General features: G+C 48.2%; 3 protein-coding genes and 1 long non-coding RNA gene across 9 annotated transcripts; 1 reads left to right on the forward strand and 3 right to left on the reverse strand.

The window, feature by feature from the left end:
* Window positions 1-1,927: 1,927 nt before the first annotated feature.
* On the reverse strand, window positions 1,928-138,027 carry STARD8 (StAR related lipid transfer domain containing 8). Of its 4 annotated transcripts, none has more exons than XM_054996013.1 (15): window positions 137,813-138,027; window positions 121,011-121,044; window positions 33,725-33,796; window positions 29,654-29,735; window positions 23,810-23,873; window positions 21,878-23,205; window positions 17,636-17,809; window positions 12,931-13,090; window positions 11,643-11,841; window positions 9,102-9,312; window positions 7,913-8,027; window positions 6,964-7,191; window positions 6,074-6,291; window positions 4,824-5,000; window positions 1,928-4,140 (listed from the first exon to the last, which is right to left on the reverse strand). In XM_054996013.1, the coding sequence occupies exons 5-15, from the start codon at window positions 23,864-23,866 to the stop codon at window positions 4,023-4,025; spliced, it is 2,985 nt and encodes a 994-aa protein (XP_054851988.1). In that variant the 5' UTR covers window positions 23,867-23,873; window positions 29,654-29,735; window positions 33,725-33,796; window positions 121,011-121,044; window positions 137,813-138,027; the 3' UTR covers window positions 1,928-4,022. The 4 variants fall into 4 exon arrangements, with proteins under 4 accessions (XP_054851988.1, XP_054851986.1, XP_054851989.1 ...); XM_054996011.1 differs by lacking the exon at window positions 137,813-138,027 and adding an exon at window positions 136,036-136,114; XM_054996014.1 differs by lacking the exons at window positions 121,011-121,044; window positions 137,813-138,027 and adding an exon at window positions 74,353-74,423.
* On the forward strand, window positions 72,456-77,320 carry LOC129341084 (uncharacterized). Its single transcript, XR_008598093.1, has 3 exons — window positions 72,456-72,530; window positions 72,704-72,881; window positions 76,967-77,320. It is a non-coding gene; the product is annotated as an uncharacterized LOC129341084 (long non-coding RNA).
* A 14,167-nt stretch (window positions 138,028-152,194) lies between the features above and the next one.
* YIPF6 (Yip1 domain family member 6) lies at window positions 152,195-160,214 on the reverse strand. Its single transcript, XM_054996010.1, has 7 exons — window positions 160,109-160,214; window positions 159,799-159,927; window positions 159,541-159,619; window positions 159,290-159,332; window positions 158,289-158,414; window positions 156,541-156,698; window positions 152,195-155,479 (listed from the first exon to the last, which is right to left on the reverse strand). Exons 1-7 carry the CDS (start codon window positions 160,148-160,150, stop codon window positions 155,364-155,366), a joined length of 693 nt encoding a protein of 230 aa, XP_054851985.1. The 5' UTR covers window positions 160,151-160,214; the 3' UTR covers window positions 152,195-155,363.
* Window positions 160,215-164,615: 4,401 nt separating this feature from the next.
* Window positions 164,616-181,836, reverse strand: EDA2R (ectodysplasin A2 receptor). 3 transcript variants are annotated; one of them, XM_054996825.1, is made up of 8 exons: window positions 180,349-181,836; window positions 179,634-179,744; window positions 177,020-177,198; window positions 175,965-176,050; window positions 173,715-173,876; window positions 172,229-172,375; window positions 170,794-171,305; window positions 164,616-170,278 (listed from the first exon to the last, which is right to left on the reverse strand). In XM_054996825.1, the coding sequence occupies exons 1-8, from the start codon at window positions 180,391-180,393 to the stop codon at window positions 170,216-170,218; spliced, it is 1,305 nt and encodes a 434-aa protein (XP_054852800.1). In that variant the 5' UTR covers window positions 180,394-181,836; the 3' UTR covers window positions 164,616-170,215. The 3 variants fall into 3 exon arrangements, with proteins under 3 accessions (XP_054852800.1, XP_054852799.1, XP_054852801.1); XM_054996824.1 differs by having other exon boundaries at window positions 164,616-171,305; XM_054996826.1 differs by lacking the exon at window positions 180,349-181,836 and adding an exon at window positions 180,214-180,247 and having other exon boundaries at window positions 164,616-171,305.
* Between the last annotated feature and the right edge of the window lie 106,522 nt (window positions 181,837-288,358).

Below are 288,358 nucleotides of genomic sequence, written 5' to 3' on the forward strand. Positions count from 1 at the left end.
GAGCAGAAGAGTTGGAATGCATTTGTAGATCTGGTATCAACGTGGAAGCTTATGAGAGAAAGCAGGCCTCGCTGTTTTGCCCACCCTTGTCTTGCTTGGCCGTTTCAAGCCCAGGGCAATACATTTGGAATTTTTCCTGAGGGCCAAACTAGACTGATTTAGCAGGATGGCTGGGGTCAAATGCAGAATGGGGCCACAGCATGGAGAAAGGAGGCGGTTTCCCACATCGCTTGTGCCTCAGAGTTGCTGTTTGCCTCAAGGGAAACATACAGCCACCTCACCTCCGTTAGGCCTAAATCTCATCGGACATTGATGCCCTCCTTGTCTGCAGTCCACAGATGCTGCTCTTGAACATCCCCATCCAGGGGCAACCAGTTATTCATGCTTGGTTTGCAGCAAGAAGTGGTCGTTTGTGTGCTAAAGCAGTAAGTGCATATAAAGTATGAACCTGCTCTTTGAGTGCACGACGTAAGAAATATGTTTTGCCACTGCAGAACTCTTCAGAGATCTTTAAGCACGAAGGGAAAGAGGCCCCCTGAGAACGACTTGGCTGCCTCTTCTATGTTATTGGCCAGCCCTTTGCCCAACTTCTCTCAAGGCACCACACAAGGGTCCTTCACCATTTTATCCTCAAGGCAATCCTGTGTGGCAGCTCATGCGCAGTGTGAGTGACTTAGCCAAAGGCAAGGAGAATGAGCTTCATAGCTGAGGGAGGCTTGGATCCCCCGTTTCCCTGAGCTAAGTGAGACGCTTTGCTAGTAGGGCAGCCTCAGGGCCAGAGGAAAAGCCTAAACAATGGGAGGGAGGGGGGAGTGGGCAACAGGAGAAACAAAGGGGAGGAATGGGAAAAAGAGGGTGTTGCGTAGAGACTGAAAGGCATTCAAAGGAGAAGTGGATGGAAGCAGCATAGGGCACAAGGGGCTGGCCAACTGCTGGGACGCTGCTGTGCAGCGGGAGTTTTGGATTCCGTGAGGGTAGGGAAGGCAACCCAGTCCTGCCTAACACTGATGGACTAACGCTGTGAGGAGGAGTCTCTTCACTGGGCAGTGGACGAGCTGGCCAAGATCCTTGTTCTCTGCTCCTGGTTTACAAGGTGACACGTGTTCTCTTCCTCCTACCAGAAGGGTCAGGAATGCCCAGAATCTGTCCGGGTAAATGTGAGATCATTTATTTACAAAATTTATATCCTGCCTTCCAACTCAATCTGGGCCACCAAGGTGGCTAATAACTTAAAACAGAGAAGTATAAAACACGTAACAAAACAAGTTAAACACCAAACTAAAATCCCTATATGTAAAAAACAGAAATATCCAACACAGGACAGAAAAAAAGGATTGCCGAGGGAAAATCAGACAAAACGGAGTCTTCCAGCTTTTTCACAATCTTGGTGCCATGACCCAGATAGCGCTCTCTTTGAAGGGCAAAGGCACCTTAAATTGGGGGTCAGTGAAAACAGACTGGGGCTGGTGTGGTACGGTTCCTACGACCCTCGCCAGTCAACATCCTGGCTGTAGCATTCTGTAGCAGGTGAAGTTTTTGAACACAGGGAGAAACCTCGATCCCCAGATTACTCCGGCTCACCAGTAGCACTTCCCTCTCGTCAGGATGTCGCTTCAGATTACGCTGCAACGGCTAATTTAGGCATGTTGTAAGTGTTGGCTTGCAAATCAGAGTGGCCTAGACTGACTTCCCTGTCCTTATGGAACCAGTCGCTCCAACCAAACAGCAGTGCCCAACAGCTGGGCAGATGCCCCTTCCGAGCCTTGCTCCGGCTGCCAGCAAACTGGGCCTGGCCCTCTAAAGGCAACCCCCAAGTCTGAGATGCTGATTTAGGAACCACACGTTTTGCAGATGGAGGGTTGCAACTTTTCAAGATTCCCATCACAGTTTGGTAAGCACATCAGATACCAATGACCAGACCAGTAGGTATATTAGTACTTATTGATTTATTATACAAAGAGGAACTTCTCTCGGACTCTGACACTTTTTTGGTGACTGCTTTTGGTACAAAAAAAAAATCCTTAAATACAAAATACACATCTCTTCCTCCCCTGGCTGAACATCTTCCATCCAAATGCTCACACACTTGGGTTATATATTAAATTAATATTCCAACTGTACAGTATTTATAGAGCAATATAAATCAAGTATATTGATTAGAAAAGAATGAGTTTCCCAAAGACAACAGAAATACAACTCCCCCACTGCCACAAACACAAGAAAAACTGTACTAAAAGAACCAAAACATGAAAAAGCACAATTGATCTGTGAAATCCGCCTTTAGAAACCGGACAGGTGAGGGTGTCTAGCCTTCCAGGAGAAATGACATCACATCAGTTGGGTCTCTTGATGGGGGTTCTTTGGAGTTACTGACAAGCCAGCATTAGCTATGGTCAGACTGTTAGTCTAGCATCCTGGAGATCTAGTGTTTCTTTCTCTCCTCCATCACCTGCAGACATGGCCAGGTCTCTTAAGGGTGTATGTTATGCACATGCTGTGGGGACACTAGACTGCAGTTCATGTACATTGACCCCTTGCGTACAACAGCATTAAATATGTCACGTCAAATCTCCTTGCCTGGGGCAGACAATCCCCTACCTACCATGTGTGACAAGCAACGGCACACCTCGCCACTTTGCTAGGGGGCTACAGGGCCATTTCCCCAGGACTAGGCGAAGGCTGCTGGTGCTCCTGGACTCCGTCTCCTTCCAAGCACCACCCTCACCTCCTGCCACCCTTCCGTTTGCTGGCACATCAGATGCTTTGTAGGCAGGAGCTGTATGTGCATTTTCTGGCATTCACTTCAAAAGGGTTGCCTCTATCTCTGCCCTAACAATTTTCCTATGGTATTAAGGTGATGGCAGCCGTGCAAAAAGTGTTGTCACCCTCTGCAACTAGGTTATGTGGCAGAAGCTCATGAAACGGCCGCCTGGAACCCAAATCTTGTCAATGGAAGCAGCACAGACTCTCAGCATTCCCCTGGCATCAGGAGCCTTAGGCCAGATTGGGGAGGGAACTGGGAGGGGTCCGGATTTAGCAGCTCCATCCAGTCCCACAGCATTAATGGGGAAATTCTCATTGATCTTGACAGACATCCAGGGAGACACCTATGAGCAAGGGAATCCCTTTAAGCAGAATCCCTTGTATCTATCAGCCAGCAGTCAAGCTTTCTGGCTTTTACACACAGCCAGTCTCTAACACACACACACACACCTTTTTCTATGTGCTACGATACAGAAAGGCAGATACCGCACAAACACAAAACCCCACAACCTTCACGTACAACCAACTTCCTTCCCCATCCTTAAAGCAACAACTCCAAGCTCACAGGTTCTGTGATAGCTCCATACACCAATATCTGACAGCCATTCATACACCAACATCTTCATCACACCTATGGTGTGCCACTCGAGTTTTACTATCTAGGTGCCACCAAGAGTAATGGCCATTCCAAGATTAGTGAGTCAGACCAACGGTCCAGCTAACCCAACGTGGTCTACCCTGTGCGGTGGCAGCTAACCAAGGCCTAGGCACGAAAAGGGTTTCAAAGCTCCAATGACGCCCGCCCCGAACCTAGGATCCCACTTAACGCGTGCTTCGCTGCCAAGATACAGCCTCTGCTCACCCTCATCCTGTGGTCCCAGCTACCGTGTACAGGGCGCCTCTTTCCCTCATAATGGGTGTGCGGCTCCTGCATCAAGGACGATGTCATGGCTCTTTACAGTTTTTCCAGCTCCTTTCTAAGCAGCAACAGGCATTACTGAATCAGTCGAGGGCAACACGAGCTGGGATCTTCATCCTCAGCCCGAAGGCCTGCTAGGCTCAGCCCAGGATGCCCCCTGAGTGCCAGAGGGGCTAAGGCAGACCCTCCTTCACAGCAGGAGTAAGGCACTGATACGGGGGGTGGGGTGGGGGGCCCTGCACTCCGGTGATCCAACGGCTAAGCGGCTTTGTTGCAACATCCTGCCTCAATAGTGCTGAAGGGCAGAGCTTAGTCAGTAAAATAGTGTGGTCTGACACCCTCAGATTTTCGTCTCTGGGCCACACGAGTTGAATACTGGGAAGGAATTGCGTATCCTGACCAGCTCCATTGCACAGAGATGGCCAAAGACCCGGCTGTACCAGTCTGGAGAACGCCCTCTGGAAAGACAGAAGAACAGGGAATGAGTTGGCCGCCCTTCTATGGCTGCCCTTCTTCAATTCTGCATGCACTTCTAAGCTCCCTTGTTTCTAAAGAGCGGATGAAAGCTCTTTGGGGGAGGGGGTCTTGCACTGGCGAGGGGAACGGGTGTGAGTCTTTAACTCTCCTTACGCCTTACACTCAGGAAGAAAGATGGAAAACAACCAAGCACAAGGGAGAGGACACGAGAGCTGAGGAGGGGACTCAATTCCCCACTCCCTTTAGCTTTTTCCCTGGATATAAAGATATGCATTTTAATTAACTGGCCTACTCAATTCAAGCACCAGATCCTGCCTTTACTTTAAAAATGGACCGTGGAATGGTTTATCACGGGTACATTCATCATTCTGTGCATTTGATGAAAAGCACTGAAGTCTGAAATTGACACAGAACCTCGAACTAGAGTGTTTTCACACACTAATATCATCACTGGATGTACCTGTGATATTGCATGTGTGAACCAGTCCAATATCAGATGTCAGAAAGCTGGAGGGGTAGAGCAGGTCCAAGCCAGTACATGATGTTGTTGGGCCATGGGGAGAAAGGGCGGTAAAGCATGCAGAGAGACTGGCTGAACTCAGCACGGGGGGGGGGGGGTGGGGAGGCTAATGACCGGGCGTCTTCAGTTGCACACAAGCCATACCTGAGATCAGCCCGGCAGATATGAGTCACCTTTGAGCACCCCACCCCAGAGGGCTCCATTAGGTACTGGGAGGTCAGGATCACTGCCCTGACCCCCCCTTCCAGGGGCAACTTCTTATGGTCCAGTGATACGGAGACCAGGAGGCAGGCCCCTCGGGACAGGTCTGTGTGCCACTTCCTGCAAAAGGACACAAGAGAACCGTTATTTTGACCCTGGGCAGCAAAGGCCACCTGGCAGGGCCTTCAAAGAGCCACAAGCCTTTTGATGGAGAGCCCAGAATGGAAAGGAGGGGTCAGAGTTGTTCTTATCATTACTGAGATAATTGGTGTTATTGCTCCCATTTTCTGGATTTATTTTAGCAATTCTAAGCAATCACTTCATGTTCATAGTCTCTGAACAGACAGAACATTTGTCATCATTTCAACAAGCCATGCTGAAGCAAGCAAGAGCCCGGAGAGACCATGGCAAGATTTCACGAGAATGTCCAGGGTGTAGCGTGAAGAGGTGGCCAGAGACACACCCACCTTGTCTCCTCTACTCATTCCTTTCTTTTCAGAGACAGCAAAATGAAAGTACGGGAAAGGCTCACTGGGAGGGGAGTCAACACAAAGCTCCATGGCTGGCCTGCTCTTTAGGAGCTGCAGCTTCTCTCGTAGTAGCACTGCCCAACCAGCACCTGCCCTGACAAGAGTTCAAACTGACGCATGTTCTTCAAAGGGTAAGAATTACTGACAAATTACATTATATTGCATTGTGTTAGAGAGAAAGAGAGCACACTAGCTAGGTACAGAATGCAGGCAGTACAACAGAGCTTTCTTTATCACTGAAAGTATCCCAAAAACTTTTAAAGGAGACAACATTTCATTCACACATGACTCCTGTCATAGTTGAACTCACTGGCACTGTCCAATAGGTGCCCAGTACTGTCACACAAAACACTTAACAGCAATGCTGACGCTAGCAAAGGCAGGCAATCACACCTCATTAACTAACCGCAGTTAACAGAATTTTATGGGACCTGGTAAGAAGACAGCTGCATCCTCTTCAGCTGAAGAGTTACGAGTGTTAACTTTCAAACACTTAAACATCAAAATAAGCCGTTAAGAAAGGAGGGGGCACAGAGCTCGCCTGAGTTCAAGGCAGGAGAAAAGAAGCAAGGCAGCCAGCTCTGGCAGGAGAGACGGGCAGCACAGGAAAGGCTTCGGAAGGGCAGGCAAAGCGGAGGTACGTGAAAGGCTCCTGGCTCTCACCGAAGAACCACGAAATCTCGGCGGGGGTGGGGGCCCATGCTGTCTGTCACGGAGTGGTACACCTCCGTGTTCTCGCCCAGGGCCTCGATCACTTCCCCCTGCAACCAGTCTTCATCCCAAAGCTGCCGCTCTCGCAGCACCCGCTCAAGGACTGCCTGGGGCGGTGCCTCCACTTCAGTGGTCACTTTCCACAACCGCAAAGGATGTCCATCGTGCACCTGGGGAAACATGGAAGGAAGGCAGGGGACGTGGCCCATCTGCGGCACAAGCGACGGCCCATGAGTCGGAGCTGCTGCTCAGTTCCTGCAGAGGGTCCTCAGAAGCACCTCTCCTGAAAACCTCTGTGGTAAGGATCGCTCTTGAAAGGGGCAGGAGCCCAACCAGCTGCCGGGAAGGCTTCTGCATTCCCTCTGGACTTGTTTTCTTCCACTGGCCTGAGGCGAACCATCTCTTTCTCTGCAAGGATCCCCCAACGGCTACGCCTCCCTGGCTATGACCTGTCAGTTGGTCAGATTTTATCTCACTGACGAAAGGCCATGCCAAAAATAAACACTGGCCTACCCCAGACGCCTGATGCCAACTGGACGGGGCCCAGAGCCGGCCTCGGCTTGACCGGGGGAGAGGCAGCTCCAAACGCTCCATCTCAGGACGGTGCAGGGGAACAGGCTTTGCCTACCTAGAAAACATTCCCAGCTGTTTCTTGGGGGCAACATTTTGCTCTAATTCTACAAGCAAAGCTGGAGCAAGGCCAGGTCCTCAGCAACTGTGCACTGGAGGGGCCAGCTGCAAAATCTGGATGAGCACAATCCCCACACCGACGGCCCAAGCGTCACGGCACAAAAGAAGCCGTCCGTGTGCTTGAGGACGGACGGCTTCCTGCCTCCTCTTACCTTCTTGCTTGACAGCTCTGTGCCCTGAGGACCAGGCGTACTGAGCCAGCCCTTGAAGCGCTCCGATGCCTCCTTGAGCAGGCTTTGAATGCTGCCCTCCAGGTCTGCCGGGGACGCCGTGCCTTCCCCTCGCAGGTTCTGGCTTGTCAGCTCAGAGAAGGAGAGTGTTGGGTGAGCATCGGCTGAGATGTAGGAGCTGCACAGTTGGAGCATCATGTCATGGGGGATCTGCGGAGGCAGCACCAGACAGTGAAGCAGCTGTCAGCAAATCCATCCCGCCTGCCACAGCCCCCTCCCCCACCCAGCCTTGCTCTGAGCGTGTTGCGCACAAGGCGGCCACGTTTGGCCGTGGCCTCTAATGAAGGGAAATGAAGCAGAATCCAGGAGGGTAGCCGAGGCAGCTTTCTAAGAAGCCATAAAGAATATGGCCCAGCTGGTGTGCGTGGCACAGTTCCACAGCAACACAGAAAATAACACATACTTTCATTTCCTTAGAATTTTAAAAACATTCCTAACCCTCAGGAAATGTGCTTGACATAGTGTGGGCAACACTTCCTGAAATTTCCCAAGCCAGAGTCAAATTTCCAGCAGTTCTGCAGATGGGACTTCAACGCTCTCATCACCTGTTTTTTCCATATCCATCAGATCAACAAAAACAGACCACACAAACAGCAAAGACTGCAGAATTACGAAAGATAAAAGGCATCATGATAACTTGCCTAGTATATATAGACTGCAGAATACAACATTCCTGGACTGGGCCAAGAAAGCCCCTCCCACTCTGCGCAACCGGCAGTTCAGAGCACAGCCTTCCTCCCCCCCCCCCCGCAAGTGCCCTTCTGTCGCCTCAATCTGCCCCAAAAGTTGGGATAGCCAGGCACACTTCCTGCAGAGGGAGGGAGCTATGCCTGGGGAAACTGGCCTCAGTGAGGGGGAACTGTGGCCGTACCTGAAACAGCTCCTTGCAGCCTGTAATCATGTGTGAAAGGGCCTGAGTGGCAGCCTTGTTCTCATTCAGGTCCTTCTGGTCCGGTTTTCCCATGGTGCTCCTCTTCTGAATCATCCTGTCCCGGGGAGGAAGGACAGCAGGTGAGAACACTGGACACACGCGCGTTGGGGTCTGCCATTCAGCGCACACCCAGGAATGCAAAGAGCGGATCCTTTTCTTTGGGGTCTACTCAACACAAGCAAAACTCCATTAGCCATGCTAAGAGATGAATTCTGAGATGTCTCTCCAACAATAAAGTGCTCAGAGAAACGAACCATTTGCACAGCTTGGCTGCAGTCAACACAGCAGACACAACGCTCCACGTTTGCATGCACTGGCTGGCCGTTTCCCAGAATGCTCTCTGCCACCACAGAAGCCACGCAGACAGGCCAGGCAGAAGACAGCGGAGACCGCTCTGCTTTCCGCAGGGGCAGGCGGGGCGGGCTGACGGGTGGAGAGAAGCAGCTCTAAACCATACAAAGACCCAGCTTAACTGGCCGAAGGAGAGAGGGAGGCGCATTCAGTGCTGAGCTACCTGCTATGGTTGCCACAGTCTTCCACGCACACCCTCCACAAACCCCCACTGAAAAGCACTCAACGCATAAACTGGGGGCATCACGTGAAACGGAGCAGAGAGGAATCCATTTCACGGTGGCCATGAATCGTGCAGTAAGCACTGCACAATATTTCTGCAAGACAGCTCTTCAGGAAAACTAATTCCAGAGACATGGGCTCCCACATTCCCTTTTGTATTTACAACCAGGGGAGAAAGAAGAGATTTCCCCCCCTCCTCCAGTTCAAATGAGTGCGATACCAAGTATGGAACCAGGAAGGGGCTATTATTCTGGATTCAGAGTTCTGATCTTGGTAAATTAATTTAATTTATTGTATTTATATTCTGCCCTCCCCGCTTTTGCAGGCTCAGGTAAAGGGCATACGAGAGTGGGCGTGTCTCTCCGAGAGGGGGGCATCTGACCTTCACAGAGAGAGAAGTGGAGCAAGGCCGGAAGAGTCTCCCGCTGCATGCCGTCCTGCATATGCTCCCGCACTGCCCACCAGAACCCGGCCCAAAGGGCAGAGCAGAGAGCCAAGAGAGAGGGGGGGACACGGCTGGGCAATCTCCACTGGGCCCCCCCACCCTTGCACTCACCGTGGGGAGGTGCTCTCTTTCTTGGAAACATTGAGATGGAAGAGGGAGGGTGCCAGGCACACGGCCAGGTTCCCAGCCGTCATCTGGTTCTCCTGGGCAGCTGCGATGTCACTGAGGAAGTAGAGCAAAGTCTGCAGCACTTCGCGGTTCTCATCGGGCATCAGGACGATGGCAGCCTGCGCAGCTTGAAGCCTCTGCTCTTTGGGGACAACTGAAAGGTGCAGAAAATAAGCCACTGTATGCAACAGTAAAAACAATTGTGTCATGTCGTGATATGCACCAAAATTTTTTGGTAAATCCTTTTTTTTTCCTGACTCTATAGAAAAAATTCAGAATTCCCTGAATTTCAAACTGATTCTCTAATTTGGTTAGGCTATTTCTGAAAAATTCAGTAAAATTCAGCCATTATTCCCTATTGGGAAATCACACCGGGGGCTATCCGGTGGACTGGGGAGGGGGTCATTTTTTGACCAAACTTTCAAATGTGAAGGGAACCTACTCCTGACGGTCCTCTAAAGACACCCCCCCCCCAAGTTTCAGAAAGATTGAACCCCTGGGGGGGGGGAAGGGATTTTATGGCAAGGAAGGGGCATCCACCCACTCTCCATTATTCCCTGAAGCAAGGGACAACGTTGCGACTTAGCCCAGCAGAAGCAAACTGAAGCAAGGGGACGCCTTGTGCTTGTGGCTGGGGGCTGTATGATTTTGTCCGGTGGTGTTGCCCCACTGGCTGAGCCCAGTGCCTGGCTGCTGTGAATGACACTGGTTGCGTTGGGCTAAGTTGCAAGACTGTTCCTTGCTTCAGTTGGGTTTGAGAGGGATGGATGTGATTCCTTGGTGTGATGTTTGTCTACTTGCTTCACTTTGGTTTGGGAGGAGGGGGAGGTTCCAATCCCTGGCTTCAGTTTGCTTCTGTTGGGCTTTCTCTGGGATGAGCTCAGCTTGCATTCGGGAGTATTCCTTGGCCACGGCGGCCTTGCTCCAGTGGGATTCTGCAGCGGGAGCCAGCTTGGACTTTCCCGTAGGAAACGATGGAATGGCTGGGGGCTCCTTGTTCAGGGGCCCATAGAATTGGACTCTGGGGTCCAATCTTCCTGAAACTTGGAGGACTTTAACGGTCAGTCAGGAAAAGGTCCCCTGAAAATTTGGTGGTCTCTTGAAAAATGCCACCCTCAGCCCCTCAGATATTGCCCAGATATTTCTCCCCATAGGGAACAATGCAGAGTAGGTGGGGGCACCTTCTTTGGGGGCCCATAAAATTGGCCCCCAGGGTCCAATCATCACGAAACTTCGGGACTCTTTAGAGGATAGTTATAAGCAGGCTATCTCCAAATTTGGTGAAGTTTGGTTGAAAAATGACCACCCCCAGTCCACTGGATAGCCCACCGATTGATTTTCCCATAGAAAACAATGCCAAATTTTACTGAATTTTTATGCAATGTTTGGTAAAAATTCTGAATACCTGGTTTTTGATTTGGAATACCAGGATTTCGCCAAATCAGCCAAAATTCGGTATTTTAATCCAAATTCTGAACCAAACTGAACACCTCCAGCGCCCAAACAATGCTGGACCCTGTGATCTGCATTAATTACACAAATGTTCCAAGATTTGCCTATGGCACACGGCTTCTTTTCATTAACGAGCCAAGAACCCACCCGGGTCCTAGTTTCTGCAATTTCACCAGCCACTGGGGGTGCACACTTGACCTATTTTTTTGCTTGCTAATGATGTAGGAAGCAGCTTCCAACGTCCGTCACCCATGAAATCACTGGGGGCAGAGACCTCCTTCTCTCCCTTCCTATTCCTCGGCCTTTTCTCTCTTCAAGGCTGTGACAAAGCCGCCAGCATCAGGGCCGCTATCCGGACTATCTAGGCAAAGCAAGACACCTTGTTCTGAGCATCCTCTTAAGCAGCAGGAGCGGGGAGGGGGGGGACACGAGGAAAAGAAGGATGGGCGTTCCTTCTCTTGTTTGATTCCAGAGCCAGCCACGCGCATCACGGGAGCCTCTGAGTGGGACTGGCGGAATCCCAAAAAATGAACGAAGCGGGAGGAAAGGCGGCATGAGGCATGATTTCCAGAGATCTGGGAAGGGCCCCCGTGCAAAGTAAAGCCAGTCAAAAATGAAAATATTAAACCTAGTTTCGACAGGTCACAGAATGTCTGTGATCCAGAAGCTTGTAAGTGCTGACTGAAGGCCCCAATCCAAGAGGCTTGCAGCAGACTTGGGGCCAAACAACACTTTCCTTTGAGAAGCCACCAACTGGATCTCTGGCATGTTTTTTTCACCATACAGAGCAGCGTCAGGAGGGAAAGAGATTTCTATCTGGGAAACAGCCGAGGAGAATGGACTGCCCCCCACCCCGTCCCTATCCCAGTGCTGGGGCCCTAACTCAAACCATCTCCCCCAGGTGACATCTAATCAGAGATTCTCAACAGAGTGTGCTTAAGGTAAGCCCCTCCTACATTTGGTCCCTTGCGAGGATCACATTATGACGCCCCGTCTCTTTCCGACCCTCGCCCTGCTGCTTCCTCAACTCACACTGGTAAATCTGTAAAAAAGTATCCGTGAGCTTGCTGGTGAAAATGGGCTCTGGGAGGTCACGGAAGTACTGCTTTAGCAGGTCTGCCACATCGTAGGCCGACTGCCCAACATAGTCCACGTTCTCTGGAGAGACTTCGTTCAGCAGCCTCAGGGCCTGGATCCGTGACTTCACCCCTGATTTGCGGAAAATGCCAACCTGATTGAAGGCAAGAGAGGAAGAAAAGAAAACAGGTGACCATTTGGGGGGAAAAAACAGATTCTAGACTCCTATACAGCCACTCACTGCAAAGGCCGCACAGATCAAGGACAGTATCTGAGCCTGCACACACACAGCCTGAGCATCGTAGCTCCAAGTACTGGGAGACTAATGAACTAATGGACTGAGCCCACTTCAGCAGATGTGACAAGACCTTAAGGCATCACAAGTCTCTTTTGCTGCAAACGTGGCTATCCACTCCTCAAGACGGGTCACGCAAGTCCGTTGTAGAGCACAGGCCACTAGTCCGGTCTGTCCTATCTCATGCTTAACTAGGGCAAGGAAAACACAAGCTCCGGCTGAGTCGCAAACCTCTACTTCTCTTTGTGTGCACCGTGTAGTCCATGAAATGCACGGGGGAATTGGGGATGAACTCCAGTATCTTGCCACAGGGACCTGAAGTGCGGCCACTTACAGCATGATGGTGTGCACCGTGGGTACAACCAAGGGACTGGAGCCATTAACACTGACTGCCCTTTGCCCGCTGTTGCAATGAAGAGAGAGTTTCCTGGGCGCTGCTGTCTGCCATTTCAAGACCCTGTACCTGCTCAGGGGCCATTCTCTAGCGTGCAAAGACAGCAGGTGCTCAGCCGCCACCCCCATTTACCTAAAAAGGCACAAGCAGCACCATTCTTTTCTCAACTGTTCCCAACATATGGAGGCTAGCAGGAGTCCGGGGCTAAAGAAACACTGAGCATGTTCCTAAGTTGGAAACCCGTGTTCCTTCCTCTGCAGCTAAGCTCATGTATGGGTGTAAGCTCCGAAGGGAGAAAAGTACTGATGGAGAAGAACTGCAGGAGTGAAGAGCAGGAGGGTTCCCACACCAGTCAGAGTCCTTTGGGCTAGAGAAGTCCAACCTCCTCAGTAGTGTCTGAGGGACCACCTGCTGCTGCCTGCCACAACAGCTTCCAGCAACTCCAGAGCTCTTCTCTGCACCACCTTTCCAGTCTATCTGCCTCAACGGAAAAGGAGCACCTAGCAAGAGCCGTGGCTGATGCCAAGCACGGGGCGGGGGGCGGGGGCTCTCACCTGGCCAAGGCACTGGCTGCGGATATAGCGCAGGGCCTGCTGGATGCTCTGGGGGAGGGGCTGTCCCGTCCTCTGGACAGTGATGGCGGGAGGGACCCCGAAGACCATCTTGCCCTTGTAGGCAGGGGTCTTGCTCCTCTTCATGAACTTTGGAACAGTCCTGGGAGAGAAAAGGACGGGGGTTAAAAAGGGAATTTTAAACTCCCTGAACAAAATCCTTCCTGCTGTCCCTAGAAGATGGGGGGCAGCTTGGAGGTGCACCGCCCCTTTCAGCAGAGAATGCAAAAGTTAAACATTCAAAAAAATTCCCAACATTTTTGTAAAGGACCTGTTACATTAGGAACTAACTGTAGAACAGGAAACAGGAAGACAATAAGAGAAGGAAACAGACTGGCCTTCGCTCCCTTCCTCAGAGCGGAAGGACCCCTCACGGCAAATGCCAAGCCTCCTTTCTCGTTCTGAGGGGAGGCCATCTTTATTTTATTTATTTTATTTACATCATTTTTAGTCTGCCTTTTTCACTGAGATGCAAGGCAGATTACATAGTGAGAGATTAGCATAGTCACTATCAAGAACATTTCAATAAACAATGCCATAAGGTAAATAAATAAATAAAGTTTACAAGGACATAACATTAGCAAAAATCCGATACAGAGTCGCAGAAATGATGAAACAGAGCCTACGCAATTCTAGGACTGACATTAGACAACATAGAACTACCCAGAAGGGTCATACCCAGGGCTTTTTTTCAGGGGGAAGGGAGTTCCGGCACCTCTTGAAAATACTCAGTAAAAGTGCTTGAAAATAATATGATTGCAAAGAATCCCGAGTGTTTCTTCCTCATTTCCCTCTGGAGAGTTCCGCCACCTCTGCCTACACGACCCCTCCCACCAAAGGCCGAGTCAGCTGAGGCAAGGATATTCTTTGTGGACAGACGTCGGGTGTGGATGGCCACATGGCGGCCTTGCAGGTGCCTTCGACCAATCCTCCCGAGTTCAGTGCTGCTCTAGTTGCAGCACTACGAATGGAGTGTGCTGTGATTAGAGGGAACACCCAAATTTTACTAGCTTGGCAAGCGTGTGAGATGCACAGTCTCTCTTGTCCTGACACTTTGCAGTCAGGAACCTGCTCTATGGCCTCGATGTCTGCTGGGTGAAGAATGGTTTCCATGGTCCTCAGGTGTTTTCCCTTCCATTTGGATTTTGGGGGTAGGAGGATCTTGTCTGGTGGAGAACGCCATTATCCCATTTTTATTATGTCCATGGCCCGCTGGCCCCTGTTGGACCGGCTCCATTTGGGAAGAGTGAGTTAGTCTTCCTCCTTTATGAGCCTGGGCCTAGTGAGGCCTAGAGGCTCTGGGGAAGCCTGCACTCAAGTTACTGCAAGGCCTATATTTCCCAGGTTCCCTTTGGCCCCTGTGATTGGGTAAGAGGGGATTCTGAGGGGAAAATTGCACCAATAGGAAAGGAGGGAGATGGTGCCTGAGAGAAGAGATAAAAGGCCTCATCACAGGGGGAGGGGGTTCACTTCTAGGGAGCAGCGATGCAGGGAGGCTGCTGCAGACGGAGGGGTCCCTCCTCCAGAAGGGGTGGGACAGTTGGAAGCCAGTCGCCAGGGCACAGTTAAGAGCAGTCTAGTTAGACGCGTTAGGGTATTCTAGTTTTGTTTGTTCACCAACCTTTGCTATTTTCTTTAATCTACCAAGTTTAAGAACCGTTATTAATAAACCTTTATAATAAAGTTCTTTATTATTCTGCCTGGGTCCTCATGCCTCATTTGGTCATGTACTAAATCAAACCTACTGGGAAAGAATCAACAAAAGGTGTATGTGGGGTGCTCTGGGCCCTTCTTTCGGAAACCTGTACCAGAGTGGTGGCAGCCTACAGACAGCTACCCTGGGCACCAGCAGCTGTGACACTCCCACTTGTGGGCATCTGGCATCCTGCTCCTTTTGGCTGGGGTTTCTTCCCTTTATAGGTGTTAAAGAGCTAAGATTAGTTGTTTTGGGACTGGTAAAATCTTTGCATACCCTCTTGTCTGTCTATTCCTGTTCCAACTGGAGCGTCTATGGACACACGTGAAGCATGGCAGAGATTGCTGGCTCTGCTTTATATCCTCTCTCATATATGCTCTGGGCATGGCTTTCTTCTTATCCTTCGTTTCTACTAGGATGTCATTTAATTTTATTTATTATTTTATTCATTTATGTTATTTAATCTACCTTCTCACTGAGACTCACACTGTGAGTCAATATGATCAATGGCGTCGATTACAGAAGTTTGAGCACCAACAGAAATCCAAATAGAGAGCTAAAATAATGCTGGAACAAACCATAACCAATCTGACCTGACATATTAAGTGACATGGACCTACACAGTGGGTATGCTATAGTACAGTCCATAGCCCCTGGGCCCTAATCAAAGCACCTCTCTGAGCCATTTCCTTACAGTACAGCCCTCCTATTTGTGTAAAAAAGCTCCCCTGAACAATTCAGTTCTACGTAGCTTGCAGAATGCTGGCAACCCTAACCCATCACAGGCTCAGTGCAAAAGATTAAATTTAAGGTGTGGCTCTTTCAATGTTTTGGGCCTGTCACAATTTGTGGCTGCAGACAACTCATACAACAGTCCAGGGCTACAGTTGTGATGCACTAATGTCAGTCAGCATTGTCAAGCAAGTGCTGCTTCCATCCCAGGTGTTCCTGGTTGCCAAGCATCTAACTATGGGAGCCCTACCTCTCCTATAGCGGGGGCCCTCCTTCACGTGTTGCGTGCCATGGCTGGGCCCCAGCCACACACCACAGACTAAGAGCCAGCAGGGGCCAAGAGCCCTTTGCGCTCTCGCCCTCTGGCTCACACCCTTCAGCTCGTGCCTCTCGTGAAGACGGCCCCTTATATGCACATCTCAGGCCTACCTGGGAATGAAAAAGTTCCCCTCAAAGAGTGGGTCTGCCAGGAGCGGAAAGGATGCCAAGGTTAGTGTGCAATGAGAAGTGGCTGCCACGTGTGGAACTACTGGCTTCTACATGCTGCAACGGCCAACCCCACAGGGTAGGAGGAAACACGCTGCGTCCAGAACAGCATCAGCCATGAAGCTGACAGCTTTAGGGAGCCTCCTGGCGCCTTCCCTGGATTTTTTATTCTCTTCCAGAATCAGGAGGACTGGCTTCCTTGCCCAAACGACCGAAGCTCCTGTGAACAGACGAAGCAGTTGCTGCCCTCGTTGCCGGGGCTGAGGCCTCCGGGGATTTCCTGGGAGCAGAACCAGGCCGGCAGCCGTGTCAGTCACTTAGGGATCCCTCTGCATCTTTGGTAACCAAGCGAGGTCCAGGATTGTAGAGGACTGGCCCATTCCTCTCTCACTTGGGGCTCAAGAATTCTGGAAACTGGACTACCATTTCCATACCTGGTAATCTTGGGGGGAAACATCTTTATTCCCTTTAGGTTTGGATTTAGGGTTTGTCCCAGTGTCTGGGGTTTCTAAGAAATCCAGTGCCAGCACAGCTTTTGATAAAAGGCCCGATAGTCCTCTTGGTTAAAGAGGCTTTTGGGTTGCTGTGGGACTCCTGCCGTTTCCCCTTCTTCCTTATCAGAAGGATCGTCTCATCCCCGTAAGAGGGGCCTGGGTCCCTGTGGGATGAGTGGGGCATAATCACCTCCACAGACTTTTGTACCGCCTTAGTTATCCAGGGCCAGCGCTCTACAATCTGCCCCGTCTGAGGAATCCTCCCTGCTGCCCTATCTAAACAATACAAAAGGCGGAGGGGAATGTGATCCGGAGGAAGACTGGGAACAGTATTTTCTCCAGCTTCTGCATGGGGAAAGGGCATCTTGCTGTTGCAGGGACCCACGTCCCTCCCACGTTGCCTGGAATGGCCAGCTTTTCAACTCCAGGAGGGAGCCGGTGAGAACTGAAGGAGGAGGGAGACGTCTCCGCCTTGTTCCACAGTGATTCTCTGCCCCTCCCTGACTGCTGTACTGCAGCCGGAAGTGCCACGCCTGAGCGTCGGCCATCTTGGTTGGCAAGGAGGATCTTCCTGCCAAAATTGGCCACTTCTGAGGAGGCGCAACTGAATTGTATGGCATGTTCATCTTGCCACCTTTGCTCATGTGCCGTTGGCCACTCTTCAGCAGTCTGCGCCTGGTCCACCGTGCTGGGGAGTGGTCTCTTCCTACTGTTTTTGGGAGGAGAAAGGGATCCACATCCTACTTAGAAACGAGTCAAAATGAGGCTTTGTCAAAATACCGGGCCTCCTCCATTGCCTCAGCCACGCTACCCTCAGAAAGTGGCGATGGGGAGAAGAGTAGTTAAAAAATGGAGGCAGTAGATATAGGAGGAGAAAGAGAGTTGAAGTAAGTTGACATGAGAAAAAGTAAGTAGAAATAGAGGTATTAGGAGACTTCTGCTCTAGGAGCCTTGCTGAGCAGGACTGTGGCCTGGTTTCCCCCACAAAGCAGGAAATGAAGCGAGGAAAGCCGGTGACTCCACCCAGGAGACAGGAAGCCTGAAAGAGTTTGAGTCCTGTCTCCATGACTGACGCATGAAAATCACACTCATCAAGATGCTCTCCCCCCTTCAGAGCAGAAGGGGCCTGCCACCCATAATACTCCCCCCCACACACACACGCACACAATTTGCTCCAACCAATTTGTAGGGGAGGGGGCTTCTCCCCACCTCTGGATGTTCTCCTTCCCCATTTGCTCACCATGCCCACGTCTGCTTGTGGGGAGCCGAGAATTCTTCCATGATGGCTGTGAGGCGAAGGAGGGAGCACTTCTGGAGAAGATGGAGCTGTGCAGCTGACTGGCGGTTGATCTCCAAGGAGGCCGAGGTCAGGCTGGGCCGGTGGGAGTTCTGGAAGCTGTGCCAGCGAAGCTTCCTAGAGGGGGCGGGAACCAACTGGAGATTATTTCATTTGTTGCCTCAAATCAATTTACCTGAGCAAAGCTTTCTTTTTAAATTACAAAGAAATTCCAAAAGCAGCAAGCGTAAAAATTAATTTTTGAAAACACAAAGGAAAAATAATAACGTTTTCAAAATTAATTCAGCAGTCTGTCCCGAAGCCTTGAGAAACCAACAGGATGCTGCAAGAGAGCCGACTGGGATGAAGTGGGCTGCACACTGAAGCCTCGCCACTGAGAAAGCCTCGCCCCTCCGGCAGGGTTGACAGCAAGGCAAATCTCTCCGAAAAGCAAAGCCTCCTTGGGGAGGGCTGCTGGGGCCCCCTCCCTTTCTTCCCCTACGCTCATTCGTGTCATCTGACTCCTTTTTCAAGGCTGACATGGGCAAGTCCCACATAACGGTGTTCCTAGGACCCTGCCCCCGCACGGGTGGTTGTCCTCAGGAATATTGCCCTCAGCCCCCAAAAGGCCCAGAAGAGCAGGAATCAAATTATGAGGCTGCCATGTAATGCTTATTTTTAAAGGGAAGTTTACTTTGAAGAGAGCTTGCTGCGGTATTAATCACTTGTAAGTAGAAACTGCAAATGATATTCTACTGCCTTGGTAATGGTGAAACAACAGGGAATTATAGATCCAGAGGAGTTAGCCGTGTTAGTCTGTAGCAGCAAAATCAAAAAGAGTCCAGTAGCACCTTTAAGACTAACCAATTTTATTATAGCATAAGCTTTCGAGAATCAAGTTCTCTTCATCAGATGCCTGATCAAAACAGGGAATTATGGCATGCTGTTCCCATGTTAGCTCACTAGAGGGCAGAGAACACCCAGTCTAAATACTGACATTTTCTATTAGTTGTTCAAAGATAGACCCTTTTGTTAGCGATGTCCACAGCTGGACTAGGGGCGTAAAGTAATTATACTTCCATATCTGAGGTTCGGGGTGGGGGGGAAATCCAGCACTTTGGGACTTTTACTTTCAGTGAGCAATTTATTGGAAGGTCTGGGGCAACTGTTTATAAAGATAATGACACCAAATATGGACTGGCCATTGTCCTCCCTATAATCTAAAGATCCCCTAAATTTCAAGCAGATTGAACAAAGGAGTTAGATTTTACAGAACCCCAAAGTAGGTCCCTCTCTGAGCAGCTGCACTTCTCTCTACGGATTCCTAGACTGGCAGTCAAGCAGCAGCCCAGTTGCTTGGAGACTCCAGTTGGTGCAGAACTCTTCAGCTTGATTATTATCAGGCGCTAGGCGGAGCAGGCGATCCCTCCCCACTGGCTGCCCATCCCTTACAGGGTTCAATTCAAGGTTTCGGTGATCACATGCAAAGCCCTTCACGGCCTCGATCCCTCGTACCTACGGAAGTGCCTCTCCTCCTATGCTCCACCACAGCAGCTTCATTCATCTAAACGTGGCCTTCTGCAGGTGCAACTCTGCAGATGGGCAAAATCAGCCACTTCCTGTACATGCACACTCTCTTTTGGGGCACCCACCTTACGGAAAGGTCGGCCTGAAGAGGCCTGGAAAGCTCCTACTTGCTTGGCTTTCTGCAAACTATGCAAAACTGAATTATTCAGGAGGGCTTTTTCTGCAAGTAACAGAGCTGTACTGAAAGTAAATAGTTCACAGAGATGCTCTGGTTAAGGGATAGAGACTGTAGACTATACTACTGTGTAATCTGTAAGCATGCTCCTGCTGGGTAGTTTCCATGTCATTTAATATGTCATGTCAAATTGCTTATACTTTGTTCCAATATTGTTTTAGCTCAGTATTTGGATTTTGGTTTGTTTTCAAATTTTTGCAATCCATACCCTATTGTATTGTTTAGTGAATGTCCCAGCCCTTAGATCATAGTGCCTTCCACCGTGTAATCCGCCTTGAGTCTCAGTAACAAAGGCAGACAATAAATAACATAAATAAATAAAAGGGAGACCTTTTACCTCTGCTGAAAACCCTACATTTGCCATTCTTCCTTCTTGTGTTTTGTTATTTGTTTCCTTTCTCAAAGTGAGGAAGGTTTCCTCTGCAGGTGCCTCCATACTGTAGGTCTACCATTATTCTCTAAGGGGGGATATTTTGGGGGTGTTCTTCAACAAAAATTGCAGCAAACTTAGCTGTGCCAGCTTATCAAGCAAATCTGGCCAAGGGTTCGAATTCTAACAGGTCACTGATCAAGGTGCCTCCAGCTGCTAGGAAAGAAAGGCTCCACCCCCACAAAGGAGGGAGCAAAGGAGAAGGGCAGTGGTCTACAGCTTGTCTCCAAAGATGACTGGCTGGGAGAACGCTGTGCTCCTCTCTTGCAAGGATATGACTGGAAGGGCGAAATGTCATTTCCCAGGAAATCAGTAGAATCAAAGAAAAACATGAGCTCTTGCAGCATTGCTGTTAAATACCTGAAAAGACAACTGATTCAGAAAAAAAGGTAACCGATTATTCGAGGGAGAGTGTTTCGTAATCTCAAACCCCTTGGGTTTGTGTTACTATTCCAGAAAATCATGGTAGTGACCCAAAACAACAATTTCCGTGTATATCTTTGGCTTGGAAATTTCATAATGCACACCCCTAATCTGGACTTTTGATGGGTGATCAACCCACTTTGTACCAATGTGCAGCCCACCCATGGCTTTCAGCCTGGGGAGCCCATTGGGGATCTATGGCAACAGCTGGTGCAATCCTTTCCTCTTGGTATGCATGGGTGCAGAAGGGTGGTGGTGATTTTATACCATATTCCTTGAGTTTTCCAGCAATTAAGTACTTTTCGAATCTGCCATTTGTTTCCTGCCACACTGGAAGGCAAAGATGCCTTTGATCTTCTGCACAAAAGTATCTCTGCCCCCCACGTGACTTTTACTACATACTGTGAGATAAGTTTAGTCCGTATGCTCACTAACACAGTGGCAACAGTAGCGACCAGCAGCAAAGACAGGGAAATTATTAGGATGGAGTCTAAATTCAACATTTCAAGGTAGTATAAAAAGACAGAGCATGGCACAGCAACTAGCAGATAGACTGAAATGTGACACTAGCAAAGCAAAATGTGACATTTCCTCTATGGGATTTTGCACTCACAAAATGCTGCACGCAAAGCAGTGACAGGTGCCTAGACTGTGTGCCAGCGCCACAGTCAAAAGAGCCACTGATCTTCGGCATGCAAACTAAGCATTTGCAGCTAATTTGCACAGGTATCAGCCCTGTTTAAAAAAGATGGCGTACAAATGCCAAGTCCACTGGGAGAGTGATTTCGGCAGGTCAGGGATGGCCAGGCTCCGGTCTTGCTCAGCCACCCGCCCGCCTGTGGTCTCAGCTTCCCACCATGCACAGTGAGAGGGGATGACAGGCCTCAGTGGTTGTAAATATTACAAGACTGAAAAGTAATTCGTGCAGTTCTACCCACATTCCAGCCCAACCACTGAAAACACACCTTAGAAATTAAAAAAATTACAATTTGGGTAGAATTTTCCCACATGGAAAGCACACAGGTGTGTTTGCACATATATGGTGGGTTCAAAGTTGTCACATGCTCAGAGATATGGGAAAATGTCTCAAGGTCACTAGCCACTCAGATAGGGTGGGAGAAAATTGAACAGATTGGAACCAGGATATGTAAAAGAACTTCTTTTCCTGTCTGAAAGCATCCATTAATGGACATATTCTTTGGAGGCCCCGATATGCCTCTCTCTGCTCCGATGCCCTTCACTCACCTGTATCTATGGCCACGCATGTAACCACTCCACGTTTAATGAAGACAGGCCTCCCTTCCAAGGCCTCCTGTGGGGTTTCCACTGTTCTGGGGAGATGGTGCTTGAGAACCATTTTTGGTTGAAAATTGGAGGACAGAAATGTGTACATTAAATACCGTAAATAAACAAACACTGAGGGAGAAAATCTGGCGCCTGGCAGTCCCTGATGCTTCTGAGTAAAGGGCGAAACTCAGATTCATAGGTGGTACCATTTCTCTTCTCCGGGGGTGGAAAAGACTCCCCCCCCCCAGGGGGGGGGGATGTCCTGAAAACCAAATAGGTTGCTCCAAATCCTGCATGCTCCTACCTGCAAGGTCTGGTAAGTGAGGCTCCCACTCCAGAATCTCTTCTTTCTCTCATGTCCGTATCTTCGGCCTCATTCAGAGAGTTGCCAGTGCTGTCAAAGTCACTGGCGGAAGTGCCTATGTCGGAGGTGGACTGTTCCTCAAAGTTCAGGGCAGCGGGTTCTCCCCCCGAGTCTGTCTCCTCCCCCCCTTCCTCCCCAGCTCTGCACTCCAAGTCCAGCCTGACCAACTTGGACCACTGCTCCACCTTCTGCTGCAAGCCCCAGACGTGCTGCAAGACGTCATCCAGGCTTTCGTAAATCGCCTCCCCGTCCAAGTCAAAGAGGCTGTCGTCCCTGCTGCCAAACTCAGGCACGTTGTCGTAGAGGCTGGTGCAGCTGCCTGTGGAAATGCCAGAGAGCAGCCTTTGTCCGTATCGAGACGTCAGCAGGGAAGGGGCCTCCAGGCAGCTGCTCTTGCTGCCACCAGTCCCACCTGCCGGGAGGCTCAGGCCTTTGCCGACAGGTTCCCAGTTAGCTAAATGGCTGCTGTCAGGGGGGCACAAGCTCTCGAGGGAGAGGGACCGGGGGAAAGTGCCTGGCTTGTGGTCCTTGGGAATGTGGATCAAATAGTCCCGTTTCAACCGAGCCGGGTGTCCGAAGCCCCCACCGGCCCAGCTGGCGCCCCCCGAGAGGGCTGTTTCACTGTCCTCCAGATAAACACTGCCGTGCTTGGGCTTGAACGGTGGCTTGCTTCCAGCCAAGGCCTGGTTAGTCTGGCAGCCTGTTGAGAGGTTCTGACTGCTGTGGAGAGGCGATGATATTCCCCTTCCCAGCAGGGCCTTCTTCCCAGGGGGAGGGTCTGCAACACTGCGCGAGGCCTCGGCTCCCTCCTCCTCTCTGACTCTCGAAGAATCCAGTTTCTCCTTGTCCTTCTTCCGCAGAGACTCAATCCTCTTCAGGAAGCTCTGGGTCCGACATTTCTTGGGCTTTTCCTTGCTGTTCCAGCTCCAATGTGGAGAGGGGTCTGTCGGTGAATGATCACTCAAGCTTTGGGTGGAGTTGGTTAAGGCTGGGGAGGTCTGGATGGGGGAACGGTCAGGTGGCGTGACTCTGACAGCTACAGTTTGGCCTGTGCTGGCGTTGCTGGGGAGAGGCGGGGCCTCCAGGTCAGCACTGACGTCGGTGAGGATGCTCTCTTGGCTGGAATCTTTTCTCATGCTGGACAATCTCTCCAGGCTGCCAGAGAGGAGGAAGTCCTCGGAGTCAATTCGAGACCACCTTCTGCTGTCCTTCTGGAAGGCCCACTGGTTGCTGATGACACAGACATCTTCTTCCTCGGAGTCATCACTCTAGGGATACACAGGAACAGGGAGTCACAGGGCAGCCAGCAAAGCAGGCCCAACAGGTCAGATAAACAGGTCAGGAGGGCACGGGGAGAATACTTCAGGGATGCCTCGATCTTGGGCTTGCCCAGGGCCAAACTACACATTACACAGCTTCCTCCCCACGTCCCCCGTTTTGATCAGATGTGCACCTGAAGTGTCGAGCTTGGAACTCAGTTTCTAGCCATGCCAGAGCCCAATTTGGATCAGGTCTGTGTGGAAGACAGGCTGAAACCTCACTTCTTGTGGCAGGTTCCTAACCTAAAACAGCCCTGGGGAGCCCCCATCTGCCCTGCTGGGAAAATTTGCTGCAGTATATATGCACTTCAAGTGCATATCTAATGCACTTCAGGTGCGTATTTAAATGCCACTCATGCAGGTCTTTGGGATCAGGAGAGAGGTGGCCAGGCAAGGGATGAAGGAGGCAGCCAGGTTAATGCGGCAGGGCAGGGGGGGGACTCCTTCCAAGTAGCGGAGGCCTGCCTGGGCTAGAGCTGCGTGCCACCCCCTCTCGCCAGGAGCTGAGCCAGATTTCTCAGAGTCTGCCCAGCCCCACAACCCTGAAACGTACCTGCTTCCGCTGAAAGTGGACTTCCAGCTTCATCGAGGCACAGGCATTCAGGGTCATGAGCCTCCTGAAACACACAAGAGAGTCTCTGACCTGGCTGGGCCTTTCTGCCTCACCGCATTCGCTCAGGCTATTTCGAAAGAATCAGCTCTTGTTTTAGATCATTGTTGCTTGTCACTGAACAGCTGGGGATCAAGTGAACACACATCGCTCAGCATACCCTCCTCCGCCCCCCTCCCAGGAAAGCAGGCCTGGGCTAAGAGACACCCTCTGTGTGCACAGCCCTTCCACGGAGAGCAGAAACCAGCTCATGTGCAGCTCTGTGTCTGCAGGGAGAAGTTTCAATCCCTTCCAACATCCCAGAAAACCCAGGGCTTTCATCTCACGCCAGCAACTGATGTCTAAGTACCACATTCAGAACAGCAGCCCCACCCCCCACCCCCACAAGGCATCCTTGGAAAATTTGGCCAGCTGGCAGGTAGCAGGAAGAATTACAGCAAAGCATGTACAGCAAAGCATGACGGCAGACAATGCACACACACTTCCTTCTGCATCCTCCAGTTAAACCCAACAGACTTTGGGCCCATAGGGTTGGAAGGCACGGAAGGCCTTTCCCTGCCAACTCCCTGTGCCTTCCAGTGACAGGTGAGCTGACCAACTGGGAGCCCCAGGCTGCACCTGGCCTCTAATGCTGGTTCTTTCCAGGTATGTCCAGGTCAACCTCTAGGTTTTGCATGCGGGTTGCTGGGTCACATGGGCTCCTTCCAACTGACTGCAGGGATAAATCCATTTTCTTTGAGCATCACTCCTTGCACAACAGGCTGGCTCAAATATCGTGGTTCTTCCCCTTGTGTGTATGCTGCTTGTAATCCTGTATTTTGCCAGGCTTGCAATTACCTGGAGGGTCCCCTTTGTTCTGTCCTCTGCACACACAAAGCTTAGCCCTGCCCAAGGAATTGTCCCTCTCTCCCTGGCCCCCCCACCAAATATTCCCTGCACTGCTGAATTTCCAAGAGTGGAGCAACTCTCTTGTAATCAAAACGGGGGTCCCAGAGCCTTCCCTACTCAGGCTAGAGCTGCCCAACTCAGCACACTGCCTCAGAGGGAAAATCCCACAGGGGACTGAAGAATCTTCACTGAATCAAATGGTTAGAGAACAGGATGAGCCAAAGCTGCTCCGCTCTGATTCACTGCAATGGGGCCTGCCCAGGATGAGTCCTCAAAGCCCAAGGATCACACCTCTCTGCCACCCTTAATGGCGCACAAAATCTGCCCCCCCGTACACCACACTCCTCGCGGGGCAGAGATGCAGGATTTCTGGAAACTGTGAAGTCAGGGGAAATGTTCTCCCCCCCCCCCCCCAGAAAAAAATAGAAATGTTGGGGAAAAGTGAAATACATGTAATACTAACATTCCTATCAAACTTAAACTTACATTGCTGCTTTTATAGCTTAGCACCTAACTTTGAACTAGCTGGCATCCGTATGGAATTTAAAAGCCTTACAATCACTCCATGGTCTTTGGCTGGTGCATCTTTGCACAGGATTGCACCGGTCCTTTTCTACAAGCAAAGCTACAGATACACCCAGTCCTTTAGACAGCTCAAAACACTGAGTAAGATTTCCAGTATTTCCCCCAGGCATTCGTGTCATCGGGCAGGGAGGGGATGAACAGTGACCCCTTCCGCTATGCATAAGAACACCATGTCTGCTCTTACCAGCAGCCAGCCACAAAGTGCCACTCATTCAGAGACAGAGCACATGGTCCAGAAGGGGCACCACTGGCTAAGCCTAAAGAGGGGGCATCTAGCCCAGCACCCCGTTGCCAGCAGCTGGGCCGTCCAGGCATGGAGACACCAACAACATCCCTTGCTGCTCTCAGTACGCCTTTCTTCACAATACCACACAAAACTTCCACAACCGCCCTGCCCACCTTTAAACTGTCTCACCTTAAGCACAAGTTAGAACTCCCGAGATATCCCACCGCAGTGACGTCTCTTACTTGTGGTCACTCTTTTCAAAGGGGGGGGGGGTCTTCAACAGCAGAGGGAAAAATAAGAGCGATTCACATTGTCCTTAGAACAGTGACCGAAAGGACTGTGCCCAAATGGTGGGAAGAAAAGAACCGGCAGTTCGGTCTCCATTTCCGCTGCAGCTAGGAGGCAGAAGACCACCCGCCTCTTATCTACTGGCTCAGAGCTATTTAGCTGACAGCAGCTTAACCCTCATTCACTTTCCCCTTTTGTTTCCATTCCAGGCAATTTAATGACAGTTTCCCAGAGAAAAGCTGATATACGAAAGGAAAACAAGAGTTGAGCAGGGAGATAGGAAGGAGAAAAGTCACATGTGAGACAGTAGAGGTTCAGAATTAATTTCATTAATTCACAGCTGGATTCCTAACATCTGTTCCCTCTGCAGACACCTGCAGAAGCAGCAACAGAAAAGCCCCCGGAGCAGAGATCGAGGAAAACATCTCACTCAGGAGCTCCTCAAGCTGCCGGGCTTCGCAGGCTCTGCTAAGACCTTGTGTATGCAAAAGATGCATTTTACCCTAACGCAGGGATCCTAGCATGAATTTAAATCCTTCATAAACAAGGGATGGATACAAGAATTCTGAAAGAACATCAGCGAAGGGATGCTTCCAGCACGTTCAGAGCTGTTGCAGGCCAGCCAACGCGGCAGTCGCAACGAGCTCCTTCAGAGTAGGACAGCAGTCTGTGGCCTGGGGCCGAATGATTCCAAGCCTTTGAAAAACGCTGATCTTGCCCCCACTAAGCAGGCTGGTTCTGAAAACTGTTGATCCTGGCTCGCGTGGGTTTGATTCTGTACTCGGGGAAGTAATGTATCACCCCCACTCAGTAACCCACATTGCTCGTTTGCACCCAGGCTGCTCCATCCAAGGCTCCCAATTTTAGCTCCAAGGCAGAATCCTTCTTGTTTCACTCAAGTTCTGCGATCGGAATCCTAAAGAGTCAAACTCCCTTCTTCAGATACGAGAGCTGAGCCTTTATATCCCAGTCAGAAGGTGGGAGGGGTGTTGCAAAGGACATGGAGCTACAATGTAATTAGCTTGATTAAAGCAGGGGAGGAAATGCAGAAAATTAGCATCTGTAGTGAGAGAAAAATCCTATGTCCTTATTCAGCCTGTGTGGGGGGGGGGGGGGAATCCATTCTTCTGAATTTGTCTGAGGAAGGGAGTTTGACTCTTGAAAGCTTATACCCTGGACATGTTTATTAATCTTTAAGATGCTGTTGGACTCGAACCTTGAATGCCAGTTTGGTGTAGTGGTTAAGAGCACGGGAGAGCCGGGTTTGATTCCCCACTCCTCCCCTTGAAGCCAGTTGGGTGACCTTGGGCGAGTCACAGTTCTCTGGAGCTCTCTCAGCCCCACCCACCTCACAGGGTGATTTTTGTGGGGTAATAATAGCACTTTGTAAACCGTTCTGAGTGGGCATTAAGTTGTCCTGAAGGGCGGTATATAAATTGAATGTTGTTATTATTATCTACTGCAGAACTTTACGCCTACCTATCTGACACAAACTCCAATTTAAAAAGGGCACCACTAAAACTTTCAGATCATTAAAAAACAAACATATCATCCTATAATGAAGCAAATTCAAAATAACAGAAATGACTCTGGAAAGCAGTTCTCTCGTGCTCTCACCTGAACGAGGCGTGCCCTGGTGTGCTTGTCACGGGGGCCCTGGAGCAGGACTCCTTTGCCTGAAACACCCACCTGAGCAGCCACTAAAGACCTGTGCCTGGTTAAGGGCACCCAAAAGGTCAGCCGACAATTGGGAACAAATGACAGGGCTGGATTGTTACCAAGAAATTTCAAAGATCAGCATGCCGCCCCCACACGGAGGAGGACTGCCTGGCGACACTGGACTCAAGGCCAACTTGCCGGTCTTTCAGTCATGGCTGGCTGGGTGGTCTAGGAAAGCCACAAGGGCAGCTACTGACAATGGGAGACATTCTCTTCCTACTGCCCCTGTGGTCTGCGCAGAGCATCTGGCAAACAGAGACAAAAGGCATTCTTCTCTCTCCGCCTGCTTTAAAAACAGTCTGTGGAATCCAAAGGAACAGCGGTGGATCGCCACTTGCGTAACGGATCTTTCCTGTTCCCCCTCTGTCTTCTACAGCCTTTGTACCATCCAGGGGACAACAGGAATGTGTGCGATGCAATACAGGGAACTGCCAATCAAGTAGGAAATGCAGAGAAATTGTGGGCTGCTCCAGAGAGTGGAAGTGAAAGCGCCCTCTGTTAAGACAAGGGCACCTTGGGATTTCAGCCGTCCTGTTTTCCTTGGCCATGCTTAAGCATTACTTATCTATCCTTTGCCTGGTAGTGGATCAATGGCTGAAAACTGGCTGCAAAACAGTTAAGAGATCCCCAGACCGGCAGAAGGTGCCGCTCCGCTAGACCAGCAAAGAAAAGAGGACTCAAAGGCAGCCTTGCACACTCTCCTCACCCCTCCCCTTTCTCCTGCGACCCCCACGGTTGCTACGTCAGGGCCAAGAGAGGGAGAATTCCTTCCAGAAGGGCACTCATGGTGACTTAAAATATTTTTAAGGAACGGGACCGGGGTGTTAGTGAAGGAACCCGAGGTCTCCAGCTCTCCCACGGTCTCATTCCTACACTTAGTGGCACCGTGCTAATCTGTGTAGAATAGGATACAACTGCAATGGCGCTGACTCCCCACCCCACCAAATAAAAGCTGTCACAAGCCAGCATGGAAGCACTGGATTGGGACGGGTTGACCAGTGTCGCCTGGACTGTTTATGCAAGGGAACTCATTATGGCCATTCCAGAGAAAATGGCAGATCATCAAATGCAGTAAATGGTTACACTAAGCCCTTACGTTACAGAGCAAAACAGAATTATGGTTCCGAAAGAGATTAAGGCAGAGATTAAAATAAAGAAGGTTTATCACCTCAGAATACATTTTTAGTACCAATCCCAGATTAAGGAGCCCAAAGACAGGACTGACTTGGAAAGTGAATCTCTGGAAACGCATGACGGCTCCAAAGACCATTCACGCGTCCGAGAAATGCTGCCCAGGCCTGGAAGGCCGTGAAAGGGAAGGGCCTGGGGCTCTGGGCTCGGCCCACCCTTGGAGCGCAGGCAGCACGGCGGCCAAAGTCCGAGCAGGAAGCAGCGCAGCAGCTGCCACCAGGCCCTGACTCTCTCTGCAAGGCCACTTCTCGGCTACTCCAAGAGGAGTGGGCACCGGAGACCAGCCTACCAGAGGCCATTAGCCGTAAGAGCTCAGACTGGAACCATCCTGCACACAAGACACAGCCCCATGAACAAGATGCCTTTCTTCAGCGCGGGGCAGACGGGGCAACTCGGCTGGCCCGACCGGAGTCAGAATGCTGGACAAGGCAGGCTCTGAAAACTGGGTGAGCAGCACCCTTTGCCAACACCTGGCCCTTCCCTTTCAAACAGCAGCATCACCCCTCACACAGCCCCACCAGTGTGCACAATGCTTTCAGAGTGACAGGCACAAAAGTGAGGCTTCTGCCCCATGGCTTACTGGACACACATGAAAACAAGGCTAGTTAATAAAAGGAGCTGCCTGAGCCAGTGCCCTAGAGGCATTCCCGTGGTGGTCTTGCAGGTGGTGCGGGGCGGGGGGGGGGGAGGATGGGCAACCCAACGGCAGTTCTGCCTGCACCTTAGAGATCACTCCCTGGGCAGGGAGCATCACACCGTCACCGGCAACCGTGTACGGTCAGCTGCGCACCCCCCCCCCCCGGTCCCTCCTGAGCTGCCATCTGGCCGTCTGACATTTTCCCAACCCCCTCCATCCTTTGGGTGTTTAATGACAGTGTTTTTGTTTTAACCTGCAGAGGGATTTGAGGCAATCTTCATCCAGAAAGCGAAGGTCTTTCTTCACAGAGGAGATGTCAAGAGGAAACAGAGACTCTGGGAATGAAAAGGAAAAGAGGAGAATGCAGAGCCTGAAATATCTCATATCCAGCAGAAAAGAAGCTGAAGTCCCCACCTCAAGCAGCCTCTGGGGGCAGCAAGGAGCTCGATGTCAGCTGCTTGGGCTTACCTGTCATACCCAGACGCACCCTGCTGTTATGATTTATTTTATGTCATTTATAGTCCACCTTTCTCACTGAGACTCAAGGCGGATTACATAGTGTGAGATCAGTACAATCAGCAGCAAGGACAAGGGTAGGTATTTCCATACAGCGTCAAGGACATTTCCATAAATAATGTCATAGTGTAGATGAATACAAGTTTACAGAAACATAGCATTAGCAAGGATTCAATACAGGGCTGAAGGATTGCTGAAACAGAACATAATCCATTCTAGGATTGACATTAGACAACATGAAGCACAAGCAGTATATACGAGTACATATTCAAAGAAACAGATAATATGTAAAGCAACATAACGGTGGAGCCCATGGTTCCCAACTCATTGGCGAAACATCCGAGACCCCCTCCCTACAATACCGCTCTCCTGTCTGACTGTACTCATATTGCAGGTTATGGTTAAATGCTGAGGCTATTTTGTGCTTGAACTGCAGAACGCCCCCTGCTGTTTTCCCGCTTAGCTGACCATTAGACTCTGTGTGTGTGTGTGTGTGTGTGTGTGTGTGTGTGAGAGAGAGAGAGAGAGAGAGAGAGAGAGAGAGAGAGAGAGAGAGAGAGAGAGAGAGAGAGAGAGAGTTAGTAATTGCCTGTGCTTTGAAAACCTATGTATGTTTGATGTTTGATGTTTGCATGTTCCTGATACTAGCGGCTTATCAATAAAGATGCTTTCACTGCTCACAGTGAAGCCCTTTTGAGAATTACTCGGCAGATACTTACACTCGTGGGCCTACCACAACCTGAAGCACACTTCCTGGCTCTCCTACAAACTGGTGCTGAAGAACACGGATTTCAGGACGCTGTCAATCTCAGTGTTCAACATGTTATGAACAGATTTCTAGGCCTTGAGACTATGAAGGTGTTTTTAAGACAGTTTTGAAGGTGTTTCACGGTCAGCATAGTTCAAAAGTGGAATCAGCTGCCTAGGGAGGTGCTGAGCTCCCCTTCACTGGCAGTTTTCAAGAAGAGGCTGGATGAATACTTGTCAGGGATGCTTTAGGCTGATCCTGCACTGGGCAGGGGGTTGGACTAGGAGGCCTGTACGGCCCCTTCCAACTCTGTGATTCTATGAAATCTGTGGGGGTCGGTGCTTGGTGAGAGCCGAGGGCCAGTCTGAGGAGAGCCCCCAGGGACACGCAATGCACCTGGAGCTGCCTTGGGCTACGTGGAAAGGCGAGATATAAATGCTTACATACATTAAAAAATTAGAATCGACTATTAAAATTAATATTTTTTTAAATAAAAAGTCATGAACATCTTTCAGATCGATTGAGCCAAACCATAAAAAAACCTACAGAGGAAAGCATCAAGACCTGACGTTCACCTTCAGGAGGAACAAACACAGTGCCATGCACTGGATGCCAACAGGACCCGGGGTCTCCAAGTCATCACAAGGGCCCAGGAGGTGCCACCAGAATCATCCACAGGGCCAGGGCCAGAATTTGGGAGCCCCTCAGCAAAAAGCAGGTGAGTGAGTGAGCACTGCACCCGACGAAGAGAGCTGTGGCTCTCGAAAGCTTATGCTACAGTAAAGCTGGTTAGCCTTAAAGGTGCTACTGGACTTTTTTCTATTTTGCTACTACAGACTAACACGGCTGACTCCTCTGGCTCCATTGCCACAACTGCTCTGCTGCTCCCACCTGGAGGAAGGAGCACATAGCTGTGGGGAAAGCGCCTACCCACCCACCCACATTGCAGCTTAGCTTCTTCACGCACATCAGACTGAACCAGGTCTGTAAAAGAAGGGCTATAGGGAAAGAAAAGCAGCAATGCAGGACAAGATCGTAAGTAGGCCGTGTGCTCACAAGCGCAGGAAGCAGCACCCATTGGGGAGTTACGTCGGGCATGGCAGCTCCTGGCCCACCCTGAGCATGTGAGAAGTCCAGCTTTTTGCCCCTTTCCTCTGCACCTCCTGAGATCCCCAGCTGGCACTGCTCGCAGGTTTTTAAGCTTCTCTCTATTACCCTTAGAGAATCTTGGATTCTCTGTTTGAAGCGAAACTCGACATTTTCAAGAGACTGAAGTCTGTAATGAGTAAGACATTCCCTGCACGTGCCTTTCAATTTGAATATCAAGGACAAAATGAAAACAAGCTGGTGAACCCTTTGACCCTCTTTGCGCACACCTGGAGGGAAGGAGCGAAGCAGAAGTCTCAGACTGGGAGAATGAGCGGCTCTTGCACACGAGCCAAAAGCCAGGCTTCCACCTATCGCACCCCTGGGCTGATGTTCTTTGCCATGGTTTGGTGAGAAATGTACACTAGAGATGTAATCTTGCCCAGTTTGGCCCACTGAATCACAGAATATTTGCCACCCTGCTTTGCTTTGGGGGAAAAAACAACAGACATGGTGGCCAACACCCTGCGATTCAGAGGGCCAAACTGGATAAGACACTGGGGCAGCCATGAAGATTTCTTCCATGGGATTGTTAAAGCAACACTGGAAGGGGATCGCAGGGGGATGAATAGCAACACTGGAAGGGGATCGCAGTGGGGCCATAGGGAAGTGGGGGCTACTTGCCCCCAATGGCAACATCCCAGGATGGGGAGGAAATACAAGCCCCACACAGGTAGGAAAACAGCACAGGGGAGAAAGGGTTAACCCCACCACCACAACCTCAGTGTGAACTGGGTTCCCCCTACCTGCTTATTTACAATGTCGAATTTAACCCTATGAACACAACAAGCCCACAGATCTTGAACTACTGCAAAATTCAGTTGCCTAAAAGTTTTGTTTTTTTTTTTAAAAAAGCAACTTGTCAGTCCCCCCAGTTGCTAAAATATGCTTGAAAACATAGTGGAAAATGTAGCGGCCAGAATGAATAGAATTCCCAGCACCCGGCTGTAAAAGGAAAGTCGGCATTCTGCTCAATCTGTGCTAAACCTATTTCTTCCAAGAGGGAGACAGGGAACTAGTTAGGGAAAGCAGAAGATTCCACACCAGAGATTCCACACTAATCTCAGTCTACAAGCCCTCACTAACCATTCTGCTGCCCATCCCAGCAAGGCCCAGGCAGGAATTCTGTGAAGTATCTGGAAGGAGGATTGCCTGGAAGTGGGCAGCAGGAATGAAGGCTGTGGGGTAGCAAGACTGGCGGGTTCTCCAGAGCACACTCAGGGTGGAAGGCTTTGTGTGGTTTCCTTACTGGTTGCCTTTTCGCACCATGGGTCTTCAGGAGAGCCAGCAAGTAAAAATATAAAACAAAGTTAAGATAGAAGCAAGTTGGAAACAACCAACTAACACTGGTGCACAAGCTCAGGGGCAAACCAAGCAGCGCCAGCCCCGTTTTGGTCCAGTACAAAGGCTTCCCTGCAACGACAAGCCACAGTGCAGTCCCGAAGACTTGCACTGACAGTTTGGGGGCAGCAGCTAAAAAGCCTTTCCACGGGACTCAGGTACGTCTGGCTCCCGTGTGGGATTCAAAGCTCAGACAGGGGAGAGACAGGTGGAGGTGGACCCCTATGCAGGTGAGCCTGAAGTATGCCTGGAAACTAACTGGGCGCCAACACTGGCCGTACGCGATCATTCAGCCCAGCCCTGTAAGGCCCCTTAGAGCCAGATCTGGCACCAAACGAAGTTTCAAATCACCTTCAAGGGCAGTCCAAAGGAAAGAAATGCAGAAGCGTAAGACCCTTCCGGCAAGCCTTCCCCCTTCAAAGTAAAACAGACAGATGGTGACACTTGAGGGTGTCTTGCATGCCCTGTCCATCTTTCATGGGCCCAACCTGACAAATCTAGAAGGGCGGGGTTACATGTGCTCACATGCTTCACCAATCAGCTCAGAAAAAACCCACGGGTGATCCAGCTTACCTTCATAAAGTTGTGCATACTGAGGAAATCCAGCAGCGCGCAACCAGTCACATGTTTTCTTAGCTTCAGCTTCTGAAACAAAGCAAACAAGCACATCTGAGGAGCTGCGTTTGACTCAAGGTAAGAGCATCTTCAAACCCCATCAGCAGAGCAACAGGAGGAGAGCCCTAAAATAAACATTTGAATTGTGGACTAGTCAGGGTCAAAACTTTGCCTTCAGATGTTGCTGTGCTGCAAAGCGGGGAGGCCTGGTAGCACCCCAGGCCCAGCGTGCCCCGGCACCGCTGAGCTCAAGCCTCAGGTTCAGACTATAGGGAGCCTCCTCCTGCCCACATCCGCTTTCGGCACAGGGAGGGCTTCTAAGGGGGCTCGTCCAGGAGGCTTACAAAAGGCGGGGGGGGGGGTGTGTGAAGGCGTTGTTGTTGTTTTCTCAAAATGGGGGGAAAGCACTCCTCGCAGTCTGCGATTGGTCACTGTGCTTGGCTGCGCATGGCGGAACCACCCATCCCCGGGAAGAGGCCAGGCAACCTGTGTCACTGCTTGAGCTTCAACAACCTTGCCCAATACCAACTGGCAACTCCACAGCCACATCTGCATGAACTGTAGAGGGGGGTATGCAGGAGAAGGGGGTCCCAGCCAACCGCCCCCCCCATCATAAAGACAACGACAAGAGGTCTGCAGGGGACACAGCCTGGTCCAAATGTGTCAAGAGAACTGACTCTCTCAAACAACTGCGATCTTCGACGACTGTTCCAGAGGACCCGTCTGCATTCTGTTGCAGAGTCACTGCTACGTGAAACGGGTGCTCTGGGATGTCTTACTGTCCCCAAAAACGTTACTGAGGCTCCTCTCAGGAGCAAACCGTGCTGCAGCAATCACCCGCTAAAAAGTTAAGTTGCACAAAAACCTGCACAGCATTTGATTCCCCACCCCCACCCCCCAGGAGTGAATAGTGACTGTTCATATATCTGAAAGAAAATTAATGGATTATAATAGTGGAGAGCTTGGGGGGGGGCTAAGTCTCCTCCCTGCTTGTGGCGCCCTCAGTGACCCCACCTGCTTCAGGCCTGAGGACAAGAACAGTCAAGGTGGAAGATACCGTAAGAGAGGCACGCCGTGGTGTTTGGGGCTGCGTTGGCTCAGAGTTTATGAAGTACCTTTTGTTGGCAGGTGGGGCGGGGGGAGAGGGGGTGGGTGGGTAGAATTCACCTCCCCAACCTGAAGCCAACCAACACCTAAAAAATGCAAACGGCCTTGTTGGGGAGAAGGACCATCGGAGCCAGGACCCACCCAAGCTGCAGGGCAGCAAGGGGCCAAAGGAAAGAATAGACCTTCCTTTTGGACAGGAAGAGAAAGAGGGTCTTCAGGAAGGCAGACGGGGAGAGGACAAAACCTCTGAATGTGAAAGGGCCATTTTGCCACTCACCATGCGAGATATAAGTACTTTCTATTTTATTGCAAGCCTCGGTGTGCCAGGAGGAGAGGAGAATGACATGAGCTGCTTTGGGTCCCCAGAAGACAATCCAAGCACAGATGGATGATGAATGGGAATGTTATTGAGCCAGAAAAGTGTTTCAAATACTTAGGTGTGGTTTTTCCGTTCTTCAGGGTCCTCCTGGTACACTCAAATCAAGAACGGGGTTGGACATCCAGAGAAGTGTTTCCGCTCTGAAAAATTCTTTTACGCTAGAGGTGCCCAACATGTTCCCTCAGTTGTGTGTGTCTTTGTGGCCAAGGTTATTTCACAGCTGCTATGTGGCGACCAGTTATACATATTTGCCAATTGCAGATCTTTTGAAATTGTGCAGACTAAATTTCTGAGAGCCAAACTTGCAGTTCCCCGCTGGGTTCCTAATGCAATTTTGCATCCAGAAGAAGGCGTTATTGCTCTGGAAGCTCATGCCTGGACACGCAGAATTAATTACTGGCTGAAACTTGCGTTCTTTCCTGCAGGTCTTGCTCCTCTGACGCTAACAGACACCTTTCAGTCAAAATGGAAAAGCTCTCAGAGAAATTACAATCCATTAGATCTGCTCCTAGAAAGTTTAATTGCCTGCGTTACTCAAATGCTAAAACAGAAATGAAGCAAATGATCTGGGACACTGAACTTCCACATCATTTAAGCTTTACTGAAAAATACCACCATCTCAAGAACAGGAAATTGGTGCTATCTGACTACGTAGCTAATTTACAGATACCCAAGCATAGAATAGCTTTTACTCTGGTCTGTCTCAATGTTCTCCCATCTGCTCTATTAGGAGGGAGACATTGCGGTGTTTCACGGACATCTGTGTCCTTGTGCTAACAAGGAAACTGAAACAGTTGGGCATGTACAGTTATATTGCCCTTTTAATGATGATTTTGGACATCCTTTTATCCAGTCCATCCTCCGAAAAATTCCAGGAAGATTGGAGAAATGGTACACCTTCTTTCTTCTAGCTGACCTTGTTCCTGGAACCTCAGACACAGTTGTCAGAGTCTACCAAGGCAGAGTGCTAAGTTAATAAATTATATTCCCTATCCTTATATATTTATATTATATATTTTTATTATACTCTCTATTGCACATACTCTTTTGAATTGCTTTAACAAAAGTTTAATGTTGCTGGTCTTTGACTGTAATGAATTAATGAATGAATGGGAGAAAGGGGGAATATAAATAAAGTAAAACTAAAAATAAAAGTATATGTTGCTAAGGCCATATGGGGAGACCCCAGCTACTGAAACCAAGGTAATAGCTATTTTCTAAATGCTTGCAACACCAAGAATTAAGAGCCTACTCCTACTTATTTACATTAGGAATACGTGAGTCTCAGGATTCAACAGAGGGCACGCTATCACCTTTTCCCCTTTTCTATTGTTCTTGCTCAAGTCTGTTGTGTTTGCTCTTTATTTTCTTCACAAATTTCCTTTCCTTTTTAATGAGGTCAGCTTGATCTCCACGCTGACGAGTTGTAAGCAACTCATGGCAACTCCAGCCACGAGGCGTTCCAGGCAAGAGACAAGCAGAGGCAGTGAGCCAGCCACGCCTATCAACCCCCTGCCTGCCTTCCACGTACTCACCACGGCTAACCCTGCTTGGCTTCCAAGCTCTGCTGCTCGGGCTCCATGGGGCTATTCAGGCTGCTCACTCCATTAAAATCTCCATTCAATCCATCCATATCAAGAGTAGGAAGGGAAGGGAGCAGTGGTTGAGTACACAATTAAAAGCGCTCGGAACCTTCACTAGCGGGTGCAAGAAGCAAGGGAGACAAAAAAGGCTGAGCTGATCTTGAAGGTAGCCAGGGGTAATGCGCCCAGGCTCCATAATGGCAGTCATGGTGAAGGGTATGCATGTGTGTAAATTGGAGAGGAAAGAGTGAAGCCACGCTGAGCAGGATACTTGAAATGGCAACAGGAGCTATCGCCTTCCCGTATCTTCATTGGTTTGGACAGCTCTCCCACCCACTGTTTGAACAATTAAGAGCTCAAGTCCTCATTGCTGGGCGAAAGGGTGCATCATGCGGGTCTCTCTGCCAGCTACAGATCTGCAGAGGGGCTTCTGTGACCAAGAGACAGAGCAGCCCATAGAATGAGGAGCACCACCGTGAATTACTGGGATGAATACTAAGGAGCAGGGCATTTCTCCACAGCTCCCGTAACAAGAACTTGCATCTGTTGCCCACAAGTTTAACAGACTCACCAGACTATTTTTAAAAAAAACTAATTCAGATTTTTAAAAGAGACTTTGAGCAATCATTTGTGAGAAGTGATCCTAAAATATTCCAACTGTCACAAAATATCCCTAATATCATTGGAGCAGCTATCCCCTGCTATCGCTCCACCCACTCTGCAGGATTATTTCTGGAGGTAAAAGGAGAATTTCTTCCTTAGCTATTCACACATTTATTTATTTAGTTATTTCCAACTTTCTAAGCAAGGTGCATGTCAATAATACAGACAGTGCATATCAGTAAGAACCACCACGGGGACATTCAATGAACAAATATAATATGGCATGGACTGCAGAAATTTCAAACAGGCATACATCAGAAACACGGATGAAATACTGCTGAAAGAAAGCATAAGTAATTAAATACGAGGTCTTGAATGACACAGAAACTACCCAGTAGGAACACACCTACTTCAGTACCCAGTACAGACCCTGTCCCGATCCAAGGAATTCCTCTGAGCCAATTCTTATAGCACAGTCCTGTTACTGGAGTACAAAAGCTCTCCTTAGTAATCAGATTGTATCCTGCTGGTTCCATTTGGCCCCTTGAAAAATCTGTTCCGTTATCATAAAAGTTGTTGCTAAAGTCTACTAATGGCTTCATTAGGAAGAAAATTATATTTTTGGAAACTGTAAAGAAGCAGAGGTATTCCACATATTAATGTCCTTTGGTTTTCGTATGGAATGATTCTGCATGTCCTGTTACCAAAAAAGAGCTTATTGCTAAGTAATGTGGACTTTATAATAGTTTGTCCTTCCTCTTCCTACACAAGGTAGTTGGTTGTTCAGAAAAACATGCTTCTGGTTCCCAGACTTCCATCTTTTGGTTATCAAAAGTTGGCTATCAAAGAGCTACGGACAGTAAAATGGAGAAACAACTGGCTACAGAGACTTCTTATTGCACCTTCTGATTCTCACCTCCTCTATTTTTTCCTCACAACAATAATCTTGTGATGAAGCTTAGGACGAGAGAGAACCGTTAGCCCAAGGTCACCTATGCTGAATGGGGACCCACGTCTCATCAGTTCAGCCCTCTAACCACTACACCATCCTGCTACAGAGAAACAGGCCAATCAAGATCAAACTGGAATGAAGTCAGCAGATAACACAGGCCTCATTCAAGTCCATTTTTATTCAGCATTTTCCTTAATGACCTTGGTATGATAAGAAGTATGTTGATCAATTTCACTAACTAAACCAAGCTACCAGACGCTGCCCATAACGCAGAGGATCAAGCAGCAGTACACAATGGCACCCTAAGCAAGGTTACACATAAGTAGGCCCACTAGCTTCAGTGGATTTCTAAGGGCATAACTCTGCTTAGGAGAGCGCTGCCTCTCCTTTATATGATCCAGCAGTAGTTTATCAGCTACTTTCATCGGACTCGTCCCCCTTGACCAGCCATAAAGTTTTGCATTACCCCCACCACCACCACCACTACCACGGTGGCAAGCTTTTAAATGCTGAAGAGGAGTAGTGGGAACTCCAGAAAAGTGGCTCCCAGGCCACAGCTGGAATTTCTAAAGGGTACCTGATCAGCCTCTTGAACTGGAGGAACAGACATGAAATAAATTTCAGTAGTAGAAAATACGAAGTCATAGACATTTTTGTTATGAATCTTATAAAAAGTGGGATATCCCAGGCTGGGCTGTTCACTGGAGCCTGCAAAACAAGGAATTATCCTACCAGAAGGGGAAATTCTACAGTGATGCCACCCATTTATTAAGAACTAGGCTGAGAGCCTGAACGCTTTTACTCGGTAAAAGACTCATGTTGGGAAAGAGAAAAGTGAGGATATAAAGCAAAGCGGCCCCCAAAGGACTCTGCAGTTTCTTTCCCAGGAGACTGCAGTTCAAGCTCACCCCTTATAGCAGACACATGGAGATGATAAAGGAGCACAGCAGCGCTGAAGCCAGGCAGGTTTGATCAGCCATCCGGACCACCTCTTGGGATTCAAAGGAGCACAAACCCTGACCACACTGTCCTCTTGGGGAGGTATCTGTATTGCCAGTGCCAGAACCCAAGGGATCTCCACAGACGACAGGGCAGGCCGTCAGCATCCCATCCTGCCCACCGCAGCAGCAGGGGGAATCGGGGCAGGCCCGGATCTCACTGAACTCAGCTCTGCATCAACGGTGGGAATGTGATGAACTCAGAGCTCTGCACTTCCTTCCTTCCCGTTGTTTCAAAGAACGCTGGATCCAGGAGGGGGAAGGGCAGGAAGAGAGGAGGAAATCCGCCTTTCCTTTAGCTAGTGGAAACAAGGGCTGTTTTATGGAGAATTCTTCAGTCTTCCACAGCGTCGCTCCCCTGCTAGACATTTAAATCCAGGTTCTGAAATACAATGGAATAAACGTCCTGGAATTCCAGTCTAAATAGGCAATATGTTCCAAGCCTCTCTCCTTTTTGGTATGCGCCAGGTTTACATATCAGACGGTCTTCATCACTTGTATTATAATCCAAATTCACCTCATCCAAGTATAAACAGACTGTAGTTGCTCTGATTTCCATCTTTCAGTTCTTCTTATTACTTTAACTAACAAATTAAATCTTAATTTAGCATTCTGCCACATCTGTTCACTAGCGTACTGAAAACAAAACAGTATTTCAATTTATATCAGCTTCAGCCAATTGTCTGTTGTTCGTAGTTCCAACTTCAAATATTTCCGTTTTGTTCAAATAACTGCCTGCTTCGAGGGATCTCTTTCTTTACTCACTTGACTGCCAAAGAGTCTCAGCACATTTGTGGTCCTGATAAATGCTCTGGAGTGTGTATTCAGTTTACATAGGACAGCGAAAGCTGAGAAGAACTATCACCCCGCATGAACTGCGTGCATGGCAGTACACACCAACACTCTGTGTGTGATAGACTGTCTTTTGGGAAAACCCGGTTGCTGGTACGTAGCCACAGTGTGTGGATTTGATTGATATACTGACTGAAATCACTAGTCAGGAAGATTCAACATTTTTACATTGTGATTTATTTTGAAAGTTTTCAGCTTAGTTTTACAAATATATCAGAAAATGAAAATACAAATCCACTGCATCTGTGATGGTATCTTCTAGACTGAACATGAAGTTCTGTTGGGTAGATACAAAAGATTATGCTAAATAATCTTTACAGAATCCTTTGGGATAGAACAAAGTCATCTCCTAATCCATTAATTACTGGAACTCACTTACAAAACTTTTGTTAAAAAACATGAATTTATTGTCTCATACTATAGAATTATGAATTAATTATCCATAACCTATCATGAAATATTGAGATATAATGTATCTTAATTAATTAAAGCTATCTTCAATTTTTCCAAATTAAAAAAATCAATTAATTTATCATTTTAAAAATTGATTGATTTTCATCCACCCTGTCCCAAACAGAATGAAAAGACATTGCAAACAGAGACACATCCAAAAATGGGCAAAATATTTGGAGAAATCGGCAAAGGGCATATCTCAACACTGTATCTCCTTATCAATGGAGGACTAGGTTGTAGCAGTTGCCTGGTCTGTTTTTTTTTCCATTTTCAGTGGGTCAGGCAGCTTGCCCCCTATCCTTCGACCCATGACCTAACAACAGTGACCCATGCAACCGTCACCTCCAGGTTGACTACTGTAACTCACTGGTCGCTGGGGCTTCCCTTGGGTCTGACCTGGAAACTGCAATGGGTCCAGAATGCTGCTGCATGTATCCTAACTGGAACCCCACATAAGGCACATATTATTCCCATGTTGCAGCAGCTGCACTGGCTTTGACCTATAAAGACCTGAGCAGACTTGGACCAGCGTACCTGCAGGACTGCTTCTCCCCACATACCCCAGAGAGCACTTAGATCTGCCGACAATCGCTGGTGGTCCCCGGCTCCAAGGAGGGTCGATTGGCTTCAACCAGAGCCAGGGCTTTTTCAGTCCTGGCTCCAACCTGGTGGAACACTCTGTCTGTGGACACTCGGGCCTGCCAAGACCATCTATCCTTTTGGCGGGCCTGTAAGACAGAGATGTTCCGCCAGTCATATGGTTGAGGCCATTCTGTGCTATCTGGTGAGCCTCCCTACCAATCTCCTGTTGGGAGGGGGCTGTGTTATCATCTTGGCCCCCCATATCAATCAGTCTGAATTGAATGTTGCCCCTCCTTCCCTTCCCTTCCTTCCCCCATTTAATATAAAAAGGGGTGGATGTCAAGGTTGAGGACCTGCCATCTTGGGGACGGTAGACGGTATATTTTATGGGCATTACAATTGTTTGATTTTGTGATTTTTAAATTGTACTTATTTTTTATGTAACCCGCCCTAAGCCCATTTGTGGGGAGGGTAGGCTAAAAACTGAATAAAATAAATAAAATTCACAAATAACACCTGCATTTAACTTAAGTAAGACTCACAAGTTAAGTAAATAAACAAAAATAAATTCAGTCATACCTCATCTTTCTTTCCACAGGGGACCCAAAGAGAGTTACATCATTTCCCCCTCCTCCATTTCATCCTCAAAACAACCATTTGAGGTAGGTTACGCTGACAAGAGAGTGACTGGCCCAAGGCCACCCAGAAAGCTTCCAGGGCAGAGCTGAGATCTGAACCAAGGTCTCCTAGAACCTAGGCTGACCCTCTAACCACTGCACCAGGAAGGTTGATCTAATATTTTAGTTCAACTTCAGTTCTAGTTAAGTGTTCCAATGCACATCTGAACTAGTTCTTCTTCAGTTCGCATAGGAGATCCCAATATCCAGATCATAGAATCATTCACAGTAACAATGCTGATTTGCAATGCGGACAGGTTTCTCTAGTGCTAATCCAGATCTGCTGTAACTTCTGACCTACTGGAGGGATGGAACCCACCACTAACTGTGGCCTCCAGGCATGTGGCCCTTGAAAAAGAAAGAGCAGATTTCTTCAGCCTGCTCAAGGGCTTTACTTGGCTTAGTGGATCACCAGCTGTGCATACCGGCGGGGGTGGGGGAACCTCACCCCTCGGTCTGAAATGGAACTGCAGCAAACTGCCATGAGGGAAATGCCATGAGGGAAATAGCAGACAATAAAGAGTAGCACAGAAGCTCAAGCCGGACAGTCCAACTGAACACTATAACCTTGGCAAACTAGTACCAACAACTTGTTTTCTTTATTTAGAAAAAGGTTATACTGCCTCTTTAAGGAACCTGCAGGAGGAAGCTTGTATAAAATAAAAATAATAAAAACAAAAACGTTAAAACAAAAACATTAAAACATAAAGCACAAAAATCCTGCCTAGCTTAAAAGCATGGACCATAAAAACAGACCATTAACAGCTTAAAACAAGAGTTTTCAGACTGAAAAACGCAACCCCTCAATCAAAGGGGGAACTTGCAAACAGCCCACAACTCCTCTTGAGACTGGAGCTGGGGACTTCACCTGGCCTAGCTGAGAGGGCGAGTCCCACCACGTTCTTCTTCTTGAAATAAGCCAGTGGGATAACTGGGCTCTAGAATTCCTCTTACACGGCCTCCAGTAGCCGGCTCTTTGTTCTCTCCCAGCCTATGCTGGAGAAGAGAGGAAGACGGCTGGACCCTGCTGCTTAAGCCACTGGCCACAGGCAATTTTAGGTTATGTTGGGAAATACGTTTCGCTCACTGGATGTGTTTCTTTGCTTTTCTGTTTTGCCTCAGTCAACTGAACTGGTTCCAGAACCCACCCTATGGAGTTCTGCTCCCTTTATGAGACTTGTATTATGCTGCCTCTCTGCCCGTCTTCTTGTTCCCTTAGATGTTTGCGGCCACCAAAGGCTCTCGCCTTAGTTCTAATTTTGACCCACAGTATAGGAAGGCTTAGAAAAAAGTATGCCTCTAAAGTAAGGAGGGGGCTGGATGGGTGCGTGAAGTGGCTGTGAGTGGCAGCTGTACCTGAGGGGGCAGAAACAACTGCAGTTTAGTCAGAATGCCTCTGAGGGAGGGCTGCCAATTCTCTGGTGGGACTCCCAGCCTATGCCCCCTGCCACTGCTTACCTGGCCAGCAGGTGGGAAGGCAGGCATGGAGAATAGGCCTGCAAGGCAACGAACCTTCTGCTCCCAGCAGGCAATGCTCCTGCCCTTCTCGGGGGCCAATTTTTGCCACCAACAGGCTGAGCTGGCCCTGTGCAAAACACAGAAGGAAGTCTACTGCCAGCGCAATGACGTTACTTCCCAAAAGTGATGTAATCACGTTGGCGCTGGGATTACATATGGGCTTCGTGCATAAGTGCCAGGTCCCCCTGCCCCTCCCAGAGCGTATAGGGACCTGGCAGCACTAATCTAAGGGAAAGGGTCAGTGCGTGCGAGAGAGGACAGTTACTTTTTGGGTGTAGTGGACTGTGTTCGGCTTTGGGGATGAAATCAGCCTAAGTGGCACCTGGGGGGGGGGGGGGAAATAAGTTTTTGTGCCTCAGTCCTTTCATAAATGTTTGCAGTTCTGAACTATCTTGAAACCGTCACGCTTATGAACTTTTCCGAAACCAATATGCTTACGAACTATCTTGAAATTGTTAGGTGTATGTACCCTGTTTCTGGTTAAGTAAACTGCCTCTTTCATCTATAATAAAGGGTCCCTTTTTACCTCACAGCCACCCTCATGTGCTGAGCATTCTGTTCCCAGGGACCAGCGGGCAGTTAGACCAACTGGTGGGCACCCGGGATCCCCATCTGTAGTGTGTAGATGGCACTTCCCAGTGACTTAAATGTGTAACGGAATTACGTCTGCTGAGGTCACTGCTGAGATATAAGTTTGGAACAACTTGGCATAGCTCACAATCCAGATGTATAAAAATCAATGCAGTCGTCATGACAGTGAATTGACAAATGATGGGTTGAAAATCCTGAGGCACTGATGGGTTTAGACCCCCTCCCCAAAGTCTGTTTGCACTAACCGTAGTTTGGCAAGCCAACTGAGCCTGTTCTGTTATTGCCAATGGAAACAGGGACCAAAGAGAGGCCAAAGAGAGGAAGGAATCTGCATAAGAGCTGGGAAAGGAGGGGACATCTGAGCTACAGATCACAGATTTGAAGGCTGGAGGTAGCTATGCAAAGGACTGGCCCCACTCCCACTTCCTTTCCCCCCTTTTCTTGAGCCTCCCAGAAATTAGGGGTCATATTCTTGTAAACAGTCCAAGTGGCTATCGCTTCCTCAGACATACCCATGAGGTAGCGCTCTGGAGTCTCAGCACTGCTGATCTGGAATGTGTTCACGTTTGTGTGTGTGTGTGTGTGTGTGTGTGTGTGTGTGTGTGATGCATACAACAGATGTGTCTGGAGCAGACCAGAGGCCAAAGGCCTCCTGCCTGCCATGCTAATCCGGTCATCTAGCGAGGCCTGGCAGACAAGCCCCTTTTCACAGGCTCTGCTCCAGAAGGCACAGAAACATTAGTGATTTTTAGAAAGCTGGGGGACACCCCCTCCCATCTCCACAGCCCTAAATATTTAAGTCCAGATTTTAAAAATAAACTTACTTATAGTGTAAAGGAAATTCCCCACTGTTTCTTTTCTTAGAAATGTGCCAGAGTTTATTGCCAGGAGAAAATCCTGTCCAAACCAATGAAGTTATTGTGCAAATTTAGCATACAGACATGAACGTTAAAAACAACTTCTTTTTTAGCCAAGCTGTGATGCCCACTGGCTTCAAATGAAAGGCAGACATGCAGGGAAAAGGATAAACTTGATTCCTGGTCTGCTACAACGGCTTGCTGAACTCAAGCTACTGGAATCCCAGCAGAGCAAACCATCTTGCGCAGCTGCTGGCACCACCACCAGCCCTGAGCCGACACGGAAAAATGATTCACACTCAGGGCTGAAAAACTCCCACTACCTGGTCACCTGCTGGTATGATGCAGCCGCCCTGGGGATATGGGAATATTATATAACCCTGTGGCATCAACGAAGACATCTCAAGCACATTCTACTCTACAATGCCACCAACAGACGATCCCATCACAACCCATGCATTGGACAGGAACCCAACGCAGTGGGAAGAAGGCCATCCTCCTTGAAACTCTCTTTCACCTCCTGGATTGAGCGTGACTTGGGTTAGGGAAGGCAAAAATAACGGGACCATGAAGGAAGTGAGCTAGGGCTGGTGGCTTCTCATCCACTGCACTGGGAGGAGCTAAAGGACATGTCCAGTGTCCAAGTAACCACTTTCCACTGAAATAAATAGGATTTGCACAACCGCATAGAAATGCATCTGAAAGCAACTGGCTCTATTGGTACAGAAGGGTTTTATCCTGTGGCTATGGGGACATGAGAACCAGTTCTAATTATCTTCCTGTGGCCACTGATGGGCCCATCAGAGGGAAGGCAGAAGGCAGCCAAGACTCCTTCGGCTAAGAATCCCCCCTCTAAGGAACATGTGCAGTGTACATCATTTGGGTTTTTTTCTATTTTTGTCAGCTGCTTTAGAAGACAATTTTGGCTGAAAGGCAGGATAAAACTGTAATATATTCATCAAAAATAGAGCCCCTTTTCTGACACTGGCCGTCTTCAGAAAGTCCTTTGGGGTTTGGGACCATCAGAGGAGTGTGCAGAGACCCCTGCTACTCTGGTGGGGCTACTCTGTGCGCCATTCCTCCCCAAGAAATGAGGTTCGCCCCACCTCTTCTTAGTCTCCCCTAGCAAGTTAAAACAATTTTGTCCCCAATGGCTTTGTTAAACTTTGAAGATCATGACAGGTTGTTCAATATGTGCCTTTTTTTGTTTTGATATAATGGTTGTTAAAAGGCTTCTCTAATTCTAACTCACAAACTTCATAAAACTAACAGGGCTGAGCAAAGACCTAACAGAGGGTGACTTTGGGAGGTAGTTTTTTAGTTAACTGGTGGTAATCTCAACTACAGAGAGCCAGTGTAGTACAGCAGTCAAGGCCAGGTACAGAGTCCCATTCAGCTATGAAGTTCATCCGGTGACCTTGGTCCAGCCAACCTGTCAACCAAGATTCCTTCACAGGGTAAAGGTAAAGGTAGTCCCCTGTGCAAGCACCGAGTCATTACTGACCCATGGGGGGACGTTGCATCATGACGTTTTCTTGGCAGAATTTTTGTTATGGGGTGGTTTGCCATTGCCTTCCCCAGTGTTATGAGCCTGGGCCTAGTGAGGCCTAGTGGCTCTAGGGAAGCCTGCACTAAAGTGACTGCTGAGCCTACATTTCCCAGGTTCCCTTTGCCCCCTGTGATTGGGTAAGAGGAGAGTCCCAGCGAAAACTGCACCAATAGAGAAGTAGGAAGAGGGTGCCTGAGAGAAGGGATCAAAGGCCTCACCACAGTGGGAGGGTGTTCGCGCCTAGGGAGCAGAGCTGAGGAGAGGCTGCTGCAGAAAGAGTGTTCCCTCATCCAGAAGGGGTGAGAGTGGAAGCCAGTAGCCAGGAGGCACTTAAGGAAAGTATAGTTAGATGCGTTAGGGTGTGTTCGCTTTATTTACCAACCTTTCCTAATCTCTTTATTTTACAAGTTGGAACACCAGTTATTAGAGATGGGCACGGAAGGGGGAAAAAAACGAACCACTTGGTTCGTGGTTCGTTCATTTTCCCAGAACATGAACCACAAACTTCTGAACCACAACTGGTTCCCAAACCGGTTTGAGGTTTGGGGTTCGTCTGAGCCTAGGACAACCCCCTTCACGCTCAGAGAGCCCAAACTCGCAGGGAGTTTTCAGCAGGCTTTCCTCCACCCCCTGTGCCTGCCTGCAGACAGTAAAGCTACCCGTGCAGTTGTGAGCCAGCAGACAGCCCCCCAAACCACCTCCACTCAAGACACTGGAAAGGGTCTCAAAATAAAATAACACAGTGTGTGCGCTGACAGTGTGCGCGTGCACAGCAAAAGCAAGCTGCACTAGAGGCGTGTGCAAGTGGGAAGGCTGATGGTGCGCGCAGCAGAGACGAGCAACCCCATGCAGATGTGAGTCAGCGCACTAAAGGCACGAGCCCAGTAGCACTGGCTGGAGAGGCACTCCAAATAAAAGTGAAGGGCACTGAAGGAGTATGCAGAAAAGAGGTCAGACTTCACTGCACCACACAAGTTCACACAGAGAGCAGACAGCCCCATGTGGGTGTGAGTCAGCGCACCAGAGGCGCAAGCCCCCCAAAACACCACTCAGTCAGTGGCGCAGGCTGTAGAGGCACTCCAAATAAAAGTAAAGGGCACTGGAGGAGTGTGGAGAAAAAAAGGAAAACTGCACTACACCACATAAGTGCACACACAGGGAGCCAGCCTACAGAAAAGTGAGACTCCTGGGGGGGGGGCACCCAAAACAGACCCTCCAAAAAGCACAGAAAGAAAAGCAAATAAAAGAAGGGCACCCTGGGGAAGGGGGGGCACAAACCCCCAGAAACCAAACCAGAAGACTGGAGCTCCAAAAAGCAGAGGGGAAGAAGCAGAGAAAAGCAAGAACCCATTTAGAAAAGCAAGAACCCAGCTCTACTCAAAGGCCTAGGACTAGGCAGGGGAGGTGAAAAGCTAAGACTGGGATGAGGTGGGGGAAGAAAGAAAAAAACACCCTTTCCCCAAAACTTCCCCAGTAAGAAAAGACAAAATGAGAAAAGATTTTCAGTGTCTTTCCAAGAAGTAAGAAGTGGACTGCAGGCCAAAGATCCCTCCCAAACAATACAGCCAGCAAGCCAAGCTCTTTACTCCTTAACTCACTCTGGAGAAAATGAAACCAGGTCACATGGCTTCCCCTATTTGTGGAAAAAGCCACGCTTGAACATCACAGGAGCACTCTGGTAGGCAGAAAGAACTGCCTAACATGGTTTGGGAGGAAGAGATTGGTGTTACCATGGCTGCTGAAGGCCCATCTCCTCAGTTGCCTTAGAGATCCTAACCCTCCCCCTCCCTTTTCCTGGCTGGATTGGCCAGAAATGGGAGCTCTCTACTTGGCAAGGACAGCTGCCAATCAAGCATGGAGGCCTCAAATTGGGGGCAACCTAAAGACTGCAACTGTTGCCTGGGCGATGTAGTGAATGGTGCCAAAGTGTCTGGCTTCCCAGAAAAGCAGAAAAAGAACTGCTTTGTTCTGTAAAAATGTGAAGCCATGGAACACGTTTCTTTGCAAATGAACCAGCTGTTCCGTTCGGAATTTTGTTCCGTGTTTTGTTTTGTGCCCATCTCTACCAGTTATTAACAAACCTTTATAATAAAGTTCTTTCTCAATCTGCCTGGGTCCTCACACTTCATAAATCAAACCTACTGGGAAACAGTAATCTGAAGGGGTTGGTTGGGTGCTCTGGGCCCTTCCAAGGGAACCTGTACCAGAGTGGTGGCAGCCTACATAGAGTGTCCCTGGGCCTCAGCCAGCTGTGACACCCAGTCATTTACACTTTACCCCCAGGAAACTGGGCACTCACTTTACTGACCTAGGAAGGATGGCTGAGTCAACCTTGAGCCGGCTACTTTTAACCGGCTTCCGCCAGGATCAAACTCAAGTCATCAGCAGAGCTTGGGCTGCAGTACTGCTGATTATCACTCTGTGCCACGGGGCTCTTAACACCTTCACAGGCTAGATGCGAGAATAAAACTCGTGGAATAGAACATGAGCTCCTAGGTAAATAAAAATGCAATAAGTAGACTAAATAGACAGGTTAAAACTTAAGGAATCCTTAGAGCACAGCTGCCGTCTCTACTCATTTGCACATGGAGATACACACACAGAGCCCTTTAATATTGCCAACATTTCAAATTTGATTTCATGTTGAACAGCTGAGTACCCGATTGTATCTTCCTCCCTCACATTCCAAGAAATAAGACAGATAATCTGCCTTTCAAGGGGGCAACATCTGCAACCCATATCAAAAAAACAATTTAAATCACTTTCACAACAGGGAATGGCAACCTAAGCTACAGGGAACTCAGGCTCCTTGCCATTTGCCTTTAATCCCCACATGCAACAGAGAAAGTGTGCTAGCAAACAGGTAGGGGGTGGGAACTGGAACACTGTTTTTTATGGTGTATAGAAGTAATGTCTGCCAACTCCCTCACCCTTAAAATGAGAAAAGCATATATCCAGAGGTGGAGACTCACCAAGATGAAGCTTTGACCTGGTTTGTCAGAAATGGGGGCTCACCCATGAAGAAAAGCAGCAACACAATGGCACCTCTTCCCCCCCCCTTCCCTGTCCCTACAGGTTGTGCTTCTAGAAGTCCCCAAGTTCTCAAATTCTTTCATTCAAAGCAGCTGGCTGGAGGGCTTCCGTTCTCACTGTAGTCAGCCTGCAGTTCTGGGCAGCCCACCCTGTGCTGACCCTTAAGTATTCTACACAGACGGCTATTTCCTCCTGCATTATCAGGGGACTGAACTCATCAAACGAGAGAGGGAGACGGGGGGGGGGGGAGGGGGGCTTTCTTATGTGTAACTTAAACCTTCCTTGGGCCGACACTGTAGGAAAGCAGCCCCCAGACAACAACAACTCGGAGTGCACCCAGATTACTTAAATTAGCCCTGAAGGTGGAAATCTGAGCTGATCCATTTTGAATACACTAGCAAAGGATGTGGTCAGACCTCCAAAGTCAGCAATGATGTAGGAATACAACTTTCTTCCACCCCAGGAAGTGGAATTCATGACATTTACCAACAGGATGTCATGTGAAGCACCACATCTAGAATTGTACCGTCCTAACTCAGATTTGCCACATACTTGAGGGGGGGCTTCTGCCAGATTCTGCTGTGAAGGAACATTTGTATTTCAACACAGGAAGGAGGTGGGGGAGGGGGACAAACCACAATTGTAACGGCGTGACTGAGAGGACATCTTGGAAACAGTTTCCATCACCCTGCTTTGTACGCATGACAGCAGCACGCATCTGAGCCCTGCCCAGGTCTCCCAGCATCTGATCACCAGTTCTAGCTACCAAGAACCATGCATGAAATCTCCACCCACACAGGAAGAGTCAAAACCATGTTCCAAATATGACCTCATGCACAGGAATGCAGCGGAAAGCAGCTTCATGCACAAGACAGAGCAGCACTCGCGGAGTTTAGGGAAACCAGGATTCCCGTGTCCCCCCCCCCTTCCTTCCCTCATGCCCCCCTCTTCTTTGTCCTGCCTTGCTTTGTGGTGAGGCCCAGAGAGCCCTGGCCCAAGCCATGCTCCCCCCGTCCCTAGTTTTCTTGCACTGCCTTCCAGATAAATGGACTTCAATGATGTTTTACTGATTGCACTCTGACGCTGGCCTTGAGCATTTTTAAAACACAAAATCAAAATTATGCCTGCTTGCTATGTACTATAGCCCACTCTTTTTTTAAACACACACACACACAAAGTTGTTGTTCCCTCAAGAGCCTTCTGCACAAAACCATGGTCCTGTCTTACTCCCTAGATGGGCCAGCCCTGCTTCAGTGCCACAGAGGCGCTGTTTGGTGCTTGCCAGGACAGGAGCAGCTGCGTGATGAATGACTGGAACGCGGGTGGCCACGGCCTTTCAACCTCATTCTCGTGGAATGTGTTCATTCATAATTATAAAGAAGTTTCAAAAGAAAACAGAAAAATCTAATTCTGGGATTCCAAAACTTGCAAAGGAACACCAACTGCAACATTTTCACAGGCCACCACCCATCTCAAGGCATGTTCCGCTACCCCGAGCAGCTGCATCACATTAGCCCACAGCTGCCCCCTGGAAGCCTCCACGATGATGCACGGATCCTGAATCCACACTTCTTGGAGCACCTGCCGCTTCCGTGGCTCCCCACGGGAGCCTGCCTGGCAATCAGGCTAGGCCCATCACTAGTCACACCAGAGAGCGCGAGCCCTGCTTCCCAGGCCTCCTGGAGCTGTCCGGGGAGTGCCTGCCCCCCAGACAAAAGCCCACCCGTTAGGCAGCCCCACCTGCCACTCTAAGATCGGAGGCCAAGTCTGACAGGCCCGCATCTACCTCTGCCCCCCCCCCCGAACTTCATCCAGCCAAACATGAAGGCGGTCTCCAGTAAGAACTGATGTATACAAAACCTAGACTTTTTGAGCCCCTGCTGTCTGGGGACAACAAAGGCTCTTTTAACACAAGTTTTAACTTTATTTTGAAAAACTGAGGAATAAGAGAAGTTGAAAGGGGAGTGGGGAAGGATTTCAAACAGGAAAATACTTATCAGCAAAAATAATACAGAAAGCTAACATAACCTGAGTAAACTGGTTACTGGCTTAACGGATTACAATTCTGCATGGTCCTGATCCTAAGCCACATTAGCCTACCCTGCAAGGGACTCCCCTGCCCTTCCCTTGTTTTCTCCTGGGAAAAGTGAGAGTTACTCCCTTGTCAAGGTTTTATCAATCGTGTTAAGATCCCACCCTTCTGCAGGGAACGTGCTCTTGTTCTTGCTTGGGCTGGTGCTAAGCCAACCTCGCTATTCCTTTGGGAGAACCTCCCCCCCCCCCCCCCCGTCTCTCTGTGGGGCTTTGTTTTGTGCTGTCCTGTTTCCACTCTTGCTAGAGAGGCTTCCAAAAGGGACTGCCTGATTTTTGAGCTTAATTAACACAGGGACCCATGGGGACTAGGACAGGCCTAACGGCACCTACGTAACCAGAATCTGGGCTTTGCTTCTGCAAGGCACAAAACGGGAACTGCAGGGAGGGCAGACACAACAGGCATCAGAGGGTTTCCAGCCTAGATGGGATGGCCTCCCCACTGCCCTGTCCAGAGCTCGGCCCAGCTCTCCACAGGAAAAGCCACCTCCAAGGCTGCTCCCGGCCGGGCCTTCCTGTCCCAGAGCCTGCGGCGCCAGAGAAGGAAACCAGGCGACCGTCACTTCCCATGACAGCCAGGGCATGCTGCTGCCCCGTCCAGAGCTGTGCCGGGAACAACTGAGACGTCTGCTTTGCAGATACGTGAGAACCAGCTCATGTGGGGAAGGGGGCCGAGCACAGGTGCGAGACCCAGTGGCTACAAATTGGGCCATAACAATACTACTACATCGGGTGGATCTTTACTCAAGTACTAGTCCTACCTAATCCACTGAGACATTCTCAAGGCAGAGAGCAAAGCTGCCATGTGGTGGCACAACCGCTGAGAGCCAAGCTACAAGTGACACATTACACTTGCCTGGCAAGTGAACAGACTGAGGGCCAAGCTACACATGACGAATGACACTTGAACGGCAAGTGGATTGAGTGGAGGGCAAGTGAACAGGGAGAAATACACTTGCCGTTCAAGTGTCATTCGTCATGTGTAGCTTGGCCCTCAGGTGTTTTCCTCCCTGTTCACTTGCCATTCACTTGCACTCCACTTGACCACACAGTGATCAAGTGGAGCGCAAGTGCATGGCACGTGAACAGGGAGGAATACACCTGAGTCTGTTCACTTGCCAGGCAAGTGTAATTTGTCACTTGTAGCTTGGCTCAAAGAAGTCTTGGGAGGGGGGTAATCACTCCTCTGCACTAGGGAGGAAATAATCCGTCCACCTTATAGAGGAGGAGGAAGGGAGAGCAGCAAAAGCAACATGACTGGGCGAGAAGCCAACACCCAGACCTGACTGGGAAGGTAAGGGGACCTTACAATTTATTTATTATTTATTTTTATGTCATTTATAATCCACCTTTCTCACTGAGACTCAAGGTAAGGACATTTCAATACAATATCAAGGACATTTCCATAAACAATGCCATAGGGTAAATTGATACAAGTTTAAAAGACATAGTAATAGCAAGAATCCAATGCAGAGTAGAAAAAGCACTGAAGCAGCACATAATCAGTTCTAGGAGCACAGGTGGTACATAGGAGTACATATTTAAAGCAACAAATAATATGTAAGGCAATATAGTGATGGAGTCTATGGTCCCTAACTCATTAGTGAAACATCCGAGACCCCATCCCTACAATGCAGCCCTCCCATTTTGGTAAAAAGCCTTTTTGAATAGTTCGGTTTTGCATTGTTTATGAAAAGCCAGGAGAGTGGGGGCTCTCCTGACCTCCTTGGGCAGGCCATTCCACAGGGTAGGGGCCACCACAGAGAAAGCCCATGTATGAGCTGCTGTTGATTTTGCCCATGTACAGGCCGGCACCTGCAAGAGACCCTGTTCAGATGAGCGAAGCTGCCATGGAGGAACAAAGGGAGGGAGGCGGTCCTGTAGGTATGCCGGACCAAGGCCGTGAAGAGCTTTGTCTGTAATAACCAATATCTTGAATTGAGAATGGTAACTGACAGGTAGCCAATGGAGTGACTGCAGAATGGGAGTGATGTATAAAGGTAAAGGTGCAAGCACCGAGTCATTACTGACCCATAGAGGGACGTCGCATCACGATGTTTGCTTGGCAGACTTGTTATGGGGTGGTTTGCCATTGCCTTCCCCAGTCATGTAATTGGCCCTAATTAATCAGTTCTATGCCCTGTGGCAACAAATACACTGGAACATTTTCTTTGCTTCCACGTATAGAAACAAACAACACTGGCTTTAGGGTTCCCAGCTCCCCATACCCTCTGGTGGGAGGTGGAGGACCTGGGATTCACCTTATGTTGTTCCCTCACATGTGTGTGTGACCCCAGGCAGGCATAATGATGTCACTTCCAGGAAGTGACATCATCATGCCAGCCACAGGCATGCTCCCACGCTTTGCGCAGGGCTAATCCTGGCCCATTTGGGACCAAAATTGGCCCCAGTGAAGCACATGAACACGCCTGTGGCCGGCATGATGATGCCACTTCAGAAAGTGATGTTGTTGTGCCCCACCAGAAGTACACCCAGTGTGTGCTTTTTCAGGTTGCCTGCCAAGGTCAGGCAATTGCGCGGGGGGGGGGGGGGCGTTTACCACCCAACCAGGTCCCAGAAGACGGCCTGCCACCGGCTTGCCTCATAGGACTGTTCTTGTAATACATGTGAAGCACTTCAAATATCTGGAGTATTATCCTGCCCTTCTTAGGCAGTGTTCATAAGCCTTTCCCCTCAACAATCTTGCATTTATTTTATTCTCACAACTGACTTGTGAGGTAAGAGAAGCTGAGAGAGACTGACAGCCCAAAGACAACTCGTGGAGTTTCAAGGCTAGACAAGAATCATTCTCTCTACTGGCAACTTTTTAAACTATGCAAGGATCTGAAGTGTATCAGAGGAAGATGTCGAAGCAGCAGGGCACACTAAACGGGGACGTAACCAAGCCCAGCTTTACAAGGGACAGTACCACAATACGGAGCGTTGAGGCCATTTGTTCTGCCTTCGCACCCATCATCTCAGCAGCCATCCCAGCAGGCCAGCATTACTATGCCGGTATTACAGGTGGGGAGGGGAGAAGAAGACGACTTGTTCAAAGAAAGAGGCCGAGTTCACGGCTGATATGAGATCTGGAATAGGGGAAAGGACTTCTGGCTCACCATTCCCCGATCTTCATCTTACCGGAGAGGGAGAAAGAGAGCCTTGTGCACCTTTATGGGGGAAGCGCATGGAGGGCTGCCAGGTTTCTGTACTCTCCTGGCGGGAGGGAGGCCCGGACACTTACCTTGTGCCTTCCACGTGTGTATTTTCATGCACACATGTGCGCTCCCAGTGCATGCGTGATGACATCACTTGTGGAAGTGATGTTGTCACACCAGATGTAGGAGCACTCCCACACTCTCCGCAGGGCCTTTAACAAAACCATGCTCCTTCGATGCCTCCTTAAATTCTCTCCGCCTTTCAGAACCAAGCCAGGATAATATTTGGGCTTTAACTTCCTGACTTGTGGGTTCTGCTCCAGTATTATTCTCCCTTTCCTTCTCCGGGGAATGATGAGAAGAAAGTGAAGTTGGAGAGCTGGGAAGTTCCAGGTCGCAGAGTGTGCCCCCTGCCCGGGCGGTGGGTGTTCGTCCTGCCTGTCCGGGGTCTGAGGCTCAGCCCCTGGACTTGCCAAGAGGAACAGGCGGGGCACAGCCGGGAGGCAGCTACTCTGCCGCCTCAACAGACCAGGTGCCAAACTTGCCAGCATCAGAGGGAGGTAAAGAAGCACCCAAGCCTCAGAGGGCTAGAAGGGGCAGGTGGAAGCCAGCTAGCCCCACCCTCCGTGGGGAGGCTGGGAGAGTGAGGACAACCGGGAAGGGATCAGACCAGAGGGAGAAAAGCCCAGGAAACAGAGACATCCAGCCAGCAGCAAGACAGTCAGCAGCCTTACCTGCAGTAGAGGAAGGGCAGCACAGGGCCACGCCCCAGCCTGCAGGCAGGCTAGAAGGAACCAGCCAGAACCAGGTGGGGCTGGAAGCAAAGCAGCCACAGGTGGAGCTGCCTGAGGCCCTTAGCAGAGGCAGCCAAGGCAGTCAGCAAAGCATCCACAGGTGTGTCTGCCTACAACGGCCAAGGCTGTGGCTAGGGTGCTGGGGCCATGGCTGGGAGGTGGAGCCAGGAAGGAGGGAAGGGATACAAGGGAAGGCCACCCACAGGGCGAGGTGGGTTGTTGTGTAGGAGTGTGGTGGAGAGAATGAGTGAGCAGTGAAGAGGAGGAGGAAGAGGAAGAGGAGTAAGGCCGACAGCTGGATGGGGGCAGCTGTCATGGAAGGCTGCCAGGACAAGGTCAGGTTGAGGGGACCTGCGAGTGGACTGAGAGGGTGTGAGGGTGAGGTATACCCCCCCCTCCTTCCACAGAGCGGGATCCCACATATTCCCTGAAGGTCCTTCAAGGGGGAGGTCAGGCAGGCCGGCATCTCACAGGTCAGTGCCCTTGGCAGAACCTGATATCCCTGAAGGTCCTTTAAGGCGGAAATCAGGCAGGCCAGCGTCTCACCTGGCGGCGCCCCTGGCAGAACCTGACACTGCCTTAGCAGCCATATCACTCTTTTCCCACCAAAAAGAAGATACGAGTAATAAATGTATGGCCATTAGCAAAAAGGGCGGGAAGGAGGCAGAAAGGGTCACCGCTCAAGTAAGGAAGACCAAGAGCCAAAACACACGTTAAGAAATACCTAGGTTCAGCACGTGTTCTCTTACCTCAAGGTTTGCCGGGATCTGTAGGCGTCCTGGAAGCTTAAAGTTTAGCATTTACAGAGCAGCAAAAAGGGGAAGGGAAATACAGGCGCCTGTATTTTAAGCTTTAAGCTTCCAGGACGCCTTTAAGCTTCCAGGACGCCTACAGATCCTTTAAGCTTCCAGATCTTTAAGCTTCCAGGACGCCTACAGATCCTGGCAAACCTTGAGGTAAGAGAACACGTGCTGAACCTAGGTATTTCTTAACGTGTGTTTTGGCTCCAAGATCACTGAAGAACAAAATTCTAGCCGTGTGAGGCCTCTTCCCACTCCACTTGCCCCAGCGCGTCTTCCTGTGGAGAGGCTTCCAAACGGCCGAGCAGGAGCTGAAGCAGAGGGGTTTCGGCCCGTCATTGCTCCTGCCAGTGTCTTCCGACTCTACCGCATTCCCCCTGGAGCAGAGCCAAACAGGGAGGGGGGGTCCTAGCCCGGAGGCTGGAATGCGACGCGGGAGTCTCTGCGAGAACGGTGGAAACGAGGCTTGCCTAACGCCGTCAGCCTCACCACTCTTTCATTCGCTTCCAATGTGGGAGCCGTGGGCGCTAGGCTTGCCGAGTGTCGTCGGTCTCCCTGTTTGACGCCGCTTGATTCCAATGCGGGAGACAGCCAGAGGGAGGGGGCTGAGAGCCCTTCCTTCTCCTGCGAGCTCCTTTCTCTCTGTGTCCCCTTGTTGCTTCTGTTGGGGGGGGGCAGGATCCTGTGCTCGAGGGAGCACTACAGTCCGACGTCCTGCGCCTCAGCAGGGCCAGGGAAAACTGAAGAGCCGAGGAAGCCCCTCCCCTTCCAGGATCAATCAGATCTCCTGACCCTGCACTGGAGAGGAGGAGTCGCTTCCCAATAGTAAGGACTGACCCACTCCCAATGGACCACTGGAGAAGGGAGAATCTCCCTTTGGCTATTCCTCACTTAAAGATTGCTCCTCCCCAGTCTGAAAACAGCTAAGAGACTTTGAGAAATTAGCTCGGGGATCATAAACTCAGATGCCAACTCTGTCCGCATTTCTACACAGTACTATTACAAAACCTAACAACGTCATTTACACTCTCTTGGGCGCAAACATTTGCTCATCCTTCAATTTTATATGTACCATCATGCGTCAACAATGTCCATGTGCTATCTACACAGGACAAACAGGCCAGTTCCTGTGCACAGTAGTAAGTAAACCCCAGCCTGACATGAAACCAGCAATGGGAAGAAACTGGTCGGGGGTGTGTGTATGCCATTCTCCCAGGACATGGTTGCTCACCTCAAAATCCCCATTCCTCAAAGGGGAAAAAGGTTCACAGGAAATTGCTGCATTATAATGTATCAGGAAGCTTGACATTATTCCACTAAGGCAATTATTGGTTCCTCCCACTGTAAGAGTTAATTTAGCTTGAAAGATGACACCATTTTGACAAATGGGTACAATTGTTATTAATGTCCCTTGTGCTTATCTTACATGCATTAGAGAAGTCACAGCCTGTCTCTCATGGATTTATTTACATTTTTTCCTATGCCATGTATATATCTACCTGCAAACTAAGGACACATTTCAGTCATCTAACAAAGTGGGCTCTAGTCCATTAAATGCTGCAATAAATCTGTTAGCCAGACAGTGTGAGAAGACTCCTATTTTTTTTTTTCTTGGTACAAGACAGCTTGTTTCTACTAGCATTATTTATGCGGAAAATGTCCTCCTTTACATAAAAGAAACCGTGACCCTTTCTGCCCCAGTTAATTTTGCCAGTTCATTCCCTAAATTGCATCCATTTATTTGCAGCCCTCCACACCCTATTTTGCACCATCATTAGTTGGTCAAGGGTTTTTCTGCAGCTTTTCCCTGGGTTTTCTGGGAGCACTTTCCCCCCCCCAACTTTTTTAAAAAGCCATTTTCCAGTCGGTGCTTCCCCCCCTGCATAACCTTCAGCCCCTCTCCCACTCCCTGCCAGCCCATTTCTTTGTGATTGGCCACTCTCATCTATCCAGCTGCTCCCTCTTCCCTCCTTCCCATCCCTCCCCCCACCCTCTTCCTTCTCCCCCTCCTCTTTTTTCCGTCTTATTTTTTTTTTCTAAATCCAGAATTGAATCGATGCACCAGTGGTTTGCAAGCAAGCAAGACGTGCAGGATCCCCACAGCTTCCATTGTTTTCATTTTTCTGCGCTTGTAGGGGTTGAAATATTGTATAGGGGGGAGAAGAACAAGGCCTGAACTCACATTCCAGCGATGCATCGATTTAGCATGAGCAAAAGGGGGGGGGAATTAAAGGGCCAGCGCTGACACTCCACCAATGACGCCACTCTGATTTATTTGAGTTTAGAACTAATAAGGCAGCACCACATCACCATTACGTGGAAGAGGTGCGGAGGAAACACGGCCAAACTGACTGCATTGGTTTTGGCTCGACGTCTCGCAAACGAGGAGCGAGCCTGGACTGCAGGAGAGGCTTTGCGTCCAGCTCCAGACGGATCCATCCGACAGACAGCAGGGCCAGAGTTTGATCGGCTGGTGTGCTCGGCAACAGCTGACCAGACTGACCACACAGTACTTCTACATTTCAAACAGGTTTGCACTCAGCTAAAATATTATAATTTGCAATATAAAAATTGAATGATGTGAAATGAATATAGCTCAACTGGAAATGGCTTCTGGTGGAATAAAAGCCAATATGCAGATTAACTGATCTTTTTTGTCTATAACAAATCCTGGGAGGCTCATTCGTGGTTAGTGCTTTCCTAGTACCAAGCACATTTATAATCCTTACTGAATTTGGACTTCTGACAGAAAATCACTCCTCTGCATTGTTAAAGACATCTGCCCTTCAGCAAAAGCTCTTCCATTTGTGCAGCCAGCTCCTGGCAAAAGCTTCTTTGCCTATAACGTGCCATGTTCAACGAGTTCTGCAAATCCAGACATAGAAGTTCGTGGTCCTCTGCAGACAACCATGGTAGATGGAGTCCAAGGACTGTGTGATTGTTCAAACAATCACCTTTCTAAGCCCCCTTGGGCACTTGGCTTCAGGTGGGTAGCTGCTTGCCAACAAAATCCTGTGGCCGCACACCTATGAGGCATTAGGTCTGTCCTCATAATCCTTCCCTGTTCTCCTCCGATTTTTTGCTCTCAGCACTAAAAAGGCATTGGCAAAAATAAGACTGGATAAGATGCTGTGCAAGAATACTGTGCCAGCCGAGTTATTCTCATCCCAAATCCTTAGCAGTGCTCTGCATTTTCTCACCTAGACGTCCTGTGCCTCTCAGGATACAGATCATAGTTCTCTCATCACCAGCCCTAAAAGACACAAGGCCAGAAGCCAAAAACGAAAACAATGGAGACCATTTATGACAGGGTCAGGAAACAGCATCCGTGAGACAAAATGCCACCTTCAAACAAGATGTGTTTGGATAACTCTAGTTTCATAACTCTCTTCTTCCGATGTTAAGAAATCATAACCATACAATGCAAAAGGCAGTGCGGGAAGCTCATGTCTTTCTGGCATCTTATCCACGCAAATGGTGCACCTTTTATTGGCCAGGCATGCTGAGTCCAATTGTGAATGAGCCTGTGCATGATAAGCTCAGGTCCTACAAAATGTCACAAATGTCACATCTTTTCCTACAATGCAAAAACACAGAACTTCATATTTACTCCCTACAAATTTTGTGTGTATATGTTGGTAGCTGGCTGGTTTTCGACTAGAGCTGTCTTTTATGTTACAAAACCATTACCAATTGCTCATTATTAGTGCATTTACTCATTATTAGTGCATTTTGGAACCTAAAATTTCTAAACATTTCCAGAGAGGGTGGACCCTCTCTTTGATGGAGGGCTGCCACCCTCCAGAAACCCTGCAGCTAGGTATGGGGTGACTGAAGACCTTGCTGGCCCCTTAGGATTGATTAAGGTATAAAATGTTAAGAAGCCTTGTTCTAAGCAAGGGGTGACACTCCTCAAGGAAAGTTCATATCCCGTCAGCTGTGATTCACTCGTTCTGACCCTGGTAGCAGAATTTGAGATAAGGTGCCACCTGCAGCTATCATCTTGAAGAGTCGAACCCATCTGGTGGCTTAAAGATGGGTATCCATTTTTTTCCTGCTGTTAAGTGCATGGAGATTTTGTATTTGGGTGGAGATTTAGTTGCCTCCTGCAGGCTCGATGTCTTATGATGGGATGTTTTGGTGCAGAAAAGCTCTCTGCATACACCCAAGGAAAACATGAAACAAGCAAGTTATCCCGTCTTGCCATGTTTGAATACTGATGGCTGTTTTAAATGTTTAGTGCCACATTGTGGATGATGCCATTTGCCATTTACAATCCATATTTATAGCCTTCTTGATCCTTGCTATTGGTTTTGTACTGATGTACCAAACCCTCCGGATCTAGCCAGCAACACCTGCACAGAACCTTGTTTCCTGCGTGCATGCACTGCGACAAATGAGTGACACTGCGGCCAATTTTCACCAAAGTAATAATAATTATTATTATGCATGTGACAAGATTCATCTGTACATCTTTACTTTACATTCGACATATCAGTGCAAATGACTATCCCAACGTACTTTTTAAGTATGCAGAGAAATATGCCTGGGGGTGGGGGTGCGTGCACAGCTGCCACCCTTTTCTAAGGAGATTATTAGAATTATTAGTATTCTCAGGTCATTATTAGCAGTGCTGTAAGAAAATGTGATTCTCTGCCCCAACCCCCATTGTTTGTCCACTACATCATAAGCCAAATATAAACAGGCACACAGGAAATGCCTCTGAAGAAACCAGCACCTCCCTAAATACCAAAGATTGCTAGAAAACCAACGGGACGCTGGACATAAGGAGGGAGCTCTTTTCAATCACGCTGGAATTGAGTCTTCTTGACTCCCTGCATCCTCATTAGAGCAAATTAAAGAAAACTCATTCAAAAACTGAAACAGTCAAAATAACCCCAAAATTGGCTTCTTTGGAAGTAATTAAGCAGAGGCTAGATGGCCATCTGACAGCAATGCTGCTTCTGTGAACCTGGGCAGATCATGAGGGGGAGGGCAGAATGGGTTACATCAGTGCTTAGTTCTCGTGGCCTTCTTACATGTCCAGGGTAAGACCAATTGCCACCTTGGGGTCAGGAAGAAATTTCCCCCAGGCCAGTTCGGCTAGGAATCCTGGCGGTGTTTTGTCATCTTCTGAGCATGGGGCAGGGGTCACTGGGGGTGGGAGATAGTTGTAAATTTCCTGCACTGTGCAGGGGGTTGGACTAGATGACCCTGGAGATCCCTTCCAACCCTGTGATTCTATGACTGGCCTCAGTATATGCTTCAGCTCCGACAAGCAACCGGTCGCTGCAATACTTAGAAAAAGGCCTGATTTACTTGTTATGGTCATCACCACACACACAAGGCCTGTTAGGCAAATCTAGATTAGCTGCTGAGTCTGAAGAGATTACAGAAATGTTTTAAACAATTAAAAATGAATATATTATGCAGATATCACTTATGTGTAAGAAGCAGCCTGAACATTTTAAAACTTATATTCTGCATTCATGGCCATAAAATGACACTCTAACACCATATTAACAGAACAATATTAAATCAATGTAAATAAAATAAAATTATCAAGCAGCAAAGTGTCTTCTGGACAGTAGAAATTCTAACAGCCCAGGTAAGTAATATTTTTGTAATAACCCAAAAAATTCCTGAATCATAAAAAGTCGCAGGTTAGGGACGGGGTTTTCTGTACATGTGGACACTTGTCCCATCAGAAAGCATGAACCCCCCCCCCCATCACCACCCCCTGCGACGATACCACAGAGGAAAAGCTGCGTTACTTGATGGTGCGGAACATACAAACTGGCCTGTAATGGAACACTGTCCACATGTGCAGAAACAAATAAACGGCTGTTCTTCACAATGAAAATGAGATGTTTGCAGGAAACTTGGAGAAGACTGAAGGCAGGCAAATGTCCCCATCTTCAAGAAGGAGAAAAAAAAGAGGATCTAGATAACTACCAACCTATCAGCTTGCCATCCATATTTGGAAAGGTTTTAGAACAAAGAATCAAGTCCCTGAGCATTTAGAAAAGAAGGCAGTGATTCCTCAAGAACAAGTCAGGACAGGCTCCCTTTTCTGATATAGTTTCAGGTGGGTAGTCGTACTGGTCGGCAGCAGAAGAGCACCTTAAAGCACCTTTAAGAACCCTGATTTCCAGGGTATGAGCTTTCGAGAATAAACGCCCCCTTCATCAGACATTGGTTCTCAGAAACTCATACCCTGGAAATCTAGTGGCTAAAAAGGCAAATGCAGTTTTGGGCTCTATCCACAGAAGCACAGTGTCCAGATCACACGAAGTGTGGGTATCGTTTTACTCTGCTCTGGTTAGACCTCACTTGGAGTATGAGAAGGATGTTGACAAGCCGGAACATATCTAAAAGAGGGCAAGATGATGAGGGGTCCTATGAGGAAAGGCTGAAGGAGCTGGGTAGGTTCAGCCTGGAGAAGAGATGACTGAGCGGCGACATGACGGCCCTCTTCAAGTGTGTGAAGATCTGTCAGATGAACGATAGAGCAAGGTTGTTTTCTGTTGCTCCAAAGGAGTTTTTGGCTAAACATTAGGAAGAACTTCCTGACAGACCGGTCCGTTAGTGGAACAGGCTTCCTCGTGAGGTGGTGGGCTCCCCTCCTTTGGAGGCTTTTAAGAGGAGGCTAGGTGGCCACCTGTCAGCAATGATGATTATATGACTCACCATGAATTTAGGCGGATCACAAGGAGGAGGGCAGGAAGGGATGAGCAAGCGCAGGGCTCCCGTGGCCCCCTCTTAGATGTGTGGGGTAATGCAGATCTCTACTTTGGGATCAGGAAGGAATTTTCCTCCCGGCCAGACTGGCAAGGGATCATTGAGATTTTCTGCTTTCCTCTGGGCACTAAGCAGGGGGGTCTGGGGATGACCACCCGCTGCCCCCTGGACTCACAGGGGTGTGACAGAGGTCACAGGAGCACTGGCAAGGCTGGGTGAGGCGATTCAGCCCTCCAGAGGCACTGCAGAGCCTGCACAGATGGCAATGAGGCCTGGCAAGATGGTGCAGCCCTCCAGAGCCACCACAGAGGCTGCAGGTGGCAGCAAGGCGAACCCGGCGGGGTCGGCTGGTGAGGAGCAGTTGGGAGAAAGCAAGGTGGAGGAGGAGGAAGCAAGAGCAAGACAAGGGTGAGAGAGAGAAGGCGAGCCAAGCCGACCCAACAGAGGGAGAGAGGGAGCAAGGGTGCTGCAACCCCCCTCTTCCCCCCATTTCTGAGGCCTTCCCAGAACCGGGTGTGTCGTTTAGGTCAACCTGGAGGGTGCGCTCCCTCCCAGGCTCCAACAACTCCAGCGCGGATCCTGACAAGGGATCACTGCAGGAGTGGGGGAGCTGTGAATTTCTGCCATTGTGCAGGGGGCTGGACGAAGCGATCCTTTGGATCCTTTTCCAGCTCTATGTTTCTAAGCACAATATGCAAGAACAGGCCTCTGCAGCATGGCGGTGGTCCGGAAAGATCTATTTGGGCACTTGTGCCACAATAATGGTGCTTAAATAATTGGCCTTGCAAGACAAACATCCCCGTTTTCAAAACAAAAGCGCCTCCGAGGGACTTCCGCACAGAAAATAAGACCTGTGGTTGGAAAAACTCCAGCTGCCTGGTAGTTTGCGCTCTGCTAGACCTGGACTGGCGTTCCAAGGTGGAGTTTCACACTCTGCCACAGCCAATTACTGTGGGATCTGCTTTAATCTCAGGTGTTTGGAGGACAAATGCTGGGCATTTCCACAGGCCAATCCAAAGCTTTTTGTTTCAATAAATGGCTCTGTTGCCCTGTGGTGCAACAGAGCCCCGTGGCACAGAGTGGCAAGCTGCAGAGTTTGATCCTGGCGGAAGCTGGCCCAGGTACCCGGCCCAAGGTTGACTCAGCCTTCCACCCTTCCAAGGTCGGTAAAATGAGCACCCAGCTTCCTGGGGGGTAAAGTGTAGATGACTGGGGAAGGCAATGGCAAACCATCCCGTAACAAAAAGTCCGCCAAGAAGACGTTGTGATGCGACATCCCCCCATGGGTCAGTAATGACTCAGCGCTTGCACAGGGGACTACTTTTACCTTTAAATGGCTTGAAACTGAGAACCAAGCTAGGCACAGCCCGGGAAATTTCCCCTGGTTGTTAGAAAGCCTAAAAGAAGCCACGGTGCCCGTGTCGGTGACTTGGACTGAGGGTGCAGTGCTGCTTTCTACCACACCACGTGCCCAATCTCCAGGGCTCTGGCAAGCCTCTGGCCCTCCTCCACTGATCTCTGCCCACGGCAAGGGAAACGCTGCCACCCGCCCATCTTGCTCGCCCAAAGGATGGGTGGACCCCTCCCCTGGGGATCCTTTTCAAGAAGTCATAAAGGCATCAAAGTCCCTGCTCTGTGCCTCTACTTGTACAGAAAGTAAAACGCTTCCTTGCCCCCCTTCTCCACAACATAGGAGTAAATTATGGGTAGAAAAGCAGAAAATTAAGAATCTTGTTTTCCACAACAGAATTCACAAATGGCAGAAGAAGAAGGCAAATGGGAGATTGACAATTAAACTGGTTTAAGCATTGTTACCTCTCCCCGCAGAGCCCTGGGAACTGGGAGTTGCATGAAGAAGGGTATTCTGTCCAGGGCTCCGGAATTCTTTGGCAAAAACCATGTCCGACACCTGACTTGTAGCAAAAGCTTAGGAGAACCCTGAGGCAGGGAAGCAATTTCCCCCTTCTTTAAACAGAAGCAGCCACAAGTTTTGCAAGATCGTCTAAGGAAAGCAGTTCCGAATGCCAAAAGGGACTGATGGCTTCTCTTTCTACAAGGACATAGGGGAGATGTCTCGTGCCTTAGTCTGGAAGGCAGCATGTTAAATGAAACTGTTTTGGTGTTTAGATTTTAGGGATGCTACAAGAGGGGTCGCTGGCAAAAGAGCCCCTCTTGACTGCTGATGCTTTCAGCTGAAGAGTCTGAGGTCTGTAATCCCAAGGCCAGAAATCCAAATATAAGAATATTCTAAGTAACGGACCACCACAGCTACTTTCCTCTGACTGGAAACCTGTTGCATTTTTTTTAAATGCAATATATGCACCTCCTGAAGCTCCTAGGCTGTTTGTTATAAAGTTCACTCTTACAAAATACAGAGGGGGAAAAGAACACTGATGATATGATGGGATAACCCCTCCCAACAACCAACATCCCTTATTTTTAATGCACCAACTCTGTACCTACATGAAAAAAAAAGTCAACATTCTCAGGTGCCAATATCAACATTTGAGACTCCAGGTAACTCTCTCTACCCAGGATGTCAATCATTCCTGTCATTTATAGTCTGTATTTCTCACTGAGACTCAAAGCAGATTACACAATGCAACACAATGCAATCAATGTCTGGGGCATACAATAAACAAAACAATAGGGCAGGGCCCCCGAACATGGTACTCGTGGGTCTATTTATGGCACCTACCAGCACCTTTCCTGGTTGCCTGCCAAGTGGTTCTAGAAAGTGGGCAAAACCAGGTAGGGATTTTGGCCAGCAAGTCTTCTGGCTGGTTGTGCACATTTTTAAAAATGTTGCTTTGGCAGCAGCCGCCATCACAGCTCAAGGATCTTCCCTGTGTGGCAGAAGGTAAGACGAGGCAGCCATTTAGTGGCTGCGCCCACCACACTATGTCAAAGCCCTTTGTGGCCTTAGCTCCTTATATCTGGGGGGGGGGGGGAGAGATACGTGAATATCTCTGTGAATCCTCAGCGGGGGGCAATAGCTTAATAGGCTTAACAACTCTCCTGCGCAGGGCTGGCTTTGCTGAGCTGATCCAAGCTCCTGCAACCTCCAGACTGTGCTGTGGAGCTGCCCTTGAGAACAGTCCGTAAGCTTCATCTAGAGCAAACAGCGGCTGCCTGTTTGTTAAGTGGGGGGGGGGCATTACCTCCACCACGGGGCATCATACCTTCTAATGCAGCTTCCCTGGCTCGCTATTTGCTTCCCAGTTCAATTCAAGGGGCTGCCTTTTAAGCCTCCAACCACTAGGGAGGCACACATCTAAAGGACCCTCTCTCCCCTTATGAGCCCACAGACCAATTACATTCTGCAGCCCCAAATTTGTGAACGGGGCCCTCTGTCGGGGTCCTTGGCCTCTTTGCTGGCGTTTAGGAAGTCTGTAAAGACCTTTTTATTTCAGAAGACACCTGTACGAAGTTTCTAAGAGGCATTTAGTATATGGTGATTTGAAGCTTTGTTTTGCTTTTTAAAGCAAGATGCTTTTGATTGATTTGTAGTTGGCGGCTTGGAGCTTTGATGATAAAGGCTGTTATAAATGTTGAGTCCAGAAGGTGCCGCGGGACTGCTGTTTAATTCTGCTGCAACAAACTAACATAGTTACCACACTGGATTTTTTATCATCATGTGAACTTTGTAAAGGTTCTTACCCGATGTAGAATCCAAAATCGTGTTACTATATCAAGAATAGGAAAACACACAGGGGTATTACATTTATACCCTAAGGCAGTCCAGGATCTTGGGTTTGATGGAAATACTCCTAAACCAGCCTCCTCCTTCCCGTACCAAGATGAAATTGCCTCAAACTGGGAAGTACTGGGCACGAGATCTGTATGCCCCCCCCAAACTGAAAAGCATACACTAAAAAAATCAGTTTAGCACACCTTCCCTCAGTCTCTCAAAGAGGCAGTCATCCACCCACTACTTAAAAAAACAATTTGTTTTCTTAGGACAACAAATGGTTGTCTCTAATCTGCCCTTTCCAGGCAAATTGACTGAGAGAGCAGCAGCTGACCAACTCCAGGCCTTCTTGGACAACTCCGGTGCTTTGGACCCTTTTCCGTCTGGTTTTAGGCCAGGCTACAGGACAGAGATGGCTCTAGTAGCTCTAGTTGATGACCTCTGCCAGAATGTAGATCGGTGATGCTTCACTGCTGCTCCTCCTGGATCTAACTGCAGCCTTTGACACAGTAGATCACGGCATCCTGTTGAGGCGTTTGGAGGCAGAAGCTGGTGTCAGGGGATATGCCTGGGACTGGTTTAAATCGTTTTTCATGGAATGGACTAAACGGGTTCCTATTAGAGAACAGCTATCCTCAGCGTGGCAATTACCTTGTGGGATTCCACAAGTTGCAGTCTTATCCCCCGTGTTATTTAATTTAACCGCTATACAAAAGCCTTTAGGAGAGTTTTGTTTCAAATAGATTTCATCTCTGCGTTTGACTTTATGCTTGTTTCTCAAATTTTCTGCTACCATACCTTACTATATATCTCTTTCGCTGAATGTCCTAACTGTTGTTCATTATTGTACTTTGCTCAATGAATGGCCTAGCTGTTGATTATATTGTATTTTCACGTACACTGTGTAATCTGCCTTGGTTCTCAGTGAAAAAGGCAAACTATAAACAAACAAACAAACAAACCAATAGCATGCTCTTCCCCTGCTCCTGAAGAAAAACTGAAATGAGAGCATGTTAGAGCAGCAGCAGATTCTTCCACTGTCGCTGCAGCTGGAGTTTCACCAACACGGCGGCTTTCTCCAGATCAGCTCCCTGGGAGCAGGATGCCCAGGGAGAAAGTAGCAGCTGCCCGCCCCCAAACAATCGTTGGGAGTCGTCTTGTCCAGTAGGATTGTGACTGGAGGAACAATTTGCAAAAGCTGCTTCTGCCGTCGGCTTTCTCTGGCTCTTCAGGCAGCGATTCTAACAGAGAGGGGAAGGACACTCAGAGCCAAACTACAAGTGACGTCTTACACAGGTTGGACACTAGTCGGCTTCCCTCAAGTTTTGATGGGAAATGTAGGCGCCCTGGTTTTACAGCTTGGCTCTCCATTACAGCTGCAAGACCAGGATGCCTACATTTCCCATCAAAACTTGAGGGAAGCCGACTAGTGTCCAACCTGTGTAAGACGTCACTTGTAGTTTGGCTCTCAGACTTCGGTTCCCAGGAAAACTTGCGAAAACAATCAAGTGTTCTCCACATGAAAAAAGTCACGAGTCAAGGCTTAGCCAGCTCTCTGCTACCAGCAGGGCCCAACAAAACGACCTTGGAAAACTTACAGCCGTGTCTGTGATGGGGACAGCCACCTCACGTTCTTTATTCTATATACCAACTCTGAGCACAGAGGCCCCATTATTAGCCAAGCCACCATCTCCTGTTCCACACGGGCACCTTAGTGCAGAAGAGCGCTTTGCACTTCTTGACTGGTACTGAGCCCGGCAGCAGGATAGCGTAAAATCCAGGCACCCTCTGGAGCCTTATCTCACAGATTAGAAAACGCCACTGAGCAAGGCCTGTCCAGAGCAGGCTCAATCCACTTCTGTCACCAGGTGACAAGCACCCTTTCTGATAAGCAGCCATTAAAATGGATAGTTAAACAGCGCTGTTTCTGGGCACTCCATAAATGTTCCCGGCACACGCAGAGAGACTAATCTGTCACTTATTAACCAACAGCAAAAGTGATCTAGGCAATATTTGTTTGCAAGGGGGGGGGGGGAGATTAGCAAGAATTTTAGCCAAGTTCAATTCACAGCTGCCTCATTCACATCCCAAGATGAATTCCTGATTAAAATCTGAGCTCCAGTGAACAGCACATGAGCCAGAAAGAACCATTTGTTGTCCAAAGAAAACAAAGAGGTGGACCATCTCCGATTATCTACCAGCCAACCAGAAGGTGACACAACATCCACTGAAGTAACTTGAAAGAATGGATAAAAGACCACAGGACACGACAGAGAACTAGAAGACTGGTTTTGACGAAACAGTATTTCTATCCGCTGCCCCCCCCTCCAATATCTGAGACAAAAATGTCAAGATGAAACTGCACAATCAGTGAATCATCGGAAAACACTGGAAAAATCGGAGTGCTGGAAAACTAAAATTTCATCAAATACATAAAATAGACCATCTTTGGGATCTACATGCAGAACAATTTTCCTCTTCCTCATTGTGTGCCGCTAAACCTTAGTTGTGGCCCAATTCCTGTGAGGGTGGCTACAGAAAAGGAGGAAGTGAGGTTGTGATTGCTAGGCAACTCCAAGGCATCTTTCTGGACTACAGTTCTGTTGACATGACTGACTGCGTCCAGGGAACGAGCGGCAGGTGGGATTAGGACAGGGCTCTGGGCAAAAGAGCCAACATCTTATTCATGAAATCAAGCTCAGGAGTTGCCAACAGATCCTGCAGAGTGCTTAGGGTGACGCTTGGGGAAGAAAGAAGCCAATGAAGAGCAAAACCTCGCCTTCTCTCTCTCCCCAGCTTCGGCGTCTCTCCCGTGTCTCCACGATCATGCACATACCATCGGGAGAGACTTCTGCTCCAAAGCAGGCCGCCTTAGCAAGCTTCTTTCACTCACTTCTGCTTTCGTTTCAACCCGCTGCTTCTTGTTCTTCATTCCAGCTGATTCCAGCTGTTATTTCATTTGAGCAACAGAAAAGCGACAGGCACAATTCACGAGCACCACAGAATGTGTAAAATTCAAATTGAGTCTTTATACTTTTTGACATTCCTTCCACGGCACAAAGAGAGTTTCAGTCTGAAAATACACAGTGAGAAAATAAAGAGAAGTCTGTCTCTTTAAACTTCTGAAATCCGGCCCCTAGCGACCGCAAAAGTTAATACAATTATCTGGAGGTGACTTTCAGGGAGACTCCACACAAGGAGGGTCATTGTAGCTCAATTATTAACTGGGCTGGGGGGACCCCTGACTTTTTCGGAATGCAGCCTTAATCTACGGCAATGTTTTCGTTGCCAGAGAATGCTCCGGAACTGAGCGCAAAGGTTAATTCATTCATTCCCAGTCCTAGCCTTTGTCCTTCAGCCACTGGATCTCTGGGAAAGCTCCTTCCACTCACTGCAAAAGGGAATTCTTACACTGCTGTTAAGTGCTGCTCACAATTCATGCCCTCAAGTTTCCCCCAAAGGAAGAAAAAGTCGTTGTAAGGCGCAAGACAAGCCCAGCGACAAAAAAATCTGATCAGAGCCCAGCAGGCGCCTCCAGAGGCCTCCGGCCCTGCCTGCCGATCCCAAACATGCTCTGCATGTACAGCGGCTGCTCAGGGGCGCAGGGGGGGGGGAGGGTCCAGTCTTCTTGTCTCCCAAGATTTAGGGGTTAGCCCTTTAAATGTGCCGAGTCTTGTCTTGGAAAACCGTGTCTGAATTTACCCTTAACCAGAACAGATTGACCTTCGGCTGTCTCCATTTATTTCTGTCCCTTTTCTTTTGCACCTTAATTTGTCTCCCAGAAAAACCCAGCCTTGCAGGGCAACTGTGAGCCTTAAGCCCCTCTGTGTTTGCCAGGGGCTTTGAACACCAAGAGCAAGGGGGCCATTCTCACTTTGCCCCTAACTCACTGGATGGTCCGTGCACACTTCTACGGTTAGGATTTGGAATGAAAGGCAAGTATCATCAAGGGAGGGACGCATTCTTCAAGCAACATGGGGGAAAACAGGCAGCAAACAGAAGCGGGATTGCCTGAGGATTCCTGATTGCTTCCTGGGACCACAGCTTACTCCCCCAACAAACACCACTGCGGTTAGATGGACTATTACAGCATAAGGCTTGTGCCAACGCAGCTCACAGCGCTGTTTGGGGCACTGTTTACCAACTAGAGGGCCTTTGGGAGCTCAGTGGGTGCCTCTAAATGAAAGGAAGGTCAGCAATGGTGGGCAAACTTCTCGGAAAGACGGCTTGCTCACATTCCCCCCACAACACACTGATTCAGAAAGGGGCCTGGCACACCCAAGGACAGTGAAGCTCAAGAGACCGGGCCAGAGCTCCACAGGATTTGACTGTGTGCATCCACCAGAACATCTCTGGGAAGATTCTGCAATGCACAGGGCTCTTTGGCACACACATCAACACAGAAAGTGCTGTTGGAAGGGGAAAGTATGCAAGCTGAGCGTGGGGGCAGGAGGCAACGTCCCAACAGGCAGTCACCCCTGTACTCTTTGGGGGTGCTGGCACCTAATGCCACAGAGACAAGCAGAGGAAGTCCCCTTAGAGCATTTTGGTTTGGATCAGTTTCCCAGACCCAGTTTAGCTTGTAGGAATCCTGGCAATACAGGCACATACTGCCCCCCCCCACCCACCCACATACAGCTTCACAGAAGCCATTAAAGAGAGAGGACGAGAATCACAGCCTTTACTGGAGCCTAAAAACTGAGGAAAACAACAAACTAAAGACGAGTATCTCTTCAAAAGCAAGATTCCATGCAAACAAATATTTACATTTGAGTCAGCACAACAACATAAATGGAGAACTCTGATTAGGAGACACATGATATGCAGGGCTGTTACTAGCCCTGGAAATTCCAGTCCAAACAAGCAAGCATTTGAATTGTCCAGCTGCAATCCAGATCTGTCAATGCAATGCCACAGATCACGGGCCAAGTATGCAATGCCGTCACTCTAGTCCATACACGTTCAGTACGCAGAGCACAAGATTAGAGCCCTGGGGTGGCTGGACCTCTAGCTGAACAAGCCAGGGAAGGGGGCGAGAAAGCACCACTGCCCTGAAGAGGCAGGCAGGCACCAGTCCCTCCCATGAGTGCCACCATCTCCTGAAACCATGGCACAGGTTGGTCACCTCTGTGCCAACGCAGTTCACTTTTGTTACTCAGCCCTGGCTTCTCAGCTAGTCCACAGGTTCCAGTTTACTTCACATCTTCCATGGGGAATATCTCCTACACAAACTCAACTGAAAAAGAGCTATTCAAGAGCTATATGCAGCCCATATTGGTTTCAGTGAGGCTGGAAAAGGTAATGGGCACTCCCCCCAAACTCAGGATATTAAAATAGCAAAAATAAGTGAAACAGCCAAACGAAACAGAATTAAAACCTACTATTCTATCAGGGAGCAAATATTCATGGCTGAGAGTCAATAGGCTTCCCTGCAAACTGTACAACATTCATGCATCAAAAGAAGCAGAAAAGAGCTCAACAGCAGCTCTGACCAGCAGCTCGTCTTATCGTCCGCATGACAGAACAAGTCCGCGTTGGTTGGGGCAGGCAAAGGCTGCAGCTCAGCCAGTACCCGAGCAAGCAGGACCACCTGGAGGAGGGCTGGGAAATGGGGGGCAGGGCTGAGGCGCGCACACAGATGCCCCACGCGGCCTTGATCCAGAGTCCACTGAAGCCCCGGCCGCCGTGCCTGCCCAGTCCCTGGCTTGACCAGACCAATGCCAGTGCTCCTTTGTGAGCGGCGCAGCGTGTAAAGGTGAGGAGGCAGGACCCTCGCACGGCACCCTTTGGCCAAGCGGACACCTCTGCCAGGCAACAGGCAGAAGGCAGCCGCGAGGCCGGCATGTCACAGGGCTGGCAAAACTGACCTTTTCTACAGGGGTTGTGCATTATTAACACATTTTTAGTCATTCATTTTGTGGTTTAAAGGTATTGGACCGGGACCTGGGAGCAGGGCGTTCAAATCTCCACTTGCCACGAGAGAAGCACGTGGTGGTCCTGGGCCAGTCGCTCTTTCTCAGCATTTTGAACCTCACAAGGTTGTTCTGAGGGAAAATGGAAGATGCGAAAGAACCGTGGGCGTCCCCCAGAGCTCCTTGGAGGAAAGGTAAGAAAAACCACGCAAATAAACGCATGTTTCATTGGGAATTTAGCGTTTCTAAGCTAATTAGTAGTTATGCCTTTTCCCGTGATTGGATCACGGAGCTCAAGCCCCAACCCGAGGGCCAGCACCCCCCAAGGCTGGTTGGGTTGGGTGTGCCAGCAGCCCCTCGGGGAGAGGAGAGCTGCCTGCCTTGCCTCCTCACACCGCACGGCCCTCCTCGGGATGCCCCGCTGAGGAAGCAGGCCCTGCCTGCAGGGACCCACTCTGAGCTGTGGGGCCAATCAAGCCATGAGGCAGACAGCTGCTGCCTCCGACTTGGCCCGGCAGGCCGAGCAACTTGTCTGTCATGTGAAGACTCAGCAAAGACTCCCGAGCTGGGCTCCCTGCTGGCCTTGTGGGTGTCTGGTGTGACCCAGATCACACTTCTGCCTTGCTCTGGCTTTGGACGGCTGGACTTGCCACCTCTCTGCTAAAGCAGGGCAGCCGTTTTCAAACAGCTTAACAGAGAAGTGCATTAAAGAGAGGCTATTAGATAACACAGCAGGGGACTCAGCCGGTTTCACGGTTGGAGAGTCAGGCTGGGATCTGGGGAAGCCAGGCTCAGATCCGCACTCTGCTCTAGAAGAAGCCTGTGGGGTGACCTTGGGCCAGTCACACACTCTCAGCCTCACCTACCTAGAAGGGTTGTTGTGAGGATAACATGGAGGAGAAAAGACTGATTTCAGCAGTTAGGAGGCAGGTGGGGTATAAATGAGCGATGTTGCAGGCTGGGCTCAGGCATGAGAAAGCAGAAGGCAACCACTTTCGAGCGCAGGCGCGCTTCACATGCACCGTCTTTGCAGTCTTGCAACAGCCCTGTAAGGCTGGCTGGCTGGCCTGCCTCCGGGGTGAGGTTGAGGCCCTGGCAGAAGCACACCCCGAACCCAGGGCTCCCAGGCCACCGCTCCTGCCCACACAAACCCAGCCGCACCAGTGGCCCGGACCGAGGCGGGCGCGGCGTCTCTCCTCCTCCCTCAACCTGCGCACGGAGAGCGGCGGAGAGCAAGGGCAACGGCACGCCCCGGAGCCTTCTGCCCGCTCGTCCCCGCGCCGGACCCATCACTCGGCTGCCGCGCACCTGCCAGCACACCCCGGCCTCGGAGGCCAGCACGGACCTTCGTCGCTGGGCGCGGGCCGGGAGGGCTCACGCCCGCGAGGCAGCCTCCGGGCCCAGCCGCCTTCGCCCCGGAGGAGGCCAGCCGCGCACCTCAGCCCTTCCCGAAGCAGCGCCGGCCCCTCGGACGCACCGGGAAGCGAGAGCGGGGCAGGCGCCCGCCGCCGGACGGCACCAGGAGCCGGGAGCGGGGCGACACGCGGCGCCGCCGGCCCCAAGCAGCGCATCTCCCGCGCGGCTCGCACGTGGCCGCCGAGCCAGCGCAGCGCCCCCCAGCCGCCCGCCCCCTTCCTCCCCGCCCGCCTCCCCGCTCCGCTCTACCTGCCGGCTGCGCCGCGTCTCCTCGGCCAGGCGCTCCGACGGGCCAGCCAGCCACCCGCGCCCGGCTGTCGTCCGCGCCGCTCGAAGCTCGCCGCCAGCCGCGCAGGTGCCCGGCCGCCCTCCGCTCCGCCCCGCCCCGCCCCGCCCCGCGGCGGCCCGGCCAATGGCCTTCTGCCCTGGGCCGCAAGGGCGCCGCTTCCCTTCCGCGCCAGCCGCGGCGGCGCCCGGGCACGGAAGGCTGCGCGTGGCCGACGCCTGCGAGGGCCGGAGCGCCGCTTGCAGGCGGCCTTGGAGCTCCTCGGCCAGGCGCGGGGCGCGGCCGGAAAGCCCCGGAGCCGCGAGAGGCCGCTGCCGCCCGCCCCGCGGGGAAGCTGCTTGGAGTGGCCGGGCCTTTCGGACCGAGTGGGGTCTGCCTGCAAGGGGCTTTCGGGGCGAGGGCGGAGCAGGGGCGCTTTGCCCCGCCGCCTCTGCAGGGTCTTCTCGGGGGTGCCCCGTTGGAGTACTGACGCTCGTCGCTCCTGACACCTCTCGGCATTGGACTCCTGCTGCTTTCCCTGCCCACAAAATGCTACCCAGTTCTAAATTAATTCAGTCTCTACCTTGCCTGAATTAAAGTTCAGTTTATTCACCCCTTCTTCCTTTATTTATTTAAAACATTTATAAGATGCTGTAAAAAGACTTGCTCAGGACAACTCACACACACACACACGAAAGGAATTTAGGTAGAAACCAGACAATAAAATCCAGATGCATAAAAATATTTCAGCAACCTGAAGGATCTTCAAAACATCCCTCAGGCTGGAAGCAGACTGTGAACAATGGAAACGATCAGCCCCCTCCGCTGCCCCCTGCCTTGACTGGGGGCTGAACCATAACAGGCGTGGTGGCAACAGGATGTCGGTATCAGCGAACAGCTAACACAGAATCCTCACCTACCGGGTGGGCTTTGCTAAACGTCTGATCCTTCACCCCGCCCGTCCAGGGCTGGCCTGCAGGATCAAACTCCCCCCGGTAAGTCCTTGCAGCCCTTGCCCTGCCCACCTCCCAAATGCCAGCAATTTCTTCTGCTGGCCTTCCTCTGAGTGCTCCGGACAAATCTGAAGTTTACACTAAGACAGCTCTGAGACGGCTTCTTTCTCGTTTCAGGAGGCAGCGCGACGGAGCTGATTCTGAACAGCCACAGGGAGCGGCGGGCTTCTGGGTCCGCTCCCTGCCCCCCCCCCGCCTGCCTCCAAACGGCAGCTGCACTTGTGCTGCTCGAAATCCATGATTCATGCAAGAAAGCTGCTTCCGCCACCAGCGTCCGTTTCCCTGCCCTTCCACTGCAGTGGAACAGCCCTGACCTGCAGAGGGGCAGGAAAAGTCCGGGCATGACTCAACACAGGCCGCGTCACAGAAGCTGCCTTCGCTGCAGCCAGGAGTCCCGCGTTGCCTTTGCCTGCCCTCCTACATTCACTCGCCTGGGAGTAAATCCCGGGGAAAGCAGTGGAACATTCCTTGGTACACACGGGATTGGGTGAAATCCTGCACAGTTAGGAGGCTTAAATTCTATTAATCTTAACTCAGTCAAATATAATCCTTGCTAAGGATGCAACCCTCTGCAGCTGTCCGGGAATAGGAGCCCTTGAACTCAGTGGGGATGACTTCTGCCTGAACGTGCATAGACCTGGGCACGCTACCCCACGGACTAGTCAGTCATGACCACTTTATGCCTCATGGCTTTCAGCTGACTCTGGCTGGATCAGGGCTCCCTTGGGATTTAAGCCACCGATCTGAATTGCAGCCCAAGGCCCAGCCAGTGTTCTGCCAGACTCCCAGTGGCCAAAGCTCGACAACAGATGTGGAGTTGCTGTCTCTTTGCCCTAGAATTGACTAATGCATCTGATAAATGATAAATTGATCTACTCAGTATGCCTCAATCCATCAGAAAGCAACATTTAATTGATTCTCAAACAAGCGCTTATAAAACATGACGATGAACAGTGTCTGGAAGAGGCATTCTTGCCTGTCCTGTGCACTCTTCTGGGTTGATGCAGACCGTGACGCAGACGCACCTCATTAAAAAAGAAGGGTGGGGGGTCTGCTTTTTGTCCCCTGAGCACTTTTAGCCAATCCATTAAGGCTGCAAGCCAAAGGACGCCTACCCAAGAGCAAGCCCCATCACATTCAGCGTGGCTTATTTCTGGGGTAATGTGCCCACATCTGTCTCCACCAGTTTTTTAAGTGGGTGACAAAGCTATTTTTGCCCCCTCCCAGGCCTATTTTGAACCCGTTTAGGAGTGCACACACAGCTGCTCCCTCCTTCTCCACTGCCATTTTGTGGGGTTCAAAACACACCTTGGGTCCCACTCAAGGCTGTGAGCCTTCCCAGCCTCCACTGCCTGTCATTCTACCCCCCCCCCCCCCCAGAGCAGCATTGACATAATGGAGGGAGGAAACCTGGAGTGCGGAGAGCCCTTCCTAGCTGAGCAGAGCTGATGTTTCTGCATTTGTTCAGACTTCCAGACCTCCCCACATTTCTCCAAGCAAAGCAGACCAAATTCCTTCTATGTTACTCTTGTACATCCGATTGTGATCTTTCTTCCTCCCAAATTTTCTCCACTGCATTATTTAGGAAATTTGGACAGGTGGAAGTAAACACACACTCTCGCTACTTGCCAGAGGAGCTAAAAGATCTTGCAAAGCAACTTAAAGAACACTGGAAGATTCCGCACGTGGTCTGAGATAGTAACTCTCCTCCGCCAGCAAATCCTGCGGCAGAATTCCCAAGCTCCGGCACACACACGTACACATGCACCATAAAGAAATGAATGGATGGAACGAAAGTGCAAAATAAGAACTTAAATATGAATTAGCAGGACACAAACTGATAGAATGAGAAAGGAAAATGAGTATTAGAACTAATCAAAGTAGACCTACAGCAATAATAGGAGGATAGCAGCAGAAGGAATATATAACTATGATTGTATAGAAGAGATGGACTGAAATGTATGGTATTTACATGTATTACGTACGTAAAGCTTGAGTAATCTGTTATTTAAGTTGTGATGAAAAAAACTAATAAAAATATATTGGGGAAAAAATTAATGCATCATGATACATCATGGCCAGTGCACCAACCATCATGGAGTGAAGCACAGATGTGTGTGTTTATGGCGACCCTATGACCTATGGCGACCCTATGAATGAAAGACCTCCAAGTCGTCCTCTCATTAACAGACTTGCTCAGATCCTGCAAACTGGAGGGCGTGGCTTCTTTTATTGAGACCAGCCATCTCGTTTTAGGTCTTCCTCTTTTCTGACTGCCCGCAGTCACAGATGAGCTCACTGAAATCAGTGCACGTAAATTCACCTAATTCTATACCAAATTGTGGCTAAAATACAGATTCAGGCAGGATTTCTGAATCAAGGATGACAATAGGTTTTCAAAGCAGGCGAGATGAACTCTGAGCAGTAACTGGCTTTAGCTCGGCCTCCTCGTGTGTCGGCCGCTCCCACCACGAGCTCGTCCCCCCCCCCCCCGCTTCTCATTGCTTGTCATGCGCCTCTGCCCTTCCCCACCCCCAACTCTGCAGGCGCTTGCTGGGGCTTAATCTGCTTCCCCGTCTTCTTCTCTGCATCCAAATGATCAACAAAGAGGGCTCCTTAAAAGGATCCTCTGAAGGAAGTTTCCGCTCCACTGAATTCTTACAAAATTATAATTTGATGCTCTGATCATTTCTTAACATTAGGAGACCATAGGGAATGTTTAGGGAGAAAAGGAGACTTGTGGTTTGTTAATGGATAAAACGGACTTCATGCCAAACTTCCTTTTTCTGCAAAGGAGGCTCCTTTTAAAGGAAGTGGCATTTTTGTGCCAGAGGGTGCTGAGAGGGCGAATCAGTGGCGTAGACTTTCCAATTTCCGGGGGGGGGGGGGGCTGGGGCTGGGCAAGAGGTCGTTAAAAGAACCGGGGCCTGGTGACATCATAGGGAGGGGCCTCTACTATCTATGGGGGCAGGGCCATGGGGGGTTTAGGGAGGGGCTCCCTACAAATTTAGGGGCTCCTGGGTACCCCTGGACACCCCCCCTAACAATGCCCCTGGACTGGGCCAAACCTAGGGAAAGGTAGGAGTTGGCCAGTGGTTATAGTGGTATATCAGCGATCTCCTGCTATGTACTGTTTTTGAAATTCACTTTTAAGATAGCCACTTTAAGATCTACAAAGATACATACCGTGTGCATAAGACAAACTACTGGTCACAAATTTGACGCTAAGAAAGGCAATACAGAAACATCTGTAAGGGAACATTTTTAAAGTTTTTCTGGATGTTCATTTACAGGAGTCTTGTTTGTGTCTTATTCATAAGAGTGACTTAGTAATGAAATTTACTAAATTATGGCATCACAGATGCCTTCATTTGGTAAATGCATAGAAGTCTCTGAGCAAGGGCAGAATACAAAACAGTTGCTGTGCACTCAATTTCTGAGCAATGTACAGAGTTCAAACTAGTAACAATCTTCTTCTCACTTTGAATTCATAACCTATGAATAGAAGCACATTTTGAGGCAACTCAGAACAGTCCTCACAGCTACGGCCCTCAAGAAAACTCATAGTTATGCCACTTAATATTTTAAGTTACACTGTATGTGTTTGTCCTAATTGATGTTCTTTGAATGAACTCATTAGCTCTAACATTAAGATCAATTTCCTGGGAGATCCGTGTTTGTGTCCATGAAGAAGAGCCCAAGTGTTTGAGCCTTGCTTGTCTCGTGCTTGACCACGGAGAGGTCTTTATTCCACAAAGGCATGAGGATGGCCTTTCTGTGGGGCAGGAGGAACCGGGTACAGTAAGGCCTGTCCTGATAAGGTTAGCTAATTCTGGAAGTAGCTGGTACAGACATTTTCCTTGTCTGAATATTCTGGCCTGTACACATTAGATGTCCTATTTTGGTCCTTGGCAAATATGTGTGAATATCTGCTGGGACGAGCTTACCTGGGTTGTGCAGGAAGGGTTGTGTAATCCTTGGAGCTTCTAACTTTTTGTAATAGCATTTCAACTCCCCCCCCCCCTCCCAATTTCTTCTCTAAGCATTAGGCAGTTGGTCGCTCGCTTGAAACTGTACCACACCTTTTTTAGGTACAAATGTTGCCTCCCAGCACTCGGTTTCAGAGGTTTACTGGCAGGAGCAGACTGGAACATGAGAATGAGAGTGGAACAGTAACACGAGGTGCACACTTGTGTCTCTGCCAGTGCTCCAAGACAATGAGGGAGCAGAAGTGGTGGTGCTCACTTAAAGTTCAGATGGAGTGGGAATTTAAAAAAACATGTGGGATGGGAATAATTACTAATGGACAGCTGTGTTAGTCTGTTGTAGCAAAATTACACAGAAATGGTTGAATGGGACACAGTTATACTTGACTTTAAGGACAGAGCAGTGCATTTGGAGAGGGTGTTGCTGTGAATGCTGAATGCCAGAGAGGGTGTAGAAAAACCAGAAGATGTGTGAAGACTGCCTTCCCCCTAGGAACCGCTATGGGTGGAGATTCCAGGCCCGGAAGGTAAAGTGGGGGTGAGCCATCACTTGCCCCACCAAAACCACGAGAGTGTTCTGTCTCAACAGAGGTTAACTCATGCTCTGAGGCTGCTGTTTCACCATCACTCGCATTACTTGTTAGTTCCCTATCAGCCTAGTGATTGTGTCTCCAGAAATGGAAAATTAGCTGTAGAAAAATAAAGCCCTGGAAATTTTCTAGAAAAAAATGGTTTTCAGAAAAGTTTCCATCCCACATTTCTACAACTTGGTAAGAAAGGTACCAAGTCTGAAAGGATGCCTGCATGGTGAATGACTCCAATCAAGGAAGCCATGAAATGCAAGAAGGCTTCCTTTTAAAAGCGGAAGGTTTACCCATCTGTGCAGTGGACATAGTGATAGCCAGTACACAGATGGCTTCAAACGGGGATTAGATCCATTAGTGGAGGAAAAGCCCATCAGTGGTGACTAAAGGGAACTTCCACATTCAGAGACAGTCAGCCCCTGGATGCCAGTAGAGGATTCAGTAGTACGGGAAGGCCTTTGACTCTATCGCCTGTTTGTTTGGTCTTCCAGTACGAAAAAGAATGCTGGGCTAGATGGACCACCAGTCTGATCCAGCAGGGCTCTCCTTACGTTCTTCAATGAACTAAACAAGCCCCCGCCCCACACACACAATCCATATGTTGGACTCCAAGTCATTCAAGAGCAGTTCTTTCACAGAATCCCAGAGTTGGAAGGGGCCATACAGACCTTCTAGTCCAACCCTCTACCCAATGAAGGATGAGCCTAAAGCATCCCTGACAAAGATTCATCCAGCCTCTTCTTGAAAATTACCAGTGAGGGGGAGCTCACCACCTCCCTAGGCTGCTGATTCTACCTTTGAACTACTCTGACCCTGAAAAAGTTTTCCCTAATATCCAGCCGGTACCTTTGTGCATGTAATTTAAGCCCATTGCTTCGGGTCCTACCCTCTGCTGCCAACTGGAACAGCTCCTTGCCCTCCTCCAAATGACAGCCTTTCAAATATTTAAAAAGAGCAATCATGTCCCCTCTCAATCTCCTCTTCTCCAAACTAAACATTCCCAAGGCCCTCAGCCTTTCCTCGTAGGGCTCAGTCTCCAGACCCCTGATCATTCTCATCACTCTCCTCTGCACCCTCTCAATTTTGTCCACATCCTTTTTGTATTGAGGCCTCCAGAACTGCACACAGTACTCCAGGTGTGGCCTGACCAAGGCAGTATAGAGAGGGGCTATGACCTCCTGCGATTTCGATGCAACGGCCCTTTTGATACAACCCAAGACTGAGTTTGCCTTTTTTTCCCACTGCATCACACTGACTGTTCATATTTAGCTTACAGTCCACTCTTACTCCAAGATCTCTTTTGCATACACTACTACCCAGAAGTGTATCCCCCATCCCGTATTTGTGCTTCACATTTTTGTGGCTCAAATGTAATACTGTGCACTTATCTATGTTGAACTGCATCCTGTTCACAACCGCCCACTTCTCCAGAGCATTCAGGTCTTGTTGAATTTTAAATCTATCTTCTTGAGAGTTTGCCACTCCTCCCAATTTGGTATCATCAGCAAATGTAATGAGTAGCCTGTTTACCTCTTCATTCAGATTATTAATAAAAATATTGAAAACTACCGGGCCCAAAACTGAGCCCTGTGGCACCCCACTGGACACCTCCCTCCAATCTGATGAAACGCCACTGACCACCACTCTTTGGGTGCGGTCCTCTAACCAGTTCCCTATCCACCGAACTGCCCTACAGTCCAGTCTGCAGACTTCCAGTTTACCCATTAGAATGTCATGGGGAACCTTATCAAAAGCTTTGTTGAAATCCAAGTAAATCACATCAACAGAGTTCCCACGATCCATCCAAAACTCATAACCCACCTCAGGATGGTTCCTGGAATAAACCTGAGGCCAAAGAAGTATCCTTTCTAGCTCTCAGAGGCAAAAAGTGACCTGAGCTACCGTTTTAATATAAGTCAGAAATTCAGCACTCCTAGGTCAACGCAGCTATTCAGTAGACCCGTTGCCTGTGAACTCTGGATGCACATGTCCCGTGTGCAGCAGTGGAGAAGCTGGGCCTCTCAGATCCAAACTCTAGACAGGAAAGCATTCAGCACCAGTAAGGATTTCAAGAGCTTTCCGGTAGTTTCCTCATCTGAAGAGGAATCCAAGGGAGGAGGAATGTCAGAAGCAGGAAATATTTCCTAGACACCGAAGTTTAACAAGGCATGAGATACTGGAGAGGCACCAAACGGGCACGACCGAGACGGAAACACAGAGGCTTCTGTTCATGCTGGAGAGGGCTGGCTGCTGAGATGTGACCACAGCAAGTGGCTGGAAGGAGAAAGACTGTGTGCACGCCACACACCCGCCTCAACCAACCTGATGAATGGGCAGCATTGAGGCGACCCACGCAGAAGGGATATTAATAGTTCCCAGAACATCGCTGAGGCATGGCAGCCTGCCCAAGGGCCCCACCTCAGCCAACACTGCCATCCAGGCAAAGGAAATGGTGGGTATATGCGGGGAGGGGGGGTACATGCTTCCGCGGGACCTGGGCCTGGGGTGAAGGTTTTTAGCTGCGGCTAAAGATAGCTGGAATTCTTTTGCCTCACCAGAAGAGTGGGGAAGATGGGGAGCGTGGATGATGTGCAAGCTTTTAAAAGAACCGGGGAGAGGAACAGGTAAAACGTGATGGATATAAACAGCCTTGTCAACTGTTCTGTATGTTTGCGATGGCATCACCATCACATTGGCTGAGATGCTCACATCTCAAATTGCCTCCCACAGCACAAGAGCCAGGATATGTTTGGTCAGAGAGCCCAAAAGAGAGCTGGCTGTGTGGTTGTTTTGAAGGCTACAGTGACTCAGAGCTTGAAGTAAACCAAAAGCTCCAGCTGACCGTGCCTTTCTGTGGAGATGGGGAGGGGCACCGCTAGAGAGGTAAAATTTCCAGAAATTTTGAAGCCACTGGAAAATAATTTAACTGTTGGGAAAAACTTAAATAGATGCAGTACTTACTTGCCTGTCAAACCTCAACTTCTTTGATTTAACAACACAGAAACATAGAATTGTAGGTTGGAAGGGACCTCTAGGGTCATCTAGTCCAACCACCTGCACAATGCAGGAAATTCACAACTACCCCTCTGACTGCCCCAGTGACAACCCCCCCACCCCAGCTCCATGCCCAGAAGATGGCAAAATACCTCCAGGATCCCTAGACAAACTGGCCTGTGGAAAATTGCTACGTGACCCCAAGGTGGTGATTGGCATTACCCTGGGCATGTGAGAAGTCCATGAGAACTAAGCACTGATGTTACCCATTCTGCCCTGGTTCACAGAGTCAGCATTGCTGTCAGATGACCATCTAGCCTCTGCTTAAAAACCTCAAAAGAAGGAGAGCCCACCACCTCCCAAGGAAGCCTGTTCCACTGAGGGACTGCTCTAACTGTCAGAAAGTTCTTCCTAATGTTTAGCCAAAAGCTCTTTCGATTTAATTTCAAACTGTTGGTTCTGGTCCAACCTCTCGGGGCAGCAGAAAACAACTCTGCGCCATCCTCTATATGACAGCCCAAGTACTTGAAGATGGTTATCCTATCACCTCTCAGTTGTCTCCTCTCCAAGCTAAACAGTCCGAGCTCCTTCAGGCTTTCCTCATAGGACTTGGTCTCCAGAGCCCTCACCGTCTTCATTGCCCTCCTCTGGACATGTTCCAACTTGTCTATGTTCTTCTTAAATTGTGGTGCCCAAAACTGAATACAATACTCTAGGCAAGGTCCAACCAGAGCAGGGTAGAGCGATGCCATAACTTCTCATGATCTGGACACTATGCTTCTGTTGATACCGCCCCAAACCGCATTTGCCTTTTTAGCTACCACATCACACTACTGACACATGTTCAGTGTATAGTCTACTAAGACCCCTAGATCCTTTTCACACATACTACTGCCAAGACAAGTCTCCCCCACTCTATATTTATGCATTTGATTTTTCCTTTATAAATACAGAACTTTGCATTTATCACTACTGAAATTCATTATTTGTTTTAGCCCAGTTTTCCAGCCTGTTAAGATCATCCTGTATCCTGACTCTGTCTTCTACCATATTTGCTACCCCTCTCAATTTAGTAGCATCTGTAAATTTAATAAGCATTCCCTCTATTCCTTCATCCAAATCATTTATTAAAATGTTGAACAGAACAGGTCCCAGGACTGATTCCAGAGGAATCACTTATCACTCCTTGCCAAAAGGATGAGGAACCATTAACTAGCACTCTTTGGGTGCGATCTGTCAACCAGTTACAGATCCACCTAATAGTAATAGGATCCAAACCACATTTCACCAACTTGACGACAAGGATATTATGTGGAACCTTATCAAAAGTCTTATTGAAATCGAGATAAACTCTGTCTATAGCATTCCCCTGATCCGGCACTTTTCTCAAAAAAAGAGATAAGGTTAGTCTGACATGACTTGTTCTTGAGAAACCCATGCTGGCTCTTAGTAATCACAGCCACTGTGACACCCCCCTTTCTAAATGCTTAAGACTGATAGTTTGATGATTTGTTCTGAGACTTTTTCAGGTATAGACATCAAGCTGATGGGTTGGTAGTTACCTGGATCCTCCTTTTCCCCCTTCTTGAAGATGGGGACAACATTTGCCCGCCTCCAATCTTCCGGCACCTCCCCTAATCTCCAAGAATTCTCAAAAATAATGGACAGAGACTCAGAAATTACATCTGCGAGTTCTTTTAGTACCCTTGGGAGCAATTCATCTGGCCCTGAGGACTTAGTTGAATTTAACGAAACTAGGTGTTTACATACTACCTCTATGCTGATCCTCTCTTCCCCCATCATGTGTTCTATTATTGTCATGTTGAGCACCATTTCCCTCGAAGGAGAAGACTGAGGAAAAGTAGGAATTAAGCAGTTTTACCCTCTCTCCATAGCCTGTTACACTTTCACTTCCCTGTCCCTGCAATGGGCCTACCGTGTTCTTGCTCTTTTTCTTACTCTAAACACAAGCAAAGAACCCTTTTTGTTGTTTTTAGGAACTCTTGCTAACCTAAGCTCATACTGAGCTTTAGCTTTTTTAACATTCTCTCTACAAGCATAGGTTGTCTATATTCATTCTTGTTTAGAAGACCCTCCTTCCGTTTCCTAAATGAGTCTTTTTTATTTCTCAGTTCATTAGAAAGCTGTTTATGGAGCCACCTTGGCTTCTTTAAGCAACTCCTGTTTTTCCTTCTCATAGGAATCATTTGTGATTGTGCTTTCAATATTTTGCTTTTAAGAAACTCCCACCCCTCTTGAACTCCCTTCTCCTTAAGTATTTCTGATCATGGGATTCTACCCAGCATAGCTCTCAGTTTGTTACAATTTCCTTTCCTGAAGTCCAACCTATATGTCTGACTACGTGCAGCTTTTCCCTTCCCCAAGACTGTAAATTCCAAAATTACCTGGTCACTGCTACCCAGGGTGCCCCTACTTTCACCTCGTCAACCTGTTCTTTCCTATTGGTGAGAATCAGGTCCAAGATAGCCGAACCCCTTGTTTCCCTCTCTACTTTCTGAAAAATGAAGTTGTCAGCAAGAAAAGTCAGGAATTCATTTGACCTTTCATCTTTAGCAGAGTTAGATTCCAACAGATATCCGAGTAATTGAAATCTCCCATGACAACTGTGTCCTGTCTGTGAACTTTGTAATTTGTACTAGGAGTTTCTAGTCCATGTCTTTTGCTTGGTTTGGTGGTCCATAGCAGACTGTCACGGTCAGGACTAGGGTTCCCACTTGGGCGGGTGCTGGGCTGAGTGGAAGGCAGAGAGCAAGAGTCCGAAACACACCAAGGTCAAGAGCCGGAGAGTCTGTTCGTCAGGGGGGCAAGCAGAGGAGAGTCAGAAAGCCAAACGGAGGTCGGAAAGCCAAGTCGTCAGTTTCAAACGGAGACAGGCAAGAGGTGGTCAGGGACGGAGCCGAGGTCAGGACACAGGAAATCTATCGGAGCAAAGGCAGGATACAAGGTGAGCTGCTGGGCACAAGGAGTGGCAAACAAAGTTGCTCCCACGCTGGGCTCTGCCCAGCATTTCCCTTATAAGGTCAGAGCGGCATAAGAGGGCCAGGTGTTTCTCCTTCGCTTGATTGCCCTGCCTCGTCTTCGGCAGTCAGCTCCGCCCGACCCTGCGCTTGCAGGCGTGTGCTCCTCCTCCGTTCCCACACCGCCTCTCTTGCCTCAAGCCTTCTGCCTTGCTGCTGGCTCTCAAGGCTTGGTTCTACGAGGCGCCGGTTCCCTCTCCTCTCGGTGCGCCCCCTCACCTCCACTATCCTGTGCTGAGGGACCGGGTTGCTCATCGCCATCTGGTGCTTCAGGGGCTGCGGGTGAGTCTCCCACTGGCTCTTCCAGCCCCTTGGAGGAGGAGGAGGAGGAATCGTCTACAGGTAGAGAGCCTAACTGGCGCAGGTCTCCGACACAGACCCCCACCACAGAGAGCCAAATTAGTGTAGTGGTTAAGCGCTCCGGACTCTAATCTGAAGAACCCAGTTTGATTCCCCACTCCTCCACTTGAAGCCAGCTGAGTGACCTTGGGTTAGTCACAGCATCTAGGAGCTCTCTCAGCCCCACCCACCTCACAGGGTGTTTGTTGTGGGGATAATGATAACATACTTTGTAAACCACTCTGAGTGGGCATTAAGTTGTCCTGAAGGGCTGTATATAAATCGAATGTTATTATTATTATAGTATCACTATTATTTCTTATTCCTTTTATTTTTACCCAGAGACTCTCAACTGAATTTCCATGCTCAGATATATGTATTTCCTCACAAGTATATAATCCTCTACATATAATACTACTACTCCCCCCTTCCTTACTTGTCTGTCTGTTTTGAAGGAGTTGTATCCCTCAATCCTAGTATTCCAATTGTGAGTGTCATTCCACCAAATTTTCAGTAATGCTTATTATATCATAGTTCCCTTCCTGTATTAGGATTTCAAGTTCCTCCTGCTTGTTTCCCATACTCTGTGCATTAGTGTAGAGACATTGGAAGCCATGAGTTATATGTCCTGAGGTTTTTGTTTCTGTGCTTACCTGTGAGTTAATGTTTCCTAGTATATGTTCCACTCCCTGCAGGTCTTCAGTGCTCCCTACTCCAGTTATAGACTTTGAATTTTTGTCTCTCCCTCCCATAGGATTTAGTTTAAAGTCCTCCTTATCAGGTTTGCAAGGCTCTTACCAAACACATTTTTTCCTACCCTCAGGAGGTGCAAACCATCTCTCGATAGAAGAGCTTCATCTCGAAAGTGTAAGCCATGGTCCAAAAAAACCAAATTTTTCCTGATGACACCATCTATGTAGCCAGTCATTTATTTGCAGCATTCTTCTTTCTCTTCCTAAACCACGGCCTATGACAGGAAAAACTGACGAAAACACAACCTGTGCTCCTAGGTCCTTAACCCTTTTACCCAGTGCAACATAGTCTCTTTTAATGTGTTCTGGACTGTGCCAGGCAATATCATTTGTTCCCACATACATTTGGAGGAAGGGATAATAATCTGTGGGTTTGATAAGTCTTCCTACCCTTTCTGTCACATCCTGGATGCATGCACCTGGTAGACAGCATACCTTTCGAGACAACACATCTGGTCAGCACACTTTACCCTCTACCCCTCTCAGTAGGGAGTCCCCAATTACCAGCACATGTCTTCTCCTATACTGAGGAATGGAAGCACGAGTCTTCTCATCTGCAGGGGCCTAAGAAATTTCTATCAAGGTTCAAGGAGTCTGGGGAAGTAACTCTTGATCCAGTGGTCCAGAATCAACATCTATGGGGAGATCCTGGAACCGATTGCTTAGCATCAGAGGCTCAGAATGTCTCCTGATTATCCTGCTCCTGTGGGTCACTTTCTTCCACGTGCCCACCTCTTGTATTGGGTGCTCCTCCAAATCCTGAGATACCTTTCCCTTCTCCTCCTCCTGTTGCCCTCTGAAAAGTGCTTCATGCTTTCTTCCCATGTACTCTTCACCTTCCCTTATTAAATTGAGTGTGGACAAGTGTGCCTCAAGTCCCTGTATCTTCTCCTCCAGTAGGGCTACCCACTTACACTGGCTACAAGTGTAGTTGTTGTGATCCTCAGGTAAGAATGCAAACATGCCACAGACTGTACATGTCACTGCCTCAGCTCTCTCACCAGCCATGCTGCTGCAATCCATTTCAGAGGTAGTTCAGGTTTTATGGTACTTCCCTGATAATCCCCTTGCCAAACTGCCTCAGAAGTCAACTTGTGAAAGGTTGGCAGAAGGGGTAAAAAAAGCCTAACACCTAATATAAAATACATCTCATTAACATCATAACATGTATTAGTAAGCATATAAATTGTATCATTTGGCATACTTATAGAATTTAAAAATATAAATCTCTTCGTTTTCTGGAAGAAAAACTGCAAGTATACTTGAGAAAAGTTGCCAACTGTTGCACCCTATGTGATCACAGAACATCTGAGGGTTAGGTAAAAATAAAAGTTGAAGATAGAAAGAAAATGTATTTTTGGACAGAAATTCTCTCATAGAAACACCATACATAAGGCTACCAGCATGTTTAGCTATTAAGCTAAACTTTAGAATACTGAAAACAATGAACTCTTTAATAATGTATTGACATTAAATACCTTATAGCATACTACTTGTTGCCAACATTATTTACACTTAAACCAAAAGGTTGTGTACATTTTTTTCAGTATCCCCTCAAAACTTCCAGTTCTTCCACTGGACAAATTCTGGAAGTCCCCAGATTTTTTTTTTCATGCTACACATTTTTAATGTGAAAAAAACCTTGTCTTAATAAGCATTTTACTCTTTCTAAAAGAAAATAGTTAATAGGAGTCATTTTTCATTTCTTACCCAATTTTTTCACTTTTCTGTTGGGAAAACTGGGGGGAAATGTCCTGGGGTGGGGAGGGAACAATGGGGGAAAATATTTTTTCCTTTAGGCACCCCCGTATCTATTTATCTTTTAGCCACAACTGACTGGCATTGCCATTTAGAGTGTCAGTCACATCCAGTTTCGTTCCACAAATCCCATCTAATAGTGACTGACCGTGTGTGCAGCTCAGAATGAATGCCTGATAAAGAGAGGCACTGTAGGAAGCTGTCAAAGAGGGAAACTGTTATGAGAAAATATCATCCCTGAATGTGACCAACTAAAACAATTTTAGACATGTCTCCCACATAATATTCTTGGGCCAAGTGACTGAGTGGCTAGTGGCTTCTCAAACCCAGGTTTTCTTCAATTAAACAGATTATCCAGATCCATGTCAGTCTGGGTTCTGTCTGGTTTTGGCAATGCCTTGGTCACTTACTGATGACCTGAACTGAGCAGTGGGCACATGGAGTGAGTCCTTGTTAACTGTCTTGGACTTCTCCGCATCATTCACTACCATTGATCATGGCAACCTCCTCCACCATCTTGCTAGGATGAGGGCAGAGCTGGTTGATGCTGAGATGGCTGCTCTTCCCCATAGACTGTGGCTCTTGGGATTCCACCGTTTCCCACCTTTTCTCCATTTAAGGTCAGTGTGGGGATGCCGGGGCGATCACCAGGATGAGTGTGGTGCCATTAGCGTGTGGTTGGCAGTGGTAGTGTGGTTGGCAATCAGATCTACCCTCTTGCTTTGTTCAGATTCTAGGAAGGCTTCGGGCCTGTTAAACACACATCTTTTGGAGACGGGACATGTTGGATGAAGAGAGCAATGCAAATTTATCCAAGCAAGAGGGAAGCTACGTTAGCTGGGGTTCAGCTGACTGTTCTGGATGGTTTTTCCAGGTTGGGTGTGAATCTAGATCCAGCTTGATTGCTGGCCAGGAATGCTTTTTATCAGCTTTGGTGGATTTGCCAACTGCAAGAACTTCTTAGAAAAACTTGACCTGGCTGGAGAGCAACACTTATCCCAGTGACATCCAGAATTCTTCCATGTTGGAGTTCTGGCTCTTCCTGGCCAGTCTGAGAGAAGGAGACCCTCAGAAGGAACAGCTCTAAGCTAGCAAGTAAGGTTGCCAGTCCCCTCCTGGGGGTGAGGGATCCCCTGTTCCCACCCTCCACCTCTGCCCCCGCTTACCTGGCCGGTGGGGGAGGCACGGGCCTCCCAAGGGGCGCACTCCCAAGCAGCATGGCATGCTCCCGCAAGCCCCATTCAGGAGCATTCCCATGCTCTCCAGCAGCCCAATCTGGCTTGATTCGAGCCTGACTCAGCCTGGATCGGGTCACTACAGACCACGGGAGCACTCCCACGCTCCGTAGAGGCCTGATTTGGGCATGAATTGGGGCTGAACCAGCCTGAATCGAGCCACTGTGAAGCACAGGACCACTCCCGTGCTCCACAGCAGCCCATTCCGGGTCTGATTCAGGACTGAATCAGCCCAGATCAGGCCACTGCGGAGCACAGGAGTGTGCCCATGCTCCAATTGGGCCCAATTCGGCCCCCCATGGAGCACAGGAGTGCTCTCACGGATGGCTGCAGGACATGTGGCCGCAGGATATCACTTCCTGGAACAGACAACAGGCAAGGTAGGTGCTGGCTTTCCCAGCTCCTGCCAGGGGGACAGGGGGACCTGGCAACTCTACTTGCAGGCTAGACTGAGAGCAGTGCCCTACAGCCTCTGGTTCTAACCAGCCCCCCCCCCTTCCACCTCCAGGGAGGGGAATGGGAGAGGGAATGGTTGTCCAGGGGAACCTCTATTTCTCTTGCTTACTAAAGATCTGTTCTATCTCCCCCCCCCCCCACGGTATCAGAATCAGGCTGCCTGGTCAATAGTTTCCCACCCACACCCTTTCCCCACTTTCTAAAGACAACATTTGTTAATCTGTGGCACTTCACCGGTCCTCCAATTTTTCTAAGATATAAATATATCACCTTCCACCATGGTGTTTCATTCAGTTCACAAAAACAGAATTCACCACATAACCCAAATCAAATACAGTCCTCCAAATTGATGAAAATTAAAAACTATGATTTCCACAACAAACAGCAATTAAAACAGTAATAATTGACAAACCCACAATAGCTAATTAAAATTAAAACAACAATTAAAACAGAAGCATGAGAAAAAGAACCAAGCACAATCAGTATATCTAATTCTCAACTTGGCTAAATCTGAGAATATTTAAATCCAGAGATTGGAGCCATGAAAGGACAACAGATCTTTCTACAACTTGAGAAAAGCCCCAGGTTTGCAGAAAAATATGAAATATATATAAAAATAATAGAAGCTGCATCTGTAGCATTAAGACATGAACGCCCTCAGTGGCTGTTGCTGGGCAACCACAACAGTTTTGCCAGTATTCTAGGCTTGATCCTGTCAGTAAAAGCCAGGGGGGAGAGGTGGGGCCCTTTCAGAGGTGTTTTGGCCTTTGAGAGAAGACTCATCAGGGTCAGGCCTGGCAGCAACCACTGGGTGACTCAATGCCACATGATTTGCATGACTCATCCGGGCCTGGCTGCTCACTGCAGTTTAAAAGCCAGTGTGGTGCAGTGGTTAAGAGTTTCAAACTAGGACCTCAAATCCCCATTCTGCTATGAAAACTTAATGGATGAACTTCGGTCAGTTACATTTTCCAGAGGCCCTTTTCCATTGTTTTTCTCTCCTATTCTATCCCTGTTCACAGAGTTGATCTGAGGATAAAATTGAGTGTAGGAGAATAATATAATAACATAATAATATTTGATTTATATACTGCCCTTCAGGACAACTTAATGCCCACTCAGAGCGGTTTACAAAGTGTGTTGTTATTATCCTCAAGACAACCACCCTGTGAGGTGGGTGGGGATGAGAGAGTTCTGAGAGAGCTGGGACTGACCCAAGGTCACCCAGCTGGCTTCAAGCAGAGGAGTGAGGAAAAGCAGATAGAGGCTTTTGAAAAATTGGTTCTTAAAGAGGTAGGGGTGTTGGAGAGAAAACATAAGATTTGGCAGAATATAACCAGAGGAAAGGGTTGCTTTGGACAAACTAAGGAAGGACTCAGAAATCATTATCAAACCCTCTGATAAGGGGGGCGGGATAGTAATAATGAATAAGGATGACTATAGAAAGGAGGTTTGGCGACAACTAAATGATAGGGAATACTACCCTATGCAGTAGAAATACTACCCTTTGCAGTAGAATGCAGTTACCTGATCTAAGACTTTACCATGAAACGATATGTTTGGTGTGGCTAAAAGAATGGGTGTCTTTGACCAATCATAAGTTATTAACATTGGAAGGACATAATAAACTATTTGGATGGCACGCATATATGTGGTACGGGAAGTATAATATGGATGCAATGTTTCAGCACCACTACCTGAGAAGAAATCTACTGTCAACCTGGCTCAAGTACATGAAACTTATAGAGCTAAAGAAACCACTTTGGATTGTTCCAGCTGAAGTAATCAACCCGAATATGGAATATCAGGGAAAGGAACGGCTTACCCTCAAAGATTTAACAGTATTAGAAAATGATGGGTTGAAACTTAAGCGAAATGAGGAGTTGCCATTTAAATATGGTTGGTTACAATATAGACAAATTAAAGATTTATTTGATTCAGAACACAGAAAGAATGGTTTTAGAATTAAAAATTCAGAACCAGAGGAACTATTATTGGGGGATAATAGTAAAGCAATATCTAAAATGTATAAGTTGTTATTGAAGTGGTTTACAGAAGATGAAACAGTCAAGGTGCAAATGGTAAAGTGGGCCATAAATTGTAATAAGGAAATAGCGATGGAAGCATGGGAACAATTATGGGAAAATACCTTAAAAATATCAACTTGTACCAGTATTAAAGAGAACTGTTATAAAATGCTGTATAGATGGTACTTAACACCGAAAAAATTAGCCATAGCTAAAAACAGTGTTTCATACCTGTAACTATTGTTCATCTAGGTCTTCCGTGCAGGCACACACACATGGGACTGCGCACGCGCAGGCCTGCCGACTTCGAAGATTTTTACAGCTCAGAACCACTAGGGGGAGCCCCTGCCTCCCAAAGCGCATGCGCAGCCATCTTTCCCGCCGAAAAATGGCTCCTAAGAGGCGGGGCACCCCCGACATACCCTCAGTCCTCTTTTGCCGCCGACTGCAAGGTAAATACCAAGAGTGGGGAAGGAGGGAGGGTATGTGTGCCTGCACGGAAGACCTAGATGAACAACAGTTACAGGTATGAAACACTGTTTTTCATCTGCGGTCTTTCTGTGCAGTCCCACATGGGAGATTACATAGCTAAGTACCTGGGTGGTAGGTATAAATGACTCATCACAGGAAGATTGATTGTAGGACCGCCACGCCCACTATCATTTCCTTCCTGTCCAGCACATCTAGGGCATAGTGTCTGATGAAAGTGTCCGCAGACGCCCAGGTCGCCACCTTGCAGATATCTTGTAGAGAGACACCTCTCAGGAGTGCTGCTGAAGCTGCTAGCGACCTAGTGGAGTGAGCATGTACCTCCAACGGACAAGGTAAGTTCGCATATTTGTAACTTAACAAAATAGCTTGTACCACCCACCGAGCCAGTCTGAGCATTGGCTCCCATCCCCCTTTTTGGGCCCGCAAAGCAAACAAACAGGTGAGAATCCCTCCTAAAGGGCTTCACCCAATCTAGATAAACTAAGAGAGCCCTACGAACATTTAGGTCATGAAGGGACCTTTCAGCATCTTTGAAAAATACAGGTGAAGAAATTTCTTGCGATAAATGAAATTTGGACACTACTTTAGGTAAAAATTCCACCTTTTCCTGAGGACCACTTTATCAGGGTGGATACTCAAATAGGGGGGATCACACGATAGAGCCGCTAATTCACCTACCCTCCTGGCAGATGTGACGGCAACCAGAAATGCCACCTTAAATGAAAGGAAATTCAAGGGGCAGGTAGCTAAGGGTTCAAAGGGTTTGGACATAAGTTTGGTCAACACTAGAGGAAGAGACCGTTGAGGTACCAACACCCTTACTGGAGGAAATAAATTGTTCAGCCCCTTCAAAAACAATTTGGATGTGTAGTGGGAAAAAACCGTCTTCCGATCCACTGGAGAGTGGAAAGCAGAAATTGCAGCTAAGTAAACCTTAACAGAGGAGTTCGACAACCCAGATTGTTTTAATCCCCATAAAAAATCCAAAACCTCGGAGAGGGGGGAAGTCAACGGGTCTAGCCCCCTACCCTCACACCATTCTGAAAATCTGTTCCATTTCAAGGAATACGACTGCTGTGTGGATAAGCAACGTGCATTCTGAAGCACATGCATTACTCCCTCAGAGAAGGCCCGTCCTGCAGAATCAGCCATGCCATCATTCTGAGTGTATGCACTCTGTGATGGAGCACCCCCCGAACGGAAAGAAGATCTGGTTGTTCCGGGAACTGGTGCATCCGACAGTGGAGTCTCAGAAGAGCATGGAACCACGGCTGTCTCGGCCAGTAAGGGATCAAAATGGCTGATGTTTTGTCCATTTGGATCTTGGAGAGTACCCTGGCTAACAGGGGAAACGGGGGAAACATGTAATGAAGACGACCGGACCAGGTTAACTGAAATGCGTCCCCAAGTGACTCGAAGCCGACGCCTTCTCTGGAGCAGTAGTTGGGAATCTTGTGGTTTTCTTCTGTGGCGAAAAGGTCTAAGTCTGGGGACACCCGGTATATGGACCGCCACTAGCCAAACCGCATGATCAATGGCCCACTCCCAGATCTTCATCGTCTCCTTGCATAAGGCTGGAGACATACTACCCCCTTGCTTATTCAAATAAAACATTGTGGTGGCGTTATCCATAAGGACTTGGACTGTTTTATTCTGTACTAGATCAGAAAAGGAAATCAAGGCGTAATAAACCGCCCGTAACTCAAGGAGGTTAATATGTTCTGTGCATTCCGACTCCTCCCACATTCCGTGGGCATACAAGCCCTCACAATGGGCACCCCATCCCAGGGTAGATGCATCCGCAGTAACCGAAACATTTGGTTGTCTATAACCAAAGCCAATCTCCCCAAACAGGTTGAAGTCCTGTAACCACCAATCTAAGGATAAGATGACCCTGCAAGGGATGCTCAATTTCTTCCTCTGGGAATCTTTGTCAGGGAAAAAGGCTCTAGAAAACCAAAGTTGTAAAGGTCTCATCCTAAGCCTTGCTAAGGCGATCACAGCTGTAGTGGCAGCCATATAACTCAGAAGAACCTGAATAAGCTTAGCTGGTTGGAACCTACATCTCTTAAATTTTTTAATAAGAGCCTTAATCTTGCAAGCCCTATCCGAGGGCAAGAAACCCATATTTAGGGACCCATCAATAACGGCCCCAATGAACTGAATCACTTTAGAGGGAACAAGTTTAGATTTCTTTCGGTTCACGAATAACCTCAATTTCAGACAGGTAATAGACACCTGATTAGTGACTTCCTCCTCTGATTGGTCAACAATCAACCAGTCATCAGGATAGGGAAAAATGCAACACCCCTGAGTTCTGAGGAAGGCAATCACTACTGCCACACGCTTGGTAAACACCCTAGGGGCAGTGGATAACCCAAATGGGAGCACACGGTACTGAAAGATCCTAGTACCATAGGTAAAATGTAGAAATTTCCTATGTTCAGGAAAAACAGAAACGTGGAAATATGCGTCTTTAAGATCTAAAACTCCAAACCAGGAGTCAAAAGGTAATAAATTCAAGACTGTCTGCAAGGTAGTCATCTTCAACTTTTGGGTCTTTATAAACTTATTCAACCCCCTGAGATCCAGAATGGGGCGTAGACCCCCATCCTTCTTGTCTACCACAAAAAGGTTCGAATAGAAACCAAGGGGGGAAGCAGGAGTCACCTCTTCAATAGCCCCTTTACTTAGTAAGGCTGACAACTCAGAAACTACCCCAGATTGAGGTGTATGAGAAGAAAAAACAGGGAGCCGGAGACCAGGCCACTGAACAAACTCCATTTTATAGCCAACTTTAACCAACTGTAACACCCACACATCTGAAGTAATGGTATTCCATTCTGAAAAGAGAGAGCCTGTCCCCAAAATAGGGATCAGGTCCCTGTAATTGTCAGAACTGTTTTTGGGAATGTCCCGGTTCCTTGGACTGGCGTTGGTTATTTCCCTGTCTAATCTTGTTGCCCTGCCTCCTCCTCTGGAAGGTAGATTGTGGGCTTTGGTAGCGGTGTTGAGATTGGAACCCATACCCATAGTAAGGGTGATAGCTGCTGCTAATTCTTAGTATAGGATCTATATTGAGCGCGATTAGGCTGATGCTGATGTAGAACACCATAGGATCGAGCCGTCAACCTGTCTTTCCGTTTCTCGGAAAGATATTCATCCGTTCTATCAGAGAACAGGTTCCGTCCCTCGAAGGGAAGGTCTTCTACTTTGGCCCTCGTGTCTAAAGGTAGAGCAGTGGTTCTCAACCAAGCGAACCTACGGAGCACGAGTGCAGATAGAAGTGCTCTGGCAGATGAATCAGCCATATTTCTACTAACAGTAATCTAGTGGCGGGACAAACACACAGCCTCTTCCTGGATGACTCTAAGGAAGACTCTTTGGTCCTCAGGAAGCTGGGGGACAAACGTTGCTACTTTTGTCCATAACAACAACTGGTAAGCAGCCATCATCGCCGCATAGTTAGCAATTTTTATACCAAATGCTGTTGAGGCATAGACTTTTCTTGCTAAAGAGTCAATCTTCCTACTATCTTTATCCGCCAGGACCGAAAGGGATCCTTGCTTGGGTTTCAACTGCATGTCCTCCGTGACAAGAGAGGAGAGGGGCAGATGAAGGGATAAGAATGGACATTGTTCATCCTTGACTCTATAAAGATTTTCAATTTTATTACGCTTTGTAGCAGGGGTAGAGGCAGGTTTCAGGTTTAACCCTGACAGGAGCTCCACAAACCCTTCGATCATAGGAAAGGCAATTGTCAGAGTCAATCCGGAATACATATGCTTCAGAATCTTATCTGTGGATCGTGGCTCTGAAGAAGCCACCTCAATTTCCAGCGCCTTTGCCATCCTTTGGAAAAGCTCGTTGTAAGCGCGAAAATCATCCATCGGAGAAGCTTCCCCCGAAGGGCCAATAACTCCCTCCGGTGCATCCGAGGAAGGAGAACCATAAGACCTCTCAAAGGGAGTATAAGCATCAAACTCGGTATCTGAGAAAACACGGGTCCACCTGGATCCCCCTGGGGAAAAGGCACGCATTGAAGGTGAGCGAGATCGTCTCCTGGAACAATGGTCGGAACCATAAGATCTCTCTTCATAATAACGGTGTCTAGCAGAATATGGGCTGTATCTGTCTGAACGGTGCGACCTTGATCGACCCCTGTCCGTTCGAGAGGAGCGCGAGGACCACAAATCTCGAGAGGGTGAGCAAGGTACACCCGATGGAGTCGGGGGGGTTTTCTATCATAATTACATCCGATTCCCGGGACCTCCCAGACGCCGGGGTTCTCCTCGGGGAGGCTGCATCTCCTGAGCCTCGATAACATTTAGCAGGCGATTCTGACTCCGAAGCATCTCGTTGGGGAGTGATGACACTCTCGAGCACCTGCCTGTCCAACTTCGAGGAACGGTGCTTTTTCTTTTTCTTCTCCAGTGTCGCTCCCGGCGGATCCGAAGGCCTCGGATCCGAAGATCTTTGTGAAATGCTTTGTCGGTCTGACTGCGAACCGCTCTGAGGGGTTTTCAGCTCCGAATGGGTCACGGAAGCCTCCCTCCTAGGTCGATCTCCTGACCTCGAGCCCGATGGTTCCGTCGCGGGCCTTGACCTCGAGATCGGATCCGATGAGGTGGTAGCGATCGGATCCGAGGAACTACGCGCCAACGCAACTGGGGTTGGCGTCTCGGGTCGGTATGAATGGGAGACTGGCAGGAATGCGGCGATTTCTCTGCAGATTTTCAAGTCAGAGTGGCGGATTTTTCTGGCACAGGAGATTTGCCCGACGCAGGTGGATCTGTTACCGCCATAACACGCTGCCATAGATAAGCTTGAAGTCTACCCAATCTTTCTGCACTGGCCTTCGGCGTGAAGGTGCGGCAGTACTTACAAGCCTGCGGGTTGTGGGTCTCGCCAAAACAGTATAGGCATTGAGAATGACCATCCGATTTGGTCATTTTTCGATCACACATCGAACATCGCTTGAATAAAGCTTTCTCAGACATCTTCCAGAAACACGATGAACGCTATTCCAAAGAGCAGAGCTATCCAAGAACCTCTCAAGTCGGCGGCAAAAGAGGAACTGAGGGTACGTCGGGGGCGCCCCACCTCTTAGGAGCGATTTTTCGGCGGGAAAGACAGCCGCGCATGTGCATTGGGAGGCAGGGGCCCTTAGTGGTTCTGAGCTGTAAAAATCTCCGAAGTCGGCAGACCTGCATATGCGCAGTCCCATGTGGGACTGCACAGGAAGACCGCAGATGAACAAACAGTTATCGAATAAATGTTGGAAATGTAAGGAGCATGAAGGTTCTCTATTTCATATGTGGTAGACTTGCCAAAAGGCTAGAGACTTCTGGTCTAGAATATGTGCTGAAATGTCTTTGATATTACAATATAATGTTGCTAAAAATCCAGAAATGTTATTACTATCTTTACATTTAAAAGAGGTTAATAGAAATGATAAGATATTGTTGTATTATATGATAGTAGCAGCAAGAATTCTATATGCTCAATATTGGAAAAAAGAAGTACCGAATATTGAAGAATGGACAAGGAAGCTGTTGTATGTATTGTCAAAGGCTTTCACGGCCGGAGAACGATGGTTGTTGTGGGTTTTCCGGGCTGTATTGCCGTGGTCTTGGCATTGTAGTTCCTGACGTTTCGCCAGCAGCTGTGGCTGGCATCTTCAGAGATGTGACACTGAGAGATCTCTGTCTTTTGGTGCTACACCTCTGAAGATGCCAGCCACAGCTGCTGGCGAAACGTCAGGAACTACAATGCCAAGACCACGGCAATACAGCCCGGAAAACCCACAACAACCATCGAAGCTGTTGTACATGGCCAAAATGGACAAACTAACTAGAAATCTGAAAGAACAAAATTCAGAAACTTTCCTTGAAGACTGGAAGAAGTTTAAGAAATATTTGGAAAAGAAATGCAATGTTAAAGGACAATTGTGGACTTCGGAGGGATTTTAAATTTTATTAAGTAAGATTTTAACAAAGGGAATATATATAAGATCTTTACCGTAGGTAACATAATATAATTGTATTATAGTGAAATAATAATCTCTATGAATAAACGGGGGGTTCGAGTGTTGTTGGAAGTCAACAGAGAAAAAGGGGAGGGGAGGGGTGGGGTTATATATTTAGAAAGGTTTAATTTGGGTAAGTTGTATGCATTAACCAACTATTTTATATCACCTCATCCAATAAAATCTATTTTTTTAAAAAAATCCTGTTGATAGGCTGTACAAACTCACAGAATCACAGGGGAAAAAAACAAGCTTCCTTCCCACAGAAACCAGATGACCTGGTTTCTGTGGACCAGGTCATCTGGGCTGGCCAGGCTTTCACCAGAAACACATCCTGCAAGCTGTGTTGCCAGCAAGAAAGGAGAAAATGCCCTATCCCTTTAACAGAGGCTTCATTTATGGAAACTGGCAGCTGAAGCTATTCATGGCATGGAAGCAAAGAAGATAACCTTCAGGGCTTTATTTGAGAGGGAACACTCCAGAACACTGTTCTGGACTCTGCCCATGCGATTTCTTCCTCCTTCGGCCCTGCAGAGGATGCTTAGCTGCTTTGAATTCATTCTGCTTTTTTCCCATTCCTCTGTGTGTGTGAGAGAGAGAGAGAGAGCGCTGGGGCCCGGCAGGGCTCTGCAGAGGAGGGTAAGCAGCTTTGAGTTCATTCTGCTTTTTTCATTTGTGAGTGAGAGAGACAGACAGACAGCGAGTGTAAGCAGAGCTGCTGGTGTCGGCTTTGCAAAGGAGTCTTTAGCTGCTTTGAGTTCATTCTGCTTCTTTCATTCGTGAGAGAGACAGACAGACAGACAGCGAGTGTAAGCAGAGCTGCTGGTGTCGGCTTTGCAAAGGAGTCTTTAGCTGCTTTGAGTTCATTCTCCTTTCCATTTCATTCAGGGGTTTCTGTGTATGTGTGTGCTGCTTTGAGTTCATTCTGCTTTATTTTCATTGGGGGAGTGAGTGGGCGGGGCTGTGTGTGTATGAGTGCTGCTTTAAGTTCATTCTGCTTTCTTTTCATGGGGGTGGGTGAGGATGTGCATGTGTGTGTTGCTTTCATTCTTTTGTTGACTTAAGTTGACATTGTTATGGTTTGCACAGCTTTTGAAAGCAGATTGGTTCTGTGTTAGTTAAATGTATCAGTTATGGTTATTTGTATGTTAAAATATCAGTTATGGTTATTCCAGTTTTATGCTAGGAATGGATAGCTGTGTCCAAGTCACAGAAGGCTTTCATCAATATATTCATCAGCATATAGGTGTTCTTATGTCTTAATAGCTGTAACTTAAATGGTTCTCCCCATCCTCAGCTGATTAACATCACTGAAATTGCAGTGAACATATGGGTGTTAAGGAAGTTTTTATGAATATTGTTTGTGTGGGACATTGGAATATTTATGAGCATTTCATAATGTCACAACAGCTTAGCCACTGGAAAGGTAGAGTTGGCAGGCAACAAAAAAAGCCATTTTAAACTAAGTATAACTCTAATGCAGCTAAAGTTGAGTATCTAATTTTGAATTGCTCCAGTAAAGCAAAACCCTCCCTGAAAATTTGAAAATTCAATATTCGTTAGATTAGGAATTTCAGACTCTGAGGAATTTTGAGTTTTAGACTTTTTTTTCTATGCTGGCAGAGGGAATCTGTTAGAATTTAGATTTGTGAGGTGGGTTTTGGATTTTTAGAGGTCCCCTCTTTCTTGCATATTTTAAAATATGATTCCAAAGAAATGAAATGTTTGGGGAAAGGAATGTAAGATTTCACTTTTTGTAGAGGATACAGAAAGAAAAAGACCCTTTCTCATAATAGTGTAATTTTCCAAGCTCACTAACATTTATCTTGTTGTAATGCATTGGGCTGGGTTCCGGGAAGTGACGTCACTTCCGGGAGTGACATCATCGTGCATTTCCAGAAGCACGCGCACACTTTGCACACATACGTGATAATAGAGTTCCACCACCTCTTTTCCCAAAGGAACTGCCTGACCTCCATGATTTCTGCTCCAAGTCCAGATCCCTCCCCATCAGCTAATAAAAAACAATGCAATCCTATCCATATCTACTCAGAAGTAACCCCCCATTTTATTCAATGGGATTACAATAAGAAAAACTTATTGACAGAGAGGTTGACAGAGAGGTTGTGCAGAGGCACCTGGCTGCACTGGACAAATACAAATCCCCTGGGCCGGATGGTGTGCACCCAAGAGTGCTGAAAGAACTTTCTAGAGAACTTGCAGAGCCTCTGTCCATCATCTTCAAGGCCTCCTGGAGGACTGGGGATGTGCCACAAGATTGGAGAAGAACGAATGTTATCCCAATCTTTAAGAAAGGGAAGAAGGATGACCTGGTAAACTACAGGCCGGTCAGTCTTACTTCTGTTGCTGGGAAAATATTAGAGCAGATTTTAAAGTGATCGATCTGTAAGCATCTGAAGGACCACTTAATGATCTGGGGAAGTCAACATGGTTTTGATTCTAACAGACCTTGTCAGACCAACCTGGTTTCCTTCTTTGATCAAGTGACGAGCTTGCTGGATCATGGGAATTCTGTTGATGTGATTTACCTGGATTTCAGTAAAGCTTTTGATAAGGTCCCCCATGACATTCTAATGGGTAAACTGGAAGACTGTGAACTGGACTATAGGACAGTTCAGTGGATAGGGAACTGGTTAGAGGATTGCGCCCAAAGAGAGGTGGTCAATGGCATTTCATCAGATTGGAGGGAGGTGTCCAGTGATGTGCTGCAGGGCTCAGTTTTATGCTCAGTACTTTTCAATATTTTTATCAATGATCTGGATGAAGGGGTAAACAGGCTACTCATTACATTTGCTGATGATACCAAATTGGGAGGAGTGGCAAACACCCAAGAAGATAAGAGTCAAAATTCAACAAGACCTGAATACTCTGGAGAAGTGGGCAGTTGTGAACAGGATACAATTCAACATAGGTAAGTGCACAGTATTACATCTGGGCCACAAAAATGTGAAGCACAAATACAGGATGGAGGATACACTTCTGGGTAATCATGTATGTGAAAGATCTTGGGTTAAGAGTGGACTGTAAACTAAATATGAGCAGTCAGTGTGATGCGGTGGCAAAAAAGGCAAACTCAGTCTTCGGTTGTATTAAAAAGGCTATTGCAGCGAAATTGCAGGAGGTCATAGCCCCTCTCTATACTGCCTTGGTCAGGCCGCACCTGGAGTACTGAGTGCCGTTCTGGAGGCCTCACCTCACAAAGGATGTGGACAAAATCGAGACGGTGCAGAGGAGATCGACGAGGATGATCAGGGGTCTGGAGACTGAGCCCTACGAGGAAAGGCTGAGGACCTTTGGAGAAGAGGAGATTGAGAGGGGGACACGATTGCTCTCTTTAAATATTTGAAAGGCTGTCATTTGGAGGAGGGCAAGGAGCTGTTCCAGTTGGCAGCAGAGGATAGAACTTGAAGCAATGGGCTTAAATTACATGCAAAAAGGTACCAGCTGAATATTAGGAAAAACTTTTTCATGGTCAGAGTAGTTCAAAGGTGGAATCAGCTGTCTAGGGAGGTGGTGAGTAGGGGTGTGCAGTTCGGCTTTTGGAAACCCGAAAAAAACCCGAGTCACCCCAATTCGGGTTGATTCGGGGAAACCCGAATCGATTCGGAAAACCCAAATCACCCCGATTCGGGTTTTCCGAATCGCCATAACCCGAATCGATTCGGGTTGATTCGGCTTGATTCGGGTTTTTCAATGGGAAAATGCCTCCGTCTTCCCGGACGCCTGGGGGAGGCATTTTCCCACCGAATCAAGCCAAAATTGGTGGGGACCTTCCTCTAACTGCTCTCTAACAGCCCCCCAAGTTTCAGACCGATTGGACTTTGGGGGGCCATGTTATGCCCCCCCAAACCAGGTCCCCCATCCTCGCCTAAGAGAAAAGTGAGCGTCTTTTTAGCTTGCTGCTGCTAATCTTCTTCATTATTTCCTATGGGGAAAAAATGAAGAGGCAGGCTTCCTTTGCCAGGGGTGGCATTTTGCATGCAAAATGCCCCCCAACCCTCAGGGGCCCTTCTCCCACCTCTACTCCCACCCCCCACCAAGGCTCAGCCTGCTCCCACTTGGGGGGGCATTTCATGGCCTCCCCAAGTAGGTGCTCTCAGCCCCCAAAGTCCACCCCCTACAGCCCCACACAAACCCAATTCCCCCCCAGCTGCCACACAGACCCAAATCCCCACATTAGCCCCTCACAGACACAAATCCACCCCCAGCAGCCCCACACCCATAACCCCAGGAACAGGCTGGCAAAGACCAGCCCTCTCCCTTTGTTCCCTATGCTGGGAACTTCTAAACTCTCTTTCCCTGGGCAATTCTGCACAGCCCAAGGGTGCCACAATGGTGGGCACACTTCTGAGTGCCAGCTGGTCCCTGTGAAAGAGCACCTGAACCACAGACACCCTCCCTCAAATTCCCCCACCACCTACAGAGATGGCTGGCCAGCCAGCCCCATTGTTCCCTATGATGGGAACCAACTGCACAACAAAGAATAAAACACGAACAACACAAAATAAAGTTTTTAAAAAATTATTTTCTCCCTTTCAAAGTACAAGTAGGCAAAGCATTATGACACATTACACCAGCAGTCCCCCACACAGAAAAATAACACAACTCACTTAACATCAGAGAATCACAAAAGCACAATTCCTGTCAAAAACACTTTATTTCTTGAACAGCTTTAGGTTACACAGCAGGGGGGCACACCAAAGGGCATTCCAGCATCCCACCTCACAAAAATAACACAACTCACTTAACATCAGAGAATCACAAAAACACAATTCCTGTCAAAAACACTTTATTTTTTGAACAGCTTTAGGTTACACTGTAGGAGGGCACAACAGGGCATGATAGCAGTGTACTACACAAAATAATACAACCCACTTCACCGTTTTTGACAGCAATTGTGTTTGGGTGATTCTCTGATGTGAAGTGAGTTGTGTTATTTTTGTGTAGTACACTGCTTTCATGCCCTGTTGTGCCTTCCTACTGTGTAACCTAAAGCAGTTAAAGAAATAAAGTGCTTCTGACAGCAATTTTTTTGGGGTGATTCTTTAATGTGAAGTGAGTTGTGTTATTTTTGTGTAAGATACTGCTGCCATGCCCTTTGGTGTGCCCCCCTGCTGTGTAACCTAAAGTTATTCAAGAAATAAAGTGTTTTTGACAGGAATTGTTTTTGTGATTCTCTGATGTTAAGTGAGTTGTGTTATTTTTATGTAAGATACTGCTGCCATGCCCTTTGGTGTGCCCCCCTGCTGTGTAACCTAAAGCTGTTCAAGAAATAAAGTGTTTCTGACAGGAATTGTGCTTTGTGATTCTCTGATGTTAAGTGAGTTGTGTTATTTTTGTGAGGTGGAATGCTGGAATGCCCTTTGGTGTGCCCCCCTGCTGTGTAACCTAAAGCTGTTCAAGAAATAAAGTGTTTTTGACAGGAATTGGGGGAAATTGAAACAATTTTGGGGAAAAAATGGGATGTAAAAGGAGAACTGTGGCAGTTTGAGAATTTTTAAAGAATAATGTTGGAAAGGGGAGAGAGAAGGGATCTTACCATTTAGGGGGGATGTAATTACAATCTAAGCTAGCATAATATTCAGGGGAACTTTACATAGAATATATGGGATAATGAGACTGGTTAAACAGATATATTATTACTATATATGTATATTATTACTACTATATATTATAGGTATGTTATATACAATATAAAACGGGTTAATGGATCAGATTTAATACAATATCAGGTTGCTGTGTTATATTATGTTGTGTGCTGTGTTACATTGGTGGCATAGCATACAATATATGTTTTATAATATATACTATATTGATAGTATATTTGACGGAATATATACTATATTGATAGTATATTTGACGGAGTATATGTTTAAAAGAAATAGAACATGTTTAATGTAAGAGACACTGTGATCCTTGCTATATACTAAGCTATATGGTTATGCTTTATTGACACGATATATATCATATGGATAGTATGCTAGATAGGGTCTATGTAAAAGAATCAGAATGTGCTTAGAGTAAGAGATATTATGATTTATAGAGGGTAGGAAAATGTAAATGAAATAGATTTAAGCAATAAGAAGGGTTAAGGGTTGGAAAGCTGTTGGAAGTTAATAGGGAGGGGGGAGGGAAAGGGTGGGGGATAGAGGGCGGGGGAAATGGGATTATATGTGTTAAATTTGAAAATTCTTTTCTTTTTTCCACTCACCAATAAAATTTTATTAAAAAAAAAAACTTCTCAGTACCATGAACAGTTCCTTGCTGTTCCCCATGATGAAAATACATCTATGCAAAGTTCTTACCTGCTCACTCTATATTCAGGATTTCTTGGGGGTGAAATTCAGCATATGATTCTTCTTAGCAGGGAGTGATCTCTATCATTTACGGTCTGGTATCCGACTACCTTTTGGGCACGTTAAATGAATACCCGTTCAGCATGTCAGCTGTTGCACTTCCGCAAGACTCTTCCGACGGGGAATTGCTTCCTCATCTCCACCACACAGGAGAACTTTAAACCATCAGAAACCATCACACCGGTGGGGGGAGGGGCAGTTTGTCAAAATCTTCATGGCTGAGGAAATAATGGGCATTCTTGCTCTTTTAAAAGGAGAAATGAGACGTTTTGTAACTGGTTGTACTTCTTGTTTCTGAGATACAATTTCCCAGAGACCAGAAAGACTGAAGCTGGTGGTTTAATCACAGGTTTTAAAAATATGTGCATTACATTTAGTTTGCTCTATAGATTGTAATCATTCTGACTTCAATGCCACATGGATTTGTTGAATCAGTGCTGCTTCAAGACATAATTTTGTTTTGTCACATATAAAATCCAAAGAACACTCTCTGCGGTACCCTAATTGTGATGTTGTCTCATGTAAGCCCCACTAGAATTAAAGCCCTACTTAGACACACCTCCTATTCATTTAGATGAGGCTTACGCCAGGGAATAGCCCAGCGGATTGTGCCCATGGGCTACTGCTGCCTGTTCCCCTCCTTGCCGTCTTCCATGTCACCCAAAATTCACCTCTTGGGGATCTCTGGTTAAAATCCCACTGGAGAAGCATGAACATGAATGAAAACAGGACATCTTACTGGCAGCCTGAGGGCCTTAGTTGGCTCCTGGAGTCATATGGGAAGAGGCAGTGCTTTAGATATTGGGAGTGGGAAACAAAATGGCAACCAGCATAGCTGTTTTCAAAGCAGCAATATACGTTCTCATTGGCTAACCCCAGTAGTGGTCGGACTGCTGCATTCTGGACCAGCTGCAGTTTCTGGGTTGTCTTCAAGGAGTAGTAAGGCTTTAACTTCCACATGGGAGAAAGTGGACCTCTTACCAGCTGCCTGAGAACCTTGGAGCCAAGCTAGAAGTGACGAATTACACGTGAATGGCAACAAGTGAACAGACTCACACAAGTATTCCTCCTTGTTCACTTGCGCTCCACTCGATCTCTATGTGATCGAGTGGAGCTCAAATGAACGGGGGGGAGGATACATGTGAGTCTGTTCACTTGCCGCCATTCAAGTGTCATTCATCACTTCTAGCTTGGCTCACAGTTGGCTCCTGGGGACATATGGGAAGAGGCAATCCTTTAGATACTCGAGTGGGAAACAAAGAAGCAGCCAGCACAGCTGTTTCCAAGTGGACAACATATGCTCCCATTGGTTAGCCCCAGTGGTAGTCAGGCTGCTGCGTTCGGGATCAGCTGCAGTTTCCGGGTTGTTTTCAAGGGCAGCTCATAAAGCACATTACAGTAATCCAACCACAATGTTACAAAAGCATGGATCAGCTGGGCCAGACTGGCCAAGTCTAACAAATGAGCCCAACACAGCTGATAGATAGGGGTATGTACTAACCCCTCTGCCTCCCCCCCCACCAAAGTTTTTTTTTTTAATTGGGTATCCAGAAAATCATACATATGTGGTATTCACAGTATAGTATTCAGATTTGGACTTTATTTGGAATTCCAAATATATTTAGCTTCATTATTGCACTGCCAGTGAAAACAGAACCAACAAAGCCCAACAGAACCAACGCCAAACCAGAGAATCCCAGCAGGACCAAACTGAAGAAAGGCACTCTGTTAAAAGCCCGGCAGAACCAGCGTCACTCACAGATGCCATGCAGAATCCAGAGCCAATGCAAGCCCAACAGAACCAACGCCAAATCAGAGAGTCCCAGCACTCTGACTGGCAAGCCGGCAGTACCAGTGTAGCCAGCCAGACCCGGCAAAGGCATATGGACACACAAGCAACACTGACACACAAACACATCCCCCCCCCCCTCCTATAGCCTGGGAAAACCAAAGGGGGAGGGAGACCTGCTGCAGCCTTTAAAATGTGATTCCTGAATATATATGGATAATTCAGGAATGGAAATACTGGTTTATATATCAAAATAAGACATATACACACACACACCCAAATAATACCAAACAGGTATTTTTCAGGTATATTTTTAAACTAGATATACTAAATCACACATCCCTATAGCAGAATTTCATGTCAAGAGGAGAAACTGTCTACATTTTAGAAGCCATGACCATTCCGTCTTACAAAGCAGGAAAAAGGAGAGATGAGCAAGCTGCGGAGGCAGGCCTCAGGCTCGCGCCTTGTGGGGCTGGAGTCCAGGGCTGTAGCATCTCTCCAGCATCCAACCTTGCATAAGCCTCAGCATACAGAGGGAAGGGAGATGGCCTCGACCTGTTCCCTCTCCAAGTCTTTCCATCTCCCACAGCATCTCCAGAGTGATCCAGACCCTCCTTCTTGCCCCTCCCTGGGATGGAGGTGCGGGGGGGGGTGAGTCAAGGGCGCTTGGGCCAATGGCCTTTCTGGCTGGGCCATCTCCCCTCCTGCCCTCCTCCTTGGAGGTTTTAAGAGGCTCCTCTGCCTACCTGCCCACAAGGCCCAGCTGCCCACTCTCTCCAACGATGCATTTATCAATTTAAAAAACAGCCTTAAAACACGAAGCTTCTGTTTCTTTCCTATACTGCTGCCCGACGAACTCTGGAATAACTGTGCATAGGATTATTTTGTTAAAATGGCAAAACCGTGCATAGGATCATGTTGGAATATTCTGTGCAACCTGAAAGTATTCTTCCTTCCACACTGAAGTCGATACTGGTGTAATTTTATGGCAGAGACTAGATCTAAACCAGGGCAGTGCCAGATCACCGACTGGCTATGACACTACAAAGTGATCTAATAAAGGTTTTTGCAGAGAAACAGCAAAGGAGAGATTAAGAATAACAGTAACGTAATGCTTTGCTTCAACCCCCTAAAGGGGTAATGATGTCACAGAAACCAACATATGACAGAGGAGCACCTGAGGACCGAAAAGGTAACTGCATAAAGGACCTGGGGGCAGTGAAATGATAAATAAGCAGATTATTGTCACAGAGATGAAAAGCAGAACTGCTTTTCCCTGCAATGGCACCCCTCAAAGAATGTCCAGGACTCCCCTAAATGCACAGAGTCAGTTCCTTGTCTGAACATCTGGAAGCAGGCGAGAGGCCACAGGGCTGCTCTGGTTGTGGCCTCTGCAAACTCACTGGAGTGGCTGGCCTGAAAATGCCAAGTGTCAGGCTCTGGCAAGGTTGCCTCGTTCTTCTGAAAGCCTGGGGCTGCGTGCCTCAGGGCTATTTTTAACAGGAGTGCCCGGATGAAGACTCTCCACATGACTCATCAGCAAGCACATGCCTAGCCGCACAAATCTAGAGTCACTGGAAGGACAGGGGATTCCCTCCACACACAGATTCCAGGAGTGTAAATCTGTCTCTGCACGCAGCATTTAACCATTAGGCCCTGTAGCCCAGTTCCATCTCTTATGTGTCCCCTTTCATGGGGACAGGACCTACGTATGCATGCCACTTTGTATGCACAAAGGCTCCACGCTCATGAGACAGTGATTGTAAGCAGGTGGGGGCAGGACAGACACTCTTCCCCTCTGCATGCTGATTTCAATGTGTGCCACGGTATCTATAGAGGGCTACGGGTAAGGCAGCTTTGCATGTCTTTCCCAACACCTTCTGCCTGAGATGCGGCAGGTTCCCTTCGCAAAGGCCTTCTCCTTTGGAGTGGAATTCAGGGTCAATCTAGATATGCAGGGTTTTAAAGAGTTGGGTCCAGGTTCCCCAGCCCCAACTTGGGTTCCCCGCAGCAACACAGCAGCTGTGGGGAATGGCTGTTAAGAAATCAAAGAGAGGCCTAATGGGCCTCAGAATGCTGTTTTCTTGCGTCCCCCCTCCTCGCCATTTAGCGGGAGCTAAGGCAGCTTGAGTGAGTGTGGCGACGATCTCAGGATGAAGAGGCAAGATCATCTTATAGGACGCTTATGAAAGCCTATGAGATGGTGGTGAAGGCTGTGAAGAAAGAGTGTTATGCAGCCTCCATTGCGTCAGCTAGCTCACACCCGGCAAAATTGTTTAATTTGGTTCACCCATTGGTCTCCTTGCCAGAGAGAGGTCGTCAAATTTTAAATTCGGATATTAGCTGTGAGGCTTTTGGGAACTTTTTTGCTGATAAAATCTTGTCTCTCCGCCACGACTTGCCAGCCACAGTTGATTCAATGAATGAGCTGGAGACCCCTTGGCCGTCTTCGGGGCCAATATTTGATCATTTCAGCCCACTCTTTGGGGAGGAGATTGACAGGACCCTGCGACCAGTTAGGCCCCCCACATGTCCCTTGGACCCATGCCCATCGTGGCTGGTAAAGGCCAGTGCCGATGGGCTGCGGTCCTTGCTGGAGGCCATTGTTAACCTATCCTTAGGCTCCAGGGTTTTTCCTGGGCCATTAAAGGAAGCTGTGGTGAGGCCTCTTTTAAAGAAACCATTGCTGGGCCCCACTGACCTGGTCAATTACTGCCCGGTTTCGAAGTTCCCGTTCCTGGGAAAGGTGATTGAGCAGGCGGTGGTGGAACAGCTGCAGGGCTTCCTGAAGGTTGTCTCGGCCCTAGACCCTTTCCAGTCCGGGTTCCATCCGGGACATGGGATGGAGACGTTGGTGGTCACCCTCACAGACGATCTTCGTAGACATCTGGATCGAGGCGGCTCGACACTGCTGATATTATTGGATCTGTCAGCAGCGTTCAATACAGTCGATTACGATCTTCTGACTCAGTGGGGATACAAGGGACTGCCTTACAGTGGCTTATCTCTCTTCTCCATGGTCAGGGACAGAGGGTGGCGCTTGGGAAGAAATTGTCATCCTGCCACCCTTTGGTGTGCGGGGTCCCACAGGGAGCAATACTCTCCCAATTATTGTTTAACATCTATATGCGCCTCCTTGCCCAGTTGGTGCAAAGTTTTGGACTTGGGTGTCATTAATATACAGATGACACCAAGTTGTATCTGATGATGGACGGCCGGCCCAACTCAGCTACAGATGTCCTGGAACATGCTTTTGCAGCCGTGACTGGTTGAAGCAGAGTCGGCTGAAACTGAACCCGATGAAGATGGAGGTCCTGTACTTGAGCCACGGGGGATTAAGTTTGGGACTCCGGCTCCAGGCCCTCAATGGGGCACCGTTAGTGCCAGTTCCGAGGGTTAAGAGCCTGTGGGTGATCTTGAATGCCTCCCTGAAAATGGAGACACAGGTCACAGCGGATGTTAGGTCCTCTTTTTTCCATCTGTGGTAGACCAGGCAACTTGTCCCTTTCCTGTCAACCCGTGACTTAACTACAGTGATCCAAGCAACGGTCATCTCTAGGCTAAATTACTGTAACTCGCTCTATGCGGGGCCGCCCTTGAGCCTGACCTGGAGATTACAGCTGGTACAAAATTCAGCGACGCGTGTTATTACGAGAGGGCCAAATAAGGCACATATAACACCATTCTTACGTGAGCTGCATTGGTTGCCAGTGGAATACTGGATCAGATTCAAGGTTCTGGTATTGACCTATAAGGCCCTGTGTGGACTGGGACCAGCATATATATGGGACCGTCTTTCCCCATATATTCCCTGGAGGACACTCCGATCAGGGGACAAACAGCTGTTGGTGGTCCCTGGCCCCAAGGAGGCCTGTGTAGCCTCAACTAGAGCCAGGGCCTTTTCGGTCCTGGCTCCCGCCTGGTGGAACGCTCTGTCTGCTGAAATCAGGGCTCGGCAGGACCTACTATCTTTTTGCCAGGCCTGCAAGACAGAGTTGTTCCGCCAGGCATATGGCTGAGGCTGGGCCTCTGCCGGCCTGAAAAAAGGGGTGTATAAATCTTAACCCTCCCTGTGAAGGCTGCCCACCGTCCTGTTTTAAATGTGCTGTTTTCAATGTACGTGAATTTTTAAATTGTATTTTTAATATGTTGTTATCCACCCTGAGCCCACTCACAGGGAGGGCGGAATAGAAATCTGACATAAATAGATAAAATAAATAAATAATTTCCCCATGTCAGAACAGCATGGGGGGGTCCCTGTTTTTAGTACTCTGTGTGCTCAGAAAACTCCACGTGGAGCGAAAAAACCAGAGACGCTCCCCCTTGCTATTTTGGAAAACGGCTTGATAGGAGGAACAGGAGCCCTTCCTCCTCCTGCAGTGGCATTCTGAACTCTTCGTCATTTTTTTAATAGCCATTCCTTACAGCTGCTGTGTGACCGTGGGGAACCCGAGTTGTCTTTAAAAACCTGCACTTGTAGCTTGGCCCTCAGCCTCCTTAGGCAGAGTCACTGGAAACCACCTTGGAAAACCCCACAGGGAAGTCCAAGGTTTCCAGTTTATCTGTGAATACAGGAAATGGCCGCCTGTCAGGGACTCTCCTGGGAAAACCACAGGCTGTGGTGACCTGCAGTAGTGGAGCTAAGGCTCTCAAAGGCGTTTAAGGCTGTAGCAAGACAGAAAGAAGGGATTAAGTTTTATTTCCTGGGAGGAGCCAGGAAGTAGGCAAGTGTAACGCCCATTTTCTGTATCTCCTCAGTTGGGGCCTACAGAGAAGGAGAGAAGAATGTAAATCTACCGTGAAGTTTACAGCAGGGCTGCCGAACTCTTTTGTTATGAGGACCAGATCTGACATAAATGCCACTTTGTTTGGCCAGGCTTTCTGTACCATAACATTTAATGCCAGGTATCAGAGATGTAAACTTTATAAAGAACACAGGAAACCCAATTAATGATATTTTTTAATTCAAAATGCAAACGCGCTCAAAACGTCAACACAATATTTCCTTTATTTAAACATTTTTGATGACTGACACCTCTTGCTCTTAACTATTGCATCAAAATCTGGAGTTAAAGTCAGTGCTGCAGCACTCCTGAGTCAGCTGTTCAGCTGCGTCAGGCCTGAGACGTCCCCCCCACCCGAGTCAGCTTGTTAAAGAGTTCTGGAGAACTTAATGACTTGCAGCCTGTTTTGTGCCGCTTTAATTGCTCTTAATAAAAAGTATTATATAGGCATGTGCTCCATACACTCTTTCCATCTCTGCTGAGATACTCTAAATTATGTCTCTATCCATCAGTCTACCCCAACATTAACCACCTCCCATCACAAAAATAATTGGCTGCCAGGGCTGTCATCTCCAGATTGGGAAATTCCTAGTGATTCGGGGCTGGAGCCTGGGGAGGGCAGGGCTTGGGGGAAGGGACCCCTGCAGGGTATGACGCCATAGGGCCTACCCTCCAAAACAGCCATTGTCACCCAGAGATCAGCTGTAATTCTGGGAGATCTCCAGGCTCCACCTGGAGACTGGCAACCGAATGCCTGATCCTAGCCACGTCCAAATGCATCCAGGACCTCCTTTGTCGCTGGCAGTGTTTGTTTCTCTGACCAAGGTGTGTCCAGCCCTGCACCTAGAAATTCAGCCCCTCACATTCTCGGAACAGACCTTGCCTCTCCCAACCTCCACTCACCCACCCACCCTGCTTACCTGGCTGGCGAGGGGAACGCACCTCCTGAGGCACGCTCCCAGGCAGTGTGGCACGCAGGAGCATGCTGCAGAGGCCCAATTTGGGCCTAAATCTGGCCATCACGGAGCGTGGGAGTGCTCCCACACTCTGCAGCAGCCAGATTCAGGCCAAATTGGACCACTGCAGAGCACAGTAGTGCTCCTGCGCTCTGCAGTGGCCTGATTCAGGCCCAAATTGGATTCGGCCCCCTGAGGAGCACAGGAGTGCTCTCAGGGCGGCACCTGACTCCCATGATGACATAACTTCCCGGAAATGACATCATCGCGCAGGAGGAAGAGAAAAGGTAGGTACTGGGCCTCCAGTCTCCTGCCCGGGGGGTCAGGGGACCTGGCAATCCTAGAGATAACAGACTTTGAAACATGGCAGTGGTGACTGAGTCCTAGGCAGAAGACTGGCAACAGTCTATGAGTAGGCCTATAAAAAGGATGAAATGAAAGAGAGCAAAAATGGAGGGTCTGAAACTGCCAGGGACATTGAACCTCCAAGCCTTGAACTTAGCCCAGGCATGGAAGAGCTGGAAAGAGGAGCTTAATTTGTATGTAGACATTGCAATGGCAGATAAAAAGGAGGATGTGAAAGTGAAACTGTTTTCATACCAAACTGGAGGAAAAGGGAGCGAAATAAGTGAGACATTGTGTGCTAATATTTCCCAAGCAAAGCATAATCTGACTACAATATTGGCCTGTTTTGATGCTCATTGCAACCCAGAAAGAATGTAAGAGTAGAATGGTAAATTTTTTTACCCAGAATCAAGCAAGTGTGGAGGATATTGATAAGTATTGCACAAATTTGAAAAGACTTCGGAGATATTAAAGACTCACTGATACAAGACAGAATAGTGTGTGGCATTCAGGACATACAAGTGCAAGAGAGCTTAATGAGGGTGGATTATTTGACTTTAGAGAATAATTTGTATATGCAGGGCTGCTGAGTTGTTTAAGGAGAGGGCGAGAACCCTGAGCAGGTGCATAAAGTGCAACAGAGAGTGTCAGGTGCTCAAGACCACCTGTCATATTCAATACCCCCCTGCAGCTGAAGCTGATGCTGTTGAGGTGATTCTGTCATTTGAACCCAGGGTGGGAAACTGCGAAAGGGAGATGTTTGTTCCTCTTGTAATCTCTCCCGAGTCTGGGAGCCTGCCTGGCCTTGAGAAGAATCACACAGCCTGTTTTCCTGCTTGCAGAGTTAGAGGACTGGTAGAAGAAAGGGGGGGGGTTAAGAGTAGCCTTGGGGAACCTAAATCGCTTGATGCTTGTCTGTAGCCACCAGTCCAGCAAGGATGGCGTACGTGTATGATACTGGCATCTTATTAAGAACTTTTACTCCTGAAGTGAAGTCTCTTGAGAATTGCCTGGCATCCTTACAGAGAGGGAGAAACCAAACCCAAGAACACTACTGGATGTTGCTAAGCATTGTAAATACTGTGAAGGTAAACATCCATGATAAAAAGAGAGACGCCCACCTTATGGGGGAAGTGCCATAAGTGTGATAAACTGAATCACTTTGCTTTCAAGTATCTCTCAAACAGAATACGCCCAAATCTAGAGTGCATCTGGTGAATATGGAGTGATAGTGAATGTGAAGACTTTTTTTGGGTAGCAGATCAAGTGATAAATGCATTACAAGACAACTCTGCAAGGCACCAGAACAGCTTGAACACAGCCCTCGTACTAAGCGATAAAATAGTACAATTCCAATTAGATTCCGATGTCAGCTACAACATTATCCCAAGGTACCGAGTGGATCACAGCATTTCCCAAGAAGAAACCAACCAGATGTTAACGATGTATAATCATACTACACTGACGCCCGTGGAAAAATGTAAACTTAAAATTACTAACCCAAGAACAGGCAAGAAATACAGGTTGGAGTTTCTGGCTGTACATGATCATATAGCAATTCTTCTGTTAGGCAATACAGAAGCGTAAGCTATGAATCTGATAAGAGGTACAACACCATAACATTAAAAATGGACAGGATCAAAGATTCAGGACAACAATAATATGGAGTCTAGAAAGGATACAAAAGGAATTTAGTGATGTGTTCAGGGTAGATGGACAACTTGAGGGTGTTTATTAAATAGAAATTGATAGCACCATGAAGCCAAGCTACAAGTGACTTTTTTCACGTGGAGAACACTTGATTGTTTTCGCAAGTTTTCCTGGGAACCGAAGTCCGAGTGTCCTTCCCCTGTCTGTTAGAATCGCTGCCTGAAGAGCCAGAGAAATCCGGCGGCAGCAGCAGCTTTTGCAAGCCTGCTGGACAAGAGGGCTCTCAACGATTGTTTGGGGGCGGGCAGCTGCTACTTTCTCCCTGGGCGTCCTGCTCCCGGGGAGCTGCTCTGGAGAAAGCCGCTGTATCGGTGAAACTCCAGCCACAGCGACAGCGGAAGAATCTGCTGCTGCTCTAACATGCCCTCATTCCTGTTTTTCTCCAGGAGCTCAGGAGCAGGAGAAGAGCATGTTACAATCAAGTGTTCTCCACGTGAAAAAAGTCACTTGTAGCCTGGCTCAAAGAGAAAAGTACCAGTAGCTCTGGTATAGCCTCTAAAGGAGGAACTACTTAGTTTACAGAGGCAAGGAATCATACAATCAGTAGAAAAAAGTACGGAATGGGTAAGTTGTATGCAGGTGACGAGGAAGCCACCTGGTAAAGTAAGGATATGCATAGATCCAAAGCCATTGAACAAAGCTCTTAAGAGAAGCTACTTTCCTCTACCCACTATTGATGACACCTTTTTTCAGCTTGTGATGTAAAAAATATGTTCTGGCATATTCAGTTGGATGACTAATTCAGTTATGTTGTAATTGTTGTGAACCACTTCAAGATCTTAGCTGGAGAGAAGTGGTGTAAAAATTGAATAAATTAATAAATAGGTTAAAAAAAAGGTAAAGGTGCAAGCACCGAGTCATTACTGACTCATGGGGGGGAAGTTGCATCATGATGTTTCCTTGGCAGACTTGGCATCCCTGTAACTGGCACAGAAACCCCACTTTGCCACTAGATGGCAGACATGCTCCAAGCCCTATCTCCTAAAAAAGGTAAGGGTAGTCCCCTGTGCAAGCACCGAGTCATTACTGACCCATAGGGGACGTCACATCATGTTTGATGTTGCATCACGTTTTCTTGACAGACTTTTTGTTACGGCCTGATTTGCCATTACCTTCCCCAGTCATCTACACTTCACCCCAGGAAACTGGGTATTCATTTTACCGACCTCAGAAGGATGGAAGGCTGAGTCAACCTTGAGCCGGCTACCTGAACCCAGCTTCCGCCGGGATCGAACTCAGGTCGTGAGCAGCGTTTGGGCTGCAGTACTGCAGCTTACCACTCTGCGTCCCGAGGCTCTTAATTAAATTAAATAATAATAAGTAATTATTTTACAACATTTGTCACATCTTTTGGACGTTACTGTTGGCTGAGGATGCTGTTGGGCATCAGTCCTGCTCCCGAAGTATTTCAAAACAGACTGGCGCAGGCCTTGGAGGGGCTGGCAGGAATCAGAACAATTGCTAATGATGCGCTGATGGTGGGAAAAGGTGACGACCTGCAACAGGCAAGACAGGATCACGACGGCAAACAAATAGCATTTTTAAGAGGTGCAAATAAAGGAATATAAAACTAAACTGGGACAAATTTAAACTCAGAGTTACGGAAGTCCCATACATTGGACATTTATTGATCTCAAAAGGCCTGACAGAGACCCAGAAAAAGTGAGAGCTATCCGAGATATGCTCAGACCTCAAGATGTCAAGGGAGTCCAAAGGTTTCTGAGGATGACCAACTACTTAGCTAAATTCTGTAAACACCTCTCAGAGAAATGTGAACCTCTGAGACAGCTGACACATTGGAGTGGCCTGACCAACACAAAGAGATTATTACTATTGCCGCTATTTTGAAGTATTATAACCCAGAAGGACGGCTGATGCTGCAGCGTGATGCATCAGAGACAGGTCTAGGCTCTTCAATGTTACAAGCAGGGCAGCCAGTCACATTTGCAAGCAGAGCCTTATCAGAAACAGAAAAGTGACGTGCTCAAATTGAAAAAGAACTACTTGCCATTCTTTTTTGTATGGAGAAATTTCATCAGTATATATATGGGCTCAAGATAGACATACCATAAACCTCTGGAAAATATATGGGAAAAGTTCTTACGAAGTGCACCAAAACAACTACAACGTACGATGATGCGAGTGCAGAAATATGGTATACAGATTAATTACTGCTCAGGCTACTGTTGGCTCATAAGCTTATTTACCAGAAGTAGACACAAAGGGCTCAGTAGAAGCAGAAGTACAAACCATTAATATGGTACAGGACCTGCTCATTTAAGATCGGTTGAGGGAAATTCAACGGTGAACAGAAGATAACATACTATAGATATTAAAACTTATGCTATTGCAAGGCTAGCCAGAAACAAATGACCATGTTCCAAAAGAAACAAACCATTCTTTTCAGCTTTGTGTACAGAATGGCATCATCTTCAGAGGAGAAAGACAGTAACCCCCAAAGCACTTAGGGCAGAAATCATGAATAAGTACACTCATCCCATCTGGGCATTGAAGGATGACTGCGACGAGGCTAGGGAATCCATGTATACTCATGACAACATTTGATTTATACACCATCCTTCTGGACAACTTAATACCCACTCAGAGCAGTTTACAAAGTGTGTTATTATTTTCCTCACGTCAATCACCCTGTGGGTGGGGGAGGGGGGCTGAGAGAGCTTCGAGAAGCTGTGACTGACCTAAAGTCGCCCCGATGGCTTCAAGCTGAGGAGTGGGGAGTCAAACCCGGCTCTCCAGATTAGAGTCCCACTGCTCTTAACCACTATACCAAAATGGCCAGGAATGAACAAACAATTAAAGCCCTTCATGGAGAAATGTGATGTGTGCAGGTCTTGGGAAGGCAGTTAACCAGAGGAAACATTAGTATAGCATGACATTCCAGAGATCACTTGGGCAAAAGTAAGAGCGGCTTTGTTCTGCTGGGCAGACAAGGAATACCTGATTATCACAGATACTTTTCCAACTTTAGGGATATCTCAGACAGATTATTTCAGCCAGAACAGTTAAACACAGGGCTTTTTTTGAGGGGGAATGCTCCAGAATGCTGTTCCAAAAGCTCTAGAATCTGCCCACATGATTCCTTCCTCCTTTGGCCTCGTGGGCTCTGCAGAGGAGGTTAAGCTGCTTTGAGTTCGTTCTGCTTTCTTGAGTGAGAGAGAGCGCAAGCAGACGCTACTCGGGCCTGGTGCTGGCTCTGCAGAGGAGGCTTCACTGCTTTTTGAGTTCATTCTGCTTTTTTCCATTCCCCTCTCTCTCTCTGTATGTGTGTGTGTGTGTGTGTGTGTGTGTGTGTGTGTGTGTGTGTGTGTGAGAGAGAGAGAGAGAGAGAGAGAGAGAGAGAGAGAGAGAGAGCTGGGGCCCAGCAGGAGCTTTGCAGAGGAAGCTTAGCTGCTTTGAATTCAGAATGAACAAATGCTCATTCGTGAGTGAGAGACAGAGAGAGTGCGCAAGCAGACGCTGCCCGGGCCTGGTGCTGGCTCAGGGCCTGGCACAAGCTCTGCAGAGGAAGCTTAGCTGCCTTGAGTTCATTCTGCTTTTATTTCATTCAGGGGTTTCTGTGTATGTGTGTGCTGCTTTCAGTTCATTTTGTTTTGTTTTCATTGTGGGAGTGGGTGGGTGGGGCTGTGTGTGTGTGTGCTGCTTTGAGTACATTCTGCTTTCTTTTCAGGGGGTGGGGCTGTGTGTGTGTGCTGCTTTGAGTTCATTCTGCTTTCTTTTCATGGGGGTGGGGCTGTGCATGTATATGTGTGTATGTTGCTTTCATTCTTTTATTGACTGAAGTTGACATTGTTATGGTTCCCACTGCTTTTGAATGCAAATTGGTTCTGTTAGTTAAAATAACAGTTATGGTTATTCCAGTTTTATGCTAGGAATGGATAGCTGTGTCCAAGTCACAGAAGGCTTTCATCAATATATTCATCAGCATATAGGTGTTCTTATGTCTTAATAGCTGTAAGTCAAATGGATCTCCCCACCCTCAGCTGAGCCATTGGTAAGGTAGAGTTGGCAGGCAACAAAAAAAAAAACCCATTTTAAACTAAGTATAAATCTAATGCGGCTAAAGTTGAGTATCTAATTTTGAATTGTTCCAGTAAAGCAAAACCCTCCCAGAAAATTTGAAAATTCAATATTCATTAGATTAGAAATTTCAGACTCTGTGGAATTTTGAGAAAGAATTTTGATTTTTTTTTTTCTACGCTGGCAGAGGGGATCTGTTAGAATTTAGATTTGTGAGATGGGTTTTGGATTTTTAGAGGCCCCCTCCTTCTTGCATATTTTAAAATATGATTCCAAAGAAATAAAATGTTTGGGAAAGAGAATGGAAGATTTCACTTTTTGTAGAGGATACAGAAAGGGGAAAAACCCTTTCTCATAATAGTGTAATTTCCCAAGCTTACTAACATTTATCTTGTCATAATGCATTGTGCTGGGTTCCGGGAAGTGACGTCACTTCTGGGAGAGACGTCATATGTGATAATAGAGAGTTCCACCACCTCTTTTCCCAGAAAAAAAGCCCTGGTTAAACACAAGAGCACACTTTGCGTGCTATGTGATACCAGATACCATCTGTTCTGCCAATGCAGCCCAGTATGTGGGGAAGGGATCCAGAAATCCAACAAGGAGTAGTGCTTTAAACACGTTACAAAAGCAACCTAAGATTGCCAACTCTGGCCTGGGAAATTCATGGCGATTTGGGGCAGTGCCTGTGGAGGGCAGAATTTGAGGAGGGATTTCACTGAGAATCTTTGGAGTTTGCCCTCTGAAGATACCATATTCTCCAAAAGAAATGGTCTCTGTTGTCTGGAAATCAGTTGTAATTCTGGAAGAACTCTAGGCCCACCTAGTGGCTGGCAACCCTGGGCAACAGAGAAGTACTCTTGGCAGGCATTATGAAGCCTCTGGACAGGCCCAGTTTAGCAGAAATATGAAGTGGCTGCCCTTTAATCCTGGCCTCGTCCATCGAGCAAGACTCCTGGATCAGCCGGGCCTCATCCCAGCTCCAGCAGCAACCAGCAGGACCCCAAATGCCAATCTTGATCTGAGTTCTGACACTTTTTCATACAGATAGGCAGACAGTGAGACCCAAGGGACAGCAAAAACCAAAATATAAAAATGGTTATTAAGGAATTACTTATTAAAAGGATAACATGGTGGGTTTTTAAAGGTTACAGGAACTAACAGAGGTGGCACTCCCTATACTAGACCTCTCCCTAATTTAAATTCAAACTGCCACTTCCCCTCAATCTAGCCTCCACCTTGAGGGACCACTTCTGGACTCTGCTTGCTTCTTGTGGGTCAGGTTTCTCTTGGCTGCTCTCAACACTACAGACCTCTGGCCTCTCTTCTGAAACTGGTGGCTGATCGGGACTGCTGTCCGAAGGCCCTGGAAGCGAGACACACCACAGGGCTGCTCCACCGCTTCCTCACCCAACCCTGGCAGGGCTCCTCCGCTCAGCTCGCTGCCAGACCCCAGGCTCCTTTTCTTCAGACAGCACTTCCTCCGCTGTTCCTTCCGTCTTCCGGATCCTTCCTGCGGATGAGCTGTGAAAGCCACCAACCCCTTGATAAGCCGCCTGGTTGTGGAACATCGAGTTTCAAATCTTACTGATTTGAAGAAAAGACCAGAAATGTAAAGGCCAAGGCTGTTGAAATCTCAGAAGCCAAAGGGGATAGGAGAAAACTTCAAACGGCCAGAACAGGCTCAGAACTATCAGGATAAGTAATACAAAATAACCAAGCAGATGTAAATCTTATTTTGGTAATTCACAGTGAAATCCTAAGCAGAATTACCCCAGTCTAATCAATTCAATGGTTCCACTATCATATTACAAAACTTAATTTATTTTGGAACGGAAATTATGTTACCTTGGTGCAGTTTTTAAAAAAAAAGTTTTGTTCTCTAAACACAGAATACAGTCGTAGAAATAATTCAATCAAGATGTAATTGCAACTTACCCACATATTTCTTGCTTTCTATTGATGTGAAGCACTGTAGAATATAAATAAGGTACTTAGTATTTACAGTATTAGATGTACACTTTTAACACTAACAACCACTTTACATTTCATTTTACATAAAAATACAAACATTCCTGAGACCATTATTATAAATATGTTTGTTGGTTGATAATCCAAAAAGTTCTATATTGCCTATATAGCAATACACATTTGCTGAGAGGCAGAGGCTTTTCCAAGACCAAACATGGTATTCATGGGTGCCATGATGCCCACTGACACCTTTCTTGGTGTTCACCAAGTGTTTTTAGAAAGTGGGTGGGGCAGCAAGGCTTCTGATTTGTCATTGAAGATCTGATTGGCTACGCAGATTAAAATAAAATTCTTTCAGCCATACCTTCCCAGAGAGGCATGATGACATCACTTCTGGCACGTGAAGTCATCGTATCAGCTGTGGTTTGTGCTGGCTAATTCTAGCCCCCTTGGGCCAGAATGGCCCCAACCAAACGCAGAAGCATGCCTGCAGCTTGCACAGAATTGACACCATTGTATCCTGCCAGAAACGCGCCTGATGCGCGCTTTCCTGGGTTGCGGGCTGGTGGTGGGGTGATCACTGAGGGAGTTGCCACCACAACTGGGCAAACCCCTGGAAGATTGCCTGCCACTGGTGGGCAACTAGTAAGCCCAGTTTTAGTGGCAGCTGCTACCAAAGTGTTTGTTTTCTTCTCTCTCACACCTCAAAGGCACTTAAATAATCAAGGGAAGGTCCTCCACCCCTTCTGCTTCTCAGCGCAATAAGTGCAGGAATTGCCTTATAATATTTGGACAACGTGGATTGAAAACTCAGCACCTCAAAGGTCCATCAAAGGGGACCATGCCTGGGCAGGCAAGTAAGCCTGGTTGGCAAGTAGGGGGCAGTTTTGAAATGCTTAAACCAAGTCCAAGTCCTACTGAACACGTCCTGGGACTAGATGTAAATGCCTAATGGTTATACCCGTTGGCTGTTAACTCAGTTAAAGAAAGTCTGCTTACTACAAGTAAAAGCAAAGATTAATTGCCCTATTATGTTGTATAAAATGGAGCTTAACCAGAGCGGCAGGACTCTAATCTGGAGAACCGGGTTTGATTCCCCACTCCACCGCTTGAAGCCAACTGTAAGGTTCTGCCAGGAAGATCTCAATAACTTTACTACACAAGTACAGAACTGGATGAGTTAAAGCTTTATTGCCAATCTACTAGTTCAGCAATCCATTACAGGTTCATTGCCAGGAATGAAGTTCTGCATCAAGCCCCAAGCCTATATTGAATTCTAAGTACAGCCTAGCCTAGGTTCCTATTTCCCATGCCCCCAATGGTGTATGTGTACGTGGAGAGCAAAAAGCAAAGCCAAGCAACTAGGAATGAAAGCGGATAGAATGTTTTAAAAAGTTCACGAGTTTCAAGGTTATGTATCCATGACGATAGTTCTTCTTTTTTTTTTTTTTTTTGAAAAATTTTTTATTGGGTTAGAACATTTTTATTTTTACATTACAATCAATTTTCCCCTAATTTTTCGTTTCTAACCCCCTCCCTTTCCCCCCCTTTTGTTGACTTCCAACAGCTTTCCCACCCTCTATCCCTTTTCCCTTACTTCTATTAAATTCCTCTGTCTAAAACAGATATACATTCTCCATTATATTAAGCAGTGCATCATTAACTCCTTTAATTATTATACACCCAAACTATACGTCTTTAGATAAACAATTTATCCCATTTTCCAGTTTTGAATAATTCTATATAAACCTATATATCATAAACCATAAAAATTTCCCACATTTAAATCAAACAATTTGATTTGTTCTCTATATATTACTCATTTCAACTTTTTATGGTAATTCTATGTAACTCCTCAGATACTCAATCAATTTAACTCTTCTATACATTCAGTTTGGTGCATATAAATCTTGTCAAAGAAAGAAAATATTGTTAGTTAGTCAATCCTCATGTTTAAACCTTATCATTAATTATTCTCTATCAGTTGACCTATACATATCTATATATATCTCAATCAATTAATCTAACTGCTTATAAATTCACATTTCTCTTCCTCCCCCGGTAAAGTCACCCCTCTCTTTTATACTTTTATTATATTTCAGTAGTTCTCAAACTGCCACAGTTTTCCTCCCACCTCCCATTTCTTCTCCAGGTATTGTTTCAGCTTCTCCCAGTCTGTGTTGAACTGCCCTGAGTCCAGATCTCTCAGTTTTCTTGTCATCTTGTCCATTTCAGCCATATACAGCAATTTGTAGATCCAATCTTCAATAGTTGGTACTTCTTGTACTTTCCATTTCTGCGCATACAAAAGTCTAGCTGCTGCAGTCATATAAAAAATCAACGTCCTATGATGGGCTGGAATTCCCTCCATTCCCAAGTTTAGCAGCAGGAGTTCTGGGTTCTTATTTATTTGAAACTGTAAAATTTCACTCATTTCTCTTATTATTTCCCCCCAGAACTGCCTAGCTACCTCACACGACCACCACATATGATAGAGGGAGCCCTCATGTTTCTTACATTTCCAGCATTTATTAGAAGTATTCAAATTCCCTAGCGCAATCTTCTTTGGTGTCATGTACCAACGATAAATCATTTTGAAAATGTTCTCTTTAATATTGATACATGTCGTTGTCTTCATTGTAGTTTTCCACAAGTATTCCCATGCCTCCATTGTTATTTCTTTATTGAAATTTATAGCCCATTTCACCATCTGTGTTTTAACTATCTCATCCTCAGTATACCATTTCAGCAATACTTGGTATACCTTGGATATTCTTTTCTTATCTTCTTTAAGAAGGGTCTGCTCTAGTTCCGAGTTCTCTGTTCGTATGCCCCCTTTTGCAAAGTCTGAGTTGTATAAGTCTCTAATCTGTCTATACTGAAACCAATCATAGTTAGGTGATAGTTCCTCTTGCGTCTTTATTCTAAGTTTAGATACTTCAATCTTAGTTATTTCTTTGTACGTTAAACATTGTTGTTGACGATAGTTCTTCTTCACAGGCTGAGAGTTTAAGACAGACAGATATGGCGGGGGGGGGAGGCGCTCCTGTACGTGCATTCACAGGACCGAGAGGAGGCAGCTACAGCTCCTAACATCAGAGTTCCAACATAAGAGCACAATGTCCATTAGCATTCAGTCCTTTGCCCCTGGCCAAGCAGGTCAGGGGATGCCAAGACCCTGACACCAGCTGGGTGCCCTTGGGTCAGTCACAGCTTCTTGGAGCTTTCTCAGCCCCACCCACCTCACAGATTCTGCCAGTGTGGCCAGGGCAACTGGGGAGCATTCTCTCCTGGCTGGGCCTTGCTGGCTCCACCCTGCCTCCTAGGGAGGGCATGTGCCCACCTGCTGCTCAACCAGGCGGCCTCCCCTGGCTGGGCACCCCAGTGTGGGTGCCGTGGCCGCAGGGAGCGTGGTCCCCGGCTACCTTCTCCCTGGCAGGGGGTGCCGTGTTGCTGGGCAACAGAGATTGCAGCCTGCCCATTGGCTGCAGCATTGCTTCCCCCTTGCGTGCCTGTCACAGGGGCAGCACAGCCATTGGCGGGTATTGTCAGGGAAACAGCGGGGTGGACATTCTCGGCAGCAGCCGCACCGCACCTTGCCGGGCTCAGGCACCAGTACGGCTCTCCCTCAAAAGTTCATATGGAGCGGTGAAGCGGTACTGCTGCCACACAAAAGCCCTTTGTATTGGGTTGCTCATCAATTTTAAACTTATTTTACTACTTTAAAAGCAAAAAAGTTCATCACCCATAACTTCCATATATATAAATTTATGAAATTCAAAAGTAGCTTTGTTTAAGCATAATTACAAATACACTCAATGCTCCAGAGAGCTGCATACTGCGGTGTCATTTACAGTCAGAGCATATACATCTTAATTTTTATCATTTGGTTAAAAATGGAATCCATACATTTTATTGTATTTATTTTATTCTATTTATATTCCACCCTCCCCGCATCAGCGGGATCAGGGCAGATTACAATTTATACAATAATATAAAAAACATATACCTTTAAAAACCAATAAAACTCATTAAATATTTAAAAATTCACAAACAATACAGCAGCAGATTTCTCCACCACCCACCACCCAACCACCTCCAAGAATAACTGGCAAAGGCTAGGTGGTAGATACCCTCTGTAGGGGCACAGCTATCTCTAGGTGGCCGGCAGGGAGGCCCAGGGCATCAACCATATGCCTGGCGGAACAGCTCTGTCTTAAAGGCCCAGCAGAAGGATAGCAAATCTGGCCGGGCCCTGATCTCTTTAGACAGAGCGTTCTACCAGGTTGGAGCCAGGACCAAGAAGGCCCTGGCTCCGGTCAACGCTAAACGGGCCTCCCTGGGGCCGGGGGCCAGAGTTGTGGACAAAAGAAAGTTTATTGTTTGAACTTAGTAACAGTGTTCATATAATCACAATGTTAAGGACTGATAGCTGTCAGGGCTTGCCACGGCAGCCGCTGGGCGGGGCGCCGGGCAGACAGCTCCTGACGTCACAGGGGAGCCAGGGAGTCTGCAGGACCCTGCTCTGTGGAAGGAGGGGCGGCATACATCACCCTGACTCCCTCTCAGTCCACTCGCTGGCCTGCTCAACCTGGCCTCCTTACCCCGTGTCCTCCATCCTCTCCTCCTTCCAGAACTCCCCTCCAGTCTTCCACTCTCCTTCTCACTCTGCTTCACTCCAACTCTGCTCCATCACTTCTTCTCAAACCCACCACCTCAGAGCTCTTCCCAGCCACCCTTTATAGGGTTTCCTCTCTCCGCTCCGCCCTCCTTCCAGGCTTGTTCCTTCTCCTTACCGGGCCCAGCTGTGCGTTCCTCCAGGTGTTCCCCTCCAACCACTAATCCCTTCTGGGCTCCTTTGCCTTGCTGGCAGGGTGGGGTTGAGTGCGAGCCATCCACAGCTGAGGGCTTCTTGGCCTTGCTCACGAGGAGCTGCCCCAGCCAGCTTCTGCGCTGCCTGCTCAGCAATGCTGGGTGGGGCTACCCATCTCCTCCCCCAGAATGCCTGTGGCAGCCCCCCCCCCTGGAGAGGCTTGGCTTCAGCAACTCCTGAGCCAGGCTGCTGCCTTCTAGCCATGGTGTAGCTCTGGGCTGTAGTGGCTGCTTCCTCTCCCTGCCAGGTAAGGGCTCTGCTTGGGCTGCTGCTGCTGCTGGACCCACATTCCCCCAGCTGTGGCCCTTTTCCTCTGGCCTACTTAGCCCCCTCTCTTCCCCCTGGAAGGTGGGACTGGCTGGTCTCTCCTTGCCCCCTCCTCCCCTCTGAGGTCCTGGCCTTTTGCCCCCTCCCCCTGGCGTGGGTAGGTTCTGGCCCTGGTTGCCAGCTTGGGGGGTGGGGTTGCTGCCACCCTTTTGTCCCCTGCTGTTCCATCTTGTCAAGTCTGGGGGCTGGGGCTCAGACCCCGGACAATAGCAACAGACTTTTATATTAAACTTAACAACACTGAAAACACCACCTATTCAATCAGATATGCAGCAGGTTGGCTCCAAGCCAAACTTTCCACTAACTGAAGGCATTTCCATCAGTGGAACAGAACGTTCCTCCCCCCACCCCTTCCACCCACTGATCCCCTCCATATGCATTCCTGGGGACAGACGGGATTGCCAGCCTCCCTGGGGCACCTTGAGATCTCGCAGAATTACAAATGATCTCCTGACTACAGATATCCGTTCCCTGGAGGAGAAAGCTGTTTTAGAGGGTCAACTTTATGGCATTTTACCATGCTGAAGTCTTTCCTCAAACTCTGCTCTTCCCAAGTTCTGCCCCTAAATCATCAGGAATTTTCCAATCTGGAGTTGGCAGCGCTAGACAGGAGATGCTTGGAGCCCGCAGGAGTCCTAACGGCGCCATCCCTCACCTCTTAACCCCAGAGTAGCACCTGCCCGGAGCCCCTCACCGGATGAGGAGGAACTGGGGAGTGGCTTCACCGCCTGGTCTCCACCCCGCCACCTGCTGAGGACCCAGAGGGCAACCTGGTGGAGGGGACTGGCAGAAAGCTGCTGAAGCTGGACCCCGTTGCCACGGAGGCCACGGCAGCCGCCGGGATGCCATCCCTGGAGCAGGCGTCTGGCACCCCAGGTGGACCCTTGTGCTCTGACTGGGATTTCGTAGCGGAGGCACTCGCCTCCTTCTGCCCCGACGCGCCACCTAGCCCTCCCTCTCCCACCTGTTGAGTTCTTGAGTTCGAGTTCGTTAGTTGCTATTGTGGGGTTGCCCGTTGCGGTCTTGTGTTGTTCTGAAGTAAAGTTCATTTTGTTAACGGTTTGACCAGTGCGGCTTATCACTGGGGGGGGGCAGCAGCTGCCGCTCAGGGTGGCAGCCCCATGCTCTCTACATGCAGGGGTCGAGAAAGCCGGCACCTGGAGGGGCGTCCTGGTGACCCCAGGATGCCGTTGGGGGTGTGAAGGGTCTGGCATCCCGGGCCCCCGCCTGCCCGAGCATGGCTTTCACTGCGCGGCATGCCACAAGTGCTTCTTTACCCTTACTCGCACAGCTTGGTGATGCTCCTGGTGCTCGTCGGGAGCGTCAGGGGAGAGGCGGCCGGTGGGAGGCAGCCAGGGGTCCTCGCCTGGGCCCTCTGTGGCTGGCAGGGGGAGCTGCTGCTGCACAGCGATATTATGCAAGATGACACAGGTGGCCACGAGCTTGGCGACAGTGAACGGCTGCATGGCCAGGCGGCCACCCGTCTGATGGAGGCATCTGAAGCGCATTTTCAGCTGCTTGAAAGCACATTCGATGACCATCCTTGTGCGCCGGTGGGCCTGGTTGTAGTTTGCTCGGTCGGGGGGCTCATCTGCGGGGTACGGCATCAGGAGGTGGGGCATCAACAGATAGCTGCGGTCAACTGCAAAGGGGGGGCAGCATTAGAGTCTCCCCGCCCGTCCCCGTCCCCTATGGTTCCCCCTCCAACTCCTGACCTAGGAGCCATCCTCTCCCATTGGGCCATGATGACAGGAGTCTGTTGAGTCCAGAGGCGGTGAAGATCTGCGCATCATGAACGCTTCCCGGGAACTTGGCAACGAGGTCCATGAAGATCCCCTGGTGGTCGCATGCCACCTGGACATTAATACTGTAGAACTGGTGTCGGTTCCTGTAGACCTGTGGTTCGTCCCTTGGTGCGCAGATGGCCACGTGCATGCAGTCGACTGCACCAATCACATTGGGGAAGCCCGTAAAGGCACAGAAGCCTGCCCGGATGCGTGCCAACTCTGCCTCCGAGGTGGAAAAGTGGACATGCTCGCAGATCCGACCAACTATGGCGTCCAAGAAGGCGTGCAGGCAGCGGCTAGCGGATGACTGGGAGACCTCCAGGGCCTCAGCCATCACTCCCTAGAACGAGCCGGTAGCCAGGTAGCGGAGGGACAGCAGGACCCTCTGGAGGACAGGGATGCCACAGGGTGCGGCAGCTTGCCCCTGCAGAACGGGTGCGAGCTCCTCGCACAGAGCCTGGATGGCGGCCTTGTCCAGGCAAAAGCAGTTCAGGCATGCCATGTCGCCCAGAAGCAGGGATGGGACCCTGGCATGGAACCGGCGGCGGCGCCTGAGCCGGTGGCGCCTGAGGGCCGCTTGGGCATAGAAGGCCGGCAGGAGATGGCTGACCCGGATGGCTGGGAGGCGCGGCGGCAGTGACGGGCACCAGGCGGGAATGACCAGGGTTCTGCCTGAAAGAGGCGCGGATTTAGTTATGGCATTGTCTAGTGTCCCCCCCCCCCCCCCGCCTGTGAACGGCAGGCCTACCAGTCGCAGCAGTACGATGCGGATGGCGACCAGGAGCAGGTCCCCTGCCTGCTGCAGGGGCCGGCCCAGCCACCCTTTCCCATCCTGGACCCCCAGCGAGCGCCCTCCTCCATCTTGCCACGGGACTGGGTGGGCACATGACTAGGCGGCTGATTCCCACAACTTATCTCAGAGACCAGATATTCCTGCGGGCACTGCCCCCCATGTCTGCTGAGAGCACTAGTGGCGGCAGGAGCCAGCGCCAGGCGAACTGGACGGAAGCTGAGAAGGTGCTGCTGTTTGGGCTTGTGGTGGACAATGCAGAGGTCACCCTGAGCACAAACAGGGGCGCCTCGTCTCAGTCTAGGCGATGGGCATTCTGGCAGATGGCAGCCGACAGGGTCTCAGCCATGGGCAACGCTCCCCGCTCCGCTCACTCCGCAATGAAGCGCTGGAATGATTCTTATGGGCCCGCGCACAAACGGGTGCACCTCCTCATGTCTCAGGGGGTTCCTTACGAGCGAGCCCTCAATGAGGCGGTCATGCGAGCAGTCATTCTGGAGGCAGTGGTGGGCGGCCTGGGCATTGAGATCCTGCCTGGTTAGTATGCGCAGGTTCAGGGGACTGAGGGGGAAGGGGCCGCGTGGAGTATGGCACATGTGTGACGGGGCCTCTCCCATGGGCAGGCACAGCCCCTGAGGGTCCGCACCTGAACGATGCGGAGGCAGAGGCGGCAGGGTCTGTTCCCCCCCTCGGCGGATAGTGGGTCCCAGGATCAGACGGCACTCCCCCTTACGCAGCAAGACCCTGATGTCAGCGACGAGGGGCCTCAACCGGGCCCATTGGGGGCCGCGGATCCGGAGCACAGTGTGTGTCTATGGCCCTGTTGCTGGAGGGGGTGGGGACCTCCATGGCCATGGGCCTCGGCCGCGGATGCAAGGCCCCTCCTAGTGCCGGCCAGTCTCAGGACGGTGGACTGCACCTACATATGGGATGGGTGCGCCTGGCTGGGCTGGACTACTTGTGGCAGCCCGTGCCGAGCCCTCTTCCCACCCACATCACTCTCCAGCAGGGTCCATGCGCCTGGAGATAGGCGGGGATGTGATTGCCCAGCTGCGCGAGCTGCCACCCTCCAGGAGGACCTCTGTGGCCGGAGCGGCTCTCCTGCAGTTGCTGGGCTTCCCTGTGTCGGTGGAGACTGAGGGCGATCCAGGGACTCCGCTGGTTCAGGACAGCTCCTCGACGGCGGCGCTCGAGGAGCCATCCCAAGCCTCAGCGGCATGAAAATCAAGTCACTTAAAGGCACCAGTACTAGGTATAGAACCAAAACAAGATATAGTTTTTTCTAATCAGTAATCTTCATATTTACAATCAAAAAAAAATACAACAAATATAACAACATGAAATACAGTCAATATTTCCAACAATCTATATCACAAGTGGTCTATTAATTTTTGGAAGAAAAAATGAATCCTCCAATGAAAGAATGGAAAGAAACTGTCCTTTCTTGTATAAAGGTGCTTTCTGTTTTCTTCTCTTTCAGGTGGAATAACAAATTGAAGCTCTTGAGGGGCTCCCCTGCATTGCCCTCCTTCCACGAGTCTCAGGAGAGAGAGGCAGAAAAGCTCAAAATTAATTGTTCCAAAAATGCTTTAGTGTAAAGCTGCTTTCTCTTTTCTTCTCTTACAGGTAGGTTGTGGAGAATATGGGAAGCTCCCAAGGGGCTCCAAAGACTTGCCCTACAAGCGGCCAGCAACCAATAATCTGCTTGTTTCATACAATATTCATTTCTTCAGGGGCCAGAAAGTCCTCCACTGGAACAATGAACTTTCTATCAATAAATAACAATGCAACATAATGAGTTTCTTCCTCCTTTTTCACCAGTAATTAAAAGGATTTCTTGAATTGTAAATTTACTCACCACATAGTCAAAAACATATCTCTCGTGCATAAATTCAGCGCACTCATTCCATTTGTCTAAAGGAAGACCAGCCACAGCTTATCTTAAATGCACTAAGAGGTGAGGTATACTTAAAGCCACAAGCAACCACTAGGGGGACTCCAGACAAGAAAATGCCTAGTCACTGTTCAACCCTCCAATCTTAAAGAAAACAGGACAAATTTAATTCCAAATGTAAGCCTCTGGGTTGTAAAGTTCCCAGATTGTGAATCCATTGGGCTTCTTTCCTCAGGAGGTCCCTCTGCACACAAAGTTGCGATCCCCACCCCGTTGAGACATACAAAACTGTATATTTAAATTCAGTTTCCTTAGTATGGAATTTTTGGAAGTGCTCTACTAACGGTGCCTCTGATATACGATTCCTAATTCTCGACATGTGTTCTAATATACGAGTCTTCACGGGGCGTATTGTGCTGCCCACGTACTGTTTCTGGCAAGTGCAGCTAATCAAATACACAACTGAATCCATGGCGCGCATGGAGAAATGTTGAATGTTAATATCTGATGATCTGCCCTCTATCTTGGTACTGTCACCTGTCCAAACTAAGGGGCACGCTCGGCAGTGCCTGCAAGCGAAATGTCCCTTGGGGAGTCCTTTATCCAAAAACTGTTGCCCAAATCTGGCATGTACCAAAATGTCTTTAAGGTTCCTTGTGCATTTTAATCCAATTCTGGGCGGCCTCTCACAGCCATCAATTTCCGAAATAAGGTGCCAGTGTCTATTGATAATCCGTTTAATCTTATGTGACAGAGGCGTATGTTCCATAGAACAAAAAATTGAGTCATGGGGATGAGGTACTTTCAGACGAAACAGCTCTTGTCTTGGTGTCCGTGAAGCCCTATCCTCTGCTTCTCTAATCACCCTCGGGGGGTAGCCTCTATTGAGAAAGGCCTCCTGCACGTGTTTGCTGCTCGTCAAGTAGTCTACCTCTCATGTCGAATTGCATTTTACCCTTAGCATCTGGCTGTAAGGAATATTGTGTCTAAGATTCGTTTTCGTTTTCCCGGCCATGTCGGACGCTCCTCTCCGCAGGTCCGGAGCATGCTCAGACAAGCGTTCAGAACAAAGTGATCTGACCATGGCACTGCATCATAGGCATCCAGGACCACCATCATCCCTGCCCCAAAAATCAAATCCAGCGTGTGACCTGCTTGATGCGTAGGAGCCGAAACAAACTGGGAGAGTCCTAGGGCCACCATGGAGGACACCAGGTCCATGGCCTGCGTGGAGGCATCGTTGTCAGCATGGACGTTGAAATCCCCGAGAACCAAAAGTCTCGGGAATTCCAAGGCCCAGCCGGCCTCTGCCTCCAACAGACAAGACAGGGAAGATGCAGGTGCAGTAGGCGGTCGGTACACCACGCATATTGCCAACCTCTCCTCGGCATCCAAGGCTAGGCCTACACAATCAATGCCAGTAATTTTTGGGGTGGGGACTGGTCTGAAGGAGAAAGACTCCCAAATGAGCAAAGCCACGCCTCCCCTCCCCCCCAACCACTTGTTTGGGACTGGTGGAGGACCGTATAACCATGTTAACCATGCCAAGGTCAAAGTGAAAGGCAAAGAAATTGGTGTTTATGAACCTGTAAACGATGACAACTGGCTTAAGGGGGACTTCATTGCGACGGTTCAACAGTGGGGTGCAGCCAGGAAGCTGTCAAGTGCCATGTCAGCAGCCAAAGTCATCTGTGATCATGTGCGGGACATCTGGTTTGGCACCCCAGAGGGCGAATTTGTGTCTGTGTCATGTCTGTACCCCTACATCCATAACATTGTTCTATGTGTTGAACCATTGCTAATACTGTACCTTGTTGAACCACTGCTAGTGCTGTAATGCTGCTAATGCTGTACCTTGTTTTCATTTTGCAAATGCTCTAATCAACACCTTCATTTCTCTAACAGCCTGAGAACGCAGCTGTCTTATCGGTTCTTTCTTTGAAGCTCACAGAAGTGACCTTGCACTGTCTGCAATGTTGCCATTCACATTCATGCATTCCCAGACCCTTTTGCACGCAAACCTGCGGTCTAGCTGGGAGGGGGGAAGTGAGTGGGTATTTAGAGTTGTACTTTCCTTAAGTTTCTATTCCTATCAAGGAAGCATGTGCTGATGAGATGCTTTTTTGCCTCTGAGTAACTCTATGGAAATATATATGGAAAGACTGGATTTCTGAATAAAACCATTTAACCAAGAGCTTGGACTTCTTGTTGCAATGGTGCAGGGACCTGTCTACCATATCCTGTCCTCCATAGCCTGACACTATGGGTGTAATTCCTGATGGAAATTCTGATGGGAGTCCCTGCGGGTTTGATCAACTCCTTCCCTGTGATAATAAAGAATAAAACATGGAAGTTTGTCGAAGACCTTCCTATCCTACGGAGGAGCCTAAAAGTCGTCTCTGAATCCCGCATCAAATGCTATTACTGTGTCAGCCAGCTGTTTTCCTTGTGTCTTTCTTTCATTATAAAAGGTTATTTGTGTCTATTATCAAGCGCTGTTAGTAATGAGATGATTGCACAAGCAGTTGTTAAAAATAAAAAGTTTTCAGAGTTGACTAACCTTCTCTGCTTAGTACTTTCTGCTTCTGGTGTTACATTAGTTACATGAGATTTCTTTGCCACTGCAGCTGAAAGGTTAGCAGTCTTTCATCGTGAATTATACCAAAGCCATCCTCACAAAACTAAAAAGCAATTTGTATAGGATAGGCCCTAATGCTATGTTAATCAAAAAATTGTATGTACCAGTGGACTTTCTACAATAGAAAAATGGGTCATGGATTTCCTTCTGCTATTAAAACTGAAGCTGGAAATGTAGCCTGGAATATGATGAATGTATATGCATTGGCCATCCGGAAGTTTTGCCAGAAATGACATTAAATGTTGAGTAAATGTTAAAAAAAAAAGCAAGGGCCGTTTTTCAGGTTTTAACTGCCAAACGCTGTCGAAGAGTAAAGATAAATCTTTAGTCTGAGAGGAAGCCTTAAACGTGGACAAAAAAATCTGTTACACTATAAGATGCCCCAGGGTTCCCCACAGGCATATTTGTGCCCCTTTCAGGTCAAAAGCCTGCCAACTACAGCCTTAGTGCAGAAGCAAGCCCTGGCACAATATGTCCATCTAGAATAGCAGCCAGAAAGAAGGGCTTTGCTGTTTTCTTTTTGAGGCATTCCATCTTGCTGTGTGTTTTTTTTAAACCCTCTAGTTGACTCTCAAGAAACAAATCAGAAGAGAGGTCTGCAATTCAGCAAAGTTTCTGAATCACTTCTCTAGTAATGGACTGTGTGAAAAATACTTTGTTACTTGATAAAATTCTTCTCTCTCTCTGCCCACCCCCCCCGCCCCCGTTTCTGAGCTCCTTTCCTCAAGACAAGAGGCTCTTTGATGATGGAGACCACCAGAGGGCAGGCAGTTTTCTTACGTCTCTTGAGAGTTGGGCTGATGCCCCTGGCAAAAAGAATGCTATTGGTCCAGCATCTGCTACTTAAACGTTGCCACAGCAAGGAAGAGAGAAAGCCAATTTATTTAAATCTCATGCCTGGAGTCAGAACAGTGGAAGCCCTGGCTTAGCACAGAGGAACAGGAGGAGAGGGAAGAAGACCTGCAGAGCTGAACAAGATGCCAGAGGGCAGCTAGGAAAGCTGAGATTTTCTCTAATTAGCCTGCAAGAAAAATGTGCTCCGTGGCAGTCCTAGGCACATTTGCTCACACTGAAAGCAAAGGGAGCAAACTTGCACTGAAACCCTCCTCTAGCCTTCAAGATTCCTTGCCTACACACTCCGTAGGAGGCTGCCCCAGAGTCTCCAGAGGCCTTGGAAGAGAAGTTTGGGAATGTCATATTCTCATGAATTTACTTTCCCACAGGCCATTAGGGACCCTCCTTCCTGTCTTGAACTCAAGGGCCTAAGAACACAACACCGGAAGAGACACTGAGCCACTTACTGCTGTTTTCTTCATCAAGAAAGCTAGAACGGGACACGCAAAAGTAGAAAAACTCCAGAAATCGGGTCAGATTTGGGAGCACCAGCCAAAAGAAACTTGTAGCATATTTCAAAATCTGCTGGAACCTCTGGACATTACGCAGAAATCCAGCCACAAAATGCAGAGGGAATGGGATGTGGCCCCGTGGAATTCCGCCGAGCCTTTCTTAAGAGAAAAGTTGCTCAGTCCAGCGAGCAGCTTCCACAGCGCCAGCAGTCTATGGTGTCCTCAGATCGGCAGGCATTCCCTCCCCACTGGCACGCTGCCCAAAGATTAACAGCTTCTAGAGTAGAGGAGGTGCCATTTCAGGAGCTGGGTGGGTGCGCAGGGAGGAGGAGTACTCCCTACATATCACCAGCATTACACAAAGATGCAGGCCCTCCTGACGCCTCACCCCACACAATCTGGCACACAGCAGGCAGCACCAGCGCAAGCCCTGGGCAGGCATGCTAGGGCTGATGGGGTTATCTTGGTGTGTAGGGGGGCAGGGAACAACAGAGGTGGGTAGGAAGAGAGGAACAGGTGCCACAGCTAGCAGCCAAGGAGGAGTTGGTATTTGGATAGTGTTGGCTTGGTTGGGCTGGGCCGAGGGAGGGGGGGCTGTGGGGGGCTTGCGGCATGAAGACTGTATTGCTTAAGTGGCTTGTGATCAGCTCCAACTTGTGGTTACACCAACGCATGCCCTGCAGATTTGCATGGAGTTTATTATCCTGCAGAACGGCAGCCTATTATGTTCATGCTGAGATGTGGATTCCTGGACCAGGGGAAAACGTCGTGGGTTGCGTGGCCATCAGCCGTCACTGCTCTGGATTGTCTGCTGTTGCTCACGTGTTCTTGGCAGGCCCCACAGCTGGGCCTTAAGGCCCTGGGGCCCTGCCCTGCCCTTGCCCTGGGTGTGGCTGCGTCCCCCTAGCAGGGCTCTGCTCGAGCCAATGGTCTGGGCAACCGGCACCCCCCAGCATCTGACCCAGAACCCGCCCGTTCCCCTTGGCCATCCTGTCTCTTTGGGAGAGATGCTGGGGGGAGCGGGCAGAGCAGATCCGCCAACGGCAGGGCCTGAGCAGGAGCCCGAAAAGCCGCCGCTTCCTCTGCCCTCCCTGACTTTCTCGCAGCTCTCCTACGTACAGCAGATCCCACGCGAGATCGAAAACGATTCCGTTCCGTCTCTCAAGTCTCAATCACTGGAGCAACCCGTTTTGCGGAGTCGAAGGACTCGCGGGCAGCCACCGGCGCTGCCGGGAGGGGGCGGGCAGACGCGCGTCCCCAGCGTCACGTGTGAATCGCTGGCTGACCGACCCCCCCCCCCCCCGGCCGAGCGGAGCGGAGCGGAGCGCGGGTCTTACCTTCGCCCTCCTGAAACAAGCCCGGAGGAAGTCCAGCGCGGGCATGGCGGGGCGGCGGGCGGGCGAGCAGCAGCGGGCGTCCAGGCTGCCGGCCCGGCCTAAGCTGCGTCCGGCTCGGCGCTCGGCTCCCGCCCAGGGCTGCGGGGGCGGGCCGGGCCATTCAAAGCGCGCGCCGTTACTCGCTGTCCGGGGCGCGGCAGCAGCCGAGCCGAGCCCCAGCCCCGCGGGGACGCGGCTGGCAGGAGCGCCGCCTTCCGGGCCGGGCTGGCGAGGGCGCAGCGGCCCACCGGCAGCCCTCCCAAGCCCAAGCTGCCGGCCGTCCTCGCGGGCCTGCTCGGCCGGGAACACCGACGGCGACCACCCAGCGCGCCCGCCCTTCCCGCTGGACAGCCGCGCCCTCCCTCGCGGGCAGGGCGAAGCCTCTCCGCCGGGCAGCTGAGGCCACTGGAGGGTTGCCACCTCCAAGTTGGGAAATTCCTGGAAATCTGGGCGGTGAAACCTGGAGAAAGCGGGGTTTGGGGAGGGAAAGGACCCCGGCATGGCAGAATTCCATAGAGTCACCCCTCAAAGGTGAAAGGATCTCTGTGGTCTGGAGACCAGTTGTAATTCCGAGAGATCTCCAGCCGTTACCTGGAGGCTGGCAGCTCTAGGCCACTTCGAGGGGCATTCGCGGGCTTCCCGTTCTCCGCCAACGCCGCCCCCCCTCCCGTCCCAATTCAAGCCATTATTATTCTCATAGAGCCGCTGATGAAGCAGAACCCACAGTACAGGAACAGGCAGCATTCACGAATCACAACCCAACTTGAACACGTGTCCAATACAAAACAGCACAGCCCCCCCCCCGCCCCCCCAAGTAGGAGCTCTCCCAACGCCTCGGAGCAGCGGCAGTTCCCACAAGGGCGGCGGGGGGGGCTTTCGTCCAGACAGCGGCGCCCTCCTGCAGCAGCCGACCAGGCCCTCCCGAAGCCCGCTGCTCTGCCGCCGCCAGCTGCAAAGGCGGTCCTCGGGCACCGCTGGGCGCGCTGGAGGCCGGCGAGGCGCCACGCACCGCCCCTCTCTTGCCAGGGAGGGCAGGCTGGGGAAACGGGCTCCCCCCACCAATCGGGACCCTCGCCCAGTAGGCAAGGCCGGCCCCGGCCCTGGGCAGGGAAGCAGCAGCAGGCGCCTGCGGCTCCGGGGGTGCAACAGCAACAAATAAGTCATTTCTGCAGCAGGCCCGCCTGAAGCTCGCTCCACCCTCTGCCCTTTGCCAACCCAGCAGCAGCCAAGAGAAGCTGAAGCCCGGCAGGCGCTCTTGGGGTCGGGCCCTTTCTCTGCGTTCCCCCCACCTGGCCAGACCCGCAGCAGAGGGCCGCTTTCACACCAACACGTCCCAGGAGGCGATGAGGCAGGTGCCCAAGGGGGGCATCTTGCCTCCCCCCACGTACAAAGCTGCCCTTCTAGCTTGCTACGGCCGCTCTCGCTGGCAGGGGCTCCCCTGCAACTTCAGGCAGAAGAGCCTTCCCATGCAGGGCAGGCGTTGTGCCCGGGAAGCAGGCCCCCAAGATGCCCATGGGTTCAAACAAACCGGCATTTGGGCACTGGGAGGGTTCCCCGTCCTTACTGCTGACACTCCTTTGCTACCAGTCCTATTTCAAGAAATGCATTTATTCTCAGAATGCATACCTCCCCCCCGCCCCCGGTTCTCCAGCGTTCCAGTTAACAGAATGCAAGCAAGCGACCAACCAAAGCAAACCAAACATTCAAACCCTTTCTACTAAAATGCCAGCGAACTCACCCAGGCTCCCCTTCCTAAGTCCAAAGGTTCCGCCCCAAGAGAACAACAAGCAAATCCAGTCCCACATCCAGAAGCGCAGCTCCCGCCTGCTGGCACAACCCCCCAAGACCAAATGCCTGCAGGAAGAGCCGCTGGCAGAGTAGGGCAGTTGCCAGCGAGGCTGTCTCCTCTGCGTCCCGCCGCCAAGGAGATGGCCCTCTCGCCACACAGTTCCCCAGGCGCTCCCCTTACAGAGGGCACCGCACTTAATGACGCTCTTCAAATACGCGCGTCCCAGACTGTGAGGGGGTTTCTCGCCCAGAAAGAACTCCGTAGCCAGTGCAGCGGTGGAGCCGGGCCTGTGTGTGCCCAGCGTTCAGTCGCCACCGAGTGGTGGGTTTGGTTCGCTACAGCGGCTGAAGTCCATCCCACCTTCACGCGCAGTCCCGCATCACCCAGTCTGGGGCAAAACGGCCACGTCTGTGGAGCCAAGCAAGAGCGCACTCTCAGATCACGTGGGAATGAGGGACCGCTCTCCTGGAGACCGCGCAGCCAACGCGGGTCAAACCAGAGCAGGCCCCTTCCGCCCCGCCAGCCCGCAGAGGTGCCCAATGGCCCCTCCTGCTTCCCGGGCAGGCGGCAGGCGCCGTAGTAGTAATAAGAATGCCTCGTTCCCAAATTCTAGATGAGCTCCTTGAAATCCTGAATGGGGGAAACAGACGCGCCTGGGCAGGAGCCTACCCAGGTTGCCTACTCTCGTGGCAACCCGCGAGAAGGCCCGGGGCTTCCCAAGGGACCTGCAGCCCAAAGCTGAAGGGTCCTGCCCGGCCCACGCCCTGCAACTGGCCCCCGGGGTCCCTGGAAGGGTCTCCCCAGTGGGCCGAAGAGGCATTTCGGGTCAGGAAAATGGCACCGCAGGGAGACCTCCAGCCCCCTCTCCCGTCCGCCTGGGTCCTGATCCAAACGGGGCACCACGTGAGCAAAAGCCACCGTTCCTAACGCGGAGCCGGCAGCCGCACGTGCTCCCGAGTCCCCCGCGAGGGCAGGCAGCCGCCCGTCACGCGGGGCAGCCTCTCGTCGAAGGCGCTGGCGGCGCCACGGGCCGGGCCCTACTCTCTGCTGGGAGCCCGCACCAGATCTGCGGCCTGCACAACGCCCGAGCGGGGCCGAGGGGGCGCCGCGGCCCTTCCCGGGGCCAGCAGTGCCAGGCCCTCCCCCGGTGCCGGCCCAGAGCCGGGAGCCCCCTCCGCGCAAACACGCGGGTTCCCACGTGGCTCCGCGGTGTCCGTCGGGCTGCCCGCAAAAGCCCTCTTAGCCGGGCTGGGTGACAAGGCGGGGAGCAGGCACGCGTCGGCGGTGGCGGTTCGTTCGCGGGTCGATGCAGGAGGCAAGAGAAGCCAGGCCTGCTCCGGAGGCCGAACCTCCGCCGCGCCGGCTCAGCAGCCCCGGCAGCTCCCGCCGCCGGCATTCCGCCCCGTCGGTCCGTCGCGGGGCAGGGCAGGCGCTCCCTGGGAGGAGAGGAGGGCCGCCGGCCGGGCAGGGCTGCTGGGGCGCAGAGCCTCGCCCGGAGGCGTCCGCCAGGCCCAGCGGAGTGGCCAGTTCGGGTGGCCAACAAGGGCCGGGAGATTCCCGGGGAATGCGCCTGGGGATGGGAGGGGCCTCACTGCCCCCCTCCAAAGCAGCCGTTTTCTCCAGGGGAACGCACCTCTGCGGTTGTAACTCCGGGAGATGTCCAGGACCCAGCTGGAGGTTGGCAAGCCCGGGAATAGCCAACGGCGGGGAGGGCTTTTTAAAACCCAGATTCTTTACAAAAGACACCCCAAGGTGCTCAAGGGTTAGCTGCCAGAAACACCAGCCCTGCAAGCTGGCCAAGCCTCTCCTTTCCACAGAACTTGGAGTGGCACAGATGCCCGCCCAGTCCTCCCCCTAGCCAGGGTCACACGCGGGGGTGGGGGTGGGGCGCTGAACTGCTGTGCTGACTCTGGGAAAGCCTTCCTATCAAACTGTCAGACATTGTGCAATGAGAACACACACACTGTGTATTGTCCTTTGTGCTGTTCTCCCAACCACACACACAACTACTAATTCACCAAAGACGCTGTGCATAGGATTCCTCGGTGTTGAGAGCTGCTACGCCACAGTGGTTCAGCGGCTGGGTGGCAGATCAGGGCTCTGCTGGTTGGACTCCTGCTCCTAACACGAGCTCAGCAGGTGGCCTTGGGTCAGCCACTCCTCTCAGCCCAGCTCCAGAGCTGCATTGTGGGGATAATAATGACACTGACTTTGTCTACTGCTCTGATCAGGCACTAATCTGTCTAGAAGAGCAGTATATAAGCTCGGTGGTTATTATTATCCAAGCAAAACTATCCATACTTATGCATTCCCTGAGTGGGCCAGGCACACTTCTGAACCCTGCAGAGGAAAATTCACATAAAATTTTGCCCAGCATTTAATGCACTGCAATGTGTGCCATGTTTTTGTCCTGGATATTTTAACACCACTTTTAATTTTATAATGTTTTTAATGTTATTTTGTTCATCACTGCTTGGGCCATTTTTGCTATATTGTAACAGACTTTGGCCACATACAGTAAATTTTGCGTACCTACCAAGGGGAAGGAACTCACCAGCCTCCTCCTTTCAAGTGCAGCCTCCAGAACAATCCTCACAGAACAAGAGGTGATGTGCGCTTCCTCCAGCCAGATCGTCTGATACCAAAAGCAAACAGAAGGGCTCCCCTGGATAATACTGTGAAAGTAAGAAGGCGGCCGCCTACCAGAGGGTAACAACTTCCAATAAATCAACCACAATTCAAAAATGTCAATCTGAAAAATGTAAAGTGCTGAAAGTGCTCAAATATGCTCACAATAAGTACAATAGATATAGAAAATACAATTCATATGCACACAATGTATAGCAAAAGAACTTTTTGGGAAGAGTTCAGGAGAAGAGACTGTCTATAACACACACCATTTGGTTATTGAAATTGCTTGGCAACATGATGCTCTGATGGTCTTGATAATGTTGAGCCTTTGAAAAAGTTGATATTACAAAATGGGATTAATTATGCTGGCAAACACCCGTTAGGCTCCATCTCTCTCTTTTTTTTTTTTTTTTTATAAATTTTTTTATTTTTCATAACTACAAAACACTACACCAGACTATCACAAGGAAAGGGAAGAGGGAAGGGACAAAGGGGAGTAGAAAAAGAAAAAGGGGGGGGAATGAACTACAAACACTAAACACTACACTTCAATGTTTCCCTTCATACTGTCATAATACAAAAATAGCTCCATAGAATAATGATGGAGTGGTTAATCATACAGAGAATAAATATTTCAAATTCTGATTAAACTTTCCTCCCCCTTCTGGGTCCCGGACGCAATTCTCTCTGTGCAACTGCTGTTGCAATGCTCTCCTCTTCCCCCCCCCTCCGGCTCCTCCTTTTCTTCGTTCTTGGTGCAGCAGAATTCTGGGTTTTTATTCTCAAAATCCTTTAGTTGATCTTCTGATAACATCTTATAGGCCTGATCTTTATATCTGAACCATATTCCTTCCGGGAATAACCATTTGTACTTTATTCCATGGTCCCTCAGAAGAGCTGCAAACTTTTTATATTTAAAACGCCGTTTCCGGACTAGAAATGGAACGTCCTTCAAAATCTTGACTTTCAAACCCATAAAGTCCAAATCCGCATTGTATGAGTTATATAGGATGGTGTCCCGAATCTTTTTAGTTGAAAAGTCAATAATGATCTCACGAGGCAACTGTCGCTTTGTTGCATATTTTGAAGAAGCCCGACGGACCTCCAAAATGGCGCTTTTAACCTCTTCTTTAGTCGTCCTCGCGGGTGTCGCCAGTAGTTCCGAGACCAAATCCCACAGATCCTCATTTTCCTCCTCTTTCACGTTTTGGAGACGCAAAATTGTCTGCGTTCGTTCCACTTGTAGCCCGATCAGTTGGTTCTCCACCAACTTCAACTCCTTTTTTGTAGCCTTCACAAGTGACGCACTTTCCAGAGCAGACTTTTCTGCCCCCCCCCCGCTGCTGCCTTAATGGTTTTCACCTCGCTTTCAATTAAGCCCACCCTTTGATCAGTTTCGTTCAGCTTGTCAACAAAGGGTTTTATAGCTTCCACCACCGCCCTGTGCACCAATTCTTCGAGCGACTCCCCTTTCTGCAAGGTGGCCGAGATTGACTTACCGAGAGCGGGACTTTGCTTCTTTGCTGCCATTTTGGGGGGGGGGGGCGCCAACAAAATTCTGGAACTCCACGAAGGGGAAGAGCGAGTCTTCTTCAGATCAACCTCTCCTTCACAAACGCTTGTAGAACAGAAGGGATTCGCTTGTTTACAGGCTTCCGCCTGTTTCTTTTACTTGCCGTTTCTCGTTGCCCGGCGGCACTCGAGGCGCCGCGCACATCTGCCGGCCTCCATAGGGACAAACGGGCAATTCCCTCCCCGCATTGATTTCGGGGAGTTCTTCCCGCCGCGTCCCGGACCCTGGCTCCCTCCCTGGGAGTCCTGGGGGCTAATCCTTGCAGATCAGCCGCCCGGTCAGGGTGCCCGGTCGTTTCCTCCCGGACCAGCCGAGAGGAGCGTCCGGCATGGCTGAGAAAACGAAACCGACCATCCCGTTAGGCTCCATCTCGACAGTCTCTTCTTCAAGACTCTGTACAAGTTACTCCTTTGGAAGAAGCCAGACATCACATCTTTTTCTCAGAGGACCTATAAAGAAGGAACATTCGTAACATATTCATGGACTTGAAAATCTATTACTTACCAGCAAAATTTATTTCTAGTGATTGAATATTTATGTATAGAAATTAGTATTTATTGCACTAAGCCTTTTAGGCTCATAGTATTGTATATGGTGTGTTGATTAGAAATTGGTGTATAGTGTTGAGCTACCTCTTGAACTCTTCCCAGAAAGTTCTTTTGCTATACATTGTGTACATATGAATTGTTTTTGCTATATTTATTGTACTTATTGTGAGCATATTTGAGCACTTTCAGCACTTAAAATTTTTCAGATTGACATTTTTGAATTGTGGTTGATTTTTTGGAAGTTATTACCCTCTGGTAGGTGGTTGCCTTCTTACTTTCACAGATCATCTGATACATCATGCGCTCTCCTCACATCTCTTCTGCTGCCATTGTGCCATGTAGCTCTGAAAAGCAGACACTGAGGCACAAGCATAAAACACACTTCATATTTAACAATCAGCTTAACTGTATTCATTTTATTAAAGTATATTTATGTCATTTATATTCTGCCTTTCTCACTGAGACTCAAGGCGGATTACATAGTGTGAGATTAGTACTGTCAGTAGCAAGGACAAGGGCAGGCGTTTCCATACAGTGTCAAGGACATTTCCATAAACAATAGAGACAGGATTTGATTCTGATTTTAACTAATTTTTAAACACACATCCCTACCCCTTAGTAAAACTGATTATCTTTGCTTTTTATCAGTTCACATTTTGAATGCCAAAATTGTACTGTCTTTTCTAGGAACTAAAGGAATGAGGAAAAGAGCAGAGGTGGTGATCTTATGGGACCTGTAGCAGCCTGACGTATCCTGCCACGAGAAGGTGACACCGAGGCTGGGCCAGGGAGATGTGCCCAGTGGCCCTCCTTTCTCCTATACAGCATGGTAAGGGGGAGGTAAGGAGGCCCTTCTCACGGTGTTGGTTTCTTGGCTGTTATTTAGCACTGGGGCAAGATGAGCATTTCCCAGTTCAGTTGCCAGCACTAGTGGGCAATTGTGCTTCTGGCTCAAATGGCTGAGGACTGAGATCCAGGGAGCAGGAGCAACTCCAGGCTGTGCACTGAGGTGCTCTGTGGACAGGTGCTGCTCTTACACCTCCCCTTCGGCTGGCCTTTGCCACCGCCCAACACACACACCCCACCACGTTCTCTGCTCAAGTTTCTGGCCCCATCCACCACCGAGGGCAGAGTGAGCGAGATCTCTTCACAGTTCCCATGGAAGGAGGTCGCTACAGGCAGCTGAGACCAGCACGGACCCCTCAAGGCCTTCGGCCCACCGGGGCGGCCCCAGCTGCATCGACTGTCCTGCAACAAAGGCCTCTCCTCACAGAAGTAACGCCTGCTGTTCTTAAGTCAGAGGGATTCATTGTGAACCAGTGCCCCCCTCCCCCAATACAGCTCAGAGGCTTCAAATGTGTCTCTTCCCTTTCAAAATTGCCCCAGGCTGAGGGAGTTCCCTCTCCTCCAAGGATGAAACGTGTTAGCAAACTGGGCCTCCCCTCCTCCAAGCCAGAAAAAAGAACCATTTTGGAAACCAAGCCTACCACTGAAGGCAAAATCTCCTGCTCTGCTCTTGCCCTGCACTGAGTTTTGCTTACCCCGGACCACCCCTTTCGTGAGCAGAAAAGACCCCCTGCTGACCTGCAAGACCTGCTTCCCCCCTGGATTTGTTCTGTCCCTATAAGCCCATTCTCCCTCCCTGCCTCCCCTTGGATGTGCGTTTGCAACACCTGCATCTTAAAATGGGCCGGCTAGAATTTGCTTCTGCTCTTGTATGCCTGATATTATTGCGCTACTTTTGTTTCTGGCTTCACTGCCTCTGGATTCTCGCTGTTCCTCTCGGCACGTGTAGAAGAGCTGCACCTTGTCACCAGCGAAGCCCTTTGGGGCTGTGTGTGTCACTGGCCAGGGGAGGGACGGCACCTTTGCTGCACGGCAGCTCCCTCCATACAGGGAGAGGCACCAGAAGGAAGGCTCTCCTCCAGCTACGGTAGTGTGAATTAGGGCCGCATTAGAAAGCAAGGCATAGCCACAGATGAACATGTAGATGCTTGTCTCCCTGACCACACACCGTAACGGTGGGGGTGATTTCTAAGTAACTCCCAACTCATCTTCCTTATAATAATTCTTCATTCGTAGCCCCGGTGACTCTCTGCAGCCCTGCGTCTTGTTTGGGCTAGACCGTTACCAAAGGTGACCCCTGAGAAAGATGCACAGAACAGCACAGACCACAGCTGTGTCTGATGCAGCTCCACAGAGATGCCCCTGAGAACTGACAGAAGAATCCAACTTCTTGTGCCCAGCAAGTGGACCTACCTTTGAAGTGGAAGGGCCCATCATGACCAAGAGGAGCCAGTAGACCCCCGTCTGTCTGTTCAGTTGTGCCAATCTTCTTAAAGCAGCACATTTGGGACAGACTTGACACCTCAGAGGGCAGCGAGTATGCCCACGAAGCGCAGATTTGTGGGAGGGACATCAAAGGACACACAACTGCCACCAGGCGTGTGAAGCAGCTTCAGGGTAGTGGTGGCTATCACCTGGATGATAATGAATTGCACCAATAAATGATGAACTAGGCGGGGGGGAAGTACTTCCTGTGAGAGATTTAGGATAAAAAGAAGTTTCACTGAAGCCTGCCTACCTGCTTGCTTGTGGTGTTCGGATAGAAACACTTCTTGTTTGTTCTGACGGATGGTTGTTCGTGCTAGTTTTATTGCAAAGGTACTGGCTATTTGGTTTAACTGAATGCCTTTCAAGGCATCAAAACAGTGGTCAATAAATACAATTAAGCAGCACCGCAACATTTAAAGAAAACAGAAAAAGTGAGTAAGCAAGACAGAAAAAGGACACACAATACAAAGAGAGGGTCACTAATAGCACAAGAGAACCACCAACAACAAAGCCCTGGGAAGAGTTTTTGTTTGGTGTTCAAGGGACACAGGGAGACTATGAGGCGCCTTGCTGGGCCAGAGCAGTGGTCCACCTGCTTCAGCATCCTGGTTCTCACAGCAGGCAAAGCGGTTGCCCTGGAGTCAACAGGCGAGTGCAGAGGCCAAGGCCTTCCCTGATGTTGGCCCATAATGCTCAGTTTCAGAGCTTGACTGCTTCTGAACGGGGAGGTTCGTCTTCGGTCTTCAATCCAGTCCCACGTTGGGGGACTGCACAGCCGCAGGCCAGCCACCGGAAAGATTTTACTAAGCTCTTAGACAGTAGAGGGCGCTCTTGCACCGCAACACACATGCACGCCATTTCCCACCACGTGCCGTGTTGCTGGGCGGAGCAATCCCTCTTCCCTCAGTTCCTTTCTTGCTGCCGCTGTGAAAGGTTCTTCTTCATTGCTCTCCTTACTTCAACTAGTACTTATCGTCGCTATGGCTCAGAAAGCCCTCTTCAAAAAGTGTTCTCAGCGTGAGACGAAAATGACCCACTCTGATGGCTACGAGCTGTGCCTACTTTGTTTAGGCGAGGGGCATAATGTAGATGCTTGCCAGATTTGTAAGAGCTTTACTCCTAAGGCCAGAAGCGATCGAGCCGCATGCTTGAAAGCAACTTTCTGGGAACAAGCCCTTACAAGCTCCGCTAAGCCAGCTGCTAGATCGTCCTCCAAGCAGGAGCCTAAACCGCACCCCGATAAGACCCCCTCCGCCCCGAGGGTGAGTACACCGGAACCGACTCGAAACCTGATACCGGTTCCTTTGGACACCCCTGCGGATGCCACGGTTCCGCCCACACTCTCGAAATCGGGGTCGGATTCTAAGAAGCACAGGTCCCCCAACCATTCAGGACATTTGGTGCCACTCTTCCAGTAAAGGAGAGATAGGCGAACCTTCGATTGAAAAGTCCAAGACTAAGCACTCCAAACGATCCAAACGAGATGACAGGCTGCGGGAGCATTTAACTCCATCCCCACCAGCTACTCCACTATTACAGCAGGAGTGGGAGGACTGTAGCCCCTCGGGTGAATTCCAGCATTTACCTCCGGAAATGGTGCAAGATCCATTCCCCGCCACAGCAGTTCCTGCCAACACACCTCGATCGGATCCGAGGGAGACCCAGCTGACAGGCATGTTTGTCCTGGTTCCGAGCACATCAACGGCATGGCCGGTTCCTGTTACTCCATCTCCAGCTCCGAGTTGGCAAGATTTCCTCGCATGGCTGCAATCTGTGTTTCTGCCGGTCCTGAGGCAACCAACTCAGCTCTCAGTGGGACGGACAACTTCTCATCAGCCGTCAGTTCCGTACCAAACCTCCACTGCTCCTTCCGTTTCGTCTCACCACATAGACGCACCACCTTCGGAATTGGATGGAGAAGAGGACATCCGCTCCCGTTCGGACATAATCTCTGATTTCGTACCAGATCCTTTGCCGGACAAGGCTATGGGGGACTCCCCCCTCCCTTCTGAGGACTCTCGTTTGTTTGCTGAACACATGTTGAGAATGGCTCGGGCTCTAGATTTGGACATCGCTTCTGACACTCCCAAGCCCAAGAGTAAGATCCTCCAGGCGCTGCATAACAGCTCTCCGGCTTTCCTGTCATGGACAGCCTTTCCTGTCATGGAGGACCTTCTGGACATCGCACGCAATATCTGGGAAAAACCTGCCTCATCACCTGCAACTTCGAGAAAGATTGAAAACAATTACAAGCTCCAGCAAATGGACTGTGGTTTTTTCTTCACTCACCTACGTCCCTCTTGTCTGGTGACAGAGGAAATACAGTCCAGGCATCGTTATGGCTCTCATTCCTCTCCAGTCGATAAAGAAGGCTATAAGCTGGATGCTCTAGGTAGAAAGATCTACTCTTCTGCTGCCTTGGAATTTAGAATTGCTAGTTACCAGGCCATAATGGGTTCATATAGTCTATTCTTTTGGGAACGCTTGTCCACTTACACCCAGGACCTCCCCGAAGAGAAAAGAACTCTCATCAGGGCCCTTTTGACAGAGGCGACCAGACTGGCCAAGCAACAAATGTCTGCTGGTGAGCACTCACTCGGCTGATTGCTCAGCTAGAGCTATGGCGTCTGCAATAGTGCTCAGACGCACTACGGCATTACCTCAGGAAAAGAGGAACAAAATAGAGGACTTCCCCTTTGAGGGTGGATCTTTATTCTCGGAACGGATGGACGAGTCGTTGCAACAAATGAAGAAAAATCAGCAAACTGCTCGTTCATTGGGAGTGCTTGCACCTCAACATCAGCAACAATACTCCCAGATATACCGTTATCAGAATCGATCATCCTTTACCCACCGTCAGAGGTATTACCAGCCTTACCAACAACGGTCCTACTCCAATTACCCCCGTGGGGGCACTAAGAGATCCTCTCAATCCAGTTCTCATCAGCAGAGTTCTCAATCTCCCAAGCCATCACAGGGACAGAAACAACTTTTCTGACTGACTGCCCCTGTTCAGGTGGAACCCCAGTTCGGGGACAGGCTGTCCCATTTTTATCAAGCTTGGGCTGCAATTTGTTCGGACACTTGGGTTACCCGTGTTATTCAACAAGGTTATCGTTGAAGGTTTACCCAGTTACCCCAGTTCTCTCTCCCTACCAATGTTTCAACATGTTCCGCAGAGATTCTCACCCGAGTCATTGAAGAACTGCTCTCTAAGGGAGCGATACAACGGGTGTCTGCTGGGAATTCTTTGTCTGGAGTTTATTCAAGATACTTTATTGTGGAGAAAAAGGATGGTGGCCTTCGCCCCATATTGGATTTGCGCAATCTTAGTATGTTCATTAAAGCTGAGAAGTTCAGAATGTTGACTCTTGTTGGTGTTTTGCAATACCTAGATCCTGGCAGCTGGTTCGCTGTCCTAGATTTGAAGGATGCTTATTTCCACACAGCAATTCACCCTGACCACAGGAAATATCTCAGGTTCTCCTTTAAGGGAGAGGTTTTTCAGTACACTGTTCTCCCCTTTGGCTTATGCTCTGCACCCTGCACTTTTACGAAGCCGTAGTGGTAGCTCACCTAAGGACTCACGGCTGTAGCGTCCACACATATTTGGATAACTGCCTTGTGGCACAGTCTCGAGAGGTCCTTCAAAACCACATTACACTTCAAACAATATCCTCCTTAGGCCTCATAATCAATTGGAATAAATCCTCTCTTACTCCCATACAGGTGATCCACTTCATTGGAATCACATTGGATGCGGTCCAGGGCAAAGCCTTCTTACCCGTCTAGGGTTAGGTTGATACAAACCCTGTGACCCCCTTCGCTCGCCTCTTTATGAGGCCCCTGCAAAACTGGTTCCTCAGGGTTTTTGACCCGAGCAAGGACCCACAATACGTTTCCTATTCCAAGGTACATTATTAGGTCCCTCACGTGGTGGCAGTCTGAGACGAATCTCCTCCAGGGGGTACAATTTGGGCTGCAGATACGAGACATTACTATGACCACTGATGCCTCTCTTTCAGGTTGGGGAGCACATTGTGGTGATCTCTCCACACGAGGAGAATGGTCCTCTGTGGAGAGAAGTATGCATATTAATGTATTAGAGCTAAGAGCGATTCGTTATTCCCTTGTCTCTTTCGCAGATCTCCTCCGAGACAAGACTGTCCAGGTTCAAATGGACAACACTACCACTCTCTATTATCTGAACAGACAAGGAGGAACGGCTTCTTTTGACACACTGCTCAGAGGCATCGTTACTGTGGCACTGGGCTATAGATCACATCTCACCACAAGCAATCCACATAGAGGGAGTCAGGAACAACAGGACAGATTACCTAAGCAGGATATTCCAGCCTCATCATGAATGGGCAATCAATCCTACCTACCTCCACATTATTTTCCAACGTTGGGGGACACCGAGCGTACATCTCTTTGCAACCGCAGGCAATGTGAAGGCCAGAGCCTTCTGTTCCCTAGTGGGATCGGACCCTCTGTCGCTGGGGGATGTGTGCCAGATCCCTTGGGACAGGGGGCTGTTTTATGCCTTCCCACCGGTTTTGTTGATCTCCGGGGTGTTGGGAAGGATCAAGCAATTCAGAACCCACTGTATTCTCATCGCCCCATTCTGGCCACGCAGGGATTGGTTCCCGACCCTGTGGGAAATGTCAAGGGGCAGGCATACGTGCCTCCCGGATGTGTCGGACCTCCTCCACAGAGGATCAGTCCTTCACCACAATGCAGCCTCCCTAAGACTTACAGCATGGCTCCTGTTCTCCCAAGTTGCCCCTTCTCTCAAGAAGTAAGGGATATTGAATGCCTGCAAACAGTCCACTCGGTTGGCCTACTCTCATAAATGGTCTAGATTTTCTGCATGGATAGCAGGCAAAGGGTGCTCCCCATTTTCGTGTCCGATTCCATTGGTGTTTATTTGGTATTCCTCCTAAAGATGGGCCTGTCAGCCTCGTCCATTAAGGTTCACCTTGCTGCCATCTCTGTGTTTCATGAACCTGTGGATGGTAGGACCCTTTTTTCTCACCAGGCCTCCAAACAATTTTTGAAGGGAGTTAAGAATACCTTCCCTCCAAGGACTCTCCCTGTGCCTCAGTGGAGTCTTTTTCTTACATTAAGCCGACTTATGTTGCCTCCCTTCGAGCCCCTGGCTACTTGCGATCTTAATTTCCTTCCTTGGAAGGTAGCCCTTTTGGTTGCTGTTACTTCCCTGAGAAGGGTGGAGGAACTCACGGCACTTCGGGTAGACCCTCCCTTCCTGCAGTTTTTTGAGAAGGTTCTCCTTTACCCTAGTATTGAATTTCTCTCCAAAGTGGTCTCCAGATTCCACTTACAACAGGAAGTCACTCTCCGTGTCCTGTTTCCGAAACCAACCTGCAAATCAGAATGTACACTACACAAGTTAGATGTCAAAAGAGTTTTATTATATTATTTGGACAGAACAAAATCCTTCAGGAAAACTAAAGCTTTATTTATGTTCGATGTATTGTCGAAGGCTTTCACGGCCGGAGAACGATGGTTGTTGTGGGTTTTCCGGGCTGTATTGCCGTGGTCTTGGCATTGTAGTTCCTGACGTTTCGCCAGCAGCTGTGGCTGAGAGATCTCTGTCTTTTGGTGCTACACCTCTGAAGATGCCAGCCACAGCTGCTGGCGAAACGTCAGGAACTACAATGCCAAGACCACGGCAATACAGCCCGGAAAACCCACAACAACCATTTATTTATGTTATTCAGACCCTCGTAAAGGGCAGAGGGTTGCCAACCAGTCCCTTTCCAGATGGATTGTGGCAGCCATCAGACATTATTATGTTTCGGCTAAGGTCCCATGCCCGATGTCCATTAGGGCTCACTCTCCCAGGGCACAGTCTTCCTCTGCAGCCTTCATCAGGGGGACTCCCCTTCGAGACATCTGCCAAGCAGCAACTTGGTCTTCCACAGACACATTCATACGCCACTACTCGATGGACGTGAATGCCAGGAGAGATGCAGCTGTGGGGACGGCTGTCCTGCATTCATTGTTCTCCTAAGGGACTCACACCCTCCTCCATTGGTGAGTAGCTTGTTATACTCCCAATGTGGGACTGCACTGAAGACTGAAGACGAAAACAGTGTTTCACTTGCCTGTAACTGTTGTCTGTCTGGGTCTTCATGCAGGCACACATTCCCTCCCTCCTACCCCACTGAGAGTCTTGGTGCATGGCTAACTTGCGGCAGCTTTGGAGAAACTGAGGGAAGAGGGATTGCTCTGCCCAGCAACACGGCACGCGGTGGGAAATGGTATGCATGTGTGTTACGGTGTGAAAGCACCCTCTACTGTCTAAGAGCTTCGTAAAGTCTTTCCGGTGGCTGGCCTGCGGCTGCACAGTCCCCCAATGTGTGCCTGCATGAAGACCCAGACGGACAACAGTTACAGGCAAGTGAAACACTGTTTTTCCTCCAGTCCTCATGGCTAGCAGCCACTGACATCCGCCTCCTCCATGAATTTAATCTCTTTTAAGGTCATCTGATCGATAAGCACATTTATTGCTGACTTTCATGCCGTAAACTGTCTCAGAAGCCCCCGTCTTCCAGCACAAGGTTATGCATCTTTTAATTAAAACATGACCAAATTCTCTGTACTTCCTGCTTCCAGCTGCGTCGCGTTTCAGACAAACATGTTCTCTTTCACTGCTCAATCTCATTTTTCTGATAACCAGACATGAACAGTAAGACCTGAGGTGCGACTTTAAAGACCAGCCTCTTTACCCAATACTCAGCTGCAATTCTCAACTCATAATGCTGAAGAATGGCACAAGACAATACACTGCAATTTATGGCTAACTTTCTGTCAAGAAAAGTAATCATAACAACATTTGATTTATATATGGCCCTCCAGGACAACTTAACACCCACTCAGAGCGGTTTACAAAGTGTGCTATTATTATCCTCATGGCACTCACCCTGTGAGGTGGGAGGGGCTGAGAGAGCTCAGAGAGAGCTGTGACTGACCCAAGGTTACCCAGCTGGCTTTAAGTGGAGGAGTGGGGAATCCGGCCTGATTCTCCAGACTAGAGACCTGCTGCTCTTAACCACTACACTAAGCTGGGTATAAACCAGTAGGAGTAATTTACTTCTCTCGATAAACTGAATGCCTGAAATAATTACTTCTATATTAAAAAGAATTCTATTCAGGTTCCCTCCTATCACCATTAAAATAACAAATTAAAACATAAGCTTGAAAGCAATACAAATAAAATTTAAGACCTGTATATAATTTAATCAAACACAAGTGAAAAATAAATAGCTAAAAACAATAGTGGTTCAGCATATCGGTGCCATATCACTGTGTATTCAAATGGACGATTTTCAAATATACAGGTATTATTTGTACATTTTTCTCCATATGTATAGAACCAGAACCAGCCATGTTTCCTCCAAAGGGCCTTCCTCAGTAGTATAATTTCATATAAAGCATCCCATAAATATAATAAATTAATGCAAAGTGCCTGACTGTGAACAGAATGGGTACAAAGATGTTCTATTAAACGATCGTAGAGTCAATGCACTCCAGGAGGGACAATTCAAGAGAAAATTCATCACATTTTCTCATTTGCCAATAGATCTTCTTTGGCCACATCAGGTACATTCCACCACATCAGGGGTACAAAGCCACAGTAAGGGCTGATTTAAGGCATATGACCTGTATTGTGTAAAATCTCAGCATTTGAAGGCAGCTGGGAAATACCTTTAAAAGTGATCTAGTATTACACCACACATCTCTTAGGATTTTAATTTTTAAAGTCTTAAGACTTATCCTGCCTACATAAATGCAAGCAGTGAAGCCCAACATCAAAACTATCATTTAAAGAGATCTTTTATATAGCCACAGCAAACATGAAACGGACAGAAGAGTGACTGGAGGGGTAATGCACACACACAAACCATTTAAAGCTTAAGTTCTGCTTTTAGATAGGGACTTACCAGTGCCACACATTTGTTACGACTCTTATTCCTACAAACTACTTGGTCAGTTTTGCTGTTTTGTACAGCATTAGTACATGCAGTCTAAATCCTAGATTGTGCTTACAGGACTTAAAATGTCCGCATTGATCTCTGCCACACTCTATGAACTGCACAATTATTTTACACTCCCCTCTTGCCCCTGGAACCGGAAACACTTGGAGGCCAGAGGGATTCTGCCCTCTTCTCCCCATAAACTTGTTCATTTGCTGTGTACACGTCCATCAGCTCACCCAGAATAGCTGTATGTGAACAGTCCTTACACAGAGCTGGTGAGAAAAGCTGTCATATGGAACTTTGTGTGAGAGGCCGTTATTGCGACAGATCCTACACACGCCCAGTAAATCTGATCATAATATGAAAATGGCTTTCACTGATCAATCTGCAAATAGATCCTTGTATGTTGTTTTAGGAGGCTTACTATGTTGACAGAACAAAGAAAACCCTAAAAAGCGGTATTTTAATTTTGATAGAACAAGTCACCTTGAAGAACAAAAGTGCAAATGAGGATTTGCGCTCTTTTCAGGTTAGACAAACACAAAACGGGCAGTTTAATTTTCAAGGCTCCTCTGCGTCAGTCTTGTTCTCGTGTCTTTGGATGACCCAGAAATGTTCTTCTAAAGCAGAGGTCAGATCGGAGGCTCAGCTTCTCATGAGAAGACCTCTCATGCATGTTAAAAGGAGCGGCACTTTAAAGGACTGGTTTAAAAGTCCTCCTGGAACTTGTACAGACACAAGGAAGGCCTGTTTTGATTTCTGCTCACGAGGACCTCGAGAGTTTGCCTTCACAGGTGCAAGCGAGCGAGGACAGTAGGCAGAGTCTGCTGTCCACTGAATTCCATATGGCCAATATTGCGATGCTGGGCAACAAATGCCTACACTGCTACAATTCAAAAGATTCAGAAACTGGGGGCACAAAATGCAGGCCACTTTCCCAAGTTGTCACTTCAAATGCTTACCTTTCCCCCCAGGGTTATTCTATTTTCAAATTTGATGCAAACGGAAGGTCAGTTTTCCTTTTGTCCCATCATACAGCTAATTTACTCAGCATTGTGTGGAACTTAAACAGAAAACCTCAAGAGGCGTGTAAGCTCTCACCAGATATTCCATACAGAACAGAAAAACGCGTGCAAAGCTAGTCCACTGTGCATTTGGAAATGGGCAGTTCCGAATAAGCCGCTTCTTTCACCGTCTCTGCCTGACTACCATTCTTTGCTGACGTCAGCAGATTACAGTCAGCACCAATCTGGGAGGGGTGTGTGTCTTTCCAAGCTTTGGCAAGAGCTCAGTAGAGAATTCAGGATTAAACTATGTGCACATAGAGTTTCAGTGAATAATTTATATAGCTCCCTCCTCAGTTCTTATGATACATATTTTCACATTTTCTTTCAGCAGTTACATTTTCATTTAACAGTTTCCAAAAGACACAGGAACTGAACAAATGCATTCATGTCAGAAAGACCAGTTCACTGATGTGAAGCCCCCATTCAAACACATTTTCATTTAGAACTAGATCCTTACAGCAAGTCCAAGAAGCCCATACCTTTCATAAGGACTGCTTTCCCCCAAGGCCTCCTTGGATTCTCCAGTGTTAAGTACTGGAGCCCGTGCGCAGTGTGTTCTGAAAGACAGGAATCTCCTCTGTCGTAACTCACTGCCAGTCTCCAGTTGTGTTTGCACCCAACGGTCACTGTCCAGCACCCACCATCTTTCTCAGGACAAAATGCTTCATTGATAAAGTACCTTGCATGTGATCAAGACAACTGGCAAAGGGTATTGTTCCCATGAACTTGTAAGACTTAAAACATGTTAAATGCATTACGCTCAGGCTGTGATCTGATCTTGGCTTTCTGGAGCAAGCTTTCCTGTTGAGCTTGGCTGGGCCTCAAGTAACACCAGATTTTCTGGTGAAGAACTAAAATGGGTGAAAGAACAAGACACCTTCTAACCAACTCCAGATAGCTTTCTGTGGTTTGCACAATGAAGGGATTGAAATGTTTGCATTTAAAAAGGTGTAAGGCGACATTCTATGGAATGTAAAATGTCAAGGGTGGACTGGAATTCCAGGAAGCTGGTCAATGTTGGATATCAACCTCATCAACATTCTTCGTAGCTCAAGACAGGATTCTCTGGAACTGCCCTTCAAGCTGCAGCATACTTCAAATGGGGCAGGCAAGTCCCCTGGTGGGCATTTACTATAGCAGCAGGACAAAAGAAATACTCTGCAGGGAGATGTCAGCATCATTCAAGAAACTGCTTCACAGAAGAACAAGGAATTTGCGAGTAATTCCTAGATTTATCCCATTTTCTGCCTTCCCACAACACATACTATCAACATCGATTAGAGGACCGCACGGGGACAGAGCCAACTGCCACAAAAGCACTTCTGTGCTCATTACGCCTCCCTAAGGAGCGAAGGTGAAGATCATCCAGCTGATAACGAAATAGAAAAGGAAGATGGGGTACACAACCAGGGCCTTGCGATTCGGGGGCTGGCTATCTGCCAGGAAGGCTGTAGAGGCTGGAAAGAACACAGAAAGAAAACTTGGAGTTAACACTAATTCCATACACAAAAGCAAACTCTCAGTTGAAGCCTCCTGTGAATTCAGAGGACAAGTACCTGAGAATGGGGGCTACGTGCCTGGAAACGCTTTCTTTTGCCACTGGGAAGAGAGCAGACTTCTTTCCAGAAAAATCTGGGCTACAAGAACTAATCTTTTGTCATCCATAAGTCTACAGTCTTTCCCCCCCTGCTTTTTTTAAGCAACTAAAATAAATAAAGCAAACAGTCCTGACCCTTAGGCCTACAACAATCTAAAAATATTACTCTAAAATCAAGCGGATGTATTTTCTCATAAGGGAAAAATTCCTCCGAGAGCTTTGGCCACAATTGTGCATAAAGGCATTCCCCTCCTGTCAGTAACTCGTGCCTCTGCACCCGCCTCATTCCTCAGCCAGCTTAGCCCACAGAAAGGGAATGTTCCATTCATGACAAGGACTGGCTGGCTTTCAAGAGGGAAAAGCCCACGCGGCTCCCCAAAAGGCAGCACCGTCCGCATCCTCACGTGCACCAAGCAGCAGCTGCCCAAACCATCACTTGCACATGGAGCAGAACTGGCCCGGCAAAGTTATCCGGAGAAAGCCGACTTGGGCTAAGCCGTGCCCTGCAGGAAGAACTACTGAAAGAGGAGAACTCTTTCCAGAGCAAGGGGCAGCCTGTGGAGGGAGACAGGAACACTCCTCCCAAGCAGGAAATCTACGAAAGCCAACAAAGACTGGCCAAACACGGGTCCAACAAGCAAAGCCTATATAAGCAATAAGATCCGAAACATTTCCTGGTCCTTCTGTTTCAAGTAAACAGTGCATAATCTGTGGGAAGAATTACGAAGCAGAAGAAAATTTGGTCCCTGGGAGCAGAAAGCACTGTGACCCACCCCCACCAGTGAGGTTCCCGGCTAGCAACCAGGTAAAGAGTCTCACTTATCTGCTGTAAAAGTGTGCCTACACGCACAGAATGGGGGCTGATCCAGATTACATGCATAGAATGGGGGATGATCCAGGTTACCCCCACCTCAAACTTACCTAGAGTTGACCAGCCAAACATAGCCATCACCACTAGAAGGCGCACAATGAAGCTGATGGTCCCAGAATATGCTAGAAGCACCAGTCTGCATACCAGCAGAGCCACTGTCAACGGCAGGATGCAATAGCCCAGGACACAAAGGCTCTGAAAGAAAGATCTGCAGGAGAGAAAGACGCTCAGCGTCTGGGCTGCAGGGAGATGCAGGGCATCCAGGCCAACGGGCTCGACAAATTCTGTATTCACTGGGGCATCAAACTGACATTCTGTGCAGCAGAAATGGTCTGACTCCACACAGTAAACCTGAGGTCATCGAGCATTAAGTATTTTACAATTACATGCAGATATTACATATTGCAAATGAAAACCAGGAGGAATGGAAATATTTTTCTTTCCTGTACAAATGAAACTACACAGAATTTACAACTGCCATTTGGAAATATTTTAAGAGAGCGAGAGCCAGCCCTGACCTACAGAACTCCTCTCCTCAAGTCAGAGGCACAACAGAGCCACAGTCGCTTTCTGCCCAATCCGCACATTTTCAGCACCAAGGGAGATCTGTGTTGAACATTCTCTTCAAACAGCACCCATCACCCTGGGCCACCTGAAATAATACAACTACATCAAGTGGCTCTTATTCATTATTCCGTTTTTATCACACCCGTTCTCCAAGGAACTGTGCATATCACTCTTCCCTTTCTGTCAATTTTATCCTCAACAATTTGACTAGTGGGCTGAGAGAATCCACGCCCCTCTCCCCATTGGTTGATGGCTACGCAGGGAGTGGGGGTCCACGTTTCCCTGCTCCTAGTACAGCATTGCTCTACCACGCTGACTTTCTCTCACACAAACATGCATTTCTTACTGCTTCCCAAATACACTGTAGAACTGTTTGACAAAAGATTCTACATAGTGATTATTCACATATCTCGATAACCACCATGTGAGTACAGCCTTTTCCATTTACATAGAACATACTTTCCACAGAGAAAAATCGCACTGGGGCAAATGTTCTTAACTTGTGATACATGGATCCCTAGATGAGTCCATGCACTGGGTGCAAAAACCGTGTTCTTCAATTTCCCTCCTGTTACTTTGAAAATTGTCTTTGTGAAAAAAATCTTCATGTCAAATTATGTTATTAAGGCATTATTTCAGATACTATGAGATACTATTGTACAGTCAGGTAATGTACAATCGTCATTGTTGCCATGTTATGCCGTTGACAGGGATTAAAGAAAATGTCCCCTGCCATTAGGATTATCGACATCTATCTTTGTTTACATTGGGTCACGGTGAACTTTAAGGTAAGCATTTAGTCTTTTCAAGTGTTCACTGTAATTTTTTTCATTCCAGACTAGTTCTTACAACTTATTTGCTACTATGTACCTACGCAAGCCAGGGTTTTCAGCACTTGTTGCTATTCAAATGAAAAGTTGAAACCGACTGGACATCAAATACAATTTCAACGTCCTTCCAAGCCAAACAGTAGACTTCTCATTCAAATTTACTTTTGAGCAGAATTAAAGTTTACATTTCATTTTATTTACACAATCTTGGATTTACTTCATTTTTTTTAGGAAGTGGCAATTAATTAAAATAAATTGTGTGGTAAACATTGTATGTGTTCGTGTTCATTCTTCTGGGAAGAGGGGGGGGGGTCCACTGTGTTCCTTAGATTCTCAAGGGGGCCCATGACCCCCCCCAAAAGACCCTGAACTGCTGCTATTCCCACTCAAAAAGAACTCACATGGTTCCTCCAAGCAGTTTGGAGTTTAGAGTTATGACCACAGCTCCAAACCAAATGATAACGAAGACTTCTGCGAACTGCGGCCCTTTGTCTTCCGTGCTGTCAGCTGATCTTCCCTGCAGCATTCTAGGGCAGAGAAGAGAGCAAGGCAGGCTGGTGAACGAAGAACAGCAGGCAGAGCTTCATATTGATATCACTCGCTCCCAGAATCTCTCCCTCCACTGAAGTAACTGGGGAAGCCCTGGTGAGCTGCCAACTAAAATGGGATTGTCCCAACTTAGGTTTACAAGAGTCCTGAAAGCTAAGGGAAAGAGGCTTTGGCTTCAGAACAACTTCCACAATAAGGGAATCCTGATGTGGTTGTTTTGTGACGATAAGTTAATTTTGCTTTATTCCTGTTGATCAGGATAACATTCAATTTATATACTGCCCTTCAGGACAACTTAACACCCACTCAGAGATGTTTACAAAGTGTGTGATTATTGTCCCTCAGGGTTCCATTTAAGGGCATATCTTTGCAGCAAGAGTCAGCACCAACTCTGCTAAAGGCCAAGCCAGCTGAGGGCACATCTTTTGAAGTCAGCAATGAAAGAGAACAGTGCAGATAACAATAACCAACATTCGATTTATATACTGCCCCTCAGGACCATGTAATGCCATTCAGAGCAGTTTACAAAGTGTGCTATTATTATCCCCAGGACAATCACCCTGGGAGGCGGGTGGGGTTGAGAGAGCTCCGAGAGAGCTGGGACTAGCCCGAGGGCGCCCAGCTGGCTTCAAGCAGAAGGGTGGGGGATCAAACCCGGCTCTCCAGATCAGAGTCCAGAGTCTGCTCTGAAGCACTCAAACGCTGTTCTACTGGTACAAACAGCAACGACACACGTTGCAAAGGTGGGTCCTGGGCCGGACAAGCCACGCAAGGAGGGCTGCTTTCCCTTTACTCTTCGGCACCGCCGCCCCCGCCCCGCCCCCGCCCCAGTAAGGAAAGAAGAGCGACTTACAGGGCCAGCAGGACGCAGAGGATTAAAGGGCCCCACAAGTCCCCTGGAGGGAAAGAAAGGGACACGGCGCCGGCTGAAAGCGGCGACCCCCAGCCCGCCCCCCCCGCCCGCCTCCCCTCCCCCTCCCGCCCGCAGTCCGCGCAGGGCCGCCGCTCTCGACGCCCCCCAGCCCGGCCGCCCCCCCCCCGCCCGCCCGCCCCAGCGCAGCGCCGCCTTAGCGGCCCCCGGTCCCGGCGGGCCCCGCTACCTACAGTCGCGCAGGAGGGCGCTGCTCTTCTTGGGGTAGGCCACGTGCGCGAACTTCTTCCCCACCGCGCGCAGGTCCCGCATCTGAAAGCCCGACAGGCCCCCCCGTCACTCACTCACTCACGCCCCCCAGCCCCGCGCCGCCCCCACGGGCCGCCCCTCGACGGGCCCGGAAGGCGGACGCGACGGTGCGGGCCGAGCAGCCCCGGCGCCAGGGCGCTCCTCGGCCCCGCGGCCCGCCCCCCCCCCCGGCGGCCACTCACGATGGTGTCGCGGACCGGCTCGTCCAGCGTGGAGGCGTCTTCGTCGGCGGGGCCGGAGCGCAGCGGCACCGCGATCTCGCCCTCCACCGGGATCCCCTCCGAGATCGACACCTCCGCCAGCCCTGCGAACTGAACGCGCCCAGGCCTCAGCGGGCGGCCCGGCACGGCCCAGCCCGGCCCAGCCCGGGGCCCCTCGCCGCCTCGCCCTCGGCCCGGGGCCCGCCCTCCGTCCCTCCCCGGGGCCCCCCTCGCCCTCCCCTCGCCCCGGCCCTCCACGCTCCCTCCCTCCCTCCCTCCCTCCCGGCCTCACCAGCGGCTCGGCCGCCGCGCCCGCCTCCTCGGCCGCCGCCATCTCCGGGCCGCCGCTGCGGAGCTCCGACGTGGAAGCCACAGAGGCGCGGCGGCGCCTGGAGGGCCAGAGCGGCCCGCCGCCTCAGCTTCCGGGGCAGGGCGGCCGCTCCGCCCTCGCCGCCTCTGTGGCCCAACCCGGAAGCCGCGCGTCCCTCCGGGCGCGCTCCTCGCTGGCGGCGGGTTCAACCGTATTCGTGAGCTGCCGCCGGCTCTTCGCTTTCCTCTGTCGATGCAAACTGCACACTTGGAGCCGGCGAGGCTCCCGGCCGGGAGAAAGCGGAAGGGCAGCCAGGTCTTGAGGGAGGAGGAAGGTCCGCCTGGTCCTTTCTTGGCTCCGGTCTCCAGATTTATGCATCCTGAGGTCGGCACCGCTTCCCTATTAGTTCATAAGGTTTTGTAGTAAAGAAAAGGAAGTGTGCTCTACGTGCAGAAACTGCCTCATACAACCATAACAAGGCCAGCAGCACATTTTGTAAAACTGGAAATGTAGAACTTGGTACACGTATTGTGACAGGGGTGTCAAGCTCATTTGTTACAAGAGTCAAATCTGACCTGTCATTTTGTCACATCAGGCCATGTGTACCACAAAATATAATGCCAGCTACTGGAGATATAAACTTTATAAAGGACACAGGCAAACCCAATTAAGGATATTTTTACTCAAAACGCAAACATCATCAAAACATTAACACTTTTACAGTATTTCTTTTATTTAATACTTTGATAACTGACACCTCTTGCTCTGAACTTTTGCATCAAAATCTGGACTTGAAGCCATTACATCTTTCCATGCCATGCAGTTAAGATTTTGGTTTCACCTATAAATGCCACCCTTTCTGCGACGTTATCACTCCCGCTTCTCCCAAGGAGACTTACTCCCCAGTGAGCACACTCCGGATAACAGCTTTCTGGGGAAGGAAGTCAAGTTTACTAGTACCTTACTCCCAAGTAAGGATGGTTATTACAAGAGACTGGAGAACAATCCTAAAAAAATACTGTTCAGAATCCTATTCAGGTCTATTCAGTGGCTGGAAAGTGTTCTCAGGATTGTACTGAGCATCACAGATGCTTTAGGCGAGAATTCCATTTGCAATAGCAAAACCAACAACTTCAAACAGTGACCATTTCGCAGTCTCTAAAAAGGAGAACTGATTCCAATAAAGGCCATTTTGCTTGTTTCCAAGCAGCGGCATTTGCATACAGGACCCTAAATGGTCTGGGGGTTGGCAGCTAAAGAACCACTTGCCGCCCTCTGTGCTTGCCCGTCCATTAAGATCTTAGTCAAAGACACAGCCTGGATGCCTCAGTCTCCCGGAAGTGGTGCTCCTCTCCTGCTCCAGCTAGTCTTTTAGGCACCATCTGGAGTCTATCTAGACCCATTCTGCCCTCACTCCATTGGCTACCTATCAGTTACCGTGCTCGGTTCAAGGTAATGGTTATCACATACAAAGCTCTTCATGGCCTTGGCCCAGCATGCCTATGGGACTGCCTCCCTCCCTATGTTCCTCCACAGCAGCTTCGCTCATCTGAACAGGATCTCCTGCAGGTGCCAGGCTGCACATGGGCGAAATCAACAGCAGCCCGCACACGGGCTTTCTATGTGGTGGCCCCTACCCTGTGGAACGGCCTGTCTGAGGAGGTCAGAAGAGCCCCCATGCTTCTGGCTTTCCACAAATGATGCAAAACCAAATTATTCAAAAAGGCTTTTGTCTTGTAGGGAGGGGCTCTCAGATGCTTCACGAATGAGTTAGGTGACTTCATCACTATGTTGCCTTACATATTATCTGCTGCTTTGAATATGTATTCCTGTATACTACTTGTGCTTCATGTTGTCTAACGTCAGCCCTAGAATTGCTTATGTTCTGTTTCAGCATTTCTTCAACTCTGTATTGGATCCTTACTAATGCTATGTCTTTGTAAATTGTATTTATTTACCCAAATGGCATTGTTTATGGAAATGTCCTTGAAATTGACTGTACTAATCGCACACTGTGTAATCCGCCTTGAGTCTCAGTGAGAAAGGTGGACTATAAATGACATTAAAAAATATATGGTGCAATGGCTGATTTTTATCAGGGAGTGTTTTTGATGTTGTATGTTTATACAGTTTTACTGACTTTGGCTTTTAAATTAACAAAGCAAGATTTTAAAATCTCCCCAATAATGCAGATATGTTACATCTGACTATGTCTTACTAGGAACCACATCAAGCCTCTGGAGCTCTCAATAGTTTTGCATGTGAAGAGGCCTTAAGTACCTTAACTCACATCCTTGAGCCCCAAAAGCAGAGAGAGCTGCAGGGCCTGGCTCTCTTTGGCTGGGAGAAGCCAGGCCGCCGGTGGCATTTGGCCTTGGCCAGCAGACCAGCCTGCCATGCGTGTCCTCTTGCTGTTGCCTCCTGCTCTCTGGCCAGCCTCCTAATGTGTCAGCATCCACTCCCCCCACCCCCCCACCCCCCATCAGAGCTGCGTTGCTTTTAACATTCTTCCCACAAAAGATGGCTGATGGGCAGGGAGTGGTGACCAGACACTTGTAAGGAGAGCTGCGGAGTTCTTTCAAGGGAGTCCTTCTAAGTGATGCAGGAGCAGCAGTTCTGTTTCCAGAGCAAGCTCCACTGCTCCTTAAAAGAGGGAGGTGGGAGAGATCCTTTTTGCAAGGCTGAGTTTGAGGCAAAGACCAGAGCAGCTCCGGTGTGCTTTAGAGTTCAGAGGCCTGAGCCTGAAGCCAATTTCCAAGCCGCAACTGCAGCACATAAATATGGTACTCAGGCCCCTTTGTAACTGGTGTAACTGTGAGATCCCAGAACAGCATGAGAATGTCGAGAATCCCTCGACAGAACTGCAGTGTACAAGAGGACCAGCAGCCCATCTTCAAAGAGCAAGAGGTCAACGAAAAACCAGTATAAGAAAACCTCATTACAGAAATTGAAGCATACTTTGATGTTCCTGATAATTGGCATAATCGCCGTCAATGTTTCTGCAGCCCAGCACTGGTTGTTTTATTTTTATTTACTTATTTATAGCTCTCCTTTCTCTTGGTGACTCAAGGCGGATTACACAGTGAAGTTCAATGTAGTCAGCAGCTGAGGCATTCAACAAACAATAGTGTATAGATTGGTTATTGTGCATCTTATTGGGAAGTGGCATACACAAGGACTCGCAACAGATCTTATACACAGGAGCAGCCTGTGCACTTGTTTTAGGGCACTGGCATGAATCAACATATGGTTTATACTTGCATTACTAGTTACTGTTCACCTCTTATCAGTTCCCATTCTGGGAGAGCACGAAGAATCCCTTTAGTGCCATTCATCTTTTTCTTGCCACACCACACATATACCGGTTAGTCTAGCATTCCACTTACTTACCTAGTATGCAGTAACTTCATGCTGTGTTAAAAGAGCTACAGGGTTCCAAACCTCTGACGGAGCCATTTATTGAGGCGGCTCTTTGTGCATTTTTATCCATTGTATATAAGGGTGCTTGCTTCTGAGTAAGCCTGCCTAGAACTGGGCTGCACATCGCTTCGCCCAGGCAGCTCTGCACAGGGAAGGCACCCTGTGCCCTCTTTCCAAACCGCCATCTAGATTTATCTCCAAGAATAGAGTTCTACAATCTTGATGAAACACACCCAGAAACATTGGAAACCAAGCCTCAGAATAGAATATCAAATGAAGACAATTGTGTGAGTGCAGTCGCTATGTGAAGCTGTTCATGGCCTGCTGCAACCATCAATACCATACCACACAATACAAGAGAGAAGAGCATCAGGAGCATTTCTATACAGGTTTCTGGATGCCTGGGGGTGTTTGTTTACCATAAATCTTGTACAACTGACCGCAGAGGAAGGCCTCTGTGTATGTGTATGGTCTGCTTTAGTGTTGGTCATTTGACTGTATCATCATCTGTGTATGGAAAACGGTTTACCTATTTTTAACATACGTATGTTAAAAATTCAGGGCCTATGTTTTTAACTTTTTAATTTGAACTTTGTGTACACTGATAATAAATACCGATTTGGAATATTTTTTTTTCATATTTTACTCTGTAGCTTGACCCCTGTATTTTCCCCTCTTTCAAAACCGCCACCTAGATTTATCACCAAGGATGGAGTTTTACAATCTTTAAGCAACTGCCAATGAAACCTAAATCCTTTTTACCCACCCAGCCCCTTGCTCCAGTGTTAGGGGCTGGGGAAATGGTCCATGTTCACCTATCCTTTCTGGTTTGTCATTAAATTTTCTCTCCCACTGCAAATACTTCTTGGTTTTATTGATAAACCTTTGAAACACATCCTTTGAACAATAATACAGTATCATCTGGAAAAGGAAAACTTTTACTAAAATAACTATTCTTTTATTTCTTTTAACAGAAAGTATAAAATACTCAACAGCATTTGAAATTTAGGAGTTCATCAACGGAGCTCTGAATATTCCTCCAGAAAATAAAATGAGGACTCCATAAACCAACCATTAAAACGGCTATAATAAATTACATTGGCAACAATGTAGCAGATACAAAATATATAAATGTACACCATTATTTTTGAAAAATAACTTAAAAGTACAAAATGCCAACTCTGTATGAGGTTCCCAAAGAAATTCCTGGCTGCAAAACTTCAAACTATGTGAAAGAATTAGGCCCCCTGTAAATATCATGAATATTTTCTATTACGGAATTCAATACATACTTAACAATTGGAAGTCTCCTTACTGGCAACCTTTACAAGAAACCTTAAGAAGCCAATATCATACAAAGCCCTTACATCCCTACTGAAATGAGATGCTCATGCTCATTGTTGGATAGATTAATGCTCATTAATTACACACATGAAACAGCGAAAAGTTGATCCAAACACTTTTGACACTTTTGCAGGTCAGGCCTCTAGAGAACACTCCTGCTGTCTATAAGCCATTTTTTCATATTGTGTTGTGAAAAAATCAATCAAGCTGCTCCTCAGTTTCTAACAACGCCGCCCTAAGCAGAGTTAGACCCTTCTGCGTTCCCTGAAGTCAGTAGCTCTGCTTGGGATGTCCTGGTGAAAGTTCGGGTAGAGGAGTAGCTCTTCGTCCCCACCATCTTTCACGTACTCCTCGCTGAGGGGGGCAACCTGCCTCTTGCCAGGACTGACAGTCGTGCACCAGCCCAACCCAGATTCTGCTGTCTTCTGAGGGCCCAAGAGAGAAGGCGTCGGACGCATCACCCACTCCCTGGGGACTGCACACACTGCACGCTTTTACAGTGGGGACGCTGCCTAGTTCAGTCTCACTGCTGTCTGGCAACAGGGTTACTATAAGGCAGGATTCACACACACACCCCGTTTTTTCCAGAGCACATTAAAGTAAAAATTGTAAGTGTATCTAGAAGATCACCCCAATATCCCACGCGCAGGAAAGGGAATTCTTTCCAGTAAAAGTGAAATGTAACATTTAATTCATACAAGACCCCTTTCTATACCTTGGGGTTGTCTACAGACACCTTATGGCAGCTCACAACATGAAGCTGTATTACAGGAGCTTTCTGAGATTCAGTGTAACTAAAGGTCAAGGAAAGCCCACAAGGTCTCAGACAGAGACTTTGTTTGCAGACTGTTGAGTGGCTGTTGTCCTTTAACGTGCCTCTGAGGAAGCCCCACTGAATTTAATGGAGCTTCTGCATAAAGCAGGCACGGGCTCAGTTTGCAAGAAGAATTGCTTATGAAGAAAGTGCAGCTCCGCAGACAGTGTTGCATTAGATGACTACAAAAGGATTGGTTTTGCTACTCCATCAGCAGTCATCTTACAAGCAAAGCAAAAGGGGGCATTTCCTGAAAGAAGACTATTCTTCCGGCGGGACTGATTTTGCCCAGCGTCATGCTAATTGCTGCTACTCATGATTTCTGGAGACGGTCTGGAATAGTATGGTGGCTGGCTGGCTGGCTCCAATCAATTGACAAAGGGTAAAGGTCCAGAGTAGACATGGGCACGAACCAAAATTTTTTTTAATGAACTGGCGGTTTGTAGTTCGGTGCCAACGATGATCCTGAGATCGCGAACCGCAATGAACATTTTCTGTTGCCGAACCAATTCACGGTTCATGGTTCATTGGGTGTGGAACAGCCCTCGTGGCACTTAGAGAGCCCATATTCCCGGGGAGTGTTTTGCAAGCTCTCCTAAAGCCATCACCCAAGTTTGGACAAGATTGCAAAAGGGATCTTGAAGTTATACCCTCTCCAGTCCAAGGCCCCCAGGAAACTCCCACAAAAATCCAAGCTGAATTATACTCTCTGTCTCTCTCCCCAAAGGCTAGCAAGTGGCAAGCAAGAGCTCTGTCCCACTCTACTGCTCACTGAAAGTGAAACAGCCTGGGAGCCCACGGCTATTTATAAGCACAGGTCCCATTGAGCAACGCAGGTCTGTGTTTGGCCGTCAGAGCCGCCTATCAGGGTTTGCAAGGATGAGATTGAAGTGCCCATGGCTACAGGACACCCCCTTCCCCTTCCCTCCCCTGGGTGTCTTCTCCCAACTTGTAACTGCTTTGCAGCTCCGTGGTTGGAAGGAAGACCTGCTGGTCAAGGTAAGCTGGGCTTCCATTCAGGTTTCCAGGGCAACAGGAGGAGTACAGACAGAGTTCAGGCATTCCCCCGGCTCCGTTGCCAGGGTAATTGATTGCTGGCGCCTGAGTGTCTGGCTTCCCGAACCGCAGCTGAACGCACCGAACCAGGCTTCTCCCGAATGCTGGTTCGTTTGCCGTGGACAATCACGAACCGCTGGATCGCGATCGCCATTTTCATGGGTTTTTGAAGTTCGTAATGCGGTTCGTGCCCATCTCTAGTCCAGAGTGCTAGACACTTCCAGAAACTACACATCTACCTCAAACAGTAAAAAGGTGAAAAACTCTTTCTTCCAAAAGAGATGAGCTAATTGCAAATGGAAATTCCTATAATCTAATTTTCAGCTGAATTACATAACAAAATAAGCTAATTTTAATCTGTTAGTGGAGTCTGAATAGATCAACACCTGCATACAGAAATCCTGTGCTTGCACGAGTTGTGAAACCGTCAGTGCTGGGTGCTGTGCAGTCACAGTTCAGAAGTCTTTGGAGCATTGGCTGCATTTTCTAGTTCTTCCCAATAAATCAAATGCAAGCGGGAGACACAAGCAATGCCTGCGACACAACAACTGCCCCAACAATCCAAGGTGGCGGCCCATTTCTGGCTGGTGGAGCAGCATTCAGCTCCTGTAATAAGAAGGTGACTCTAAAAAGCTGATGGTGGATTGATTGTCCCCATGCTTCTTGAAATGTAAATAAAACTGTAAACCATGGGAGTCAAGTGGGGGCTGAAAAGAAGGTTACTAGGCAGATGGACAGGAGCAAAAGGGAGAAGAAAACTTTGCAGGCACGTGCCTGCCCCAGACCCAGCTGTGGGGGGGGGGAAGGGGGGGTCCAAGCAGAGGCGAAGGCACATCATGCAATTCCTCTGCCAGACTCAATAGATCTATATCAAGATTCACACGTGAACATTTATTTATTTAGAAAATGTAAAATCTCACTTTTCTATTAATCCTAAAGGTAGCTAACAAAAATACACCTTCAAATGTAGTAACAATTAATAGACCCTAACACAATAAACCAGCAAGCTTAAAGTAAAGGATGCTCCTCAAACGCTGCTGACGAGGTCTGCGGGGGGGGGGGGGGCTGCTGCATACAGCGTTTGCCTGGCTCCCTCCTCCCACTAGAGCTCACAGCGCCCCCGTCCCTCTGTGCTGAAATACCAAGTGAAGGCCACCCTTCTGCTCACAGAATCTAGATGGCCAATGCAAAGACTCAGCCCTCTTGCCCGCAGGCACACAATCCGGCACCAGGGGAAGGAAACACAAAGCCTACGCCCTGGTGCTTCTAGTGGTGAGCTCAAGGAAATTGCCCCAGAGAAAGACGGCCGTGCGCCTCAGAAGCCAGGAAGCAAATAGCATTAGACAAGCAGTATCCTGAAAGCAGCACTTATTAAACAAAGAAAGCATTTCCGCACTCTTGAGTCTGATCAAACTCAACTAAGAATTCCTCTTGCCGACAAGAACTCCCGGGTCTGCTGCACCCTATATACGGGGGTGCTATTGCAGGAACCCCAGCTATGAAGTCTAACCCTCTGTCTCTGGGCACCTGCATTGGGGTGGGGTGGGGTGGGGTGGTAACCTTCTTGGTAATGTTATCTGCCAGACGCAGCAAGAAGTTGCTAGAGTGGAAGTGATACTTGGGATATTCCAGTCTGGCCAAAAGAACATCGGGCCCCACATCGGCCTATGACGACCGACGCCTAACAGGGCTGAGGCTCTTGCTCCCACTGCATGCTAGAGAAGAAGGCATCTCCTCTAGGGCAGCTTTCCTCACCTCCTCTGCAGAAAATGCACCTCTCCAAGTCCTCTTTTCCATACCAGTGTTAAAAGACAGGCGTTTTCATCTCCTTGGCAGCTGGTCGTCCTGGGTCTGGCAGGATCTTATTCTCTATATTTGGGGGGAAAGAGACTCCACTGTGACTGCCCAAGGGCCAAAACTAGCTTCAGAAAGCTAAGAGATGCCGCCCCCGCCCCCTGCCCTGGCCAGCAAAAGTCATCGGAATATTAAGGCAAGATAACATCATCTGCAGAGGGACTAAAATGAAAACAGAGAATTTTTTTTTTAAAGCTGTATCTACTCGGAAAGCATAAACCTGAATCAGGATTCGAGTCCAGTAGCATCCTACAGAACAGCAAGATTTTTAGGGCATGAGCTTCTGAGAGTCAGACGCCCTTTGTCAGGTACACGACTTGTACTGGACCAAGTGAGCTGGATTCTCAAAAGCTTATAACCTGGAAGTCTCGAAGGTCTTTAAGGTGCTCCTGGACTCGAACCTTCTTGTTCCTCAGCAGGTCTTCACGGCTACCCACCTGAAACTGTCCTGAATGAAAATTCCCCCAACCCCCTGAAACAAAGTTTTCTTTCATCAGGAAACAAAACGAGCCACCATTTTGGGATCTTCCTTTTCTCCAAAATTACAGCTCAAAAGAGAAACAAAAGGAAGCTACGGCCCCCCTCTCAAGTGTGAAGTGGCACCACCAGCCAAATGCAACCCCTCTTTGCTGCCACAGACCTCCACAACATTCAGATCAATAAAGGCATGAAGAATGGAAATGTCAGGCCTGAACAAGACTGTTAGGAAGGGACATCAGACACTGCCGTCTCAAGTGGCAGCCATGCAATTCTCTTTAAGGGATGCAGGAGTCTCGGGGTGGCTCCTCACTCCATGGAATTCAATCACAGCAAGGTAAAGCATCAATAAAGAAATGCATTCAGCTCTCGTGGTTTCAAGGAAGAACAGCCCACAAAGAGTGAGCCACGCGAGGCAGCCACAAGCCGTTGGCTGCCAGACTAAAAACAAGAGGACCGCCCAACAAAGCTGATCCCGAGTCCACCTGTGTCAATGGATGTGCTTCAATGTCTGTAACAGACAGCAGACCTCTGGCCACGGCCTCTCCAGCAAATATTATCAAGATGATCCAGAAGAAGAACGGCAAGAAGGAGATCATCACCTGGGTTTGCTTGTCAAGCTGCTTCACGATTTCACTTCAAGGTGTGATGGTTCTCACTACACAAGCTGAACCCCATTTTGGCAAGCAGCCTGCCCGCCTTGGCATCTCCAGCGGCAAGAAGGCCTGGCCCTCCCAGCTGCCGGGGTTGTCTGCCGTCCAGCGCCTGGAACTCTGAGCTGCCTGCTTTCCCGTGAAATCACTGCCAGGCAACAGTCCGACCTCAAAGCAGGGGAACTTCTGCAGAGCTCAGGGCAAACAGAACAACCAAGATTTCCACCTCCAGGCAGTTGGGCAACAGGATCCTCAGGTTCAGAGTGGGTGGTGGGTTGGGGGCCCCAGATCCATCTCCACGTGACTGCAGTCCCTGATCCCCGGCAAAGTTGGATCCCAGTGCAGAGCAGGAGATGACACCAAGGACTGAGGGATGCAGCCCGCTGAGGGAGGTGGTGATGACGTGAATAAAGTCCTGCTTGATCTCACGGGATCGAGACAACTGCCTCCGCTCCAGCAAAGGGGGCTCCATCACTCACCCACTCGGGCGATATCCCCGATCTCGTCCACAGGGCTCTGGACATCGCCCCCCTGCTACGAAAAGCCACCCAGAGGGTTCATCAGGACAATCTTGCCAGCATCATTCTATCAGCAGCCCCCACAAGGACCACAGGAGTCAGGCCTGCAGTGGGTGCTGAGCCCTGGCCCTGAAGGATGGCCAGCGGGGACTCAGCCTGCCCATCCCCACCCAGCTCTGACCCCTCACCAATGCTGCCTTGAGCTCCTTGGAGGAAATGCAGGAGGAAAAGGAAATCCGTCACGAGGCAAGGGACTGCACAGTTTAGATGCACAACGTTAAGAGCAGAGCCCAGACCTTCCTTTCTCGAGAGTCAAGCCCAAATGCCTGCCACCTTTACACTGGGAAGGACAGACTACAGGCCAGCAAAGCAAACACAGCCTCGTTGCTAAAAGTACGTTGTGCCTGTGTGCAGCCGAAGCCTCACAGCCGCCGGGGAGGGAAAGGCGGAGCAGCCAAGCTCCAGTCAGTCCCTTCTCCCTTGTGCTCTCTGGCTGTTCTGGCCCAGGGAAAGAGGGCCGGGGCAACTTACCAACTGCTCCCCACTTTCAGCAGCAGGATTTTGGAAGGACAGGCATGAGTGGTGGGGAGACCCGAAAGCGAGCTTGGCCTGGGCCGTTGGGTCAACGCAACTCACTGGTGCCAGCGCAGTCCTGCCTCTCAGGGCCCCCCTTTCCTCTTCAGCAGCCTCTTTGTCCAGGAGCTTCGCCCGAGAGGAGAAGTTCTGCAGGTCCAGCTCTGTGCATTCCACCGGGGCGTGAGGCCAGGGGTGCTGCAGCTCAGTGGCACACGAGGAGAGGGGCGTTGGGTTGTCGGGGTCCCCGGCAGAGTCGTGCCTCAGCTCGGTGAAGGAAGAGCCCCCAGCGGAGCAGTCGCTGCAGCCCGAGTTCCGGAGCAGGGGCTGGGTGTCCCAGGGGCTCCTCGCCTGCAGGGCTTTGGGACTGATCGGGATCAGCTTGGAGACGTCTTGATCCGGCTGCGGACTGGCCAGATGAAACCCACGCACCTCACCTTCAGAGAAGAACGGGGCAGCTTCAGCAGGACCTGAGGCCGGAAACAGGACAGTCGAGGAGCACTCATTTTCCCATCACTGTCTTCCAGAAGAAGCCCTTCTTTCCTCTGGCTGCCCCCCCCTTTCCTCACAAGGAGGACTGTGCCTCCCTTTGGGGCCCCCAGCCACAGACGGAACTGGACAACCAACCCCCTCTTCGGGGAATATCAGCCAGCCGCGCCTGCCACAGAACTGTTTCATGAAACGGGGACAACTGCGCTCACGCAGCCCCCCACCCCACCCCCATCTCCTTCTGTCAGATGCACCTGCCACGGAGACCCACATTACGCCATCAGAACAAGCTCCTCCACACGGAGGCCAGCACATTTCCACGGGGCCACTGCATTTGGAGTTCAAGGCAGCCATTCGACAGCAGGAGGGAGGAGGCTGAGCTCACGCCCTGGGGTGCCAAGCCCCCTCACAACACTCTCACAGGGGAGGTCTTGCAGCAGCCTCTTCCATGCCTCTGGACACAAGCCCAGCCCAGCCTCCAAATGATCGCCTGCTGCCATGAAAAAGACCACGAGGGGGACAGAGGTGGAAGGAGCAGTGGGCTCTCACACCAAGGTAGCCACAGAGGCCTCGGTTAACACCAGCTATTATACACATATAGGGTATGATCTGGCCAATGGGAGGCACTTTGAGTCCCACTGATTTCACCAGAGGAGTTAAGCATGTGCTTGAGTCTCTGCCATTTAAAAAAAAAAGTGGAAAGTGCTTAACTGTGGGTGGATTGCGCCCAGGTTGCATACTGATGTGGCTGCACACACATGAACCCTGGCTCGACCCCCAGCACAGCAGATACGCCAGGGACACACGAATACATGAGCACCTGACCCGACATGGATTAAATGAACTCCAGGGATTCCTTTGCCCCCCGCCCCAAAGCCCAAGGGCACAACCATTAGGGAGTCACCTTCCAGTGGTCCGTGGCAAGGGCTCGCGCTCTGGATACCCAAGCAACAGGGACTCGGCAGTTGCTCTTGGCAAGGGAACCCGGCTGGCCTGGCAGCAGCCTGAAACGACACCCTCTGGCCAGAGAAATCCCGAGTCCTCAGGAACACTGGCCAAAGATACAGAAGGAGGAAAAAACACTCTGAGCCCCATGGCACGTAAGAAAATATTTGTTAGCCTGGCAAGAAAGCCCACAAAAGTTACTAGTGCATTTTCATTTTACTGCCCCGCATCTCTCAGCCATTAGGCTTTTATGCATAATGACAGCTTGAAGGAGAGGAAGAGAACCAACCTCTAGCCCAGTTTAATAAACCATTAATTGTTAACACAAAATAGACCCTCTGGAACTGTGTCCAGTGTTTGATAGCCTCCATGTCTTTACAACACCCCTCGGGAGCAAGTCCCTTTCATTCTTGTTTTTCTCATGTGGGCGGATAATGAAAGTGACTGCCTAAACATCCATTCATTCCACCATGGCAAGATCCCGAAGGAGGGCTGGTGAGTCCGAGTCTGACAAACTGTCTACTTTCCATTCTCCTAGTCACAGAATCATAGAATCATAGGGTTGGAAGGGACCTCTAGGGTCATCTAGTCCAACCCCCTGCACAATGCAGGACATTCACAACTACCCCCCCCCCGACTGCCCCAGTGACCCCTGCTCCATGCCCAGACAATGACAAAACACCTCCAGGATCCCTAGCCAAACTGGCCTGGGGAAAATTGCTACCTGACCCCAAGGGGGCGCTGTAAGAAGGCCACAAGAACTAAGCACTGATGTAACCCATTCTGCCCTCCCCCTCATGATCTGCCCGGGTTCACAGAATCAGCATTGCTGTCTGATGGCCATCTAGCCTCTGCTTAAAAAACCCCAAAGAAGGAGAGCCCACCACCTCCCAAGGAAGCCTGTTCCACTGAGGGACCGCTCTAACTGTCAGGAAGTTCTTCCTAATGTTTAGCCGAAAACGCTTTTGATTTAATTTCAAGATGATGGTTCTGGTTTGACATTCTGGGGCAGAGGAAAACAACTCCACACCATCCTCTATATGACAGCTCTTCAGGTACTTGAAGATGGTTTTCATATCACCTTTCAGTTGCCTCCTCTCCAGGCTCCTTCAACCTTCATAGGACTTGGTCTCCAGACCCCTCACCATCTTCATTGCCCTCCTCTGGACACGTTCCAGCTTGTCTATATCCTTCTTAAATTGAGGTGCCCAAAAGTGAGCACAAAACTCTAGGTGAGGTCTAACCAGAGCTGAGTGGTGTCCCGTGTTCATATTGTGTCTAGGAAGCCGGAAGTTCCCTTCCAGGAGGGGTGTGTGTGTGTGGGGGTGTGTGTGATAGTAGTCAAAGACCAGAAAAGGATGGGGAGGATGACCCTTAGGAGAGAGGCAGCCATCTCAGCCAGGCCCGGGACAGTGAGGGGCTGCAGGTGCCCAAGGCTAACTCACCACGCTGGCATTGGCTCTTCCAGAACCGCTGGCAGTAGAGGAGCGAGAGGAGGGAAACCAGCACAAGGACAACCAGGGCACTTGTGGTGATCACCACCAGGGACGTGTCAAGGGGAGGTCCGGGAGGATTATCTATCTTCACGGGGCTAACTCTTGAACGGCCTGCAAAGATGAGAGCCACAGGATTGGTGAGAGAAAAGCGAATGGACCGTCTCTTTGGAATGATGGACGACTAAAGACTAACACACACACACACAAGCAGCAATTCTAAGAATGTCTACTCAGGAGTAAGTCTCATTATATTCAGTGGCACTTACTCCAGGATTGCAGCCATAATCCTACTATATAAAAGGCTAACCGTGTTCCACACAACTCACACCCCACCCTGGTGCGCCTCCAGAGGGTGCTGCTGTAAAGGAAAGCCCAGATGAGGCAGCCAGACTTCGAGAGAGTGTGCCACGGCGGGAAGCCCAGGCCAGGATCAGGCGCAGAGCAGGCGGCAATGCCTGCCCCCCTGCCTTCATCCAGCTGGGATCCATAGCAGAGCAGGTAACAATGCCTGCCCCGCCACCTTCACCCAGCTGGGATCAGGAGCAGAGCAGGTGACAATTCCTGGCCCTCGCCTTCACCCAGCTGGAATCAGGAGCAGATTGTTGAGCAAGTTGGCAATGCCTGCCTGCCCTTCACCCAGCTGTGAGCAGGATCGGAGAAGGATGCAATGCCCACACACCATCTTCACACAGCTGGGATCAGGCACAGAGCAGGTGGCAATGCTCACCCACCCTTTACCCAGTTGGGATCAGGCACAGAGCAGGAGGCAATACCCACCCTCCACTTTCACCCAGCTGGGTGGAGCAGGTGGAAATGCCCATCCCCTCTTCACCCAGCTCAGATCAGGAGCAAAGCAGGTGGCAATGCCCACTCCCCCCTTCATCTGGCTGAGATCAGGAGCAGGTGGCAATGCCCATCCCCCACCGTGACCCAGGTGGGATCAGGTGCAAAGTAGGTGGCAATGCCCTCTGCCCCTTCACCCGGCTGAGATCAGGAACGGAACAGGTGGCAATGCCCCCCCTTCACCCAGGTGGGACTAGGAGCAGAGCAGGTGGCAATGCCTGCCCCCTCCTTCACTCAGCTGGTATCAGGAGCGGAACAGGTGGCAATGGCCACCCCCTTCACCCGGCAGGGATCAGCCATGGAGCAGGAGGAAATGCCCGTCCCCCCTTCACCCAGCCTGGATCAGAAGCAGAGCAGGTGGCAATGCCCACCCACATTCAACTTGCTGGAATCAGGCATGGAGCAGGCGGTAGTGCCCACCCCCCACTTCACCCAGCCGGAATCAGGCACAGAGTAGGAGGCAATGCCGGTCTCTTCTTCACCCAGCTGGAATGAGGCGGCAAAGCAGGTGGCAATGCCCACCTACCCCCTTCACTCGGCCGGGATCAGGTGCAGAGGAGGTGGCCATGCCCGTCCCCCCTGCTTTCATCTGGTCAGGATCAGTGACAGGAGGAGGGAATGCCCATCTGCCTGCCATCCCCTTTCTAGAGTCCATTGTATTTTCCCCCACAATGGGCTTTGTTGCTAGTCATATATAAATGATCATTTGGGATGGGCAGAAAGACTATGATATAACACGCAATGGTAGATTTCCACCTTCCAGATTTAAAAAATGGAGTTCTCTGACTCCATAGAGTCAGAGAACTCCATTTTTTTTAATCTTCATAACTTGGGAGGAAATAAGCTGGGCACACTCCCATTCCGAAGTGGTGCACACCGACCAGTGCAGCAAATGGCCGCCTTCATCAGTTCCGGCTGTGGCCCTAGTAACAGTTGGAAAAGATGTTTTGTTCTACTAAAGGAAACAAATGATTTGGTCATTCAGCACAAGCAGTCCTGGGGGCAGAATTCAGAACTGCAGAAATCTCTGCTTTCAAAAAACTATTCCCCCACCCCCCACCTCCAGTTTTTATGCCTGGCAAAATCTCAAAAGCTTGGTGGGAGGTCAGAGCTGGTCTTCCAGTGGTCTGGTTCCTCCAGAATTCCTCCCCATGAGCAGCAGAAGCAGAATACATTTTTGCAAAAAGAGGCATTGGTTCCACAATCCAGTTTCTCCTGGTGCAAATCTTTAACTCCTTTTCCCAGCAGTCTTCACATCTCTCTCTGCAACCAACATAACACTCTGGAATTATCCAGCTTAGGAAAAGCAGGCAGGAATATGACCAGTGACTAGCCGAAGTACTGGCTGGCACCTACACTGAGGCTCGGAAGGGGGGGTCTGCTTCGTGCAGGGGAAGCATTCGAGGTCCTGCAGTCCTCCAATCTGGGTTTTACTGTAGAAGCTGCCAAGAGAAAGGAAACAGATGCTGCATGGGCCTGAGAAATGGGATGAGACAATCAGGTAATAAATGTAGGGCTACGATCCAGTACGCTTGTGCAAAGGGCGAGGTGTGGAGCTCCGATACGTGAAAAATGAACAGCTGACAAACAAGGGGGAGGAGAGGAAGGGAATTAGGCGGCCTGGCTCAAGCCCCCCACCTCCTCCCTCCCTCCCGGCACCTTGCAGGGCGCTCCTCCCCTCTAACGCGTCCAGCAATTCAGACCCAGCCACGAAGAGCCCTGCTCTTGCTGCAAGCAGCTGCATAGGAGGAAGCCGGATCGGGGCCATGGTCTGAGTGACACTGACCCAAGTACTGAGCAAAGCAGCTGCTTTCTGAAAGGACACCAATTCATTCATCTCATACTTTCAGCCCACCAATCCGGTCACGCAAATTGGCCTTCAGAGATACTCCGAGAGGTGAAGATCTGACTGAAAGTGCAATCTTAAGAACGTCTCCCTGGGAGTAAGCCCCATTAAACAGACCCAAGTAGGCTTCTGTTTAGGATTGCTTTCTGGCAGCAGTCCTCAGCAGAGATACTCCTTTCTTTAGAGTCCACTTGTTTGTTTAGGATCACACTGTCAGAGGAGCAGCGTGGTCTGTGGCGGTTATGTGCCAGTGTGCACAATCCACAGCTACAACAAACTATTTTCTTTAGGTGGACAGGTTAGCCCAGTGAGTTAACAAGCTTTCCACCTTCAACAATCCCTCTCCTCGCTGTTTTTTCTGCCACAGAACCTCTGTCTGGCATGGGGGGGGGGATTCAAAGCCGGGTCTCCTGGATCTCAGTCCAACACTTGAATCGCTACATCAAGCTGGCATTTAACTGGTTAATGCTCTTCAATCCCTTTGCAATACGACTCCCCTCCTGTATGACTTTCCTTATATAAATCGCGTGTTTGCAAGAGATTCTGTAGGACCCCTTGCACTTACCCTGAGAAGCACGCTCCGCAAACTGCATCCGAGGCGGCCGTGCACTGGGACTTCTGGATCCGGTTGATGAGGCTGCAAGAGAGGCAGGGCTTGCAGCCATGATGGCCCCAGCTGTCCTTAAATCTCCTGGGATGGCACGGTGCACATTGTGCATCGCTACCTTCCCCATAGCCACATTCCTGCAAGAAAGACAGCAGACGCGTCAAAACAGCCGCGGGGTGCCTGCATATTCACCACTAGATGACTGCAGCGGAAGTGTCAGGCAGCCGGTATAGAGGAACCATCACAGATAAAAACGGCACAGAGGGCTTCTGCATTAACTGGAGGCTTGTCAAAGGAGGCCCCTCGCCCCTTAGAGCAAGAGAGTCTCTGGCCCTGCCCATCCCCTCCCCTCACCCCCATCCCCTCCCCTCACCCCCATCCCCTCCCCTCACCCCCAAGGCTTCCTTCCGCCCAGCCTGGTAGGAGGCAGACAGGGCCAGAAGCAGCTTCATGTCAGAAGGAAAGAGGCGGGTAAAACTGGGAAGGCAGGACGTGTGAAGGGAAAGGGGGGTGGGCATGGGAAGCACCGGTGGGGCAGGTGGCAAGTGCCCCTCTCAGCTCCTCACCTCTGTGGCAGAAAGTCTTGTTTGGCCACAGTAACAAGTGGATCCAGAGGAGTGAGCCGTGTTCGTCTGTAGTTGCGGAATAGTAAAGAGTCCAGTAGCACCTTTAAGACTAACCAACTTTATTGTAGCATAAGCTTTCGAGAGCCACAGCTCTCTTTGTCAGATGCATCGCCTGAAAAGGGCTCTCTGCATTGGGACTCAGCACCACTAAGAGGCACTTCCAGCTAACCACAGAAATGGCTTTGGGACAAAGGGGTGCAAAGGGGTTTCTGGCTTGAAAAGCAGCACTCTGAGTTAGCAGTGTGCATCCCTCCCCCCCAAATCGGGAAGGTCTGGATTTCAAGGACATAACCCTGATCAGATTCTCTAACTGACTGGAGAATCCCAAAGTTATCCAGCCATCATTTTCTATGGGGAAAACTATCTGGTGGGCTGGGAGGGGTGGTGGTCATTTTTCAAGTAAACTCCAAATGTGCAGGGAAAATGCTCCTTCCTGTCCAATAAAGGTCCCAAGATTGGATCCCGGGGTCCAGTTCTGTGGGCCCCTGAACAAGCAGCCCTCAGCCACTCGCCATTGTTTCCTAGGGGGAAAACATTTCCAAAGCTTTCCAGGCAAAGAGAAACCCGAAGCACAGGCAACCCTAGGCCAAAAGCCGGTCCCAAATGCAAGTCCTGCTCTCATGCAAGCTGAACCAACAGAACCAAAGTGAAGGAGGGGAACCAATGTCCAACCAGAGAACCCCAATGCAGAAGTAGAGAATCCCGAACTGAAGCGAGGGGGTGAAGCTCGCCTGAGCCTCAGAGTTTAAAAACCAGCTTGGTCAGTGTCTTGAAGGGCTCTTTGAGAACTCCAGCAGGGGCGGAGGAGTAGGATGGGGTGGGGATCCACTCTGCCTGCTGCCCCTGCCAGCCTTGCGCGGCTCTCCTGCTGCGGTGTGGAGCTTGCCTCTGCCTCATGCTACCGGTTGCCCTCTCACTTGCTGCTGCTTCCGCTCTTCTGCAGCAGCCTGTGGCCAAATACATCTGGCCCAGCAGAGTTTGGATCCCCAGATATGATCCAGAGTTCTCCCCTTTGATCTGGCATAGCCAAATTATGCCAAAGCAGCATCAATGTGGCTGCTTAGCCAGATCACGAATCTTTGTTTGTACACCTCTCCTTTGAGTTGTGCTTATGAATGGAACCAGATTCAAACAAGGGTCAGACACATTCATGGAGAAGAGACTGACGGGAAGTTACTTGCATGAAGGCGACATGGAAACTCCAGGTTTGGAGGCAGCCTCTCTCCAAAGGCCAGTTGCTGGGGAAAGAGGGGTGGGCCAAAGCTGTTGCCTTCATAGCCTATATTTGGTTTACTGGTTTAGATGGGCCTTTGGTGTGATCCAGCAGAGCTTCTCTAATGATCCCACAAAGTGAGCCTACAGCACCTGCTTTTCCCTCCTAGGAGACCAGATCCAGCCCCCCCGCCCCCCCCCCCCGAAGCCAGGCAACAGCAGTGGGAAAGAGGCCTTGGGGGACTGGAGCGAAGCAAAGTAGTGCTGGGCCACACCTGACCCAGTCCTAAGCAGCTCATTCGTATGCCCAGAATTCAGTGGCCAGACTGAATCCATTGGGGAGGGCTGGCGTTTTGTTCTCAGCATGCCCTCATCTACAGCGCCCCCCACCCCCCACCCCCGGTAGCAACCTGCTTTAGAATACCTCTAGCTTTCTCTTGTAATTTCAGAAATATTCACGTTTGAACAGGGAAGCAGCTCTAGTTGAATGGGAGAGCTTATGCTTAGCAGAAGGGCCAAGTCTCTCTGGTCTGGCAAAGATCTCTGCCTGAAGCCCAAGGAGCCCCTGCTGGTAGAGGAGAGTCTGCTGAGCTGGATGATGGACTGTCACAGGGTGGGTGGGTTGCTTGGGGTGGTTTAGTTTGGGGACACCAGAGTGCAGAGGAGCCAGGATCACACAGCTGGGATCTGGTCCTGGAAGATCTTGTCTGCAGTACTGTCAATGCTCCAGTTACCTTGGAAAGCTCCAGTCCAGGTCCACATTCCATGCAGGGGGTGCACTTCCCATGGGCATCCAGGTACTCGCTCTCTCGGCATTCCACAGGGTTGGCCAGGGGTTGTGGTGTCTGGGGAAGGCAAAGAAAGATAACAGCATACCAGGGAACTGAACGGACTGCAAGCTGGGCTAGCTGTAGCCATAGGAGACGAGTGTCGCCATCCTTCCCGATGGCACAGAACCTGGTCCTAGATAGCAAGCTGAGCGACAGAGCCCCAGGATGAAATGGAGGCCCGTCACAAAGGCCACCCACTTCCCAGTTAATGGCAGAGGGGTGGTGAGAGAGGGACACGCCGCCCCTTCCTAGCCTGCCCCGTGGGCATTCAGATACAGCTACTTGTTGAAACAGAACACTGCCCTTAATGGGCTGCCACAGAGGAAACCAGCCTGCAGCAGAGGTGAGCCTGCTGCCAGCTATCACAAGAGGGGGGTGGGGGGTGGGATCTTCTAAGACAAGACATGGGCGGGGGGGGGAAATCTCTGTAGGAAGGAGAGCTAGACACTTGCGTTCTACAAAAAATAAGAGCCACGAGTCTCACAGTTCAGTTCCAGCTACTGCATGCTGTGTTAGGAGCCGTCCTTCTATGCTTCCCTCTGCACAGCCTCCTGTGCCCACATTCACGAGCTGGTATACTTTACGGAAGGGACCAGATGCCCGTGCAGTGGATTCATACCTCTGTGACAAGCAGCAGCAAAAGCAGTAGCGTGGATCCAATCATGTTAATTCATTCCTGTTTGGCGGCTTCTTGACTAGGGACCCAGAAGTCAATGGCCAGCAGCAGCCACCTTCTGAATGTGGCTCCTTGGAATCCTTGGGGAAAAGGAATAAAGATACAGAAGCATTCATTAGCATTTTGCAACCAAAAAACCCCACTGATAGGTGGGATGGAGTCCACATATATTTAGTTAAGAGATTTCTATGGCCCCTCATCACAACTGCTTGAGGCACCTTGTAAATTATTGCTATAAAAACGAGAAGCCATGGGACATAAACAGCATTTAAAAAGTCATTAAAAGAGACCTCAGAACAGATGCAGAGCAAGTTGGAAAGATAAAAGCCTTGGCAAAAAGATACATTTTGGCCAGGTGCCTAAAGACAATGAAGTAGGCGCCACACACAAACCTCAAGGGGGGGGCATTCCAGAGGCGAGGCACCACCACAAACAACACCCCACCTCAACTCTGGAGGCAGGGGCACAGGGAGCAGGACTTTTCCTGCCCTCTGCTGCAGCACGCAACAGCCTTTCTAGCAACAAGTCAAACTTACTTTATTTAGGGAATTTCTATGCCATCTCTCCAGAGTCCTGCTCAAGGTGGCTTAAAAGTAAAAACATTATCAACACTATAAAAACAAGAAACTCCTGGAAGGAGCTGGCATACTGCAGTGTCCGGAGGTCGGAGCTGGGAAATCCTTCTTTCAAATCCCACCGCTGCCAACATTCACTAGGTAATCTTAAGCAAGAGCCTATTTTCAGCTTTTGAGTTCCTCACCCCATGCACAGTTTGGGGAGGAAAACACCACTTTACAAGGAAGTTGCAAGTGTTACTGAGATCGTTCCAAGAGGTGTTCTGTGAATTCCTTAACACGTTAACAGTTATTATTATTGGTTGTTGTGGATTTTCCGGGCTGTATTGCCGCGGTCTTGGCATTGGCACAAGATCTTGGCACAATGCCAAGACCATGGCAATACAGCCTAGAAAATCCACAACAACCATCGTTCTCCAGCCGTGAAAGCCTTCAACAGTTATTATTATTATTATATGTGCAAAGAGCAGGCCTGGGAGAAGAACAACTCCAGGCTTGCTTGGCAAACTTTTCCTTCTTAAATCAAAAAGTTTTCCTGGATTAGAAGTCAGTCAGAGGTATTACTTCTCCAAAAGGAAAAACAATAATCTCTACTCCCCTGGTAAGGAGGCTCTGTTCACATTCAGCACCACAGTAGCCTACTCTGTCAGCTGCTCCTGCTTGCCTCTGCCTGCTGCCTACACAGCAGGGCCCTTGATGCAGGGATCCAGTGCCTTCTTCCTGGGAGAAGTTGGACCACACCTGCACTCTGAATCAACAGGCTTCTCTTCTGAGCCGGGAAAGGGGGATTCAGATCTGCATCTCCTGGATCCTGCTCCAGCACGAACTACAGCACCAGACAAGCTCTGAAAGCCCAGGCCAGTTCTCAAACCCCCTTTCTCCCCCCCCTCTTTCTCCCCAATATGGACCTAAAGTCCTTCATGTTATTCTCAAAACAACAACCCTGTGAGGTAGGTGTGACTAGCCCAAGGTTATCTAGCAGCCCTCTGTGGCAGACTGGGAAACTGAACCTGGGTCTCTAAGGGCATAATTATGTAATTACTGCCACTGCGGCAGACCAGAGTCACACTCAGATGTAGATCAGGGGAACTCAGACTCAAAAATGCTCATTTGCTCTGCACAGCTAAGGTCCTGGTTTCCCTCCCGCTGGGTTTTTGCCAATAGAAAGGGGGACGGGACACTTTTTGCTCCTTGTCCCTGGTTCCCTGCGTCTTTCTCCTCCCTTACAGCACTGAGCAAATGAGCTCTTTTTAAGATGAGTTTTCCTGATGTGCATTTGACTGAGTATCCGGTCGTGCACCCATGAACTGACAAGCGTCGGGCATATTGTAGAGCCTGGTCTTTAACTCCTAGTTAACTCCTAGTTAACGCCACTGCTCCACACTGTCTCTGCTAGCTCAAGGAAGCGGCTAACCCCCTTTACTTGGTCACAGGGGGACTATCCCCCACCCTCCCGGTCTGCGCTGCCTCCATGTCTCTTGCTTCTCATGAGTAAACCTTTGCTTCCCTTGCAAACAACAGGAATATTCCGGACCTAATCTGGGCCGGGGAGTCCCTTCATTTGGGGCAGCGCACCTCCCGCCATCACCCTGAAGCTGGTGCCGGCGCTCAGGCGGCCCCCTCTGTCTTCTGACGCGTTGGGTGTGGCGCGAAGCCCCCGCTCACCACGACAGGAGCCCCGCGCTCGCCCCCCCCGTCCCGCAACCCGCAACCCGCGGGCTCGTTCCTCTTCTCCCCACGCACCGCCTTCGTTCTGCCCCCCCCCCGCTCCTCCTGAGCCCAGCCAGGGCCCCTTGCCCCGGCCGTGGCTTTTAATAGACCGCTGACGCCATCGAGACCAACGGGAGCGTGGAAATCCCCCTCCCGCAGGCTCCTCCGAGTTCGCCTCCACCGCGTGGGCTTGCAGCAGCCCTCCGCCCGGGGCACCCGCAGTCCGCGCTGGAGGGAGGGCGCTTGCCTCCCTCTCGCCCGGGGCAGTGGCCAGGGCCGGCTCTTCTGCCCGGGCAGGCAGTGCTGCAGGGCCGCGCAGGGACATGCCCGGGCAGCTCCCTCGCTCGCTCGCTCGGCCTGACCCGGCCGGCGCAGAGGCCAGACGGGCCGACGAGGCTCAGGGAGACCGGGCTCCGCTTCGGCTTGGCGGTGGACGCCTGCCGGGGCGCCTCGGGCCAGCCCCCCGCTCCCCCCTCCGCCGAGCCGACCCCACGCGGAGGAAAGCCGAACCAGGGCAGCCGCCTTGGGTCCCCGCCGGGGAGAGCGGCCGAGTGCCAAGGAAGCGCCGAGCACGGAGCCGGCCGGGCACAAGCCTCGCCACACACCAGGCGGCCCGCCCGGCCCGGCCCGGCCGGCCCCCAAGAGCCGGCAAGCCCTGACACGCCCCAGCAGAAGAGGCGGCGGCCGCGGCCGGCGCCCTCCCGCCGGGGCTCCGGAGCGCGGCCGACACCGGGCACGGCAGCCGCCCTCGACGCCGCCAGGCAAGGCAGCCCCGCGACATGCCCGGGCCCGGCAGCCTCCCGCCCGCGCTGGCACAGGAGAGGCGCCGCTCGCCGTCCCGCGCCCGGCTCCCCGCGGGCGGACCACCGGCGGGGGCGCTTACCTGACTCGGCGGCGCACACCTGCGGCAAGCGCGGCTCTCCAGCCCGCCCCGGCTCAGCGAAGCGCCGCGAGGCTCCGCCCGAAGAAGCGGAGCGGCTCCCGGCCGGCCTCCTCGTTGGCTGCCGCCCGGCCGCTATGCAGATGAGGCCCCGAGGGGCGTCTCTAGCGGAGGTGTCAGCGGCGGGCCCGGGGCCTTGTCCCTGAATGGGCTCCGGCCGGCCAGAGGCGCCCCCGGTGCGCTGCGTGACCGTCTCCCGGACGGCTCTCCCTGGAAGCGGCGGCGATTCTCCCAAGGGCCTGTCGGGTCTTTCCAGCAAGCTTTCTCTTGCAAGGAGCTCTTGAGTCAAGCCTCCCTCCGACAGTTCACGGCCAGTTAAAACGTCCGTGGAAAGAGACGCGTGTCACGCTTGGAACCCTGCGCAGGCTTTCCGTTTTAACGGGGAAGTAACCGTGTTCAGCTGCTGGGGCAAAATACCGTCCTAAGCGTACTTTAAATTAATTCTTTCCCCCTCTAGCACTCTTGAACACGTGATTGTATGGGGAGGTGGGTCATTCACACATGCCTGCAGCAGCTCCAGGGCCTGGAAGAATCAGCTCCTCTGCAGCATTCGAAATGTTTGCTCTGTCTAAGTTGGGACATACTAAAACTAAGGAGAGCAATTGCCCATAGAGAATGAATGATTGCTAATAGGGAATAATGGAGGGCAAGCTTGCCAATAGGGAATACTGGAGAATTAGCATGCCCAAAGAGAAGAATGGAAATCACACTTGACCATAGGGAATAACGGGGACAGGAACTGCCCATAGGGAAAAATAGAAAGCATGCTTGCCCATAGGGAACAATGGACATCATGCTACTCATAGGGAATAATGGAAAGCATGCTTGCCCATAGGGAATAATGGGAACAATGATGGTCCATAGGGAATAATGGAAAGCATGCTCGCCATAGAGAATAATGAAAACAGCGATTGCCCATAGGGAATAATGGAAAATATGCCTACTCATAGAGAATAAAGGAGACAGTGATTGCTCATAGGGAAAAATGGAAAGCATGCGTGCCCATAGGGAATAAAGGGAACAGTGATTTCCCATAGGGAAGAATGGAAAGCATGCTTGCCCATAGGCAGGGTTCATTTCGAGGGGGAACGCACAGGAACACAGTTCCGGCAGTTCCTCAAAGAGGTCACATGTCAGGTGGCCCCGCCCACCTGACTCTCGGCCTTTTTGGTCCCGTTTTGGCCTGGATTGGGGCCGAAACTGCCTGGATCGGGCCTCTGACGGGTGGTGGATCACTCTTCTGCTCATCAGCAGCCCAATCCTGACCATTTTGGGCAAGCGTGTTTTCCATTATTCTCTATGGGCAAGCAAATTCTCCATTATTCCCTATTGGCAAATGCCCTCCATTATTCTCTATTGGCAATCATGCATTCTCTATGGGCAATCATGTATTGTCTATGAGCAATCACTGTCCTTAGTTTTAGTATGTCCTGTCTGAGTTCTGACTCTGGAGCGAACCCCGACTGAGCTTCGCAAGACCCACTCTCTGTCTTCAGGATAGTTTTAGGTGGGCAGCCCTGTTGGTCTGCAGAAGAACAGCACAATTTGAATCCAGCGGCACCTTAGAGACCAACAAGATTTTCAGAGTAGGAACTTTGCAGAGTCAAAGCTCCCGTCAAGGGAGGGAGCTCTGACTCTCGAAAGCTCTTACCCCACTGGACTCCAATCCTGCTGTTCTCTCTGCCTCAACATTCCATCTGCAAAATGGGGATAATGGTACACTACTAACATACAGGCTTGTTGTACAGATTACAGCAAAACTTTGAAATCACCATAAAATGATATATTTTTTAAAAAGTTCAGAGATAAAATTACAGCTGTTTGTAAGCACTTACCTATTCAACCCTTCCTTTTTGCAGAATTTCCAGCCTATTCACATGAAGGAGGAGGTGGTGGTTATCTGTCACAGAATCGCTGAGTTGGAAGTGATTGTTTTTTTAAAAAAAAAATTTTTTTATTGGATTAGATTATAATATCATTCAGCACATTCATTACCCCCTTGTAAGTCTATTTCTAACCCCCTCCCTTTCCTCCCCCCTATTTAGTTGACTTCCAACAGTTTTCCAACCCTTAGTCTATTTTATTACTTAATTACTTAATATCTCATATACCCTGTTAAACACACACTTAATACTCTTTTCTCTAAGCTTATTAAATCTGTACTAAAAATATCTCTATATCTCTATGGTACAAGTTTCCCTTTAAATACCACAGGTAAACCATATATTCTACCTAAAATAATGCTAGCATAATCATATATATTAGCAATCAAGATATTAAAAATATAACATTACATCCATTTTACTTTCCGATTATCTAAACTCTTTACTTTCCACAATTCTCCTGATTCTAATATTAACTTAAACTCTAATATTCTATTACACACCCATCTTTTACTTTTTCTTGTTCTGAGCTTATTTTAAGTCTATGAGGTAACTGTTATACTCAAATATCTATTATATACTCTTTACTTAAACTATATATTGTACATAATATCTAGCTAGCTTAATCTTATATATCTTATATATCCATAGTAAAACATCTATTATTTAATACTCTATAATTTTTACTTTTATCATAACCCCAATAGTAGCTTAAATTTCTATAATTATATTCCCCCTTTCCCGGTAAAGTCACTTCTCTCTTCTTCTTCTATTACATTTCAATAATTCTCGAACTGCCACAGTTCCCCTTTCACGTCCCATTTTTTTCTAGATATTGTTTCAATTTCTCCCAATCTGCATTAAATTGTCCTGGATCAAGATCTTTAAGTTTTCTTGTCATTTTGTCCATCTCAGCCATGTACAGCAATTTATAGATCCAATCTTCTGTAGTTGGTATTTCTTGTACTTTCCATTTCTGCGCATATAAAAGTCTTGCTGCTGTAATCATGTAAAATAACAATGTTCTATACTGCATTGGAACATCTTCCATTCCCAAGTTCAGTAGCAGGAATTCTGGGTTCTTATTTATTTGGGTTTGCAAAACCTCATTAATTACTTCAATTATATCTCCCCAGTATTGCTTCGCTACCTCACAAGTCCACCACATGTGGTATAATGATCCTTCATGTTTTTTACATTTCCAGCATTTATTTGACATATTAATATTTCCTAGCGCAATTTTCTTTGGTGTCAAGTACCAACGATAAATCATTTTGTAGACATTCTCTTTAATACTTCTACATGTTGTAATCTTCAAAGTCGTTTTCCACAGGTATTCCCACGCCTCCATTGTTATTTCTTTGTGAAAATTTATAGCCCACTTCACCATCTGGACTTTTACTGTCTCATCCTCTGTAAACCATTTTAAAAGTACTTTATAGATCCTTGAAATTTCCTTTTTACCTTCTTGAAAAATTACATCTTCTAATTCTGAATTCTCCATTCTTATTCCTCCTTTCAAACAGTTTGAATTGTAAAGATCTCTGATCTGTCTATATTGAAACCATCCATAACATGGAGACAGCTTTTCTTCTGTTTTTATTCTCAATTTTGAAAATTCTACTCGAGTTATCTCCTTGTAGGTTAAACATTGCTGCTCATTATCAACAGCTCTCGGATCTATTACTTCATACGGAACCACCCAAGAAGGAATTCCATCTTGTAGGTAATTTTTATACTTCTTCCAAATTGTGAAGAGGCTTCTCCGGATATAGTGGTGTATAAACATAGAGTTTGCTTTTACTTTATCGTACCACAAATATGCATGCCATCCAAATGTTTTTTTGTATCCCTCCAAAGCCAATAACTTGCGGTTTTTCAACATCATCCATTCTTTTATCCATGCCAAACATATTGCTTCGTAATATAGTCTTAGGTTGGGCAGCTGCATTCCACCTCTCTCTTTAGCGTCCTGCAATACTTTCATTTTCACACGAGGTTTCTTGCCTGCCCACACAAAGTCCGATATTTTCCTTTGCCATTTTTCAAATTGTTTGGAGTCTCGGATAATTGGAATTGTTTGTAACAAGAACATCACTCTTGGCAATACATTCATCTTTACTGCTGCAATTCTTCCCAACCATGACAAATTCAACTTATTCCATTTTATCAAGTCTCACTCTATTTGTATCCACAATTTCTCATAGTTATTCTTAAATGTCTATGTTTTTCGCAGTTAGTTCAATGCCAAGATATTTCACCTTATTTGTTACTTCACAGTCCGTTATTTCCGTTAGTTCTTGTTGTTTCTGTTTAGTCATATTCTTACATAGTATCTTTGACTTCCTTTTATTTACATAAAATCCTGCCAAATCTCCAAATTCCTTTATTTTCTCCATTACCTTTGGCATGTTCTCAATTGGGTCGTCCACAATTAACATTATATCATCCGCAAATGCTCTGACCTTGTAGGAAAACTCTTTTATTTTTATTCCTCGGATTGCATCATCTTCCCGTATCTGAATCATCAATATTTCCAAAACCAAAATAAACAACAATGGTGACAAAGGGCAACCCTGTCTTGTACCTTTACCTATTGTTAATTTTTTAGTCACATCATCATTCACCACAATTGCTGCACTCTGGTCCCTATAAATTTCTTTCACTGCTCGTATGAACTTTTCTCCCATTTGCAGCTTCTCCATAGTGGCAAACATAAAGTCCCAGTTCAAGTTGTCAAATGCTTTTTCAGCGTCCGCGAAGAAGAAACCAACTTCTCTATCACAACGCTTGTCATAGTATTCAATAGCATTTATAACTGTCCTTAAGTTATCTTTGATTTGTCTATTTGGCAAAAATCCAGCTTGCTTCTCCGCAATAAATTCAGACATCCATCCTTTTATTCTCTCAGCCAAAATCTTCGCAAAGATTTTGTAATCATTGTTCAGCAACGAAATTGGTCTATAATTTTTAACATTGGTCAAATCCTGTCCCTCCTTAGGAATCAATGATATATTAGCTTCTCCCCAAGTATCGGGGATCCTCTGATCTCTCATGACTCCATTAATCACTTCTTTCAGGAAAGGCGCCAGTTCATTAGCCATTACTTTATAGAATTTAGCTGTTAGTCCATCCGGACCTGGTGCCTTTCCTAATTTGGTTGACTGAATTGCCTCTTTTATTTCCTCCTCCGTCACTTCCCTATTCAATTTTTCTCTCCAGCTTTCAGAAATTGCAGGGAGCTTCATCTTTTCCAAATACCTCGTTATAGAGTCTTTATTCACTTACTTTTTTTGGTACAGCTTTGCATAAAATTTAAAAAAAGCTCTACTAATGGCTGCCTGCTCCAAATATGTCTTATTCTCCTCACAAATTTTATTTATGATTCTCTTCTCTTTTCTTTTCTTCAGTTGCCACGCCAAATATTTCCCAGGCTTGTTTGCACCCTCAAACAACTTCTGGTTCATTCTCTTAAGATTCCATTCCAATTCCTTGTTATTCATTGCCGTCAATTGTTCTTGTAGGATTTTAATATCCTGATATATCTTCTTTTTTCCGGGTCTCTTCTTAAGTTGAATCTCTTTGGCTTTTATTTTCTCCATAATCTCTAACCTTTTCTCCTCTTTTTCCCTTCTAGCTCTTGCATTTAAATCCATTAGTATGTCTCTGGTCACTGCTTTATAAGTGTCCCATACCTTATTAGTTGAAACTTCCTTATTCATATTATGTTGTATAAAGAATCTGGTCTCTCTTCGTAACAACTCAATGTTTTCTTCTTCATGCAAAAGATCTTCATTTATTCTCCATCCTTTTCTTTTATTTCTTTTCCCAAATCTCCACATAATTGGGTTGTGATCTGAGCCTACCATAGGCATTATTTCCACATCTTTAGTCCATAACGCTAAGTCTTTGGAGGCCCAGATCATGTCAATTCGTGATAAAGTAAAATGTCTTGCAGAATAAAATGTATATTGTCTAGTTTTGGGGTTCTGTCTCCTCCACACGTCTTCTAAAGTCTCTTGTTCCTTTATTGCAAAAAAAGACTTTGGTAGTAATCCTCTTTTCTTTTGTGCAGTTCCTGATTTCTTATCTTCGTCCAAGTTGGTAACTCCATTGAAGTCTCCAGCTAAAATTATCTGATCATAAGATAGTTCATCCAGTTGTTTTCCCAAGTCCTCAAAAAAAATTTCTTTTGCTCCATTAGGTGCATATATTCCAATCACCAACAGCTTTTTTAAATTCCACATAATTTCCACTGCTAAATATCTGGCTTCCACATCGCTCACTACTAATTTTGGCTGTAATTCTTCTTTTATATACAACACCACACCTTTTTTCTTTTTTTTTGAAGCAGCCACAAATTCACTTCCCAATTTTGCAAACTTTAAATACTTTATATCTTGCTTTTTAATATGGGTTTCTTGCAAACATACAATGTCACATTTTTGTTTTAATAGCCAGTGGAAGATATTTTTCCTCTTATTAGGTGAGTTAAGTCCATTTACATTCCAAGATATTATTTTGCACTCCATAATCATAATCTTGTTGTTGGTAAGTCCTTTACATTGTCCCTAATGAACTTTTCCATCTCCTTTTCAGATCTGATGCGCTTTTTAGCTCCTCCAAATTCGAAGCACAGTCCTTCTGGTATTTCCCATCTATATCTTATCTTCATGTCTTTCAAAATCTGGACTAAATCTTTATATTTTTTACGATCTAACAGCACCGATCTGGGCAATTCCTTCATAATAATCACCACCTTGCCGTCGACCTCCAATGGGTCCTGGGATTGTTTACTCACAATCATTTCTCTTGTGTTTCTAGTCGTGAATTGCACAATCATGTCTCTTGGTAATTTCCTCTGGGTCGTGAATCTTGAATTTATTCTGTATACCACATCTAGGAAAGCCGCAATTTCTTCTTCCTCTTTTCCCAGGTATCCAGCCACTGAGTTGAGTTGGGAGTGATTGGGTGACAGAATGCCACAGACTTACTTGGGAGAACAGCCACGCAAAGGCAAGCTAAACACATCCTTGGATGGATCTCCCAACCAGCTGTTATTGCTAAATAGCAGCGGCACCCTCAGTTTGGATGTTGGGGGAGTGCATGTTTAATCCTTGCTGTTTTCTCAACTTCTGGGGTCCCCAGGGATGCTCATTGCCCCATTGGGGGCCCTGCCTTCTCCAATGAGACAGAGAGCAGGGGGGTGATAGAGCCTGAGGTACAGAAATTGCTGTAGAGGAGAGTTTATACCTCATGTGCCACCACCACCATCGGAATCAGGGCCCTTCTCAGTCACTCTTCCACCATTTTAAAAGCCCAGCAGGTCTTTTCAGGGGTCCTGAGTGCCTCGACTACTTGGCCATAATAGCCTGTCTTACTGCTGGGACACATCAGTGGCGGAATGGCATGCAATCCACTTCTAGGGGTATTTCCTAATAGTAATTCAGTGACGACAACAAACAGAAGGTAGCTGGATCTTCAATATTCCTCCAATGCTCTTTTCCTACCAAAATCACCACCCCTAAGCCTTGCAGTTCTCTGCATTATTCCCCTAGTGAGGGGAAAGGCAACTTAGAAGCGGTGAAATGTGGAAGTGGTGACTTGGGGCAGGAAAATGGTGTCCAGAGGGAATTTCAGCAGGTGTCATTTTAATTTTTAAATACCCAACACAGAGTGAGGCAAGCAAAAGATGTATTTGTTTATTTACATAATACTTCATTTATCACCACCCCTCTTTTTGAGACTCAAGAAAGATTACAGAACAGATTACAAATAAGAGTTACAGTGGTTAAGTTAAATAAGATAAGATTACAAAGATTAACTGCAACAATAAACAATGGAATAAAACTAGAAAATAACATAAGAGAATAATGAAATAGTAAAAGTATAATACATGCAATAGACAGCATATTACGTCTAGTAAATAATGCGGTATAAACAAGGAGATGCTACAGTTTTCACGGACAATTAATATGACAGCTGTATTCACTATATAAAAAGCGCCCTTCTGCACAATTCCGTTTTGAAAACGTCTTCCTGAACAATCCTGTTTTGCACCTTCGGCAGACTGATAGAAACGTGGGCACCTTCTCCACCTCTTCATGCAGGCAAAGCCACCACAGAGAATGCCCGGGTGCAGGCAGGTGTCTGAGCTCAGCCATTTGCAGGAGGGTGTTTTCAAATGGCCTTGCTCAGGTGAGTGAAGCTGCCGCAGCTGAGCATATCAGGAGCAGTTGTCTAGCAGATCTGTTGGTGCGAGGCCAAAAACCAGCACCTTGAGCTGACCCAGAAACCCATTGTCTCCAAGAGCAGGCCTATGTGGAATGTGTTACACCAGTCAACCAAATGGAGCTCTGACTCTCGGAAGCTCATCTGGGGAAACCTAGTTGGCATTTAAGGTGCCTCTGGACCTGAATCCTGCTCTCCCACAGGAAACATTATCAGTTCTCTCTGAGAGGATCCCTTTCCTCATCTGAAAGGGGAGGGGGGGTTCCCTCCAAATTATACACAGCTCTTGCTACTCACGTGCCTTTTTTAAAAATGTGGAGTGTTCAGATAAGGAGCGAGAAAGTCCATTATCCACATTGCCATTCTTGGTGCTCAAAACATTTTATTTCCTTTTAGCCCAGTCTGCAAGTGAGAATTTCATTCTAGAATAGGAATGCTTTCCTGAACTTGCCTGAAATTTGGGATCCTTCAGATGAGTGTTATACCATGAGAATTTCATCCCAAGCAAATTAGTTGGGAAGAAAAGGAAAATTACAGGAGAAAATCTTCCCTTTCAAACCAATGCTATGGTAACTAGGATATAATAACTACTTTTTATAGATGCCATAATGACATTAAAGAATTTGAACAAAGTTTTTAAGAGGACAAAATATACTTATCATAAATAACCTATAGCTAAAACCTTCCATAAAGCAGTCATAGATAATAGAACTGCAGCTGACATAGAAAGCCACCTGAATAGCCCAGACAAGCCCAAGTTTGTCAGTGCTTAGAAGCTAAGCAGGTCCAGTCCTAGTTACTGCTTGGATAGGAGCTTGACAAGGAAATCCACAGTTGCTGGCAATGGAAAACTGACCTCTGCTCATCTCTTGCTTTAAAAACCCTAGTAAGGATCCACATAAGTTGGTTGTGACTTGATGTCTCTTTATTATTAGCCAACATAGATGTAGTAGAATACATAGGGGCTTTACTAACTTCCTAAAATTCAAAAGAGAAGCATTTTGGAGGATCTCTTAGGGTGGTGAAAATAAACTGGAGCCTTGTGGCACCTTAAAATAACTACCCTTTGTGTTAAACTTCTATGGACTAAATAATTCGCTACAAGGTTCCAGTTGATTTTTGCTGCAATGCACCAACTTCGCATCGGCTGGTCCCCTGGAATTATTTTAATAGGAAATGGGTATTCCATAACTGGAAAATGTTTGGAGTTGGGGTACTGCCAGCCAAGCCCTGACCTGGATAGCCCAGGCAAGCCCAATCTTGATCTCAAAGCTAAGCAGGGTCGGCCATGTGCACTAACTGAATGGGAGACCCCCAACAAAGACCGGGGTCACAGAGGCAACGCCAAGCCAACCTCTGCTCATCTTTTGCCTTGAAAACACCAGCAGAGTTCGCCATAAGCTGGCTATGACTTGTTAGCACTTTCTGCTAGCTCTGCAGATCAAACTTCCCTGAGGGCCAAGCTACACATGACGAATGACACTTGAACGGCAAGTGTATTTCTCCCTGTTCACTTGCCCTCCACTCAATCCACTTGCCGTTCAAGTGTCATTCGTCATGTGTAGCTTGGCCCTTTCTCCCTGTTCACTTGCCCTCCACTCAATCCACTTGCCGTTCAAGTGTCATTCGTCATGTGTAGCTTGGCCCTGAGAGATTGCATTTCGAGCAGGGATTCCTTAGAGGGTGAATATTGCCGTTCCCACAAAGGAAGGTGATTCTTCAGTGCAGGATTCTTTCTTAGAGCAGGGATAAATCTTTCCAGGTTTAGGTTGAGGAAAGAGCGAGGCTGCAGCTCTACTCACATTTGCTTGGACATGTGTCCTGTTGAACTCTGAGTTTGACTTCTGGAATTGTTTCACAGACAGATGTCACATATAACTCCAGTGCAGATATCTAATTTATCTTCAAAGATCCTTGGGAAATTGTGTTGTTTTTGTAATTAGTCATAGTTGAGGGTTTCCATTTAGTGTTAGTTTTTTTTTTAAAGGTAATAATGTCAGTTGTGTAAGTCCTGCAGAAGTGGGACATGTATTTATGTGTGAAAGTAAAGAGGCTGAACTAGGATTGCCCTGCCCCGGCATTTAATTCAGGTGAAGGTAGAAATGGATTCTTAGATTGCTTGCTCCTTGGGTCGTGGAGATGATCTTTGTTATTACTACAATAACATGAGGTAATTGTCAGCCATCACTGAAAGCCAAAATGCCAGACCTTTCAGAGCCAAGCTACAAGTGACACCTTACACAGGTTGGACGCTTGTCAGCTTCCCTCAAGTTTTGATGGGAAATGTAGGCATCCTGGTTTTACATCTTGGCTCTCCATTACAGCTGCAAGACCAGGATGCCTACATTTCCCATCAAAACTTGAGGGAAGCTGACAAGTGTCCAACCTGTGTCAGGCGTCACTTGTAGCTTGGCTCTCAGCCTCTCCAGCAAGTTCCAGCCCCTTTATAACAGAGCTTAGATATGCTGGAAGACAGGCCTGTGGATGGTGTGTCCAGTCATGAAGCTCATGCCGTAAGATCTCTGTTGCTTAGCAACAAAGGAGGAGGAGTTCTCAAAAGAGGTCAGATTTCATGGAGAGCTCTATCTGTGAGTTGTCCAGAGAGAATGGTTTAGTCTTTAATGGGAGTCCATTGGCCAAACTTCCCACTACCCGCTCCACTGTTACTGCTCTTGCGTCCCTGGACTGACAGTTTGGACCAACTGCCTCACAGAGGAGCTGCTCAAAATGGTGGGAGTGGCTACCAAATCTGGGATTGCCGTCATTTGTTCACTTACTGTTAGTGGAGGAGCTGTGGTGGTGGTGGAGAGAGCCCTCAAGTCATAGCTGACTGTTGGTGACCCCGGTGGGGTTTCCATGGCAAGAGGCTAACAGAGGTGGTTGGCCATTGCCTGCCTCTGCCACCCTGGTCTTCCTTGGAGGTCTCCCATCCAATTATTAACCAATGCGGACCCTGCTTAGCTTCTGAGATCTGACGAGATCAGGCTCACCTGGGCTGTCCACGTCAGGGCAGTGGTGGAGCTCAGCCTCTATTTATGGCCTGCCTTTCTCGCTGAGACTCAAGGAAGGCAGGGGAATGTCACTGTAGTCCATCCATTGCACTCCACCTTGTTCTGTACCCGTCACCCCCGAGGCTTATCCAGACCGGATTTTTGGTGATTTGGTGATTTCCTCTCCGCTTAAAATGCAACTGCTGCCTAGGAATAATGCTGCTGACTGCCGGTGCAGAGAAGGGGCAATGGGATGCTAGAAATGTAGGCTACTTTATTGGCTTAACCATGACCCTGGAGGATCTCTGCTTTGACTGGATTGGGAAGGTCTGGTATGCTGGCTGCATAGTTGCAGAAGATGATGCGAGCTGCAACAGATAAACTACATAAGCCGTTGATTTACCAAGGCAGCACCTGCCCATGACCCTGTAGGCGCATGAAACCGCCTGCATAGGAAAGCCAGGAGAAGCCGTTTCCAGGACAGCTGCTGGCTGCCCGGCAAAGTGCAGGCACAGAGCTGCTTGGCATGACGTCTGGCTCAAACTTCAAGCAAGAACACCAAGGCGATGCTGTCAGGGGCTCTGCCTGCCTGCAAACAGATAGTCCAGTTATTTTAAGCTTAAATGCCAGTCCCATTTCCCCCCATGTTATCAGCACCCCTAATTTAGACCAGTCACAGAATCCTAGAAGTATAGGGTTGGAAGAGCCCATCAGCAATCTATCCCACCCCCCACCCCCTGCTCAATACAGGAGTCAAAACCCATTCCCATCATGCCTCCACTCCAGCCAAATTTGGCACTCTCTGAATCCCATCAAAACGAGGGCAGTAGTAATGGTCTGGAGACTTACATACTGATATGCTTTTCAGTTAATTAATGTTTTTGGTTCTACTTTTGTATGTCTTGTGGGCCCAAATAAAGATTGATCGACTGGCTACTTACTGATCTGCTGCCCAGCGTGTGTTTGGGACCACGATTCCGATTTAGGCTTCTCTCCTCAGCAGAGAGGATTACATCAGGGTGGCTCAGAGAGAGAGAGCATCCCTGGCAAAGTCTTGGGGTCCTCCAGCATTTAACATCTTCGGAGTGGTTGGTCCTTTAATTGTCCATATAGGAGCAAAGGAGGTGTTCCATAAAATGCTTTCACCGCCACCCCCATCTCCTTTCTTGGTGTCTCTCCCTTTCTCCCACTCCCTAAACCAACTGAGGAATGGGATTGCACCGCTAGAAATGGTGGGAAATGCTTCTTTCCTGTCACCAGGTGACTGTAGCTAGCGAGGCTACAGTCTTCGCTTCTGTGGTTTGAGTACAGTTCCTTGTCAATAAGGTTTCAGATCATTCCCCGCCCCCCCACCCCGCCCCAGTTTTGAGTTGGTTGACCTGGTGTCAGACGTGCAGTCATAATGAAACATTGGAGAGTCTGTTGAAGTTAATGTCAAACTCCATGATTCAAGTTGGGACAGGAGAGAATCTGAGGAAGTTGAACTTTATTGATGCAATTTCAGCTTCAGACTGTTCACAAAAATGTCTGTTGGCTTTGACTGGATCAATATGAACTTAATTAATTCACCTTAAATTAAATCACTAAATGTTCAGTTTTGAATAAACTAATAAGCTGACTTACTAGCAGCTAAAGTAGACACAGGCCTTCTTAAAAATGTTCTCCAAGGTGCAATTTCAAATATGAATGTTTGTCCAAGCAAATTTATGCTCAGCTTTCATCTCTGAGTTGTTAAAGCCCTGCGTAGCTGTGCCTTGATATTTAGCCACTTGTTAAAATATCATGGTTGTTACACAGTGTACAAAGGCTCTCAGCGTTTCCTCTGGAAAAGATTTCTGCTGGGTTCTAATGTCATTGCGGCACATGGGAGTTTGAACCCCAGTTTTAGGACATGTTTATTTATTTATTTGTTTCATCTCTGCCCCATCCTTCTCCCCGATGGGGACCCAAAGTGACTCACAACATTCTCCATTCGATCCATGCAATAATCTCATAGGGTAGGCTAGGCTGAGAGGGTGCGAGTGGACCAAGGTCACCCAAAAGGTTTCCAGGTCAGAGCAGAGATTCAAACCCAGGTCTTGCAGATCCCAGTCCAATACTCTAGATCACCTTCATCAATAATACCCCACTTTAAAGACAATTGTCTCCCATCAATAATAGATCATCATCATATTTTATGTATTCAACTCACCTCTACCAGCTGATGTTTTGGCATAGTTGGCATAGTTGCATCAAATCAAATTAATAGACATTTCATGTAAAAAAAAAAACCCAGTGAGCTGAAAGCCCCAGTCCAGATCCGCCTCCAGGCAAAAGCTGGGATCATGGCGGGGCTTGAATATGCTGCCCCATGTGGAGACATCTGGAGACTGGCCTGGGTACATTAAGGGGATCACCAAGTACGAGGCCGCTTCCCATGTAAGAGTGCCAGTCTTGCTGCAGATTGAGTGTTGTGTGGGAGGGGAGGGGAGCCTGCCTGATAAAGCTCCAGGAGCCCCAAACAGGGTTGCCAGGTCCCCCTAACCTCCCAGTAGCAGAGGGCCCTAAACACCCCGGTGTGAAGTGCGGGAGCCCTCCTGGGGCCTGCACGATGACGACCTTCCTGGAAGTAACAGCATGGTGCTGCACCAGGGAGGCCTGTTCCTCCACCAGGTGAGTGGGGGAGGGAGGCTGGGAGCAGGGGGTCCATGCCCCCACATGGTGATGGGCAACCCGAGCCACAAAGCACAACTGAAACCTTGAGGCAGCTTTCTAATTGCAAAGGATTTCCATCACATATCTGTCTGAAGAAGAGGATTGAAAACTCACGTTGAAATAAATGTTGCTGGTCGCTCTTTTGGGAAGGCAGGATGGGGGAAGCCAGCTTTAGCAATCAGGCCGCTGGCCCCTCAGCCCCCACCCTCCACTCTGCATGGATGTCGGTTCCAGTCCAGCCTGTGCTACCTGAAAACTGTTTCAGCTGGGACCCTCTGTAGGCAACGCCAGAGCTCAAGTGCTGAGTTACACGAGCTTCTCACACCTCCCTGAATTCAGGCTCTGGATCAAACAGTGGATGTCCCAGCCAAGTGTTAGGCAGTGAGGAGAGCAGGTACCTCGTCTACAGGCCGTGGGAGGTCTTACTTGCAGAGGAGGCGGAGGAGGGGCTTTTGGCTTCAGTGCTGGCACGAAGCTCAGCTGCACCAGGAAAACGCCAAAAGGAGCAGAGGGCAGCCAGGGCAACCAGGGGAGGGCACCGGATTCCACTCCCCACATCCGTGTGCTCCACTGTTGCTTAAGCCAGACCCACCCAGCCTCACTTTAGATGCCAATGGGAAGATACTGGAGCAAAGACAGGCAGGCACCCTGCCCCCCCCTCCCCATTTCTAGTGTAATTAGTGTAATTAACTGGAAAAGGCTGTTTCCTATGGGGACTGAAAGCATATGGGAGGATTCTGATGCCGGAAAGGTGTTGGAGAAGGATTAGCGCCCCCCCCCCTCAGAACCACGGTCCCAATCCAAGTCAGCCCATCTCCAGCTGGCCCTCTTCCTGCAGAATTCGTGAAAACTAACTAACCACAATAAAGATCATGTACTAATCACGTGTAATTATTTAGTTCTATTTAGTTCTATTTACTCCCCAAGATCCATAAACAAGGGTTACCCCCACCGGGGCGAAAAGATTATATTATTCCGTCGCTATATTGATGATTTACTCATCATTTATGCAGAAATTGAAGAAGTAGAGTCTTTTTGTACGTGGATGGACGGCATCCATCCCAATATACGTTTCAGCTGGCACTATAGTGCACATCAAATTGACTTTTTGGACCTTACAATATTCAGAGACGAGAGCAATCATTTGGCAGTCCGCCCCTATAGGAAAGGGCATCCTATCTGCACTATCGCTCATTCCACCCACATTATATCAGGGATAATATCCCCTTTGGACAATTCCTGAGGTTAAAAGGGAACTCCACCTGTTCAGCTGACTATAATACTAACAGTAAAATAATATCTGAACAGTTTACATCGAGGGGCTATCCCACTGAAATTATTAACAAAGCTCTGCATAGGGCAAGACTGGCAAAACGGGAAGATCTACTAAAATCCCAAAAAAGAACTACAGACCCACTTATGAAATGTGTTTTGGATTATACCCCTCTTGCCTACGGCATTAGGAGGGCCATTTACAAACACTGGCATTTGGTAGCAGATGTACCGGGGTGTCATAACCCCCCCCCCCCCCAGTTATAGCGTTTTGTAGGACACGTAATATTAGGGACCTTTTGATTCGATCTGGATTTGTGTCTCCCACTGCACCGATCCTGAGTCACTTACACGAGTCCACTATCGCTGTGGAAAATGCAAGGCTTATCCTTTGGTACTTAATGAGCGGGACTTTCAAAAGCTGGGTGTAAGAACCACTCGGGGTTTTAGTAATTGTAACACAGAGAATGTGGTTTATTTAATAAGATGCAAGTGCGCATTAATATATATTGGCGGCAGCACCCGGCAGGTAAAACAGCGCATCCTCGAACACCAATCTCGCATCCGCCATGGTGTTCTTGAGGCTCCCCTAGTCAGTCATTTCCTAGAAGCTGGTCACAGTGATAAGGATTTTGATTGTACGGCACTGTATGTGAGCAAGGAAAAACTTTTGGAAACTGCTGCAATTGACATTCACAGAAAGGAAACTTTTTGGATCTATAGGCTGCATACATTGGTCCCGGGAGGTCAGAATGCAAGCAATGATTTCTCCTGTTACCTTTGATCTGGTTGTTCTCAATGTACTATACAGGTTTCCCCCTGTTGCCACGCATGTGGGCTACTGGCCAGTATATCTCTTTAATAGCTTTGCAGAGTTAATTGAATGGCATTTGTATATAATAGAGATTTTGCAATCGTTTGTACACACACTTGGTCCTTGATTTCTTCGAAGGAGAGGGGTTGATGTATGCATAGAATTGTGAAGGAATGAAGTGAGTATAATTGAAATTGTTAAACCGTGATGTCATGATTTTTTATGTTATCAGAATTGTATATTATATTGCACTTTTGCACTTTAGGAATTAATTGAGAGAAGCATCAACACCCTTGATGTTACCATCTAGTTACCTCTGAAGAAGACCCGAAACGGCTTATTCAGGAACCGGTCCATCTGTCGGGTGGCTTGTTTGGGTTTGGACTGCTCCTTCAAATTCTCTTGACCTCGGCCAGCGTTTCAACGGTTTATTATTGGATTAATTAATTGCGAGGCACAGGGTGCTTGAGCACTTGCACTTTTAGAATATAATTGAACAAATAATAGGAAACTAGCACTTAGCACGTTAACTGTGTCCTTGGCTTTAATAATTAAATACTGAAAGAACCTGGAAGCTGCTGATTGGTCTTTGTGCGTTCTACATTAAATAGCATATAATGTTTGTCAATATAATGGTTGTTTAATTAAAAACTAAATAATTACACGTGATTAGTATATGATCTTTATTGTGGTTAGTTAGTTTTCGCGAATTCTGCTCAGGTTTGTTAATTTCTCGTGATCCTCTTCTACGTTGTTACCTTTTCCTGCAAAGCAGTTGTCCTGGGACGGGGCAGCTGTCGTGTCTGTACCCCTACATCCATAACATTGTTCTGTGTGTTGAACCATTGCCAATACTGTAATGCTGTACCTTGTTTGCATTTTGCAAATGCTCTAACACTTTTGTTTCGCTAACAGCCTGAGAACCCAGCTGTGTTCTCTCGTTTCTTTGAAGCTCACTGGAGTGACCTTGTACCGTCTGAAATGTTACAGTTTACTCTCATGCATTCCCAGACCCTTTCGTGGGCAAACCTGTGGTCTAGCTGGGAGGGGGGAAGTGAGTGGGTATTTAGAGTTGTACTTTCCTCAGGTCTTTATTCCTGTCAAGGAAGTATGTACTGCTGAGATGCTTTCTTGCCTCTGAGTAACTCTATGGAAATATATATGGGAAAGATTGGATTTCTGAATAAAACCATTTAACCAAGAGCTTGGACTCCTTGTTGCAACGGTGCGGGGACCTGACTACCATACCCTGTCACCCACAGCCTGACAGCAGCCCTTGTGTCTTTCCTGGGCTCCTGGGAACAGCAGCCCCTCTGTGTCCTGTATTGCAACCTGCCTTTGAAACTCTCCTCAGTCCATTGGGATTCCTGGGACTGTGGCAGACAGGATGCAGGTCCCGCCCTCTCTCTCTGCGCAGGCAACGCTTCCGAGAGAAGGCTGAAAGGGCTCAGTCCCAGGGAGCAGGTGATATGGGTGGGGTGTGTGTGTGTGTGGTGTCATTCTATGACATGAAGCTTCCAGATCTGCAGACACGTCGCTACAGCCTGGTGCTGAGCAAGGCCACAAGGGGTGTCCCTTGGCATTGTGAGGCAGGCAACTGGTCAGCTCAGCTCCCTGTACTGCAGGACTCGCTGCTGCATGGGGTGCACACGGCTGGCTGCCGTGCAGGTTTTTTGGAACTCCCGTTCATGACTCTGAATTTTATTACCATGATCAGAATAAGCATCCTTGTTACTTTTCGAAAGGGCCTCAGATTCCAGCTCAAATTGCTTGTGTCTTCGTGTTTGCCAACATCTCCTTGGACAGGAATCTGACAGGAGCTCCCCAAAATATTCTAAATAATTATGGGGCGGGGGAAGAATCCTGATGTACAGCTTCTGATCTTGGGCTGGAGGGCCAGAAGGAAACGTGTTTCAGTCTGAAAAGCAACGGCCCAGGTCCAATTTTTGTTCTGGACAAGGACTTTTGCTCCACAGGCAAGTTCTCATTTGGTTGGCATGAAAATGCCACCGGGCTAAGCATTGTAACACAGTTCCCAAAATACACGCTCGGATGCAAATCGATGCCAGCACTGGTGGCTTGGGCAGATGCTTGGGTGCCTCTAGGACTGCATGAACGCAGCGGTTGAGCTAGCAGGACTTCACCTGCATAAAACCCATTCAAGAAGCTGATAGACAAGAAGTGGCGGCTGTAATTTTTTAAAAATGTTCATATTAGAAGAAATTTCCTCTTAACTTTATTTTCCAGCGCGGGCTGGTAACCCTGCAAAAGTTTCCCTCTCTTCCACCAGCAGAGGGCAACCAAAGACTGTTCAAAATCACGGCGTTTGGCACTGAGGTTTTCTTGCAGTTGGTTGTGAAATAAGAGATGAAACAAATAATGCATTTGTGAGACAAACTTCATGTTCCCACTGCATGTTCGGACCTGACGCGGACAACGTTGCCTCTGAATTCGTTTCTTTTTATGAGCTCCTGCTGTTGCACAAGAAATATCCTGGAGCAGTTTCACAATTGATAGAATTAAGGCTGCCAACTCCATCTTGGGAAATTCTTGGAGATTTAGGGGCAGCTTCTGGGGGCCATGGCATTTGGGGAAGAGAAGGAGCTTGACAAAGATGTAATGCAATGGAGTTTGCCTTCCAAAGAGTGGTTAAGTGGTTTTGTTGCAAATCAGCACTCTGCTGGTTCGAATCCCACCACTGCCATGAGCTCAATGGGTGGCCTTGGGGAAGCCCCTCCTCTCAGCCCCAGCAGCTCCCCGGCTGTATTGTGGGGATAATAATAACACTGACTTGTTCACTGCTCTGGGTGAGTCACTAATCTGTCTAAAAGAGCGGTATATAAGCAAAGTTATTATCATTATTATCTCTGTGGTCTGGAGATCATTTGTAATTCCAGATCTGCAGGCCTCACCTGGAGGTTGATAACCCTAGATAGTTTGATGGCGTTGTACATGGGTTCTTCTAGAACATTATGCCACCATAACAAAGTGTGTGACAGTCAAGGCAGTATCACAAATGACTGCAGATGCCGTTGTTGTTGGGGGGGGGGGGGAGACATCATTGGCTGTTCCCTGCCAAGATAACCCCACAAGAACAAAAATACAAACAAGCACAAACATGCTTGGTTTTGGAGTCATGTCAAATGGTTAAGGCTGGAGAACCAGACAGACAAGCCCCCTACCCACAGGCTGAATCCCCCCTTCTGTAGTTGATTCTTTCAACATACAACAAAGAAGAAAGATGTGGAAAAGAAAGCAATGATAGAGGGCAAAGAATGTTTTCCATCCAATTTCAGTTATTAGAAGAAAGATCAAAAACTTAAGTTCAAGGATTTCCCTGCACACCAATTACCACCCCGACAGAGGGGCTAGAACCCCCCAAATGAGAAGAAGGGCTTCTCAAGAAATCCCAGCTGCTCCAGCTTCTCTGGAGTCCCAATGAAGCTTTTGACTCTGGCCCAAATTCCTGTTCCAGACCTCAGCAGCCCAGATATTAGAGCAACCCAGAGAGAGGGGGGAAAGTGGCCCAAGTGCCTTGATATGTCAGCCATGGGTCCCCTGGAAGCACATCGGTTCTGGAAAGAATGAAAACAGTAAACAGTAATGAGGGGGGAAAGGGAGCCTTCCCCCACGTCACCTTTGAAAAAGTGGATTTAAAATGAATCCTAATGTGTGCTTTGCTAGTTTTTAATATAATTGCCTGGAATATTAGTTGGGGATCCTTGTTAGCAATCATGACAGTTATTAATTGTAACCTAAGAGTTATTTCCAGAGTAGAGCACATCTGAACTGCTGAGATATTGCTTATCCACAAGCACCTGGCAGGAGATTTTTTTAATGCTACATTCCTAAGAGATCCAGTGTCTATCTCCATGGACAAGACACAACTCTGCAAACTCCAAAGGTAGTCTTAGGGTCAAGCTATATGTGCAGGTATTCAAAAAAGGTTTGGTCTGGGTTCCCCTTCTGGAGATCTTCATGAGTTATAGCTGATCTCCAAATGACATAAGAACATAAGAGAAGCCATGTTGGATCAGGCCAATGGCCCATCCAGTCCAACACTCTGTGTCACCCAGTGGCCAAAAACCACGTGCCTCAGTGGGGAAGGGACACTAGAAGCCCTCTCACTGATTGCCCCCCCCCAAACACCAAGCATACAGAGCATCACTGCCCTAGACAGAGAGTTCCATCTATTCCTTGTGGCTAACAGCCACTGATGGACCTCTGGTCCATACGCTTATCCAATCCCCTCTTGAAGCTGTCTATGTTTGAAGCTGCCACCACCTCCTGAGGCAGTGAATTCCATGTGTTAATCACCCTTTGGGTGAAGAAGTACCTCCTTTTATCTGTTCTAACCCGACTGCTCAGCAATTCATTGAGTGCACATGAGTTCTTGTATTGTGAGAAAGGGAGAAAAATACTTCTTTCTCTACCTTCTCTATCCCATGCATAATCTTGTAAACCTCTATCATGTTATCCCTCAGTCATTATTTCTCCAAGCTAAAGAGCCCCAAGCGCTTTAACCTTTCTTCATAGGGGAAGTGTTCCATCCCTTTAATCATTCTAGTTGCCATTTTCTGTACCTTTTTCAGTGTTACAATATCTTTTTTGAGATGTGGTGACCAGAATTGTACACAGTATTCCAAATGAGGCCGTACCATTGATTTATACAGGGGCATTATGATACTAGCTGATTTGTTTTCAATTCTCTTCCTAATAATCCCTAGCATAGCGTTGGCCTTTTTTATTGCTGTCTCATACTGTATCAACATTTTCAGTGAGTTACCCACCATGACTCCAAGATCTCTCTCTTGGTCAGTCTCTGCCAGTTTGGACCCCATCATTGTGTATTTATATTTGGGACTTTTGGCCCCAATGTGCATTACTTTGCACTTGGCCACATTGAACCTCATTTGCCACGTTGACGCCCACTCACCCAGCCTCAACAGATCTCTTTGGAGTGCCTCACAATCCTCCCTGGTTCTCACCACCCTGAACAATTTAGTGTCATCAGCAAACTTAGCCACTTCACAGCTTACTCCCAACTCCAAATCATTAACGAACAAGTTAAAAAGCACCAGACCCAATACCGAGCCCTGCGGTACCCCACTGCTTACCACCCTCCACTGAATATTGCCCATTTATAGTCACTCTCTGTTTCCTATTCGTTAGTCAGTTTTTGATCCACAAGAGGACTTGTCCTTTTACCCCATGACTATTGAGCTTACTTAGCAGCCTTTGATGAGGAACTTTATCAAAAGCTTTCTGGAAGTCCAAGTAGACAACATCTATTGAATCCCCCTTGTCCACATGTTTGTTCATTCCCTCAAAGAACTCTTACAGGTTCGTGAGACAAGATCTTCCCTTAGAGAACCCGTGCTGAGTCTTCCTCAATAGCTTTTGTTCATCAACGTGCCTACTAATTCCTTCTTTAATAATGGCTTCTACTAACTTACCCGGTATTGATGTTAGACTGACCGGCCTGTAATTTCCCGGATCTCCTCTGGAACCCTTTTTAAAGATGGGGGTGACATTTGCTACCTTCCAGTCCTCAGGAATGGAGGCAGATGTTAATGAAAGGTTATATATCTTTGTCAGGACTCAGGAGAGCCACAAGTTCACATTTGAGTTCTTTCAGAACTCTTGGATGTCTGCCATCTGGGCCTGGTGATTTGTTAGTTTTTAAATTGTCTATCAGTCGTAGGACCTCCTCTCTCGTCACCTCAATCTGATTCAGGTCTTTCAATGCTCCTTCTGAAATTAGCAGGTCTGGAGTGGGCAAGCACCTCTCATCTTCTACAGTGAAGACAGAGGCAAAAATTGCATTTAGCTTCTTGGCCATTTCCCTATTGCCTTTCAGTAATCCTTTTACTCCTTGATCATCCAGGGGCCCCACTGCCTCCCTGGCTGGTTTCCTGCTTCTAATATATTTGAAGAAGAAATGTTTATTGTTGTTCTTTTATGTTTTTTGCAATGTGTTCCTCGTAGTCCCTTTTTGCCTGCCTGATCACAGACTTGCATTTTCTTTGCCACAGCCTGTATTCCCTTTTATATACCTCACTCCGACTAACTTTCCACCTTTTAAAGGAAACCACCTTACCTTTTATAGCTTCCTTTACTTTGTTTGTTAACCATGTGTAACCCCTGTGAGGTTAATTGGTTTAGCCCCGTGGGGTGGAGTCAGAAGCGAGAGGCAGGCTGCTGAGGAGGAGGCTGTTTGCGGGGAGCTTAATAAATTATTAGCTCTTATCACCTTGAATAAGGTAATCAAACGTTGTATGTAAAATATGATTTAAAGTGGTGTTTGTGTACTGTGTGTAGTTGGTGTTACTGGGATTGTATTATTTTTGCAGGGCTATAATTCCCGTTGCCAAAAGGGTCTCCCCAAAAATTTTAAACTGTATACAAAATCCAAAATCCAATAGTGTCTGCTTACTGCTAAATCACTCTTCGTATATGAATCACAGCCACTAGCAAAAATTATTTTATCTATCACAATGAATACTTTAACCAATACACAGTCTGCTTAAACCAATACACAGTCAATGAATAAAGAACTACATGTGGAATTGCATATGTACAAATCAATACAGAACAATGTCTCTCTGTCTATGTCCACAAGTTGTCCGTAATACGTTCTCAACTCCAAAGAATGTTCCAACCCGATAGTCAACATTCAAGAAGTAGGGGAAGGTCCTCCTCTAGGTGGGGAAGAAGTGAAGAAAATGCTGCTGTGCTGTGCAGATCCACGTTCTTTCATCCACAGGCTTGAGTGTGCAAAGGAATCCCCTCGCCTCCACAACAGCAGACGTGTTCCATGTTGCACTCTTTCCCCTGGAGTAAGAAGGAGGACACTGTTCCCAGCTCCAAGGGGCTTACCCCTGCCACCTCACCCTCACCCCTGTGTGCCCAGCAGGTGAGCATGGAGGGAGGCGGTTGGTGCCAGGAGTGGAACGCCCAGGCCACCCAGCACCTGGACGAAAAGGTGGTGGGGAGCATTCTGGAGGCTGATGGAGGTGCCACAGCCACTGGCACTTGAGGAGCTGCACCGAGGCTGGGCAGAGGAGGCCTGGTTACTCTGGGCGTGGCTTGACTACATGGCTGGGGAGGTGGAGTATGACCTCCTCGAGGAGGAGGTCATGGCAGATCCTGCCTGCAGTAACTGAGATGGTATTGGGATGGAGGTCATGACCTGGGGGCGCCAGGGCCCCCATGCTGCCTCCAGCCCCCTCGCTGCTCCATGCCCCCTGGTGTTCACCATTCCCCAGCACAATAGGGTTGCCAGGCCCCCTCGATCTCCCAGCGGGAGATTGGGGCCTGGCTCTTACCTGAGGTGTGTGTGTGTGCGCGTGCACAGAACACGTGCACGTGCGCTCCTGCAAGCACGATGATGTCATTTAGTGATGTCACCACGCAGCCCGTTTGGGCGCGGATTGGGCCCGTTGTGGGCCCCTGTGGAGCACAGGAACGCTCCTGCGCTCCACAGGGGCCTCAATCCAGGCCAAAACATGCCTGATCCTGGCTGCTGCTGTGCGCAGGTGTGCGCAGCACCGCAGGGGGGCGCGCATTGAAGGTGCACGCCCCCCACTGGCCAAGTAGGTGGGGCCGGGGTGGGATGGGGGGCAGGGGATCCCCCGCCCCCACCGGGGGTCTGGCAGCCCTATGGCACAACCCCAGAGGATGAGGAAGCACCGCCAGCGTCCTGGGCCGGGCCAGCAGAAGACGTTCCTCAGGGAGCAATGGCTGAGGAGCCACCCGATGATTGTTCCTCGACCTCCTTCAGTAAAGACTGCTTTAACCCTCTCTGATTGTCTTGTGCCAGGAAATCCTTGCACAACGGGTAGACCAGGCAGGTCACGCACAGTCGGGATGCCACGGGAGCCTCCTTGGCCTATGCCCCCAGGGCATGCCCCCATATTGCGGGTCAACACTCTCGCAGCCAGCTATCTGGCCGAGGGCATGCTCCCTCATGGGTTGCCCCAGGGAGCTGTCCTGAGGGCCCGGGCATGGGGATCATGGCTTGGCCAGTGCGTTCTCCCCACCCGGGCTGCCATGTGGGCAATGATCGAGAGGGAATGGCTGGAGGTGTACCGGGACTGGCGGAAATCTGTGGCCCAAGACCACGCCCACCTAGCTAGCCTGGCAGCCGTAGCAACTTCAGCCACAGGCTCCCTCTGGACCCCGAGTGACAGTCTGGCCCATGTGGGGGGCCTGCCTGAGGGACGCTCAACGGCACCCTGTCTGGCCCCTCCAGCCCCCCCTCCTCCTGCCTCCCACTGCAGTGGCCTGGAACACAGCGTGGGAATGGCCCCGGTGAGGCAACTGGGGGTCTAGGTGGTCTCCTCGCTGTGAGGGATGCTGTGGCCCTGGCTGGCTGGGGCCCGGGCCTCGGTCTGGAGGAGGGTAGGGTAGGTGCCCAGCAGGGCGCCATGGAGTGGGTGCCATGAGCTTTGGGGTGCCTGGTCCCCAGCTGCTCACTCCCTCAGGGAGGGGGAGTTGTTTTCTAGTCAACTTGTGCGCCTGCCATGGGGGCGGCACAGTCATTCGCGGGTGCAGGCAGTGTCATCAGGGGAACGATGTGGCAGGCGCTCACAGCACCAGCCCCGCAGGCCTTCCCAGGCTCGGGGGCCCATGTCGCTCTCCCACTGAAGTGCTTAGGGAGTGAACCAGTGGCGTTTCTACAACACCGGCATGCAGGTGCCAGTGCCAGGCTGGCCCAGCCCTTTGGATGGGGCTGCTGGCACTTTAATGATCACCAGAAGCCCATTTGGCCCAGAAACAAACTAGTAGCCAGTGCAGCTGGCACAGTTCTCTCTCTTGTGCATGTCTTTGTGTTGCATTAATTTATTGGGTCAATGCACATCCTGATTCATCCTGTGCATCCCAGCACAAGCGGAACATGATGTGTAAAACCCCACAGCGCTAAAACTGAGCCCAGAATAAATGCAGTAACTCATCAGCACTCAGGCAGAGCTGCAATACATTTCAGCACCACTCTCAGGACTAACCTGGCTGCTGGGTTCCGGGATTGTTGCAAGCAGAGATTTTCCTTTGGGCTGAGTTGCCTGGCACAAGCTTTTACCCAAGGGAGGAGCTGCCTGACCATCACTTTTCTAGGGACGGGACAGCCAGACAGACAGAGCCGGATATTGTCCATTGCTTCCTCCTCTCCAATCCACTGTCTTGCACTGAAAGGAAGATTTTGTTAGAACAGCACAGTAGTTGGCATTTGACTGAACGTCAGCATTGGGGAGGCTTTTCTTAATGCAACTTAAAACAGGTCATGTCAATAGTTTTCCAGTCTGCCGTGAAACTGTACCATTGCATGTTCACTTCCAGCGGCTGTTATCTTTGCCTCGAAAGACAGACCCTGAGGCTTATAGTTCCTACATTCCAGTCTAGCAACTGTCATAGCAGCCTCTGAAGCAACATTATGATTGAACCATATTAAGAGTTATTTTATGGGGCCAGACCGAAAGTTTGTGTAAAAGTGGACTGAAATTATAACATGTGGGACAAGAGTTAATTTAAGCCAGTGATTAAAAAGGCAGAGGCTCATCTGCATCTCGATTGAGAGCTTTCCAGTTCCTGTTCTCTATAATAATGAAAGTGTGTCTCTAAGAACATCTAGAACCATCCTTAAAATGATATCACTCCAGACTGGATGATTCACAGAAACTTCATAGAAGCCCAGAACAAGATTTGTAAATAACACGGGGGTCCCAGACAGTGTTCCCAGAATCCCAGCTTGGGCAGGGAAGCGTTGCTGCGGCCGTTGTTGCCCATCCCCACTGTCGTCACCATTCCTTTCCTTTCCACCCTCCCAATGGCTCCCAAAGTAGTTCACAGCAACGAAAATCTGATACAAATATCGTTACACACACAATTCTAGGCAGGTCTTGATCCAGGCAGAAAGGGCAGAGGCCTGCCTCCTCCTCCTCCTCCTCCTCCCCCCCTCCCCCTCCCCCCTCTGACTTGACTGATGGCAGCAGGTAGCTGAAGGGGAGGAGGCGAGTCCTTAGCTGAAGCTCCAGCCAGGCACACTCTTTAGAATGGGCGCAACTTTTTTTTGCTCCTTCAATCCTCCGAAGCTTGAGCAGGCGAGAACAAGTGCACTCTGTTGTAAACAGGGCTAAATCCAGGTGGCTCTTCCAGCTGTCTGAACCAGAGAGCAAAATCTCCAACCATTGCTAAGATTTAATTAGGTCAGTTTCAGGAGAGCTGGTAACCAGATGTGCTGCTTGGCTTTGTGCTCCTCCTTGCTCTTATCACAGCTTAGGGTCAAAAGAGCATGGCGGCAGTTGTTTCCTTGGGCCACTGACAATTTCTGGAGCGACGGTCAGGAGGACCAGTCCTCGCTACTTTCCTTCAGCCAACAATGTGTTGTAGAACTGGTCCCTGCTTAGGCCTGCAACAGTTTCCATTTCGGTAAAAGAGAAATAGAAGGGGAGCCACGGACACCGCCTTGCTTCCTCCCTCTGATTACCTGGGTGATGTTTATCAGGAGCCCCTTCAACTAGCGTTGAACAGAAAGTTTTGTTAACATCAACAGCTGATTGGATAGGTCCGTTCCAAAACAGTTCCTCCTAAAATGTTTCTTAATACGTTGCATCCAGGATTGCCTCTGCCTCTGCCAAAGCAGCAGGTAGGCCGATCTTCCTACCATTCACAAAAGCTCCTTTGAAGAGAAATAGATGTAGAGGAGTTAGCCGTGTTAGTCTGTAGTAGCAAAATAAAAATTAAAAGTCCAGTAGCACCTTTAAGACTAACCAACTTTATTGTAGCATAAGCTTTCGAGAATCACAGCTCTCTTCGTCAGATGCATGGAGGGCAAGAAGAAACTGGTCAGATATATAGGTGGAGAGGGGAGGGAGGAGTAGATGCAAACAGTAGCTTCTGGTGGGATTGAATAGAGACTATGAATGGTTATCTCATTTTCAGAAGTAACTGACTTCCTTAACAGAAGCAAACTGATCTCCATATCAGAAGCTACTGTTTGCATCTACTCCGCCCTCCCCTCTCCACCTATATATCTGACCAGTTTCTTCTTGCCCTCCATGCATCTGATGAAGAGAGCTGTGATTCTCGAAAGCTTAGGCTACAATAAAGTTGGCTAGTCTTAAAAGGTGCTGCTGGACTTTTTTTTTTTATTTTGAAGAGAAAAGTCTTCAAACCCACAGCTCGGAATGGGATTTTTACTTACAAAGCCCTCAGGGGTTTAGGAACAGGGTATTTCAAGGGCGTTGATGAGTTGGCAGAGTGCAGGAGCACGTGGAAGTTTCTCCTTTCTCTTTTGAAAATTGTCAACATGCCCTTTTGTAATAGCAGTCTCAGTCCACATGTGGTTTATTGCTCCTTTTTGGAAAGGTTGTAAATAATTATTTTAATTTTATGTGCTGGGCTTTTAGGTTTATGGGGGGGGGGGTCTGTTTGTTTATTTTTGCTTTATTCAGGTTCTAATTACTGAGATCTTTAGCTTTGCCTACCAAGTGCCTTGAGAGCTTTTGCTGATGAGGCAGGATATAAATGTTCAAAACAAGGGGGCTAAATAAACAAATACTTTCTCTGAACTGGCAAGCAGCCATATCTGTCATTACCAGCAAGCTTTTCTGCCTGCATTCAGCAGCTGCAGTGCTGGGATTTGGAGCCAGGTGTTGTTTTGTTAGAAATGTCCAAGAATCACTCCTCTCAAGCATTATGTGAAATATTTTCAGGTAGATACTCAAGGATTCCTTGATACTAGCTATTTAGAAGTTTCAAGAAACTTCTAATTACTTTCAAGAAATTACACCTTTGGTTTGGCAAGACCAGAGTCGCACGTGCCCCAACACATTGTGTGCTACTTCACAGGTGGCCTGCTGCCCTCCTCCTCTTCCTATAGGGATCCACGCCAATCTCAGGGTGTGCAAGCAGCCAATCATGGGGCAAGGCACTATGGCATGTGACACAACAGAGCGTCCATGTTTGTCTGGATATTGCATCATCCATGTTTGTCTGGATGATGCAATACCTTCCCCCACACTCTATCTGGTGCATACTCTGTAAGAATACTCTGTAAGAGTGTGGGGGAAATGTGCAAAATGTTTGTGATATAATGTAGACGTTTCAACAGCTAGCAAACTTCTTTTGTAGCATTTGAGGATGTTGCATATAACTGGTGATACATTTACAATTTGAGTGGTAGGAAGTTGGCTCACCAACAGAGCCCAGTGGCAACACCTAGAAATGTAAAAAGCTGCCACCCAACAGCAAGGGCCACCTACCCTGGCCTCAACCGGAGAGAGAATGATCAAAGTACCATTTTTGTCCTTGGTGCCCTTGTGATTGAACAATTGAAACTGATTTGAGAAAGAGCTGGAACAGCTGTTATCCAGCTGCATTAATTTATCAGCCCTTGAGTTGGGAGGGAGGTGACAGAAATGAATCTTCCTCTCAATCGAGTGTGCCAACTATCCACTTATGGTCTCTTCCCACTTGAGTGCTGAGACTGCTTGCCAGAAGTATAATAGATTCATTATCCCCATTCTCCAGGGGCACAGTGCACAGTTCGGACCATCTGGCAGCCATGCAATATTTTGCATTTCTAGGTGCAGCATCTTCTCACGAGGCATGGTGGGCTGACTCAGCCCAGGGGCAGCCAAACAGACATGCATTAGAGGACGCTGCAGCATAATGAAAAACGTAACAGGAAACAAACTGAAGATATTATGCTCCGTTCAGCTTTCCACTTAATCTGCGATGAGTACGCCAGAGGAACATTTCTCCAAGTTTTTCTGACCCACAAAGGAGTAAGGAGAATAGTGAGTTTGTTTGCTCAGTATGAAGATTTTCTGGGAGAGGCTGTTAGCTAATGCTTTCTCCAGCAGAGAGGGCCAGCTCACCTCTGTGAATGGTCTCCTCAAAGTCGTCAGCCAGAGAGCAGACAAGCATCCCAGTGTGGACACAGGAAAGAAAGAAAGAAAGAAAGAAAGAAAGAAAGAAAGAAAGAAAGAAAGAAAGAAAGAAAGAAAGAAAGAAAGAAAGAAAGAAAGAAAGAAAGAAAGAAAGAAAATGCTGATGTAGAAGGATGGTCCCAGGCTGAGGGAAGTGGTTACCAGGGGAAACAATGCTGCAGAGTGCTGACTTCTTCTCAAGAGGAGATTGGCCTCCATTGTCACTCTTTCAACCGCAAATATCTACCTACCTGGACTAGTTGCTCTTCCCCGACACACATTCAATTACCAGCAAGGTGTTTAGAGGCAAGAGCAGGGAGAGCTGCTCTTCTGGCTGCTTTCAGCAGAGGCAGCTTTTCTGACCAGTGGAGGAAGGTTGGTCCAGCCCAGCCACATGCTGGGGTCAAACTCCAGTCCAAGACAAGCCAGGCCACTATCCTGCTTTCCTGAGCAAAGCGACCTTCTGCTTTAGATGGGCAATGCCTATCCTGCAGGACCCCCCTCCCTCACAGGCCACAACAGAGGGAGTGGCACACATTGAACTGATGATCAGGGCTACCCTGACCCCCTCAGGCACTTGCGTGCTCCCCACATGCAGGCCTCGTTCTTTTTGGCCAGTTTTGGTCACCCAATCATTTCCAAGAAATGTGAGGAAAAACCCAGTCTTATCTTTGGAGAATGTGATTTACAAACAGACATGTAGTCAAATGCTTATTATTAGTGTGATTTACTCTAGGTGTAAAACTTGCATTTCCTTGCGTAGCCCCTCCTCCATATTGGCTCAGAATGGCCAATATTCCTGATGTGAGGAGCTGCATCTGAAATGTTTGCCGTGGACTGTGCTGCTGTCATGTCTTCCTCCACCACAACTGGCCACCCTTCAAAAGAAGCTATTGAGAACTGCATCAGCTACAGGTTAAGTAAACTATTTGTACTGTATCCACAGGAGTTAGCTGTGTTAGTCTGTAGTAGCAAAATAGTAAAGAGTCCAGTAGCACCTTTAATACTAACCAACTTAACTGTAGCATAAGCTTTCGAGAACTGTTACCGGAACCGGTCTCCTTGCAATAAAATGATTTGTGGGGGAGTTAGCAAGCAAGGAGAATGGCTATGTGAGAGGCTGGTAACTGCAGGGATCTATCACCAACTTCTACGGGGTCCCCTCCCTTATAACAAACGAGGCTGGTGCTTAACATCAGAGAACAACTTTTATTAAAGAACAAAACTGCATGCACATACACTCAGAATTATGGGGGTAAAAAAATTACACACACACACAGAGTCCTAGGAAGCTTAGCCAGAAGGTGAGAACAGAGAGAGGGAGCAACTATATCTACCTATCTGATGAGCAGGGAAGTCCGTGGAGGGAGAGCTTCAAATGTCCAGCATTCTCGGCCAAGTTAAACCTCAAGGGAACAGTGTTTTGGATCCAGTAAGCGTGCACGAAGGAAGAGAGGCTTAGGGAAGTGACCCTAAGGGAGCAGCTAGGAAGCATGCACGATTTGAATGGGGCCAGGGCCCTACATTTATACATATAGGCCCTGAGGTGGAAGAGCCCACCTAGCCATTAGAACAAAGGCTCCAATGGTCAGTTCCTGGGTTTGACAAAAGGGTTGATTGCCTTGATCGGTAGCTGCTGGGGTGTGTGAAAGCAAATGTTCTAGCACTGCACAAAAGGGATAGTTTGTTAATGAAGTCCACTGGAGCTAAGTTGATGAATTTAGTTGGGGAATGTACCTTCCCAGGAATGAATTATAAATACTTATGAATGCCAGTTGATTTTCTCCTCAATCATGGACAGGAGATCTCATCACGGGAGGAGAGAAAGGAATGTGTTAAGTGGGGTGACTCTGCGAGACCTTTGTTGCACTGGATTCCTTTCAGGGCTGGGGAGCCTGTAAACTGATCACTGCTGGTCTCTCCATATTTACATGCAGCATTTCATTCATGCCTGGGTCTCCCAGGTGGGACTCAGCAACTGCTAGCTGGGATTCCCGTGTTTGCAGGCCAAACTGCCATTTTAATCCAGGGGTCTTGTGATTTTTATATAACAGGTAGCCATATTAAATGGCTATTAAACATGGCAGAGGCCGGGCTGACTGCTTATAGGTTAAACACTCTTTATCACTCGTTTCTAGTTGCTTTTAAATTTCCACTAAAGTAGTTATGGTCAAGATTAGTATTATCCATTTTATCTTGCTGTTTGAGGTTTGGGGAGGGGAGGGGGGGAGAGTTATCTAATTCTACTTCCCTATTTATTTACAGTCCTTTCGTATAGGAGTTAACTCTGGTAACTTGGGTAGTCTGTTTCTCCTGAGGTTGTAGAGGGCTGGTTTAGTTGTTTGCATCTTTAATCTGTCTGGACTCTTTATTACCTAATTGGTTTACTGTTTATCAAATTAAGCAATAAGCAAAGTATTTGTGCTTAACACAACAAGGAGTGGGGTTGGAACTGAATAAGGTTCAGTGTTATAACTTTAAGTGTTATTTTTACTGTTTCAAAAAAAGGTACTGTTTCAGAGGAAAGGTAAAACACTGAGAGGGAGTTCTGCTACTTCTATAAAATTAACTTTGTGTAAGTTCTATTACCCCCTCTTGGATACACACCTTAATGCGGTGAGGGAGGTTGAGTGTATCAGTGAAGCTGAGAGCAACACCGTCAGGAGCACAAGTTTGGTCGAGAGTCTAAACTTCTGGAAGAGTCACTCAAGGCGGAATAGTCAAAGCTGAGACACCAGACTAAGATGCATCCCGCCCCCCCCCCTTCTGGAATCAACGGTCACATCAGCAGAAGAGAATTGAATGTTCCAGTGGTGATGGGAGTGGAGAAATTCCTGAAGGTCAGCTACTGGGCAGCAGCAGAAGTGGAAGGTGACACTGGCGGAGGATCTCGCACAGACAACAGCAGTGTCACTTCAACTAACCCTGGTAGTACTGCAAAGCAGAAGAAGGCAATGGTAAACAACTTGCTGAAACAGAACATAATCAGTCCTAGTACTAACATAGATAACATGAAGTGCAGGTAGTATATAGGAGTACATATTCAAAACAACAAATGATATGCAAGGCAACATAGTGGTGAAGTTTACAATCCCTAACTCATTAGCGAAGCATCTGAGACCCCCCCCCCCCCATACTACTTCCCTTCTGAGTAAAAAGCCTTTTTGAATAATTCAGTTTTGCATCATTTGCGGAAAGCCAGGAGAGTGGGGGCTCTCTTGCACTCTTCAGGCAGGCTGTTCCACAGAATAGGGGGCCACCACAGAGAAAGCTAATGTGTGGGCTGCTGCTGATTTCACCCATGTGCAGGCTGGCACCTGTAAGAGACCCTGTTCAGATGAGCAAAGCTGCCGTGGAGGGACACAGGGAGGGAGGTGGTCCTGTAGGTATGCTGGGCCAAGGCCATGAAGAGCTTTTTATGTAATAACCAATACCTTGAATTGAGCACGGTAACTGATGGGTAGCCAGTGGAGCGACTGTAGGATGGGAGTGATGTTCATGCTCCTGCTCGCTCCTGATAACAATCGAGCTGCAGCATTTTGCACTAACTGGAGCCTCCTAGTTAACTTAGATGGGAGACCAATGTATAGAGCATTACAATAGTCAAGCCTTGATGTTACCATAGCATGGATCCAAGCGGCCAGGTCAGTTGTGTCAAGATTAGAAGCCATCTTCCAGGGTAGAGTGAGGTTGTAGAAAGCATTTTTTGCTGCTGCCTTAATTTGTTCTTCTAGTGGTAGTGCTGGATCCAGTATAACCCCTAAGCTCTTAACTGAATCTGCAGGGGTCAGACAAACGCCATTGAAAGTGGGGAGTACAATGTCTTTCAAGATATCTGCCTTCCCAACAAGCATCACTTCTGTCTTGTCTGGGTTCAATTTCAATTTGTTGTTTTTCAGCCATTTCACCACAGCTCTCAGGCAGCGATCTAAGATTTCTACTGCATCCTGTGGGGACCTGGATAGCAAGATATAGAATTGGGTGTCATCTGCATATTGGTGACATCCACTCCATAGCTGTGAATTTCCTAAAGGTTTTACATAGAGATTGAATAACATAGGAGATAAGACTGCGCCCTGTGGAACCCCACAAGATAGTTCCCATTCTGGAGATAGCTGATCTCCGATGGCAACCCTTTGAGTCCGTTCCATGAGAAACGATTTAAACCAGTTCAAGGCACATCCTTTGATGCCCACTTCTGTTTCTAAATGCCTCAACAGGATGGCGTGGTCTACTGTGTCAAAGGCTGCAGATAGATCCAGGAGGAGCAATAAGGAGGCATAACCTTTGTCTTTATTCATCCACTAATCCTACTAGTGCTGTCTCTATCCCATGCCCTGGTCTGAATCCAGACAGGAAAGGATCTAGAGCACGAAAGGTTTCCAAGAAAATCTGGAGTTGGTCAGCTACTGCTCTCTCAATCACTTTGCCCGGAAAGGGCAGATTAGAGACTGGGTGATAATTGGCTACATGGGTTTTGTCTAGGGATGTTTTTTAAATTAGTGGATGGATAACTGCCTGAGTGGCTGGGGAAAGGAGCCCTGAGTTAGCGATTGGTTTACAATAGATCTCAGTGGTTCACTTATGTGATCTTTACTTGATTTTAACAACCAAGATAGACAAGGATCGAGCACACGAGTAGTGGCTTTTACAGATGCCGGGATCCTGTTAAAGTCTGTCATTGTAATTGGTTCAGAGCGGTCCAAATGTAGGCTAGAGGGTGTATCAAGCATTCCTCCTCTCTCCTTTGCATTGCAGCTAGCATCTAGATCAGACCGTGTCTGCTAGCAGCTCTGCCAACTCAGAAAGGGTGCTTATGGGGGAGGTGGGTGGTTGAGAATCTTGTTGGTCTCTAAGGTGCCAGTGGATTCAAATCCTGCTGTTCTATTGCAGACCAACATGGCTGCCCACCTAAAACTATCCTCTGGAACTGTCTTTTCTTCCTGAGGGTTTTAAGGACTGCTTGCTGCCTGACTGCTCTGTTACGCTGCACGATCTGATTCACTTTCGTTGGGATTCCACCTGCCAGCTTCAGCCCTGTTGGCTGCTTCCTAGCCTTACTTAGAGTGCCCATGTAAAGCTGACAAACCAACCAACCAACCAACCAACCAACCAACCAACCAACCAACCAACCAACCTCTGCCCGTGCTGCCTGCCTTCTGGGGGTGCTCCGTATTTCCCTCTGCTCAGCCTGATCCAGCAAAATCCCCTTAAGGATGCAAATTACATTTCATGGTAATGGCAACTTTTAGACGATACACGCTTGATTTCTTTTAAAGAATCACAAGCCCTTATTTTAATTGTTATAAACCTGGCACATTTCCTCTGATTTCTCTGAAATGGTAAGGACGATTTCTTCAGCAAGTGCAACAACTTCTGAGTATTTCATCCAAATTGAATGGAGAACAAAGATATCACATCCAGAAATGTATTTCCAATTGAACCCAACGGAAAATAAAAATGAAAGGAAAACGAGTAATGGATACTAAAAAGAGAGAAACAAAAAAGTGCACATCCCTGTCAAGTGACACACTCTGCTTAGCCTCTTGCCTGATTCTCCCTCCGTTTCCCTGAGTGCCGTGGCTGTGGTCACCGTTGCCTCTTCCTCTTCCAGCGCACACTCAAGAGATAACCAGGGATTTTGTTGTCCTGGTATGAGTTGACTTTTGCAGACCCGTCATGGGGAGCCAGTTTGTGCTGCAATCCTGAGCATGTTTGCTCAGCTCCCCTTGTGGTTTACTTCTGGATCCACAGGGTGTGGGGGAATGTGCAGCACTGGGTTGTGCGTTTAGTTCCACTGATTTCAGAGGGGCCGAAACAGGCTTTTCCTTCAAACAGTCCAACCCCCCCAGCCCCCTCCGTGGCCAATTCATTGGCCAAGCACTGAGAAATAACAGCCAAGCCTTTAGAGTCTCATGCAGGCGAAGGCAGCCTCCCGGGCCTCTGTGCTGGCTCTTCCATGGAAACGCCTTTGCAGATGGTGGCCGGAACCAATGGGCTTCTCAAGGGTTACGGATCGGGGTACGGAAGCTGGAGGAGATGCCTTGCCACTGGCGGTTGTGTCCCATGCAAGTACATACATCGTTAGCATAGCATCATTTGGCTACAGGATGGATTTCGTTCCTTTCTTCTTTCCTCACTAACTTGTGCAGCCTCAGACTTTATTGCTGATCTTGGCACTCCCTCCAGCGCTGTCAATCTCTCTGGCAGTGAGGCACCCAAGAGTGAATCGAGAGTTCAAGGAACAGCTTCAGTGGGCCTTTTTCTCACAATGAATGACTGCAGCGTTGCTACTTCTGTCTTTAGACTCTTCCTGCATGCATCTTCATTGCTATTTTCAAAGTTTTTTAAAAAAAATTGTATATGTTTTTCAGACCATAATCTGGGATATTTGTTTTCTCTGAAATGTAGTAAGGGGAGCTTCCAAACCAGTCCCCCTCCTCTAAAAATGTCACACCTGTCTTTACCTGTACAGAGTACAGAAGTAGTTCCCCCTCCCCATTGAACTCTTGGCCCTGCGACTCGGATGGGGAAGCTCCGGGGATCCCTCAGTGAACGACTAGCTGGTGTTGTCTGCTACACCCTTCTCAAGCTGTGAGTCATAAAACAACTGATGTTGCAAATTACTGAAAATCTTTTACGATTGATTTTACTGTTTATGAACTTGTTTTATAGAGATATGAAAGTGAAGAAACCCTTTGGAAGATGACATATTCTGAAGAAATTGTAGGAGTTTTGTAGGTTTGGAATGTTTTGAAGCAACTCAAACTGTTTGTTAAGGTCTGACGACTTGAAATTACTATGGAACCTGATGCAGATTTCTTCCAATGGCTGTACTAACACACTGTATAACGTATTTTAAAAGTGCCATCTGGTGCACAATTTTTACACATTTACACATACACACACACACACAACTGAGGGACTTACAAAGGCTTGACTTATCCCATTTCCCCCTGTGTTTCCTCCCCCACTATTTCCTCTTTCTCCCTTCCTGGAAGTTCCAACATCCTCTCTCTCCTCCCCCCACTCCCCCCTGCCTTCCCACCTACCAGCTAACTTGTCTTCTATCTACCTCCTATTTTCAGCTATATTTATTATAGGAGAGAGAGCTGCTGAACTGGCGAGTCTTTTTCTGTTGCCTTCCTTAACTACTGGGGGGGTGGGGAGGGTGGAATTAACTGAGGTTACTGTGTGGGAGGACAGTGTTTGGGGAGGGGGGGTGAGTGCGTTTAGCCTGCTGCAAAGTGGTGCCAGCAGGGGGCAGGGGAATTATCAGGGAAGTACCATGAAACCTGAACTACCTCTGAAATGGAGTGCAGCAGCCTGGCTGGTGAGAGAGCCGAGGCAATTACATGTTCAGTCTGTGGCATGTTTGCATTCTTACCTGAGGGTAACAGCAACTACACTTGCAGCTGTTAGCGGAGTGCAAACAGAGCAGAGAAGTTACGCTGTGCTGATTAAAGAGGCTTAATAAGTTTATTTAAGAAATACATACTTGAGAGTGAAGTGGAGAGATAGAGATAGAGCCCTCGCTATCTGACTACATCTTGTAGAAGAGTGAACAAGGCAGGAGAGAGAAGAAGCAGGATATTGCCCTGTTTAGCCCAATAGGAGACAAGACAAGGAAATGACCCCCAGGAAACAAGAGAGGTGCTGCTCTCACTGTCTAAACTAAGTGATCCTTGCTGTCCCCTGCATAGAAGGCACCTCTTCCCATCTGGCTGCTGCAGTACACCAGACACTGTAATTTCCAACAGCAGCAAGTGTAAGTGGGTAGCCCTACTGGAGGAGAAGATACAGGGACTTGAGGCACACTTGTCCACACTCAATTTAATAAGGGAAGGTGAAGAGTACATGGGAAGAAAGCATGAAGCACTTTTCAGAGGGCAACAGGAGGAGGAGAAGGGAAAGGTATCTCAGGATTTGGAGGAGCACCCAATACAAGAGGTGGGCACGTGGAAGAAAGTGACCCACAGGAGCAGGATAATCAGGAGACATTCTGAGCCTCTGATGCTAAGCAATCGGTTCCAGGATCTCCCCATAGATGTTGATTCTGGACCACTGGATCAAGAGCTATTCCCTCAGACTCCTCGAACCTTGATAGAAATTTCTCAGACTCCTGCGGATGAGAGGATTCAAGCTTCCATTCCTCAGTATAGGAGAAGGCGTGTGCTGGTAATTGGGGACTCCCTACTGAGAGGGGTAGAGGGCAAAGTGTGCTGACCAGATGTGTTGTCTCGAGAGGTATGCTGTCTACCAGGTGCTTGCATCTAAGATGTGACAGAAAGGGTAGGAAGACTTGTCAAACTCACAGATTATTATCCCTTCTTCCTGATACATGTGGGAATAAATGATATTGCCCAGCACAGTCCAGAACACACTATGTGGCTTTGGGTAAAAAGGTTAAGGACCTGGGAACACGGGTTGTGTTTTTGTCAGTTCTTTCTGTCATAGGCTGTGGTTTAGGAAGAGAAAGAAGAATGCTGCAAATAAATGACTGGCTACATAGATGGTGTCATCAGGAGTGGTTTGGTTTTTTGGACCATGGCTTACACTTTCGAGATGAAGCTCTTCTATCGAGAGATGGTTTGCACCTCACGAGGGTAGGAAAAAATGTGTTTGGTAACAGCCTTGCAAACCTGATAAGGAGGGCTTTAAACTAAATCCTATGGGGGACAGAGACAAAAATGCAAAGCCTGTAACTGGAGTAGGGAGCACTGAAGACCTGAAAGGAGTGGAACATATGCTAGGAAACATTAACTCACAGGTAATCACAGATCCTTGGTCCAAAGAACACACAGATTGAGGGTGGGGGGAGTGCAGTTTGTTTGAGGGGGAACTCATGCTGCAGAGGTGCTAATCCAGCATCTTTTGTTAGCAGTAAATAATGACAACTGGAAGTGAGGTCATGGCCTCTTCCCTGCTCCCAGAAGCACCCAGGCTGACAGATGGTTGGCAACCCTAATGCAAGTGCGGAAGGGCAGTGGCAGTCAAGGCTCTTTTTGATTGGAGAGTAAGGCAGGGCCTGACATGGTCCATCTTTCTGTATGTGGCATAGTGACTTCCCACTTCCTACCCGATCTTCTTTTTGATGATGTGCCCCAAAACCTTCTCTTTAAAGTTCAGAAATACATAGAGATCCATCCTATAGTAGTTGCTCCTGGAATAAGTTGAATAACTCAGGTGGTTAAAAGGGTGTGTGTGTGAGCTTCATTAAGCCCCAGAGTTGTCATTATTTACTGCTAACAAAAGACGGCACTTAGGAGCCATTGTGTCCACGGTCTTCTCTGCATTCCACAGTCCAGCTGTAATCTGTGACCAGCCTTCCGTATTTTTACATACTTGACTCCAGTGCCAGTTACCCCAGGTGAGGTACTAGCACGAAATACCACGAGCTTCCTTCTATTAAATGACATCTTGGGAGGGGTCTGATGTGAGATGCATGCTGGCCCAAGTAGCACAGGACATGGCCCGCTTTGATCCCTCCTTGTTTTCCTAGATGCGCTTCTGTCATTTCCTAGAGAGAAGCGGTCCCTCCCTCATCCCTCTTTACCAGCGATCCTTCCTCCCTAATGGTAGGAAATGGAGAGAAAATGCCAGATCCGTGCTCTGAAATGTCATGCTTGTGGCCTCCTGCGGAAGGCGGCTCAAAGGCCTCCTTCAGCCCTTCCTGACTCACAGCTCTCTCTCCATTCCGCTTGTCAGGCAAGCTGTCTGCAGTTGAGAAAGAGAATCGAGGATTTTGACCGGCGTGCTGAGTGAACACAGTTCTGCAGAGTCCTTAACATGCCTTACAGAATTGGTTTGGAAGAATATCTTTGATTTAAACACGAAGCAAATACAAACTACTGACTTATGACAATTTCTTCCCAGAGTGTAGAGGACGGCTTTAGCACACTGAAGATGCTGTAGAAAATGAACTTGCAGTGAAAATATGACCTTGATAGGGGTTCTGAGAAAGTGCCAAGGAACTATTATAGACTGGGCTGGCTTCTTACTGGGCTGGCTTGTTGCTTAAGAGGTACTATAGGAATGAAGCAAGTAGAACATCACATACGCTGTGCTCTTCTCTACCCTCCAAGAAGAGAGAGAAAGAGTGCCTGCTTCCAAAAATTTGGCTGGCTGTTTCAAAGGAGGACATGAAATCGATCCCTTGGCTACTCCAGCTTCCTGGGTCTCCTGCCCACTTGACTCCTCCGCTCTTTCCCCATCCTTGTCAAAGGCATGCAGCGCATGATCACTAGACTTCCATGAAGGTTCTGTCAGCCTTCCCTTCTCATTGGGCCGTGACTCTTCCACCTTCTCCCAGTGGTGAGCTTTGCCTCCCCCCTTCCATTGCCTCCCCCCCTTCCGTTCTCAGCTCCCACTTTTTCCGACATGGCTCCTCTGTATACCAAGGAGCCAGTTTGGTACGGGGGCGGAGAGGGCGATGGGGGGCAATTTCATCGATGGCTTCGGAAAGACGGACTTGCCAATCTTCCACCAGCTCATCCAATGAACCGCCAGGGACCATCGGATCCCGCAGAGCATTCTGGAAACCAGTTGGATCCATAAGTCTCTACGGGCAAGCATAAATAATCTCACCGCCCTTGCAGGGGGGAGGTAGGATATCTAGCCGAGCCTTCAAGACCACATGGTCTGACCATGGCACCAACTCAGTTGTTTCTAGCACCACATCCATCCCCATCCCAAAGATCAAATCCAGCATGTTAAGACACTCCAGCAGTTAAGACACTCTCAGATGATCTGAGATTTCAGGCAGAGAATACAGCATATAATTCTGGCAAACAGCATTGACCAGTACAAAATGCAGAATACAATCATGGCAGGTATGCTGACATACATGACATACTGCCCCCACCCCGAAGATTGACCCGCCCCTCTCACAATGGGCCAGGCTTGTCAGGGTAGAGTTTATGAAATTTTCTTATAAGTTTTGGAGCATTCACGTTAGAGCTCTCCATTCTCTGCCCCTCTCTGCGAAATATTTCCAACGAACCAGATAAAAAAATTCTAGTATATCCTCTATTTCATGATGCACCTGTCTATCCACCAGGATGGGGCGGGGAGCTCCACGCTCCAGATGCCATTTATCAGGTGTGTGTGTGTGTGTTTTACTTGTTCTTGAGTCAGTAACACAGCTTCTGGGGGGGGGGTGCTTTTTGGCCCCACCCTTGAGTCCATACATGCCCTTGGCATTTCCCCCCCATCAAAATACAGTTCTCCCATTTTCCATTTGATATATGGGTCATGGTTCCGAAGCCACCGGATCCCTAGCATCAGTGGGTACTTGGTAGCTGTGCTCAGTACAAAAGTTCTGGATTCCCAATGATTTCTCATGCCCAGCGGGGCTGGTTCAGTTTGATAGCTAGCAGGTTCCCCTTTCATGTGGGACCCATCCATTTGTTCAAACACAATGGGGTGTTCTAGTTCATTTACATTTAACCCCAATCCTGTGACTAGGGCTGGGGCCATTAAATCCCGAGTGCATCCCAAATCAATTAAAGCTTGCACTTGCATGTGAGTCCCTCTTTTGGGGTTAACTAAAGTCACTGGCATGAAAAACAAGGCCCCTTTTGGTCTCACCTTTGTTGGCGTTGGTTCTTTTTGGACCTGCCATCGGGACCTTTTTATAGCCGGCCACTTGCGTTTCCCATTGGTAGGACGGCCTGGTCCTCCTCTCCCTCCAAGGGGATCTTGCCTGCCACCTCCGGGGTTTCAATGGCTTCAAGCCCGGTTTCAGTTTTACTCTGTTTCTGGAGTGTTCTCTTGGGTGTCGCTTTGGCTGACGGTGCCACTTTTCTTGCGGGGCAATTCTTCTCCACGAGTTCCCTCCGTCCAGGACAATCAGAGGCAAAGCGGCCCATTCCTCCGCACAATATGCAGAAGCCTTTTCTCCAGCGCATGGCTCTTTCTGTTTCTGGGGAGTAAGGTTTGGACACTTTTCCTGTCTCTACCTCCCAGTTCCGAGTGTGATTTCTTAACACCCCCTTGTTGCTGCATTCTCAGGAGCTTCACCACTTGGTATCGGTTCTCGACCTCACACGCCAGCTGGATCCATCCCAGCAGGATTCTGGAGTCATCTTGCACAAGGGCTTTCACTACTAAGTCCGCATTTAGCCCAGCTCGAAAGAATTCGATCTTGATCCCTCCAGTCCAATCACGTATTTTGGCTGCATAGTGTCTGGATTCTGCAGTGTATTCCCGTACCGGTCTGTGCTCTTGCTGATCGCTTTTAGTTTTTTCTTTCCCTTTCCTTCTCCAGAGGATCTTCAAATTGGGCTCTCGGCACTTGCATGAACGCATCAAGGGTCCACAGCTCAGGCACTCTAGCTTCATATAGGGTCACATACCATGTGGCTGCGGGTCCGCCTAAGCGCAATCCTAAGTGGCTAACCCGGATGTGTTCATTTGGGAAGAGGTGACCCCGGTCCTGAAAAAATTCTAGGGTTTGCACAATGAAGAATCCCAGCTCTTCGGGGTTCTCATCGAACCTTGCATCAAGCTTGGGACAACTTTGATGTATGCCCCTGGCATGGAGTCCTTCTCCTGGCATGGCTTGCATTCCGAGAATCGTGGCTGCTGGAGGATGTGGTGGCAGAGGTACTCCCCACCCTCCCAGGGGTGGTGGTAGTGCGAGGCCTCTGTAGGGTGGAGGGGCCACCTGGGGTTGAAGCAACAGTGGCTGCCCTCTTAGTGCTCCAGTGAAGAGTTGCCTGGGGTGATCCCCTGAGGTGGCAGGCCCCCCAATACTCCATGCTCTGCCTGTGCCATTGGTATCTCCGCTAGCAGTGCTTGGAGTGGGACAACAGGGGGACGTTGTGGTGGTTGTCCCCCCCCCCGGGCAGAAGCGGCAGCAGCCCTGTTGCTGTTCCTTGACATGGTTGCATGAATGGTGCCCCCTGAGGTGGTGGACCCCTCAGTATGCCTTGTCTTGGGGGGCTAACTCGTGTTCCAATTGGTACTCCCTGGAGCGGCCTCATGGATGAAGGTGGCCATGGTGTCGTGATGGCCCCAAGAGGTGCAAGTGCCATCGGCCACTGCTGTGGGAGTACTGGCATTCCCAGCCCCCCTCGGGGCTGCAGAGCAACCTGCGGCACAACAGCCGGAGGTATTTGTAATCCTGTCGCCTGTCCGTGTTTCAGCAGCATTCCGGTCTGGAGTCGTGTAATAGCCTGCTGCAAGGTAGCAGGATTTAACTGTAATCCAGCCTGCTGCAAAGTAGTAGGAGCTAGTTGTAATCCCGTCGCCAATCTGGCCTGTGGTGACGTCCCTCTGCCCCTCTGAGGAGTCGATCTTCTTGGATGTGGTGCAGTGGCCTGTTGTTGGCCATCCCGGATCAATTGTAATCTAATTGCCAGTCCATGTTGTGGCAATGCTTGAGAACTATTCTGGGGGGGGGTTGTCAACCCCCTGACCATCCCATCCCACGTGGGAGCAGTCAGTCCCGAGGGTGGTTGTGCAGGCGCTGCTTGTTGCGGCCCTGATGCCCATCCAATTGCGCCAGGTGGTACTCTTACTTGGGTGCCAACTCCAGGTGACCCACGCTTCATCTCCTGCAAATCCTGCATTAATTGTACCATGTCCTGCCGGAATTCATCCATTTCGGCTCGCATAATCCTTAATTCTTGGGACTCAGTCATCTCTGGGCCTCCTCCCGTGAGACTTGATTGGGGCTCCAGCCCTACATGTTCTTGGGGCTCCAGCCCGCCGCTTTCATTTCCCCCTAACTGGGGTTGTAGAGAGTCATGCAGAATCTCCTCCAGTGGGGTGACCTTGTCTTGCATTAACACAGTCCTACTATAATGTTCCGGTGTCATGCTCCATAATTGGTGTATCGGCTCAGCCACTGTTGTGCCAAGCCCACACACTTCTGCAGGGTCTTCGCAAACAGACTCCGTAGATGTTAGGGTTCCATATTCCATGGGCCCCTTTTGTTCGATGGAGGCTCCCTGTTTGTTGGCCTCCCCAAATTTAAAGTATTTTCCCAGGTCAAGGGACTGATGGGGGGAAATCGCTCCCCCCTCCCGTAGCTTTTTCTCCTTCGTCTTTTGTGGCACTGACCAACATGGTGCCCACTCTTGGGGAGTAGTTAGGGGCCAACTCCGATGAGTAGTGCTCCTTTTATGTTTTTCTCCATGTTCGTCATATGTTGGGGCAGTGACCGCTGCCCTGAGCCCACACATCTCCGCGGGGTCTTAATTCACCAGATCCTCCCCTTCATTTTGGGATCTGGGTCCTGGTTCAGTAGCAGGATCACCAGCCGTCCCATCTCCCAACATTGGAAACGGCTGGGGTTCGAGGATGGGTTGTGATTCTTCCGGCTCCATCGTCCCTGGGTCCAACTCATACGGCATGCTGCCAGTAGCCGACCACCAGAGGTTTGGGGTCTGGAGGGAAAAAAGGACTTCTGTCAAAATGTCAGTCCCTGGCAGTTAGGCCCCTCAAGCCCTCCACAGTTAGCACATAGGTGTTCCAGTTGGAGTAGCTTTATTGAAATCCATACAGTACAGGTGTTCACCCGAAGATGGCAGTTGGCAGTAGTGACAATTCAAACAAAGGCATAACTAATTATAGGAAAACTTCCTGCCCTTCGGGGTCCGTTGACATTCTGGTGTGAAACCCCACAGAGGTTACATGGGAACAGATTGGTTTAGACTGCATGAAGTACAAAGGAAAATATCCCGGTCTCAGGGAAGAGATACAATGTCTGCTGCTAGCAGCTCTTCTCAAGGACACTTGCTGGAAGAAGTGAAAGTACATATCTTCAACAGATATCAGAGAGGCCCCACTGGCTCTCCTGCAATTAATATTAGCAGCTAAGACACTCTCAGGTGATCTTAGATTTCAGACACAGAATACAGCATATAATTCTGGCAAACAACATTGACCAGCACAAAATGCAGAATACAATCATGGCAGGAATGCCGGCATACATGACAGCAACGCTTCAGCCAAGGTTAATGTGTCTGTGAGTTTGGTGTGTGTGCGTGCGAGAGAGAGATACTGCAGATGACAAGATGAAAGGGATTTGATTTAGTTTGCGTGGTTTTTTCTCTATATTTTAAGACTGTATGTCATATTACCAAACTGAGTATAATTGTACAATTCTTTAATTGTATACTGCACTCTTTAAGAAAGTACTCCGTCCTAAGCAGGGGTGCCACGAACTTTGCCATGAATCCCAATCCCATGATTACTACGTTAGTGTGACTAATGTCTCAAACTGCTTCCAAACTGTTTGGTAGCTGTGCAGTAGCTTTTGTGCATATTATCCCTTCCAGTGCTTGCTCTCCAGGCCTTAGGCAGATGGACCAAACATCCTGGCAAACCAGATTGTTCTGGGTACAGGATGCTGTTCTGAAACGCATGGAGCAGAGCCCTGGAACAGCATGGAAATGCAAACCAGGGTGTACACTGAAGTGCCCCCCCCCCCCCCAAGGAAAGGTTTTCAGCTGCATTAGTAGTGCCAACTGTTCTGCGCCATTGCTTCTGTGCCAGGCAGGCAGTAGGGCCATGTTGACTGGAGCGTTAGACCGCACAACCTGGCCACTTATACATTTAGAGCAAAGGCTAAGCCAGAGCCATTCCTTTGATCAATCTCCTCAATAGCTACGTATTCAGGGCCGAACTGGTGCAACACCATCCCTTGAGCTGTATGCATAGGCTGCCACAGGGGAGGCAGTAAATCCTCCCATCCTCCTGCCCCAAGAGAGTCAAAAGTCAGAATGAATAATTCTAAAAAACATTGAGCTCAACTACAGCAGTGATGGAATGAAGGGGGGTGCAGTGAAAAGGGAGAGGGGAAATATATCCCTGGTGGACACCACATCCTGCAGTACTATGGTTGAATAAATGTGTGTGTGAATGAATCTTCGCTTCAGTCACCAAACACACATTTATTTGTTTTATTTATTTATTTATTTATTTATTTATTTATTTTCAATTTATATTCTGCCCTCCCCACATTTCCAGCAGGCTCAGGGCAGATTACAGGCACATACAGTTAAAATATATAAAACAATTATTATAAATTAGCAACCATAAAACATCCAAAAATATTACACAATTTAAAATACATATAAAAACCTGAACATAGCAGCACAACTGACCACCTAAGTCATCTTCAGAGCATCTTTGTAGTAAAAAGATGATTTAAATGGGGGGTATTTGTGTGGTGGGGAGGGCCCACTCCACCATCAGCCGGCCGGGGGGGCTCCACCTAGCACCGCCCATATGCCCTTGCAAAACTTCATGTGTAAAAAACCATGGAGAGTTTACTACAGTCATTTGTAACCCAACCACCCACCCACCCCAATCGCTCACTAATGCCTTTGCCAACATAGCCATGATGGTACTGGGTATTCACTCATGGAAATACTGAAAGGGAGAATTTATTCTACAACTGATTTATTTCCTAAGATATTTGGTTGCAGCAACACCATCAGCCTGTCAGAGACACCGTGTGTGCATGAGAGCCGATGGTGCGTGTATGCTCGTTACCGTGAAGCTACCTAGTGAGCTCAGAAGAACGGGTCAGTGAACAGCTGATTCTATCAAAAAATTGGTGGCATAATTGTGACTGACGATTGGGACAAAATCTGAACCCACAGGAGTTCAGGCATCTCCCTACTCTTAAATGGGTCTGCTCAGAATCTTGTTCTTTTCAAGGAGGCTTACTCCTAGGACATGTTCTTATGTTTGCACTATACACTGACTAATGGCTTAATAAAATTAGTGTTATTTCAAATCGGTGGATACAAATTCAGTACTTACTGAGTACCTTTTAACATACAGGTTTCAAGGGACATTCTGATGTTGCAGTGGTCTCACTATTCTATGTTCGCTCCATTATTGTTCCTGGATCCCATCTGCTGCTTGAAATTAACTGCAGGAATCTGGTCCCTGGGTCAGTATGAAACTTGAAAAATTCTCTTTGAGTTTTCACACCAGATTCCTTTCTCATATTTCTCATAATTCTTTTCCATATAATGCATTGCCACCTACAATGCAAGGTTTCTGGAGTTTCAATTAATGTATAAGATACTACTTTAAAAAATTTCTATTCTGTTCTCAAAAAGAAATCATTTATGAAAATCAATGAACATAATGGAGCCATTTTATATGGGGGGTGGTATCAGGCACTCATCATAAGCACAGCAATTAAGGTAATTGATCTTGCAAAAAGGATGCTCAGACTACATTTTCAGTCTCAAGCAGAGAGGGTCAAATGATAATTTTCAGAAATATTCTTAAAGTTACCTAAGACTCACATGAGACATCATAGAAAGCTTCATATTAAACTTAAAAGGGCCTGGTGGTTCAGTCTAACATAGGGTCTTTCCAAACATATAATCTCTGAGTGAAAATGACTGTGTTTTGGATCTCTCCAATAACCCAGAATTGATTGCAATTAGAAATAGGATCATAGAATCATAGGGTTGGAAGGGACCTCTAGGGTCATCTAGTCCAGCCGTCTGCATAATGCAGGAAATGACATATCTGCCTAGAGCAAGTTGTTTTGTCAAAGGGCTCACCTGAAGACATGAAATCCACATCTTTTTATTTTTGCAAGAGGTGCAATTTTGCAGGCATCTCACCTGCACACCCTCTCTCAAATTCCTCCGCGCTGGTCTGGCAGCAGTGTTTTCTCATTCTGCGCAGGAACAACTGGCCTGCCTGGCCGGGCCTCCCTGAGCTTAGTGTGATGTCGTTGCTGATGCAGGCATCGGGTCCAAAACCCCCACGCCGCAGTGCTGGGGGCCTCTGCTCGCCATTATGCCATCACATTATGACGCAATAACGTGATCGGGCATACGCAGTTTTTTTTTAAAAACGTGGTGCGGTGTATCCTTTCTTTCTTTGTTTTGCTTTTAATTGCTTTATGGAACTGGGCTACTTTCCCCCTATCTGGATGATGTCAGGAAGGCAGGCTCCTTTTGGTGAGGAATACCCATCTCTGAAAACTCTATCCCAACTGGACGGAAAATGGAAGTGAAAACAAACGTAATAAAGACAGTGAAAGCAAATAACAATGAATAAAATTTTTAAAAGTTACATTTTTGAAAAATCAAAACACTCCTGTGGAGGAATGGGTTGTGAGTCCCACCACCCTTTGTGTGAGATCTAGGGGTCCCTCTGAATTTCTACAGCTGGTGGCTAAGGTAGGGGGATCAGCCCCCTCCCCCAAGTTCAGGTCTAAAGTCACTATCAGGCAGATAATTGCAATCTCTTCCCATTTTGACTTCAGTGATGGGCCAAGCTGAGCCTGCAGGTAAGCTACCTGGAATGGTCTCCTTGTGAGTAAATAGAAGGGGGGAATTAGCAAGCAAGGAAGACCGCTACTAAAGAGGGCGGAGGCTGGACCAACTGCTTACATATATGCCTGAAGCATGAATGGGCATTAAGTTGTCCTGAAGGGGGGGGGCGGTATATAAATCAAATGTTATTATTATTGTTGCTGTTATTATTATTATGAGTTCTGAGAACAACAGAAGACCCACATTCTAGGAAGAAGGAGCTTTCCTGAACAGGGCTGGGCTGAACCAGGGCAGTGGCGGCAGCAGCAGCAGCACTCCGTTAGCCAAGCTGGGAATGAGCAGAAGCCCAGTGGCCTGGCATATGCAGTGGGGTGGGTCTTGCGTGCCCCTGATAGATTGCCAGGCTCAGCCCTGGCACTAGCAGAGCAGGGGGCAAAACTTAGGCACCCGTATTTGTCCTGACCATCTCTCTGCGGCAAAGCGTCTTCCCCATCCCTTGCTGGGCTGAAGGATGGGCCCCGTCGTCACCACCGAGGGAAGCTCTCGTCACCGCTCTGTCCTCCCCACTTCTGTACTGCTCACTGCAGACTCAAGTCAAGCATTTCCCCTGTCTGTTTGCATGCCCTGTAAAGGGCTCTAGATAACGCAGTACCTCCGGCAATGGGTACCTGTGGCTACAGCACATCAGCGAACCTTTCCCAAGCCAATGAAAACGTGTGATAGTGGGTACAAAATGGAAGCGCTGAACAAAAAAACATCCGTTTGGGGCTTTCACATTTGATGGAGAGCCTCTGGTTGTATAGTGCCCTTGTCCTGCGTGTATCTGCTGACGCAGAGACCCTCCCTCCCATCATTTATTGCCCCAAAAAGAAAGGAAAGGAAACAGATAGTGAAGTACTAGGATAACTACGAGACCAGAAGCCTTCCACACATTACTTAGTGTTGGAAATAATTCTGCTTGAATTCGGAGCATTTATGATATTTTGATGGGACGTTGTTTTAGTGAGATCTCACTGCATGTCCCTATCAAGTAGCTCATAAATTCAACCCCCGCTCCAGGTCATGTGATTTCAGGTTCAAGCCAGAAAATCTCTGACATACATGCACAGCATTGTACCCTGCATTGGCACCAGGGAACAACCATTATGTGGTTTCAACGTGCAAAATCCAAAGTACAAGGAAAAACAGCATGGACGTATTTTCAGGAAGGCATTTCAGCTTTCGTCAAACATGCTGCTCACGAGAAAGGGACTCCCCCCCACCCCCACCCCCACCCCCCCAGAAACAGGGATGCAGCTGCAACAGGAAGACTCTACATGTGGTCTGCATCTTAGCACCACTGAGCAATGCAACTTTCCATGACTCAAAAACAGTAATGTCTGGACAAACCTAAAGAGAACACTATTTTGGCTTCCCTCTCATCCTCCTCACAGTCTGTTTCATATTGTGTTATGGCCCAAATGCCTTTTAACTCAATATCACTTTTCAAAAGTTTATGCCTTATTATTTAGTACACTCATAAGACTCAGTTCTGACCAATCCACAATTTCCTTTTGTTCCATTCACCATTCAATTATTTCCAGCCACAGCCTGGATAGGGAGGCCCAGCAGGACACTTGGCTGCTAATGATCAAGGAAGGGGAATGCCCGTCTCTGTGCAAAGCTCAGTGGCAGAGTGGTTTCTAGTGGCCGGTGCAGACTGATTACGCCATTGGTCCCAGCTAGTGCGTGCTGCTGCAGGGACGTGCAAGACGCATGCACAGATATGTAGGTGAAAGGAAGTCGAATTCAGGTGAAGCTGTTTTAGAGTCCAATGGCTCTTCTTTAAAGGCTGTACCGTCAAAGGGCAAAGGCGATTATAAAGTTTTCAGTGCTGAAGTGCTGGTTTGGGAATGGCCTTATTTTGCACAGCGCACATACATGCATGTGGGAGGTGCTTCTTGACTACCACTGTGGCATCATCCGTGCACTGATTTAATCCCTGGAGCAGTTTTGCAAGGGACCATTTTGCCCCAAGGGGAGAGAGTGGTGAGTTACTCACTGTCTCGCTCCTGGTGATTCTAGGGGAGAGAGGTTCCTTCCTCTAGCAACTGTCACCACAATGTTGCTGAAGAAGAGTTTTAAAAGATGTTATTATTTCTGAAGCAGCTTAAATTGGGAGGATGGAGCAAAACGGGACAGATTGGGGTCCATTTGCTTCTGTATCTTTTTGTCATGAAAACTGCAAAGCAGGACTGACGCCACGGCTCAAGCCCACTTGGACTGCTTTTCAAGTTTCTTTCATCAAAGGAAAGATTTGTATGCAACGTGCCCTTTGTCAAATGAAAACTTGCATAGTGTCTCATTGGGAAACGTTCCCACTCCTAGTGGCTGTACACGTACACCTGGATATTTTTCTTGTCAGAAATCCTCCTTTCTGCACTTGTTATAGCCTTAATGGAAACACCATTTACAACAGGATGCGTTTGTGCTGGGTGTGTAGAGGAAGCAGGAAACTGCCCTTTTCTTCATAAACATGTTCCTGCCTCTGATATTGATTTCCACGTCTGACATCTGAAAGGAGAAAACTCTGGTGATAGGTATGGCTCTAGATTTTCAGGCTAGGGTAAGCCTTCCTATCCCTGGGCGTGGTCCATTTGTCTAGGTTCGCTACTGGGAAGAAACCAGCAGGGGTGCTCGGATTGTTAAGGGCTCTAGAGTTGAGCGTTCGTGTAACGAGAAGCAGGGGCTCCTCAGGCAAAGGAGTGCGGACCCTCTCCTGCCTAGATTTTTCTTGCAGAAAAGTTGTCAGCTTAAAGGGGAAAATGTTCACGCAAAGCCCAAGCCTGGATAAAATTGAACGTTGGATCATGAAACGTGGTCCAAACCCATGCGAGGTGGGATCCTTTAAAAGCCCAAATCCCATGCATGATCTAAGAGAAAGTTTTTAAGAAACAGTGTGAGGAAAAGAAACTTAGACGCTCCAAGAAAGATGCATGTGCAGCATGGGGCTTATGGATTGCCCCAAATGACTGTGCAGGTATGGCCGTAGAAGCTCAGGAAACTGTGAAGCACCAAGCCGCTGAGTTAGACAAATTGAGAGCTAAAGGTTTGACCTATTGGTAGACAAAAACACCTTTGCCTCAGCTGCCCAGAAAAATGAAGAAAAATATAATGAAGCCCAAACCCAAGTTGTAGAACTTGAGACCCAGGTAGCCAAACTCCAAGAGCAACTTTTTCAAGCTAAACAAACTACCTAATTTTTAGCCAGCCAAGTTAGAAAACAGCATGCTGAAGTAAGCCACAAGGCAAGCCAGCAGGTGGTCCATTCCCTTAAAAGAACCAGGTCTCCAGACTGCCCTAATAGCCTCTGTAGACCCTGAAAGTCTCCCAGATCTCCCAAGCCCCAAATCCTTCCAGCCCTTGCCAAGGGATGCCCTGCCTTCAGCCCCATAAAATATTCAGCCTGAGAAGGAACCAACCACTCCCCTTAACCATAGAGAAGTGAGCTGCAAATGATAGAAGAGGACTCCAGGAAATCACAGAAAGGGTTCCCTGGACTTTCACGGAAGCCCAGAGCATTGCTGCTCAGCTTGGCCCCCTTAATAAGGACACAGGGATTAACTGGCTCACTGATGTTTCTAGTGCCCACCCCACGGCCACTGGAGCCGATTTAACTCAGCTTGCTCACTTATGTGCCACTGGGACAGATGCCCCAGCCATTGAAGCTGCCATAGCCCCCCATGCCCTAGCCATCCTTGAACCCGAGCAATGGATGAGAGAATTAGTCTGGCCAGGACAGACAGCGAAGGTGTTATTTGTAATGGAACGCCAGGCCCCCGGAGAAAACCCAGAAGCTTATGTAGCCAGGAAAAAACTTCTTGCCATCATAGCCGAGAAAGCAGAAACCCAAGACAGGGTCTACGAGTTGGCAACGTGCACTGCAGTAAGTGTTACTCTAGTCCCTTCGGCTTCTGGATCCATGGCTCCCCATTTGCGAAAGGCCTCCATTAGTCTTCCTAAAAATTCTGAGGGGTCTTCATCTTTTCTTTGTTTAATTTCCCAGACCCGATTCAAATTTACTACTCTGGGAATTGCTTCTTTCATTCCTTTCGTTACCCACAAACAGTATGTCGTATACTGTTGTCTACCTGCCGTCCTGCAGTAGTCCCAGTTTGGTTTTGTTGAGGGAAATACCAATTTGACATCCCCTGGGGGTTGTTTCTTTTCCTCCTTGGCCTGGCAGAGTGCTCTTGCCTTCTCTAGCACAAGTTTCTTATCCTCTGGTGTCAAAATTTGATTCAGTATATGCTGGCAGTCCAGCCAAGTGGGCTGGTACGTATTACACAAATCTTGAAATTCCTGGGCCAATTTATCTGGGCTCTCTCTATATTTTGGAAGGGTTCTTTTCCACACCAGCAGTTCTGCATTTAAGAACGAGCAATGAACCAACACAGACTGTCCCTGTGGAGTGGCTGCCTCTTTCAATGGCATCATCCTTGCTACTTCTGGGGTCCCCCCTCCTAATTCAGCTAGCGTTTCATCCTTGAACGGGGTTGCACTCAGCCTCATTGGTGGTAAGGCTGTAGCAGCGTCATGTCCTATTAGCCCTTCTTCATATGTATCAAGTTGCTCTTGTAAGGCTTCCTCTAGTGCTGTTGTGCCAAATAGTGCTGCATCCCTCCACCATAGTTCGGTCTATAGGGTCTCTCATTGGGGTACTTGTCTCAAGCATTAGCCTTTGTATCCATTCTGGTTGTATTTCCACTCTGGTTGTATTTCCATTCATCGCAGCATCCACACTGCAGCAGGTTTTAGGGGTTACATGTTCCTGCATTTTTAGTAGTTTCCGTATTTCGTTTTCGAATGCTGCACCGTCTTTATTGTCCAATCTAAAGCCTGCCCCCTTTGTTACACCTGTTGCACCTCTATAGGAGACTAAATGGCATTTTTCTACATACTTTGCTAATGTTGGTCACATTCTAGTGGTCACATTTCTAGCATTTTGTGGTGGCAGCGGAGGTGGCGTTTTATTCCCATCCACTTGATCTACTTGGGTTGGCTTATCCTTATTATTTGGTGGAAGCACCATTGGGCGCGGGGGGGGGGGGACTTCAGATGCTACCAAAATTTGGTCCATAGAGTCTCCTACAAGTGGCAAATCAGAGTCTACGGACACTGACAGTTTTATTAGTTTCTCTCCTGGATCATTTGTGAACTTAACATAGGACCTTCTGTCTCCTCTTCTTAAGGGCATTTGCAGACAGTGTGGTCGCTCATCTGTTTCCTCCACTACACCTCATTATTTTGCTGCATTAGACCACATTTTAGCAAATTCATATTCCTCATGGTTTCCAATTTCTCTACAGTACTCCATTAATTTTCTAATTTTGTCTCATTTAAAGGATCCCGCCATTGGCCACCTTGTACCATCTGCTAGTGCATATTTTGGTCACTTCCCTATGCAATAAGTCATTAGCTTTTCAATTGGATACTGTTTTGTCTCTTTTCCTACTCCAACAACCTTATTCCAATTCTGAATCATCTGTTCCAATGGGGAAGCTGGGACAGCTGTCTCTGACCACTTACTTTTCTGGTTCCCCATCTCTCTCTCTCTCTCTCTCTCTCTCTCTCTCTCTCTCTCTCTCTCTCTCTCTGATTCACGGAGCAAATCCTACCCTTTCATCAATCTGATTTCTCTTCCCTCCTTGTTTCTGTTTCCCAGCCCCAAACAATACTCCCCTCACATGTACATTAGTAACAAGAGAATCGTGCCAAAAACAAGAGGAGGGGTGGAAGGTGCCTTCACAATGCACTAGGCTGGTCCAGTTGGTTTTCTACGGAGTGCCCTATCCTGAATGTGTTTTCTAGGAGTCTCCTGCTCCCTTTGAAAACAGGCTACCGTGGTGTCTCCGAGAGACGTGGGCCTTGCGGCAGTTGGCACCCCAAAACCACTGGCAGGCTATAGTATATCACCTTTCCCTTTCAGGAAAGCTCCACACCGGTTGCTTTGGCAAGGGAGATGGTGGTGGGTCCTACCATGAGAAGCACGAAACACCCCTTCGGGTTGGGGGGGGCGGTTATGTTTTCTCCTTCCCGAAGGATACACCCAGCTTTGGTCTCCCGTTTATGGATCTAAGACATTGGCACACAACAATAAAGCACAAGAGTTCTCCTTCAGGTGCACAATTAGTATAGGCAGGGGTGAGAGGCTCCGCCACTGTTTGAAGTGCAGACTCCCCCCTCTTTTCTGTTGTACAGTGCAAACTCTCTCACACACAGATTTACTCACTCTCCACTCATGTGGGATTAACGGAATGGACAGACAAACACATGTAGGTTTATGACAATCACAAACAACTTGAATTACTCTGAAAACATGGGTGGAGCATCCTCTTCTGCTCAGCCAAGTCTGGTGCACTCTTGCGCAGTTGATGTGCTTAATTCTCAGACCTGCACTCTCAGGTCTAGCGTCTCCTCTTGCACCATCAAGGCACCTGTTCCTCGATCCTGCAATGCCAAGCCTGGTGGCGCCCTTGTCCTTGTGAGTTGCCTCCCCTCAGGCCCGCCTGTTCAGGACCAGTAGCCTCTTCCTTGCCTGGTCGAGGTGCCTACACAAACTTCTCCAGGCTCTCACTCTCGAGCCTGTTCACGCTCTCACTTTGTTGAGACTCATGTTCATTCACCTGACACGCACTCGCGAGTCTCTCCAGCAGTCTCGCTCCACCGAGCCCCACATACACACTTGGCTCACACTGCCAAGCACCTGTCATGCCCCCGAAAAGACGCATGCACACACATCCTCTTGGCCACACTCTTCACAGCCCTTCCTACCTGGCTCTAGCAAACTCAGCTGTCAACACATTTACTGGCGCCAATACTTTCACACACTTAAGTTCTTTATTCTCATCTTTTCTCTTCTGTTCCTTTTAGTGGGTTCTACCTCCTCTCCCGCGTGAACGGTGCCCCTGCTCTATCCTGAGTCCAACCAAGGACTTACCTGCCCCTGCCCTTTTTACCTTTTCACTCCCGTGGCTTCAATTGCACACTTTCTCTAGCTTCTGTCACAGGACTCTGTGGACTTCCAATAGGTCTCCTATGGCTCTGCAGGATGCCTTTGTGCAGGCAGCACCGAGGTTCACTGGCTGACCAAACTCAGTCAGGGTGCACCTGCCCGGGAGACGTCGATGTCCTTCCGTGTTGACGATGCCCATTGGGGGGTGGGGTTGCAGCTTTTAGGACAAGCCCCCAGGTTTGTTCCACATAATCAGTGGTTTGAATGTCCCTCAGCCAATCATAAGAAGATACAGACACAGAGTCCTGTGAATGAAGCAAGTCTACAATGTATTGTCGAAGGCTTTCACGGCCGGAGAACGATGGTTGTTGTGGGTTTTCCGGGCTGTATTGCCGTGGTCTTGGCATTGTAGTTCCTGACGTTTCGCCAGCAGCTGTGGCTGGCATCTTCAGAGGTGTAGCACCAAAAGACAGAGATCTCTCAGTGTCACAGTGTGGAAAAGATGTAGGTCATTTGTATCTACTCAGGAGGGGTGGGGTTGAGCTGAGTCATCCTGTAAGAGTTTCCCAGGGTGTGGAATGCTAATGGCGGGAGGCTTCACTGTGTCCTGAGGAGGTTCTTTTGCATATGGATTGGTACTTGATGTGCTAATCTTCTCTGCAGGGCTATTGTCAGGGATAGAATGTTTTGTTAGCCTGGTGTTTTTCAGAACTGGAAACCATGCTCTGTTCATTCTTAAGGTTTCTTCTTTCCTGTTGAAGTTTTGCTTATGCTTGTGAATTTCAATGGCTTCCCTGTGCAGTCTGACAAAGTAGTTGGAAGTGTTGTCCAGTATTTTGGTGTCCTAGAATAAGATACTGTGCCCTGTTTGCGTTAGGCTATGTTCAGCCACTGCTGATTTTTCAGGTTGTCCAAGTCTGCAGTGTCTTTCATGTTCTTTTATTCTTGTCTGGATGCTACGCTTTGTGGTCCCGATGTAAACTTGTCCACAGCTGCAGAGTATACGGTATACTCCTGCAGAGGTGAGGGGGTCTCTACTGTCTTTTGCTGATCGTAGCATCTGTTGTATTTTTCGGGTGGGTCTGAATACTGCTTGAAGGTTATGCTTTTTCATAAGCTTTCCCATCTGATCAGTAATTCCTTTGATATATGGCAAAAACACTTTTCCTGTAGGAGACTGTTTTTCCTTGGTTGTTTGATTCATCCTGGGTTTGATTGCTCTTCGGATTTCATTTCTGGAGTAGCCATTTGCCTGAAGTGCGTGGTTTAGATGATTAATTTCCTCATTGAGAAAGTGCGGCTCACATATCCGTCTTGCACGATCCATTAATGTTTTCATTATGCCTCTTTTCTGTCGGGGGTGGTGATTGGAGACACTATTGCACTTATTAATCAGATTTTCCCAGAGGATGTAACAGCCTTATTCCACCATTGTCTGACAACCAGTTACTTCCAATGGGACAACGAATTCTATGAACAGATGGATGGGGTGGCCATGGGGAGCCCACTCAGCCCAGTTATAGCAAACTTCTACATGGAACATTTTGAAAAAACAGCTCTAGAATCAGCACCCCACAAGCCTAGTGTATGGTTCCGGTTTGTGGATGATACATTTATCATTTGGAGCCATGGGGAGGAAGAATTGATGGGGTTTTTGAATCATCTCAACAACATCCACCTGAACATACAATTCACAATGGAGAAAGAAATTGAGGGAAAACTCCCATTCCTGGATACCTTGGTCATCCGCAAAGCAAACTTTCAGTTAGGTCACAAGGTCTACAGGAAACCAACTCACACTGATCGGTACTTACACAAAAACTCCAATCACCACCCCCGACAGAAAAGAGGCATAATGAAAACATTAATGGATCGTGCAAGACGGATATGTGAGCCGCACTTTCTCAATGAGGAAATTAATCATCTAAACCACGCACTTCAGGCAAATGGCTACTCCAGAAATGAAATCCGAAGAGCAATCAAACCCAGGATGAATCAAACAACCAAGGAAAAACAGTCTCCTACAGGAAAAGTGTTTTTGCCATATATCAAAGGAATTACTGATCAGATGGGAAAGCTTATGAAAAAGCATAACCTTCAAGCAGTATTCAGACCCACCCGAAAAATACAACAGATGCTACGATCAGCAAAAGACAGTAGAGACCCCCTCACCTCTGCAGGAGTATACCGTATACCCTGCAGCTGTGGACAAGTTTACATCGGGACCACAAAGCGTAGCATCCAGACAAGAATAAAAGAACATGAAAGACACTGCAGACTTGGACAACCTGAAAAATCAGCAGTGGCTGAACATAGCCTAACGCAAACAGGGCACAGTATCTTATTCTAGGACACCAAAATACTGGACAACACTTCCAACTACTTTGTCAGACTGCACAGGGAAGCCATTGAAATTCACAAGCATAAGCAAAACTTCAACAGGAAAGAAGAAACCTTAAGAATGAACAGAGCATGGTTTCCAGTTCTGAAAAACACCAGGCTAACAAAACATTCTATCCCTGACAATAGCCCTGCAGAGAAGATTAGCACATCAAGTACCAATCCATATGCAAAAGAACCTCCTCAGGACACAGTGAAGCCTCCCGCCATTAGCATTCCACACCCTGGGAAACTCTTACAGGATGACTCAGCTCAACCCCACCCCTCCTGAGTAGATACAAATGACCTACATCTTTTCCACACTGTGACACTGAGAGATCTCTGTCTTTTGGTGCTACACCTCTGAAGATGCCAGCCACAGCTGCTGGCGAAACGTCAGGAACTACAATGCCAAGACCACGGCAATACAGCCCGGAAAACCCACAACAACCATCAAGTCTACAATGTTTATTAAACGTGGAGGAGCGGAGGTTACACAGAGAGTAAAGGGTTCCCTTGTGTCCAATGCTCATCAAAGCTACAATAGCTGTGCAAAGCATTTTATACCTTTTGATTAATTACAATATTTGTTGTTCTCTTTATTTATTTATTTTTATTTATTTATATCATATTTGTATTCTGCCCTCCCCGCGAGCAGGCTCAGGGCGGATAACAAGATTAAGAACATTTAAAACATTCCATATTAAAACATTTTTGTACATGCACTTGTACAAAATTCTTCCCTACTATTGCTTTTTTGTTTTTAAGCCCAAAGAGAGAGATTTCTGGAAAGGAAAGGACATATTAGCACTTTCATTTTCAGCTGTATTTTCTATTCCACCTGCACTGAAAGGTCCCCCATCAGGAAGGATGGTGGTGGCGGCAACTGGGTACAGTTGTCAGAGAAGAGGGGGTTGCATCCTCATAAGATGGAGGGGGGACTACGGTTTTTCATGTAACGTCTAGCTTTGTCCTTATGCTGCATACACATCATCATTTCTATAGATGCTACAGTGAAGGGCGGAAGCAGAGACTTCACCCTTGCTAGTGGCCACTAATCCTAAAAATCACAAACACAAGGGGGAAAGCAGAGAAGGCTTACTGTTAGTTACAGTAATTTCCCTATATCCCACAGAACTCAGCGGAGGTATGAAACAAGAAAGTATATATGAAGTGATGGGACGTTACTGTGCATCCTTGTACTATTTTTAATCAACTGATTAAAACTTGCATTAGACATTCTCAGGGTACAAATAAGACACAAAAATATTATTCCAGACTCTTTAAAAGAAGCTATATATTTTACAAGTAAAACAATTTTCAGGTAACCAATTCCAGTTAAAATTAGATGATACTGTACAATATTATACATAAGCTCAGCTGGAAGATTTTTTAAAAATTTTTATAACGTCCCTAAATAATCTGGAATCAGCCATTTATGGTTTCTAAACCCCCAAGAAACAGTCAATTTATTCATTTTGTATGTTCTGGGAATAGCACAAGCCAATGCCACATCTTCAGGTTTCTTCATTGCCCAAAGTCCATCATCCATAGTAAAAAAACCTGATTGAAAAAACAGAGTCTTTTATGCAGCAGATCACTTTATCTTTCATATATTCTGTTCTTTTTTAATAGACAGCATAGGCTTGTAACAGACTCATGAAACAGATGATGCCTTTAAGTGTTTAGCAAAATCCAGGGTTCCTTGGACAGCAACCTTTTCAAGTTCAGCCTGAAACGCTTCTTTCAAGTCTTCATTCAGAAAGCCGTTTCCTTATAAAATGTCACCCTTTTTCCTTGGTGAAACTGATACAATCTGAGGGTTGAAAGTCATTCCTTTCATACTGTAAGCCTCAAAAAGTTCTGTAGGCAACCTCCGGCTCAATTCAGGCTCAAGAGCTCTATCCTGATCCTTCGGATGGGGCATCTTCAACAAGACGGGCTGCAAATTTCTGTACAACTGGCTCAAATATTACTGTGGTCCCCGTTGGCTCAAGAGGGCTACCACCTCTAATGATACAATAATCCAGGGGCATTCTTATTGGAAGAAATAACTTTGGTCAACAGCATAATTACAATATTTCCCGATTTCCATTGCTTATCTTATCAGTGCTTTTGTATCTTTACAAGGAAGATCTCTCTTCCTTTCCCACACATCTCTTTCATAGGCTTTTCATTATATCCCTTTCTCTAGCCCATGTAACATTTTACTAAGGGCATCCCGATATTGCTTTTGGCAACGTTGTATGCTACAGGCACAGATTGTTTCTCTGGGTTCCGTGGGAGGGGAGCACTCTCCCTTCCTGAGGAATGTGCTTGAAGTTGCATTTAGCACCCATTCCCCATGCTCTGGGGCTTCTTCTCAGCTAATTAACTCGCATCTAGCTTCCTTCTTTCAGTAACACATTTTCTTTCCCATTCGTCTATTGCTACATTTGGCATGAACAGCTTTACTAAGAAGTTCCTGTATCAACCTATAGGCAGTGTCTAGCTTATAGTGAGTACAGATGCAGGTGTAACTACTTTATAGCAAGCTTCACAGTGGCTGGTCTCAATCGTCACAGTGACTAACATACATAACATACATTCTGCTTTGGTCATTTTGTTTCAAGTCTCATTCTCTTGCAAGTTGCATTACAAATACTACATTAGCTCCTGAGAATAATAATGCATAGCAATGGTAAAGGCACATGAAATATTTTTCTTCATTAAATCTACTTCCCACACAACTATGAGGTTTTTAAACAGCCTCTATATGCAGGTCTAAACTCCCAAACTAAAATCACCCTAGGCCCCATTGATTCAGCCAAAACACCATGGCCAAACATCTCAGAGAATATTAGGAGGGTCACAGACCTCCTCAGAGAAACTGGTGCCCTCCAAGTTACGCCCCCTGGAAAATCCCTGAGTCCAGGTGACCAGAGCCCATCCAAGTGGTGACTATGAAAAAATAATGACCCCCATTCGCAGTATAGGCATGTGGGAGGTTACTGCTCCAACCAGCCCCGTGCCCACTGGGGAGGAAACTGAAAACGAGATTACCCTCCAAAATATAACCCAGGCCCTGCCAGCCAACATCAGCCCTTTGCTCCACGGCAAGAGTCGAGTGCTCCCCAGAGTCTGCCCAGCCCCATTTGCTCCTGCCTCCTTCCTAGGATGAACACAATTTGGGTCCAGCTTAGAGAAACTGGAATGGACATGGCCCCGTTTGATAAACAGCTCACTTTGGTGTTTCTCTCTGCTCTCCTGAAAACTCTTGGGAACAGCATTCCCTAGCATTCACATTCAGTAGCCACCATAATGGAAGAGCCACAACCAGCTGGGAACCCCTTTTTCCAATAGGGAGGTCCGGGGGTCCCACACTCTTCTCCCCACTTAATTGCCCTCAGGAGAAGACCAAAGGTTGAGTCTAGCCTTCAACCTCTGGGAACTAAAAATAGCTTAAAACTTAAAAGAGAGATGGGAACATCTCAAGGGGTGATTTGCACCCAGACCCCAATGCAAACTCTCCCATAAGCTCCTAAAGGAAACCTGGCAGAGCAGCAAAATAAAATCTAGGAACTGACATGCATAAATGGGGAGCAGAATTTAAAGATAAATGAGCTTAATAAAGTGAATCAGGAACTGAGAGAAAAATTAGCTGCTTGCACAAAGGAGAAGCAACAGCTTGAGCTTAATACAAGGCAGATTCAGCTGAAGGCACAGAAAACTGAAACTGCTCCTTTAAGAACACTGATGCAAATTCTCATGGATTCCCAGAAAATCACCAAGGCTAGATTAAAGGCTTTATTTTAGTTATTTATTTATTTTATCATATTTATATCCCGCCCTCCCCGCAAGCAGGCTCAGGGCGGATTTAGAAGAACGATCAGTGACTGAATCAGCTCTCGGCCCCACCAAAGGCAGTGAAACAAGTAATCAGGCACTGCCGCCTTCAATTCCTGCCTCAGCTTCCATGCCCAAGAAACCAGAGTTCACTGTAGCCTCTGAGCATGTGCAAAGTTTAAAAGCCACTCTCCAAGCACTTGCCTCGACCCTGGTGGATCCCTGGATGCATCCCTGGACCTCCATTCAGCCCACCACGTTTGTGCCCCCCTGCAACAACATTACAAGCCAAACACCCCCACTTGGGAACTTCCATACGCCTTCTCTTTTGGGAATCCTGAAAATGCTCGACTTACTCTGGTAGAAATGCTCCCCCTTGGCCCACTTTAGCATTTGGAATGGCCTGGATCCAGGCGTAGAAAAGCCTCCTTAAAGGGACTTGAGTTCGAGTCCCCACAGCCCCCATCCCTTTTGTGAAGTTGTAGTCTGGGTTTTTTTATTGTGGGTGTGTTGCTTGGAAGAAATACTTTCACTGCTCCCAACTGAAAGAGTGGAAGGGGGGAGCAGGCACAAGGGGTCCTGACTAGCCAAGACCTCCTTGCCGAATCTCCTCCCACAACAGCTCAGCCACCTCAGGTGTCCTCAATCATAATTCGGCAACTTTGCTTAAGGCCTGCCCCTGCCCTGCCCACCGTAAACTTAGCAGAAACATTTGTAGCCCTTTAAGTCTTGTCATTTGCCTCAGGGCCAAGCTACACATGACGAAAGACACTTGCCTGGCAAGTGGATTGAGTGGAGGGCAAGTGAACAGGGAGAAATACACTTGCCGTTCAAGTGTCATTCGTCATGTGTAGCTTGGCCCTGTTGTGTCTCTGAAACAAGGGAGGGAGGAGAGAAGGGCCTTCCTGCTAGCCTAAATAAGTGTTTTGGGAGCCTGGGCAAACTCCTGTTGAAATGTGTGTGTAAAGATGTGTGTATAAATGTGTACCAGAAGGCAAAAAACTCCTTTCCCTCAGGTAGGATATCGAGTTAAGAAGCACAGCTACCAGAACAGGCAAGGGTGCCATTTTCCCTCTCCCGCACTGTGGTGCTTTCTTCCTTCATTGTTGTTACTACAATATATGCTGCCCCTCAGCCAACTACTTCCAGACCACCATTGCAAGGTGCTCCAAACGAAAAATTGTTGTGCAAAATGATGGGGAATTATGCAAACCAGAAGGGTAGAAGAGGGGGCAGAGTGGCATTGTATGTGAGGAGAGGGCTTGATTGTCAGGAAATTCTGGAGAATGGGGCGGACAGCCCAGTGGAGAGTATATGGGTGGGAATAAGGGGAGGAAGGACAGAGGGTATTGTTGTTGGAGTCTGCTACAGACCACCTGAGCAGGGAGGGGAAATGGATGCTGCCTTCCTTGAACAGATTGGTAGAGTGTCCATACGTCAGAACCTTATAGTTATGGGTGGCTTCAACTTCACTGATGTGTGCTAGGAGACAAGCTCAGCAAAGTGACAAGAATCATGCAATTTCCTGACCTGCCTGGCCAATGACTTCATTTTTCAAATGGTGGAGGAAGCTACAAGGGGCTCGGCCATACCAGACTTAATCTTAACCAACAGGGAAGAATTGGTAGATGGGGTAAAGGTGGTGGGGACCTTAGGGAGAGGTGACCATGTCCTCCTTGAATTTCAGTTGCTATGGTGGGCCAAGAAAGTTCGTAGCCAGACTCGTAGGTTAGATTTTTGTAGGGTCGACTTCAATGAACTCAGAGGCTTGACAAGAGTCATTCCGTGGGGGAGTGTGCTGGAAGGAAAAGGAGCAAGTGAAGGGTGGGCTCTTCTCAAACATGAGCTTTTGCAAGTTCAAGCCCTCACTATCTCAGCAAGACGGAAACATGGTAAGGGCTCCAAGAAACTGATGTGGATGTACAGAGAGCTCCAGAATAAGCTAAGGGAGAAAAAGGAAATGTTCAGGAAATGGAGAGAAGGACAGACCTTTAAAGAGGGATATATCATGGTTACTAGGTACTGCAGATCAGCCATCAGAGAAGCCAGAGCTCAGTATGAGCTTGGTCTGGCCACGGGGGCTCACTACAATAAAAAAACTTCTACAGATATATGAGAAGCAAACATAAGGTAAAAGAGGCAACTGGACTGCTCTTGGGAGCGAAAGGGGAAACTCTGATGGAGAACAGAGAAAAAGCAGACAGGCTTAATGACTTTTTTGCCTCTGTTTTCTCCCTGAAGAACTTGAGCCCATCTAGAGACATGACAGGACACCTGGGTAGCTAGTTGACATTGTTGGAGAGGTTGTGGAGAGGCACCTGGCTGCACTGGATGAATACAAATCCCTAGGGCCAGATGGTGTGCACCCAAGAGTGCTAAAAAAACTTTCTAGAGAACTTACAAAGTCTCTGTCCATCATCTTCAAGGTATCCTGGAGGACTGTGGATGTGCCGCAAGATTGGAGAAGAGCAAATGTTATCCCAATCTGTAAGAAAGGGAAGAATGATGACCTGGGAAACTACAGGCCGGTCAGTCTGACTTCTGTTGCTGGGAAGATATTAGAACAGATTTTAAAGGGATCAATCTGTAAGCATCTGAAGGACCGCTTAGTGATCCGGGGAAGTCAACATGGTTTTGTCCCCAACAGATCTTGTCAGACCAACCTGGTTTCCTTCTTTGATCAAGTGACGAGCTTACTGGATCATGGGAACTCTGTCAACGTGATTTACCAGGATTTCAGTAAAGCTTTTGATAAGGTCCCCCATGACATTCTGATGGGTAAACTGGAAGACTGCGGACTGGACTATAGGACAGTTTGGTGGATAGGGAACTGGTAGGAAGACTACACCCAAAGAGTGGTGGTCAATGGCGTTTCATCAGGTTGGAGGGAGGTGTCAAGTGGCATGCCACAGGGCTCAGTTTTAGGCCTGGTACTTTTCAATATTTTTATTAATGATCTGGATGAAGGGGTAAACGGGCTACTCATTAAATTTGCTGATGATACCAAATTGGGAGGAGTGACAAACACCCAAGAAGATAGAATTAAAATTCAACAAGACCTGAATACTCTGGAGAAGTGGGTGGTTGTGAACAGGATGCAATACAACATAGTATTGCACAGTATTACATCTGGGCCACAAAAATGTGAAGCACAAATACAGGATGGGGGATACACTTCTGGGTAGTAGTGTATGCGAAAGAGATCTTGGAGTAAGAGTGGAGTGTAAACTAAATATGAGCAGTCAGTGTGATGCAGTGGGGAAAAAAGGCAAACTCAGTCTTGGGTTGTATCAAAAGGGTCATTGCATCGAAATCGCAGGAGGTCATAGTCCCGCTCTATACTGCCTTGGTCAGGCCGCACCTGGAGTACTGTGTGCTGTTCTGGAGGCCTCACTTCACAAAGTATGTGGACAAAATTGAGAGGGTCCAGAAGAGAGCAACGAGGATAATCAGGGGTATGCACACTGAGCCCTACAAAGAAAGGCTGAGGGCCTTGGGAATGTTTAGTTTGAAGAAGAAGAGATTGAGGGGGAACATGCTTGCTCTTTTTAAATATTTGAAAGGCTGTCATTTGGAGGGGGGCAAGGAGCTGTTCCAGTTGGCAGCAGAGGATCAAACTTGAAGCAATAGACTTAAATTACATGCAGAAAGGTACCGGCTGGATATTAGGAAAAACTTTTTCACGGTCAGAGTAGTTCAAAGGTGGAATCAGCTGCCTAGGGAGGTGGTGAGCTCCCCCTCACTGGCAGTTTTCAAGAAGAGGCTGGATGAATCTTTGTCAGGGATGCTTTAGGCTCATCCTGCATTGGACAGGGGGTTGGACTAAAAGGTCTGTATGGCCCCTTCCAACTTTGTGATTCTGTGAATACAGCTTATGATGCCTCTCATAAATAGATGCTTCTTCAACGTAACTATCATAAAAAATTGTGTCTTGGAATTTACTCTACCTGTCTGGACTAGGCAGGAAATCTTCTTGTCCTCTGTTTTGTATTGTTCTGTTGCCCCCATTTCCCTTGGATTAGGCTTAGAACTCATTCATGACCTCCTCACTCTTCCCTCCGTCCAGCGGGAACTCCAAAAGATTAAGGAAGCAGGATGGAAGGCCGTTCTCATCGTCTCCCACAATGGTGGCAAAATAGCCACCCTGTCCACCGCCATTGAATCTACTGGCCATCATGCCTGGTGGGAAACACTCTTAGGTTGGTCCAAACATGCCACTGGCATGCATAATATAAAGTCACACCCCATTGTTGTAATTCTTGTTTTCCAAGTCCTGCTTGTTCTTTCTCTCATTACTTTGACTTGTTGGGTTCGCCGCCAGATGACCCGCCTAGAGGCTCTGACCAACACAGCCCGCTATGGGATATTGGGAACTGCCTAGGCTACTGCCGCCACCATTCCTCCTCCTGGTCTCTACTACTACCGTCTCCTTCTCTTGGCTTTTTTATTCTTTTACTTTTATGGGCAGGCCCCAATTGAGACCCTGTGGGTCAGATAACTCCAGCATTCCGAGCCAATTAGGACTGCAAGCAGAGGGTGATTTCTATTTTTTATAATACTACCCAAGCGGCCCAGGTTTTACAACATTTCAGCCATGCTGATGAGATTCCCATATTTATACGGAATTGGAGTTCTCATCTAGCCAACTGCGCATCTGTGAACGGCCCGCTTTGACTCTGAAGGCTGAAGCCTTCCCTTGAAAGGCGCTCCTACTGGAACTCAGTGCCCCGTCTTCTTCCAATGTCCTAAATTGTCATGGTGACTAGAAAACTCTTTGCCGCCCTCTGGTACACTTTTCTCTGCCCTTTCGATTTATGCTGTGAAATGTCTCTGGAGTTTGTATTTGTGGGAGTAACCTTTTGTTACTCCCAGGAACTGACCATTGGAGTCTGTTCCAATGGCTGGGTGAGCCACCCTACCTCAGGGCACGTTTTACCCTATAAGAGTAGCGCCCTGGCCACATTCAAATTGTGCACGCTTCCTGGCTGCTCCCTTAGGGCCTCTTCCCTAAGCTCCTCTCTCTCCATGCACACTTACCAGATCCAAAGCGCTGCTCCCTTGGGGTTGCTCCAAGCCTCTTGCTCTCCTGGCTGAGAACGCTGGCGTTTGAACTCCATGGACTTTCCTGCTCTCCAGATAGGTAATTATCACCTTGCAATCCCTCAAATCTATTCCACCTTCACCACTGCTTTTCCTAGGCCTCTTGCGTGTTTGAGTGCAATCTTTTATGTGTGTGTATGAATTTGTCCCTTGAATAAAATCACCCTTTAATTAAGAACACTGGCTTCGTGTGGATCCTTGGGATAGGACCCCATCAATTATTGGTGGAGATCCCATTGTTACCACCTCTCGCATGGCCGTCTTCCTTGCTGCTAATTTCCCCACTCTTTATTACTTGCAAGGAGACCAATTCAGGTAACATGGATGCAGAAGATGTCATCCTACAATCCCTCAGCGTCCCACACTAGATAGCTAGAAAGAATCCTACCTCTGTCTATAATAGAGTTCCAGCAATAAATGAACTCATATTGTTTTTTAAAGCGTAATCAGGCTCTTTGTGAGTTTGTTTCTTTCCCCATTGCATGTACTCTGCAACACAGGCTCACGCACACGAACATCTCTGCACACTATGCAACGCTGCTAGCACTTTTAACCAGGGAGAAAGACATAGAACTATCATGTGATGAGATCTTTCCCCATCAAATATGTTTCCTGTTCCAAAGTTCCAATCAGAAATCATGTTAAAAATTCCCTCCCTGAATCCCAGAGCAAAAATTATAACGAATTTTTTTCTTGGACCACACTAGCAAGATAACACCATTGGCTCCTGGTGATCCATTTGCTGCCAAGTGTGGATCAGCCCATCCCAATGGAGAAGTTATTGTGCTCTGCCTCCCTCCCACCCTCCCTGTGAATAATGTGGGGTTAGCTGGTTTTCTTTGGAGGGGCTAAGAAGAATTTGGGGGGGGGGCTGGGAATGGGATCTTTTCTCACCTGCTCCTCACCAGTGTTCTGGGAAGAGGTGGTATTTTCTGATTAGTCCTGGTCTTATGACTGGTTAGGCTGTAACTAGTCTTTGCTGAAATAGCTGCTACAATATAGGTGGGGCTGATTGACAGCTGGATGGGCTGGGGAGGGAAAGCACCTGGTGCTTGAGTGTCATCAACAAAGCCTTTTGTTCCTGAAGCAGGAGGTGCAGGATGAGGCTCAACCCCTCTTGGCACCTGCTTTGCATGCGCATGCGCATGGGTGGGGGGGGGAGGGGTAATGAAGCCAGCAGTATCACTGGCTAAGTTTGGAGACTGGATGGGTTTTTCCTAAAGGTGGTAGCTATGGTTGGAGACTTGAACTAGTTTAGCAATTTGCACTCATTTAAGGAAGTATAATTGATGTAGATCAGCCATTAATAAGTTAATCTTCCCCTCTCCGCCATTAGTGTCAAACCTTTATTCTGGGGTACTGGAACAATACACATGACAGAATGGGCATCTCTCATATTATAAATCTACTCTAACTGCTAAGAGTTATTAGCAAAAATTCTCCAGAAGAAGTGTCGGGACGTGGCCGGGCTTGCCCCTCCTTACTCACCTGCAGCGGAGGGAGAGGCACTTCAGCCCTGCAGTGGGGCGCACGGCAGGTGCAGCGGATGCTCGGCACCGCAGTGCAAGCGGCTCCAGTGGGCAGGGCCAGGGAGCCCCTCGCTTCGCCCAGGAGGAGGAGTGCTGGGTGGAGTGGGGTGGGAGTGCGAGCTGTGCGCTGCACCCAGAGGAAGAGAGAGACGCCCGTCAGAAGAGGAGGCAAGGAAAGGACGAGGGGAGGAACTGGAAAGGGGGAATAAAAGGGCAGAACGCTGAGAGCACAGGGTGGGTGCGGGTGTGCGTGCGGGGGTGGATGGAAAGAGGAGGGGAGAACCGGGATCTTTTGAGAGAAAGAGGGCAAGTGAAAAGGAAAAGATAGAGAAGGAGCTGATACAAGCCCAGGCGAGAGAAAGAGGGCGAGTGACAAGGGGAGGGAAGAACAGGTTACACGGGCGGCGGGAGGTTCAGGGAGGCAGGGAAGGGCCGCTTGGTGCAGGAGCGGCGTGGGACTGAGGGGTAGAGGCAGGGCATTGGTGGTAAACAAGTGGGTAGCAAGAGAGAGAGAGAGGGAAGCGGGTGCAGCAGACCCCCCTCCTCTTTAGGACAGCAGGGTAGGGCCTCATGGGCACAAAAGGGGGTTGCTGCTTAACCCCCTTCCCTGCCGTAAGGAGGCAGCCGTAGGACCAGGCCCCGCGGCATCAGCCGGCCGGAATGGACCACGCTGGTGACAGCGCCCCCTGCAGGCCCCGGCTGCCCCAGAGGAGATTCCCACAAAGTGGTGGCCCCCCGTACGGGGATTGAGGGATGCCCGATGCCACGGTTACCCACCCCTGTAGGGTGGACGTTGCGCTACCCGAGGCTCACCCCGGCTAAGTTGCTCCCCCCCTCAGGCGGAACCCTGAGGGGCACAGAGCCTGACCCCCCAAGGGGCACAGAGCCTGCAGCCACGTACCCCGCCAGCCCGGCCGGCCATGGTGCCGGTGCTATGGATCTGACTCTGTTTGGCCAGTGGCTCGCGGAGCGGCAGGAGCGCCTAATGCGGGATGTGGTCGCCCAACAGCAAGAGGCCCAGGCTTCTATAGTCAGGGACCTCTGCTGGTCCTGGGAGGCGTCCCAGGCCGCTGCAGGGGCAGCTGCACCCCAGGGCCTGCTCCCGCGAGCTCCCCCTTTTTCCCTCACAAAGTTGGGGCCCGAGGAGGATGTTGAGGCCTACTTAGAGATCTTTGAGAGAACGGCCGATATGGTCCAGTGGCCTAGCACCCAGTGGCCCTATATTATCGGGCCCTACCTTACAGGAGGGGCCCAGGCAGCACTGAGAGCCCTGCCAAAGGACCAGGCAGCCGATTACGCTACCCTGAAGGCAGCCATTTTAGACCGCTACGACATTACTGAGGAGACCTTTAGGCAGCGGTTTCGCTCACGGCCTTGGAGGAAGGGGGACCGGCCCCGATTAGTGGCTGCTGAGCTGTCAGAGTTGGCCAGCCGGTGGCTAAAGCCCACCGACCCTGGGGAGGTGGCTCTCATGGAGAAGGTGGTGGCGGAGCAGCTGCTCCAAATCATACCCCTGGAGGTCCGGGTATGGGCCCTCCGCGGCAAGCCCGGGGACCTCAAGGAGTTCGTGCACCTCCTGGAGAATATCCTGGCCGCTGAGGCCACCGGCCAGGTAGGGGAGGCGGGGGCCTCCGGCTCGGTGGAGCCTGGGCGCAGCCGTGTTCCCGAGGCCACCCACGAGGGGCTGCGCATGGAGGGTCCCCCCATGGGGGGAGGACCCACACCCCAGCCCGAGCTCGGCCCCTGGCGCCTACATTTTGCTGGGTCCCCCCTTTCCAAGGCCCCCGGGCCCAGGGACCGGGAGCACGGGGAGGCCCCGCCCTTGGCCCGCCAGGGCCGGAGCGTAGCCCCGGCACGGAGAGGGGCCCTGCTTCTCCTGCGGGAAGCTGGGGCACTTCAAAAGGGAGTGCCCACTGATGGAGTTTGATGCAGGGTGGGAGATGGCTATGCCCGTGGCGGAGGGCCACACCCGCCTGGCCGTAATGCTCGCAGGGGCCAGGCTTGAGGGCCGCTACCTATGTGCCCTCCTGGACTCTGGGAGCATGATTTCAATGGCCAGGGCCAGTCTGCTGCCAGCCAACCTGCCCGTGCGGCGCTGGACCCAGGTGGCCTGCGTCTACCGCCATGCCCACAAATGGCTCGTTGTGGGCATTGAGCTGGAGTACTGAGGGACCCGGCACCCCCTGGAGGTGGCCCAGGTGCCCGACCTGCCTTACTCCGTGCTGCTGGGTCGAGATGCCCCGGAGTTCTCTCAGCTGATGAGAGAGGCGCTGGGCCGGAACATCACCTGTTGGGGGGAAGCAGCGGAGGCCATGAGGGATGAAGCTGGTCCCGCACCCCGTGGACCAGATCCCGGCCCCGGACACCTGCCCGTTGGACCTCAGGGGGACCCCGAGTTCTGGGCGGCGCAAGAAACAGACCCCTCTTTGCAAGGACTGAGAGACTCAGTGGCAGTGAATGAGGGGCAACCCCGTGACAACTGCTGAGCCCAGCGCTTGTCCTGAGTGGAGCGAAGGGGGGGCATCTGGTACCAGGTCACCCACGTGGCAAGGGGACCCAGGGAGGTGCAGCAGCTCCTGGTCCCCGCATCCTTTAGGGGCCAGGTGTTGCAGACTGCCCACAAGCACGAGTGGGCTGGCCACTTAGGGGCCCTAAAGACCATCCGGAAGATTCTGGAGTGGTTCTATTGGCCCACCGTGGCTGCCGATGCGAAAGCCCACTGCCAGACTTGCCCCATCTGCCAGTGGGTGTCCAAACGGCGGCCCCCAGGGCCCCCCTGACCCCCCTGCCTATAGTCGGGGTCCCCTTTTTCCGTATAGCCATCAATTTTCTTGGGCTGCTGCCCCAGACCCCCATGGGATTCCGGTACGCCCTGGTCGTAATGGACTATGCCACCCGGTTCCCCGAGATCATACCCCTGCGCACCATGCAAATGCCAGGGGTTGCCCATGCCCTGTTGCACCTCTTCGCCATGGTAGGCCTGCTGGCCAAGATTCTCTCGGACCGGGGGACCCCCTTTAGGGCCACCCTGACGAGGCACCTGTGCAACAACCTGGGGGTCCGCCAAATATTCACCTTGGCCTATCACCCCCAGATGGATGGGTTGGTGGAATGGATGAACCAAACTATCAAGGAGGCCCTGTGCAAACTGGCCCGTGACCGCCCCCAGCAGTGGGACCTCTATATCGACCCCATCCTCTTTGCCCTGAGGGAGGCCCCTCAGGCCTCTATGGGGTTCAGCCCGTTCAAACTGCTGTATGGGCGGCAACCCCGAGGGCTGCTCGACCTGATAGAAGGCCAATGGGCCTCCCGAGGGGAGGAGCCTGGGCTGCCCGCCAGGAACCACATCCGCCGGCTGGATGAGCGGCTGACCTGGATGCGGGGGTCAGGCCGCCTGCCGGCTGCGGGTGGCCCAGGGGCAGCAGAAGGCTAATTACGACCAGGGGACGAGGGCACGGTGGTTTGAGGTTGGCGATCAGGTGCTCGTTTACCACACCATGTTCCCCTGGGAGATCCCCTGGGAGATCCTTGGAGAGGGCCATATGATATCGTGTGAGTCCTGGGGCCCCAGACCTACATGGTACCATGTGGCCCGTGGCACCGGGACTGCCGGACCCTCCACGTCAACCTTCTAAAGGGGTGGCGCGAGCCGACTCTGGGACCCCCAGGACGGGGCAGCCCCGATGAGGGGGAGGCCCCACCACTGGACCCAGGCACCCTGGGGCAGGGTGCCCTTGATGAGGGGGGCAGCCACTGCCGGATTGGGGCACCCTGGGGCAGGGCAGCCCTGACAAGAGGGGTACCCCGTGCTGCCACCTGGCCAATGACCCCCTGGAACTGCCAGGGGGCGAGCTCCCGTGGACCTTGGATGCCCTGGAGGCAGAGGACCCCCAGGTGGACCCCGGCCTTACGGCCCCGCAAATGGCCCAGCTGCGGGAGGTGTGGGCACGGGTGCCCGGGGTGTTCTCATGCTGGCCGGGGTCCACCCGCATGGTGCAGCATGCCATTCCCACAACACCGGGCCAGACAGCCCGGGCCACCTGGCGCCCCATTCCCCGGAAGCAGTGGGAGGCTGTCGACCAGGAAACAAATGACATGCTCCGACTCAGGGTGATAGAACCGTCCTGCAGCACCTGGCAGAGCCCCATAGTCCTGGTACCCAAACCGGATGGCTCCACCCGGTTCTGCCTGGAGCTGAATTACCGGGAGCTGAATAAGGTTGCGGCATTCGACGCATACCCCATGCCCAGGGGGGACATCCTGGTTGGGCGGCCCAGTATTTGTTGGCCCTCGACCTCACCAAAGGTTATTGGCAGATCCCCATCCGCCCGGAGGACCAGGAGAAGACGGCATTCGCCACCCCCTGTGGCCTGTTCCAGTGCCGGCAGATGCCTTTTGGGCTGCACGGGGGGGTGGCGACCTTCCAGAGGCTGGTAGACCAAGTCCTGGGACACTGCCGGGCCTTTGCCCTCGCCTACATAGACGACATCATCATCTTTAGCTCGGACTGGGCCTCCCACGTACAGCACGTGAAAGCTGTCCTGGAGGCCCTGAGGGCCGTGGGGCTGCGGGCCAATCCAAAGAAGAGCAGCCTGGGGTTCTGGGAATTACAATACCTGGGCTTCATAGTGGGAGGAGGGCGACTACGCCCCCCACCCGACAAGGTAGCCTCTATCGTGGAGGTAACCCGGCCCCACTCCAAGAGGCAGTTGCAGCGGTTTCTGGGCCTTCTGGGCTACTACAGCCGGTTCATTCCCCACTATGCCTCTAGGGCGGCTCCCCTTACAGACTGCTTAAGGAAAGGGGAACCCACCCGGGTATGGTGGATGGGAGGCAGGGAGGCTGCCTTCCAGGACCTCAAGGGAGCCCTGTCCACGAGTATGACACTCTGGAACCCCGATTTCGACAGGCCATTCACCCTGGCCACCGATGAGTCGGCCACCGGCCTGGGAGCCGTCCTCACCCAGGACCGAGACGGGGGAGCCACCCTGGTGCTGTTCCTGACCCGCAAGTTGCACCCCCCTGAGCAATGGTACGTCACTGTGGAGCGCGAGGCCCTCACCATTAAGTGGGCCATAGGAGTGCTCCAGTACTACCTGACAAATAACCCCTTCACCCTGTTGACGGACCACGCTCCCCTCCAGTGACTGCATAGGATGAAAGACCACAACCCCCGGGTCTTACGCTGGTATCTCTCCCTCCTCCTCTTTAGGTTCTCTATTCAGTACAGGGCCGGACCCCGGCACGTGGATGCCGATTTTATGTCGAGGATTTTCGAGCAGGACCAGCCCGAAGACATGCCGGCACCAAGGGGGGAGGTGTGTCGGGATGCGGCTGGGCTCGCCCCTCCTTACTCACCTGCAGCGGAGGGAGAGGCACTTCAGCCTGGTGGTGGGGTGCACGGCGAGCGCAACGGACGCTTGGCGCAGCAGCGCAAACGGCTCCAGTGGGCAGGGCCAGCCAGCCCCTCACTTCGCCCAGGAGGAGGAGTGCTGGGGTGGGAGTGCGAGCCGCACGCTGCACCCAGAGGAAGAGAGAGACACCCATCAGAAGAGGAGGCGAGGGAAGGACGACGGGAGGAACCGGAAAGGGGGAATAAAAGAGCAGAACGCTGAGAGCACAGGGTGGGTGCGGGTGTGCGTGCGGGGGTGGATGGAAAGGGGAGGGGAGAACCGGGATCTTTTGAGAGAAAGAAGGCGAGTGAAAAGGGAAAGATAGAGAAGGAGCTGATGCAAGCCCAGGCGAGAGAAAGAGGGCGAGTGAAAAGGGAAGGATAGAGAAGGAGCTGATACAAGCCCAGGCGAGAGAAAGAGGGCGAGTGAAAAGGGGAGGGAAGAACGGGTTACACAGGCGGTGGGAGGTTCAGGAAGGCAGGAAGGGGCCGCTTGGCGCTGGAGCGGGGTGGGACTGAGGGGTAGAGGCAGGGCATTGGTGTTAAACAAGTGGGTAGCGAGAGAGAGAGGGAAGCAGGTGCAGCAGACCCCCCTCCTCTTTAGGACAGCAGGTTAGGGCCGCATGGGCACAAAAGGGGGGGTGCTGCTTAACCCCCTTCCCCGCCGTAAGGAGGCAGCCCTAGGCCCAGGCCCCACGGCATCAGCCTACTAGGAGGGACCACGCTAGCGCCCCCTGCAGGCCCCGGCTGCCCCAGAGGAGATTCCCACAAGGAGAAAGTACTGAATTGGCTCATCCTGAACTCTGTATACCTGGTCATCACACAGACTGCCCATAAGATCGCTAAACACAGAGATTTCTGCATCAGAAATTTATGGTTTCTGTAAGAATCTGCAATGCCTTCATTGACCTTTTGCTTTAAATAATAAAGGCTTTCAGGGTGGCAGGTATGTTTGAGTAACCACAGACCTTCAAGCGAGCAACAAGGTTGCAGTGTTAGGATGTGGATGACAGTCTATGGCAGATAGATCCCTGTACCATTGCAACAAGAAATCCAGGCTCTTGGTTAAATGGCTCTATTCAGAAATCAGATCATTTCCACAGATATGTCCATAGGGTTACTCAGAAGCAAGGTAAACATCTAAGCAGCAAGAACAGGATTGACTGGAATGGTAACATGTGGGAAAATTCTTCCTCTTAACTCACACGTTTGCTCCTTCCCCCTCCCAACAGTAAAACAGGACTTTTGGTGTGAATTTGTCCTGAGTGTCAGAGCTGTGGCTAGATAATGTCTATACTCCAGACTACCTTCTGCAATCAGACAAGAGTCTGTTTGTTTTCAAAAAGTTTACTGAAGAAAGTATTCATTATAGTCCACTGGCCTAGATACAATATCCAGGCTGGTACACATGTATTGTTACGAATGACAGGCAAAGCATGAGGTACAAAGTATCAGATCCCAGCAGACCCAACCTCCCCCCATAGTTCTCAAAACAATCTCTTTGAAGCTGAGAAAGCGAAAGTTTCCCAAGGCTGGAAAAGCAATAGCCAAAACAATCCTCTTCTGTGAGATAGCTTCTGGGAACATCTTGGCACCTGTGAACAAAGCACTTAGAATACTGAAAGAATTAATATGGAATCTCTTTGGTCACATACATACACTCTAACCCTGACATTCTGCCCCCTCTAAGATGCCCCTCCCCCAGGCTTATGCGGATAACGATTATGGAATGCCCTGATTAATCTAGGAGCATGAACATGTACAGAGTGCACCCATTCATCAAACCCAGAGTCAAAGTCCTTCCACCTGATAAGATAAAACAGTTGATTTCTTTTAAGCTTAGAGTCCAAAATTTGTTGTACTTCATAATGGGTTTGATCATCGATCAAGGTTGGGATGGGAGGGGTTCGAGTGTGCCATTGGTCTGCTGGTGGAGCCTTTTTTAAAAGGCTGACATGGAAGGTATCATGAACATGGCGCAAGTTCTTTGGCAAATCTAAGGCAACAGTCACTTTGTTGATTACTTTACGAACAGGAAAGGGTCCCAGAAATTTCAAAGCTAGTTTGCAGCTGGTTTGAGTTACTTTCAAGTTTTTAGTTGAGAGGTAAACAAGGTCTCCTGGTTGTAAGTCCCATTCGGCCACACGATGGCGGTCTGCGTATTTTTTGTAATCCTGTTTGGCTTTGTCGAGGTGTTTTTTAATTAGAGTCCATTGTTGAGCAGCTTCCCCCCACCAGTCTGAAACGTCCTTGGTCACTGAAGTAGGAGGGGGGAGCGCTTCAAACGGGAAGGGTTTGAAGTGGAAGCCATAAATGACCTTAAAGGGAGTTTCTCCAGTGGAGATATGTATGCTGTTATTATATGAGAATTCTGCTAGGGGAAGCAAATCAACCCAGTTGTCCTGTTGAAAGTTAATATAACAGTGGAGGAATTGTTCCAATATTTGATTAGTTTTTTCAGACTGTCCGTCAGTTTGCGGATGATGACTTGAACTTAAACCTTGCTCAATTCCTATAAATTGTAGAAGCTCTCGCCAGAAGTTGGCAACGAATTGCCCACCGCGATCCAAAATCACCTTTGATGGAAAAGAATGTAGTTTTACAATGTGTTTTAGAAAGATATCTGCCAGTTTTTGAGCCGAAGGTATAGTGGTGCAAGGTATAAAATGAGCTTGTTTGGAGAATAAATCCACTACGACTAAAATACAATTGTGACCCTTGGAGGGGGGTAGGTCGGTAATAAAATCCATGGATATTGTTTCCCATGGTCTGTTTGGTGTTTCTAAAGGTTGTAACAGTCCTGGCGGCTTGCCCTTGCGGGATTTAGCACTAAGACAAATGGGCATGACGCTACATACTGAGAAATGTCTTTGCGCATGCCCGGCCACCAAAATTGCCGTTGTACCAAATGGAGCGTTTTTAAGTACCCATAGTGTCCAGCCGTAGGGGCGTCGTGACAGCGTTGTAATACTTCTTTCCTCAAACTGCTGGGTACATAGAAGCGATCTCCCCAAAGCTATTCTCCGTGTTCAGATTTTTGTTATTTATTTTTGGGTACGTTCTCCCCCTCCTTTTCCACTTCAGCTTTCAGTTTTAGTCTCCACCCTTGGTTGGGTTGGGGAAGTTGGGTTGCGCGACTGCGTGTTGTCACCACTCCCCCTAATTGCGTAGGCGAAAAGACGGTGTCTATCATCTCCTCCCTCTTGCTCTTGTGTTGGGGCATGCGCGATAGAGCATCGGCAAGGAAGTTAGTTTTGCCAGGCAAAAAATTTAACGTGAAATTGAATTTAGAGAAATATTCCGCCCAACGCAGTTGTTTAGCATTTAGTCTTCTGGGACTGCGTAAGGCTTCTAAATTTTTGTGGTCTGTCCACACTTCAAAAGGATGACGGGCTCCTTCTAGCCAGTGCCTCCAGGCGGCGAGTGCTGCTTTTACAGCGAAAGCTTCCTTCTCCCACACATTCCAATTTCTTTCAGTTTCAGAAAATTTCGGAGATAGAAAGGCACAGGGCTTAAGTTTACCGTCCTCCCCCCTCTGCAAGAGGACGCCTCCAATCGCAGTGTCGCTGGCATCAACCTGTACTACGAAGGGGCAATTTTCATCGGGGTGTTGTAGGACGGGTTCAGAAACGAACTGAGTTTTAAGGTGATTGAACGCCGCTTGGCACTCCGGCGTCCAGGACAATTTGGCACTTGGTTTTTTGGCTTCGTCCCCCTTGTCTTTGGTTTTTAACACTTAGGTTAGGGGGAGTGTTATTTGAGCAAAGTTCGCTATAAATTCTCTGTAGAAGTTGGCAAAGCCCAAGAAGGATTGTAATTCTTTGCGGATAGTGGGTGTTTGCCAATTTTGTACGGCTTGTACTTTGCCCGGGTCCATTTTCAGACCATCTTTAGAGATACAGTATCCCAGATAAGTGAGTTCTGTTTTGTGAAACTCACATTTAGACAGTGTAATGGGTAGTTACACATTAGAGTAGTCAGAACTCTCTTCACGAGCTCTACATGTTCTTCTTCCGATTCTGAATAAATTAAGACATCATCTAGGTACACTACTACTCCTTTGTATAAGAATTCATGCAATACTTCATTGATCATGGGCATGAAAACCGAAGGGGCCCCGGCCAGGCCAAACAGCATAACCAAATACTCATACTGGCCGAGGGGCGTATTAAAAGCAGTTTTCCATTCATCGCCTGCTCTGATACGAACGTGGAAGTAAGCATCTTTTAAATCCAATTTTGTAAAGATCTTACCTTGCGCCACGACGTTGAATAAATCTCGGATGAGTGGGATGCAGTAGGCATTGCTGGAGGATACTGCGTTTAGTCCCCTAAAGTCTGTGCAAAGTCTTAGTCCCCCATCCTTCTTCTTAACGAAAAGTACTGGAGCAGCATGCGGGCTGTTAGCGGCTCGAATAAATCCTCTTTGAAGATTGGTGTCAATGAATTTATGGAGTTCTTCCCTTTCGTTAGGGCTCATGGGATACAGTCTGCCTTTGGGCAAAGATGCACCCGGTAATATCTCCACTGCACAGTCCGTCCTCCTGTGGGGAGGTAAAGAGTTGGCTTCTTCTTCAGTGAAAGCTTGGGTGTAAGCCCTGTACTGTTTGGGTATTTGGTTGATTTCTTCTTGAGTTAGAAGGGCTTGCTCACTGAGGGTAGGGTTGTTACCCCAATTTTGATTCCAACGGTGATTTTTACAAGTATCATGGGAAAAAGTGATACTCCCAACTGCCCAGTCTATGTAGGGGTTGTGATCCCACAACCATCTGCTTCCCAGAATTAACGGATATTTGGCGGTGGCACTAATTACGAACGATCTTGTCTCCCAATGCTGTCCCATGCCTGTGATGACTGGCGCGGTTTCAGTAGTGACAAGGTTCATGTTAGTGCCATCCATTTGTTCAAAAATGACTGGACTTTCCAGCTCTTTAATGGGGAGTACTAATCCATTCACTAGGGCCGGTGCAATAATGTCTCTAGAGCAGCCCGAGTCTATGAGAGCTTGAACGCGGACATGCGTTTTTCTATCTGGATTCACCAATGTTAATGGTATGAAGAGTATGGACCCATGAGGTCTATTCAAAGTAGGAACTGACTGATATTTGATCTGTCGTTTGGGTCCTTTTACGACAGATCCATTTCGTTTCCCGAGGCAGGACTCTCTGGATTTTCCTCCCCGGTTAGAGCTGTTGAATCATAGTCCATAATTTCTTCTAACTCTAACCCTCTCTCGGGAGGATTTCTACGAGAAGCCCCTCTGCCTCTTGTTGTTCTAGGAGCTGGTGTTGGGCGGGTTGGCGCAGGTAGAGCGGCGGGGGCTGGACGTCTTAGTTGGAGCGGAGTTCTTTGCACAGGCCGGTACAGACATTGCGCCGCAAAGTGACCGCTTTGGCCACACTGCAGGCACAACCCTTGTTGCCATCTAGCATCTCTCGCTCCTCTGGTAGCATATCCAGCACCCCTGCTTCCTCTCACTAGTACGGAAGAGTGCCTTTGTCCCGCGTGTTGCTGTTGCTCAACTAAGCGCACTTCTTGCATGCGGTTTTCTACTTCACAAGTTAACTGAATCCACCCCAAGAGGGTGGGAGGATTATCTTGCATGAGGGCGTATTTAACTCAGGGGCGCCTACATCATAAAGAGCTACATACCAATCTGCAGCTTTTCCTTGAAGACAGGATCCCAAGTGTTCAATTTGGCTGGCTTCATCTCCAAACAAATGTCCCCACCGATTAAAGAATTGTAAGGCTTGCACGAGGAAAAATCCTAACTTGGAAGGATCTCCATCAAATGTGGCTTCCAGCTTTACCCAACCCATCGGTAATTCCTGTGGTCTGGCTGCTGGTGCTGGCACCGGATAGTAATCGAGTGGTACCTGTTGCAGCGGTGGTTGAAGCGGAGGTTGTTGGGGCCTCAGTTGAGGGAGACGCAGAGGAGGGCCCCCCGGAATTGGTTGTACCGGCGGAGGGGGCCCTCTTGGGACGGGTTGAAGCGGTGGGGGGGGGGTCCTCTCGGTGCGGGCAACATCGGCGCTGGTTGTAACGGTGCTGGTTGTATCGGTATTGGTTGGACGGGGTGGAGTCCCTCGTGGTGCGGGCAACAGCAGCGCAGGTTGTAGTGGTGATGGGGGCGTCCCTCGTGGTGCGGGCAATAGTGGTACTGGTTGTAGCGGCACAGGCTGTAATGGGGGAGGAAGGCCTCTTGGGATCAGTTGCCTTGGGATGGGGGTTCCTCTTGGCCCAGGTGTTTGTTGCGGCCGAGGAGTGGTTCCCCTTCCAATCGGTCCCGGCAGTGGAGTTAGACGCGGAGTGGTGCGTCTTTGCAACGGCGGCATCAATCTCAGTAGAAAGGGTTGCCCCCCCGCCTGGGACGTTGTTGGCAGAATAATTGGCGGTGTGATGCCAGGAGTTTCTCCTGGTGGACGTTGCGGTGTACCCCTCGGGGTTGTCGGAGGTTCCTCTAAAGGCAATCCCCCACCGTCTCCGTTCTCTTCCACTTCGTCTTCTACTTCTTCCACATCTGGGTCAGCACAGGTATCCTCACTTATTTCCGGGGTGGGATCCGGTGGTTCATCGGGTTGCTGCGGTATATCCTCTACTGGAAGCAGTTGGATTGGTGCCCCAACCTCAGTCCTTGGGACATACTTTTGTAAATTAGACAGGCTCTGACTGATGTTGTGCAGGCCTGCTGGCAATTCACGGTTTTCTTCCGAACCCCCAAACACGAGTACAGACAGGAGGTGGGCTGCATGGGCCAGACTCTCTTCCATGCTCGTCAGCCTTTCCTCTAAGATTTATACACGACCCAAATTCCCTTCGGTGGCTCCGGTGTCGGCATACTTATAAGGTGGTTCCTCGGTAGCTTGCGAGGTCTCCACATATTCAGCATATGACTCCGCACAGGCTGCCCCGGGCCAAGGTCTTATTTCTCCCATGCCTTGGGCCCCTGCACCTTGCTCTTCTTGTGATCTCCCTGCCAAGATCCCTTTTGCTGATCCCGTAACTGCTGAAATTCCAGCGTCAATCGCTACGGTTCGGCTTTGTAATTGTATCCACGTGTGTTCACTCAGGTCTTGTTGCCCCGTCCACGGGGTAACTTCTGCATAGTCCCAACTTAATACATCGCGGCGGGACGTTTCCCACTCCGACTGGTCGGCTTCTCTGTTCCAGTAGTACCATGGTTGGCTACTGGAATGCTCTGCAATTACTTCTAAACTCCGTCGGCCCTCCATCGGGGGTTGCATGAACACTGTACTTGCCCTTCTTTTTCTCACGTCCCTTGGCCTCGAACCCCACTGCATCGGAGTCGGCAAGGATATCAACGGATCTGCTGTGGCGATGGGCCGAGTATCCGTTCTGCTAGGTGCGAGAGTATAAATCGTGATAACGGAGGACCCTGTCCCCCTTGGAACGGGTCCTTGAGGTTCCAGTCCTTGAGAGCCGGGGGAGGCATATGGATCAAGCAAAGGGTCCCTGTCGGGAACGGCTTTGGCATCCGTCTGCTCCGGCTTAGGCATTGGAAAATTGTGATTCGTAACAAAATGTCAGAGCTGTGGCTAGATAATGTCTATACTCCAGACTACCTTCTGCAATCAGACAAGAGTCCGTTGTTTTCAAAAAGTTTACTGAAGAAAGTATTCATTATAGTCCACTGGCCTAGATACAATATCCAGGCTGGTACACGTGTATTGTTACGAATGACAGGCAAAGCATGAGGTACAAAGTATCAGATCCCAGCAGACCCAACCTCCCCCCATAGTTCTCAAAACAATCTCTTTGAAGCTGAGAAAGCGAAAGTTTCCCAAGGCTGGAAAAGCGATAGCCAAAACAATCCTCTTCTGTGAGATAGCTTCTGGGAACATCTTGGCACCTGTGAACAAAGCACTTAGAATACTGAAAGAATTAATATGGAGTCTCTTTGGTCACATACATACACTCTAACCCTGACACTGAGAACGTCTCGCATATTTGTACTATCAAGTCGAGACACAGAGAAAGCAAGAGATCAAAGTTGAGACATAGCAGTGCATGGGAGTGAGCAGTATACAAGGTCAAAGGCACTGAAAGTTTCTACAGCCCGTTAGATAAGGCACCTGTGAGAGAAGCCTGTGAAAGAAACAGTTATGGCATTGGCAACATGGCATCAAGTTACAACATGAAACACTGGTTCAGAACAACAGGCTAGTATCAATCAGTGGCATGGATGGCACGGACATGACATGGAGTCTGGTGGAACTGGGGATGCTCTGGGGCCTGTGGTTTTACTGACCTCGTTAGCTGGTTCTCTGTCAGTCAGTTAGCTGTTTGTGAGCCCTTTGAGCTTTTGGGTTGTATTACTATCCAAGCATTCAAGCAGCACAGTATGGTCCAGTGCACAGCAATCATCAGTGGCTCACACAGGCACATTCTCTTGGAGCCTGATGGCAATCCCATCACCAACCCCACACGTGGCCATTTTACACCACTCAGCCACCAGTGGTATAAACAAACAGGCAGCACATCTCCCAGCTAGTAATTATAAGTAAACTTTCAAAAAAAGTGTTTCCGTTTGCTGTTTATGTAAGTCCACATAGCATATTGCTGATGGTTCTTTATCGAATGTGGTTTATGTTGTAAGATGGGACCATAGTTCCTGGGCAACCCAGTTCTCTTGGCAGAATGTGTTGCTGATGCAGCCTCTGTGGCTGGACTGCAGTTTGCTGTGAAAGTAAAGAGGGCCGTACAGAAAGGCACTTCAGCAGGTTCTTAAGTACTATTGTAAATTGGCAGGCATGTAGACAGGCCCCCCACTCTCAGCAGCTTTTATTTCTCTGTCTCCTTGTGCCTACACGTACCATTTAGGACACCTCTTCACATATCTGACAAAGTAATTTCTAATCTATAAGCACTTATACCACAATACATCTGTTAGGTTGGGATCCTATCAACTTTTCTGTTGGGTCTCTCCTCCAGCAGCTCCCACCCTGAACAGCATTTGTTTACTCAGGTCTCACGATCCCTACCACAGCCTTTTTTGTTATCAAACTGGCCTTTCCTCCATTACCCCCCCCTCCCTTTGCTCTTTAAGTTGCCCAAAGACTTTATACTATCAATAAAATTGCCACCGTATATGTAGCTTGAACTTGAATGTCTCTAGCCTTATTTACACATTACATGTACATCTATACCTCAAATCTATACCTTAAATCATATGCTGAGCAATATGTGTACTGCACATACCATGAAAATGACGGGAATGCATGTATAAAGAACAAGTGAAGACTACACATGGATTGTATGTATGTTTACTCTGACTTGTAAACAGGGCTTCTGCATACCAAGGGCAATTTTTCCTCTGGAGAGATTTGCAATTGCAAGAACATTTAAAACATGCCTTAGGCACCACTGGAACTGCTTCTCCTTGACACAATTGCTTCCTTTTATCCAGCTTGTTTCATCTGTCATAGTATCTCTCATTCTCTCCCCAGCCCATCTGTTGGAGAGGCACCAAAGTTTTCCAAACCTCTGTTCTCCACAACATTACATGATGGCATAGAAGATTTCTTGCATTACACGTGAGCAACATTTGCTGGTCTGGATCTTGCTTCCTTGCATCATTTGTCACATGGCCTTTTTCTTGAGGCATGGTTGTGGATGTAGCAACAGATCCAGGCAAATGAGCCGATTGTTGGTTTACATGAAAACAATCTATGAATCACATATTCAGTCTTGCTGGGTACACTCTGTTTTTCTGACTCTCTTCTAGTTGTTGAGAACATGTTTGCCCTGTAATGTTCATCTGTAATATATCTTGAAGCTTGCTGAGAATTGCTTGTCCCCAGTGAAATATGAAACTGTGCAAATGAGAATAGTAGAGTCCAGAGCACTTTTAGGACTAACTAACTTTATTGTAGCATACGCTTTTGAGAACCACAGTTTTCTTCATCAGATGCACGGAAGGTATGAAGAAACTGGCCAGATATATATAGGTGGTGAGGGGAGGGAAGAGAAGATGCAAATCAGTTGCAAAAGTCATGAAAGAGGTGGAGTGCACTATCCAGGCTGGGTGTGACCCCTCCCCTCCATAGCTGAATCTGAATAGAATGCCTGAATGGCAGTTACTTCTGATAATGAGATAACCATTCATAGTGTCTATTCAATCCAAGTCTGACTGAGTCAAATTTACGTATGTTTATCATCGTGCTTGAAATTTTGGCAGTGAGAATTAGACAAGATAGCAGAATTACTAGAATAAAGGAAGGGAAAATGGTATATAAGATTAAAAGCTATACAGATGATGTGGTTATATCAGTGCCAAACAGAACCAAACAGTTCTGGGGCTGCCCCTCCACCATAATGGGGGGAGGTGTTGCCAGTTCTGGGTGCCACTTTCTGGGACCTTTTTCAGAAGGCTGAAAGGGAATACTGGGTGTACTTGCTTCAGACTTTTAGGTAAGTCTAGTTCCACTGTAACCTCATTTATGAAACAAATTACTTTGAAGAGTCCCACAAACTTCCACCCCAATTTTTTGCTTGGTTGATTGCATCTCTGATGCTTGATAGAAATATACACCTTATCCCCCAACTTTAAGTCCCGGGGGGTGGGGTGGGGGGTGGGGGGGAATCTTTTCTTGTCTGCTTGGTGTTTATAGTCCAGTTTAGCTTGCTCCAAGGTTTGCTTAATCACATCCCATTGCTTTACAATGTCTGTCCACCATGGCTGTAAATCACACACACCGCCGAATCAGGCTCCAATAAGGGCATGGGTTTCCCTTCAAACCCTTGCATAACTTTAAAGGGAGTAACTCCAATAGAGCTGTGTTATTGTAACAGTACTCTGCAAATGCAAAATAGTCCACTCAATTATCCTGTTGGTAATTGATATCACATCTTAAAAATTATTCCAAAACTTGATTTAATCTTTCACTTTGTCCATCAGTTTCTGGATGATGGGAGGAGCTCAGTCCCTGCTCAATTCCAGTTACTTTTAGTAACTCCCACCAGAAGGTGGCAACGAATTGTGGTCTCCTGTCAGAGATTACCCTGTTAGGAAAGGAATGTAAACATACTACATGCTGTATAAACAAGTGGGGACTCTTTGCTGTAGGGATTTTGGAGCAGGCAACAAAATAAACTTGCTTAGAAAACAGAACAACGATTACCAGAATTACTGTCTTCTTTTTGGATGGGGGAAGGTCTGTGATGAAATCCATGGAAATGATTGTCCAAGGAATCATTACAACACAGGAAACATTTATAATTGGAAGGAGAATCAACCCCATAAGAGGGTCACCTAGGCGAAACCTGCTGCCACGGGGTCAGATTTCGAAACTACTGATCCCTCAGACACTGAACAGTCTGGGGATGAGGGAGGCCACATGCTTAGAAATCGCACAGTGCCCACATATCCACCCAAGAGACCTTTTTTAGGGAAGGGTCGCCTCTCCAGGAGAGGCCAATTCAAAACTTAGTAAACAATTAACCGGTACCAAATTAAGGCTACTCAATAAGGGTTTGGGATATGTTCCATCACCAAAGTATGATGCGTTTGACACACGAGTTGACCTGTTCAAGCTATTTCGCCTTTTGAAATTAAAAAAAAAAAAACATTTTGGCAGCACGTCTGATGTATTTGTTAGTAGCAGACTAAAATGCCGCTCCACTTTTGTCCCAAGGATATCAGATGCACAAATAGACACATTTGAAAGATTGGTTTTGAAAGAGGTAGCTGAGCTAGAGAGTAAAAATCATAGGACTTGGCAGAATATTACCAAAGAAGAACGGTTAGCCCTAACTAACCTAAGAGAAGATGAACAGATTGTAGTAAAACTAGCACACAAGGGGGGTGGTATTGTAATATTAAACAAAAAGGACTATATACTGGAAGTGCAAAGACACCTTGCAGATAGGGAGTATTACCGGCCGATTGATCATGACCCCACAAATGATATCTTTAGGGTCATTAAAATAGTGCTTGATGAAGCTTTAGGCAATAACACCATTCAACAAACTTTTCATCGTGACCTATTAAATAAAAATCCCCAAGTGCCAGTTTTCTACTGCCTTCCCAAAGTCCATAAAAATATCAGACCACCCCCAGGGAGACCAATAGTCTCTACATCAAACTCTATCTTGGAGCCTCTGGCCATCTTCTTAGACGGTATCCTTCAACCCTTTGTGGTGAAAGTTGATTCATATGTCAAGGACACCACAGACTTTATTACCTTTGTGGAAAATATCCATCTCCCAGAGGGTGCTTACTTATTAACTATGGACGTGCAATCCTTGTACACCTCCATTCCCCATTTGGAGGCTAGACAGGTGGTAGAAGCGACCCTAGAACAAAGACCTGATAAGTTTCCCCCTACTCATTTCTTACTGGACTTGTTAGACCTGATCCTGGAGAGGAATTATTTCAGATTTGGTAGTCAATTTTACTACCAAGTTAAAGGGGTAGCGGATGGGGTGTTCTGCAGCCCCGAGTATCGCTATTTTATTTATGACCAGTCTAGAGAGAATGATGGTCCTTAACAGCGCAATAAATCCCTTTTACAATCAAATTATCTGTCTGAAAAGATTTATTGATGATGTCTTTGTCATATTAAAAAATGATAAATATGTTGAGAGACTTATGGATTGGATGAACAGCATAGATCCTAACATCAAATTTACCTATCAGGGCAGTTCCCAATGTGTTACTTTCTTGGATGTGGTTGTCTTCAAAAAAACAACCACCACTTTGGGCATCAGGAGTTACTCCCTTTAAAGGGAGGTTTGAAGGGAAACCCATGGCCTTATTGGAGCCTGATTCGGCGGTGTGTGTGATTTACAGCAATGGTGGACAGACATTGTAAAGCAATGGGATGTGATTAAGCAAACCTTGGAGCAAGCTAAACTGGACTATAAACACCAAGCAGACAAGAAAAGATTCCCCCCCCCCCCCGGGACTTAAAGTTGGGGGATAAGGTGTATATTTCTATCAAGCATCAGAGATGCAATCAACCAAGCAAAAAATTGGGGTGGAAGTTTGTGGGACTCTTCAAAGTAATTTGTTTCATAAATGAGGTTACAGTGGAATTAGACTTACCTAAAAGTCTGAAGCAAGTACACCCAGTATTCCCTTTCAGCCTTCTGAAAAAGGGCCCAGAAAGTGGCACCCAGAACTGGCAACGCCTCCCCCCATTATGGTGGAGGGGCAGCCCCACCATGAAGTCGAACTTATATTAGACTGTAAACTGAGATATGGAAATCTATACTATCTTGTCCAGTGGAAATACTTCACCAAAAGCCAGGCTGAATGGGTTAAAGCCACTGATGTTCAGGGCCCTAAACTATTAAAATACTTTCACAGAAAGTATCCAGAGAAACCAGGAGGAGAGTGACTCTTGGGGCGGCCGAATGTCAGAGGCTAACATATGTCATTGCCATGCTGGAAGCAGGGAGGTGGAGGTTCCCATGAGCTGACTGTTTTCACTAACTTGCTCCTAGCGCTAAGAAAGGAGTCCCTGTGGTCTTGGAGGCTTCAAGGCCCTGTACACACAGTTCCCAGCAGTAAGTGGGGGAGGGATGGTAGCCTGGGAGGGATTTATGTATCTATGCTCTTGTAACGCCTTATTCTGTACAAAGACCATTGTAGGATGTCCATTGTAAGATTATGATACTAGACTCGTTTAATAAAACTGTGGAAATTTTGTGGAGACTTGTTTATTTGTATTTGTAAAATCTCATTTATTGCTTCAATTATTTCTCCCCAGTACTGTTTAGCTACTTCACATGTCCACCACATATGATAAAATGATCCTTCATGCTTTTTACATTTCCAGCATTTGTCTGACATATTAGTATTTCCTAGCACAATTTTCTTTGGTGTTAAATACCATCTGTAAATCATTTTGTACACATTCTCTTTAATGTTCGTACAAGTTGAAATCTTCACTGTATTTTTCCATAGGTACTCCCATGCCTCCATTGTTATTTCTTTATGAAAGTTTATTGCCCACTTCACCATCTGGACTTTTACTGTTTCGTCCACCGTAAACCATTTTAAAAGTAATTTGTAAATCTTGGATATTTCTTTCTTGCCTTCTTGTAGTATCACTTCCTCTAACTCCGAATTTTCCAATCTTATTCCTCCTCTCTGGCAGTCCGCATTATAAAGGTCTCTTTATAGGCAGTTCCAACGCAGTATAGAACATTGTTATTTTACATGACTGCAGCAGCTAGACTTTTGTATGTGCAGAAATGGAAGACACAAGAAATACCAACTGTAGAAGACTGGATTTATAAATTGCTGTACATGGCAGAAATGCATAAAATGACAAGGAAACTTAAAGATCTTGACCTAGGACAATATATTGTTGATTGGGGGAAATTGAAACAATTTTTGGAAAATAAGTGGGATGTAAAAGGAGAACTGTGGCAGTTTGAAATTTTTTAAAAAAAACAATGTTGCAATGAGAAGAGAGAAGGGATCTTACCATTTAGGGGGAATGTAATTATACTCTAAGCTAATATAATATTTAAGGGAATTTTACATTTAATATATGAGATAATGAGAAGGGGTAAATAGATATCTCAATGAGATATACTATATATGATATATAACATAAAATAAAGGGTTAGTGGATCAGACGTTACATTATAACATATTATGTGGTTATGCTATATGGTGTTGTATGCTGTGCTACATTGGTGGCATAGCATACAATATATATATAATATATTACTATAATATATACTATATTGATAGTGTATTTGATGGATTATATGCCTAAAAGAAAAGAAATAGAATAAGTTTAAAGTAAGAGATAGTGTGATCCCTGCTATATATTATACTATATTGTTATGTTATATTGATATGAAATATACTATATTGATAGTGTGTTTGATAGAGTTTATGTAAAAGAATAAGAATGTGCTTAGAGTAAGAGATATTATGATTCAAAGTTGGTAGGAAAATATAAATGAAATAGATTTAAGTAATAAGAAGGGTTAAGGGTTGGAAAGCTGTTGGAAGTCAATAGGGAGGGGGGAGGAAAAGGGTGGGGGACAGAGTAAGGGGGAAAAATGGGATTATATGTGTTAAATTTGGAAAACTTTCTTTTGTTTTTCCACTCACCAATAACATTTTATTAAAAAAAAGAAAAGAAAAAAGAAATTTTGTGGAGACTTGTGGAAACGTGTCTTGGCAAGATCCTTACAAATAAGCCCAGAAGGGAGGTAGCCAGCACCCAGCCTATATCTTGTGGCAGAATGTTTAATGAGTCCCCTTTCAAACTTCTCTCCTTTTGGAAGCCAGCCCATCCTCCTTTTTTAATATTCTTGGGTAAGAAGTTTGCTGATGGTACTGAATAAATAAATAAGAATACATGAATTTATTCTTTTTATAAACTGCCTGTTGTGTTAGCTTCAATGGGTTAGTGAAATTGCCCTCTTCCCAAGTATCTTCATATCAGTTACAGGGAAGATGAACAGCAGAAAAGTCCTTTTTGGTTTTCATAGCTTTACAGCTCCGTGCCTTCGACTGTTCTCTGTATATGTCAAGTAACAATGATTTACAACAGTTCACAAGTAACAGACAACAACTTGCATCAGGAACTATAGCGCCTCGGGTACATCTAAGCAAGTTCCTCCCTTTGATCTCCTGATGCAGGCGTTGTCTGTACTGGGAATTAGACCACAAACCACAAACATATCCTGGGCCATTGTTTCTAAATGGCGTGCCAGCCTCTGCAAAGTCAGGTTTCAAAGCACTTTAAGAACAGCAGCTGAACGAAGCCATCCAGAAGCACCGCAGAATTTTCACATTATTGCCTTCCACAGGACTAGCAAAAACAATGACACCCCCTGCCCCTATGCAGAGGATGGCACCATTCAGGGGATCATCGTGGCAACAGCAATGAGAACGAGACTGAGAAGTCCTTGGATCTGTGCTACATCACCCACATCTTCACCTCAGCCCAGCGCTCTCAATACCGGTCAACTGCTGTGGAGAAGCAGAGCAGTTCCAGATGCAGCACTGCTTTGTGCAGGACATGAACCGGAGACGGAACTCCCTTATGATGGAGAGGCGGGTGGGGCTGCAGAAGGTTCTTCTTGGCCTTTTCCTAGTCTTATTACGTTGCTTATTAGATATCTCAACCTCTGGACTGCATTGGCTTACACTGTGTGATCCACCTCGAGGCAGCTGAGATATATGTTTCAACAAAGTTTATATATTAAAAAAAAAACCCTCTGCCTTCCTTAGCCACTGGAAACCGCAGACAATGAAGTAGGTGCAAAGGCATAGGGGAGGAAAGGGGAAAGGAGAAGAGGAAAAACAAGACCACCCGTAGTAGTTCCCACCAGCATTCCCAGTAGCCGAATGAACACATCCAGAGGCACCAAGAGGCTGGCACTTTGCCACCATCGGGCACACCAAGAGCTGAACAGTTGGGAGTAGAGCCGACACTCAACCAAAGCCCCATTCAAGGCTGGACCAGACTCACTGTCATATATGCCTGTCTGCATATCTGCCATGAATGTATTCTGTGTTATGTACTGGTCCTCTGAGGGCATGAGAGGTTTCTTATTGATGTTAAGGCAGTAAGTTATCTCACAAGTATTTACTTTCTCTTTCCCTGCTGCCTCCAGAAGTGACCTTGAAGGCTGGCTGTGGCCAGCTCGAAATGTATCTTTCCTGGGAACTGGGAACTCCCAATCATCTTGGGAGATGATTTCATTCTTTGTTCTGTATAGCCTAAACCTAGCTTCTCCTTGACAACCTCCCTGGGTCTTTCGCACCCAAAAACTTTAACGGCCCTTATCCTGATGGCGGGAACATTCCCTGTAACTAACATCACCAACCCCAGTTACGTCACTTCTGCCCATGCACTTGTCTGAGCACCTTGAACTTGCTGGATCTCTAACAAAGTTACTTCAACCAATACACCTGTGTGTTTGCTGTGGAGAACTTGGGGATTCTACCTGCCAATGACTGACACTCACTCTGCGCATCTTTTTAAAGATTTATTAATGTGTCTGTATAGAAGAACACTTTGAGCCATGTATCTAATTCCGAACCAGGCCATAAAGTGTGAATTAACAAATCAGGGGAAAAAATACAATGGACCCTAGAAAGGGGAGGGCGGGCAGGCAGGCATTCCCTCTTCCTCCATCACTGATCTCAGAGGATGAAGGCAGGGGAGTGGGCATGACCACCTCCTCTGCACCTAATCCCAGCCAAGTGAAGGGAGGGGCCAGCATTGCCACCTGCTGTGCACCTGATCCTGGCCAGGTGAATGGGGGTGGGGGGTGGGCATTGCCTCCACACCTGATCCTGGGTGGGTGAAGTGGGGAGGGCATTGTCACCTGCTCCACTCCTGATCCCGGCCAGGTGAATGGGCAGGTGTTGGCACCTGATCCCAGCTGGGTGAAGTGGAGGAGGGCATTGCCACCTGTTGTGCTCCTGATCCTGGCTAGGTAAAAAAGAGATGGGCATTGCCTCCTACTCTGCACTTGATTCCAGCAGGATGAAGTTGGGGGGGGGGGACTTTGCTGCCTGCTCCATGCTTGATTCTGGCAGGCTGAAAGGGTGGTGGGCATAGCCTCCTTCTCCGTGCCTGATCCAGGCTTGGTGAAGGGGGGGCAGGCATTACCTCATGCTCTGCTCCTGACCCTGGCCACATGAAGGGGGTGGGCATTGCCACCTGCTCCTTGCCTGATCCCAGCTGGATGAAGAGGGTGGGCATTGCACCTGCTCTGCTTCTGATCCTGGCTGGGTGAATGGGGGATGGGCATTGCCACAGGCTGCACTCCTGATCCCAGATAGGTGAAGGTGGGGAAAAGGCATTGCCACCTTCTCTGCACCTGATCCCAGCTGGGTGAAGGCGGGGGGCAGGCATTACTCCCCCAGCTCCTAATCCCAGCTGAATGAAGGCAGGGGATGGGCATTGCCATCTGCTTTGCTCCTGGTCCCAGGTGGGTGAAGGCAGGGGATGGGCATTGCCACCTGCTTTGCTCCTTATCCCAGGTGGATGAAGGTGGGTAGGCATTGCCATCTGTCCTGACTTGATCCCAGCTGGGTGAAGGGCAGGCAGGCATTGCCACCTGTTCTGCTCCTGATCCCAGCTGGGTGAAGGTGGAGGGCGGAAATTGTCACCTGCTTTGCTCCTGATCCTAGCTGGGCAAAGGTGGAGGGCAGGCATTGTCACCTGCTCTGCTTCTGATCTCAGCTGGGTGAAGGTGGGGGGAGTGCATTGCCCCCTCTCAGCTCCTAATCCCAGCTGGATGAAGATGGGGGAAAGGCATTGCCATCTGCTTTGCTCTTGGTCCCAGCTGGGTGAAGGTGGAGGGTGGACCTTGCCACATGCTCTGCTTTGGATCCCTGCTGGGTGAAGGTGGAGGAAGGGCATTGCCATCTGCTCCTGACTTGATCCCAGCTGGGTGACGGGCAGGTGGGCATTGCCACCTGCTCTACTCCTGATCCTAGCTGGGTGAAGGCGGAGGGCGGGCATTGTCACCTGCTCTTCTTCTGATCTCAGCTGGGTGAAGGTGGGGGGCGGGCATTGCCCCTCTCAGCTCCTAATCCCAGCTGGATGAAGGCGGGGAAAGGGCATTGCCATCTGCTTTGCTCCTGATCCCAGCTGAGTGAAGGTGGAGGGTGGACATTGCCACATGTTCTGCTTTGGATCCCTGCTGGGTGAAGGCAGAGGGCGAGCATTGCCACCTGTTCTGCTCCTGATCCCAACTGGGTGAAGGCGTAGGGCGGACATTGTCACCTGCTTTCCTCCTTATCCTAGCTGGATGAAGGCGGAGGGTGGGCATTGTCACCTGCTCTGCTTCTGATCTCAGCTGGGTGAAGGCAGGGATGGTCATGGCCACCTGCTCCCCTTCTGATCCCAGCTGGGTGAAGGACAGGCGTTCATTGCCACCTGCTCCACTCCTGATCCTACCTAAGTGAAGGTGGGGGGCGGGCATTGCCCCCTCTCAGCTCCTAATCCCAGCTGGATGAACGCAGGGGATGGCATTACCATCTGCTTTGCTTCTGGTCCCAGCTGGGTGAAGGTGGAAGGTGGACATTGCTGCCTGCTCTGCTTCAGATCCCAGCTGGGTGAAGGCAGAGGGCAGGCATTGCCTCTTGCTCCACTCCTGATCCCATCTGGGTGAAGGCAGGGCACGGGCATTGCCACCTGCTCTGCTCCTGATCCCAGCATGGGCTTCCCCCCATTGTGCGCTCTCTGGAGGTCTGACTGCCTCATCTGGACTTCTCTCCACAGCAGCACCCTCTGGCAGCGCACCAGGGTCAGAAGTGAGTTGTCTTGAATATGCTTAGCCTTTTATATAGTAGGATGAACTATGCTATGCCAGTCTAGTGTAAAACCCTACTCCGATGTCAGATACTAACTTTACCAATAAGAAAAATACCAGAATGATAGTCCCACCCATTAGGCAACTGTTAATGAGACTGAACCACCATGACAATCAGTTTGTCCCATCTGAACTGTTTTTCTTTTTTCTAAGAAGAATTAAGTTTGACAAGGTGTTCCAATGTAGAATGGGAATGAACGGGCTATTCTAATCTCAATCTCAGGGCTCAAGACACTTTAGGGGGCAATCTTGAGCCATTTTACACTTATGGCTTTCTGCTACAGTCCCTGATTTAGAAGCTAACCCAGACTCAAATATCTATTAATATAATTTCTACAAAAGTGGAGCCATGTAGGCTTTAAAGAATTTATTGGAAAGTCCATCTGGACCTGGTGATTTATCAGTTTTCATCTCTTTAATTATTTTTACTATTTCTACTTTTGTAATTGGCTTATTTAGGAACTCTCAATGTTCTTCCAAAATTTTTGAAATTGAGACAGACTGCAAGAAATGCTTTATCCATTTGAACTTGGGCTTTTCTGGCCTATCAATTTTTCTCAAATCATTTAAAAATTCATTTACCATTTGTAACTGCTGTTATTTCTACCGAATTTTTGTGAAACGCAATAATTACTCTGCAGTTTTTATTTCTGGCCACAGCAGGACCCTGAACAACACCTCTTAGATAATTTTCCTGATTGTTTTTCAGATGTCTGGCTTGTATTTCTTTAATGTTATATAAAGTTTTTTTCTTTTAAATGGTCTATTCAACCCATTTACATTAACCAAAATTAATTTAAGGAAAGACATACTTTCATTTTTTTTCAAAAGAAAGATTAATTTTAAAAATATATGTGGGCATGCACATGTGGGTTTGAGGATGGGGGAGTTGGGGTCTCCTCCTTCAGCCCCTGAGGCCCTGGCTGCTGCAAAGGCAAATCAGGGTTAAAACTGGAAATTATAAAGAATTATTAAAGCGGAAATGCATTAAGGAGGACCTAGGCATGCATGGATTGGTTGCCCATTCAGTGGACTTCTGCTGCTGTTCTTTGCTTAGGAGCCAGCACTGTGGCTACAGAAGTCCCCTGAAGGTAATGGGTCAAGGAGCACCAGCAGGAAATTTACCCTGCCTGGAAAGACTTTTGTCTTCTCTGGACTCTTCTGATTAAAACTGCTTACCAAGTGTTAAATGATGTTGAGGTAGCAGATGCTGGACACAGTTGCATGCACCCTCCTCTTTCCAGAATTTTATTCTACGAGGAAGGACCGATCTGGTCAGAGTTTATCATATTGCTCTGCCATTCAATTTGCCTCCTCATATTTCATTCAACTCTGGCTTAACAGTTTTAGTTGGAAAAAGAGACTGGGCAACCTGTCCAGTCTCCCATTTTTACTAGTGAAAGATGGAGAAAAGAGAGGGTCATCCTCCCTCTCCTTCCCTTCCTGTGAAGGAAACCGAAGAGTCATCCCTCCCATTCTGTGCGCTTTTATGCATAATGCAAGGAAAGGTTGGCAGGCAACCAACGTTCGTGCACGGCATGTACATGTGGGTCTGAGGTGGGAGGACTCTCCTCCAGCCTCCAAATCCCCATCTGCCATAAAGGCTCATATAATGCAGATTAGGGTGAACATTGGAAATAATAAAGAATTATGGGAGAACCACATTGAACAGGACCCAGGCGAGTGGAGCAGGCTGCTGCCTGTTCAGTGGCCTTCTGCTGCTGCTGTCCTTTACTTACATGCCACCACAAGCCATCTGTGACTGTCGATGTTAAGTTGATGGGTCAAGGAGCAACAGGAGATGCTTCATCTTGCCTAGAAAAGATGACTTCATCCTTTCTGGGATCTGCTTAAAACTGTTAACCCAGTGTGAAATGAGCGGAGATAGCAGGGCTGTGCCCTGTGCACAATTCCATGTAGACTCCAAAGTCTTCCAGATCAGTATTCCACATGGGCCTGTCTGGTTAAAGACTGGACTCTCTGCATTTTCTTTATTGTGACTCCGGCTTTGGCTTCAGTTTAACTTCTTCTCCTTCATCATTCAACTCTAAGTTAATGTCTTCAGTCAGGAAATGAAGACTAGGCAATTTACCTGGTATCCCACCTTTATTGGTAAAAAATAGAGAAAGCAAAGAGGGGCCCTCATTACTACATCATCCCATCAATAAAACAAAACCATCTCACTGTGGTGAATTGTTTTAGGAAGGAATCACTGGTGTAGGAGCTATGAGTGAAACACAACACTGACTCTCCTGTGGATGGCATGGCAGCACCCCACAACATTTCTCTGCCAGTGCTCTGTCATGTTTTGGTTGTGGTATGAAACAACATTATAGCCCAGTCAAGCCAAGAAAGATCAAGGGCCAAACGTGATGGATCATGGGAATGTGTTTTGCATGGTCCACTGTGGTCAAAAACACAGTAAATTTTGAAGAACAACAGGCATGGGGCGGCAGAGGGCATAGAGTTAAGGGACAATCACAGTTCCAGCAGGTCTCTCCACTGTGACAAGAAATCTGATACTGAAATTAAGGTCTTTAGGGGACACTCACCTTGTGAGACTTCTTATGTGTGTGGACTTCTGGCACGGTGCAATGACATCACTTCTGGGAGTGATGTCATTATGTCATGGAGAACTGGCTTGGGAGGATTTTTTGCCTCCAGGGCCTGTACCTTGGGGCCTTTTCCCTTTGTTGGCCAGGTGACGGGCAGTGAGGGGCAGAGGCTGAGACTGGAGGATCCCACCCCCACAGGGGGGCTGGCAGCCCTCAGTTCATCTGGAAGCCCTGGATCTGAAGTTGAAATGGAAATTTTCTCAGTGAACATCCCTAGTACTGTATCTGTTATCATTAACAGATTAATAAAAGAAAGATTGTCAGAGCAATCCTAAAAGGAGGTGTGTGTGTGTGCTGGAGAAGTTGACTAGCCCTTATGCCAAAGTACCTTGCACTTACACTGATGTAAGCCTGAGTTGTGCCAGCTCATCTCTACAGCAACACTTTACCAGGCTGGAGCACCAGCAGTGCCATGCCACAGCAGGCCACCAACAGGCCTCGGGCATAAAGCTCTACGCCAGTGTGGGAATGAGTGGGTGGGTGGTGAGCCAGGTGTCCGTCAACTTCCTAAGCTGCTCCAGGCTAGGTTATGCCCCTAAACAGCAGTAGACAGTTACACCATGAAAAAGATGGCATAGCCCATAGGCACCCATGACACCCATGGGAAGGGAAAAGTCCCTCCCCCTTAATGACCCCACTCAAATGGCCCAGAGGAGCACAGGATGTCAGCTACTGTTGCAACCAATCCCTCCCCAGCACCCAGTCACTCCCTCCTATGTAAATCCCGGGCAGGATGACACTGAACCCAGTAAGCAGGGCACAATGCAGGGGGTTCAGACTCAAGGGCCAAGCGTCTGCCTAGGATAATTTTATGGTTGTTTTAGTGTGCGGGGACAGGGGGGAGGACCTGGATGCCCAGAAAGAAGATTGAGCCACAGCTGAAGAGAAGTGTGGTCGCGCGAAGCTGGCGGTCGCCTAGATCTCACGCTCCGAGCCCCAGATTCCTCCCGCGGCCCTGAATAAGTGCCTTTGATGTGGTAAGCAACACAAAACATGGGGGAAAGCGGAGGAGTGAAAGCCAAGCCTGCCGATCGGTGCAGCTCCTCTCTAAATGAGTTTTTTGAGCAGGCAGAAGCAAAAAAAAGCCCCTTTGGGACATAAAAACGCGCCGCCCAAAATGGCGGCCGCAACATCGGCAGCAGAAACGGAGGGAAATCAAACCCTAGGGATGGAGTGCGAAATCCAGCTAGTACTAGAAAAACTAGAACATAAAATAGTGAACAGGCTGGAGGGAATAATTAAAAATCAAACCAGCGAACTAAAAGAGTCAATTAGCCAGGCTACGCAGATGGCAGAAAGAGCTATAAGCCAAGCTGCTGAAAATCAAGCAGAACTTAGAACCCTGCATGACAAAAATGAACAACTTCAAGAAAAAATATTGGACCTTGAGAATAAAATGAGATCTAATAATATAAAGATCAGGGGTTTTGATGAATATGCAGAACAAAACTCTGATCTGGGGGCATTCATGGCAGAGTGGCTTGGGAAAGAATTAAAGCTTGAAGAGGGAATCGTCCCTATAATCAACCAAGCCTACAGAATTGGCCCCTACAATAAGGCAAGAGCGAAGCAACAACCAAGAGACATAATATTACATATCCCAGATTACAGATCAAAAGAAAAAATTATGAGAGAAGCTAAAGCAAAAGGACATTTTCTATACCAGAACAAAAAAATATATGTATTCCAAGATCTCTCCAGTGAGACATTGGCAAAAAGACGAGAGCTTAAACCAATCATCAACAAATTAAATGAAGCAGATTTAAGATATCGCTGGATATCCTCAGTAAGAATCCTGGTGCACTGGCAAGGGAAAACATACCAAGCCCATGATATGGAGACGGGTTCCTTGTTGCTTAAAGCTTTACAGTTGGATAGTCAAGACACCCCCATAAATACAACTAACTCTCACAATGCAAGATCACCTCTTAATAACTGGAGTAAAATACCAATAAAGAAAGACGACAAAGGATCACACAGAGAACCAATATGAAAGGATTTCAAGGAAGCAAGGAGTGAGAAATTATCTTGTCATCTGTAGACTCCTCCAGCAAAGAAGAAACAAGCTGCCAATAATAGGAGGACTCATGAAGGGATCTGAGTATCTCAAGCTAATGTATTTGACACTTATCCGCAGTGTATAAGGCATAAATCAAAGATAAGCTGGGTCGGGGTGGGGGGAGGGGGTGGGCAATTGTGAGTTCTAATTAGCTCTCTGATTTGGAATAAACCTCAGAGACTGGGCTCTTCTTTCAAGTTTTAGCCCAGTGCCAGAGGATTGCCTAAACAAGAATTTTGCTTAAGATATATTCTTTCCCATAAGGAAAGAATTCTGGTGGTTTCCTCCTTAGTGGTACTAAGGGAGGTTTGTTGAGTTTATACTTCACTTGTTCTTTGTTATTCCATTTCTTCACTTGTTTTATTTATTTGTTTTCTTTTATTGTCTCACTTTCCTTGTTTTAGTTTCTCAGACGCCTTCTTGAACTATTTTCCTAGATAGATTTTATAAGTACTTATAATTGTTATTAACGAAAAGTTTGAATTGATATAGTTGTTGGTGTTGCTGGTGCTTTTGTTTGATTGGCTCATATCTATTATATTGAAAAATAATAATTAAAAAATAACAAATAACAAATAACAAATAACAAAAAATAATTAAATTTAAAAAAATATAATAAATTGATTAAAAATCGTTTAATTCAAAACACATTGAACAATTGATAGGAATATGCATAGACCGTAAATTTATGTGTGTGTGTATGTGTGTATATGTATATATGTATTTATATATATATATATATATATATATATATATATATATATATATATATATATATATAAAAAATGAATAAATAAATAATAAAAAATTGAAATAAGACAAAAGTGGTTACAGGAGCAAACAGAAGAAACCAACTGGAATATCTGTTATAGATGGGAACATTTTCAAACATAAGCTTAAGTATATACGGGTATATAGGTAAATTTCTATTGATCAGGGGAAGAATCAAAGGGATACCAAAAGATTCGCTAGCAATTCAAATTGCATGATCTATTAACTTATATTGTTATTCTCTAGGAAATGGAACTCAAAGTACTTTCCCTGAACTGTAGAGGGCTTAATAACGTAATTAAATGCAAGAGAATCCAGTCAATGCTGACAAAACAACGTCCAGATTTCCTTCTTTTACAAGAAACACACCTGTCTTCAAAAGTGGAAAAGGTATTCAAATCCAAATGGTGGGATCTCCAGTATTTAGCGCCTGGAAATTCAAAATCGAGGGGGGTGGCAGTCCTTATTTCAAAAAGGGTTAGATCTGAAAACATAGCTACAGAGCAGGACAAGGATGGCAGGTATTTGTTTCTTAAAGGCACCTTTGACTCACGGAAATTAACAATAGCATCAGTATATGCCCCAAATAATAAAACCTATTTTTGAAAGAAACCTTGTCCAAATTAAAAGCCTTCCAGGTTGGAGATATCATTTTGGGGGGAGACCTGAACTTAATAGTTAATCCCAATCTAGACCATTCTAAACCTAAACAAAAGAACTCCAAATTGAAAGAGACCAACACTATAAAGATTGGACAACTAGATAATATTTTGAAACAATTCGATTTAATTGATGTGTGGAGAAATCATCACCCAAAGGAAAAAGACTTTACCTATTTTTCACCCAGGTTCAAAACATATACCAGAATTGATTACATTTTGGCGTCACCAAATTTATTACAACAAATCCCAAATTCAAAAATTGGTCCAATTTTGTGGTCTGATCACACGTGGGTGGAATGCTCGATAAGTTTAGCAGAAAATATAACCAGGACACCAAACTGTCATTTAAATAAATTCCTTTTATTTGATTTAGCTGCTCAAAAGAGTATTTTAGAAGAAATGCAAAATTTCTTTGAACAATTCAAACGGAGAGGTCCCAGACGAAATAGTATGGGATTCAATGAAAGCGGTAATCAGGGGGAAATGTATTTCAATCGCCTCTGCCTACAAGAAAGGAAAGGAGAGGTCAAAATTGGAACTAATGGAAAAAATAACTCACCTAGAACAGATGCATAAAAAAACTTGTAGTAAAAATACCTACAAAAAACTATCAATTGAAAGGAAAAAATTAGAGGCATTGGAAACTACAGATATTCAGAAAAACCTAATTTTTTTAAAACAAAAATGTTGGCAAAACAACTCCAAAAGCTTGAAAATACTTTCCTGGAAGGTAGGTAAAAAGAAGGCTAATAGGCTCATAAACCACATACGAGATGAGGCTGGGCAACTTCAGGTAAAATTGGAATCTATTACCAAAGTCTTTCATAATTTCTACGAAAAGTTGTACACATTAGATACCCCAAATTTGAAAGCAATCAATGATTATTTAGGAAGGAGTGGGAGATACAAAAAAATATCTGAAACACACAAACAATTAATAGACCAACAAATATCGGTTAAAGAAACCCAAGAAATAATTAGAAACCTAAAAAATAACAAAGCCCCAGGCAACGATGGGTTTCCCGCTGAATACTATAAAAAAATTTTCTTTTCCGTTAGCCCCATATATTACTAAGATCTGTAATAACATTCTAGAGAGTGGGAAAATGCCACCTTCCTGGACGGAATCAAACATGGTGGTCATACTAAAGCCAGGTAAAGATGCCACTAACCCTTCATCATATAGGCCCATTACATTGTTGAACCAAGACATGAAAATATTTACAGCCATTCTAACAGCCAGATTGAATAAAATTATTTCCAATTATATTGAATTAGACCAATCAGGATTTATACCAAACAGACAATTAACGGATAATATTAGAAAGACCCTAAATATCATCAATTTCGGAAAACAAAACAAATTAAATTCTTTCATTCTGGCACTCGATGTTGAGAAAGCCTTTGATCGCGTGGAAATCCCTTATCTTAAAAAGTTATTAAGGAACATGAATTTTGGTGACAAATTTTTAAGGGCAATCCATACCCTATATGCTAACCCCTCTACCCAAATCAAAATTAACGGGAACAAATCAGAGAAGATCAAATTGCACAGAGGCACCAGGCAGGGGTGCCTGCTTTCCCCGCTCCTTTTTGCGTTGGCAATTGAACCACTGGCAAATTATATTAGGCAATCCCCAAGAATAAAAGGCCTCAGTGTCGGCAGCAAGGAGTACAAGTTGTTTCTGTTTGCTGACGACATGACACTCTACATATCTGATCCTGTACCTTCAATCAATGAACTAGAGAGAATCACAGGAGAATTTGCAATTGCCTCTGGTCTTACTATCAATGGAAACAAAAGTGAAATCTACCCAATATACCTAAAACCAGACCTAATTAACTATATAGAAACAAATTGTAATTACAAATGGATCACAAACAGCTGGAAACATTTGGGGATTCAGATACCTCCCAAACGAAACGATTTGCTGACAATTAATTTCTCTGAAATAAATCAGTCTATTAACTCCCTATTAGGGGAGTGGGAGAAATCTGGGCTCTTTTTGATAGAAAGGGTAAACCTCATCAAATCTTTCATTTTTCCAAAGTTTCTTTTTCTGTTCAGAGCAATCCCCATCACAATCCCAAGGAAATTCTTTGACCATTGGCAATCCAGAATTAGCAAATTCATATGGAATAATAAAAAGGCTAGAATACCCATGGAGACACTAAAAAGAACTAGAAACAGGGGCGGACTAAATCTACCAGATCTCACAGCCTATTACGAAGCCTCTCACCTTAAAAATTTGGTAGTGTTAGCTAGTACTAAGTCAGAGCCGGACTGGAAGGCCATAGAGCAAAGCTACTTACTAGGAAGACCTATAAACGAATGTATATGGAATAGGAGCTTTGAACACCCACCCAATATAAGAAATAATCCTTTCTTGCTAAGTGATATCAAAATCTGGGACAATCTTAGAAGCAAATTGACGCGGACATGCTCCTTAGTATCGCCCTTTGTGGGACAACACTGGTTCCTACCTGCTCTCAATATACAGTCTTATAAATGGTGGAGGCTTAACAACACATCACGAATAATTGATATTCTGGATAAAGGTAAGCTTTTAAAGAAGACACAGCTAGAAAGTAATACAATAGCACACGTCCCGTGGTTCGAATATGTGCAGGTCAAGCATCTTGTTGAATCTCCAAAAATTAAAGAAGCACGGGATAAGCCCCTAACACATTTTGAAGGGATTCTGAAAGAAAGTATAGAGAGTCATAGGGGCATATTATCTAAAATTTATTCAATTCTGTTAGAAAACAAACAGAAGCATAAAACCTTGTCTTATCAAAAAATGTGGGCCAAGTAATGCAATTTTGATCCCTCAAATAACAGATGGAAAATGATTTGGAAATCACACAATTTTCGAACAAACATTGTAAATATAAAAATGCAAACTCTAAAAATGATTTCCCATTGGCCAACCCCCAGTCAAGCTACACCACATCAACCAGACACAGTCGGCCAATTGCTGGAAACAATGCAGTGAGCTTGGCACATACATGCATTGCTGGTGGGGATGCAAGTATGTAAGCTCATTCTGGGACAAAATAATCAAAGAAATCAAAACTATAACAGGGCATCTGATTCCAAAGACTCCTGAAATAATACTACTAAATTACTGGGAAGACCCAGGGATCCCACCTAAGAGCCTAAATCTTATTTATTCACTCTTGGCACTCGCCAAATCGTCAATTGCTGATGGAAACAGAGATCTGCCCCTTCAGTTGAGAGCTGGAAAGCCTGAATATGGGATCATTTCATCATGCAGAAAATTACTGAACAAATAGCACAGAGGGAAAATCCAAATTACAAATCTTATGTCCTAGAACAGTGGCTTCCACTTTTGGAATACTTGACTAAAGAGGAAAAATGGACAAATAATAAGGTGAAACAAGACCTCTACTTTTCCATGGCCTATCTTTAATTGTTATATACTTAATGCTTACTATAATGATACCTAGATATCAGAATTGGGAGATGTGACAATTCTGTTTCCCCTTTTGGGTTTTTTTTTTGGTTTGTGTTTTTATGTAGTTGGATCAAGACACCGACAACAGTTGGACCGGTGCTGATTGGTCGTCAATTGTTAACTGAGACTAATGATTATGTATGGTTAATTTCACACTGAAAAAGTTCACAAGTTTTATTGAATGTTGGTTGTTGTACTTTATACCCTGTTTACATAGTGATACTTACAATAAAATATAATTTCAAAAAGAGAGAGAGAGAGAGAGAGAGGTGTGTGTGTGTGTTAGAGTGGGGTGGGGAAGTGCCTCTACACAGATAAAGCTTTCTTTGGACTGTACCGCTTTCGTCTGATGAGGAGAGGAGGAGGTTACCTGTTGGAATGCTCACTGTCCCTCCTGGTTGGTGGGGGACACTCTTCCTAACTCACAGAAAAATAGGATGTAAGAGGTGAGACTAAGCTGGACGTTTCCCCTGGCTCTGGTATTTTTCTAGGTGCAGCTTAAATAATTATTTCTTCCCTGGGGGATTTCAGTGGGAAGGCAGCATGAGATAGTCCGATCTCGTCAGATCTCAGAAGCTAAGCAGGGAAGACTCTGCGGAGGAAGGCAATGGTACATGATGGTATACGTACATAAGAGATCCTTCAAGGGTGGGATTTCTCCCTTTTGCAGAAAGTGGGACAATGCTGGGAAAGTTTACCATGCCATTATGCAGATTCATAAACTGGCCAATTGTCTTTTTAGTTGTCAATAGAGAGAATGAGTTTTAAGTAATTTATATTGTGCAAACCTGGCAGATGCCAACATAAAAGAAAACCACAAACCTGCAAGAGATGTTTCCCCTCATTATTTTAAAATAGTTTTGCTAAACTACTGCAAGTGTTTCATACTTCTAATCAACCTTGAGTCCCATTGAGAAGGGAGGAACTGTTAAAAATAATGACAACAAAGTTAATTAAAAGCAGTCCTAAATAAAAACATTTTCAGCTGCCTCCTGAAAATTGGCTGAGAGGGGGCCAGGCATATCTTCCTGGGGATGCTGTTCCATAATCCTGGCCCTGCCCCCCGCCCCACAAGGCCCTCTCTCATGCACTTTGAAGGATAGAACCAGCATCTTGGATAGTGCTTGGGTGCGGATTGGTAGCCAGTGTAACATTAGAGTCACATGTTCCTGATAGCTGGCCCCAACCAGCAATCCAGCTGAAGCTTCCAAACAGTTCTGAACAGCCCCGAACAGTCTGAACATTGCAATAGTCCAATCTAGATGTAACTAAAGCATGGATCACTGTAGCTAGATATGACTGACCCAGGAGGTGGCACAGCTGACACATCAACTGGAGCTGGACAAAAGCACTCGGAACCACCAGAGTCACCTGGTTTTCCAAGATGTTTGCTGCGCTGAGCATCACTCCCAAGCTGTATACTTGGCTTTTCAAGGGAAGGACAATCCTTCCAAGACAGGAGAGATCTCAAGTTCCTGGTCTGCCTTTTTACTAATCCAGGGAGCCTCTTTCTTGTCAGGATTCAGTTTCAGCTTCTTCACCTTCATTCAGCTCATTACTGGCTCCAAGCCCCAGCTCAAAACATCAACAGCATCCTTGGAATTAGGTGAAAAAGAACGGTAGAGTTGGATGTCGTCATCTGCATATTGAGACCATAAGCCGAACCCTCCTCCTGATAACCTCTCTCAGAGCAGAACCACAAGTGACAAAAGGCACAGACTGGACACTTGTCAGCTTCCCTCATGTTTTGATGGGAAATGTAGGCAGCTTGGAGGAACGTTGGACAAGTGACAGTTGAAAAGTCCACTGGACAGCAGTCAGAGAGCCAAGCTGCAAGACCAGGATGCCTACATTTCCCATCAAAACTTGAGGGAAGCTGACAAGTGTCCAACCTGTGCCTTTTGTCACTTGTGGTTCTTCTCTCAGTGGCTTCATATAGATATTAAATAACATGGGAGATAAGATCGAATTATGGGGGATATGATCAAAGAAATAGCATGGAGAATATGACAGAACTATGAAAAAGATGCAAAGTAATTGCTGCCCTTTGATAAGCAATGGGGTGGATTTTGAGGGTTGGACAAAAAAGAGGCGCCTTCTGTCTGAGAAAGAAGTCCAACTAGGCGTGTGCACCAAGAAAATTTCTGTTTCAGTTTTGGTTCCAATGGGTTCCAGCATAATTCTATTCAGGGTTCATTTCGTAGAAAAAGAGCTGGAGGAACTCATTAACATCGCTCATTAGCGTAACTCATTAGCGTATGCCATGCCCCTTGACATCACCAGAAATGTATCATTAGCATAACTGATTTGCATATGCCACATCCCCTGACATCACCTATCCTGGCTGTTTTGGACCCAATCCGAAACTGGGCCGAAAATGGCAAAAAGGGGCTGAAAATGGCCCCAAAGGGGCCTAAAATGGTCAGGATCGGGCCGCTGCTGAGCGGGAGAGTGATCCAACATCTGTCAAAGGCCCCATCTGGGCTGTTTCGGCCCCAATCCAGGCCGAAACAGGCCCAAAATGGGCGAGAGTCAGGTGGGTGGGGCCATCTGACATGTGACCCCTTTGGAGAACTGCCGGAACTGCGTTCCTACGTGTTCCCCCTTGAAATGAGCCCTGATTCTATTCCATTACTGTTTGTTCCAGCTGGGGTGCTGCTGGCTTGGAACTAATCCGTTTGGGCCCCCCCCCCATTTTCATGCGTTTCAGCCTCTTGCCTGCCTGGGTGGTGGTGGAAGTTAGTTGTTTTTGCACACAGTGGCACCAAAATTACATAGAGCACAGTCCTCCCTCTAAACCATTGACCCACTGAGCTTCAGAGCATGCAACAATGGGGTTCTATAATTATGGACCCTGAAGAATATTTGGGGAAGGTGCACACCACGACACATATTGGGTAGCTGTGCACACAAGCCCACACTTTTTTTTGCAACATCCAAAAACACATTGATCCAATGAGTTGCCCCTCATGCACATGAAAATTCACACAGCACATGGACCCCAAAGGCAGCAAGTGCTGGTGGGTGCACACAATGGGAGGGAACAAGTGGTCCCAGCACAGCTCGCAGGCAAGTGCTCCGTTGCCAACCAGCATAGCACAATGAAATTTTAAAAAACAACATTCCTGCTTTAGTGACAAAGTCAATAAATCGTTACTTTAAAGTCCTGCGGTTATGCCATGTTTCTCTGAGTATGATGAGGGGTGAACCCCCTTCCTTACCTGATCTGCTTTGCTGCAGTCTGGGACTCCCTGTTTAAATGCACCAACTGCCTATGTGTAAAAACTCACAGGAAGGGAGGGCTAGATGTTGATTTTTCCTTCATGGGAAGTAGAAAGAGGATGGCTCTCTTCCCCCCCTATTTTTTACTAGGGACAGTGAGAGACTAGACAGGTTGCTGGCTGCCAGACTCCCTTTCCAACTAAAACCATTAATCCAGAGTTGAAAGAAAAGAAAGAAGGAGGAATCACAAGAGAAATGGAATGAGAGTCCCATTGTTGTGCCCCAAAACAAAACATC

The sequence above is a fragment of the Eublepharis macularius genome, chromosome 13, assembly GCF_028583425.1.
Source record: "Eublepharis macularius isolate TG4126 chromosome 13, MPM_Emac_v1.0, whole genome shotgun sequence".
NCBI lineage: Eukaryota > Metazoa > Chordata > Lepidosauria > Squamata > Eublepharidae > Eublepharis > Eublepharis macularius.

Bases quoted from the DNA above. Each gene is read 5' to 3' on its own strand.
- STARD8 (XM_054996011.1), bottom strand. From the start codon at position 136,080: ATGCCCGCGCTGGACTTCCTCCGGGCTTGTTTCAGGAGGGCGAAG. The intron at 33,797-121,010 runs GTAAGTTGCAAT...GCTTTGTTTCAG, and splicing joins AGAAAGCAAGAAATATGTGG to AAGCTGAAGCTAAGAAAACA. The intron at 17,810-21,877 runs GTAGGAGCATGC...CGCCCCCTCTAG, and splicing joins TCACTTACCAGACCTTGCAG to GAAGCTTCGCTGGCACAGCT.
- YIPF6 (XM_054996010.1), bottom strand. From the start codon at position 160,150: ATGGCGGCGGCCGAGGAGGCGGGCGCGGCGGCCGAGCCGCTG. The intron at 159,620-159,798 runs GTGAGTGGCCGC...TCGGGCTTTCAG, and splicing joins AGCCGGTCCGCGACACCATC to ATGCGGGACCTGCGCGCGGT. The intron at 159,333-159,540 runs GTAGGTAGCGGG...CTTTCCCTCCAG, and splicing joins CAGCGCCCTCCTGCGCGACT to GGGACTTGTGGGGCCCTTTA.
- EDA2R (XM_054996824.1), bottom strand. From the start codon at position 180,393: ATGATTGGATCCACGCTACTGCTTTTGCTGCTGCTTGTCACAGAG. The intron at 179,745-180,348 runs GTATGAATCCAC...TGCCTTCCCCAG, and splicing joins TGCTGCTGCTTGTCACAGAG to ACACCACAACCCCTGGCCAA. The intron at 173,877-175,964 runs GTAGGTGCCAGC...TCATCTTTGCAG, and splicing joins CCCCCCTTCCGAGCCTCAGT to GCCGTTCAAGAGTTAGCCCC.